Consider the following 288,358-nt stretch of genomic DNA (forward strand, 5'->3'; position numbering starts at 1 on the left):
AGCAGATACGCAGCAGATCTGCAGCAGATTTGATGCTGTGTTCAGTTATTTAGATCGTATCTGCTGCGTATCTGCTGCGTATTGCAGCAGTAAATACGCTGCCTATACGGTGTGTGTGTGTTTTTCCCCTTAAGCTGCGTTATTAGGCAACTTAACATGAAGTATCGATACCAGGAAATCGAACCGTATTTTTGCCAGAAATACCGATAGTAGTATCGATATTTCGGTGCATCCCTAGTCTATATATTTGTTATATCTCTCTCTATTCCCTATCAATATTTGTGTTTTGCAATAATCTTACAAACTATCAAAAATTAAAAAAGCATCTGTTCACATCATTTGAACAAGTTGCGTTTACTACCTTATTGATGCAAAGAAAACACAGTTTGCAGGAATCTATGATCTGCAAACTGCATTTGTTCTAGGGAATAGGTCAGCCACCCAGCAACAGCTGATGGTTGCCGGCGGCGCCTCCCGTTGTTCGCCGGAAAAAAGTGGCCGCGGCCGCTACGGGAACAACGGCGAACAACGGGAGGCGCCGCCGGCAACCATCAGCGGTCACGTGGGGTAAGCGCGCGCACAGCGCGGCTTACCTCTGAATTTTTTCGGAAGGCATGTGACCTCACCTAAACACCATAGAACCATTAACTTTGTAATAAGAGATTTATGACTGCTTCAAATTGTTTATTTAACAGCATAAACAGAAATATGTGTCATAAATTTGTATATCTTAACCGTATGTTTTTTAACTGTTTCGAACATCATCATCTCATAACTTCACACACACTTTTTTTTTTTTTTGTCCTTAATAAAGTATTCTTGTCTCCAGAATTGGAATGCTAGTTGTGCCTGGCTAGTGGCTCTCTATTTCTTCGGTTCAGTCTGCCCCTGTTGTGTGGTTTGTTTCTGGTTCCTGTTGAATCCTGTAACATGAGGAAAACATTGGTAAGTATTCGTATAAGAGGACCTCCAGGATAGATAACTTGGGTTTGGGGGGGTGGGCGCTGTTGCTGGGTGGCTGACCTATTCCCTAGAACAAATGCAGTTTGCAGATCATAGATTCCTGCAAACTGTGTTTTGTTCAACGGGAGGCAGCCACCCAGCACCAGCTGATGGGTAGATCGGCACACACCTGGTGGTCGCTCTTATGAATCTGAAGGGCGCCAGTAATGTTTGACGAATGTCCTGTCGGACTTCCATCTGGCCGATTTTAGAATTGAGATTAGGGGAATTCCTTTTGCGGCCCCTTTCGAAACGGCTGCACCCCTTAAAGAGTGTGGCTTAAATTTATTTGTATCGACTCCAGCCTTGTTCATGGCATGCAGAATCCAACCTCTCACAGTGTTAGAGGTTGCTTTTCTGATTAAAGTCCTAGAGAAAATGAACAGATTGGTAATGTTATTCCTTATTGGGGATGTTAAATCTAGGTATTGTCTTAATGTAGTGACCAGACACTAGGATGGATCCTCTGGATCTTCGAGTAATTCTATTTCGATAGGTCTATTGTGTATTCCTGTCGTTTTAGTAGGACCTTTTAGGATTATGTGGAAACCTTCAGGTGTGGTTGTGAGCCATGGTTCAGTAACGTGAATTGGTGTTAATTCCATGGATCTGGCTGCTAATGCCAAGGCTAATAACGATGCCAACTTGATACCTATCATGCGTAACGATAAGTCTTTTTCAGTTAGGTTGGCTAGGAAATTCAAAAGGGGGTCAATGTCCCATGTTGCATCGTATTTAGGGACTATAGGTCGAGATGCTACTGCTCCTTTTAGAAACCTAAGGTATAGTTTATTGGTAGTAAGATTAGGTATTAAAATAGCTAGTGCTGAGCCTATAGTTTTGAGCGTGTTTGATGCAATACCTGATTGAAATTTCAATGTCAGGTATTCAAGCACTGACCACAAGTTTGGTGGATCCTTTTCATTATTGTTGTTTTCTGACCTCCATGTTTGGAATTCTTGAATAATGGCTTTATACCTAGACCGTGTTTTTGGTCTGAGAGACCAATTTATTAGGTTGTTGGCCTGCTCAGTTAGTTGTGGGTATGTGAACAGCTGACTGAGGCCGCCATCCACATTAATTGGGGTAATTGCATCAATAGATCTTTCGGGCCCTGAAAGCATTCTGATGTTGTTCCCAAAGGAAGCTTGTTCTCTATTGTCATGCTGTATAGCTTGGGATACCATGGTCTCGAGGGCCATACCGGGTATACTAGGACTATCTGTGGAATGTGTTCCTCCTCTATTTTCTGTAATGTCTGAGATATTAGGGTGGGAGGAGGGAAAGCGAATAGATTCTCCAGGCCTGACCATGGAAAGGATAGAGCATCTATCCTCCAGGCTTTGGGAGACCACACCCTGGCTACAAATTTCTGTGCTTTTGCTGATGTCTCTGAGGCAAATAAATCTATTTGTCTCTTGCCGAATGTGTGGTTGATCATGAAGAACTTTTCCTGAGTGAGTGACGCTGTCGTCAGAGTTAGTTTCTGTCTGGATAGTGCGTCTGCTATTTCGTTTGTGTGGCCTGGGACATATTGGGCCTTTAGATCTATTCTGTTGGCTATTGCCCAAGTCCAGAATTCTATGGCTTCTAGGCATAGTTTTCTCGATTTTGTACCTCCCATTTTGTTGACATATGCTATCGCTGTTTTGCTGTCCATTTGGATTAGCACCAACTGGTGACGTGGGAGTGTTTGTATCAGTTGCTGACAGGCTAATTTTGCGGCTCTTAGCTCTAGTATGTTTATGTGTAGAGACTTTTCTTCTTCTGACCAGCAACCTCTTAATGCAGAGTGTACTGAAAAAGCTCCCCATCCTAGTAAGGATGCGTCCGTTGTTACCGTGACGTCTGGGGGCGGTGCTCTTATTGGACATGGTTGGGGTTTTTCTAGGGTGAGTATATAACTCCATTCCTGTATTATTTGTGTGGGAAGGGTCACCCTTTTGTTCCAGGGGTAGCCCTGTCTCAGCCAGTGTCCCAGGAACATTTGTGTTTGCCTGCACAGTATTGGTGCTGTTGCAAACCCTGGTTGTAATGCCACAATCTTTCCTATAATGCTTGCTGTTTCTCTGAGTGTAACGCTTCTCGCGTTCATGGTTTCCCTTATTACTTCTTTTATCTTTTCCCACTTCTCGTTGGGGACACCTATTTGAAATAGTGTGGTGTTGATGTGAAAACCTAGAAATACTACAGTTTTGGTTGGTGTTAAAACGGATTTTGCGTGTTTATGGTAAAGCCTGTTTGTGACGAGAGAGAGAGAGCATTATCTCTCTGAGCTATGAGCTGTTCCTCTTTGTGGTGGAATACCAATATATCGTCTAGGTAAACTAAGCATCCTGAGGTAAATCCTGAGATAAAGCCGAGAGCTCTTCGGCGCACTGCAAGTCACAAATCACCCCTGTGAACGGCTTGCCCAGACGTACTACAAGTTGCAAATTACCTCTGTGGACAGCACGACATCGCAGTTATCTGGTGAGAGGTGTAACACACCAACATTCTTTCTACAATATTGCTACAATTTTTTTTACTTTTTACAAAGACATTAAAGAGGACCTGTCACCCCCCGTGCCGGGGTGACAGGCTCCTGACCCCCCGTTAGAGCCCCCTATACTCACGTCATCCCGCCGGGTCCCACTTCCTGAGCCGGTCGGGTCAAGGAAATATCAGCGCCCGAAGTCTGATGCCCATAGAGAATGACGGAGCATCGGACTCCCCATTCATTCTCTATGGGCATCTGACTCTGCTGTCAGCGCACGCGCCGGGCTTCGGGCGCTGATATCTCCGTGACCCGACCGGCTCAGGAAGCGGGACCCGGCGGGATCACGTGAGTATAAGGGCTCTAATGGGGGTCGGGAGCCTGTCACCCCAGCACGGGGGGTGACAGGTCTCCTTTAACAGTGTTTTAAACTTACTATAGAGACATTGAGAGACGTCTGCCCGACACATTCCGGTGTTTAGTAACCTGGGCCCAGCGTTAATCATCAACATCATATATCATTATTCTTATGTTTTCTTATCTCACTAAGTTCTATTATGTTCGTTCATGAAGTGTGTTAGTATATTGTATTATATATCAATACATGAATTGATTTTTTTAAGCTCATTTGAACAATCGTTATATGAATTGATTTTTAATAAATACCATATTAATTTAATAGTAAAGTTCCTTTGAGGATTGGCCACATTTTTGCATTTTTTATATTTGTTTTTCTTACCCGTAGTACAGGTTTGACCATTGACTTCAGGTTCGTTACTGTATAAAGAGCTCCACTATTTGCTATGGGAATCTAAATGCACCACATGGAACCAGGATTTGCATTTAAACGTGATCCACAAGTGCTGGAAGCAACCGTCCTTACTGGTCCTTTACACAGGTACATTTTCTAGTTAGTAAATAATAGTTTAATGCCCAGTGAAAACTTCCCCAGTTTATGCTATTAAACTTACCAACTGAACAGGTTTCAACCAAATATATTCTACTCCTATCTGTCTTTTAAATGTTATATTTGTAATAATGTTAGTAATGATTGTCTTTGTCTATATCAAACCTGTTATAGCAACCTAGAAAAAAAAGAAAATCAGGGAGGTCTATTAAATGGCCCAGATTGGCTGCTATACCTATTTGTTTACTAATTAAAAAGAATTAAAAAAACCATTTTGTTCTCGTTAACAGCAAGTATGGAATCTAGTTCTACCTCAATACTTTTTTCATTAAGCTAAAATGATCAGCTGCTGTATATAAAGCAAAAATAATTGAACAAATCAGAACTCAATGCCAGTGGCTATTAAGACTAGCATGAATTAAATTACACAAGATGAGAATTGTTGTCAAGTAACTAAACTGAGAATCGTGGGTAAAGTCGCTGCCAGACATGAATAATGCAATGAACATACATTTTAAGTATTACCTTTGTGTAACAGTCATCCCACTGTCTCCACCTAGAGGTCTGGCAGTTGCTGCCTTGTGCGACCACTGTGGTCTCACACTTGTCTCTGCACCACAATGTTGTTACTGGGCCCCGGCAAAGGTCCATGGACCTGTCCTGAGGGGGACCAGACAGTTGGGGGGAGAGACAGGATTGATTTGACAATGAAGGGACTGATGGGACAGTGAGGTGAAAATCAGGACTGATGGGACAGTGAGGGGGGAGATAGGACTGATAGGGCAGCGAGGGGAGAGACAAGACTGATGGGACAGTGAGGTCAAAATCAGGACTGATGGGACAGTGAGGGGGGAGATAGGACTGATAGGGCAGCGAGGGGAGAGACAAGACTGATGGGACAGTGAGGGAGGAGATAGGACTGATGGGACAGTGAGGTGAAAATCAGGACTGATGGGACAGTGAGGGGGGAGATAGGACTGATAGGGCAGTGAGGGGAGAGACAAGACTGATGGGACAGTGAGGTGAAAATCAGGACTGATGGGACAGTGAGGGGGGAGATAGGACTAATGGGACAGTGAGGAGAGAGTCAGGAATTTTTCGTGAAAAAATAAGACATCCCCTAAAAATAAGACATGTCGCATCTTTGAGAGCAAAAATTAATATAAGACACTGTCTTATTATCGGGGAAACAGAGTATGAACAGAAGGGTTTAACTAAATGTTTTCCTGTTCTGGTAGCTGTTTGCCCTATTGTTGTATGTGTATTCTAATAATGAGCTATCTGAGTACACACATAAGGGAGAGAACTAGTGTGCAGTTCTCAGAGTCCTCCTTATTCAGGAGCACATCTCTGTGATACATCATTTTCATCAGCTTCTTTGTCACTAATTTATGCTACTCTTAGACGAGTTTTAATTTTTGCACTTTACTGCACAATTGTACTTTATAATGACATACTTAATTTTTCCATGAAATATAAGGCTGGGTTCACACACAGTATATTTCAGCCAGTATTTGGTCCTCATGTCAGGTCCTCACAGCAACCAAAACCAGGAGTGGATTGAAAGCACAGAAAGGATCTGTTCACATAATGTTGTAATTGAGAGGATGGCCGTCATTTAATGGCAAATATTTGCTGTTATCTTAAAACAACGGCTGTTGTATTGAAATAATGGCAGTTATTTACTGTTATATGACGGCCATCCATTCAATTTCACCATTGTGTAAACAGAGCCTTTCTGTGTTTTTAATCCACTCATGGTTTTGCTTGCCATGAGGACCTGATATGAGGACCAAATACTGCCTGAAATATACTGTGTGTGAACCCAGCCTCAGGCTAAGTTCACACTACGTAAGTTTCCGTCCGTAGGGCGTTCCGTGAATAAGCGGCCGGAGATTTATGTAGTTTGCGTAATATGGAAAGTATACGATCTATGGCTGCACAGTTCACACTACGTAAGAACTTACGCCCGGGTCGTATGCGGCGCCGTAAAAAATGAACCAGACCACTGCTTGAGGACGGAAATGCTGTAACTTACGCCCGTAGCGTAACATGCGGTCCCGTACGGAGTGGTGATTTCTTCATTTTTGCACTTTCATTTGCCGATCCAAAAGGTTCTGTGGGGTGTCCGGGGCTAGGCAAAGATATCCAAGTAAAAGACCGCTGTCAGATTGCTACGTACGGCGCTCGGGAAGCGTTAGTAGACTACGGGCGTAAGTTCGCGGACCGTACGTAGCCAGCCGCAACGTACGTAAATCCCCGGCCGGAGTTTCACACGTATATGTCCGGCCGCGTAAAATATGCGGCCGGACATATACGTAGTGTGAACATAGCCTCAAACTGTAAAAATATTATCTTTCAGATTTCAGGCAGGGTTTGTCTTTACGCTATTTTCCTTGTGGTAAAACTCACATGGTATGTTTATTTCACAAGTCAGTACAAGGACAACACCCAGTTCATATAACATTTTTTTTTTTTTACTAATTTAGAAAAATTACAGCTTTTTTTATGTGCTTAAAATTACTCTATTCTGACTAATAATCTTTTTTCCTTAAAGTGTCACTTTGGTTTCTCCTCTGACAGTCAGCACTGACCTCTGAATACCAGCTTCACACAGTTCCACACTGTGTAATCCTTTATTCTCTGCTCTGCTGCTGACTAATCTCCCCCCTCCCCCCTCCCCTCTACATAGAACAGACAGGGTTCTACTGATGTAAAAGAGTTGAGATTTTCTGATAATGAGCAGTGGATGAGAGAAAGGAAGGGAGGGGGGACCTGGGGAATGCAGATAATGGCATATTTGCCTAATAAACCCAATTACAAAGTTCTGTAACTACTCTGTACTATTGATTTCTGCAAAAAAAATAAAATTTAAACGATAGTGACACTTTAACCCTTTGAGGACCAGGCCCAAAATGACCCAGTGGACCGCACAAATTTTGATCTTAGTGTTTTCGTTTTTCCCTTCTAAGAGCTCCAGCTCTTTCAGATTACTATCTACAAGGCCATGTAATGGCTTGTTTGTTACAGGAATAGTTATACTTTGTAATGGCGTCTTTCATTTTACCATAACATGTGTGACGGAATCCCAAATATATTATTTATGGAGATATAAATTGGTGAAAACGTAAAAGAATGCAATATGGTAACGTTTGGTGGGTTCCTGTGTCTACGTAATGTACTATATGGTAAAAGCAACATGATACTATTACTCTATTGGTCAGTCCGAACACAACCATATGCAGGTTACACAGATTCTCTAATGTTATATACATATTTTTTTAATGAATTCCTTTTTATTGGCAATTAATTATTAATAAAATGGGCCTATTCTGATGCTTGTAACGGTTTTATTTTTTTACCTACAAGGCTGTATGGGGTATATTTTTTCCGCCATGATCTCTAGTTTTTATTAATACCATATTTGTGAAGATCGGACGTTTTGATCACTTTTTATAAATTTTTTTATAAAAAATGTAACATAAAATCGTTAATCCGCTCATTTTTTTCCCTCTTTTCGTGTACGCCGTTCGCAATGATGCTTGTTATATTTTAATAGATTGGACAATTACGTACGCTACGGTATATTATATGTTTATTTATTTTTATATGTTTTATTTATATAATGGGATGGGGGGGTGATTTTAACTTTTATTGGGGGAGGGGTTTTGGGGTAGTGTAATAGTGTTTTTAACTTTTTTTTTGTATCTTCTGTATCTTTTAGCCTGCGTTCACACTACGTATATTTCAGTCAGTATTGCAACCAAAACCAGGAGTGGATTAAAAACACAGAAAGGATCTGTTCACACAATGTTGAAATTAAGTGGATGGCTGCCATTTAATGGCAAATATTTGCTGTTATTTTAGAACAACGGCTGTTATATTGAAATAATGGCAGTTATTTACTGTTATATGGCGGCCATCCACTCAATTTCAACATTGTGTGAACAGATCCTTTCTGTGTTTTTAATCCACTCCTGGTTTTGGTTGCAATACTGACTGAAATATACGTAGTGTGAACGCAGCCTTAGGCTGGGTTCACACACAGTATATTTCAGGCTGTATTTGGTCCTCAAGTCAGGTCCTCATAGCAACCAAAACCAGGAGTGGATTGAAAACACAGAAAGGTTCTGTTCACACAATGTTGAAATTGAGTGGATGGCCGTCATATAACGGTAAATAACTGCCATTATTTCAATATAACAGCCGTTGTTTTAAAATAACAGCAAAAATTTGCCATTAAATGACGGCCATCCACTCAATTACAACATTATGTGAACAGATCCTTTCTGTGTTTTCAATCCACTCCTGGTTTTGGTTGCTATACAGCCTCACAAATACAGCCTCAAATATACATAGTGTGAACCCAGCCTGATGGTGTATTTTCTTAGACCACTGTTCTGAAGGTTATTCTTGGTCTCTCGTTTGGATCTGATGTTAAAATGGGTCTAGTTTAGGTATATGCCAGTGTTTATGTAAGATTCTCCCAAATTGTTTGTGATTTGTTGTGTAGGTAATAATAAAACTGGTACCTATGTCTGATTTTAGGGGTAATTGCGTAGTTTTCTCCTTTAGACAACCTTTTTGTGTGTGGGAGGCTGATTGCTTTCCTGATTGCTGCCTTATCCACTAGTTCTTTAGGATACCCTTTGGATAGGAAACATTTTTTAATAGTTGTTACTTGTTCTTAGTACATCTAAGTCTCTGTGCAATTTTTCCTGATCGGTCTGAATTGTCTAAATTAAATATTAATTTATCATTTTTTAGAGTTACTACTATTGAATCGTAGGTAGCTGTTTGAATGTACCGGTTTGACATAGGAAGCTGTTAGAAATTGCTGATCATCATGGTAGATGAGTAAATCTAGAAAATCTGTGTTCAGGAAAAATGAGGGATTTGTATCATACCCCAATTGTTATTGTTAAAGGGGTAGTGCGGCGCTCAGAAACTATTCACAGAATAACACACATTACAAAGTTATACAACTTTGTAATGTATGTTATGTCGGTGAATCGCCCCGTTCCCCGTGTCCCACCACCCCCACCCGTGTACCTGGAAGTGTTGGTGCATTATACATTACCTGATCCGTTTTGAGGGCCGTCCGCCATCTTGTTCCAAACGTCATCTTCGGACGGACAGCCGAGTCGCTGCCGCCCGTCCCCCCTCCGCCGCGTCACAACTGTGCTCAGCCGCGATTGGCTGAGCACAGTTATGCTCAGCCAATCGCGGCTGAGCATGGGATGACGCTGCAGAGGGCGGCCGGCATTCGGGACAGTCGGAGCTGTTCGCCGGCCGCCCGAAGAAGTCACTCGCTGAAGATCGAAGATGGGTGTCGGCACGTGACAGGTGAGTATAGCGCACCACACTTCCGGGTACACGGGTGGGGGTGGTGGGACACGTAGAAGGGGGCCATTCACAGACATAACATACATTACAAAGTTGTATAACTTTGTAATGTGTGTTAGTCTGTGAATAATTCTTTACCGCCGCACTACCCCTTTAATATCTTCCCTGTACTTTTATTTTATTGATACTTCCTTTCCACCAGAAAAACAGATCATCTATGTATCTTTATACAATTTCACATACTTCTGGTATAATGGATGTATTTTGAAACATTTCTTCTCGAAAAAGCCCATAAATAAGTTTGAATAAGTGGGTGCTACCCTGGTACCCATATTTGGTGGTATATTGCCCCATTGTATTGAAGAAAGTTGTTTTTGAGGACAAGGTTTAGACCAGTGTTTCTCAACTCCAGTCCTCAAGACCCACCAACAGGTCATGTTTTGAGGATTTCACAGGTGATATAATTATAGTAAGTGCACAAGTAACTGCCACAGCTGTTCGTTGTATGGGATATCCGCAAAACATGACCTGTTGGTGGGTCTTGAGGACTGGAGTTTAGAAACACTGGTTTAGACATTTCATCAGAAATTCCCTTTGTTCTGGTGGTATTGCAGGGTCCTGTTCAAGAAATTGTTTGGTGAATTCTATTCCTAGGTCAAGTTTAATATCTGTATAAAAAGCGGATACATCTATAGTCAGTAGTAGTGTATCAGAGGACCAAGTATGTCCTTGCAGGGATTTTTTTTAGGGAGTCAGAATTTTTCAAATATGAAAAAATGTTTATAACATATTCTTGTAAGAAGAGATCAAGATAGTGGGATATATTACATGGGCTGTAGATGGTTTAGTTTCATTTTTGTGGACCTTATATAGGTGGTAATAAAATGGTGTTGTAGGATTTCATATCAACAGGAACTTCTTTTGTTTTTTTTTATATATCATAGAATATTGCATAATTTAGCAGTTCTGATATGCATGCTTGGAGTTCCCAAAAGGGGTCTTTTTGCAGTCTTAAAGAGTCTTGATTTCTGAGTGCTTCCTTTTTATAATGTACATAATTCTGTAGAATTCCACACCCTTTATGAGCAGATCTTGTGTATGTTGGCATTCGTGGTTCCCAAACCATGACTCTCACACCACTATGTTTGACTGTAGACAAGATAGAGTTGTCTTTATACTCCTCACCTGGTTGCTGCTACACACCCTTGACACCATCTGAACCATACAAGTTTATCTTGGTCTCATTAGTCACATGACATGGTTCCAATAATTCATGTCCTTAGTCTGCTTCAGCAAACCGTGGTCTTTCTTTAGAAGAGGATTACTTCTGAGACAACAGTGAGACCAACTTAATAGTGTATGGTCTAAGCACTGACAGGAGTCCCCACACCTTGTTGCACTCATATGTTTATTTTGCAAAGACAACCTCTGGATATGTCACTGAGAACAATCACTCAATATGGTGAGGCCCGTTCTAATAGGAACATGTCTGGTTAAACCGCTGTAAGGTCCTAGGCTAACTTTATGTAGATTGATTCACATTACATTGAGGAGGGAAAATGGCTAATTGATCACCATTCGGCAATGTTTCTATAGGATTGTTCACTTTTGTTGCCAGAGGTTTAGATATTAATGGCTGTCTAGAGTTTTGAAATGAAAATACAGTGGTACCTCGGTTCTCGAACTTAATTGGTTCCGGAGGGCAGTTTGAGAACCAAGCAGTTTGAAAACCGAGCAGTGTCTTCCCATAGGAAATAATGTAAATGTGATTAATTGGTTCCAGCAGCCACCAATAATTACCTACAATACATATTTATTACACTGATAAGTGCTCAGTATAATCACTACAGTACAGTACAGAACAGCACTATACTGTACAGGACATTAAACATAAGAAATGTTCATCAGAACCAGCAATTATAGTACAGTAGCCACCAACTCCTCACCCATCCTTTACTGTATAGCGTCCCCCCCATCCAAGCACTGTCATGTATGGGAGATGGTGGTGCACTGCCTGTACTACTACTGCACTGTATATGCACTCCAGCAGTCTTATACAGCACTGTACTGTATGTGAAGCCTCACCACTGCTTAACTCGCCAGGTACAACCCACCATCCACGCTTGCAAAAACGTTCAAAAATCGAGCAAAGTTCGAATTCCAAACACTACTTCTGGGTAAATTATCGTTCAAATACCAAGCAGTTCGAGTTCCAAAAGACATCCATGTGTTTACACGGAATTTAAAATGGAAAAAATACTTTCAAATTAACCCTAGGCGACCCTAGACGTACCCGTACGTCCAGGGCCTGCCTCCATGTGTTAAGAGCGGGGCGGCGGTGCGTCTCGTAGCCCGGGACCGCGGCTATTAGCGGGCACGGTCCGAAAATTGACAACTGCATCCGATTACTTGATGCAGCCGTTCCCTGGTGTCTAGTGGGGAGGATCGCTCCTCCGGGACGTTGTCTCAGAGGAGCGATCCACACATCTTACCCTGATCCCGGCTCGGCACTCGATGTGCCTATCTCATCGATTTATGCTGCATATCTATACTTATACTAGAAGTCCCCCAGGGGGGCTTCTGGTATAAATGTAAAGGTAAAAATAAAAGTGTTGTTTTTAATAAAAAGCCCCCTCCCCTAATAAAAGTTTGAATCACCCCCCTTTTCCCATGTTATAAATAAATAAAATAAAATAAATAAATAAATAAACATGTTTGGTATCGCCGTGTGCTTAATCCCAAACTATTAATTAATCACATTCCTGATCTCGCTTGGTAAATGGCGTAAGCGCCAAAAAATCCCAAAGTGCAAAATTGCGTATTTTTGGTCGCATCAAATCCAGAAATATTGTAATAAAAAACGACCAAAAAGTTGCATATGCACAATCAAGGTACCGATAGAAAGAACACATCATGGTGCAAAAAATGACACCTCACACAGCCCCATAGACCAAAGGATAAAAGCGCTATAAGCCTGGGAATGGAGCGGTTTTAAGGAACATATATTTGTTAACAATGGTTTGAATTTTTTACAGGCCAACAGATACAATAAAAGTTATACATGTTACATATCGTTGTAATCGTAACGACTTGAGAAACATTTATAAGAAGTCAGTTTTACCCCAGGGTGAACAGCGTAAAAAACAAAAAACCCCAAATAAAAGAAATGCGTTTTTTTTTCCAATTTCACCACACTTTGAATTTTATTCTGGTTTCGCAGTGTACTTTATTTTATTAAAAATTCAGCCTGTCATTGCAAAGTACAATTAGTGGCGCAAAAAATAAGGGCTTATGTGGGTTTCTAGGTGAAAAAATGCAAGTGCTATGGCCGTTCAAGCACAAGGAGGGAAAAACGAAAACGCAAAAATTTAAATTTGCCCAGTCCTCTAAGGGTTAAAAAGAAAAATAGAAGGCCTACAACTAGATCTAGAGGAGGGGGATATGACAACTTTTAAAGATATGGTGGAGCTAGTAGAATTAGCAGAAAGAGTAGAGGGTGAAGGTACCTTCACAACACAAAAAAAAGAAAAGCACAAAATGTTTGTAGATCTGAACTTGGAGGAAAAAACTATCACTAGACAAAATCTCACCAGAGAGGAAAGGGGGGCACTGGTATCCCTGAAGCAGGATCCCTCCCTAGTCAAACCCTCCAACAAGAGTGGGAATATTGTAATGATGACAAGGAATATGATGCCATGTGTCTCAAACTCCTACAAGATAAAAGTTGTTATAAAAAAAAGGACTGACCCTACAGAAATATTTGTTAGCTGGCATCTTAGATAAAGCAAAAGAAGGTAGGCTGATAGATCTCGAAGAATACTATTATTTAAAACCTGCATATCCAAAAAGTGTGAGTTTTGCCACATTATCAGAATTTAAAATTAAAGCAAAAGACGTGAGGCACAGGCTACTTAGTAGGGGATACCCAAAGAAGTCATAAAAAAGGCATATGGGAGAGCTATACAACCCCCCCCCCCCCCCCCCCAGAAATGAGCGCCTGACATTTAAACTTAAAGATGGAGGGTATGAACAAGTCACTCGCATTATCAGAACGTACGGCGTGAAGTCAAACGAAGTTAAAGAAATCCTGACACATTATTGGCCATTATTAGAGCTTTATAAAACAATTACACATCTGGTGCCTGAAGTCCCACAGGTGACGTAACCTAAAAGATCGTCTCGTTCAAAGTTATCTACCAACAGCCATGAACAAAAAATAAATCTAAAAGCATTGTGGGGACCTACAAATGTGGCAAATGCACAATGTGCAAATTTATTACCTCAGAAAAAATATTCCCAAGCAGCAGCACTGGGGAAAGCTATGAAATGCAAAATCTTGCTAATTGTTCCACGTCAGGAGTTGATGTTCTTTAAGTGAACACATAGGGGACATCAAAAATAAAAGAGACACTCCCATGGCAATGCATTTTTTGGAAAAATAAGGCAAGTATGAAGAATTAACATGCCAGGTCATATAAGTTGTGGAAAGATCAGAATTGAAAGGGAAATATGATAAAAAATTGAAAAAAACCTGCTGCAGCACAAAGTGCAGTGGACATTTTGGTTAAATGTAGCAATACTCAATCAAGTAGCTATTCGATCAAGTATTGCTCTACTCAAAAGATTAGTTTCCGATTGAGTATCTGATCTAAAATTTGAATCTACACAAGCTTTACTAAAACAGCTAAACAATTGTTTAGCTAATTATTCCGCCAACATTAGTCCCCATCACTTGGAGAAAGAACGGAGGCATGTCACGCTAGTTGCCGAGTTATACCAGTCGCAGCATGCTTGCCGACGTAGTGGTTAACGATTCCCTGTTTACATTGCTCACTGCAAGTGTCGCATCGCCTGTCATCTCTGCACAGAAGCTCCAGAGTCGTGTATCCTGTGTTTTGTGTCCCAGAGTCATCCACAACATGGTAAAAGACACAGAACACACACCATGCCATTTTGCTATACAGCACTTTTAATTATATTAAAAAATAAACAACAGAAATATATATATTTATATACCTCTCTATATATATATAGTTATATGTGTGTGTATGAATGTATATGTGCTTTATATAAATACATATACACACACACACACACACACTTCTATCTATCATATATCTACTAGTGATGAGCGAACATGCTCGTCTGAGCTTGGTACTCGTTCGAGTATTAGGGTACTCGATGGTACTCGTTACTCAGGACGAGCATCTTGCGATACTCGAGAAAATCTCATCATCCGTTTCCTGTAAGTTTCGGCGCTTTTTCTTAGCCAATAAACATCCAGGACACTCTTTGGTACATCCAACGATCACGTAGGACCCATACATGTCGATAGCAGCGATTGGTTGGCCAGATCAGATGACCCTGCCATATAAAAATCTCGGCCGCCGAGGTTCGGCTCACATGCATGCTAAAAGAGATTAGGGACAGAGCTGCTGCAGGTCAGGGAGAGCGTTAGGGAGGAAATTAGCGTTCCAGTAGGCAGGAAATACTAGCAAAACAACCAAACAGCCCTTGTAAAGGCTTCAAATCATTTTTAAATTGTATTACTACAGACTGCTGGCGTGCAGCTTCCACGATTTCTGCAGCACACTGTGGTGATTGGCTGCTGGCAGTAAGGGGACATTAGGTGTTGCATACAGACCCCTAAGAAGTGCTCAGTACTATTTTATTGGGCCCTCTACTATATTTTCTGATTTCTGTATTTCTTTCGCATGGCATATCTTAGTTCACTACTGCTTGTTCAGTGTAAAGGGGGTGTCACATAGTGTATATAGGTGCAGCCACCAACAGATTGTATCCCACAGCTGTTGCCCAGAATTTGTCATAATGGTGCGATTAGGCAGCCTCAGAGGCATCCATACATGCTGCCCCTGCTGTTTCCTGTCCATTTCCATGATGTTTCCATTATTTTCTGAGGTGACAGGTTTTCACACGACCTTCCCTCTACCGAACTTGGGTCCCCTGCAAAAATGCTCGAGTTTCCCATTGACTTCAATGGGGTTTGTTACTCAAAACGAGCACTCGAGTATCGGGAGATATTCATCTCGAGTAACGAGCACCCGAGCATTTTAGTACTCGCTCATCACTAATATCTGCCTACCTATCTCTCTTCTATCTCTCATCTATCTATCTATCTAGCTCCTGCTCAGACTTGGTGTTTTTTGGTCCTGCAGTGTCCATACAGCTTTTTACTTGTTACAGCTGAGGGTCCGGTAGGGTGAGCAATCACTCGTTGTTTCATGTGCATATAATTTTGTGATTGACTTCTATTACCTTTTAATACCACATTAACCCCTAGACGACCCAGGACGTAGGGTTACGTCATGGAAGTCTGTCACCAGACGACCCTGGACATAACTGTACGTCCTGGGTGGTTCTTTCGCTATGAAGCGTGCTCTGGAACGGAGCGCGCTTCATAGGAGGTGGGGGCCGGCTGCAGTGAGCAGCCGGGACCTCACCGGTAATGACACGCTGCAGCGATCGCGCTGCCGCATGCCATTAACCCCTTAAACGCCGCGATCGCGGCGTGACCAGGGCGTTTAAGTGTAAGTGACAGGGGGAGTCCCCTGTCACTTACCGATCGGGACCCCCGCAGTATGACTGCGGGGGTCCCGATCGTTGAAACGGACCGCCGGAGGTCTCTCACCTGCCTCCGTGCGGTCCGATCGGTGATCTGCTACACTGAGCCTGCACAGGCAGGCTCAATGAGCAGAGCGCCGAAAACACTGATCAATGCTATGCCTATGGCATAGCAATGGTCAGTGTAGAAATCAAACTAGTGAATGTAGAAGTCCCCCAAAGGGACTTCAAATGTGTAAAAAAAAAAAAAAAGTTCAAAACACTATTACACTACCCCAAAACCCCTCCTCCAATAAAAGTTGAAATAACCCCCCCTATCCCATTATATAAATAAAACATATAAAAATAAATAAATAGATAAACATATAATATACCGTAGCGTGCGTAATTGTCCGATCTATTCAAATATAACAAGCGTCATTGTGATCGGTGAACGGCGTACACGAAAAGAGGAAAAAAAGTGCGCGGATTACCGATTTTGTTACATTATATATTTAAAAAAATCAATAAAAAGTGATCAAAACGTCCGATCTTCACAAAAATGGTATTAATAAAAACTAGAGATCATGGCGGAAAAAATGACACCCCATACAGCCCCGTAGGTGAAAAAATAAAACTGTTATAAGTGTCACAATAGGCCCATTTTATTAATATTTAATTGCCAAAAAAAAGGATTTCATAAAAAAATATTTATATAACATTAGAGAATCTGTGTAACCTGCATATGGTTGTGTTCGGACTGACCTATAGAATAATAGTATCATGTCGCTGTTACCATATAGTGTATTACGTAGACACAGGAACCCCCCAAACGTTACCATATTGCATTCTTTTTTACGATTTCACCAATTTATATCTTCATAAATAATATATTTGGAATTCCATCATACATGTTATGGTAAAATGAATGACGCCATTACAAAGTACAACTATTCCTGTAAAAAACAAGCACTTACATGGCTTGTAGATAGAAAACTGAGAGTGCTAGAGCTCTTAGAAGGGGAGGAGGGAAAAACGAAAACACTAAGATCAAAATTTGCGCGGCCCACTGGGTCATTTTGGGCCTGGTCCTCAAAGGGTTAAAGGGGTACTCCAGTGGGGGGGCACTTTTTTTACAGCGGCGGGTCCCACATCGCGGCACTCCGGTGCCCGGCCGCTTCCGGCTGTCTGATGCGGGCCCGAGACGTGGCGTCTCAGGTCCACTCAGCCACTCAGTGAAGGAAGGGGGATCTGAGCGGACTTGAAACGGATCCCGCCTCCTTCACTGAGTGGCTGAGCGGACCTGAGATGTCACGTCTCGGGCCCGTGTCAGACACCCGGAAGCGTCCGGGCACCAGAGCGCTGCGATGCGAGACCCGCCGCTGGAACCGGGGAGATGAGTGGACGTCTTTTTCCTCGGCCACCTCCTCCCCACTCCCCGTAAAAAAGTGCCCCCCACTGGAGTATCCCTTTAATCTATATCTAATATTCACTATGATATACTTTCACTTTCATGTAATTTAATTAACATTTGTATGATGTATTTTAACAATATAACTGCAAGTTTTTAGTGTATTTCACTGATTATCATGTTTATTACACTAATTGGATATTTGATGATGATTGTATACACAGTTGCTTATACCTGGGCTGATTTTGTTCACTGCTTGAGAAAAGCTCTTATTGTTAGAGCTAAAACGTCGCACTTTTGTTTCATGGGCAAATAAACCCACACTTTACTTCATCACATCGGAGTGCTGCTGTCATCTTGTTTTGCTATCTCTATAATCTCTCTCTCTCTAATATCTATCTATCTATCTATTTATCTCTATCTATCTCCAATCTCTCATCTATCTATCTATCTATCTATAATCTCTCATCTATCTATCTATCTATCTATCTGTCTGTCTATTAATCTATCTATCTATCTATCTGTCTGTCTGTCTGTCTGTCTGTCTATTAATCTATCTATCTATCTATCTATCTATCTGTCTGTCTGTCTGTCTGTCTATTAATCTATTTATCTATCTATCTGGAGTGGCATCGGGACCAGTGCGATCCGGATTGCGACCCCTGTCCGTGCACCAACGTGGGATCCCTTATTTCCTTGCGTCTCCTGTACCCAGCAGACATCTATCACATACTTCCATTACTATCGCAGTTGCCTAGGTGATGGTAAACAAAACTCTACCAGCGATCTGCCTGCTCAAGGGGCAGTATTATGCCGGCACGTGCGCACCTCCATCTGCCCCACGCTGAGTTAGGACGCTGGTCTCCATTAGCTGTTTCTCCATGTGCTCCCTGTGCAATCGCTCTATATGTATTTCCACCTGTGGTGAGTGCCCCCTGACCTCCTCTTAACTCTTTATGGACTTTATGGACTATTATTTGCTCATATCATTGTTGAGCTTAGCACTGTGCACTTTACACATCACATTGCACCAATCACTTGTATGCACGGGGTTCTGTGTGCAATAGAGACCTGTATGAGCTCATACATAGATATGCCTTATTTTTTACTGCACCTTATTCTGGTTTTATAACATTATTTTTCATATGTTATGTCATATGTTAATGATCTAATGACGTCACTTGGTATGCTAATGTGATAGCTATAAAATGACATCACTGAGATTCTCCCACTATGCTTGATAATGATCTTGTGAGAAGATCAAAACGTCGCATCTCCTGTATTTTTTACACTTTTTGTAATAAACAACATATTTTTTCACGTATGCTGGTGTGCTGCAGAATAGCTTTGCATACCTCTGGGGATCCCCACGCCAAGGGACTGACTCTGTACAACACACGCTTCATGAGGATTTGGATGTGCGGCTTCCTCTGTTTATTCTATCTATCTATCTATCTATCTATCTATCTATCTATCTATCTATCTTTTTCCCATTATGTATCTCTCTCCCTCCTATCTACAGTGCTGGCCAAAAGTATTGGCACCCCTGCAATTCTGTCAGATAATACTCAATTTCTTCCAGAAAATAATTGCAATCACAAATACTTTGGTAATAATATTTTCATTTATTTTGCTTGCAATGAAAAACCACTAAATCATTGATCATTTTACACAAAACTCCAAAATGGGTCGGACAAAAGTATTGGCACCCTCAGCCTAATACTTGGTAGCACAACCTTTAGACAAAATAACTGTGAACAACCACTTCCGGTAACCATCAATGAGTTTCTTACAATGCTCTGCTGGAATTTTAGACCATTCTTCTTTGGCAAATTGCTCCAGGTCCCTGAGATTTGAAGGGCGCCTTCTCCAAACGGCCATTGTGAGATCTCTCCATAGGTGTTCTATGGGATTCAGGTCTGGACTCATTGCTGGCCACTTTAGAAGTCTCTAGTGCTTTCTCTCAAACCATTTTCTAGTGCTTTTTAAAGTGTGTTTTGGGTCATTGTCCTGCTGAAAGACCTGTGACCTCTGAAAGAGACCCAGCTTTCTCACACTGGACAATACGTTATGTTGCAAAATTTGTTGGTAGTCTTCAGACTTCATAATGCCATGCACATGGTCAAGCAGTCCAGTGCCAGAGGCAGCAAAGCAACCCCAAAACATCAGGGAACCTCCGCCATGTTTGACTGTAGGGACCGTGTTCTTTTCTTTGAAGGCCTTATTTTTGTTCCTGTAAACTCTATGTTGATGCCTTTTCCCAAAAAGCTCTACTTATGTCTTATCTGACCAGAGAACATTCTTCCAAAAAGGTTTTGGCTTTCTCAGGTAAGTTTTGGCAAACTCCAGCCTGGCTTTTTTATGTCTCTGGGTCAGAAGTGGGGTCCTCCTGGGTGTCCTACCATAGAGTCCCTTTTCATTCAGACGGCGACGGATAGTACGGGTTGACACTGCACCCTCGGACTGCAGGGCAGCTAGAACTTGTTTGGATGTTAGTTGAGGTTCTTTAGCCACTATCCGCGTAATCTTTCATTGAAATCTCTTTTTCATCATATTTTCTTTACCGTCCACATCTAGGGAGGTTAGAGAGAGTACAAGGGGCTTTAAACTTCTTGATGACACTGCACACGGTAGACACAGGAATATTCAAATCTTTGGAGATGGACTTGTAGCCTTGAGATTGCTCATGCTTCCTCACAATTTGGCTGCTCAAGTCCTCAGACAGTTCTTTGGTCTTCTGGTATGATTTAGTTATTGCCACCACCTGTTATGTGAAACAGGTAAGTAACAGGTGCTGTTAATTACACAAATTAGAGAAGCGTCACATGATTTTTCTAAGGGTGCCAATACTTTTGTCCACCCCCTTTTTAATGTCTGTCTGTCTATCTATCTCTTTCTCTATGTATGTATCTACATACATAGTTGTATGTAGAATGGCGTTTAACCAAAACAAAATGTCCCTATTCTGTTTTAGGCTATAAACTCACTTGCCAGATCCGTCGGAGCTGATACTTTACCGGATCCCCTGCAGCCCCGGCTGCCCGATCGCCCCCCCTCCCCCCAGCACCGATCTCTCCCTTGCAGTCCCGGCCACCCGATTGCGGGGGGGGGGGGGGCGCGATTGGGGCTGCAGGGGGGCGATCGGTCCTGCGAAGGGGGGGGGGGGGGGGCGATCGGGCGGCCGGGGCTGCAAGGGGGGCCATCAGGGCTGCGGGGGGCAATCGGGGCGGGCAGGGGAGCCATCGGAACTGCGGGGGAGGGGGGGGGGGAATAGCGATCAGCCGGCTGGAGCGGGGGGGGGGCACGATCAAGAGGGCAGGCGGCGGCTGCGAGATGTGTTCAAGGGGCTGCTGGCGGGCGGCTGGCTGGAGCATTTACTTCACCTGATCAGGTAAAGTATCAGCTCCGGCGGCCGGGAGGGTTAAGGGTTACAGGCAAACTCGCACCAGGGATGTACATCCCTGCTGTGTGTTTGTCTGTCATTGAAAGTATAGGGCAGGGATCTGCAGTAAGTAAGGAGCAAGGATTTGTAGCCTTATCCGGGTTTGTAGCCTTAAACAAATTGTAAAAACATGTCTGCTTTATTCCAGTGACTGCACAAATTATGGGGGAGATTTATCAAACATGGCGTAAAGTGAAACTGTCTCAGTCCCCCCTAGCAACCAATCAGATTTCACTTTTCATTCCTTACAGGCTCTTTGGAAAATGAAAGGTGCAATCTGATTGGTTGATAGGAGCAACTTAGCCATTTTCACTTTACGCCATATTTGATAAATCTCCCCCATTGTGTGCAGTTTGTGTTGTGTTTTGCAAATCCAATTTATTGAAGTGAATGCAAACCACATGATAACTGGAGCCAAGAGTAGTGCTATCTATCTCTTGAATAAAGTGTTTTTCGTTCACACGACCACAATCCACCAACATGATCAATGTTGGCTGGTCATGGTCTTTAGACATGCACAAAAGGCCAGTTCATGAGATCCAAGGTCTTTTCTGCCTCTTTCAATATTATACTAGTGGTGTCATTAGAGCGCAACAGATACGTAGATCAAAGGGGGCTTTGTAGAACGCCCGCCAAACAACCCCCCCCCCTCAAACAAACCACCCCCTGAACCAACCCTCACCCACTGCAATCTCTAACTTTGTTTTGAATCTAAATTTTTATTTATTTACTGGCTTGTTCTTTTTCTGCCCTCACCTATGGTTATCTTGGAGATGGGAACCGTATCCCCATCCCATTGTGTGTTGTCAATGCCATTCGTGACAAATACCCGTATCCAGATGGACAGTACACTGGCTTTCAATGGTTTACTGACTACAAAACCAGAGATTCTCCCAAGTGGCCTAAATATTTAAATAACATAAATGTTAAACATTTATCACTTTTAGCCAGCTTATGTTAAAGTTTATAAAAAAAATTGTTTAATAATATGTTCATATTTTACTTTGCTAAAATAAAATCACAAAAAAAAGTTGAGTATAAGTTTTTTTCTATAATATATTTATATTTTTAAACTTTTTGCAGAGACGATAATACATCTCAAAAAATCATACAACAAGTTACATAGAAAATTAACACAAGTAATTCTCCCACACAGGGGTGCAAATGTACATGGAACGGCCGGTCTCTGAAAAGATCATCCGCAGTACCGGCCGGATGATCTTTAGGGCCGCAGAGTTCTGATGCGGGTGCATCTGTGCGCGCCAGTATCACAACTCCCCACTGCACACTATGGACTAGTGGCCAGAGCCGCTCCATAGTGTGCACTGACAGGATTTTCAGTTAATAGCGGCTGCAGAAAACAGACATGTCAGTTGTTTGCAGCGCCACAAGAGATCCTGGCCGGAGCGTATACTTTGTGTATACGCTCCGGACGGGATTCCATAGGCGGCAACGGCACGTATATTTTCGTTTTAATCACGGCCGTTGTTGCGATCGGCAACAACGGCCATAGTTATACGAAAATATACGTAGTGTGAACATAGCCTAATGTTGAAAAAAGGTTTCATAGTTTTCAAAGTTGAGTCTGATCAATTATCCAAATCGTGATTGGAATTGTGCAACTATTTTTGCTTTATTAGGTTTTGGTATTGGCGCTATATTGGCAGGTAAATTTTTCCTTCTTGATTGCCAAACAGAATTACTTGGGTTACGTACTACTTGAACGATGGTTTTTAAAATGTCACACAAGAAATCTTGGCTAGTTGGTTTATAGACTGCTTTAATTACCCATTCGCCCTTTCAAAAATTCAAGATGATGACATATGGTACCAACAGGATCACCACCAGGAATATAATTGACAATGGTTGATTGAGTTCTACCAACGTTTCAGTTATGGTCTATTACAGCAAGCTGTGTCCTTGCTACCATTGAGTCCATAAAGATGTGTATTCTTTTCGGTCGGTATTTTGAGACACATGCTGTGAAATATTTCAATTTCACCTGTGTGACAGAAAGCTAAAAGTTGACAGATATCTTTCAGGAGAATTTGATTGTTTACTATTTGGGAAAGGAGATTATGTGGTGGAGTCTTTTTCTTTTTAACCAGCAAGTGTTGGCTATTCTGTCATTGGAGGGTGTTCACATTGATGGAAGGTGTCGTTTTCATTCCAGGAATTATTATTCGTTACATGTTCCACCACCGACTGCCAGTGTTGAATTAAAAGATCTGGGTCCCTCTCACAAGTTCTGGCTGACCACCAAAGGTAATTTTTTTGGGGGGTTGCACCTACAAACTCAGTACTTCTGCAATCTTTGTTTTTGAAGCCATGGCTATCTTATTCCTCACTGATTTGGCCAGATGTCAAATGGGCATACTCCTCCCGCAAAAAATTTCTAATAGACACATGTCTATCAGTGGCCAAGACATGAATGTTTTTACTCAAAAGCTCTTTCAAAGCATTTTTAAAAAGCTAATTTTTCAAGGGCCACAGAGCTGCTTGTTGGCAATAATTGCTGTACGTTAAAAGACACTATATTTATTGGAATCGGCATCCATCAGAGAATATGTGCAATATTTTGCGGAAAATCCGGGGAATCTGACTGCCTGTCACCAGTTGGATATGCAGGATCTATGATCTATCTCTTGCTCCTTTTTCCATTCTAAGTCAATCCCTGGAAACACATATAGTTTCTGGTTTTTGAAGAATGTTAAACGAGAAATACTATTAACGTTCATAACTTTTTTTTAAAAACTTTGGATTTTAAGAAAACTTTTACCGCTTAAAACTGTAGCGGCAGCAAAAAGGATATTTACAGCTGGTTGCCATGCAATTTTTGGCTGAGAATCCCACAGATTCCGAACGTGTCCTTTGGAAGAGCGTACCAAAATAGAAATAGCTGAGCCAATAGTTTAGTTTTTTGTACTGGGTTCAATGGCCATTACACTTTAGTTTGGATTGGCAGGGTATAAGTTTTAATAATTTTAGGAGACAGGACTCGAAAACAATAAATTTAGGCTCATTAACCACATCATTATTAATATGCTCATCCACATCTATGAAGTCCTTAGGGATTAGGATTCCATTTCTTCACAAGAAACTACTATCTTCTGGATCTATGTAAGTGGATATGCTAGTATCCATCTGCGACGATTTTCCCGGTGTTTCCTCAATTTGATAATGTATTGGAGATAGTGGATCTAATACAATTGTTCCATTTCTTGGTTTTTCATTATCTGCATTTGATATAAATCTGACAGCATATTTACAGTATGTTCTGGAAGTTGAAAACTACAACCGGATAACATCTTCTATGGCGTAAATGTTAATGTTGAGCATCCTAAGTCGTTTGTTTGTAGGACTGGTTCAGCTATACCCAACATGTTCTCTTTACAGATTATCCTTTGGTTTTGAATTTCTTGGCTCAAAGGGTAATAGGCCTCATTATTATCGTTCATACGTGAGATGGTAGAAAAATTGCTAGAACAACCATCAGGACTAACTCCATCTATATCTTTTTTTTTCCCCAAAAATTTTTTTTGATGTTGCTTTACAGGAAAACATTTGACAGCACATTATTTTATGGCTTTTGTTTTTCATTTTTACCTGGATTCCTTTATGTTTATGATACATAAAGGTAAGGTATTAGTAGCAAATTCTTGTTTCTTTGGGGTTGAATGTTGTTTTTCTGCGGTTTGGTGAGGGAAAGGAAAATTTTGTGGCTTTTTGGTCGCTGATGAGTTGTGTTTCAAGTCAAAATGACATGGGAGTTGAGAAACTTTCAAAGGAATGGGATGTAAGATTTCCAGTTATATATGTAAATAATTCACTTGAGGAAGATTGATTAAGAAAATTAGTTTTTATCTTTTTTTTGGAGGGATTGTATTGAGATGAATCGCTAACTGAGGAATTAGGAATTGTAATACTCTGTTATAATTGAAGCAGTTGTTACAGAATGTGATACCGAGGAAACGGTAAATATGATATTTCCAGATTGGGACATAGTTATTGTTGTAGAAGTTGAAACAGTTGTTGTCGTGGTTGTGCATACTGTAGTCGGAATATCTGCATAGCTAATAGAACAAATATCAGGTTTAACTGCCTGATATAAAATTTGAGGACTTGGCTTAGTAGAGGTAGAGAGAAGATCATCAAAAATGGGGGGAAATGCGTCCCTTTTAAGTGTACTTCTATCCTCCTGATAGTTATATGAATTGTGTAAAAAATTTAAGAAACATAGTCGGTAGCTGTCATTAACTTTCCCATTTAATACTTTATGCACCATATCTTCCCAGCAAATTGGTGAAAATTGGTTTGCTGTAGCCATGTTTGTATAACAAATGGGTTCCAGGGAAAACTGTGCAAAATGACATTTCGGTCCTTGTCCTTACTTCTGCAACCTTTTACAATACACGATGACATGCTAGACAATGGAAAAAAATTGAATTAGGACAAATTTATTGAAAATGTTTAGACTTGAATTACAATTTATTGAAGTAGAATGGGTATAGCATCCTGATTCCTTGATTTTCCCTCTAAAAGGCTACATGGCTCCTTGAGAGAACAACTGCACTTAGCGGCCATATTACACATCACACTTGGCACGCATGCTTACAAACCGTGATATGTGCTGAAGTGTAGGTGTTTGGTTTGCAAGGGCTGTGGTGGTGTCACAGGTAATGTCCAAGCCTCGTTACAGCTTGCTGGCACAGTCCTAGGGATGTGAGTCTCTAGTCTCGATTCGAATAAACGATTATGTTATTGTAATGAGCCCATTTGTATATCCAAAGAGCAAGTCACAATAGGCATACATTTGGCACGCATGCTTACAAACCTTGATATGTGCTGAAGCGCAGGTGTTTGGTACACAGCACTTTTTGAGGGCTGTGGTGGTGTCGCAGGTAATGTCTGAGCTTTGTTTCGGCTTCCTGGCACAGTCAAAACGGCATGCATCTCCTGCCACAGTTAAATTGGAAAAATAATATAAGAACCTGCTAATAAATGAACAGTATGTGATGATATTCAAGTTAGATTCACCACAATGTCAACTTGTCTTATGGTGTTGCCCTAATGCCGAACATAACAGGCTATTCCTAAGATCATCAGGTAAGTTACTATGCCATCATTGGGTCTCTGGCTTTGCTATCCAGTTGCCACTTCAAATACAGCTACATCTTGAGGTGACATCTACTGACTGTCCAAGGGCTGTAGTACACGGTCAGATGAGAGATTTGCACTCCCAGAGCTTATTAGATGCCTATACAATCAGTCCTCAAGTGGCTAATGTGATTATATATATTATATATATATATATATATATATATGTTGTTTTTTTAATATATATAAACACATTAGCCAATTACGTGCAGCCATTGCTTAGCAGTAAAATAATAAAAGTATTACTTACCTTCAAATGTTCCCCCAGGTGTCCTCAGTCCTTGTTTGTGGGATTACCCAAGTCCACGCGGGTTCAGCTCTCCCTTCTGTTACTGTCTCTAAGTGTTAGGCCACGCTGCCAAACACTGGCCGCAGTAACGTCTCAGCCAGTGATTGGATGAGCAGCCTAACACTTCAGAGGCATGAACAGAAGGGAAAGCTGAACCTGCGTAGAGTTGGGAAATCACACAAACAAGGACTGAGAACACCTGGGGGAACATCTGAAGGTGAGTAAATAGTGTATATTTCGATAAAAGATTAATAAAATAAAAAAAAACACATAAATCTGTTAGCCATGCTACCTGCAGTCTAAACCTGAAATGTCAACCAATGAAAGGGAGAGCAGGAAACCGGGAGCCCATGACCCAAACAAAATCAAGGACGGGTCATGTATGTGCCACACGGCTGTGTCACTACATTCCCGTTGAAATTCAAACTTTTTCCCCGTTCCTGGCATCATATTGATACATCATGCAGTGCGGGGAAACAGTACAGGACAGGTACTCATCGTTCATATTGTCCGGTTTTCAAGAATCAAAAACGGAACGTGTGAATCCGGCCTAAGGCTATGTTCACACACAGTATTTAGTACACTCAGTATGTTGGTCAATAAATTGGAACCCATACCAGGAGTGGATTAAAAAAAAACTAAGAGGGAGGGATTAGAAGGATTCTAATGTGTGCAACTATTCTAATGAGGATTGGTGTGTATTTTGTTCCATTATCTTGTGACTAATTCATTAAAATGAACCACTGCCACAGTGAATGCATCTAAGTAAAAAGTCGCAAAATTGCGCAAGTATATTCACCTGGTACTGACCAGACATTAGCCTGCACCAGTTTGTGCGACTTTTTAAAAAGTCACAAATGATAAATTGGGCGCTAGATTATGGGAACTTTTGGGTAAATACTCAAAACAGGCAAATTAAAAAAAAGTTACATCTAAAAAATACTGGTTCATAAATAGAACTTAGACCAAAAATGGGTGAAAAATCCAATTATTCGCCCCCAAAAAAAAGGCGCAAAGCCCTTGATAAATTTCCCACTAAAAACCTATGTTCACACACTGTTAAAATTGAGTGGTGCTATATCTGAAGCTGGTGCAGCTGGAGGATGGTGCCAATGTGTTCTACCACAGCCACAGAGGATCATGCTGGGAGTTGTTGTTCTTCCAAAGCCAAACAGGATCATGCTGGGAGGTGTAGTTCTTACCTCAGCACTAACACACGCACACTCCGTTTTCACACACACATTACACTTCACTAACACACAGACATGCACAGATATATATCATCACTGAATATTCCAATAGTCACTTAAAAATTACCTTTTATTATATCATTTAAAACACCAAACACTTTATTGCACAGCCATCACCTTTGCACTTTGTGCCACCAATTTTTTACACAGGAGAGTCTATTTGGGCACTCTTCAGACCTTGTAGCATGTTTCTGGTACCCAAATTGTCCTCTTCTTATATGTTACACTGTATATGTTATGTCAACACAAAAAAGGAAAAAAAACAAACAAAAGTCTGTTTGGGTACTGTTCAGACCTGGTTGCGTTTTTGATGCTTTTTTTGTCTGTCCATGCGTTTTTTGCACCCAGCTCTTCCTCCTATTGCATATTATACAGTGCATATAGCCATTAGTAGTGGTTATTATCCGTGTGTATTTTCCAGCCGTGTTCCCATATTGCACATATCATTTCATATTGCACTCGTATAATGGTCACAGTCTTTTTTATTGTGCTTAAGTATCACGGTTATAGTCACTACTTAATGTCCCAATTTTCCATTTATAAACTTTCAAACAAGAAAATATTTGCTGAAGATATGTTACTTCCCTTGTTCATGGGGTTCACTTCAGTATTCTCATGGTCCGGCCCAATGCGTTTCCGCAGCCTCTCATCAGGGGCCTTTCTGCTTCTTTAACTCTGGAGCTCTGGGACGTCTGTTGTGTGCTGGTGCATAGCTCAGATGATGGCTGTGCACTGCTCCATTCTGTGTTTGGCTCACTTAAATATCCTAGTCAGAGCCTACCCCTCTTTTACTTACACTTGATTCCTCCTATCCACACTGCCTATACTTAAGCAGGCACAGGAGTTTCTGTTTGTATCATTAGGGTTGCCAGACACTTGACCATGCGTTCCAATTGTTGCCTAGTTACCGATGCTTCCTTGGTACCAAGCCTCGCTTTCATTCCTGTTTCTGCAACAGTTTTTTTCTTTTGGTTCATGCTGAGGTAGGTTAACCCCTTCTCTTATTTATTTGTATCTAGCAGTTGTTTCTCTTCTCTGTTAGCAGTCAGCTTCATTATTTGTTTACAGTTAGCTTTGTTATTTATTTACAGTTTTGCTTTGTTATTTGTTTACAATTTAGCACTTAGCAATTCAGGTTTGTCTTCCTTCATTTTGTATCATTTATCTAAAGCACATATACGATATGAAGTCTTTCAGTCCTTTTGGTTTCACTGTATCCAGCTTAAAGGTCCAGAGAGCTTCTTTTTGTAGAAGCAACTTGTTATAGTCACCCCGTCGTACTGATTTTTTCACAACTTCAATTACCTGACATCTCAGACCCTCACAGTTTCCTTCATGTTTTTCAGCGAAGTGGAGGGCCACCGGAGTTTCTCTTTTATTTTTTATATCTCCGATATGTTCGCTCAACCTTTTCCTAAGCGAGCGGAATGTCTTCCCAATGTAGTTGAGTGGGCAGGGGCATGTAAGCTGATACACTACCCCTTCAGTTGAACAATTTGCAAAGTTTCTCATTCCGAACTCTTCTCCCGTATGTGCACTTTTAAATTCTTTGCTCTGCACAATATATTTACACATGGTACATTTCCCACATCTGAACATGCCCCTAGCTTGATTTCTCATTTCTGTCCTCACTGGAGGCATGTAGCTGTGGGTAAGGTGGTCTTTTAAATTACGACCTCGCCTGTATGTCACCACAGGTCTAGTTGGTATCATGTCCGTGATTACACTGTCCAATTGCAATATTGGCCAGTATTGTGACAGAATTTCTTTTACTTCAGTTGCCTTTACATCGTATGTGCCAATAATTCTCATTTGATTTTGTTTGTCTATTGTCTTTTTTGGGACTAGCAATTCATTTCTATCTTTGTGTAGTGCTCTCCAGTATGCCTTCTTCAGAGCTTTATTAGGGTATCCCCTTTGTTTAAGTCTCATTCTGAGTTCATCTGCTTTCTTCTTGAATTCTATCTGTGTACTACAATTTCGTCGAATTCTGAGGTACTGCCCCACCGGTATCCCCAATTTCAGGGGCCTTGGGTGGCAGCTATCCCATTTTAGAATTGAGTTTGTTGCAGTGTCCTTCCGATGAACTGTGGTCTGAATCCTACGATCCTCTGATATCCAGATCTTTAGGTCTAGGAATTCGATCTCTTTTGCATTTATTGCTTTTGTAAACCTCAAACCTAGATCATTTGTATTCAATATGTCCACAAATTTATTAAACTTTTTTATGGTTGAGGTCCAGACCAACACAACGTCATCTATGAACCTCAACCATAGTTGGACATATTTAGTCCATTCCGACATACCCTCTCCGAAGACGACCCCATCCTCCCAGCATAAGTGGGGGCACAAGGGCTCCCCATGGCTGTACCCCGCTGCTGGTGGAAGTAGTCGTCTCCGAAGAGGAAATAGTTTTAAGTCAGAACAAAGTCCAACAACTGCAACACGAATTCATTGTGGGCTCGATATTGATTGCCCCGCATGCTCAGATAGTGTCTTACGGCCTGTTTTCCTCCTTCATGGGGGATCGAGGAATATAGTGCCTCTACATCTAAGGAGGCAAGATATGTACCCTCCTCAAGATGTAGATCACTAATATGTTTTATAACATCTGATGTATCCCGTACATACGACGGTAATGCCTCCACAAATGGCCTCAATATGGAATCAACATATTGACTGATGTTTTGTGTCAAATTGTTGATGCCTGCCACAATTGGGCGTCCTTTTAGTGGGGGATAGCCTTTGTGCACTTTTGGAGTACTATAGAAAGACGCTATTGTCGGATTTGCTGGTTTCAGATACTCATATTCTTTGGTATCTATTAGTTTAGACATTTTGGCTTGATCTAATATCTCAATCAGTTGTTTACAGAAGGTCACTGTGGGGTCTGCCCTGAGTCTCGTATAGCATTTTTTGTCATTGAGGATTTCTAGGCACATGGCGTCATATTCCTCCCTGGTCATCACCACGATATTACCACCCTTATCGGAGGGTTTTATGACCAGGGAGGAATCTTTCTCTAGAGATACTAAGGCTCTTCTCTCCCCATATGACAAGTTTTGTCTTTTTACCGTTTTTTTTTCTCTAGCTGTTTAAGAGATTGGCTCACTAGTGTGACAAACGTATCTATGTGACTATAGTCCCCTATCGGTGGTGTTTTGTTACTTTTGTGACAAAGTGATGTGAAGGGACCCTCTCCCTCATCTCTTTGAGCCGAGGCAGCTAAATTCATCAGGTCCCTCAGTGTCTCCACATCTTCTACTTCTATGTCTAACAGAGTACTCTGTTTTTTCTTTTGTATCTCATGATATTTTCTCCATTTTAAATTTCTTGCAAATAAGTTGAGATCTTTGGTCCACAAAAAAGCATTAAATTTAACTGAAGGTACATAAGACAAACCTTTTGCTAACACATTCATTTCTGTTTCACTTAGTTTGTGATTAGACAGATTAATAATTTGTAAGCTATTTTCTGCTTTTGGATGCTCATTTGTTGTTATTGTTTTTGACTCCTCAGTACATATTGCGACATGGAGGGGGTCCCCTCTAAAAAACCCCGACCCCTCCCCCTTCCGTGACCTCTACCTGTACCTCGTACACCCCCTCTCGTTCTTTGGTTGTCAGTACTCTCTATATCCGATCCCTCTATGTCTGAGGATGAAATGTCCGTCTCCTGATTATTGGGGATATTTTTTAGACATTCATATTCTCTTTTTTCTTTGAAGTCTGTTATATCTCGTTTATATTGCTGATGTTTTCTTTCCTTAAGATGGGCTACAAATTTTGTGATTTCATCTTCCAGGGTTTTTTCCTTTTTTCCAAAATTCACTTCATCCCAATGGAGGTTCACTATTTCTCTGGCTTGGTCCAATTGAGTTGTAATTGTTTCAAGCATTACTTTTTCTTCCTCCACTAATATTTTCATAAGCCTTAGGGATCCCTCTGTAGCTTCTTTCTCCCATCTTTCTTTGATATTAGCAGTCTTCAAGCGGGGTGCCGGGGTGAGGGGATTTCTTAGTCCTCTTGGGACAATTTTATTTTCAATATATTTCTCTAAGCTGTGGATCTCCCACCATGATCTAGCATGATCTTTGTAGAGTTTAGTCAGGGATTTGAAGGAGGCTTTTAAGGTAGTCGCTTGAGTCTGAAATGAGATCTCTTTTTCAGAGAATACTTCCTTTGCCTACTCGATCCATTTTGTGTTATCTACTTTGTTGCTCAGGATTCCAGCCATTCCCTACAAATAGGGGTTATTGTACAGTCTCTGAATGTAAGTCAATATAGAAGACTATGTTAATTTTATATCATCACTGAATATTCCAATAGTCACTTAAAAATTACCTTTTATTATATCATTTAAAATACACACGGATAATAACCACTACTAATGGCTATATGCACTGTATAATATGCAATAGGAGGAAGAGCTGGGTGCAAAAAACGCATGGACAGACAAAAAAAACGCATCAAAAACGCAACCAGGTCTGAACAGTACCCAAACAGACTTTTTTTTTTTTTTTTTTTTCCTTTTTTGTGTTGACATAACATATACAGTGTAACATATAAGAAGAGGACAATTTGGGTACCAAAAACATGCTACAAGGTCTGAAGAGTGCCCAAATAGACTCTCCTGTGTAAAAAATTGGTGGCACAAAGTGCAAAGGTGATGGCTGTGCAATAAAGTGTTTGGTGTTTTAAATGATATAATAAAAGGTAATTTTTAAGTGACTATTGGAATATTCAGTGATGATATAAAATTAACATAGTCTTCTATATTGACTTACATTCAGAGACTATATATATATAGTCCCCCTGCCATCATCCTCTCCAGCAGCCACAGCCCGCACAGCTCTGGGAGTCGGGTTGTGACATCACTATGTTATCCAGGAAGTGAAGCCTTGATGGAGTAGTAAGTGCAGGAAAAAAAGCACTTTATAAGCATTTCCCATAATAAGTGTATATTGGTGATTTGTATAACTTTTGGGGGGCAATACAATACTTTAATAAAAATTTTCTCTAGACTTCTCCTTTAAGTATGCTCATATCTAGGAGATAGAAACAGTTGACTGATATGATGACTAAGTGGTCCCATGGTAATTAAACTTGCCTACTAACATTTAGAGAAATTATCATAGTTCTATTTAGAGCATACTGAAACGTACTGTATATACAAAGTCTCTCCACAATGGGACACAATCACTTTAATTGCCTGATGGGCAATTTTTGTGAGCTATATGGCTTGCCTTCTTAGTAGCCATTGGTGAATGACTGAACTACTCTGTGATGGTGCGTTCTTGCGACTTATGTTGGTGCTAAGAAAATTTAGTCTGCTTCATATATAAATGGGATTATTGGTATGATATAGGTGATTATTGGGTCACCATACGCATTGGCCCTTTGTCATCATCCTATGTATGCATTTATTTCGCTTAGGGATACGATACCCTTTGGTTTATTCTATTTTTATTTGATTATCTTTGCGCATGCGCACATTTTATCTTAATGTATGATAAGTACTTATGTCAACCCAGGGTTAACTTGACTGCCTGCATTATATTTGATGTATAATAATGTTTTATTTTTTAGTTGGGCTGTACTTATACATGCACAACAGGAGTACATGCACAATGTGTTTGCAGATGTACATGTTTATTATTGGTAGAATTATTAAGAGTAATTGTACTGGGTAAGAAGTATTAGTGTGATTACAAGTGTCGTATATAGCACTTTACTTACATATACTTATTTTCTTTCTTGTGTAACATTGTGGTGAATAACTACTTAGGTGCGCATTTACAATATGATTTATTGGACGGGTATGTAGAGTGTGTGTTCATGACTTGACACACCACACGCAACGGTATGGGTAATACCTGCAGGCATTCTCTAGCATTACCGTTTACTAAGGATATGATTTCTGTGTTTACATGCATAAACTATACTTTGTCAATAGTCGCTTAGGGACGCATGCCAAATACGATGTATGGCATGGATACCTAGTATGCGTGCACATGACTAGGCGCACCATAGGTCCCGGAATGGACATTACTTTCAGGCAATTCGTAGAACCTCTGCTCAGGGGCATCATTTGGGCGATTGCATATGCTCTATATATTTTAAGTTGTGATATGTAAAAACGACACCATTCACTTAGGGTTTATTGTATTGGATGACTGTGGTCATGTGACATATACTGCTTACTCACACATGCGCAGTAACTCATGGAGGACGCCGTTTGCGCCATCTTGGAGTCAGGTCGGCTAGAGCGATGCCCTCTCAGTACACAGGTACAACCTATAATTGTGTACAGCTTTTTGCTGTCAATTTATTATATTACTGTATAAATACTGGTTCTGACTTACATACATTACCTCTGAGGAAGTCCTGTTGAGTGGTCGGTACGCGTGGGGCTCTTGTTGTGGCACCCCATCTTCTCCCTGTTCTTGATTCATTTAGGTGATAGCGTTTATAAATCTCTTGCTACATTTTTGTGCACATTTTTTCTCCCCATCATTTGCACCTTATATATTTGTATGGTATACACTGAATTTATATGTCCATTTGTTTCTTATTGTTTATTTTTTTTCTTGTTTTTTTTTATCTACGTGTAGATATGCACTTTATTAGAACAGGGTGTGTTTTCTACCTGTACAGGGGTGCCATTTTTGGTTAACACCATACCTGGTGGCTCCAAGGGGGATCTATTTTAAGTGTTTTTAGTTTTTGGGACCATTTCATCATTTGAACTGTACCTGTTGCAATAAAGTACTTTTATTCAGATTTATTTATTGGTGTGCTAATTGGCCTTTATGGCATATCTTTTTTGTTGTTTAATTGCAATTTAACCCATAGCTGCACCAGGACGTTATTGAACGTCCTCGTGCCGCTATGGGAGTTCAGAGGGGGGTCGCACGGCGACCACCCTCTGAACTGCCGCGATCCCGGGTGCCGCGTGTAGCCCGGGCTCGCGGCTATTAGCGGGCACGGTCCGATCGCCGTGCCCGCTAATTAAGTACTTAGAAGCAGCTGTCAAAGTTGACAGCTGCTTCTAAATACTTGCTGTTATACATCCCTGGTGGTCTAGTGGGGGGATCGCCCCCCTGCGGCGCGATTTGCGGGGGGGCGATCCCTGCATCCATACCGGGCCGGGGTCTACGCCGTAATGGCGCTGATCCCGGCTCGGCATTCTATTGCTTTTGGCTGCAGCAGCCAAAAGTAATAGAACACCGATCTCATGGATTCATGCAGTATAACTATACTGCATGGATCTCTATGAGAGATCAGAGTACATATACTAGAAGTCCCCCAGGGGGGCTTCTAGTATATGTGTAAAGTAAAAGAAAAATGTATTTTTAATAACACAAAACCCCCTCCCCTAATAAAAGTCTGAATCACCCCCCTTTCCCCATTTTATAAATAAAAATTAATTAATTAATTAATAAACAAACATGTTTGCTATCGCCGCGTACGTAATCGCCCAAACTATTAATTAATCACATTCCTGATCTCACACGGTAAACGGCGTCAGCGCAAAAAAATCCCAAAGTGCAAAATTGCGCAATTTCTGTCGCATCAAATCCAGAATAATTGTAATAAAAAGCGATCAAAAAGTCATATATGCGCAATCAAGGTACCGATAGAAAGATCACATCATGGCGCAAAAAATGACACCTCACACAGACCCATAGACCAAAGGATAAAAGCGCTATAAGCCTGGGAATGGAGCCATTTTAAGTGACGTATATTTGTTAACAACGGTTTGAATTTTTTACAGGCCATCAGATACAATATAAGTTATACATGTTACATATCGTTTTAATCGTAACAACTTGAGGAACATGCATAACAAGTCAGTTTTACCCCAGGGTGAATGGCGTAAAAACACATTTCCCCCAAATAAAAGAAATGCGTTTTTTTTTTCAATTTCACCACACTTGTAATTTTTGCCTAAAATGTGCCGGGAAACAAGAAAAAAATTCAATCTGCCATAGCAAAGTACAATTAGTTGCGCAAAAAATAAGGGCTCACTTGGGTCTCTAGGTGGAAAAATGCAGGCGCTATGGCCTTATATACACGAGGAGGGAAAAACGAAAACGCAAAAATGAAAACTGGCTGTGTCCCCTAAGGGTTAATGTCATCTTACTGATGAGTACCATGAGTACACTGTACCATCTGCCCTTTTTTTTTTTTTTTTTTTTTTGCGCAGGTGTCAATTATTATACTCTGTGCATTTTCTTGTTTTCCTTGTGCAAAATTTACCATTAGACATATATTGATAATTCTTGCAAGTTATGCCTAAAACAGCTGGGCCAAAATCTATTCTAGGGGAGCAGTGGGTGCTGCATATTTTTTTGCGCAAAATATTTTGGGGGAAAAAAAAATAAAAAAAATCACATGATAAATCTGTCAACCAAGGTACCTGAAACCATGACCCCTCCGGGCAGAAAAACTGAGAAATTTGAACATGGCATAAACTGGAAAAATCCAGCTTATTTGCCTTAATAAATGGTTCGCACAAATTCAGTATTTTCCAAAAAAAAGTGCAAACAAGTTGACACATATGCCCCTAAGTATTACACAGAATATAAATATAATCCGTATGGCTTTAAAACAGGCATGTAGCTCTTGGTAACGCATTGTCCCTCACCACTGACAGTTTCTATTCCATGCCCCACTCTTTTTTGGCTGCTGCCACTCTCCTGGTTCTCCCTTTGCTGCAGTTGCAGCTCTAGCCTGTAGAGTCTTGTGACATTTAAGGCTATGTTCACACTACGTATATTTTCGCGGCCGGACATATACGTGTTAAACTCCGGCCGGGGATTTACGTAAGTTGCGGCCAGCTACGTACGGTCCGCGAACTTACGCTCCTAGTCTACTTATGCTTCCCGAGCGGCCTATGTAGCAATCTGACAGCGGTCTTTTACTTGGAAATCTTCGGCTAGCCCCGGACACCCCACGGAACCTTTTGGATCGGCAAAGAAAAGTGCAAAAATTAAGATATCACCAGTACGTACGGGACCGCATGTTACGCTACGGGCGTAAGTTACAGCATTTTCGTCCTCAAACAATGGTCTGGTTCATTTTTTACGGCACCACGTACGATCCTGGCGTAAGTTCTTACGTAGTGTGAACTCTGCAGCCGTAGATCGTATACTTTCCATTGTACGCAAACTACGTAAATCTCTGGCTGCTTATTCACGGAACGCGCTACGGCCAGAACTTACGTAGTGTGAACATAGCCCCCAGGTACATTGCACATCCTGGCTCTGGACTACCTATTTGAAGCAGCTCCCTGATGCAGAGCAATATTGTGGCTCCAGTCCATAGCAAAGGTATGCCATGAATATTTTGTCCGTTTCTCTTGTGCCCAACTCAAATTTGCGGACTGCAAATTTTTGCTGCCTCTTTTGCTTTTTCGTTACCATGCTGCTTTGTTGCCTGCCCATGTGTAATACTAGAACAATTTTGTGGCTAGTTGTAGAATTCATTTTGTATCATTACAAAAGCCTTTACTGCTGCATTAACCTCTATAGGTATTTATTAATTATGTGAGCTTCACATGTACCAAATTTTTATTTAATTGAAATGTGCTTCTTAAAATTTGTATAATCTACCTTATGTAGTCATTTGACAAATGTTTAATTCATTGGAACCTGGTATTGTCTTGCTTAAAGGCCCTTTTACACGCCTTAGATCAATGCTTGTTTGTAGTGCATTTACTTGCACAGTTAAAAGGGTTAGTGCAGTGTTTAACATTTATTCACTAAATAACCCACAATACAAAATTAAACAACTTTGTAATGTGTGTTATTTAAGTGAATGGACCCCTTCCTCCCAAAGATGATGTCGTCAACCCAAGATGGCAGCTGGGGTCAACAGCGAATACGCAAGTATAATGCACCACATTTCCGGGGTGGGGAGAACATGGGGAAGGGGGCCATTCACTTGAATAACACACATGAAATGCTACATTGTAGCCCATGCCTTGAATACGTCTGTATGTGGTGGCCTCCAGCAGCAGTCCACTTCTTGTAAATCTCCCCCAAATTTTTGAATAACCTTTTCTCAACAATCCTATCAAGGCTGTGGTTATTCCGGTTGCTTGTGCACCTTTTTCTACCACACTTTTTCCTTCCACTTAACCCTCCATTAATATGCTTTGACACAGCACTTTGTGAACAGCCAGTTTCTTTAGCAATGACCTTTTAAAGCTTACCTTCCTTATGGAGTGTGTCAATGACTGCCTTCTAGACATCTGTTAAGTCAACAGTCTTTCCCATGATTGTGTCACCTACTGAACCAAACTAAGGGTACTTTTACATGGGCTGATGAAGGCCCAATCGAAATTGGAAACAAGTGATCTGTTAGATCGGCACTCATTTACTGGGTCCATTACACAGCCTGATAATCACTTAGTAGGGGCTGCACGGACATCGTTAGCAATGTCCGTGCAGCCCTTGGCCAAACCGTTAATACATTGCTTTCATGCTTCTAGTCTTCTCCTACGCTCTGCATGCTTCTCAATCCCGTGGCTACAAATTCAGGACGGTCTTTGAGCTGACAGGCCAAGTCTCGGCCAGCGATTGGCTGAGCAGCCTGTCAGCCCACAGAAGCTGCAGCGCACAGTGCCGGGAAGAGAAGAGGCAGAAGACCAGGAATGTGAAGAGGTATATTAACTGTTTGTTCAATCATCAGCCATCAGCATTGCATGTAGCGATGGGCACTGACTATTTTAGGTCAGGTTTATGATCATTACATTAGCTGATCATTGTCTTCTTTACACTTTGCGATAATCTGCCGAAACGCTTAGGAAGCCTTTACAGGTTTTTTTGGCTTAAAGAGGTTGTGCAGTTTAAAACATTTTTCTCCCATTCTGACCCTTTGCTTAAGTTATACATACCCCCCATATGCTTCCTGTACCTGAATGGTCGTTTTTTTCCTTACTTTGAGCCCCCTCTCCAGCTGCACAGGAAGTCCTGTAGTTCTGAAAATCTCTGACTGTCGTCACAATACTTTTCCCTGTCCTCCATTTTGTGCCAAACGTCACAGCAGGTGGGCGGTCCTGGCAGTGAGACAGTCTTTTCTAATTGGTCCCCTTCCTGGTGGCTAATTTACATATCTGGGCGTCTAAATTTCCATTGGCAAGAGCTGACTGCAAGTGTGGTTATGTGATCTCCCTGTATGTACATAGAAGCTTTGCTGAATTACATGTAGCAGAGCTGAGTTTCACTACAGTGCTGCCGTGTTTCTGGAGATACACTTGCTGCAGGAACATTGCAGCACAGTAGTGGAACTCGGCTCTGCTACATCAGGAAGAAGCTGTAATCCAGCAAAGCTTGTATGGACATCACCCTGCCGCCTGGGTCACCTCCCCCGTCATCAGCACACTGCCTAGCCCTCTGCAGCCCCACTCATCACACTGCCTACAACTTTGCAGCCACCACTTAGCTCTGCTACATTAGGAAGAACAGCAGAGCCTATGTGGACATCACGCTGCCGCCTGGGTCACCTCCTCCCTCATCAGCATGCTGCCTAGCCCTCTGCAGCCCCCACCGACGCCGTTCGCTCGTCCTGCAGCCACCAGCTGGGACATCCTCCTGCCACCCCTGCCTTGCTGTTTACCTTTGACAGCCCGACCATCCTCTGGATGCCGCCCACCCTTCTGAATCCCTGCTGATGAGGGGGGAGGTGACCCAGGCGGCAGGGTTATGTCCACATAAGCTCTGCTGTTCTTCCTAATGTAGCAGAGCTGAGTGGGGGCTGCAAAGTTGTAGGCAGTGGGACGAGTGGGGGCTGCAGAGGGCTAGGCAGTGTGCTGATGACGGGGGAGGTGACCCAGGCGGCAGGGTGATGTCCATACAAGCTTTGCTGGATTACAGCTTCTTCCTGATGTAGCAGAGCCGAGTTCCACTACTGTGCTGCAATGTTCCTGCAGCAAGTGTATCTCCAGAAACACGGCAGCACTGTAGTGAAACTCAGCTCTGCTACATGTAATTCAGCAAAGCTTCTATGTACATACAGGGAGATCACATAACCACACTTGCAGTCAGCTCTTGCCAATGGAAATTCAGACGCCCAGATATGTAAATTAGCCACCAGGAAGGGGACCAATTAGGAAAGACTGTCTCACTGCCAGGACCGCCCACCTTCTGTGACGTTTGGCACAAAATGGAGGACAGGGAAAAGTATTGTGACGGAGAGATTTTCAGAACTACAGGACTTCCTGTGCAGCTGGAGAGGGGGCTCAAAGTCAGGGAAAATGACCATTCAGGTACAGGAAGCATATGGGGGGTATGTATAACTTTAGCAAAGGGTCAGAATGGGAGAAAAATGTTTTAAACTGCACAACCCCTTTAAATATTCTAATTTTCTGAGATAATGAACTTTGGGTTTTCCATGGTTTTAAGTCATATTCATCAACATTAACAGAAATAAACGCTAGAAAAAGTTAACTGTGTTTGTAATGACTCACCTTGTTTTACCTTTTGCGATGAATTACTGGAAAAAAAACTTTTATATGATATTCTAATTTATTGATATGCACTTTTATAGACATAGTTTCCACATGTTTGGGAAATGTCCAAGTTATGTTTTGTTAGAGAAGGTTATATGGAATATCTGTAACAGAGAAATTGTGCATAGAACAGCATATATTTTAATTGAAAAATTCTAGCAAACCTTAAAAGGGGTATTCCAACCTGGGAGTTCTCTTTTTAAATCTACTCGGCCTGGCAGTAAGACATATATACGTACTTTCTTTTTCTCTTAACACCGTTCTGGAGCTAGTACCAATGTGCAGCAGTGTCCCGCCTCAGCCACTGTTTGGCTGAGCTACCAGTACACCAGTCAATCTCAAAACATAGCTGTGCAACTGGGCCGGGTCCTGGAGAACAGCGCTAGTGCGAGCAAGGAAGGTAAGTATATGTTTTACTGCCAGGCTGAGCACAGTTAAAAAGAAATCTCCCAAGTCAGAATGTTTCTTAAAGATAAATAAATAAATAACGTAAATGATGAATAGAAAAAAAACACACTGACCCAATTACAGACAGAAGCAAATTTATTTGTAAGACAGAACAGAGTGGCAAACGTCAATAAGCAAATTCACTGTATAACTGGGGTAAACAGAGACCTCAAATACAAAATATATTGATGGGACTATATTTAATATTGTTGAGAGCAGCTCATATCTCCATGTTTGTTTCTATTCTGTCAGTAAGAATAATTTCAGATTGAACCCATCAGGCCAAGAAACTTTAACAAAGGGACAATGAAGTAATGCTTCAATGAAGTTGTTATGCATAAGGCTTCTTTGGAATGAGGAAAATCACACTGAAAACACAGGCTACTGTATTTACTCCTAGTGTGTGCTAAGCCAGAGTCTTAAAGGTTATACAGAGCCTTTGTCTGCTCTCTATTAGGCGGTGAACTATTTTTGGAATTTTCAGAAATAGGCTGCATTAGCAATGCTCGGGGATGATGAATTATTCATGCTTTTTTTTACCTGGTCTAACATTCTTTGTACAATCTAGCAGATTAAGTGGATGTTTATGATCCACATACAAATGTATGTATTTAGGGAACAACTCAGCACGATTGTGCTGATCTGGTTCCCAGCAGCACAGCATAGATCCACTGTGCAGCTCTCCGAGCATAACAGCCATGGCTGCAGCAACAGCTTTGCATTGTGGAATAACTGGGCAGCAACTAGTTATCTGGGCGTGGAGAATCCCGTGACATGCTCTCTGCATCCACCCACTGCCCGCAGACAGGCAGAGAGACCAATTACTGGCCTCTCTGCCTATCATTGCCACAGAGCGCATTGACAGACATCTGTCTCCGCCCCTCTTCTGACCTTGCACAGCATAATAAAACTTTTTTTCCCCACTGTAAAGCTACTGCTGCAGACATGGCTGGTAGCCTCGGGGAGCTACACGGTAGGTCTATACTGTGCTGCTGGAACCCTTATCAGCAAAATCATGCTGATTGCTTCCCTTTAGTTTAAACTGGGAGCTTAAATCTGGACCTAAGAAAATATTAACTGTCTAACTTTTTATGCAATCACACGTGTACAATACAGAATCTACACATTCTAGAGCTTTGGAAGTTAGAAAGAAATTCCAACAAACATGGGGCTTTCACATTGCCAGACATCCCTGTAGTATTATAGTTTGGACATAACTGCAATTGTGATGCCGAACTGTCAGTTTATTTACGCATTTCAGGAGAAATTCATTGTATGCATTTGTAAAGATGTACTGCTTTGTACATCCAGTGTGTTAAATAATTAAAAAAAAATGTTTGCATGGCGACAGGCATGTTTTGAATTCTTGGAGTGAGCGGCCACTATCAGAAAACCGCGCTAAAATCAACTGTCTATAATGGTCATCAGTTGGAGAAGTTGAATTCTCAACAGCCTTGGACTTTATCTTTATCAGCTAATCATATCCCAATAAGGCAAGATTGTCTGTAGCAGAAAGATTCTAGGCCTAAAAGTCTAAAATAGATCTACATTTCAGGTGTTTTAACCTAAAGTCACATTAAATTAGGAGACAATATTGTTATTTTAGCAAACATTTTCACAGAATTTTAGGTTTTCAGATGCCATTTTCCCCTTATTTCTAGAAATAACAGGAAATCTGTATCAGAAATGGGTTCATGCAAACCACATGCCAAATTTACCATGCAAAACCATTACACAGTCACATCACAGATTATAGAGCATTATAAAAAAGAAAAACATTGTCACCCAACTCATTTGCCGAAAAGTTACCATTTTAAATACTTGTTACATATTCATATAGACATATTTTTTACAGTGCCTGGGAGGGATACTTGGGAACCCTTGCAACGCTCAATGAGGTTCTTGGCCATATTAGGATCAGTGAGACCTGTATTGTTGTGAAAGAGGATCAAGTTAAGACGTTATTAAAACTCCTTGGCTAAAACAGACGTTTGTGGGATTAAAGAATGTTGTGTGGGTTGCACAGGATCAGAGCTGCTTTCTTGAAGAAAGAAAACTGGAGAACAAAAGAAAAACCCACATATAAAATTGTAGGGAGATTGTCAATGAGTCTTTGAAATGAAATTCAAGTTTATCAAAAATTGTTCTGTTGTCATTACAGACAATGTTGCAAAATAGGACTTCTATCTTCAAGCTTTGCTTAGCATGTGTGCAGTTAGCATCCACAGAAGCACCATAGGAAGAGATAGCACCACAAATGTAATTTTTTTGTTTTGTTTTAGAGGCTAACTGTCAACGTGCGTCGAAAAACTTGGAACTGGTGTAGATACACACAAAGGTCCAAATACAAGGCCATTTATATTTAATACAGTACAATACATTTAAAAGAGAACACATTTAAAGTACAGTACAGAGGGAACATCACCATGCACCCTGCAGATATTGGAGTATGGAAAACTAATACCACCACCTATGGTATTGTTAACACCTATGAAGTCCCCAATTCAACTTAGTAGTACAACTACACACAACTGCACCTTTCAAATACAAGTCACAGCCAAAGTGTTCAAGGTGATTTTAACACTTTGTTAAACAAACATTGACCTTTAGAATTTTTGGGGTATAACGATTAGTGATGCTTTGCCTTGACCCTTAACCACATAGTAGTTATAGCAATGTGCTAAAACAAAGTTTAGAATGAACCTGAAATGGTATTGTTCCCATATCTGCAAGGTGGTTTGCTACATTGAGCAGATATACACATTTGGAAACAAGAAAATAATTGGATATGCCATGGAATACAATATCTAATCCCTAAATATCATTGTGATCTGTGCTAGGATTGTTCAGGACCACATATACTAGTTTAAATGGGTTACCAATGAATAGGTGAGCTTTAAAATAACCTTGGGAGTCTGCAGAACAAAACACACAAAACATTTCTCTACTGCCGATATCCACAACACAGTTCAGTTTTACAACTATGCCACACTGTTGCTTTGCTCATAGTGAAGAATGTCGTTATGATCCATTAGCACCACATGGCCATGTGATATTACAGAACTGACTGACATCAGTGGGGAAGGCCAAAATCTTTTTTTGTAATGGTGGGTGTATCAGTAAGTTCCACCTTCTTCCCTACAACTTTCCAGAGACAACCCCTTTAAGATGACTAGGCAATCATTTTTTTTTCTGCTAAAAATTATTAATGTATGTCTATCTTCAGAGGGAGGATTCTTGGATGTAACCACTGTGCTACGAGATCTGAAAACTGGGCTGTGCAACTTTGGCTGGTTGCCTCTTTATCCATTGCAGACAATTTAAAAAAGGTGGGCAGGGGCTGAAGGGGCCCCTTTTCTGGAAATAGGTTTGGGTCCAAGAGCATGGACCGTCATCTATTAAACTTATGTAATATCCTATGGATACACTTTTTATTTGAAAGATGGGAACACTACATTAAATATATATAAAAATATGATTGCTCAACATTGTTTAATTTTAATATTGGATTAAGTCCATCACCCATATTATACACGAGATGGCTTCTTTAGCATGTAATTTATCTTAAGACATTTGAGGCACCTTTGTCGCCCTGTCAAGTTCTATTCCACGGTATTGTGCTAAAAAGGATGTGTGTACTGTACATAAACAAGTAAGTTTCTATTTTCATACTACATATTTCAGTCATTACAGATAAAAGCATAAGCTTTTGTTTTAAGCAAACCGGCACACACTCAGGTGGACAGACCCTGTTTATTTCTAGAGGTTGAGAGGGCTAAATGCACACAATGTCATAAGCATACCTATCTGCTTATTATGAATGGACTTGTTAAAAAAAATGTTGGAGTTATATAGTTCAAGAATCATCTAGGTAAGACAAGCTACACAGACATGAAATGCTTCTACATGGGTAAATAACCTGCCCAAGAACTGATGTAACATGAAGGTAAATTTGGTAATTTCCAGATAGCACCATTGGGAAAACATATCAATTATTTAAACTGCTGAGAGAACATTTTTAAAAGACATTAATTTATAATGATTAAAAATCAGCACCAAATATACTAGCAAATGCGTGGCATAAGTAGTTTCAAGCAATTACTAGACTCAAACATAGTTAGTCCTGCTACTACTGCAGGTTAAGGAGTGTAAAGAGAGTTCAAACAAAGAAAGCTCCAGAGGCAGCATATCTGGTACCAACCCCCTTGGAACCACAGTTTGGAATGTTTCAATTAAGTATCTTCTACTAGAATGACATGATGCCAATGTGGGAAGAGAGTATGTCTAATCTTGAGGCTGGGACTTCAGTTTATTTATGTTCCCCTGGAATAGTTTTTAGAATCTTCCCATTTAGAATCTGCCCATGGGTTACATATCCAAAATTTACTCTAACTCAAAAGGTTAATGGTGTGATTTGCTAATGTGGAGACCTGCATAAAAGAATGGTAAAATAGGATTTTATATTCTAAGGTAAGCTCCATGTGAAGGTGAACCAAATCTGCACTATAGTTAGTAAACTAATCCAGTTACACACTTATGTTGTAATACAGAAGGTTCAGTATTCTTTCAATACATGCACAGAAGCTAAGAATGCAGAAACCATACAGAAATACAATTGTGTACTGGAAACATTCCTAATATATTTATCAGGTACCAGAAACCCAGAATGTAGACAGGAAAAATTCACTTTTGCTGTTTGTTAGCATCTGTGCATGCCCTGTTATTGATATAAATTCAATTATACTCCCATTACAAAACCATCGTGGAGTATTCAAATCTAATAGCAGATGCATCAGGCTAAGCTTTCTCTCGTCCTTAACTCACCCCACAGGAAGTGCATTTTGTTATTGTTTAATTCTAAATTTCAAACATTAGTAGTGCAATTTTAGCACATTGTCTGTGTTTTATCTGTAAGTTTTTGTATCTTGTTTTATCATTTCAGGCCTTCTGCGCATAGCTGATTCACAAATCCATGTTGAGCAGATCCCTAATACAATGTTTATTAACAACCTAAGTTCATGCAAATCTCAAACAAATCTCGGCAGAAGTACATTCATGCATTTACCCCCAACCCTACCTATATAGAAAAAGAAATTAAGTTTTAGGCTGGATCAACATATGCCATTTTTTGAGCCAAAGGCAAAAGTGGGGATACTAATCTGCATACACAACAGGAAGGTAACTTTCCTTTATTACCTCATTTTCCTGTTAGATACTGTGGATACAAGGGTTAATTCTGCTAGTATTTGGTTCTACACTAATTCTTTCTCCAGGCCATGGGTTTTCCTATTTAGTTTTAATGACACACAATGAATTTTCTGTTATTTTCACACTCTGTTTTGGCACAGATGGGCACAAAGCTATATTAGCTTACGGACTAAAGGCCACATTCCTTAATGATTGAAGATTCCAAAGTTAGGGACAAAGCTAGCTTTCACACATGTACACAGTATAAGGGCCCTGTTACACAGAGCGATTATGTTTATTTAAAAACTTGCTATAACAGGTGAAAATTAGCAATTATTTGCCTGTGCAACAACACCTAGCATTCAAACAAAGAGCGATAAGTCGTTCATTGTTTTTTAACATGTCAAAAAATCATTGCTGGTAGTTTGTCGATTGCTTGCTTATCTTCATCAAATAAGTAATTTGTAGATTAAACATGCTTTGTGGATCCCAATATAGCTTATAATTCTTTTCCAGAATCCCTGAACCTTTTCACAATCACAGAGGAAATAGAAAAAGTCAGCTTGGTCTTTACTAAATTTTGAGTATTTCGAATTGACTCTGCACCCATGGAGATATAAATTATGTGGGGAGTGAGATACTCTATATAAGATTTTCAACAGTATAAACCAATACAAAAAAAATTAGGCATTTGATTGTATCCTGCCAAAGGTCATTTGTCAATACTTTTCTTTGTCTAATCGACCCAGGTGAGGAATTCTTTCAGGGGGATTCCCCAATGATGGGAGGGATGGAACTATGCAGAATAAACCATTTTAGTATTTAATAACAGGTTTTAATAAAAAGGAAATGGTATAGTGAAAAAAAAAAAAAAAAAAAAAACCTTTGCAGAATGGAAGGCCTAAGCTGAGAAAATTTTAATATACAAGGAAACTGTAGAAATAAACAAAACAAAAAAGAAATCTGAAAATGTCCATTAAAAATACATTAAAATCTGGAACAAATGGAGAGTTGATTTGTCCCATAAAGATGATAAAAACGTGATTAAACCTATTAAATTTGAAAAATTTGAAATTTGAAAAAACATGCTTTGTTTGCAAATGTGCTCATTTAACGTTATTCTGAAAATACAAAAATTGCTTTGTCTAATACCACCCTAAAGTAGATTTTGCTAAACTATTCAAAGCTTAAGAAGTGGATCCTGCCCTCCACCTCAGGTATGTGGGAAACCAGCCAACACAAGGGCCTCCTTTAGAGCCAAGCATATCCTAGGACTTCATTCTTGTAATTTCTTATTTTGCAGTTTTTACTTGTTGCTTCGTATTTAGGGTCATCTTTTAAACCATAATCACAACTATTGCGTGTGGACATTTATTCAATCTTACATGAAGAGGATTGATTTAAAGTAAATTCTGACTCCAAAACCTGCATCAAAATTGAACACATAAATGCAGCCTTGTGACTGTTATCAAACTGATCTAACCTGAAGACCTTCCTTCATATTCCCTAGATTTAACATTTTTCCATGTTTACACAACTAACCTGATAGGCTTATCTAAATGCACAAAATGTTTATAGAAGAAATTTGCATTTTAGGGATGTTATACAAAATTTCGTAGGCTAGTAATATCCAATGGCTAAGCATAAGTGTAAAACCAAGTTTATATCAACTACTAGTTCTACAGATCATACAAGGGTCTGAAACTTTCATTAATCTTCATACACAACAGCTTCAATACTAGCTTTTTCCTGGGGTGCTTCATGCAATCTTTTTCATCCTAGCAGTTGTTTGTGGTCACAACACACTTGAGTTTCCTGCTCCTTTTGCAGTTCCAATGGATAGGTCTCAGTAGTAAACACCCACATTAGCTGCATGGCTTGTCTCTATGGTATATAGATCTTTAACTACACACCTTGCAAGTACTTTGTAAAATCTTTGTCTGCATACATGGTAAAGTGTGTGAAGACTTATTACCCACCTTCTCAATAGTTTCTTGGTATAGAAATAAGGTTATTGCACCAGCTAGATATACAATTCTTAGAAATATATGTGTAAAACGAAACGCTACATCTACATGGCCAAGTGTGTTAGTGCAAGAAAACGAATAATAATCCTATACACACACACACATATACTGTATATATCTTCTCTATAATATATTTCTCTTGTCGGTGTGAAAATATATTAAAAATACATTTTTATAATATCACAAAAAACTATACTACAGAAACTAGAATTTGCATGTCTTGCAGCACTAGCTGTTCTATCTTTTTGGACAAGCCCTTTTATATAAAATTGTATCGGTAACTTGATTTTTAAATTGCAGCAGTGAAAACATTTAGAAGTTCATATGATAGCATGTGTGTTTTTTTAAGGTAAGAATTTAAATGAGTATTCAACGATTCATTTAACTAGAATGCCATATTTGAACACTATTTCACTGCACATACAGCATGGAAACCGGGTGAGGGGTGTGAGATCTCCCACCTCCCCATTTGTGTAAGAGCGAAAAAGGAATCAGAACTGAAAATGGTCCCGTTAGTAATAATTCATTCTAGGTAAATGGCACATAAAAGCCTAAAACTAAAAACTATTGATAATGTATGTTATAGGTTGGCAGCACAAAAACTGAATGCAGATCTCTACAAAGTTTAGCATGCAATAGTTTCCCTCAGCTGGTTTAACACTGTCCATGAATAAAGACACTAGCATTCATATAATGTCTACTACACATGATGAATGACTGAAGTAAATGAAGCTGAACTGCAATACCACACTCAAACTAAGGACAGGTGTGGTGCTATTTTTGCAGTATTTTTGTTCTAATACTAGATAATCCCTTTAATCACTTGGTGATATAATTTAAATAGTTTGTTTACACTAAGAATCTTCCTTGGCAAGATTTGGGAAAGCAATGATACAACAGCAAACAACCCTCAATGTTATCTTTCATGGTAACCCTTTAGGATGGTGCTCGATTATTCTTAGGATGGTGTTGAAACCAACAAACCACTATAAGGAGGTGGGTATAAATGCACCCTCTCTCCAAATGGAGAGTGAAATGGTGATAAAGAAACATGTAAAAGACTGCTTTGAAAGTTATCTTCCTGCTACACGATTCTTATTTTCCCATTTTCAATAAGTTTATATCAGCAGTGCCAGGCTGCAATATAATCATAGGCTCTAGTCACATTGGGTTTTCACCAAAGAAACATGAGAAAATATTACTTCACTGAAAGTAGTAGATGCTTGGAACAAATGTCAAACAGAGGTGGTTTGCTTGGGATAAACATATCGATCCTAAGATGATAACAATAAGAAAATGGGCAGACTAGATGGTCTTTTCCTGCAATCTTCTGTGTTTTTCTAATGGAATTCAAATCTATTGTACGGCACACCTGATAGTGTGCCTGATGGTCAACACTTATAAATGGGTCTGTCAGGTTCTGCTGAGGTTTCTGCTGTATTTAAGGAAAACTATCACTGTATGCAGAGCTATATCCAAATCAAGAATGATTGAATCTGCAATGGATTCAGTTGTGAACAGAACCGAAAATAAATTAAAGGTGTTACCTGGACTAAAATGATTGACAGTCTATCCTCTTGTGCATGAAATGTGTGTCTGAGTAATATGCTTTTAGATATTACACTCTGCTGTCTGTCCTGTGTGTAAATAAAGTACTGGTGTCCTTGGGGTGTTACACAGCAGTAAGGACTTACAGATATCCTGTTAATTTATTAGCTGATAGCAAAGAAATATGGAATCACATTTTCTTTTGCATAAAAAAAAAAATAAAAAAATAGTGGACTTATTTATTAAACTCATGTTTGTATAGAATGTGTCACAGCAGGCACAGGATATTTGAAGTATTATATGAAAGCCTACCTTCTAGACCAATCTTTCAAATTTACTACCAATAGTACCAGTCTGAAAAGATGACCTATTTTGGGGCTTCTCTCACTTCTCCCACCATGTAAGCTGGTATTTATTCCAGGGTACAGACAAGCTTTTTTGCATTATGTATGCTGGGACAGATATCCACATAGTGTAAATTATATGATTTTAAATGTTGATTTACTTTAGTAGTTTGAAGGATTACTTTTGCTGGTGTAACGTTTCACTATACTCCTGTCTGATCAGAAGACTGCTGAAAATGATCAGTACAGAACAGGAAGTTTCAGCTGCAAGATTTCATTACAATATAGATCATAAAATAAAACAAAAGTGTTTAAAGGCAACCTGTCACCCTGGAAGAGCAGTCCAAACCCACCCTACCCCTAGATAGAGCCTCCATAATTACCCCCTCCTGCTGGTCCCTCTCCTGGGAAATTGCTCTTAATGCAAATGAGCAAATGAGCAGTGATAAGTCCGATGCACATAGGAAATCACTAAGGGTGCGTTCACACCTACAGGATCCGCAGCGGACTTTCATGCTGCGAATTTGCAGCAAAATCAGCTGCGGATCCTGTACTGTGAAGCTCAATGGGTCCCATACACGCAGCGGATCCACTGCCTGCATGGGACCTGGCCCTTTTAACCCCTGCGCCGCCGCCGGCCAGCCTCAGCTTGCAGCCCCGGCCCTCTTTAACCCATGCACGCCCAATCTCGCTGCAAACTCCCAGCATGAAAATCCGCTGCGGATCCAGTAGGTGTGAAGGCACCCTGAAGCAGTGTTTTTCTATGAGAATGAGACTCGTCTATGCGCATTTGCATAAAAAGCATGCTGAGGAGTGGAGGCGATTTCCCAGCGAAGAGACTGCCATCAGGAGTGGGCCTGGCAGGAGGGGGTAAGTATGGGGGCTCTATCCAGGGGTATGTTTGGCCTGCTCTCCCGGGGTGACAGGTTCCCTTTAACAAAAACTTCACTTTAGCAATATAACAATTATTGATGACACATTCCATTTAACAGTATAACGAAGTTAGAGGGCCTCATTGCAATATTTAGTTTTTAACACTTATTAGGGATATTTTATAGTTTTGAGTGTTGTATACCTAACTGGTAATAACGGAATCTTGGAAATCCTAACTGGATCAGGGCAGTATCTGGACTATAATAAAATGTCATATTTCAGTAATGAGACACACCGAAAGATTTGTTTTAGCACAGTCATCAACACTACAATATGGTACTCCAAGCGTAAGTAAAACACAATATAATCTAATGCTGACTTCATAGAAAAGGTTCAACAGTATTCGCAATAAATAGCTTCTACTCTGTAGATTATACTTTTTAAGAAAAGAACCTATTCATGGAAGCAGACCTGATCTAAATAGACATACACACAATTAGGTATAGTAAGCTATAAATTCCTACAATGGTTTGTCTAATGTAACATGTCCATCATCACATACATTTTATATATCATATATATTGCACTGTTCCTCTAGATCAATGTTATTTTAGCACCAACAAAAATATAAGAATTTCGGCAACTGACACAACTAAAATACTACGTTATGACTTTTACTTAGCCTACATTTCTTCTACGTATTTTATGGTATAAAATCCACTTAGAAAGTAATAAAATTGACAGACAATGGACTTCTGAAGTTGCCTTTAGTAAAGTTATAGAATGGTCTAGTAGATATATATTTATATGCGAAGTTGTGAAATTTTACACAGTGACTTAAAGTCACGAATGTTGTAACCACATCGCAAACTCCCTTTACAAAGTGCTTAAGTAGTAGTATTAGAGAGGTAATATCAGTCATTTCAACTATGCTCCTTCATAATGTTACTGGTTTCCTAAACCAGTGCTTCTCAAACTTTTTCTACTGGAGCCTCACCCAACAGACCAAGGCAATGCCTGGGCCTCACCAGACTGACCAAGAGGGTGCCTGGGCCTCACTATTTGTGGTGAAAGTCCATTTAAAAGCTGGACATAATGCTAGGGCTGTCTTCCACCCATCTCCCAAGCTCTATATACTAATAAAGCAAGTACAAAATAACTTAATAATGTGGCTAAAATGGAGATTTTTGCAAACAGAAAAAGGACTGTGCAGATCATAGTTACTTTTGTGAAAACTGTCGCCCGGGCTGGGCCTCACCAACAACCAGGTGAGGCCTGCCTCACAGTTTTAGAAGCACTGTTCTAAACTACACAACAATGGGGATTCTATTCCCAACACATAAATTTGGATATCGTTTTGGTTCTGGTTCTATTAAGAACTGTACATATTAATATCATAGCTGTAATTCTGCCAATGACACCACCTAATAATCTTAAATTTTTTTGGGATTTCAGGTCATCCCATAAGTCCAATGGAGCATACATTTTATATCTAAGAAGACAAAGCTTGAACACCATCTCAATGGCAACTTAGCAGGTTTAGCAGTTTAGACTTTAACATTTTTTTTATTTAAGCCAGATAATGTATTCTTTAAAGATAGCTGTAAGAGTAAGGAGAAACATGGTACCTTTATAATATCCACCAGTGCCTCTATAACATGGAAAAAAGCTTTTATCAACTGGTGCCAAGAGTCAAAGAGGCTTTCCAAGCCCCTGAAGTGCTGAATGCTTGATTGTCTCTTCACTCATTCTCCCATCCCTATCCCTTCTTGGGGCTCAGCTTCCAACTGACTGTCAATCAAGCAGGGATAGGGATGGGAGAGGGAACAAGGAGGCATGTCAGTTGAAGGCCTTGGGAAAGCCTCTGACTTTCTTGACCTAACAGATTTTAAACAGTGTTAGCAGTTTAGAAAGTTTTCTTTTGTAAAAACCATTAAATATGCCTAATAGATCATAGTGGTTCATATTTCTTTGATACATCTGGCACATTTTCGTAGACTGTCTAATCTCAGTTTAGGTCAGTATTAGTTGATTTAGGGCCATATTTATCATTGAGCATTTTTTTTTAGTGCTTCTGCATTTTTTCCAAGCTGTGCAAAAACTCACAATTCTTGCTCAAAATTTATCATTAAATACAAAGGCCTTGACGAATCTGTGCGGAACAATTCTGGTACATTTATTGGAGTGAATTCAAATTTTAATATAAAGATATGTAAGATATTCCTTTCTTTACTAAATACATTGGCACAGCATATTATGATATCCTTTAACAAGCAAGAGTAATCTGGACAGAACTACTGCTTTAAAGAGGATGTATCATCAGGTACATCATCCTAATACGACCCACGGATAGAACGGCGCCATCACGGGGAAGCCGGTGCCGCGGTTCGTTTTTTTTATCCGCGGCCCAGTTCCCGTGTACAGCGCCGTTTTATCCACGGGTACTGGACTGGGGGTGAAGCACTTGAGGCGGGCCAGGCAACCCCCAGCGGGAGGAAACCCCCCCTCCATGACGCGGCTCCATTGATTCTAACGGAGCCGCGTCATAGAGGGGAGGGAATTTCCTCCTACTGGGGTCGGTCCGGCCCGCCTCCAGTGCTTTAGCATATAAAAGGATGTACCTGATGGTTATACTTATAGGGCTCGCCAAGCTAAATTAATTTAGCAAACTATTCTACTTCTGATATGCCAGCTACCCCCAATTGTTGACAGCTCACTGTCTAGGTTACTGACCAACACTTTGCATATCAGGAAAATGAGGCAAATTTAATAAATAAATGTATTTCCAAAATTACTTGATGAGCCCTACAAGTTTTACTATATCAGCTAAGAGGGCAATGTTGAAGGATGTGCAAACTCCAGAGGCTCAAAGATTGTTTTTATGATCAACTGCATTTTTTTTAGCTAGTAAAAAGACAAAAAAATTGTGCGCCACAGCTTTTAACTGCAAATATGTGAAAGTATATCTGCCAATCTAGATGAAAAATGACTATGCGCTAAATCATTTTTTTTTTTTAATTACTTTCCCTTTGCTTGTAAATAGTTGCACAGATCAGCCATAGTCTGACCACTTGGCTGCTCATAACAAATGCATTCGACAGTGTCCTGCTCTGCCTCCATAGTATCAGTAGACCACAAAAGACTGTATTACAACGGTAATGGTAATCTATTGCCTTGGCTCTTATGCTGGCTATGGGTGCTATGGAGGTAGAGCAGGATTCTCTGCTTGTTAATGCAAAGATATGAGCAGCCGAACTGAAAGCAAAAGTAATTCAGAAAAATGATTATTGTGTACAGTCCTTTAAATTTTTTATCTAGAATTGAACAGTGTACCTCTGTTTTTATAAGACAAAAGATATAAGTGAGCCTTGAGCATCACCAATAAGCAGAACTGAAAGGCCCAAGCACTATGTCCCTCTGACAAACACGGAGCTTAATGGTGATGGAGCTTCCATAAAGTTGTATTGGCCTTAAGGCCCATGTGTAGAGGGAACTTCATGTAAGTTCATAAACTTTCTTCCCTCTCTAGGGCATATCAGTAGTTTTATAAAAACAGAGGTAAGCTCCAATTTAAAGGGTTTATCCAGCGCTACATAAAAATAGCCACTTTCTTCCAGAGACAGCACTGCTCTTGTCTCCAGTTTGGGTGGGGTTTTGTAACTCATTTCCATTTAAGTGAATGGAGCTTAATTGCAAACCACACCTGACCTGGAGACAAGAGTAGTGTTGTCTCTGGAAGAAAGTGGCCATGTTTTTGTAGCACTGGATAACCCCTTTAAAACCTAAAAAGGAAAATAAAATATGATAATGCAACAGATCGATAAACTTCCTTTTATAATATCTATAAACTGGAACTACACTTTTGATAGATACAAAAATAAAGTGATCACCTCATGTGGATTCAGTCCACGTCTGGCTTTTCATGGCAAGATTAATGAAAGGCCTGATCATTCTACTTATTAAAAAGTATCTTATATAGGATTTAAAGGAAACATCCATTAGGCCTTAATCACACTGCTGAAATGGTACATTTTGCATGAGCGTATCCTATGCATTTATGAGAATGTTCTTTTTACGTTCTTTGGAGGACGGAATGCTAAACGGAAGGAAAAAAAAATCACCCATCTGTAGCATAATTCCACCATTACAATACAAATGGGAAGAAGGCTTTACCAGAGTAAACAAATGAATCAGGGGTTTGACAAGTTATTTTGCAATATAAAAAAAAAAAATGGAAATATGTTACCCTCTGCATTTATCAACTACTGTTTATAAATAATAACAATGGCCAGCCCTTGACAAATAGAGGAATTAGAGTTACTGTGGGAAAGTCATGGGCCACAAGGTCTGAACGAATAGTAGTTACATTCATCCTTGAATTAGCAGTTTGAACATGTTCTCTATTACAACAGGCACTGTGTTTAGCAGCAACAGTGATCAGTGATACTTACTGTAGACCCCACTTATAATCATTACTAAAAGATAACTATAGATATGCTTAACATGCATAACTATGGTATACATACAATTTATAATTAAACACTAATGGTTCATAGATATATATATTTATAGATATATATATTTTTCCTTTAAATAAAAATAAAACTTTTCAGTGCTTCTACACCCAACATACAAAGTCAGCAACCCTTGTGCAAAACGGTACATAAATAAGGGCAGATTTGGTATGGTTCAATTGTCCATTGTTATAAATGAGAACCCTACGCCACTATTCAGGTGGAATTAAAAGGTCTTTCCATTTTTAAAGCATCCAAACCATCTTTGCTAGGAGATGCTGCAGAAACACAATCAAACAATACTCAACTAAAAGAATATCTTAACATTCACTAATAGCTTTTTCAATATGATCTGACACTCGCGCGCGCACATGGGGGGGGGGGGGGGAAGGAGGGGGTCAAATACCTTGACTTACAATATAAACAATTTGTCAGAGTACAACAGGCCTATACAGAGGTGCACCATAATCTATATATTTCTATATAAAATAGCCATGAAGGGAGGAATATTGTTAAAAGGCATAATTCTACTCTTTTACATATGCAAACTGCTACTGTCCGGATGTCTTTTCTATCACAGTAACAATGCAGCTGTTGACACATGAACAGTTTTTTGAGATGTATAAATTCCTTGGCTGTAAACAGTGTAAACAGTTAACACACACTGTCAGCTACCATTCGTCTCTTTGTCGCTGATGGATTGGGCATCCAACAGACATTCTCAACTCTAAACAGAGTTTAACAAATGTGTAAATGCATTTCATATACATTCACAGTAATAAATGCCCTGTATATAAGCTTGGCAGAGCTGAAAGCAGTCTGGAAATCAAAGAAAAATGTCGAGAAGGATAAATATATCTCTATATCTATACATCTATGCAAGTAGAAATATAGATATAATGTAATTTGCTTTGATAGTGCAATTCAAGCCTTACCTAAAATATTTTAAAAGGATGAACTTTGTGCTGATCAAAAAAACACTTGTACAGTCTTGAAATTATTGAAGCAGCTCTATCAGAGGCTGGTAAGCTCATAGGAGTGTTTGTGTTGTAGGCTTAATCGTGGACACCAGACTCTTGGAGGATTTTTCTGTCCATTGATACTCTGCTAGAAAATAAAAAGGAATGAACAAAAATGAAAAATAGGGAAATCTTCTAAAAGACTACAGAATTTGTCTCCAATAAAAAGACTTCAATTTCGTAAGGTGTTCATTGGCATTTGCTCTACTCGGGACACTCTTGCTCTTCACTACTGTCCACACGTACATCCATTCTCTTTTCTTTATGGCTATTGTAAATTTTTCTCATTTCTTCCTCATATTTGATGAAATTGTCCCCAAACCTTGTCCATACTTTGTAAGGGACTGTGATAGTGTTGCGATAGGGTGGTCTAACCTCGCTTACCCTCAAGAATATGCCATAACGGTTGGAGCCCACATCAAAGTAGAACCTCTTATTGTCCACACGGAAAGATGTTCCTTCTGGAAGCTCAGGGGGTTCATCCCCACCACCTCGTCGTTCTTCTATATCTCCTTCTCCATAATCTTCAATAAGCTGAACCAATGCATCTCTAAATTCAATCATACCTTGCGCTGGCAAAACTATGGTCTGCTCCTGACCCAAACTCTGACCAAAGTAACCAATCATTCCAGGCCCCCTTGTCATTGTTTGTCTAATTCTTAAAAATCTGCCCCGTTGGTTCTCTTTAAGGTCTAAATAATATTTCCTATTATCTCGTTCAATATATTCAGTTTTAAGAACACTGTGTGTTGCTGGTTCTTCTGACCCAACAGAGCCTGAAGGTGAGGCTGGATGGGGCCTCCTCCTAGAATCGTGCTCTTTTTCATTTCCATGTTCACTTCTTTGAGAATGACTGCTTCGAAGACCTAGATGAGCATAGTGCTCAATAAAATCTCCTAAACAATCCTTTAATTCAGCAGCTACAGACAAGGATAATGTTAACTTGCTTTTTCTAATATTATCCTGTCGACCTCTACCAATCCAGACTTCTGCAATTTTTAAAAAGCGACCACGAGCACTCTGCTTGACATCTAAATAAAACCTTTTTTTCTGAATGTCAACACGTTTAGATGCTAACTCTTGTATCTCTAAATTCTGTGTAGAGGGGTAGCTGTACTGCTGCGGGTATATGTTCCTGCTTATACCTGCACTGTCCCTTTGGCCTCTTCCTCGATCCATATTTAGTCTCAGTCAACTGGAAAGAAAAATATTAAAAAGCAATGCAAATCAGAATGGTAAAAAAAAATATTACACAGTTAAAATTACAACATACAATTTCACAAAGGGACGACCCATTGCCTTGTTTTACCCAATGGAACCAATAGATTACCTAAGCTAGGGCAATACGCAGCTCAAAAAGAGCTTGTATCACTGTGGCAGACCCTGGCTGTCCATGTATTATAATATCTTTCTGAGCTACAGAAAAAACTACAGAAAAATACTCATTCTTTTGCAGCACCAAGCCACAAATCCAACATAAGGGCATGGACATAAGATTTGTAATAGTTAAAAGGGGACTAACAGAAGTTTATAAAACTATAACCTACCGTTATGGAACATAGCCAAACACTTCACAATCTCTGCATCCCTAGCTTTAAAGGGTTTATACAGCGCTTGCACATTTTTGCACATGTTGCTGCAATATAAGAAAACAAATACGTTATGCTTACATCCCTGCGCTCCCTGATGTCCCAATGCGGTTGCTGTCTGTAGCCACCGTGACAAGCTCATCTCAGGAGTGCCAGCCTGCTTAGCCAATTAGTGACTGAGATGCGACATCACCGCAGCCACTGATTGGCAGAATGGGCTATCACTCTCGAGACAAGCTTGTCTCGGAAGTAACGTCTGCTACAGCGGGGGACACCGCCGACCACATCAGGTTATGTTTTCTTATATGACAGCAACACGGTAAAATTATCTACCCAATCAAGCAGATATCTTCCCATGTAATAAAGACATTGTTTAGCTGAGGAGAGATCGTTGTCTTTTAACATTGTTAAAATAGTCTGCCAGACGTGTATTGTTCTGTGTAATAGCTGTTAAAGCAAGGGCTGCAAGGACATTGCTAACGGTGTCTGTGCCACCCAGGCCACACATTTATTGAGCCATCGAAGAGGCACGGTAAGTGAGCGCTTCTCTAGGGGCCTTTAGAGGCCTGCAGAAATTATACTTGGCAATGTTTACTCTGATAACTGTACTTTAGTTCTTTTAGCACATGATGCATAAAGACAATATAGAAGACAGATGCTCTGACTTAATATTATAGTTTATAATCATACTAGGGTGAATCAATACATTACCTCCAGTCCAATATTATTCTTATGGCCCAGAAACACAAAAGTCTAAATATGTAAAACACATTTTTTCTTTTTTAGGGTGCGTTCACATGTACAGGATCCGCAGCAGATTTAATGTCGCAGATTCAAAGCAAAGCAAATCAAATCCGGGCCATCAAATCTGCTGCGGCTCTGCTGCAGATTCAAATCTGCTGTGGATCCTGTACGTGTGAATGCACCCTAAGGGTCTGTCCACACGTACGGTGTACTGCTCTCCTGCCAAGCCAATCAGTGTGTTGCCCAGTCGCAACCACTGATTGGCTGGGCGGGAGAGCAGTACACCGGTATCTCGTGCAGCAAGGAGAGGTAATGTATAAAACGCAGCAGAGTGGGAGCCGAAGGGGTTAAGGGGGCGGCAGGATTACATACGTATGTAGTGACAGGGAACTGCCAGGACCTGCCAGACTCGCAGCAAGATTTACGTCGCGAGTCTGTACGTGTGGACAGACCCTAAAAGGGGTTATGCAGGATTAAAAAGAGCACAGCTACTTTCTTCTAAAAACAGCACCTCACCTGTGGCCAGTTTGTGTGTGGTGTTACACTTATGCATAGAAACTTAAAGGGAACCTGTCACCCCGGGCTGCCCCTCCCCGAACAGGGCTCCGCATACATACCCGTTCCAGCCTGCCCCACCGTGGACATCTGGCTGTCAGCTTGGCTGCACGCTCAATATGCAAATGAGCATAGATGAGTCCAATGGCCATAGGAAATCACTGCTCCAGTCATTTCCTATGACCATCGGACTCATCTCAGTTTATTTGCATATTGAGCACGCAGCTGAGCTGACGGCCAGATCTCTGCAGAGGGACCGGCACTGGCAGTAGGACACACAGGAGCAGCTATGTATGCGGGGCCCTGTCCGGGGGTTCAAGGGGGGGGGGGGGCGCTGCCCAGGGAGCAAAGTTCAAAAAGTTCAACTGGTCCATCCAGATGTTTATCCCAAGTATGTTTAAACTCAAACACAAAATCCCAGCGCTGAAGCATTTATATACTGGTGCAGCTCTCAGTGTGTGCACCTGTTGACTCACACCGAGTAAAAGAACATTTAAAAAAAAAAAAACAACAACACAGTAGACACTATTGTATTTCTTGACACTGTGGTATTTGTGTTTTAAGTGGTATTTATCACGGATCTCCGTTACCTATTTTAGGTTGCATTTGATGCACATAAACTTTGCATATACACATAGACTTTGCATAAATTTTTCATCACAACCTTTTCCTGCATCTGTGATATTATACTATGAGTTGTACCTGAGATACTATACAGTAGTGTCTACTCTGTATGTGTATTTTTTTTTACAGGTTTAAAGTACAGGCGATTTTAAGAAACTTTTTAATTGGGTTTATTAGGCAAATTTGCCATTATCTGCATTTAAAAAGCCTTTCCCCAGGTCCCCCCTCCCTCCTTTCTCTCATCCACTGCTCATTATTAGGAAATCTAGACTCTTTTACACAGTGTCTGTTCTATGAAGAGGGGAGGAGGGAGATTAGTTGCCAGCAGAGAACAAAGGATTACACAGCGGGATCTGCATTAAAACGGTATTCAGAGAGGTCAGTGCTGTCAGAGGAGATAGCCGGTGATGTAGCTGTAAATAACCTCTTTTTTGTCCTGTTATGGTGCCTCATCTGCCTCCACCCCTCCCCTCTCCATAGAGAACAATGAAGACAGGGGGAAGAGCTTCAAACTGCTATTTCATGATAAAAATGCATTTTTTGGCTAATAAACCAATTACAAGGTTTCTTAAAATCGCCTGCAGTATTGATTTCTGAAAAAAAACTTTTTAAACAACAGTGACGCTCTAACCCCTAGGCGACCCTGGACGTACCCGTACGTCCAGGGCCGCCTCCACACATTCAGAGCGGGGCAGCGCGGCGGCCGCGCTCTTAACCGCCGCGGTCCCGGGTGCCGCGGCTATTAGCGGGCACGGTCCGATCGCCGTGCCCACTAAGTAATTGGATGCAGCTGTCAAAGTTGACAGCTGCATCTGATTACTTACTGCAGCACTTCCCTGGTGTCTAGTGGGGAGGATAACTCCTCCGGGACGTTATCCCGGAGGAGCGATCCACACATGCTACCCCGTCCGGGGTCAACGCAGTAATGGCGCTGATCCAGACTTGGCATTCGATTGCTTTCCGGCTGCAGCAGCTGGAAGCAATTGATGTGCCTATCTCATCGATCTATGCAGCATAGATCTCAATGAGAAATCAGTGCACTTATACTAGAAGTCCCCCAGGGGGGCTTCTAGTATAAGTGTAAAAGTAAAAATAAAAGTGTTGTTAATAATAAAAAGCCCCCTCCCCTAATAAAAGTCAGAATCACCCCCCTTTTCACATGTTATATATATAAAAATAAACATGTTTGGTATCACCGCGTGCGTAATCGCCCGTACTATTAATTTATCACATTCCCGATCTCGCACAGTAAATGGCGTAAGCGCAAAAAAATCCGAAAGTGCAAAATTGCACATTTTTGGTCGCATCGAATCCAGAAAAATTGTAATAAAAAGCGATCACAAAGTCGAATATGCGCAATCAAGGTACCGATAGAAAGAACATATCATGATGCAAAAAATTAAACCTGACACAGCCCCATAGACCAAAGGATAAAAGCGCTATAGGGCTACAAACCCACTTGGCGGGTCTGCAGCGAGTCCCCTTGCTGCGTATTTGCAGCGAGACTCGCTGCAGATCCCGGCCCTATACTTTTAATGGCAGACAAACACGCAGCAGGGATGTACATCCCTGCTGCGAGTTTGTCTGCAGCCCACCCCATTAACCCCGCCGGAGCCGATACTTCACCTGATCCCGGCTCCGGCGGTTCCCGATGTCTTCAGCAAGCCGCAGCGGGGACCAGGTGAAGTATATGCTCCAGCCAGCCGCCCGCAGCCCCGGCCGCCCGATCGCGGGGGGGGGGCATTGGGGGGGCTTGCGATCGGTGCTGCGGGGGGGCCATCGGGCGGCCGGGGCTGCGGGAGGTGTTAAAGGGGCTGCGAGCGGCTGGCTGGAGCATATACTTCACCTGGTCCCCGCTCCGGCTTGCTGAAGACATCGGGAGCCGCCGGAGCCGGGATCAGGTGAAGTATCAGCTCCGGCGGGGTTAATGGGGTGGGCTGCAGACAAACTCGCAGCAGGGATGTACATTCCTGCTGCGTGTTTGTCTGCCATTAAAAGTATAGGGCCGGGATCTGCAGCGAGTCTCGCTGCAAATACGCAGCGAGGGGACTCGCTGCAGATCCGCCAAGTGGGTTTGTAGCCTACGCCTGGGAATGGAGCGATTTTTAGGAACATATATTTGTTAACAATGGTTTGAATTTTTTACAGGCCATCAGATACAATGAAAGTTATACATGTTACATATCGTTGTAATCGTAACAACTTTAGGAACATAGATAAGTCAGTTTTACCCCAGGGCGAACGGCGAAAAAACGAAAAAAACCCAAATGTTTTCAATTTCACCACACTTTGAATTTTTTTCTGGTTTCACAGTGTACTTTATGAAAAAATTCAGCCTTTCATTGCAAAGTACAATTAGTGGCGCAAAAAATAAGGGTTTTTTGTGGGTTTCTAGGTGAAAAAATGCAAGTGCTATGGCCTTTTAAGCACAAGGAGGAAGAAACGAAAACGCAAAAATTTAAATTGGCCGGGTCCTCTAAGGGTTAAATTCAGATTTACCAACCACATCTGCTGGAAGTTTGTTTGTCCCAAGTATCTACTACTCTTTCAGTAGTATTTTCCTATTTTTCTGATCTTTCCCCCAACTAAACCACAGATTGTGCCGCTTTTATTCACTATAATGAAACCGAGCTGCAAAACCACCCAAGCTAGCAACAAGAGTTGTGCTGTATCTGGAAGAAAGAGGCCATATTTGAGAGGCTAGGTCTGATTCGTTTGTACAACTAGAGCATATTCTAAAAACAGCTATTTTAGAGTCTAAAAAAGTAAAGTGTATTTTGCAGCAGTAGGTCCAAATAAAAGAAGGAGTGGATAAATGACCCACCTGTGCTCAAGCAGAGATATCATCAAGCACTGGTTTTGACAGCACCGTTTCAGAACTGCAACTTCTGCTCCTGTTGATGCAAACAAATAACAGAATATAATGCAATGCACAAGCAACATTTTTAACTCAAAAGCACTCAGACTTTTTATTTACTGCATTTTGCAAAAAAAAAAAAAAAAAAAAAAGTGAATGCTAATCAAAACAAACTAAAGCATTGCAAAAATACATTTAAAAAAAAAAAAAAAAAAAAAAAAAAAAAAATCGGTGTAGACAATGACCTATGGGGCAGACTTCAAATCCGTACCACATCAATTTTGGTGGAAGATCTGCTGCTGATTTAGGGAATGTGCACACTATGGAATACGCACGGAAACTTCAAGCAGATTCTGCCACATATTCTCCGCTTGGAGTTCCTCCCAGGCCCATAGGCTCTGTGATATTTGTCGGCGAATTCCGCTGTCCGTCCAAATAATTGACATGTCAATACTTTTGGTGGACAGCGGAATTTTCCGGTGAAGATCATTGAGCCAATGGGATGGGCGGGCTCCGCTTGAAGTCGACATGCATATTCGGTAGTGTGCACATACCCTTCTTGGGGGTTTTCCCTCAATGACTGGGGGGTGGGGGGTGATGAGCAAGGATGGGACATAGCAGTGATAAGTTGAATTAGCTCGGCATCGCTGTGTCCCAAATTAGTTCACACTAAGCTTTTGCAGTCCATTTAACATATCCCTAGTATGGGAAAAATGGACACAATTGTGTGCATCCATTTGGATCCATTTTTCTATTGACGTCAATTATAAAACAAAAAAAATGGATCAAAATGGAAACTTTTTTTCTAGCATACAATAAAACCGTGACCATGTTTTTCTGTACGTTAAAAGTAGCTTATTTAAAAATGGATCTGTTAAATGGACTGCAAAAACAGTCTGAACCCAGCCTTACATGTCACCTGGGACAATCAAAGCCCTACAGACATCTGCACGCTCGGTGGTGGTGAGGGGGATAAAATATACATACCGCACCCCAAGGTCCTGACCACCTGACTGGTGTCTCAGCCCAGTAACTGCTCTCAGAGCTGAGGGTGGTGGCTGGGAACCTAGGCAATAGGCTGACAACAGTATGGATGGAGAAAGGGGCCAAACTTCAAAAGAATTTGCTAATGCAATGTTTTGCATTCCCCATCACCTAACAGGTTTAAAGGAGTTGTCTGGCTTCCTATGGCATCCTATACTTACCGCTTCGCACTTCCCCAGTTTCCTTTTCTGGTGTCCCCCACTTACTGCAGAGCCTCCACTTCTAAGATGAACTGGTCTTGGGAGTGAAAGCCCACTCAGCCAACCGCTGGGCGCAGGGCTGTCTCTCCAGTTATCAGTTTGTTTCGAAAATGGAGGCTCTGCAGTCAGCGGGGGACACCGGCGACACCAGGGGAAGACACTGGGGGAGTGTGAAGAGGTAAGCATAGCCTTACCTTAACCGCCCCCTGCCTCCTAGCATCACTTCCTCGACCAGCCCACACCCCTGACTTCAAATAGCCAGCACAGAGCAATTGCTCATGCAGGCTATTTATCTGTGTACAAGACGCTGTCAAAACAAACAGTGCCATTTCACCCCACCTTAACTGCTCCATAAACAGCTGGATGTGCAGAGAGACATGGAGATGCGGCCACTACACGTGATGTGGGGGTAGACTGGGGGAATCTGCCTTGCTCTGGCTATAGGGGGCTGTACCCTGCAGACTACCCTGATACCTGGAAATTGATTTTGATCCCGCCCCCGGTAGAGGCTCCGTTCCTCACACAGGAGCGGGTAGTGCAGACTGTATGTACCCTATTTGAAGAAGCTGTGTCGTAGTGCAGTTTGCGTCTAGGGAAGGAGTAAACACGTCATCACAGTGACAGGGAAGCAGGGTGTGTGCAGATAGAACTGCAATTGTCCTCTGCTGAACTGCGTGCCGGACAGGTCATCCTAATATAAATCACTGGCCTGTATGTGAGCTAGCTGTGGCGTTATCTGTAGCGCAGACCGTTCTTCCCGAGCAGTGTGATGACCTGTGACCACTGCCCAGCCTGTGTGCATCTTCCCTCCTCATCCTCCCTGTGCAGGGTCCAGGATCCTCTGCCCCAGTTGTAAGCCTGATGATTCTTGTCTCTCTTCTGTCTATTTTACCATCTCTCTCCTAGCTATGTCTCCTGTCCTTGCCTACAAGGAGTTGGGGGTGGGGGGAGAATAGGAACATGAGGGATTTAGTGCCAAAAAAAAATAAGTACTCGTCCATAATGTTAAAAAGAAAAAAAAAAAAAAAAAAAAAAAAAAAAACCAAAACAGGTTTTATTTTTTGCCCATATTGCCCAGCCCTATCCCAACCTGTGGCTGCACCCTGATAGCTGAAGTGTTATTGTCTGAACTATAAAATTCTCATATTCCTTATCTCATACAGTAAACAGCATAAGCACAGAAAAGTCAAGTCCAAATTTACAGATTTTTTGGTCATGTCTAGAGATGAGCGAACCTGGAGCATGCTCGAGTCCATCCGAACCCGAACATTCGGCATTTGATTAGCGGTGGCTGCAGAACTTGGATAAAGCCCTAAGGCTATGTGGAAAACATGGATATAGTCATTGGCTGTATCCATGTCTTCCAGACAACCTTAGAGCTTTATCCAAGTTCAGCAGCCACCGCTAATCAAATGCCGAACGTTCGGGTGGACTCGAACCCGAACCCAGTTTGCTCATCTCTAGTCATGTCACATCCCAGAAAAAATTTCATGAAAAAGTGATCTAAAGGTCATATATAGAAATATAGGTACAGAATAAGGCCATGTCCACACAACATAAGTTAAGAATTAATCACGGGCGTTGTTGCCAATTTACAAGAAGGGCAGTGATGAATACTTAACTTACATTGTGCTGCAGCTAGAGGGAATCCTGGCCAGAGTGTATACACATATTATACACACTGGCCGGAATCGCCAGCGCCCACACAATACACTGACATGTCAGTTTTCTGCAGCCGCTATATAATGAATAGCGCCCGCAGACACGTCACTTCACACTCTATTGTGTGCAGGTGTGAATTGGGATGCGGGCGCACACTGATGCGCCCACATCCCAATTCATCAGTAATGAAGTTTACCTGGCTGGTACTGCAGTACCGGTCAGGATGATCTTCTCAGAGGCCGTTCTGTGACTCGGCCAGGTCATAGAACGGCCGGTGTTTTACAGAGTGTGAACATGGCCTAAAACTACAGATCACAGTGCAAAAAATGATCCTTACCACCACTGCCCTACAAACAAAGATGAAAAAGTCAAAATAGGGCAAGGAGTCAGAATAGGCCAATTTAAAATAATTTTTCTACTTTATCATTAAAGTAATAAAATAAAGGTCCATAAATTTGTATCACTGTAGAATTGTTATCGACATCAAAAAGTTGGGGGCATTATATTTCTATTGTGTTTTTCTTTTTATACTTCAGTATCAATTTGGTATTGAGTATCAAAATTAAAAAGTTGGTATCGAAGTCAGAATTCTGGTATTGTGACATCACTAATCACAAGCTCTGTGTCTTAAAAGGAGAAGTCCGGCCAAAATTAATTTTTGATATGTTGTTACTTATGAAAAGTTAAACAAATTTCTAATGTACATTAATTATGGGAAATGCACATATAGGGCTATTTCCCTTAATTTAGTAGATCAGGAAGTGTTAGAATTCTCAGATCCAGTGACGTCACGACGAAAGGTGTAATTCCTATGGAGTGTCCAGCAGGGGGCGCTCTCTATATAGAAGTCTATGGGACTTTATTGTTTCTATGGATTTCTATGTAATGTAATGTAGCGTAGCGTAGTGTACAGTGCTTTATTGAATAAATACATCTATGGAATACTTTGGGGTGCAAGTGTCTCTGCTCCCCAAAGTATTGCATAAATGTATTTAATCAATACATTAGGATATCACAGTAAGCCCGCCGATCCGCCGCATATACACTGAACTACAGCTCCCACCATCTGCTTATAGTATGAACAGGTGATGGGAGCTGTAGCTGGGTAATGGATATCACTTGCCTGCGATGCCACTGCTTATGCCACTGGGCGCAGGAGCGCTCCCCCCTCCTCCTCCTCCTTTCCGGGAACCTTCCCCCTAGAACACTGCTGACTCCCCGCCTGGCCGCAGCTCTCCGCTCTCATATACCGGCCCCCGATGCATCAGTGCGGACACCAGGAAGCATCGGGAGCAGGTATATGAGAGCGGAGAGCGGCGGCCAGGCGGGGAGTCAGCAGTGGTATAGGGAGAAGGTTCCCGGAAGAAGGAGAAGGAGGGGGGAGCGCTCCTGTGTACTGAGCGGCTCCTCCCTGTGCCCGGCGGCATAAGCAGTGGCATCGCAGGCAAGTGATATCCATTACCCAGCTACAGCTCCCATCACCTGTTCATACTATAAGCAGATGATGGGAGCTGTAGTTCAGTGTATATGCGGCGGGAATGCGGCGTATTGGCGTGCGGCAGATCGGCGGGCTTACTGTGATATCCTAATGTATTGAATGAATACATTTATGCAATACTTTGGGGAGCAGGGACACTTGCTCCCCAAAGTATTCCATAGATGTATTCATTCAATAAAGCACTGTACACTACACTACATTATATTGAAATCCATAGAAACAATAAAGTCCAATAGACTTCTATATAGAGAGCGCCCCCTGCTGGACACTCCATAGGAATTACACCTTTCGTCGTGACGTCACTGGATCTGAGAGAATTCTAACACTTCCTGATCTACTAAATTAAGGGAAATAGCCCTATATGTGCATTTCCCATAATTAATGTACGTTAGAAATTTGTATAACTTTTCATAAGTAACAACATGTTAAAAATTTATTTTGGCCAGACTTCTCCTTTAAGAGGAGGGCACAGCTTGGACCAAGAGAAGCCCACTACAGCTGATGCTGTGACATCATGCTTCCAGCAGCAGCGCGACTCAGGAATTAAGCAAGCCCCTAAGCACCTCTTTAATTTGATACAAAATGCATGTTACATCACTGCAATGTAAATCACTGCAATCTTTAGTGTTAGTATTGAAAACTTAACTTTACAAGTGTACAAGTTCATGTGCATAAATACCAGAGAGAATAACAGGTTAGAATAGGCTTTTGTTTCCCCTACACCCACAGACTGCCTCATCCCCAAAGCAATAAACAGCATAGAGACATTGTACTGTCTGAAAGTCATTGCAGCCACTTCACAACATGCAACGCTTACACACTGAGCTTCATAAAGCGAGCAAAACCTTTACATTGTACCCCTTCTATAAAGGCATTGGTCTGTCTGTTAACTTGAAATTGCATTTCTGCCTAGGAGCAGGTTTTATGATTCATGGCAGTTGACAAAGCGAACAGTATGGGAAGTAGGGCTGTGTGCATTAAAGAGGGCATGTTCCTTCCACTCAAACACTTTGGCACATTTTTCTTTAAAACTTACATGTGTGCTGTTACAGGAAGAAAGGAGGATTGAAGCCTGAAGAGTCTTTGAAAGCAGGCTGTCATAGACCCTAGGTCAACATAACTTTCCTTATCCTGCAAGAGTTCTTCACCTTGAAAGGACTGAGCAGCTGTATTAGTGAGGTTCTTTTCTCTGCAGGTAAAAAGGACATTGGTCTGAATCCAGGAGAATGCCCAGGAAAACCTTCCTGGTGTCTGGGTTTAAATCTGACTTTCCTCGGTTTATAATCCAATCTAAGGGGGTCAGAGGCCAACTGGAGGTCTTGTCGTAACTTTTGATCTGAGTCTGCTATGAACAGGAGGTCGTCCAGGTAGCATACTACATTGATTTTTAGAAGGTGAAGGTAAGATATTACCTCTCCCATCCTCGGTGCAGATGATATTCCAAAGGGTAGCGCCATAAATTAAAAATGACACACCTTCCCTCCCATCCTGATGGCAAACCTGAGGAATTTCTGGGAGAACTCGTTCATTGCTATATGGTAATAAGCAACCTTGAGATCGATGGATGCCATAACCGAATTTTCCGCAATCAGTGGAGTAGTGGACTTTATTGATTCCATCTTGAACCTCAAGTATCGAATGTTCTTGTTAATGGGCTTCAGGTTTATGATCAACCTGTGGGAACCATTTGGCTTGGGTACCAGGAACAAATTGGATTAATGACCCTTCCCTAGTTACTTTAATGGGACGGGAATCACAACTCTTAAACTTAAGAGCTCGTTCACGTTTCTCACAAGCTCTTCTTGAAGACGTTTTTCTGTCTATCGGGAGATCAAGAATCTTCTGGGTGGAGAGTCTCGGAATTCTATTTTGTAGCCGTAAGACACTATTTTTAGAACCCAACGATTTTGTGATATGGAGAGCCAAGCCTCCCTGAACATGGCAAGTTTTCCCCCAACTGGAATGCAGTCATGGCTTGTCCTGGAGGATTTGGGGTTGAAAAAAATGTTCTTGCCCTTCCCTCCCTTATTGTAGCTCCATCGACCACTTTTGCCTTTGCCCTTATAGTGCTCTTGCAACCCGGGACGTCTATACTGATCCTTTTTCCCTTTTTCTTTGGGGTTTTCCCCTCAGGAAGGGATTTTTTTTATCAGATGATTTTTTTAGAATTTTGTCCAGTGCTGACCCAAACACGTAATTCCCTTCAAAGGGAATTCCACAAAGTTCGGACTTAGATACGTTATGACCAGTCCAGCTCTTCAGCCACAAGGCACGCCGAGACGGGTTAGTCAGGGTTCCATCCTTGGCCGTTATCCTGACTGCTTCAGCTGAAGAATCCGCTAGATTTTTTAGTGGTTTTAGCCACTTGAGCATCAATCTTGGGGACATCACCCCATTTCTCGATGTCCTCATCCTTGAGGTTTGATAAGGGGAGCCCGGAGCTCCAGAGACGCGTTGCCTGTGGATATGTACTTTATTATTTTACAAAAATAAACTGTTGCTATTAGTTTATGCGGTCTGTACAGAGGTATCTTTTTGTTTGGACATTGTACCTGGACAGGTGACTGTGGATGACTTCCAGCTAGGGCTGGGCGATTAATCGAATTAATTCGATTAATCGCCCAGACAGTTAGAATCGATTTGATTTTTTGTGAAAATCGTAAATTCGATTTTCACAAAAAATCATTGCGGGCGGCGCGGTAAAGTGTCGGGTCCGGAGAGAGTTGCAGGACGGCGCGGTGAGGTGCAGGGCCGGCGGTCAGGAGAGATGTGGTACCGGCGGCTCCAGCCTCTTCACAGAGCCGCGGCTGACCTCTCCCGCCCCTTACACGTTAGTGCCGCGCTGAGCTGCGTCCCGCTCTCTTACTGTCACACGTGCAGGTCCCGTTCTGTGGAGGAGGCGGCAGGGATCGCAGCAGAAGGAGAGAACGTCGCTGCCCGCTGTACAGCTCCAGGACCCGCAGCGACGTTCTCTCCTTCTGCTGCGATCCCTGCCGCCTCCTCCACAGAACGGGACCTGCACGTGTGACAGGAAGAGAGCGGGACGCAGCTCAGCGCGGCACTAACGTGTAAGGGGCGGGAGAGGTCAGCCGCGGCTCTGTGAAGAGGCTGGAGCCGCCGGTACCACATCTCTCCTGACTGCCGGCCCTGCACCTCACCGCGCAGTCCTGACACTTTACCACGCCTGCCTAGTCCCCCTCAGCTGCCCCATACCCCCTCAGTGTCCCCTCAGCTGCCCCATACCCCCTCAGTGTCCCCTCAGCTGCCCCATACCCCCTCAGTGTCCCCTCAGCTGCCCCATACCCCTCAGTGTCCCCTCAGCTGCCCCATACCCCCTCAGTGTCCCCTCAGCTGCCCCATACCCCCTCAGTGTCCCCTCAGCTGCCCCATACCCCCTCAGTGTCCCCTCAGCTGCCCCATACCCCCTCAGTGTCCCCTCAGCTGCCCCATACCCCCTCAGTGTCCCCTCAGCTGCCCCATACCCCCTCAGCTGCCCCATACCCCCTCAGTGTCCCCTCAGCTGCCCCATACCCCTGAGTGACCCCCAGCCGGCTTCATATCCCTCAGTGACCCCCAGCCTGCCCCATACCCCTCAGTGACCCTTAGCCTGCCTCATACCCCTCAGTGACCCCCAGCCTGCCCCATACCCACTCAGTGACCCCCAGTCCACCCCATACCCCCTCAGTAGTACTACTACACCCATCATCTATACCTGTACTACTACCACACTCCTCATCTTTACCTGTACTATTACACCCCTTATCCACTATACCCTCACTACTACTCCCTACCTAGATGAAGGCACAAAGAAGATCGCCTATACTATATGGGGGCACAGAGTACATAGGGCACATATTTGGGAAAACTACTTATATGGGGCACACAATGTGTTTGTCTACTACATGGGGGCACAGGAGGAGCACTGTTACACTGGGAAACAATATAGTTGTCTCAAACGTCAATAAAATCGTATCTGATTCTGCAGGGAGAAAAATGTCCTATTTATTTAGCAAAAACAAAAAAAAAATCGAGATTTAAATCGAGAATCGTCCAAAATTTTTTAAAAATCGAGATTTTATTTTTTGGCCATATCGCCCAGCCCTACTTCCAGCAGCGGCCGACATTAATTGGGTCTAACATATGCGTCTTTTAGTGGTTGTGACTGTTCACAACCACATAAAGTGAGACGGAACCTGGATGTGTGCTACACATAGTTTTAAAGTGCTTTACTGTGTCACCCTATGAGGTGCTCTGCCTTGTATTTTTTCTTTTTCTTTTCCATACCCATCCTTGAATAGGAAACGTTTATTTCTGAAGAGACTAAAAACCTTTTTTCCGGTTCCTCCCATTCGTCGAGAATCAGCTGAAGTAAAGATTCATGAATAGAAAAAAACTATTTTGGGGGGGCATGGTTTGCCATGCAAGGAAGAGGAAGCAGGGAGTGAGAGCTCTGCACCCAGCCATAGCTACCTAGGGGACTAATGCTCTTATACATGGGGCTGAAGAAAGCCAAAACCTCCAAAAAGGTGCCGCCGACACCCAAGACCCCCGTGACGCCTATCTCGAACTTTTTTCAGCTGCTGGGGAGCCTACCGGAGGATCCGACCGGCGGAGGCCCGTTGCGGGCGCCATCTTGCCCAGTTTCAGGAACACAGGCGCAGAGACGGACCCGCAGTACAGCCATTGCGGACCGGATTTGGAACCCGCCACTAGACGCTGCCTGTCCTGACAACCTGAACCGGCATCAGAGTGGTGAGCCTGCGGGGAGCGAAAGCTGCGACGACCCACGGCACCACGACCAGAGCGGGGCTCCGCCATTTTGCAGGTGCGCGACCTCTGACCCGCAGCTGCCACCTGAGCCGCGGACTGGCCAGATACCACGCGGCCGCCGTTCCCTGCAGTCTCGGACGGACGCACAGGGCTCCACACAGAAGGCCCGGCACAGCACCCCAGACAGGCAAACCCCAGGTACTGTGACCAGCGGGCAGACACTGAGAAGGGAGCCTCACTTCCTTCTGGGGAACCGACCTCCTACCACAACTTAGCCGCCAGCCACCTTCAACCTCCAGTCCCTGTGCCTACATCTTCCCACACTGCCGCCCCCTCACGGGCCATTGACTGTGGGACCCAGATATATAAACCCGCCATACAGAACTGCATCATGACTGCGCGCTCGGCGCACCCAAGTCCCCCGTGCCCCTCACCCAGGAACCCCCTAGAGACTGACTGGTCCACTTTGCCATCCCAGCAGGGGCCTCAACGTGACCCAGTGTCCCCTGCCATACCCAGAGGTGAAGCTGCCACCATTCTAAGCGCACACCCTGAGCTGCAAGCCTTGCTGGCTTTTCTGCCATCTAAAGCAGAAATGGAATCTATGGCGAAGGACCTGAAGACGGCCTGGAAACAAGGCTTGGGGGTGGTTAAGGCCGACATTGCCTCCTTACAAACTCAAGTTCAGGCTCTGGAGGCCTCTCACTCCTCTATCCAGCATACGTGGCCGAAATGCAAACCCAATTGACAACTCAATCCAAGCAACAACAGGCTCTCTTTGCCCACCTGGATGATCTAGAGAACCGCAACAGGCGGAACACCAGAATCCGGGGATTGCCAGAGGCCACACGTACTGTAGACCTCCTCCCGACTCTGCTGGGTATTTTCAACATGCTGCTGGGCAGACCGCCAGACACTCATATTGAGATAGACAGGGCCCACAGGGCGCTACGCCCGCCAAGCACTGACCCGTCTCGCCCACGAGATGTTATCTGTAGGATACACTATTTCTCCATTAAAGAGGAAATCATGCAGAAAGCGCAACGGCTACCTGAGGTGGACTTTGACGGAGCTAAACTCCTCTTTTTCCCGGACCACTCTAGGCGTACCTTGCGTTTGGAGGAGTGCAAGGAGTGGTTTCAGGGTCTCCCTCAATCACGTAACATACCATACAGATGGGGCTTCCCTTTCGCGCTACACGCCAGAAGCAATGACAAAGTTGCCACACTGAGAGATACGGCGGACCTCCCTGCTTTCCTGCAGACCTTCGATCTTCCATACACTCCGCTCCCTGACTGGACAGCACTCTTGAAGAATCCATTGACGGATGGTGGACAGCCGGGACCCTCCGCAGCCGGACAGACCCAACGCTTCCAGTCACCCAGGCCACAACGTGCCCCAAGGAGACGCAGAAGTATGTCCAGATCGGACTCTGAGGTTTGAGGCCTGCCCCTGCCTCTTGTTCGGGTTGGACCTGGAAAGAGACTGTGTCACCTACCGTGTCAACACCTCTGGACACGTGAGCACGCACCAGACATGGCTCTTGTTCTCCTGTGAATACATACCAGATGTTTGCCCCTAAATGCACTACACTATTACACTCCCCTAGTGCTTAAGTGATTAGTTAGATGACTATTTATGCATGGCCGAAGTGTGTTCTGGTTATCTCATTTTGGTCACCTATACCCCCCAATAGGTATGCAGATGGATATATTACATCTGCTGGTTGTGGTACAATTGTTGTACATGTTAGTTACCTTGCCGCCTATACCTGGGCGTTGCTGTTTACGTTCGACTTTGTTTGTTTGGTTCACTTCCTTTCCCCCTCCCCCCACTTGTCAGCACGGTTCCCTTTTATTTAGACTGATGCCTCGCTTGTTTCATGGCAACAGGACCTTGAATGATGACATCACTTAACGTTACTACCTTGAACGTTCAAGGCTTTAATATTCCCGAGAAAAGGTCACAGATCTTGTATGCCATGCACAAGGCGAGAGCACAAATTCTTTGTGTACAAGAAACCCACTTCCGACAGGATAGTGTCCCTGCCTTTAGGAATCGATTTTACCAGCAGTGGTACCACAGTAGCAACCCTGACGCCAAAACGAAAGGTGTAGCCATCCTCTTGCATAGATCCCTTCCTTGCCAGGTCTTGGGAGTGCAGACGGACGATGAGGCGCGATATGTGTTCCTTATCTGTTCCATTGCGGGACAAACCTATACGATTGCCAATATTTATGTGCCTAATCATGGGCAACAATCATTTCTATCTAAAACCCTGGATGCTCTGAATGTTTTTGCTCAGGGGCACCTGATTCCAGGGCCGGACTGGGACTTAAAAGCAGCCCTGGCACATTAACCCCTCCAGCCCACATAGTATACTGTATGGGCCAGTTCACATTGAGGAAACACGGCGCAATTCCGCGGCAGAGCTCTCCTCAAACTGTGCCCCCAGGGCATAATACCACCACACACTGTGCCCCCAGAATGTAATACCACCACACACTGTGCCCCCAGGACATAATACCACCACACACTGTGCCCCCATGATGTTATACTACCACACACTGTGCCCCCAGGACATAATACCACCACACACTTTCCCCCCATGATGTTATACTACCACACACTGTGCCCCCAGGACATAATACCACCACACACTGTGCCCCCAGGACATAATACCACCACACAGTGTATCACCAGGACATAATAGTGCTACACCAGCCATTCTGTGATCTGGCCAAGTTACAGAATGGCCGGTGTCTTACGCCATGGGAACATGGCCTAAAGGTGCTCAGCATCAGAACGACCTAAAAGGGGGAGGCCAAATAAACTCTGCAATCTCTTCAGCTTCATTAGTCTTGTGAAAATAACGTCCCTCCATTTATCATACAGTCCCATCTCTCTCTCAATATACAGTCCCAGGTATACAACTCCCTCTGTTCAGCATACAGCCCCATGTAAATACTATCACTCCATCATTCAGACCCAGATATATACTCTCTCCCTTCAGCATACAGTCCCATGTAAATACCTCCCTCCCCTCTTCAGCATACAGCCCCATGTAAATACCTCCCTCCCCTCTCTTCAGCATACAGCCCCATGTAAATACTATCACTCACTTCATCATTCAGACCCAGATATATACTCTCTCCCTTCAGCATACAGTCCTATGTAAATACCTCCCTCTCCTCAGCATACAGTCCCATGTAAATACCTCCCTCCTCTCTCCTCAGCATACAGTCCCATGTAAATACCTCCCTCCCCTCTCTTCAGCATACAGCCACCCTCACCTTCCAGCACCCTGCTCCTTACACTTCATGAGGGATAGAGGAGAGCTGGTGGTCGGGAGGAGGATGCAGCCAGGTCAGCACAGGAGCACTACAGTAACAGAGCTTGTTGTGGGTGCAATGTGCTGCAATGCTACCTGCAGACTGGTCCCAGGAGCTCCTGCTCACACTGTGGTGCTGTTAGTATTACTGTGTAAGCAGGAGGACTGTGTGTGCTGCACTGGACACTGCTCAACCACAGCAGTGCTGCATAGTCTTCTGCCCTCTGCTCACTGTCAGATCGTCTCTCTGGTATAGTTGGGCGGCACTATACACGGCTCTGAGAGGAAAGGGGTCAAGTGACTTAACTCTTTGTTGCTGGGACAAGTGTAGTGCTCTCCACATGTTGTGCTGAGCACACTGCACCCAGTCATTGTGCCCAGCAAGGAAGGGGTTCAGTGCACTCAGCACAGCAGGTAGGGACTCTCTGGCTCCAAAGGGGTTAAGTTGAGATACACTGCATCCAGACTTAACCCCTTTCTTGTAACTTGCTTAGCTTGAGTAAGGTCTCCCCTCCTCCCTCATACCGGTTGGCCATGAGACGCTCCTCTTGTCTGGCTGGGCGTCCTTCTTCATCCTCTTCTGGTGGGCGGAGTAAGGAGCTGTTCCCTTCCTCATTGGAGGCTGCCTGCTCCTCTAGTGGGGCTGGAGACTGTCAGTGCGGAGTGCAGCCTCCAGTGACCACAGCCGACTATGTCACAGTGCAGGGGCCTCAGTCCGGTGGCGGGAAAGCTGATCAGCAGTGCTGCCTGCCTGTTTCCTGTCATGGGTCACTGATAATCAGTGTGTGGCAGCGGGCGGCCCCCTCAGACCGGTGACGGCCTTCAGACCCTGATTAGCAGCGTTGTGGCAGAGGTCCATGGCACTGCCTGTTAGTTGGGCGGCCCCCACGGACTGGCAATCAGGGCAGCCCACCGGGCATTTGCCAGATCTGCCAGATTGCCAGTCCGGGCCTGCCTGATACTCTGTGGGGACCTTAATGTCCTATTAGACCCGGCACAGGATACGTCCTCTGGTCGGTCTTCTTTCCCTCATTGCAAGAGGAACGGAATTAAACGTGATCTCTTCCACCTACAACTATGCGATTCGTGGCGTTTAACTCACCCGGACTCTCGCGACTACACCCACTATTCTAATATACATAAGAGTTATAGTCGTATCGACTACGTCTTTGTGCACCATCATCTGCTGGATAGAATGAGAGGTCTCTATTGGTAGCATTCTCTTATCGGATCACGCTCCAGTGTCCTGCACCCTATCCCTGCCCCAGTCTGCTGCGAAGGTACACACTTGGAGACTCAATGAGTCATTATTAAATGACTCCCTCTGCTTGGCAGAGCTAAAAACTGCAATACAACACTTTGTTACAGATCATGCCTTGGATGACACCGTGCCACAAATTAAATGGGAGGCGCTCAAGTGTGTTCTTCGCGGCATACTCATCAGACATGGCTCTCGACTGAAGAGAGAGGCTGCAGGTAAACTTAGGACGCTCCTACAGGAGCTTCAGGGTCTGGAGCTTGAGCACAAATCGACCTTGGATGAGAGGGTGCACAGGGACCTAGTCAGAGTACGGAGTGCAATCACAAAACTCATAGATCGCAAACATCATAGGTTCCGACAGATTTGCGCCAGCTCCTACTACGAGCATGGCAACAAGTCGGGCAGGATGCTGGCAAGAGCTCTGAGGGACAAACGCGCCGCGCTATACATACAATCGATCAAAGACTCGGAGGGGAACTTGGCTTGGTTAACGTCAGAGATAATGGCCACCTTTAAAACTTATTACTCGGACCTATATCACCTAGATAAATCATCGGAGGCGACGCGGGCAACGGTCCAGCAGTACCTCGAGCGCACGGCACTCCCGAGACTTGACCAGGCGACCCTGCTAGAACTGGAGACCCCCTTTAGTATGGAAGAGCTCACAGCTGCCATTAAGTCGCTCCCTTCTGGCAAGAGCCCGGGGCCAGATGGCTACACTGCCATTTTTTTTTAAATCTTACAGACGGAACTGTCCCCTCATATCTTGACAGCGTTTAATGTGATCGCGTCGGACTCCCCATTACCCCCCGCTTTCCTTAGCGCGCATATAACGGTGATACCAAACGAGGGTAAAGACCCTAACCTCTGCGCTAGCTACAGGCCAATCTCCCTGATCAATACAGACGCCAAGCTATATGCGAAGCTGATTGCACAGAGATTATCGCCCTTGCTGGGAGCCCTGGTCCACCCTGATCAAGTGGGGTTTGTACCCGCCAGAGAGGCCAGGGATAACACCCTGAAGACCTTCTCTGTGATACAGTACGCACACACGCCTCCAGAACTCCCTGTATGTTGCTATCTCTGGATGCGGAGAAGGCTTTTGATCGGGTGGATTGGGGCTTTCTGGAGGGGGTGCTAAGGGGACTTGGATTGGGCCGGGTGATGCTGGTCAAGGTTCTGGCGCTGTACACCTCCCCCCAGGCACGTCTTAGAATAAATGGATCCCTCTCCACGCCATTTCACATATATAATGGTACCAGACAAGGCTGCCCCCTTTCCCCGATTCTATATGTGTTAGTTATGGAACATCTTTTAAGGGACATCAGGCAACAGACTGATAAATCCGGGATCAAAGTAGGTACCCTGCAGCTGAAATGTTCAGCGTTCGCGGACGACCTGCTGTTATATCTCACTTCCCCGGAATCATCTTTGCCCGCATTAATGCACACCCTCTCAGCCTTTAGTGTGGTGAGTAACTACAAAATGAACTTATCCAAGAGTGTTGCGCTCAGTGTCGCCCTGCCACAACCAACTGTACTCACCCTACAACGAGGCTTTCCCTTTATATGGCGGTCGTCCTCCTTTAAGTACCTGGGGGTCCATATACCAGCCAAGCTTTCGGACACTATGACCCTAAACTTTAGCCCCTTGTTGTCGGTGTTTGGGGCGGATCTCGCCAGGTGGGACCGGAAAGATTTTTCTTGGATAGGCAGAATAAGCATTATTAAAATGAATCTTCTGCCACGACTTCTGTACCTGTTTCAAACGGTTCCAATACTTCTTCCACGCTCTTTCTTCACCAGCCTGAACCGTTTTTTTTCCCCGGTTCATCTGGGGACGAATGCGTCCCCGCCTGGCGAGATCTACCCTGACGCTTGCGAAATCAGACGGAGGCTTGGCTCTCCCGGATCCCCACAAGTATTACTTGGCTGCAGTAGCCACTAGGGTGTTGGATGGGTTTCACCATTCCTCCTCTAAATTGTGGGTGAGGTTTGACAAACTACTTTCTCCCTTCTCCATACCGTCCCTATTATGGATTAAGCCCACTTCCTGGTCAGGAACGCAATTAATGTCCTTACCACTGGTTTCCAAAACAGTTTTATTGACCTTCAGGTACTTACGGACCTATACGAGGTGAACGGCCCGCTCACTCCGGTGACACGTAATTTAGACTTCCCTGCGGGCCACTTAGATAACACCTTCCTCCATACGCCTGGACACAAAGACCTACTCTTTCAGCATGTCACGGAGACTTCTGCGTTAGCTCCTTACGACACACTGGTTCCAGAACTAGACAGAACCCCTAGAACACAATGGCAATACCACCAGCTGCGACACTTTTATCACACGACCGCCCGGTCCCTCAGACTACACAGACAGCTGACCCCATTTGAGGTACTCTGTATACAGTCTACACCACCCGCCCATACGATCTCTCTGTTATACTCCTTTTTGATCGCATCACCTGACTGTATATCAAACGGGATGGGAGACTGAGCTAAACCGTTCCTTCACGGCAGACGAATGGGAGAAGGCCTTTCTCTTGTGTCACAAATCCTCCATCTCCAGCAGAGCCCAGGAAACTAACTATAAAGTTTTATCAAGATGGTACAGAGTGCCAACTTTGCTACATAGATTTTACCCATCTGTTTCTGACTCATGCTGGAGATGTGGACTGGCTAGGGGATCCATGATCCACATTTGGTGGGGATGTAGTCGTCTGCAGGGCTACTGGAAGACAGTGATTTCGATAATTCAAACGATAACGGGGACTCTCTTAGCGAATGACCCCTCCACGCTCTTATTGTTTGATACCAGGCCCGGTCTCTAAACTTAGAAAGTCCCTCCTAAAATTCTTGCTCTTAGCTGCTAAAACTGTAATCCCACGGAGGTGGAGAACGGAAGACCCTCCGACTGTGACGGAATGGTTTGCAGAGGTCTTGCACCTGCAGAGGATGGAGGAGCTACGGGCTGAGTTTCATAATAGGGCCGTTCCTGTGGCGCGACTGTGGTTCCCCTGGGCTGCATTCCTAGATACGCCCCAATATAGGTCCCTGCCGATCCACCAAACACCCTAGGACACCTTACTGTCGGAGATGCTCTAGCTCACTTGTGTGATTTACCTTTTCTCTCATGGAACCGTGCTGACACCCCACCCCTCCCCACCCCCTGCCCTCCTAACAGATTTAACAATATCAATTGGAATAGTTACAGGAGCCGCTGGCACAGTAGAGGCCTAGAAGCAGCAATCTCTGCCTTCATCATTTCTTTGATCTCGGCAAGGAATGAGACCCTATCCTCTTTAACAATGTCCCCTATACAGGAGGCACAAATATTTTTCTTATATGAGGAAGAGAGCCTGGCGCCACAGAGGTTACATTTTATTGCTGGAGGGGCCTTCTCTTTATCCTTCTCTCTTCTATAATCAATACAGGCAGAGATTACCACATAATAATGGGGACACATTAATCACCCTAAGTAGTAGCCAAACCGGAGTAAAAATGGCAATAGAATAAGGAAGCCAAACTCCCCTAAGATGTGAACCCAGTGAAAATAACATATAAAAAATAGAAACACTCACCACCGGCTCTGGTCGTGGGGCTTTGACCGCAGGGGTAGCCTTCTCCCCCGAAGCGGATTTTCTGGAGCCACCACTATCCATCATCAAAAGCACAGACCTCAGATTGGCTAACCCCCAGCAGCAATCTTCTTTTAAAACAATTACGTCGGGTCCCGGAAATTCGATCCGGCGTGTAACGACAGGACGCAGAGTACACGTCACTTGCAGATCTGCCACTCTGGCCTGGACGGGAAGTAGGCCCTTACGCGCGGGCGCAGCCTAACCGGGAAGGAGGCTACAGAGGCCGCAGCATGTAGGATGCCCGCCTTGTCACACCAACAAAAAAGACGTGCCAACAGACCCGGGACGCTCCTGGGAAGGAAGGAGACCAAGGCCCCGATTGATCCCCTGGAAGGAGGTAACAAGATGACTTTTCTTTACAGGAATCCTCATCTTCATGACAGACCCCATACTCTCGTGCCTGCCCTTACAGGGACAGGAAAAGCACTGGTGAGAGTAGGAAAAGGAGGGGCTTTTAACCTCTTGTGCTTTTTCTGTGCCTCAGGGCCTGAGTTAACTTCTGTGGTGCTGTCATGAAGGTGAGGAGAGAAAGTCTGGTAGTCGTTAGTCTGGTAGCTTAACCTTATCAGCGAGTTAGTGCTTAGATCTGGGCTGCTTTTATAATCTTCCCTGCTTTCTATTTGTTTCCTTTTTTGCTCACATTGCACATAAGGGTATGTTTACACTGAGGAATCGGCAAGGAATTTGAAGCGGATTCCGCCTGAAATTCCGCCCATAAAATATGAACATAGCAATTTCCCATTGTGTTCAATGGGATTTCTGCTCACGCAGAATTTTTCACCGCAGTTCCGCTTTCCTCCCAAAGACAGATGAATTCTGTTAGAGAAATCCTAGAGCTGAATAGGAATTTCAAGCAGAAAACTTTTTTTCAATTCCTTGCCTATTCCTCAGTGTGAACATACCCTTATGTACTACCCTTATAAACACAGTACAACAAACAAGACCAATCTCCCCTCCATATGCCATCTATAGTGCTGTACTATTTAAACATCCCCAGAATTCGCCCATTTCTTACCTTTGACACAGCTCAGTCTTTTACTGTCACCCCGATCTATTCTGGTCTTGACTATTGTAACTCTCTACTATTGGTCTTCCTTTCTCTAAACTCTCTAGTCTATCCTGAAAGCAGCAGCCAGACTCATCTTCCTCTCCATTATACAATGGTGTCTCCCCCTTGTGCCAGTCACTGCACTGGTTACCCATTAGGTCCAGAATTTAGTTCAAATTCCTCACACTCACCCATAAAACTCTCCACAATTCTGCCCCTCCATACATCTCCTCCCTCATCTCCACCTACCATACTACCTGTTCTACATTCTTCTAATGATCTTACACTAACATCTTCCAAAATCAGAGCTTCCCACTCCCGCCTCCAAGACTTCTCTCATGCTGCAACAGTTCTCTGGAATGTTTTACTGAAAGACCTCAGAATCTTTTCCAGCACTTACAGTTTCAAGCGTGCCCTAAAGGACTCATCTCTTCAGGCATGGTTATCACATTTCCCAAAGTTGTCTTCTAAATGCTATCCCTTTGCGTTCTACTCTCTCTCTTTCGGTGCCATGTACTTTCTATCTGTACTCAGACAATTGCGTGTGACTGGCTCACCCACCACCTATAGGCACTTTATTATTCTATGTACAATGGCTTGACCATCAGCAAATAAAACAAATAAATATTGTAATTATAACTCATTCCACAACACACAGATAGCCTTTTCAGTAAAAGCTTTGCATTCTTCTCTACTACTAAATGTGTGCAGAAGGAGAAATGCTTTTCAGTTGGTTGAAAACAGATAAGAAACAATCAAAAATGTTCCAAGAAAACTGACAAACATCCCTATACTAAATTGTATGGCCATAAAATTTTATTTAACAGGAATTTACCAGCCATTTTTTTACATTATATTAAATTGTGTAAAAAAAAAAAAATTGAACCATTTTACAGCTAAAAATTGGCCTAATATACGGTGTGCACGCATAGCCACAGGATGCTTCCAAGCTGTCAACTCATTGAACATACTTGTATTTACTATAACGACACTTAACAGACAGCTGACAGGTCCTCTCAAAAGTGGTACTCTCTTCCATCTGCTATTGTCTCCTATCTGCTAGCATCACAAGCCGTTGCAATGCTGTACAATTCACTTTACAGCCGCCTCCTCTTGTCACCACAGACAGAACAGGAAGTCTCGGCTTAGTTTTACCAAACATCACCACAAATTCTTAAAAAATATGTTTACCATAAAAACATTTAAACAGTTCAGTTTGCAGATTTTTTTGATTTTTCAAATTACATTTTACAAAAAAAATATGAAAAAGTGATAAATACATCCCATCTTCACAAATATGATACTAATAAAATCGAGAGCTCATGGCCCCCAAAAAATGGGGCACCTTACAGACCGCATGTGAATAAATAAAGACGTTATAAGAGTCACAATAGTGCCCTTTTATTCATACCTATTTGCAAAAAATAAAGTTTTACAGTAAAAAAAAAAATAGTTTAACATTTGAAAAGCTATATAAACATGCATATTGCTGTATTCATACTGACCTATAGAAAAAACATATAATGTCAGTTCTACCATAAAGTTCATTACGTAAACATGACCCCCCCCCCAAAATTTGCCGAATTGCAGTCCCCCCCCCTCAATTTCACCTCATTCATTCCTGAAAAAAACAAGCCCTTACATAGCCCTGTGTATATATAAATAAAAGTTATAGCTCTTAGTAGGTGAGGAGGAAAAAAAAACGAAAATGCTAAATTGAACATTGTTGTGGTCATAAAGGTCACTTTAGGTTCTGTCCTTAAAGGAAATCTGTCACTAGGTTTATGCTGACTTAAATGAGGGCAGCAAGAACTAGTGACAGAAATGCTTAACAGATCAGAGTATTACATACATGAGTCTGTTCAGCCGTTCTCCTAATATGCTGGAGAATAGGATTCTTAGCACACCCCTCCCCCCACCCTCCAGCTGCGGATTGACAGTTGGCTGACTATACACAGCACGGATAGATAACTGCCAATCAACAGCTGGTGGGCGGAGTTTTCTGCTTCTCATGAATAATGAGGACTTCTGGGCTCAAGCATAAAGGAGAGGACTACCTATTGTCTGTGTTATTCAGGAGGATATCTCCGAATCAGCTGCACAGAACAATGTAAATGATACATCATTCTGTTTAGCTTCTCTGTCACTAGTTTATGCTACCCTGAAATAGAACAGCATAAACCTACTGACAGAGTCTCTTAAGAGGTTAATGGCTGGATATTTAATTGAAGAGGAGCTGCATGGGCTTTATAAACCATTTTCATAGAGCCCTGATAGGCAGGCCAGGGGTATCCACCCATCTGCACAAATTTATTTATATATTTTTGTTAAAGGAGAAGCCTCACGGAAGAACAAAAACTGCAGGCCGGTGGGGGAAGAAAAATAATAAACTGAACCCATCCTACTACGTGCCTCCGAGGCACCCCTCCCGGGTCCTGTTCCCATCAACCGGCGACTTGCAGCTCTGCTAGCTGCAACGTCACTTTACCAGCTGAGTGATTTCCTGCCCAGTCAATCAGTGACTGCGATGGGACACCGCCCCAGTCACTGACTGATTGAACGGGCAGTCACTCAGCCAGACGGTGATGTTTTACCTGGAGAAGCCAGGTACCTGACATACCAGCTTTTCAGCTGAATATGAGTCGGCTGATGTGAACGGGACCTGGAGGAATGAAGACGGATGAATTCAGTTGTTTATTTTCCTGCCCCCACCAGCGTGCCTGCAGTTTTTGTACTTCTGTCGGATTTCTCATTCAAGACATACTGCCTGAATGTTGTTATTCGTTTTAAGGAGCACTTGAATTGTAGGAGTGCCAATTTGGATCCAATGGGTTCCTATAACTTTTTTTAGCTTGGTAAAACGTCCCCTGTATGGCCAGCACATCCCAGGATACTTTCCAGGGTACAGGATTTGGTTCTACCAGTATAGAAATAGAGCATATATCAGAGAGCAATTCAAGCACTCTCTTCCAAAAGTCTTCCAGCTTTCTACATTCCTATGACATATGCTGTAATGTGTCTTTTCTCTTTTGGCACTTTGGTGTGGGTCAAAAACCTATATTATACAGGAGTAACAGAGTCTTATAAACCCTATGTAGGAGGCCCAGTTGGAATAGTCTTTGTGCCTCACTCGGAGACCCGTGTCCTTAGCCTGCCATTCATCAGATCCCCACGACTGTCTCCCACCAGTGTTGTATGGACAGAGGGAAGTATTCATAGAGGAGGTGACCATTTATGGTATATATAAGGCCTTTAACTGAGCCCCCCGACATATAATGTCAAATCAATATGACATGCCAGTGGTGACAGTGTCAGTTTTTTTCTGAGACTGAAAGGCAGGACGCAGCTGCAAGAATTGGTAGAAGTATTTGTGATGAAGGATATAAGTTTTGTAAAACTTCTCAAAAGAAACAAATCCACCATCTTCCAGCAGTTGTCGTAGAAAAGGTATGCCATGTTTCTTCAAGAAATCCTCCAATTTAAATATAAGAAGCACTTTGTTTTATCCCAAACTATTACCATAAGAGACATTTGGAAGCTCTTTATCTCTCCAGTTTCTAAGGCCATTACAGGAAGTATATGGCAACATGCCATCAGCCTCCCAGTTTGGCCCATGGATTCTATTTTTTCCCAGCCCTTGTAATGCTGTAGCTGGGAGCTTAAAGTAGATATAAAAGTTGGGAGGGCTGGACCAAGAGCAGCTTTACTTATCTGAAGAGTTTCCAGTCTATCTACTGCCATCGGTTTTTCCCACACTAGGTCTCTAGAAATCCCTTGAGTTTTGTGTTAAAGACGGAGGGGGAGCCAAATGAGGAGTTATATAGGATGTAGGGTACTTGTGCATCACTATCATTTTAAGCAGGATTCCTCTCTCCATTACTGAGAGCGGGAGGCGACACCAGGTTCCAATTTTAAGAGAGAATTTAAAAGTAGTGGAGTGAGATTCAATCTCAGTCTGTTAGAGCCTGGAATTGGTCAAGATAACAGAGTCAGTGACGTTTTCAGAGGTTTTGCAGGTCTCTAATCAGAGTAACAAGGCATGTCACATCTCAGAGTTTAATGCATGGCTAAGGCAGTGGTGTTAGTCATAACTCTTGCAGGTGGTCCAAAAACAAGATGTTCCAAGAGGGATAGTTTGCATTGAGCACATATAGGTATACAGGTACTTCTGTCCCTGACCAGTTAAGACAAAGAAGTGTATTGGGATTTACAAAAGCAAAGTGGTTGCTGCAGTAGAAGCAGTGGTAGGTGCTATAGATGCAGTGGTTGGTGCAGTGGATATAATTATTGTTGGCAGGGTAGATGCAACTTGTGCAGTTGGCAATAACAGGTATTAAGAAATGCAGTAATCTTCTTGCAATATGTATAAATGCTGGCACCTTCGAAAATAAGATCTGTGAACTGACGGCCATAGGGATGATTTGGGCCTGTTTGCTTTAACAAGAGATTTGGTTCAAAGCCTCTAATGATTGGGAAATAGCTATACTGGGATATATTCTGTACTGGAAAGAGCACAGAGAAGGGGAGGCGGGGTAGCCATTTATGTTAGGGATAGTCTTAAATTGACAGTCATCCAAAATAAAATATAAAGATATGGAGTCCATCCACAAGAAGGGTAGTAGAGAAGAACAGAGTAACTAATAGCCAGTTAGCTTAAAATCTTTAGTAGTAAAAATTATGGAAACACTTCTAAAAAAGAAGATAATGGATCACCTAAGAATCAATGGCTTTACTGCGGGCCGATCATGTCAGACTAATCTCTAATATCATTGATTTTTTTGATTATGTCACAGAAGTTCTGGATGAAGGTTTGTCTGTTTGGTGGGCGACACAAAAGTGTGCAATAGGGTTGATATTCCTTGAGGTGTCAGTTATATGAAAAATGAGAAGTGGTCTAAACGATGGAAACTGCAGCTCAGTGTTTTCAAATGTAAAATAATGCACTTGGGGAGGAGGAATTCTCTATCAGAGTATCATCTCGGCAGTTCTGTGTTGGCAAAGACTTCAGAAGAGAAGGATTTAGGGATAGTGATTTCTAACGGCCTTAAAATGAGTCACCAGTGCAACCAGGCTGTAGGGAATGCAAATGGTATGCTGGGCTGTATAACTAGAAGTATAACCAGTTGGAAGAGGGAGATTGTGATCCTGCTGTATAAAGCTCTAGTGAGACCACATCTGGAATACAGTGTCCAGTTCTGGAGACCTCACCTAAAAAAGAACATTGATAAAATAGAACAGGTCCAAAGACGGGCTACAAAAATGATGGACGTTGTGAGGCATAAAACATATCAGGAAAGACTTAAAGGGGTACTCCCCCAAAGAGCTAAAAAAATGTAATGCTCCCAAACCTAGCTGGCCTTACTCACCAAGTCCCCCTGAGTATTTTGAGACGTCTCCCATCTTTCTGGCTGCTGCCGTTCCTGAGTTACAACTCTTTCTAAAACATGGTCTATATCCAAGATAGGAAGCTACATTTCCCATCATGCAATGCTTCTGCCTGATGATGGTGAAGTAGCAGAGCTGAGACAATGAAGGAGATGATGACAGTGCAGCAGAGCTGAGTTGGCGGGGACACCGGTGTAGCAAAGCTGAGTTGGCGGGGACGCCGGTGCAGCAGAGCTGAGTTGGCGGGGACGCCGGTGTAGCAGAGCTGAGTTGGCGGGGACGCCGGTGTAGCAGAGCTGAGTTGGCGGTGATGCGGGCGATTGCGAGGGGTGGAGCTTATCGCGGGGGGAGGAGCTTGCCACGGGTGATCGCGGGGGCGGAGCTAGTCGCAGAGATTGTGGGGGCGGAGCTTGTCACGGGCGATTGTGGGGGCAGAGCTTGTCGCGGGCGATTGCAGGGGGCAGAGCTTGCCGTGAGCGATCGCGGGGGGATGGGGGGGCGGAGCTTGCCACAGGGGGGGGGGGGGCGCGGGTTAGTGAGGGATGCCACGGGTGATGGGGCGGGGGGGGGGGGGGGGGGAGATGTGTGCTGCGGGTGAGTGCTGGACGGTGCCGGAAGGCTCTGGACACAGGGGGTGAGCTCTGGGCTGGGGGTGAGCGGGTGGCTGCTGTTAGAGAGGGATGCAGTCACAGCTGCGCTGATCACTGTCTCCCTCTGTAACAACAGCCACCCCATCAGTGTTCTCAGTCACTTCACTGTGCTGGGACTGAGGACACGTGATGCCGACACGGAGGGTGGGGGCCAGGAGCAGGGAGCGTGTCGGGTTGGACTGAGGTCTGATGATTCTCTGCAATCCGTGGGGGTGAATGTATCTAGATAACAGCAAAACTGTGCAGAATCCGTAATAACTTTATATTGGAAAGATGGAAAGCTACGGGTGGGCAGCGTATTAATGCAAAAATAATTTTGGGGGGGAATACCCCTTTAAGGATATAATTCTGTATATTCTGGAGGAAGGAAGAGAAAGGGGAAACATGATAACAACCTTTAAATATGTTAAAGGCATTTTCCCATGAGTTGTGATGACATCACAACTCGGTGGGATAGGCCTGTCCTAGCTAATGGGCTGGCCGCTTAGCTAATCAATGACTGGAGCAGTGTCCCGTCCCAGTCACTGACTGGCTGAGCGGCCAGTCCATCAGCCTGGTCGTGACGTGTCAGCTACAGAGATCCCAAAGACTGACCCGACTTTCATTACAGGCGTGGTGAGAGTCAAGTTAGTAATCAATTCCCCCCTGCCAGCTGCTGGATTTTATTATCCACCAGACTTCTCCTTTAACTATGGTGGAAGAATTGATTCTTCTTGGTATACTTTTTTTTACATGATAAAAACCAGGCATGTGGTGTGCAGATCTGCAAAACAGCAGCAATAAAGAGCTAGTTGGGGATCTCAACATCCGCAATATGTTCATTATTCTGCTCTGATTTTTTATTTTTTTTTGCGGCATGTGAACAGGATAAAAAGATACATGCACTGCAGGTTCTGAGAGGTTTTAGGCCATTGTAGTCATAAGTCTGCTGTATCCATGAGAGGATTTCTCCTTAGTCCTTCTCACCAATGATTAATAGCTGTCATGCACACATACAGATACACAGCCGTCTGGTCAGTCACCGCAGAGGAGTGGACTCCACTGTATGCTTTGATAGCCATTAGCCAGAAATAAAGTATTATGGAATATGTTGGTGCTGACTGTTTCCCAGGACTGGATCCTGCTTTTCCAGGCACCAGGGGTGGAGAAGCATGGACTTCAAAACCAGCAGGCTGATAAGCAGATTGGCAAGCTAAAAAAGCAATTCACTTCAAATGTACTGTAAATTCGCTCATCTCTAGTTGCTACATTTTAAATGAGTCCATGTGGTGGTGATACTTCATTACAGGTGTAACACTCCTCTTTTATATGTTTCTTCTTACAATGCCTCGATAGCTCTGGGCCTCCACAAAAAGAGGACCCTTTTACTTATTTCCCTGTGTGACTACCAAACTTAAAGGGGTTATCCAGCGCTACAAAAACATGGCCACTTTTGCCCCGCTCTTGTCTCCAGGTCAGGTGTAGTTTGCAATTAAGCTCCATGTACTTTAATAGAACAGTGTTTCAAACCCCACCCAAAGTACATGGAGCTTAATTGCAAACCACACCTGACCTAGAGACAAGAGTGGGGCAAAAGTGGCCATGTTTTTGTAGTGGGTGACTCCCTCTATTAACCATACCTCTGTTGATAGCTTACGTAAACATGGCTTTTTCTTAGGGCCCATTCACACTGTGGAAAACAGGTAAAAATTCCAAGCAGAATCCCAGTCGCAGACTCCGCTCGGAATCTCCCACCTACCTCAGTGTCTCAGTGATAAGTTTAGGGCACCTCTGCGGAAAGAATTGAGATGTCTGGCTGTTTTCTGCAGTGTGAACGGGTCCTAAACCAGACGACCTATATAATAGTAATGTGCGTAAATACGGTTCTCTCTCGAGGACCAAGAGATACCCTACAACAGTGATGCGGAACCTTCGGCCCTTCAGCTATTGCAAACCTACAATTCCCATTATGCCTGGACAGCCAAAGCTTTGGAAGGAAACGGTTCCCCATCCCTGCCCTATAACAATGGACGTTATATACATGGATCATCCTCTCCAACCAGTTGTCACACGTGAAGGAGATGAGCTCTGTCCGTGGTGCTGAAGAGTCCAGCTGCCTAATCTGGGCTTACTCACCTGGGCTCAGCCTCCATCTCCTATAGCACAGGTGTCAAACTCCGGCCCTCCGGCTGTTATAAAGCTACCATTGCCATCATGCTTGGGTAGCCAAAGCTTTAGCTGTCCAGGCATGATGGGAACTGTGGTTTTGTAACCGCTTAAGGGCCGGAGTTTGACACCCCTGTCCTATAGCGTTCCTGCTGAGCATGGTTATACTGGTTGGTTGCTGGTTAGCGGGCCCAGTAAGAATGGATTATGGCTTTGATGCTTGTCCTTTTGGTTGGGGCATCAAAACAAATTGCTATGGACCCTATGGCAGTAATAATAGCCTGTATGTCAGCACATTATGGATTCATAATTCATGGACTCATCCATATCCTGATCCCATGCTACAGTCATATAGACCATGATATCATCCAGGCTACAGCTATCCTCCCCTGACCTTGCAGCTCCCCCCATGAGCGATGTACAAGCGCAGCTGGAGAGGCTGCCAATGCGTCTCTCAGCTGTCATGCATGCCGCAGGACAGGCCTCTACTCACTGTTACACGCAGTGCATGGCGGGCCGACCTGCTCCCCGGTGCAGCCTTGAGAACAGCGCTCCTCCTGCTTTCATGGCCGTCCAGGAATGACTCCTCCATCCGCGCGTTGGCGCAGAATGACGTCACCGCCACAAAGTAGCAGGGTCCTGGAGACAAGCCTCGGCAAGCGGAAGTGGAGTGGTGGCGTGGTGCATGCCGGGAGCCAGGAGGACCAATCAGAGCGGTACTGGCAGTGAGGGCGGAAGCGTATCTCTGAAGTCTCCTCACATGAGTGTTTTGGCGCCCTGACGGAACGCAGCAGCGCTGAGCGGCAGATGGCACAGGCTCAGGGCACGGTGCTCTCCTGTCATAGAGTAAGTCATATCGCGATACACTGTAAATCCTGACATGTCACTTTCCAATTCAGGGGAGCTCTAAGACACTCCCTTATATCTTTTTAGTTGCCTCTTCTATTGGTCCTCATACAGTTCTAAGCACAGACTAGAATACAGTGTAACTTCTGTAACAGCAGGACTATCATACAGTCCATCTGGCTGCACCAGGGGATAACTAAGTGCTCAGCAGGTCACCCATGTTTACTATGATACACAGCCATTGTATCCAGCCAGGTTCTCCCCCGCCGCAGTACCATGGGCAACAGGAAAGTGAGGTAACCCCTCCATGTAAAGGCCCTATTCCACCAACAGATCTGACGACTGATTATCTGCCAAAGATTTGAAGCCAAACCCAGGAACAGACTATAAACAGAGAGCAGGTCATAAAGGAAAGACTGAGATTTCTCCTCTTTTCAAATCCACTCCTGGGTTTGGCTTCAAATCTTTGGCAGATAATCTGTTGTCAGATCTGTTGGTGGAATAGGGCCTTAAGTCTGGGTATATGGACCCCTCTCCCTCAAGAGCCAGAGAGTTATGCTGCGTTTACATGGAACCATTATCGTTCAAATTTTGTCGATACCGATCGCATTTGAGCGGTAATCGTTCCGTATAAACACAGCAAGCGACGAGCAAGAAATCGTTCATTTTGGTCTTTCAGCACATTCTCAAATCGTCGTTGGTTGTTCGCCAAAAATTCGCAGATCGCTTTGTGTAAACAGTCTTTCAAAGATTCACCCTATGTTTGAGATGGGCTTAAACGATCGCTATAACTATTTTTCTACTAATTTTTCTCTGTCCAAACGCCAATCGTTTTAAAAACCAAATTGTTGCTTCAAAATAGTTAAACGATCGATTGGGCGAATTATCACACCATTTTAAACGCAGCATTAGGCTACATTCACGCCTGCACTACGAATGTGCATCTGTTGTGCTACAGGCTTCATGAAGCACTACATTGCCGCTTCATTAGTGTAGCGATCTATGACGCAAAATGTGGTACACATTACATGTCCTTTTTTTTTTTTTTTTTGCGGCATGAATTGCAGCTCCATACACACGTACAGATGTGTGAATGGCGCCCTTGAATACCGTTGGTTCCATGTTCTGTTCGCAATTGCGGACAGAACAACAGATGTGTGAATGTAGCCTAAGGGTCCGATTCCATGAAGCAATTTTTCGATGATAAATGATCTCAAATGAGACCCCTATGGCGAACAACCGGAAATCATTACTTATGATTGTTCTTGTGGCCGTCCCGTCGTCGCTACTGCTAACAACTGAATGACGTCTTATTACACTGAACGATTTGCAAACGATCATTGATAAAAATAGGTCCGAATTCTATGAATAGACCAACGTTTTCTCGGTGGTCGTTTTATCGTTGTTAGCTATAACACAAAATGATTATTGTTCAATTATAAATGATCTAACGATTTTTCGAATGATAATCATCCACTGGAATAGGGCCCTAAAGCTGCTAACAAAGCGCGGCCTGTCCAGGTGTTATGTGGGCTGCCATTTGTGTGAAGAGTTAGCACGTACTACTACTTTACCTAACATATATGTACAAATCAACAGAACGCACTGGGTTATTATTGAAGAAAAAGGCATCATCATATTATAAATAATGCTGAGCAGACCTGTCAAACTGTTCGGTGCGGCAAAGTTCTCCAAAGCCGAACACTCTACATTTGATTCTCTGCGTCTGCAGAAGTCTGATGTCATCCTGGAAAATAGCCTATGGCTGTATCCATGTTTTCTTGGCAGCCTTAGGGTACTTAGGAACGATAATCGCTCGACCGGTTTATCGCTCCATGTAATAAATACAACGATCAGCCGATGACAATGATCATCGGCTGATCGTTGATATAGGTTCTGACCTATTTTTGTCGGGCGCCGACCGCGCACCGCTACGTGTAATAGCGGTGTGCGGGCGGCGACTAACGATATACATTACCCATCCACGCTCCAGGGCTGCTGCTGCGGTCTTCTCCTCCCCGGGTCCCGCGCGCTGTAACGTCAGAATGGCCTGTCAGCTGACAGGCCACTCTAACGTAAGAGCGCGCAGGACCCGTGGATGGGTAATGTATATAGTTATGCAAGGGCTGCAAGGACATCGCTACCGATGTCCTTGCAGCCCTTGTTTAACGATTATCAGGCCGTGTAATAGGCCCAGTAAACGAGCGCCGATCTAGCAGATCGCTGCTCGTTTACAGGTATTATTGGGCCGGGCTCGGCCCATGTAATACCACCATTAGGGTTCACACTGAGCAAATGGGGCCCCTCCGCTCTCCTCTCAAAGAATTTTCATGTCAATTCTTTGAGCGGAGGCGCACGAATCCTCCCATAGAGATGCAGTCTGACACTGAAGCAGGTGGGATTAGGAATTCTGCCCCATTAGAGAGGCGTTTAAATTCTGTAAGCTATAAGGAATTAAATGCAGAGGGTTTGGAGATCGTTGCCGAAGCCGAAAAGTTTGACAGGTCCGCTCAACACTAATTATAAATTCTGCAACTTAAAGGAGAAGTCCGGCGAAAATTTTTATTCAAGTTTTGTATTGCCCCCCAAAAGTTATACAAATTACCAATATACACTTATTACAGGAAATGCACATAAAGTGCTTTTTTCCCTGCACTTACTACTGCATCAAGGCTTCACTACCTGGATAACATGGTGGTGTCACTTCCTGGATAACATGGTGATGTCACAACCCGACTCCCAGAGCTGTGCGGGCTGTGGCTGCTGGAGAGGATGATGGCAGGGGGACACTGAGGGACACAGGGCACTGGAGGGACACTGAGCATCCCTCTGCCATCATCCTCTCCAGCAGCCACAGCCCGCACAGCTCTGGTAGTTCATCCCCAATAGTGTAAGGGTTGGGGGGTAATCTGTGACAGCCTAATTATAGTAAATGAAACATATTTCCAATGTACAAGCATTTCTTAAAGTGTATTGAGAGCTATAGACTCTCTAATCCTCCCATGTGTTGCTTAGTTTCATAACCTGTTGGCCTTAGTTTATGGCCTGTTGGGCATCCACTATCTCTAGTCACTTATGCTCAGTTCAATTGCAGTCACCGGATCTGTCCCATTAGTACTGGTAGTTGGTTTTCACTTCACATGCAGCAAGGGGGACTGTGGAAAAGTGTCTGTATTGTGACATGGCAACAGCAGGGTTACAGCTCAGAGAGGAAACCAGGAAGTAATCTCATGCCCAGAGATGAAAAATGGTCCAGTGATGTAAGTTACTATACTAAATGCAGTATGTTTGTTCTCTTTTACATATATGATTGTGGTACACATCTGATTTTACCTTTTTTTTGCTTCATGACACCACTCCTTTAAGCATACCCTTTAAAGGGAACTAATCAGCACGATTGTCCTGATAGGGTTCCATGCAGAACAGTATAGATCTGCTGTGCAGCTTGTGGAGCACACCAGCCGTGGCTGCTGCAGCAGAGTGTGCTGACAGACAGAGAGCTGACGACTCTCCCAGGTGACTAGTTGTCACCCCGTCTCCCAGCCTCACATGGTGTAATAAAACTTCTCTTTCACATTTATAAAACTACTGCTGCAGCTGCGGCTGGTATGCTCTGTGAGCTGCACAGTAGTCCTGTACTGTGCTGCTGGGAACCATATCAGCACAATCGTGCTGAATGGTTTGCCTATCGAGTAAAGGTTCGCCTTTTAAACATCTGATATATCATTGCCACTGGTGAGGTTACTCCGATACAAATCAACCACCAAGAAAGGTGCCGCTGCTTGGTCAGTGACTAATGCAGTATGCTACCATTGCCTGTTAGAGTAAGGAAATAAAAATCAGTAAGCAGTAGGTGCCTTTTGCTGACTTAACCTGTGAAACTTTATTTTTCAGGACTGCGTGGTTGCTATTGCATGAATTTAAATGCATATGAAAATGTCAGGAGAGCAGCGAAAGCTTCCTAACTGGATGGCTGAAGAGGATACGCACTGTACAAGCAAAGTTAAAAAGGTGAGTTTGCTTCTGTAAATCATTGATGTCTGAGTTATCTGTTAACCCCTAAGTAAATAACATGTTTTGACCATGGGTTGACTTGTCACATCCCAAGCCATAACTTTTTTTCTTTTCCTATGGACATAGCCTTTTTCTTTACTTTTGTTTTTATGTCTCTGCATTTCAAGCCCTGTCACACTTTTTACTTTTTGTCAGCAGAGCTGCATTGAGTATTGTTTTTGTGTGGGACAAGTCAACACTTAGGGCCCTATTCCACGGGCCGAGCAACGATGTAAACAAGCGCCAACCTGCTAGATCGGCGCTCGTTTACTGGGCCTATTCCACGGCCCCGATGATGACAGAGACTGCAGGGAGCATGTGAGAATGAGCAGGGCATATGTGGGCACATAAATGCAAAACTCTGACTGGGGAGAGGCTGGTTACAGCTATGAAAAGATTACCTGCACAGTCCTGTCCCCAGCCCCAGCCTGAAGTGGATCTGCTATGATTTGGAAGGTGGGGGAAACTTCCTGGGTCAGAGTACAGTGCTGTAGACGACGCTACCCAGACCATGCCACTCATGCTCCCACCCAGTACAGGGAGCTCTTAAACCAAAGCAATGCTCTTAAACCAAGTCACAATTTTAAAAATTTGTTCTTGGAAAATGCTCGCAATCGAAGTTACTCTTAAACCAAGGTACCACTGTATTTAGATCTGCTTCTGGGAAAGTTTCCTTTCTTTTTTTTTTTTTCTGCTACTACATCTCCTATTGAGGCTTTCAGTCAGCTTCTCAAGACTTCTTAATGAGCAATCTACACAGTTTTGTAGCAGCAACCCCCCTCCCCTTCAGCATCTCAGGGCTTACAGTAGGGCTGGGCGATATTGGCCTAAATCAATATCGCAGTTTATCGCACATGTAGTTGCGGTAACGATAATTGGACGATAAATATGACACGTCCCTTTGCAAGCCACACCCACTTAGGGTAAAAAAAAAATGGAACTCACTGAGCAGCAACTCAAGGCAGTGAATTTAGTCTATTATCATTATTATTATTATTTGTCCTTATTAGAAGGTCTCAGCAGAGTTATACAGCTACAAACACACAGGAGGGGGACAGATCTCTATATATACACACACACAGGAGGGGGGCAGGTCTCTGTATATACACACAGGAGGGGACAGGTCCCTATATATATATATATATATATATATATATATACATGTACACACAGGAGGAAGAAGGACAGGCTGCTATATATACACACACAGAGGGGGACAGGTCGCTATATATACACACAGGAGAAAGGGGGACAGGTTGCTATATATACACTATGTACACACAGGATGGGACAGGTCCCCCTTCCTCCTGTGTGTACATAGTTTATATATATATATATATATATATATATATATATATATATATATATATATATAGGGACCTGTCCTCCTTCCTCGTGTGTGTATAGGGACCTGTCCCCCTTCCTCCTGTGTATATAGAGCGACCTGTCCCCCTTCCTCTTGTGTGTATAGGGACCTGTCCCCCTTCCTCCTGTGTGTATAGGGACCTGTCCCCCTTCCTCCTGTGTATATAGAGCGACCTGTCCCCCTTCTTCCTGTGTGTATAGGGACCTGTCCCCCTTCTTCCTGTGTGTATAGGGACCTGTCCCCCTTCTTCCTGTGTGTATAGGGACCTGTCCCCCTTCCTCCTGTGTGTATAGGGACCTGTCCCCCTTCCTCCTGTGTGTATAGGGACCTGTCCCCCTTCTTCCTGTGTGTATAGGGACCTGTCCCCCTTCCTCCTGTGTGTATAGGGACCTGTCCCCCTTCCTCCTGTGTGTATAGGGACCTGTCCCCCTTCCTCCTGTGTGTATAGGGACCTGTCCCCCTTCCTCCTGTGTGTATAGGGACCTGTCCCCCTTCCTCCTGTGTGTATAGGGACCTGTCCCCCTTCCTCCTGTGTGTATAGGGACCTGTCCCCCTTCCTCCTGTGTGTATAGGGACCTGTCCCCCTTCCTCCTGTGTGTATAGGGACCTGTCCCCCTTCCTCCTGTGTATATAGAGCGACCTGTCCCCCTTCCTCCTGTGTATATAGAGCGACCTGTCCCCCTTCTTCCTGTGTGTATAGGGACCTGTCCCCCTTCCTCCTGTGTGTATAGGGACCTGTCCCCCTTCCTCCTGTGTGTATAGGGACCTGTCCCCCTTCCTCCTGTGTGTATAGGGACCTGTCCCCCTTCCTCCTGTGTGTATAGGGACCTGTCCCCCTTCCTCCTGTGTGTATAGGGACCTGTCCCCCTTCCTCCTGTGTATATAGAGCGACCTGTCCCCCTTCTTCCTGTGTGTATAGGGACCTGTCCCCCTTCCTCCTGTGTGTATAGGGACCTGTCCCCCTTCCTCCTGTGTGTATAGGGACCTGTCTCCCTTCCTCCTGTGTATATAGAGCGACCTGTCCCCCTTCCCCCTTGGGGGGTCCTGAGAGAGATCAGCCAGATCCCTGGGCTGTAGTGTCGGAGCTCAGTGATCCCCCTCCTTTCTCGGGCCTGGGATAAGACTCCTCTCTTCCGCTGCAGCCACGTCCTGCGTCTCTGCACATAAAGCACCCAAAACTATGAAATACCGCAGAGACCGTCCTGGCAAAGTTGAGGTCGGTTAACCGACACCAGAGACGGTATCGGTATTTTCACGGTATACCGCCCAGCCCTAGCTTACAGTTGGTGTTGAGCAGACCTGTCAAAATGTTCGGGTTCGGCATCCAACTTCTGCAGATGCACAGAATAAAATGCTGAGCATTCTTCAGGTTCAAAGAACGTTGCCAAAACCTGAACAGTTTGGCAAGTCCACTCAATATTACAATCCAAAAGATAAGGGGAGGGAATATATATGTTGCAGGGAAATGATAGAATCAGGGATTTGATCAAATCCCATGAAATGAAGAAATGACCACACCGTTACATCATTTCCCTGAAGAAAGTGAGGGATTTGATCAAATCCCCGAACCCTTTTAGGGTGCGTTCACACGTACAGGATCTGCAGCAGATTTGATGGTGCAGATTAGATGCTGTGTTCAGTTATTTAGGCGAAATCTGCTGCGGATCCGCAGCAGAAAATCCACTGCAGATCCTGTACGTGTGAACGCACCCTTAGGAAAATGATGTAATGAACGAGTCAAAACTCGCCCAGCTTTGTTTATTTAATAAGTAATATGACAATAGTCATTGAAAGGCAAATTTTTCGAAACTAATAAACAAAGGAAATAGGTAGTCAAGCAGATATTTTTTAGTGAATGCAATTAATAAATAATCACGTTCATTCTTTTTTTTTTATTATTATTATAACACGTTGTTGATTTGTAACATCTCGAGTTGCAGAGTACCTTACACATTTGTTTTTGTTTTACATTGCATTTTGGGATGTTCATAAGAACACTACTTTTATTCCTTGACCTCCAAATAAGGTGAATTTTCCTGCAATCTCAGGCAGACTTAGGTCGGTCTGGGGAACTGTTTCGGTAATTGTAGTAGCTACTTGAAGAGCGTTTCTAGGTAGCCAATCTTTTATAATTCAGACCGATTTGGTATAATTTTCTTATTTTTTTTACATCATATACGATCTTCACGATGGTCCTTTTTTTTTTTTTTTTTTTTCAGCCGATCTTTTTAGGTGTTTCGCTGCGTTTTCCCTTCAACCTTTAACGCTCTCTACCTTTTGGCATAAATAGCAAATAGCACAGAATTTTCGATCCGTAACCACCTTCTCCTAATGTATTGCCACATATATATCGCGTGCGCTGGATTTATTTTTACAAACGTCACATGATTCCGTTCCACAAATAATGCAACGTGCTTTACTGTCGCCGACATCCGCTTCCCCTTCTGACGCAAGTAACACTACAGATAATTGGCCCAATAGGATAAGCAATGCCCTGGCAACTCGTTCATTTCATCATTTCCCTGAAAGGGGTCGGGGATTTGATCAAATCCCTGGCTTTCTTCAGGGAAATTATGTAACAGCCAGGTCATTTCATCATTTCCCGGGATTTGATCAAATCCCTGGATTCTATCATTTCCCTGCAACATATATAACTATGAAGAATGCATATAACTCAATATTGTGGTGTGTCTTCACTTTCATGCTGCCTTAGTTGATAAATATCCCTATGTTTGGGTATGAAAAAAAATTCTGTCAATCAAGGCCCTAATAATAGGCAGCGTGAAAGTGAGGACCGTTTCCTTTTCATATATCTCACAGCATTTGATGATGATTTGGCTGGGTTTACACTGTGTTTTTTGCTGTTCGTTTTTACCCTGACGCCCAATGACAGCACCCCTGGAGAGGACCTCCCTCCGCAGGACAGGAAACCTGTGAAGATAAAATCTTGACACGCCTCTCCACACCTCAGTTCAGGTTTCCTGTCCTGCGGATGGGAAGCCTGTGATACATGTCCCGATCCGGGATGAAGATCTTCGATACCTCTTCCACGGCGACTGCAGGTCCTCCGGTGGCTGTTGCCTTGTGGGGCTCCCTGGTGGACTAAGTCTGTCTCCGGACAGCATCCTGAAGTCTGGTGGGGGTCGGGACCGCTGCTGCTTCTCACCGCCGCTCCCGACTTGTTGAGGGCTCGCGCTGGGGGCGGTGTGGGAGCATGGTGGAGCTAGAGGGGCCATGACCCTGTCTCTCCGGCAATGCGATATGCGCATGCGCGTGCTTCGCTGTGCGTAACGCGCTGACGTCGGCGTGCGTACGCCGTGACGTCACTTCCGGGTTTTCGCCGGCAGAAAAGCCGGGGGGAAGGGGCAGACTGCGTCCCACATGCCTTCGGCATCCGAGGCAACGAGACTCCCCCACCAGCCAGCCTGTTAACTATTTGGATTAAAGCTAACACTCCCTCTTCCCAGCATGTCTGAGCATTCGGAGAGAGGAGATAATGGACGCCAAAACCGCAAGTCCTCCAGATCATCCAGCCCGGTACCTGGGGGACAAGGGTCTGCAACTTGGTGAGACAAACCCTTTTTTTACTTGATTAATGGGAATGTATATTTACTTTGTAGGGATCCCGTACAAGCTCTAGATCCGGGGGAAAGGCAGAATCAAAGAAACATCATAAGGAATGCTCTGAGTGCAAGACTCCCTTAAGAGATGATTATGCCAGATCCATATGCCCTTCATGTGTAAATAATCTGGTAGCACAAGAATCTTCTGCCTTAGCTGAGAGCATTAAGAGAATAGTGAGAGATGAAGTGCAGCTATCTCTTAAAAATCTCTCTCAGCCAGCCCCAGTATCTTTAGCCTCTACTTCAGCTGCCGTTAAAGAGAATACAGTTTGTGACCTCTCTTCTTTTAGAGAACATAATACAGAAGAAGGGGAAATACAACTAGTGTCCTCTCCTGATGAGGATTCAGACAGCGGCCCTAAAAGTAAGGCCCTGTTCCCAATAGAAGACACAGACCAGTTAATTAAGGCCATTAGAGGGTCTATAAATATGGAAGAAACTAAACAGGCCCAAACGGCAGAAGACGCGCTTTATGAGGGGTTAGCTCCTAAAAAATCTCGCACCTTTTCCCTACATGAAAGTATTAAAGCAATTATTAAAAAAGAGTGGCAAAATCCAGACCGTAAATACTTTGTTCCCAAATACTTCAAACGCAAATACCCCTTTGAGGAAGGTGAATGTAGTACTTGGGACAAACCACCAGCAGTAGATGCTCCTGTGGCTAAAGTGGCAAAAATCAACAGTCTTCCCTTTGAAGACCTGGCGTCTTTACCGGACCCAATGGACAGAAAAGCGGACTTTTATAACAAGAAAACATGGGAAGCAGCTACAGGGGCCCTAAGAACCAGTGTGGCCAGTACTTGAGTCGCAAGATCTCTCAGAGTTTGGTTGAATGATCTAAAATCCACTCTGTCTAATGATCCATCTTGTTACAAAATCATAGAAGATTTCCCTATTCTTTCCAAAGCAGTTGATTTTCTTGCAGATGCTTCAGTAGATGCCATCAAGATGTCTGCTAGAGCAGCGTCCCTATCTAACTCTGCTAGACGGGCCCTGTGGATCAAATCATGGAAGGGGGACATTGCCTGTAAGGGGAAGTTATGTTCCATTCCTTGTAATGGGGAATTTCTGTTTGGACCCGTATTGGATTCTTTACTAGAGAAAGCATCTGATAGAAAAAAGGGTTTCCCCTATCAAAGATCTCAAGAAACTTCAGGGGGCAAAAGACAATACAAAAAGTCCTTTCGTCCCCGACAAGACAATAGGAAATTTAAAGTTTCAGGGAAAGGGAAAGGATTCCTGTTTAATAAGTCCAAAGATAACAAACCTAAACCTCCCCAACAATGACGGGGTCCCGGTGGGAGGCTGTCTGACTCTCTTTGCCCAGGTCTGGAGGAACATGTCCTCCAGCCCTTGGGTACTAAGCACAATATCTTGGGGGTTACTCTTGGAATTCAAGAGCGCCCCGAGAGTCAGATATCTTCCCACCAGGGTCTTGTCAGATCAAATAAAACAACAAGCTATAGAAGCAGAAGTCCACTCTCTGATAAGGAAAAATGTCTTAGTGCCAGTTCCTCCAGCAGAAATAGGCCAAGGATTTTATTCTCCGCTATTTCTGGTGAAAAAACCCAATGGAACATACAGGACTATAATAAACTTGAGAGACTTAAACAAACGTTTAATGTACAAGAGGTTCCGAATGGAAACCCTGAAGTCAGCAATAAACCTACTCTACCAAAATTGCTTTATGGCGTCCATAGATTTGGAAGACGCATACTACCATGTGCCTATACACTCTTCCCACCAGAAATTCCTAAGAGTTGCAGTATGCCTGAGTGGTCAATGGGTACATCTCCAATACAAGGCCCTACCGTTCGGCATTTCCCAGGCCCTAAGGGTCTTTAGCAAAGTCGTAGCGGAAATGACAGCTCACATCAGAAGAAAGGACATTCTTTTGATTCCTTACTTAGACGATTTCTTAATAGTTGCATATTCAGCATCTCTTCTCCATCAACAGCTCTCAGAAGTGTCTTCAGTGATCAAATCTCTGGGTTGGAATATAAACATCAAGAAGTCCAACTTCATCCCATCCCAGCAGTGCATTTTTCTGGGAGTCCTCCTGGACTCACAACAACAAACATCCTTTCTCCCTTCAGCAAAACAGGACACTCTCAGATGCCGCACTCAGGACTTATTTCTGAACCCCTACCCCACTTTCAGGGGTGCGATGTCAGTACTAGGTCTCCTAACATCCTGCATCCCGGCGGTGCTGTGGGCCCAATTTCACACAAGGACACTTCAAAACGACATACTCCAAAATTGGGATGGGAATCAGAATTCCCTGAACCATACGTTCAGATTATCAGCAAAAGCCAGACTAAGTCTCCTTTGGTGGCTGGAACCAGCCAATCTCTCCAGAGGGGTCAGGTGGTCTCCAAATCACCAGGTCAGAATCACCACAGACGCCAGCCCATGGGGATGGGGGGCACACTCAAGCCAGCAACATCTACTCCAGGGACCATGGCCTCCTCATGTCACCAACCAGTCCTCCAACTTCAAAGAACTATATGCAGTACTCCTAGCCCTAAAAGAGCTATCCCCTCAGATATCACAGGATGTATTAATTTACTCGGACAACACTACTACAGTGGCATATCTCAACAAACAGGAGGGAACCAGATCAAAGACTCTGTTAAACCTTTCTTCACAAATCTTCTCTCTAGCGGAACAGAATCTCTCATCTCTTGTGGCGGTCCATCTCAAAGGTTCCCTCAATCAGACAGCAGATTATCTCAGCAGAACTCATCTCCTACAGTCAGAGTGGTCTCTGAACGACGAAGTCTACGACCTAGTCATAAAAAGGTTTGGTTCTCCGACAATAGATTTGTTCGCAACCAAAGCCAACAGGAGACTACCCAGATTCTGTTCTCTCAACCCTCGGGATCATCCGACAGCAGTCGATGCTTTTTCCCTACACTGGGGTACGGAGAAAGGCTATGCATTTCCGCCACTCAGACTAATCCCCAGAGTGATAAAGAAAGTGATCGGGGACAAAGCAACGATAATTCTAATCGCCCCCTTCTGGCCGAGGAGGCCCTGGTTCACGGTTCTCAGACAGCTCTCACTGACTACACCGTGGGTGCTGCCAGACAGAGAGGATCTCCTCTTCCAGGGACCAGTCAAGCATCTGGGGGCGCCCCACTTGCACTTGACAGCCTGGATGTTGAAAGGGTAATTCTAAGAGGTAGGGGTCTGTCGGATGATGTTGTTAATACCCTATTAGCTAGTAGGAAAGATGTGACCTCCTCCATTTATTTAAGAGTCTGGAAAGCCTTCCTGAGGTTCGCAGATGGTAGACAGGATCCATTGGGCAAACCCAACATACCCCTAATTTTAAGTTTTCTTCAAGCAGGGCTAGATAAGAACCTAAGACCCAGTACTCTTAAGGTTCAAGTCTCAGCACTCAGCTCCTTTTTAGACTATAAATTGGCAGAAAACTCGTTAATCAAAAGATTCATCACAGCGGCAGTCAGATTAAATCCCCCTAAGAGAGTGACAGTACCCCCTTGGGATCTAAATCTAGTTCTAGATTCTCTCACAAGTCCGCCATTTGAGCCGCTAGATGAGCTTTCCTTGAAAATATTGTCTATTAAGCTAGCCTTCTTATTAGCCATCACTACTGCCCGTAGGGTAGGAGAGCTGCAGGCCCTCTCAGCATATCCACCCTACACTCAAATACTAGACGAGAGAGTCATCATGAAAACCCTACCTTCATTTTCCCAAGGTAGTTTCCGAGTTTCATAAGAATCAACAGATTGTTTTGCCCTCATTTTGTGACAATGCTACAAACAGGGGGGAACAAACTTATCATTCGCTTGATGTAAGAAGATGCCTCCTTAAGTATCTGGAGGTTACCCAAAGTTTCCGTTGTTGTCAAAATTTATTACTCCAATTCTGGGGTCCCAACAAAGGCAAAGCTGCATCTAAGCCTACAATTAGTAGATGGATCAGACAGGCCATTACTATGGCATATACAGCCCAAAATATGACCCCTCCTGCTTATTTTACGGCCCATTCCACTAGGGCAGTAGCTACCTCCTGGGCAGAACGGGCTGATGCTTCCTTAGACCAAATATGTAGGGCAGCCACATGGTCTTCGACCCATACATTCTTAAGACACTATAGGTTGCAGTTAAACCCTATATCAGATTTGTCCTTCGGCCTAAAGGTTCTTTTGGCTGTGGTCCCTCCCTAGGGGGAATTACTATTCTAGTCCTCCAGGGGTGCTGTCATTGGGCGTCAGGGTAAAAGCACGATTACTAACCGGTAATCTTGTTTTCATTAGCCCATGACAGCACCCCTCATCTAAACCCTACCCTATTATGTTTATTGGCCAAATATTATTTATATATTCGTTCTTTTATTCTATTTCCACTCCGCTGGAATACTTGTTTAGAAGTGAGGTGTGGAGAGGCGTGTCAAGATTTTATCTTCACAGGTTTCCTGTCCTGCGGAGGGAGGTCCTCTCCAGGGGTGCTGTCATGGGCTAATGAAAACAAGATTACCGGTTAGTAATCGTGCTTTTCAGGTCCGTTTAATTGTAACATACAGAAAAATGTGTTCACATGTTTTTGTGTGTGCTAAATAAAAAAAAATCCGTTTGACCTGTTTTTTTTCTTTTATATATATGTAAGTCAATAATTGATGGCATACAACTGTATCCATTCCCCCCCCCATAAAATGGATACGTTAAATGGACAGCAAAAACACAGCCTTAGTGATAACATGTCAACAAAGATTTGTAAGTGGTTTTGTGCTTGCGACTGACTAGGACATTGTACAATACTGTATATAGTAGAAACGTGAATGCAGTTAACACCCCTATGTGCTCAGCAGTTAGTAGTCCCATATACTGGTATGTGGTTAGATAATGATAGATTATACACAAATACTTTAATTGATAATCTGGTATTTTTGGCGAAATGTATTATTCTGAATGTTGAAGATTTAATCTGCTTCTATTAGAACTGTGCCTGGAAGAAAAACATAATAGAAGATAGTCTCCCATTCCTGAAATTCACTGGCTCAATTGTCTATAGCTATGAAGCAAAGGAGTGTTCGTTCTTTTCAGAGTACATCAGGTAAGCCTTTCATATTGCCCAATTTAGGCTTCAGTTTTAGGAAATAAATTAAAGGATTTGTTGATAGATCAAACATTTTTTTTACAGATAAAACAAAACAAAGAAACAGTTTATGCCCTCCTATATTTTCATGCAACCATGGACGATAGGTTTAGTCCTGGTATGCATCGATTAACAATGCTATTGCCTGCAAGTGAAGCACATATAAACTAGTAGTAGTATAAAACATATTAATTTTCTTTTTTTTTCTTTTTTTATCCATTTTTTTCATCTTCCATTTAAGGTAACATAAACTAGTTACAGAGAATCTGAACAAAATGATGTATCACTAACATTGTTCTGTGCAGCTGATTCAGAGATATCCTCCTGAATAACATGGACAATAAGTAGTCCTCTCCATTATGTGCGTGAGCCCAGTAGTCCTGAATATTCTTGAGCACCAGCAAACCAGCTGCTGATTGGCAGTTATTTATTCTTGTTTTGTAAAAGCAGACAGCTGTCAATCAGCAGCTTAAGGGCGCGAAGAGTACGGAATACGTTATAAAAATGTCAATAAAAGAATCTTGCCATAATGTCTGTTTCTAATATAGCATGAAATGCCTAAAAGTGTGTGCCTAAATGTCCTGTCACTTGGGGCCACTACTGTAAAATGTTCCCTGATTCTCTGTTTAAGTTTACTTGTGTACCACATGTACTTCAGTCTGTGTTTTGTGCATGGAATGCCATACATATACAATGTAAGACACACTGTGTGACATACCACAGAGGGTGCAGACAAACTTTTACAACCTTTATTCAAAATGCAGGCTAGAAAAGGATCTTGTCTTAAAGAGGTTCTCCAGGAAAAATTTACTGGTACATTGTACTTGTACTGGTACATTCTTTTTAGCCAGTAAACATGGTTAAAATGATACTGTCACCCCGTTTCTCTATGATGACCTCCCTACACAGCTGTAAAGCCTAAATTCTGCAGATCTCATACCCTACTTTATAATAGATTTCATGGTGCTTGGTCTAGTGAAAAATGCTTTTTCTCGTATCAGGACCGTTGTGCCACTGCGCCCCGCCCACATCACCACTGTATGCCGCGCCACTCCATGATGTCATTGCCGTCTAAGCCCCGCAGCCATTTGAACGGCTGCCGTCTAGGCTTCTAGGTTGGCCTATTCCAATATCTGCAGAGGGGGCGGGCCTAGATGACGATGACATCATGATAGGGAGGGGCCAACAACGATGATGTGGGTGGGGCGAAGTGGCACAGCGGCCGTAAAGCCCTGCCCAGGTGGCACAATCCACTGACGATAAAACATTTTTCACAGGACCTAGCACCAAGAAATCTGTTATAAAGTAATGTATGAAAACTGCAGAATTTAAGCTTTACAGCTGTGTAGAGAAGTCCTCATACAGAAAGGGGGTGACAATATCACTTTAAAAAGATGTTCGAGCTGCAAAAAACATATCCTCTATCAACAGAAAAGAAGATTAATGTCTGATCGTAGGGAGTCTGACCTCTGAAAGCCACGCAATCTCAAGAAAGGCCACCTGACTATCCTAGCTGAATAGAGTAGCAAGTCAGCATGTGAACCATTAAATCTCTATGGAGCCATTGGAGATATTAAAGTATAGTGCTCAGCTTTCTTCAGTGGCAGTCCCCTCTAATACTTCTTGAGATCATAGGGGGGAGATCAGACACTTGACCCTAATACTGTGGATAAGTTTTTAGTTGCTGGAATATCCCTTTAAGCCCAACATAACTCTAATCCCAGAAGTTTTTATCCCCCCTCCTACATTTATGTTCATTGTAGAGATGCAGATTTTTATTTGTGCCTGTTTCCTATTCTAACCCATCAGCCATGTGAATAGGTCACTTTAAGATTGGATTTTTTTCATTCTGATTTTATTAATGTTACAAATAAGTACAGTCAACTCAAACCCTTCACAGAGAGAGCAGTATATGCATTACAGTAAATCCAACAAACAAACCGGTAATGACCATAACAGCAAATAATTTTTACCAGTGTAGTTACACCACCTTTACATCGAGAAATATGAGGATTTTTTTTTCTTTTAGCTTTAAGTCCTGTAATTTTTCCCAAATTGTCCAATTGATGATAGCTGTGAAAATGTACAGCCTCCTAGTCTCTATAATTCTCTGTCCTCATATTAGTTCATGCCTTGACACACATAATCTGGTTTCTGTGAATTAATATTTCAGAGAGAGACTTTCCAAAGAAGGTGTACTTGGATTTGACATTGAATGGCCTCCCGCTTTTAAAAAGGGGAAAAATGGGAAGGTCTCCCTCATCCAGTTGTGCACTTCAGAAGAGGAATGCTATCTGTTTCAGGTTTCATCCATGACAGGTCTGCCATGTTTAAGTACTATTTATTTATTAAAATTTGTTTATAAAAATTTTACAGGGCTGTGAAAGGGGGAGGTCTGTGAAAGCAGGGTTTGGTGAAATGTCGCCGGCAGTGAGAAGCAGCAGAGACAGCAGGTGTGAGTAGGTGAGGGGACGTGGACATTGAGAGCATTTAGAGGTAAAGGTTTTAGTGTATGGAAAAAGGATAACAGGAGGGGTGAGATCAGTGGGTAAAAGAGCTGGAGAGATAAAAAGATTACTTGGTGTGGGATGTGGAGAGTTAAAGCAGAGTTTGAGGATAATGGAAGTGAAGGTAAAAGTTAAAATGAACATTGTGAGCTAAGAGAGGGAGCAGGGATGAGCATGTGGAGGAGTGTTACCTTTGGTTCACATTCTGGTATTAATTCGTTTTCACACTTAAATGACACACTTAGAATGGACTCACAGATGACCAGGGTCACATATGACCCAGAGTCCACAATATATAGGGATTTAGCAATCACTTTTACCAGGTGTGAGACATGGGGAGGGTGGGGACTGGAATTGAGTGAAGACAGGGAAAACAGATAGACCAAGCTAATGAAAACAAACTAACTAGGTTCAGTGTTTAGGAGGTGCAATAAATGCCAATACAGATGAGAGGAAAGACAGACATACCAAAACAAAACACAATTATTCTGGGATCAATGAGATGGTGAGGGCAGTAGTGGGGGTTCCAGTGGTGGAGATGCACACATACCTGTGAATAAGAGATGAAAATCAGGTCAGGAGATGGTGAAATTCCATGTGTAATTAATTGTGGTTACTCTGCATCTGGTATTAATTCGTTTTCACACTTAAATGACACACTTAGAATGGACTCACAGATGACCGGGGTCACAATGGTACATTCGCTTTAAAATGTCCTGTTTTAGAGAGATATTAATGACTTACTAATGCCCCATGTGCCTGGTTTGTTATGATAACCTGTTAGGGCTGGGCGGTATACCGTGAAAATACCGATACAGTCACTGGCGTCGGTTAACCGACCTCAACTTTGCCAGGACGGTATCTGCGGTATTTTCACTTTCATCTACCCGTCTGAGCCCTAAGCTGCACAGGTTGAAGGATGTCTCGTGTGCTGTGTGTGCAGGGACGCACAGACAGCACATAAGAGACTGGCACTATGTGTCAGAGCGCCCCGCATCACCCGCCCGGCACAGCAACAACAAAGCCGCCACCCGCCCGTCCCCACGTCCCCCAACCCCCCGGCGTGTCAGAGCGCCCCGCATCGCCCGGCACAGCACAACGGAGCCGCCACTCGCCCGCCCCCACGTCTCCCAACCTCTCGGCGTGTCAGAGCGCCCCGCGTCACCTGCCCGGCACGGCACACCACCCTTCTCGTCTCAGCCAGTTTCCGCGGCAAGCACATGCTTTTCAGCGGCCCGGCACAGCACAGTGGAGCCGCCACCTGCACGCCCCAGTGCCCCCCGCCACCTGCACGGCCTGTAAGAGCATCACGGCCAGTCTTCTATGTGCTGTCTGTGCGTCCCTGCACACACAACACACGAGACATCCTCCAACCTGTTCAGCAACACATGAGAAAAAGAGCAACGTTTCTGACCACAACCGTGGTCTTTTCTCAAGCCAAATAACATTTGGCTTAAGAAAAGACCACGATTGTGGTCAGAAACATCACTGTTTTCAACATAAATGTAAAAAGGTGGAGATTTATTCACAGTCCAACTGGAATGCTGCTACTATATGAATAGAGATAGAAGAGATAGAAAGATCTATCTCATCTATCTATCTATCTATCTATCTATCTATCTATCTATCTTCTATCTATCTCTCTATCTATGTCTGTCTATCTATCTATCTATCTATCTATCTATCTATCTATCTATCTATCTATCTATCTATCTCCTATCTATCTCCTATCAAGTATCTGTCTGTCTATCTATCTATGTATGTCTATGTATGTCTGTCTATCTATCTATCTATCTATCTATCTATCTATCTATCCATCTATCTCCTTGATTGATCAATAGATAATAAATAGATAGATAGAGACAGATAGATAGAGACAGATAGATAGAGACAGATAGATAGAGACTGATAGATAGAGACTGATAGATAGAGACAGATAGATAGAGACAGATAGATAGAGACAGATAGATAGCGACAGATAGATAGCGACAGATAGATAGCGACAGATAGATAGCGACAGATAGATAGCGACAGATAGATAGCGACAGATAGATAGCGACAGATAGATAGAGACAGATAGATAGAGACAGATAGATAGAGACAGATAGATAGAGATAGATAGAGACAGATAGATAGAGACAGATAGATAGAGATAGATAGAGACAGATAGATAGAGACAGATAGATAGAGACAGATAGATAGAGACAGATAGATAGAGACAGATAGATAGAGACAGATAGATAGAGACAGATAGATAGAGACAGATAGATAGAGACAGATAGATAGAGACAGATAGATAGAGACAGATAGATAGAGACAGATAGATAGAGACAGATAGATAGAGACAGATAGATAGAGACAGATAGATAGAGACAGATAGATAGAGACAGATAGAGATCTCTTCTATCTGTATCTAGATCTCTTCTATCTGTATCTATCTATCTCCTATCTATCTATCTCCTATCTATCTATCTCCTATCTATCTATCTCCTATCTATCTATCTCCTATCTATCTATCTCCTATCTATCTATCTCCTATCTATCTATCTCCTATCTATCTATCTCCTATCTATCTATCTCCTATCTATCTATCTCCTATCTATCTATCTCCTATCTATCTATCTCCTATCTATCTATCTCCTATCTATCTATCTCCTATCTATCTATCTCCTATCTATCTATCTCCTATCTATCTATCTCCTATCTATCTATCTCCTATCTATCTATCTCCTATCTATCTATCTCCTATCTATCTATCTCCTATCTATCTATCTCCTATCTATCTATCTCCTATCTATCTATCTCCTATCTATCTATCTCCTATCTATCTCCTATCTATCTATTGATCGATCAAGGAGATGGATGGATAGATAGATAGGAGATAGATAGGCAGAGGAAATAGATGATAGATAGATAGGAGATAGATAGATAGATGATAGATAAACCTGTATATACTACATACACATCATACTGTATACACTCTGAGTCCCTATAGTACATAGCTATATACCTGTATATACATGTCCTGTGGTGTGTCCATAGCTGTATGCTGTATATACACGACCTGTGGTGTGTACATAGTTTGGGTTGCTGCTCATTGAGTTACTGTACTTTTTTAAAAACATAATATTCTCAGTTTGGTATGGCCAAGTGGGTGTGGCTTGTAAAAGGGGGTGTTGCTTACAAAGGGGCGTGTCATAGTTATCGTCCATTTATCGTTACTGCAGTTACATATGCAATAAACCGCGATATTGATTTAGGCCAATATCGCCCAGCCCTATAACCTGTTACTTTTTGGGTTTGACTCGCTGCCGTTTCCTTACCTGGCCCATTAGTACTGGCATTTGGTTTTCATTGCACGAACAAGCAAAGGGGCCTGTGGGAAAGTGTCTGCACTGTTGCATGGAAACAGCAGGGAGCCAGTTTAGATGGGAAACTATAGTGTATCCGCTCCATGGGGCAGAAGAACAGTACAGGGATATAAGTTATTATACTTGGCACCACTCCTACAGTTACTGGTTATAGCAGGGCAGCCTCCCCCATGTACTGTATATAAGAATAAATATTAATATCTGACAGCCTCTATACCGTAAGTGGTGATTGCTCTCACTGCCTATGCTTACACAGCACTGTACAGAGGTAAGGTGAAGATGCTGAATACAGGTTTTCATGGATTACAAGGGTTACCTATAGTCTAAATGGATTCACCTTTCACTCAGGTTTTCCCAAGGGTCTTAAGAAGCTGCTTGAAGACGAATCTATAAAGAAGGTGGGAGTAGGTATTGAAGGGGACCAGTGGAAGTTACTGAGTGACTGTGACCTAAAGTTGAAAGGATTCATTGAACTCACTGATTTGGCAAATCAAAAGGTAAAAAAATCTGTATTTTTTCATATGTTACTATACTATTCTATGGAATGCTGATATACTGTTTGTCATACACTCAAGACCTGTTCAGCTCTTATAGCAGCCTATATCCCATTGGAGCAAAGGTTCAGGCATGCTGAAATCCATTACTTATTCTGTAAAAGTGAGAGGCTCCTAAATGAACTCCACAAACTTTTAATGCGAGTTTGAAGCGACTCTCTGTACCCACAATCTGACCCCCCAAAACACTTGTACCTTCGGATAGCTGCTTTTAATCCAAGATCTGTCCTGCGGTCCGTTCGGCAGGTGATGCAGTTATTGTCCTAAAAAATACTTTTAAACTTGAAGCCCGTGCCAAACGGGAGTATCTGTGCCCTAACTTTGCACAACCTCTCTATCCCTTCTCCCCACCCTCTTCATCATTAGGAATGCTCCAGGCAGATTGCCTCCTATTCCCCACCTGTGTCAGCCCGGCACATGGGCTGGATTGTTAAGGGCCTGTGCAATGTTTAGCATGGAGAAAATGTTTCAGTGGCATTCCTAATGCTAAAGAGGGTGGGAAGGAGGGACGGAGGGGTGGTGCAAACTTAGGGCACAGATACTCCCGTTTGGCACGGGCTTCAAATTTAAAAGTTGTTTTTTAGGACAATAACTGCATCACCTTGTGGGTACAGAGTCGCTTTAAGGCCTTATTTACATATTCCGTGCACAATCCGTATATATAAAACTGAGTTCGGAGTTCCCAGTGTTATGTATCATTATGATGCCATGGCCTCTGAAACTGTTTAAATCTTTGCTCTGCTGTACTGACACAGTACTGATTCGGAGATCCCAGTATCATAATGATGCATTATGCAGGGAGGTCCGTGAATCCAGTCCAATGCATTACTTCCATGTACAAATTGTATTCAAGGAACGTGTGAATGCCCCCTTACACAGCTTTTATCTCATGTAGATTGATTAACCAGTAACATTTGCAATTGAAATGTTAGTTTTGCTTTGACCTTTGCAGTGGTAGCTTACCACACTTTGAAACTTACTTACATCTAAGCTATTTATGAAGCACGTGTGCTGGTACATGGGATGTATGACCAGCAAAACAGTTTAAATCCCTTAAATAAGCCAACTCATGTGTTTTATTAACTACTCGTAGCTTCAATGTAAGGAGAAGTGGAGTTTGAATGGCTTAATCAAACACCTCTTCAGCAAGCAACTTCTGAAAGATGACTCTGTGCGCTGCAGTGACTGGGATGGTATGCCCCTTAGTGAAGATCAGAAACTCTATGCTGCCTCAGATGCCTATGTAAGTTTGCATTCTATTGAATAGATTCCGTTTGGTTTCCATTCTACTGTCAGAATTGTAACTTGAAAAGTAAATTTTTTGTCTCTTCATGCAATCTGTATATCTACAGTATATCCTTTTTGATGGTGTAGGCATGAAAAGTGATTAAACATCAATTCTGTTTTGGATTGTGTTTATAGTGCAGCTCTGTTAAATTAGAGGGCTTGTCCAGAATAAACAATTGATAGCCTATCCACAGGATTAGTTTAACAGCGGCTCCAGGGTTCTACAACCTTGGCTACTATTTAAATGAATAGGAATCAATGCTGTAGTACACTGGCCCTGCCACTACACAGAGAATAGAGCCAACTTATTCCATCTCTGTTCTCACTCTAGTGCAGGCGCTAAAGTGCTCATCGGTGAGTGTTGGAACTCATCCGATCAACTATTGATAGCCTATCTTGTGGATAGGCTATCAATTGTTATATCCTGGAAAACCTCTCTGTATGGCTTCTGTTTCAAACACCTTCCCTCTATTTGATAGCCATTTGGATTTCTAACATATTTGTAAGTAATTTGAATTACCAAAAATACCAGCACATCTTCGAGAAAAAGCCTTGGCTACTAGGTGTAACACTTTCCTGCTGTCTACTCCCCCTTAGGCTTAGGTTCTTATTAGAAGACTGTGCTTTTAACAATTAACTATAAATGATCGCAGACGAGAGGTGCCTGAAACTGATTACCATATTACACAGAATGAGAGTCGATAGTTATGATCGTTTACTCAGTCTGATCCCAGCAAATGAACAAATGAACAGTAATCGTCCCATGTAATAGGGCTCTTAGTCTGTCTAAACTAAAACCAGGATGGAAAACAGGAAAACAGGGCGGAGCATTCCATCCATAAAATTCTGGGAAGTTCTTCCATGTGTTTCTACTACTCTATGTTCACGGTGCTGCCTCCTGAATGTAATTGCTCCCTTTAGCTCATCATTAAAACTTTACAGGTCAGCAGCACCTTTCAGCAGTTCAAAACAGTCTAAAAAAGTGCTCTTGTGTATGCAGTGTTAGACCTAAGCTTATTTAAAAAAGGATGTAAATTCTAGGTTCAAGGAGGAGTGTGAGCCACCTGATTCATGCCCCTCATCCCAAAAATCACATCCTGAGTTCTCAACAAAATCGTAAAATATGAACAAAATAAAAACAGGTTTGGAATCAGGGAAAGCATGCATTAAAAATGGTATAATAACATTACAGTGGTACCTTGATTTAAGAGTATCTTGGATTAGGAGCATTTTGCAAGAAGAGCTTGTTGTATGTCAAAATTATAACTTTGTTTAGGAGCTCCCTATACTGGGTGGGAGGGGGAGCAGCATGGTCTGCATAGCAGGGTCTACAGTACTGTACTCTGACTCAGGAAGTCTCCCTCACCTTTAAAATCACAGCAGATCCACTTCAGGCTGGGGCTTGTATCAGGGGAGTGGACTGTGGAAGGAATCTCTTCTGTGCTGTAACCCCTCTCTCCCTGGACAGAGCGTGCTGCATTTATGTTCCTACATATGTCCTTCTCATTCCTTCATGCTCCATGCAGTCTCTGTCACCTCTTGTGTTTCCCATCCACTCCATTCTTGCTATAATGTGCCTGCACTCACACTCCGCTATACACACTGCTGCTATGTGCCTGCACTTACACTCAGTTATACACACTGCTGCTGTTATAATGTACCTGCACTTACACTCAGCCATTCACACTGCTGTATAGAAACGTTTCTGTCATTGTCCTCCTGCACAGCTCTGTGACTCTCGCTTCCTGATTGGTCCATGCTGAACACACCCCTTCCCCATTGCTGTCATGTGACCACACAGACCTCTGACAGCAGCCCTGCTTCTCTATTCTAGCCTGTTGTACTAGACTACTGCATTATGGGGATCTGCCGTTCCATTCTATATCTACAAACTGCTGCTGTTTTTTCAGGTTTATGCCCTTACTATACACTATACTCCACATGTTGATTGCTATACTGTACAGTAAATTATAATATCACATATTCAGCTGTTTCTCATTGTTTATTTCATTCGTTCTACATGTTATTCAGAATAAACATAATTTTTGGGGCGTGGAACCAATTGTCTGCATTTCAGTGATTTCTTATGGAAAATGTTACTTTGGTGTAAGAGTGGATTTGGATTACAAGCACAGTCCCGGAACTAGTTATGCTCATAATCCAAGACACCACTGTAGTTTTTTTTCTAACACTGACTGTAGGTCCACTTTAATGGTTTTTCAGGCATTTTACATTGATGGCCTATCCGAAGACACTCCTGCCAATCAGCTTTTCAACAGAGCTAGATTCCTTACATTGTGTAGTGATGGTGGCACTGCTCTGTGACTTGGCTTCAGTTGGTACTGAGCTTTAGTACCCTGGTGCCACCACTACACAATGAATGGAGCTGTTCGATGTCGGTTTCAGGTGTCGGCATCCTGCCAATTATATTAATGTCCTTTCCTGCCTGGGCCCCTGTGCAGCTTATTGGCTGCATTAGTGGTATGCTCACTTGTACAATCGGTAATGTTCTCCCTGCTCTAAATTTTATATGCTAGCATGCGTCTTACATTTATACAGGCTTTACACTTTACTTTGTAGGCTGGACTTTTGATTTACCAAAAGTTAAACAGCATGAATGAAGAAGAGAAACTTGCTTTATCTGTCACTACAGGTAAATTTTAGACTGTATTGAACTTTTATGTGTGTCATCTGCATGTATGTTGTACCATACAGTATATTTCAGAAAATTTGTATTTTAAGATGTATATGTTTCATAGGAGTGAATTCTGGACCATGTGAAGTAAAAAGCAAGTTAAACAATCTGTCACAAGAGCTTCTAGTTCTGGTGGATCAAGTCCCTGATAATTTTACAGACTTCAGAGATGCACAAAGGTAATGTTTAAAATACATAGTTTGTATGATCATAATGCTTAATACTTGAAGTATATACTGTTTACTTTACACTAAGACACCATAATAGAAGGAGGCTTTTCATAGGGTTTTCTAAGAATATTAACCTCCTGACATCAGCCATACATATGTGTGTATATATTGTTCCTATTGCACAAGTCCTGTGCAGTAAGAACACACGCACACACATATATATATATATATATATATATATATATACTTAGAGCCAACTGGGCTGACTTCTCTGTCGGTTTTATATATTCCTGAACTGAAGGGGCTTTTAACCCATAGCTGCACCAGGACGTTACTGAACGTCCTCGTGCCGCTATGGGAGTTCAGAGGGGGGTCGCGCGGCGACCCCCCTCTGAACTGCCGCGATCCCGGGTGCCGCATGTAGCCCGGGATCGCGGCTATTAGCGGGCACGGTCCGATCGCCGTGCCCGCTAATTAAGTACTTAGAAGCAGCTGTCAAAGTTGACAGCTGCTTCTAAATACTTGCTCATATCCATCCCTGGTGGTCTAGTGGGGGGATCGCCCCCCTGCGGCGCGATTGCAGAGGGGCGATCCCCGCATCCATCCCGGGCCGGGGTCTGCGCCGTAATGGCGCTGATCCCAGCTCGGCATTCTATTGCTTTTGGCTGCAGCAGCCAAAAGCAATAGAACACCGATCTCATGGATTCATGCAGTATAACTATACTGCATGGATCTCTTTGAGAGATCAGAGTGCATATACTAGAAGTCCCCCAGGGGGGCTTCTAGTATATGTGTAAAGTAAAAGAAAAATGTATTTTTAATAACACAAAATCCCCTCCCCTAATAAAAGTCTGAATCACCCCCCTTTCCCCATTTTATAAATAAAAATAAATAAATAAACAAACATGTTTGCTATCGCCGCGTGCGTAATCGCCCGAACTATTAATTAATCACATTCCTGATCTCGCACGGTAAACGGCGTCAGCGCACAAAAATCCCAAAGTGCAAAATTGCGCATTTTTGGTCGCTTCCAATCCAGAATAATTGTAATAAAAAGCGATCAAAAAGTCATATATGCGCAATCAAGGTACCGATAGAAAGATCACATCATGGCGCAAAAAATGACACCTCACACAGACCCATAGACCAAAGGATAAAAGCGCTATAAGCCTGGGAATGGAGCGATTTTAAGGAACATATATTTTCTTTAAAAGGTTTTAATTTTTTACAAGCCATCAAATCAAATAAAAGTTATACATGTTACATATCGTTGTAATCGTAACAACTTAAGGAACATATATAACGAGTCAGTTTTACCCCAGGGCGAACGGAGTAAAAACAAACCCCCCCCAAATAAAAAAAATACATTTTTTTTTTTTCAATTTCACCACACATATAATTTTTTTCTGGTTTCCCGACACATTTTAGGCAAAAATTACATCTGCCATAGCAAAGTACAATTAGTTGTGCAAAAAATAAGGGCTCATTTGGGTCTCTAGGTGGAAAAATGCAGGCGCTATGGCCTTATATACACGAGGAGGGAAAAACGAAAACGCAAAAATGAAAACTGGCTGTGTCCCCTAAGAGTTAATGTGTGTGTCATGCAGCTGCCTGTCATTAATCCCTTAAACGCCACAATGCATAGTGGGGGTAAAACACTTACCTCCATTCTGTTGGATCAGCGATCTGTGGATAGAATATGCTCTCAGGCAGGTTCTATATATGTAGTGCACTCCTGTGAGGCTCAACCAGTCACTTGCCAGATTGTACCGTGTGATGCCACTATAGTGTTGGTTGGTCGAGATATAGCTCACCCAGAAGTTATACTGTTGTGAAGCTGGTGCCAGGTGGGCACACAGGTATGGAGGCATACCTGCTTTTATTTTAGAGTGGCAAGCTATACCCTTTCCCCTGTGGTTGGCGACCTGCCGGGCTGTGAGGGGGTCCCTTGAGCACTTATCACGGTGGTCCGGAGTGGAGTTATGACCCACCTGGGCTATCGGTACCGCCACCCACTGAAAAGGGAGATGACCCTAGGATGTGGTATCTACTGTGTAGGTGCCTGAGTAATAATCACTGAGTCCAGAGTACTGAGAGAATACTTTATAAAATAGCTGATCGCGGACTGTAGACTTGACAAGAGAGAAGCTGTACTGATGACCTTTAGAGTAGTAGAGCTGAGAGTAGTTGAGAGGAGTTTGTACTGAGAGTGCTGAGAGTCCCAAGTTGTAAAGAAAAGTTTGTACTGCAGGTTCAGGGTAGTAGAGAGGAGTAGGTTGTGAGAGTCCCAAGTTGTAAAGAGAAGTTTGTACTGCAGGTTCAGAGTAGTAGAGAGGAATAGGTCGTGAGAGTCCCAACCCAAGTAGTAATGGGCTCTGACGGAACTTTAGAAGAAGTAGTAGAATACTGAAGACTTGAACATAGACGTTTACTTGAACCCGTGTTTTGACCTTTATCGCTATACCACCTTTTGCCCACCAGTGTTGGGTGACCCATCCTAGGAGATTGACACAAGCCCCAGACCTTGTTACCTGGGTTAAGCAGAGTGGCCAAGGTTTCCTGGTTACACCTGTGCTGAGAGAGTGTACGTAGGCTTCTAGCAACTTTTGCTCTTGTGGCAAAACTTAGGTACTGCTTCATTACCACAGTTACGTGAAGTACAGGTTTTTGTGAGGGTGTAACATACTAGTAACACCCGTGGTGGGACACCACGCGTACAGAACGCTGATAGTTCTGATCTATGCTATTGCCATAGCATATATCAGTATATGCAATCTATAGATTGCAAATTTAACTGTTAAAAAAAATGTAAAAATTTTTTTTAAATATATATATATTTTAAAAAACCCTTTATAAAATAAGCCACCCAATAAAAGTTTAAATTATTTCCTTGCCCATTATAAAAATAAAAATATGTACAAAAAATAAACACATATATCGTAGCATACGGAATTGTCCGATGAACAGTGTAAACAAAAAGAGGGGAAAATGCCAGAATTGCTGATTTTTTATTATATATCAGGAAAAAAAAATAATAAAAAGCGGGCAAAATTTTTCTTTTACACCAATATCATACTAATAAAAACTAGAGATCGTGGTGAAAAAAAATGAGCCCTGAACCAGCCCTGTAGGTGGAACTATAATAGCATTATGGCTCTTAAAAGGCAAGGAGGTGACACTGCTTCATAGTGACCTGGACATCCGGGATCAATAACCTTGGTCATGAAGGAGTTAAAGGGGTATTCCGGTCAGGTAAAATACATGTTGAATTATCCCTCCTCCTGGAGACTAACAATTCATTCAATTCTTATTATCTCTGTTCTGAGCTGCTGCTTTCTGCTGAAGACGCAGAAAACTGTGTGTGAGCTGTTCACTCTATCTCTGCTCAGATCTCCCTCCTCCCCCCTCTCTTCCGAGACGGCTAATGTAAACAGTGTCCCTGGCTGGCTTTCTCTGCACTCTGTTATGCTGGAGAGTTAATCACAGGTTAAGTTGCTGGTGAAATCACTGTGATTAACTCTCCCTGCATTACAGTGCAGAGACAGCCAGGTAGGCACACTATTTACTTGAGCTGTCTCGGAAAGGAGGGGGGGGGAGGGGGGGAGGAAGTTCAGAATGGAGAAAGCAACAGGCTAAGAACTGAGGGAAGGAGAGTTTGAAGTCATCATCAGTGTTGGGTTGCATAGTTTAGGGTCAAACTGAGTGTTAAGAGAGAGCTTAATTGATATGATTGAAAACACACTGTTTGGAGTAAGTGGATGTTAAAATGTTTTTCTGTCTTTTATTTTAAAGGGCTTTAGATATCATTGCTACGCTTTCATCGGGTCTGGAAGATTTAAGAAACATTGTAGAGGCCTCGAAACAACAGGAAAATGTTGCCATAGAGGAACGTTCTATTCAAAGTGATGTCAACTCAGCAAGTGTAAAAGACAGCCATACACAGGGAGAAAGCCGCACATGTACTGAGGACACAGACACTCAACAAAAAGATCAACCATTACACTGGGAGCATGGGATGACTATAGAGGAACTCATTGAGCAGGAAGAAAATGACGACACGATACAGTTTAATGAGGTACCTAGTGGCTTTTATCTAAGCTTGACTTTCATCTATTACCTTCCCCTTTTTCTCCCATAACAAAACGTACTTTTCTGATGACAGTGAAGACTTAAGGAGTGTAACTATCATAAAAAAGGCCACAATAATAACATATAAATTAGCACAGGAAAATATGTTGACTAACTTACTGGTCCAGAGCGGGAGAGGGGTGTAGGAGGGAGGAGGCTATGCATTCTGCAGCTTTGTGTCACCTCTTTGGCACTTGAGCCTATAAGGAAAAACGGTACTTTAATAAGTGTACAGCTGGCCATGAGCAAATCTAAAGGTGTGATTAATCTGACCACCATATTAACAGTCTACCTGTGTCTGCAGTATCTGTATCTGGTATAATGCTGACATGATTCCTTTTAATTTTTGGTTATGTTTTTTCAATTTTTTTTTACTTTATCTATATCATAAAATAATCCTAAAATCACACATGATCTTTACAAAATAGCAGTTAAAGGTGACACCAAGATAAAGATGAGAAAGTAGCAGCTCAGTCTCCCTTTCGCTATAGAATAACTTTTGCATGGGTCACAGAGCATACTTAAAAACCTGCCCCACATAAAGATTAGGGTCCGGAGATATCCAGCATCACCCAGTCACCCAGTGCTGTTAAAAACAGCTTAGGCAAGACTGCTGCCACCATTATAATTTACTTTAGATAATACATAGATAATGTATTTATATATTGTATATAAAATTTGTCCCCTACCTGTTTTACCAAGACATTTTCTTGTGGTGTTCTATTCAATAAATTACAGGATGATGAAGAATCTAAACCATGTTATGTGTTTGATAGTGATGAAGAATTTGAGACTGAGATGCTCAAGGTAGGAGTTTTGTTCTTTTCTCATTTAGGGTTTATTCAAACTACAGAATCAACCAGGAGTTTCAAGCAGGGTTCGTGCTGCGGACTCTGCTTGAAATTTTGCTTGTCGTATTGATTTAATGGGATTTCTCAAGCACAATCTACCATCCGCCCAAAGCAGATTGTGCTTGAAGATCCCATTGAAGCAATGGGACAGGCAGAATTTCAAGCGACGTCTGCGGCGAGAATTCCACTTAAAAATTTTTCACTGATTCCGTAATATGAACATGCCCTAACATGGTTTCTGTCTTTGCTTGTACTCATCACAGACATGGGCTACTAGAGGGCTAGTGGCTGCAGGTTTCAGCTAAATTATTGTTTCTTAACTCCAGCGCTCAAAACCCACCCAACAATGTTTTTCATGCAGACAATAAAAGGGTATATTTTAATGCAACCCATTGTAAGTGGTTAAAGGGCAGTAATGACAATAAGTCTATTGGTCACCGCAGTCAGCTGTATGGCCAGACTAATCAGAATGGTTATTATATAATAATGAAAACTGTCTATTTTTGTCAGACTGTGGAGGACCTGGATAAAAGCTCTGAGTCATTGTCCACGAGCTCTCCACAAATGCTTGTACCTGATTGTAAAGTAGACAATGCTGTGAACGAGGAAGAAGATGAAGGTATAGAAGAGGAGGACGAAGATGATTGGGGTATGAAATGCCATATAAAAGCTTTTTATTTTTTACTTGCAGTCATAAGCTTAGATAGTATCCTGAAGGACAAATGTCCCTTTTAGTAATTTGGTTATTTTTAACTCTATTGTTTTTCAGGACAATCTTATTTCTCAATGCACCTTAAAGAGGATGTGTAGCTTTTCCTGACCTGTCTTAAGTAAATTCTTAAATTCCCCATGAAATAAGAATTATCAAACATCTTCTTTCACAACTCCATGTTGTACTGTTCCTGTTAGGGTAGGTTCATGACCTTTTTTTCCACTTTTCATGGAAAAGCATTTGTTTGGATCCATTGACTTCCAATTTTATAGAAAAAAGAAAAAAAAAAAAGATCGAAACAGATCCGTGGTTGACTGCAAAAAAGTGTAAACCTAAGAGAAAATATCCAACCTGGCTGTTACCAGTAGGGGGAGTGTCACCACATTGGCTGGCACTGTTAGGTTTGGTTGGATAGTGGCAGGTATGCCCATTGTTGGTAACACCCACTTACTTATTGTGTCATACATTTCTAGTAAAAATAACGGGAACAGTACAACATAAGAAAAGATATTCCAGAATTCCTCTTTAGCCATCTGCAATGCTAGGAATAGTGTATGGGAGACCATTAATAGTTTTTGCCCCAAAGAAACCCTTTAAGCCAAATAATTGTTTTTTATTTCTTGCAGTTAGTCTTTTGCATAGGTTATGGTAAATAGAATAACATTTCTGTCTGGAACTTTTATTGTATATCCAAAAGATATGCCATAAATGTCCTCTAGGTGCAGGTCTCAACTGTCTTGTGATCTAGGACTCCCCGGCCCCAGAAACAAACTATAAACAGAGATCAGGTCATAAAGGAAATTCTGAGATTTCTCCTCTTTTTAAATCTAAAATATTAGATTGGAAAACACTTTTAAAGGGAACCAGTCAGCTAGTATAGTTCCCTACTGCACAGTATAGATCTACTGTGCAGCTTACGGAGCATACTAGCTGCAACTGCGGCGATAGATTTATGTCAGGGAAAAGGTAATTTTATTCCACCGAGAGAGGGACGGCAACTAGTCATCTAGGCGGGAGCCACTCGTGACTAGTCATGCCTCTCTGCCTGTCAGTATGCAGTGTGTGGATGATTGACAGGCAGAGAGAGACTGGTTAGTAGTTCTGTCTGCCTGTCAATCATCCCTGCAGAGTGCACTGAGAAGCAGAGAGCCGTGACTAGTTACATTTGGCCCCCCACCCAGATGACTAGTTGCTGCCCCCCTCCTATCCTCACGTGGTGGAATAAAGCTACTTTTTCCTTTTACCACTGGAGACGTGCCTGGTAGCTCCGGGGAGCTGCACAGCAGAGCTATGTTGTGCAGCAGAGAATGATATCGGCACAATCGTGTTGGTTTTTTCCCTTTTTATGTGGTTGAACACACATGGAAATATAATAAGTCATTCATCAATTTTTTTCTCCCCAATTTACTTAAGATCCAGCTCTTCCAGAACCAAACATGCATCAAATAACTTGCTTGAAAACTTTTTTCGGCCATTCAAGTTTTAAGCCGTAAGTATCGTGTGTTTCAATCCAAAAAGCAAAAGTGTTCTATGAATGTTGCCCCTTTAAACACAGTGATGCCAGCTCTTTCAGAACATTATTACTTTATTACAAATTTTTTCTTTTTTTTTTGAGACTACACAAAAAAAGTAGGAGTTCCTTTTTTGCATCATTCTTATGGTGCACCACGTTGAGCATTAACATTTCAGCATTTCTGTATATATTTTATTACCCTTCTCTCTTCGTTCTGGAAATACAGGAACTATAAAGTACATGTATTCAATTCTCAGACCTTGCATGGCAGTCACTGGGGAATTTATATTCTCTATAGACGCTATGCAATCAATTTGCTTTAGCTTGTATAGATGACCTAGCTGCATATTCACAATTTTCTGTACAGTTCTCAATATATTTAATGTAAATACAGTGTAATGTTCCATTTTATATGTTTCTGACACTGATGTGTGGAAAAATACAAATCAGAAAATATCATTAAGTGATCAATATTTATTATAGTAATTAAATACAAAATGGATAAATGCATACAGAGATTTCTACAGAAAATTCACATTTAGGGTGCGTTCACACCTACAGGATCTGCAGCAGATCTGCAGCAGATTTGATGCTGTGTTCAGTTATTTAAATGAAATCTGCTGCAGATCCTGTAGGTGTGAACGCATCATTAAAGTGGAATATTCAGTGGAAAATCTGAAAGGACACGCCTATGAACATGTGACTTTTTCACCCTTGGGAGAGCGCCGCGCCTCATATGCACAACCCCTGAGTTACCAGTACAGAAAGAACCCCTGAGAGGTGACTCCATTTTGGAAATTACACCTCTTGAGGAATTCATTTAGGGGTGAGCATTTTGACCTCATGCCCACTGTTGTCTTCCAGATGTTAAAAAGGTATTCCCATCTCAACTAACATGCCTTCTACTCCTGATATGCTGCTCTTTTCCTCCATGATGCCCAAAAGGCAGCATGTAAATTAAAGGGGTTTAATGGGCAAAGTGCACTGATGGTCTATCCATAGGACACCTGGCACCCGTGCCAATCAGCTACATGGAAAACAGAGCGGGTGGCGGCACCCCGTTGGTCAGTGACTGATGAGCTATCCTATGGATAGCTCACGCGTCTATTTTGCCTAGACTCCTTCTAATGAACTTCTAGCATGGTGTCTGGCTATTAGTTTGCTTATTCATGTGGGTTTAGTGGAAAGAGGTTAGGTAGGGTTGTTATCTGTTATATTGCTTTGATTTCTGTTTATTTCTCAGGGTTCAGTGGAAAGTTATTCATTCCATCTTAAAAGAAAGGAGAGACAACCTTGTAGTCATGGCTACAGGTAAATGATCTGTGTTTTGTCTTTCATGTCTTGTCTATTCTTGTTTTATTGTATTAAATTGTACCTAGTAAGATTTAATTTGGAATGAATAGGACTGAGTTGCAATACCTGAGACAGCCAGGCCTTGGGAGGTGGTGTAATATGTGTGTGTTCTGTATATCTATCTATATTTTTTTGATAATGTAGCCTCTTGAAGTACTGTTTCATCTATAAGGCTAGGTTCACACTGCGTTTTTGCAATGTTTTTTTTGCAAAAAAAAAAACATGAAAAAAACGGGTGCATTTGTGTGCATCCGTTTTGATCCGTTTTTTCCATTGACTTCCATTGTAAAAAAAAAAAAAAAAAAAAGGATCAGTTTTTTTTTTTACGGACACAAAAACGTAGCTGACACTACTTTTTGTGTCCGTCAAATGAAAATGGATCCGTTTTGATCCGTTTTTTTACATTGAAAGTCAATGGAAAAACTGATCAAAACGGATGCACACAAATGTATCCATTTTTTTTTTTTATTTTTTTTTTGCAAAAAACTGGTGAAAAAAACAGATTGCAAAAACGCAGTGTGAACCTAGCCTAACTGATTTGCAGTAAGCCCAGGCTAAAACTAATCATATAACTATCTGATAAAGTTGATCTTGTTATATGGTGCCACCATTGTTGGCTGCATCATAATGACATTTTACAATAGGTTCACGGCTTTTCTTATGTATGGAAATCTGATCCTTAGGTGCAGTTTTGCATGCAGACAAGCATTTTGGTAAAAGTTGCAGGTTCAGCTTTGAGGACCTGTGGACAACCCCCCACAAATGAGATGTTACTATCATTAAATAGCGTAGAGTGCCCTGATTACACACCATTTTACAGTTTTTTTTCATATGCCCTACTGTTCGCGAGATGTGGGCTTTTAGTTTTGCTGACAATTCATTAAATAGTCAGATTGGCATGAAATCATACGAATTCTGTCACCAGGTTTATGCTGCCTTAAAGGGGTTGACCATTTTATAGTAAATTTGTTCAGTGTACATTATTAGTAAGTGTACTCACTGTATATACTGACAGCAGCTCCCTGTGTACCTCACAGAGCTGAAAAAAGACTCCCCTTGGCTGTCCTGCTCTGTGGTGATCCTGTACATATGATGGTTGATATGGAGGAGCATGTAACCATGCACTGAGCCTGTATAATGACTATGGAGGACTACTGAGCACACGCACATAATGGTGTGGACCACATGTTGTCCATGTTATTCAGAAGGATATCTCTGAATCAGCTGCACAGAATATGAAGTGATACATCCTTCTGTCACTAGTTTATGCATGTAAAATGGTGTGTAATCAGGGCACCCTCAGCTATTTTATGGTAGTACCATAGCATTTTCAGGGGTTTGGCTACAGATCCTCTTTAGGCTGGGTTCACACTACGTTTATTTCAGTCAGTATTGTGGTCCTTATATTGCAACCAAAACCAGGAGTGGATTATAAACACAGAAAAGCTCTGTTCACACAATGTTGAAATTGAGTGGATGGCTGCCATATAAGAGTAAATAACGTCCATTATTTCAATATAACAGCCGTTGTTTTAAAATAACAGCAAATATTTCCCATTAAATGGCAGCCATCCACTCAATTTCAACATTGTGTGAACATAGCCTTTCTGTGTTTTTAATCCACTCCTGGTTTTGGTTGCAATATGAGGACCACAATACTGACTGAAATATACGTAGTGTGAACCCAGCCTTAAAGAGTCACTGTCGTATTTTTTTTTATTTTTTTTTTGCAGAAATCAATAGTCCAGGCGATTTTAAGAAACTTTGTAATTGGGTTTATTAGCCAAATCTGCCATTATCTGCATGTAAAAAGCCTTTTCCCAGGTCCCCCCCTCCTTCCTCTTTTTCATCCACTCTGAAAAATCTGAAAATTGTGACTTGTTGCAGGAGACGTACCCTGTCTGTTCTAGGGAGAGGGGAGGGGGGAGGAGGAAGGAGGGAGTTAGCCGGCAGCAGAAAGCAGATAACAGAGGATTACAGGCACAGAGCTGGGTAACAGCTGTAATCTGAGCTCAGACAGGTCACTGGTGACTGTCACAGGAGATATCCCGTGAGGGATTTGTAGATTAACTCTTTGTTGTCCTGTTTTGGTCTTTTCTTTAGCTCTCTCCATAGGAGAACAATGAAGACAGCGGGGAGAGCTTCAAACTGCTTTTTCATGATAAAAATGCATTTTTCGGATAATAAACCCAATTACAAAGTTTCTTAAAATCGCCTGGACTATTGATTTCTGCAAAAAAAAATTTCACGACAGTGACACTTTAAAATGCGAACAGGTGCTTACTATAGATGAGCGAACTTGCCGAAAGTTTGGGTTCACATGGTTGGCATTTGAATCTTGCTGCCTGGAGAAGGTGGATGCAGCCTGAGGACTGCCTGAAAAACATAGTCATAGGTAAACAAATTTGTATAAAATGTAATTTTTTATTTTTTTTTTTTCAAATTTCTTCAAGGTTATGGAAAGAGTCTGTGTTATCAGTTTGCTCCAGTGTATACTGCAAGCATTGGCATTGTGATCTCACCACTTATTTCACTAATGGAAGACCAAGTGTTGCAGCTTACGTAAGTGTTGCGGTATAGGACTGTTTTGTTTCCTTGGATCCTAAAAAATAGTAAATGTAACATCGGAATAAGATTACTGTATTTTCCTGCATATAAGACTACTTTTCAACCCAGCAAAATCTTCTCAAAAGTCAGGGGTCGTTTTATACGCCGGGTGTCGTCTTATAGCGGGGTGCTGAAAAACTTCAGAACTGGACTGGTGAATCTGTGGTTGCTGCATACGGTGGGGGCACTCAAAAACGGCTGCATCCTTGCCGTATGCGGCGACCACATTAAGAGCAGAGCAAGCTGCAGGCATCCGGGTTATGGAAAAAAGAGGTACAGTAGAGTGTCGCTGTGTCCTGAAAAACACACCTCTTAAACCTGTCTGGCCCGCCCTTGTATCCTACCGGTAATGTAACTTGCCTATCCTCGTGCCCTGTAGTGCCGCACCCAGGCCTAGCTGACAGCCGTTGGTGTCCTGGAGCTCTCCCAGCTGCAACGTCACATACCCGCCTAACAGATTACCGCTCAGCCAATCAGTGACTGGGGCGGGACACTGTGACATGAGGTACCCAGTTTCCAGCAGATGATGACAGCCGGCAGCTGTTAACAGGACCCGGAGCGGCGCAATGGAGGCACAAGGAGGGACGTTTACTTGTTTATTATTCTCTCACACCCTCCTGCCTGCTGTTTATAATTTTCTTGGGACTTTCTCTTTAACTTTAACCTAATGTTTAAATCAAGTTTTATTTTCAAATGACACATTACTTTTACACAGGGGAAAACCAGCCTTAAAGGGGTAGTCCACCAAAAAATGTTTTCTTTCAAATCAACTGGTGCCATAAAGTGCCAGAGATTTGTAATTCACTTCTATTAAAAAATCTTAAGTCTTCCAGTACTTATCAGCTGCTGTGTGTCCAGCAGGAAGTGGTGTTTTCTTTCCTGTCTGACCCAGTGCTCTTTGTTGCCTCCTCTGTCCATGTCAGGAACTGTCCAAAGCAGCAGCAAATCCCCATAGAAAACCTCCCCTGCTGTCCAGACTGGAAATAATACAACTTCCTGTTGGGCATACAGCAGCTGATAAGTACTGGAAGACTTAAGATTTTTTAATAGAAGTGAATTACAAATCTCTGGCACTTTATGGCACCAGTTGATTTGAAAGAAATTTTTTTTTGGTGGACTACCCCTTTAAGTGTGTGGGCATCTTGAATAGTTTTTCCAGCCAGATATAATTCTAAATATATAAATGTACTGTACTTCTGTACTTCTAAAATTAAATCAGAATTTATTTGAAAAGGTATTTTTACCCTTTTGTTCATATAATTTATAAATTTAAACTATGTGTATTTAAATTGGCTTATGTTTCTTCCTTGAAAATTAGCATGTCAAATATTCCTGCCTGCTTCCTTGGATCTGCTCAGTCTAAAAACGTCATGCATGACGTAAGAGGGTAAGTTTTTAAAGTTTCAGTTTTACTCTCCCAATCTGATGTGTAAATACAGAACTGCTAACTGGGTAGTACGGTTGTAGGACACAACGCATGTATCCTAGGAGGCCTCTGCATGATACTGACTGTGCATCTGTACCACCCAGCATGCAGCTGCATTTCCCCATGCTTGAATTTCTCATCGGTACAGCGTGGCGCATATGTGTACAGTCCCCCCCCCCCTACCACAGATGCTGCCCGGCAGGGGGGAGAAGTCCGTTACAGGCATTCCTCGTCCATGTTCTGTGTTGAACAACACGGAACGTGTAAATGCAGTCTTACATTCAAGGGGGAACTTAAATCTTATTAAAAACCTGTGTAAATGGGAACAAGTGTACTGATGTAGAGGGTTCTTTGGGAAGGATCCATAGAGCGAATATGACGATTCAGGTGGTACCACAGATGCTCAGTTGGGTTCAAGTCTGAGGAATTAGGAGGCCAGGGTAGTAACTGGATATTTTGGTCATGTGCTTCCAACCAATGTTGGACATTTCTAGTCATGTGGGCATGATGCATTTTATTATTTTGTGTTCTGATTCTTTTTTTAATTTTTCTAGTATATTGCAGGGCTCCAGATGGCGACCAAAATGGTCGCCAATGCGACTGACTTTTTGCAAATGGCGCCCAGATTTATTAATCTGGGCGCCATTTGCGACTGGCCCCGGCGGCGGCGCGCTGTCTCTTTAAGATGCGCGGCTGATGCGCGGCTGCCGGGGGTGTCCCGTCCTATCCCCGGCAGCGCGGCGCATCAGTGAGCTGCCTGGGGCCCTGACTTCCGGCACAGGAAGCGCACGTCAGAGACGCTTCCTGTGTCAGAAGTCACAGCCCCGGCGTACAGGAGCTCACTGATGCGCCGCGCTGCCGGGGATAGGACGGGACACCCCCGGCAGCCGCGCATCAGCCGGGGACAGCGTCCGAAGAAGAAGAGGATCGCCGGGGGAGCGGGTTGTCAGGTGAGTTTGTGTGTTTGTTTTTTTTTAAATATTGCTTAGCATAGAGGAAAGGGGGGGGGGCATCTATAATGGGGGGAGAAGAGGGGCCATCTTCAAGGGGGGGAGAGGGGGCCATCTATAAGGGGGGGAGAAGAGGGGGCATCTATAATGGGGGGGGGAGAGGGGGTATCTATAAGGGGGGGAGAAGAGGGGGCATCTATAATGGGGGGGAGAAGAGGGGGCATCTATAATGGGGGGGGGAGAGGGGGTATCTATAATGGGGGGAGAAGAGGGGGCATCTATAATGGGGGGGGGAGAGGGGGCATCTATAAGGTGAGGGGGTATCTATAAGGGGGGGAGAAGAGGGGGCATCTATAATGGGGGGGAGAAGAGGGGGCATCTATAATGGGGGGGGGAGAGGGGGCATCTATAAGGTGAGGGGGTATCTATAAGGGGGGGAGAAGAGGGGGCATCTATAATGGGGGGGAGAAGAGGGGGCATCTATAATGGGGGGAGAAGAGGGGGCATCTATAATGGGGGGGAGAAGAGGGGGTATCTATAATGGGGGGGAGAAGAGGGGGTATCTATAATGGGGGGGAGGAGGGGGCATCTATAATGGGGGGGGGGGGAGAGGGGGCATCTATAATGGGGGGAGAAGAGGGGGCATCTATAAGGGGGGGAGAAGAGGGGGTATCTATAAGGGGGGGAGAAGAGGGGGTATCTATAATGGGGGGGAGAAGAGGGGGTATCTATAATGGGGGGGGAGAAGAGGGGGTATCTATAATGGGGGGGAGAAGAGGGGGCATCTATAATGGGGGGGAGGAGGGGGCATCTATAATGGGGGGGAGGAGGGGGCATCTATAATGGGGGGGAGGAGGGGGCATCTATAATGGGGGTAGAGGGGGTCATCTATAAGGGGAGGGGGCCATCTATAAGTGTAGGGCAGACTGGCTGCAGACACTGGGAGATAGATATATGCACTATTATTATTATCAGGGCCCCTCAGGTGTCTGTATTGTAGGGGGTCACTTGCATTAGTCACTAGGTGAGAGATATATCTATCTATATACACATCTTGTGGGGGGTCACTATGGCTGCAGTCATAAGTCTAGCTCAGTATGTATAGACTGTTGCAAGCTTTTAAAGGGAACCTGTCACCCCCCGTGACGGGGTGACAGGCTCCCAACCCCCCATTAGAACCCCCTATACTCACCTCATCGCGCCGGGTCCCGCTTCTGAAGATGGTCAGGTCACGGAGATCTCAGCCGCTGCAGCCCGGCGCGCACACTGAGAGATGAGTCCAACGCTCAGAGAATGACGGAGCGCTGGACTCTCCCATCATTCTCTATGAGCGTTGGACTCATCTCTCAGCGCACGCCGGGTTGCAGCGGCTGAGATCTCCGTGACCCGACCATCTTCAGAAGCGGGACCCGGCGCGATGAGGTGAATATAGGGGGCTCTAACGGGGGGTTGGGAGCCTGTCACCCCGGCACGGGGGTCGACAGGTTCCCTTTAAGTTCAAGTTCAGAAGAGTAAGCCTCATTAAAAGGCTAGCCAAGTGAAGCTGAAGTACTGAGTCAGACTGTATATGGTTGTCAGACTGTATATGGTTGTCAAGTTGCAAGTTTCCATGTTGAACGTTTTCAAACTAAGAAAAGAAAGGATCTAAAGGAGGAGGCTGCTGCCGTGGCCTCTGCACACAGTAAGTCCCATGTAACATAACATTAATTTTACATGGTTTAAAATGTTGGCGACCAAATATTCTATTTGGCGCCTAAATTTTTCAGGTTAGGAGCCAATGGCTCCCAGGTAAATTTTTTAGTCTGGAGCCCTGTATTGCTCTTATTTTTGCATTTCTATTTTACAGTGGAAAGTTTAGAGTCATTTATATGACCCCTGAGTTTTGTTCTGGTGGAATATCTTTGCTTCGGGAGCTAGATAACAATTATGGTAGGTGATCTTTCCTCCTCTTTTCCTATGTTTATATTAAACGCTTACAGCATATCTTGGAGAACATAAGGTGACCTATAGAACATTTGTGGCTAAACGTTTTGAGATGGTCACAAAGTTTGGTTTTCACAAAATCTACTGCTTCAGCGTTTTTAGATCTTTTAGTCAGTTGTATCTAAAGTTTATATCAGTACTCAATATTTACACTTCATGTTCAAAACTTCTGCAATTTGCCCTTGCAAGCTGGGTGTCCTCTTCTAAGGCTACGTTCACACAGAGCAAAAGGAGCGGATTACGCAAGGAAATATTTCCGCCTGAAATCAACTGACGCTGAATTCCGAGCAGAATATAAGCAGAATGCAAGCAGAATCCCTGCGTATTCTGCTAGGAAAGTGTTCAGCTCGTAATCAGCTCTTGACAAATTCAGCGCGGAATACTCGAGGAATCCGCGCTGAATCCGCATGCATTCAGCGCTGAAATTCAGCGAGTATTTGGGGAGTAAACTAGACTATACCAGAACATATACTAGAATCCTCCTCCCCCCCCTTTTCCCCATTTCCGCGCTGATTCAGCGAGTAATTTCCGCTTGTATTACGCTTGTATTCCGCGCTGAATCCGCGCTGAATCCGCGCTGAAACAGAAAATCAGAGGCTCATTGATTTGTATAGGCTTCCGCTAGCGGAAGAATGAACATGTTCATTCTTCTGGCGGAAAGCGGATTAGTTCAGTGCGGAAATTCCACTGTGTGAACTGCAGAGCAGAATTTCCATTCAACACAATGGAAATTAGCTCTGCACCTATTTTAACGGCTGAAATTTCAGCGCTGATTCAGCGCAGAAATTCAGCTGCTTTTGCTCAGTGGGAACGAGCCCTAAGGCTACGTTCACACAGAGCAAAAGGAGCGGATTACGCAAGGAAATATTTCCGCCTGAAATCAACTGACGCTGAATTCCGAGCAGAATATAAGCAGAATGTAAGCAGAATCCCTGCGTATTCTGCTAGGAAAGTGTTCAGCTCGTAATCAGCTCTTGACAAATTCAGCGAGGAATACTCGAGGAATCCGCGCTGAATCCGCATGCATTCAGCGCTGAAATTCAGCGAGTATTTGGTGAGTAAACTAGACTATACCAGAACATATACTAGAATCCTCCTCCCCCCCCTTTTCCCCATTTCCGAGCTGATTCAGCGAGTAATTTCCGCTTGTATTACGCTTGTATTCCGCGCTGAATACGCGCGTATTCAGCGCTGAAACAGAAAATCAGAGCCCCATTGATTTGTATAGGCTTCCGCTAGCGGAAGAATGAACATGTTCATTCTTCTGGCGGAAAGCGGATTAGTTCAGTGCGGAAATTCCACTGTGTGAACTGCAGAGCAGAATTTCCATTCAACACAATGGAAATTAGCTCTGCACCTATTTTAACGGCTGAAATTTCAGCGCTGATTCAGCGCAGAAATTCAGCTGCTTTTGCTCAGTGGGAACGAGCCCTAATGATAGGGCACTTCTGGGTTTCATTTTTTTAACTGCTTCAAGACCGAGCCCATTGATGAACGGATGCCCGGGTCAAATTAATGCAATGTTCCCGCCTTCTAAGAGCAATAGCGCTTTTATTTTTCCACCTACAGGGCTGGTTGGGGTGTCCTTTTTTTTGCGCCATGATTTCTAGTTTTTATTAATATTATATTGGTGTTACTGAAAATTTTGATTGCTTTTTAATAATTTTTTTTTCTGATTATAATTTTAAAAAATCCCTCCGTTTACACCATTCACCGTGCGGGAACAATAATGTTATATTTTAGTAGATCGGACATTTCCGCACACTGATATATATAATATGTTTTGTTTTGTTTTTTTAAAATTTTACAATGGACAAAGGGGTATATTAAACTTTTTGGGGAGGGGCATTTATAAGGGTTTTTTTTAATACTTTTTTTTTTAATTAAACTTTTTTTTAACACTTGTTTTTACTGTTAATCATGCAATCCTTAGATTTTACATACTGATCTATGCTATGCCATAGCATAGCATAGATCAGTGTTATTGGCGATCTATGCGTAGGGCCTGCCTGAGAGCAGACTCTATACATGGAACGCCGATCCGACAGGACTAAGGTAAGTGACTTGCCCCCGCCCGTTGGTACAAGCGATTGGGCCCCCCGCAGCATGGCTATAAATCGCGGCATTTAAGGGGTTAATGACAAACAGCTGTGGGATCGCTGCTGCTTGGCATTATGCTGGGCTCTCGGGACACTGATGTGTGTGTGGGGCTGATCTCACTGCAGCGGTCCCACACACATCAAACCCTTTTTACGTCAGGAATGTGCAGTAAGAACATATACACTCACCGGCCACTTTATTAGGTACACCTGTCCAACTGCACGTTACCACTTAATTTCTAATCAGCCAATCACATGGCGGCAACTCAGTGCATGTAGGCATGTAGACATGGTCAAGACAATCTCCTGCAGTTCAAACCGAGCATCAGTATGGGGAAGAAAGGTGATTTGAGTGCCTTTGAACGTGGCATGGTTGTTGGTGCCAGAAGGCCTGGTCAGAGTATTTCTGAAACTGCTGATCTACTGGGATTTTCACGCACAACCATCTCTAGGGTTTACAGAGAATGGTCCGAAAAAGAAAAAACATCCAGTGAGCGGCAGTTCTGTGGGCGGAAATGCCTTTTTGATGCCAGAGGTCAGAGGAGAATGGGCAGACTGGTTCGAGCTGATAGAAAGGCAACAGTGACTCAAATAGTCAACCGTTACAACCAAGGTAGGCAGAAGAGCATCTCTGAACGCACAGTACGTCGAACTTTGAGGCAGATGGGCTACAGCAGCAGAATACCACACCGGGTGCCACTCCTTTCAGCTAAGAACAGGAAACTGAGGCTACAATTTGCACAAGCTCATCGAAATTGGACAGTAGAAGATTGGAAAAACGTTGCCTGGTCTGATGAGTCTCGATTTCTGCTGCGACATTCGGATGGTAGGGTCAGAATTTGGCGTCAACAAAATGAAAGCATGGATCCATCCTGCCTTGTATCAACGGTTCAGGCTGGTGGTGGTGGTGTCATGGTGTGGGGAATATTTTCTTGGCACTCTTTGGGCCCCTTGGTACCAATTGAGCATCGTTGCAACTCCACAGCCTGCCTGAGTATTGTTGCTGACCATGTCCATCCCTTTATGACCACAATGTACCCAACATCTGATGGCTACTTTCAGCAGGATAATGCGTCATGTCATAAAGCTAGAATCATCTCAGACTGGTTTCTTGAACATGACAATGAGTTCACTGTACTCAAATGGCCTCCACAGTCACCAGATCTCAATCCAATAGAGCATCTTTGGGATGTGGTGGAACGGGAGATTGGCATCATGGATGTGCAGCCGACAAATCTGCGGCAACTTCGTGATGCCATCATGTCAATATGGACCAAAATCTCTGAGGAATGCTTCCAGCACCTTGTTGTATCTATGCCACGAAAAATTGAGGCAGTTCTGAAGGCAAAAGGGGGTCCAACCCGTTACTAGCATGGTGTACCTAATAAAGTGGCCGGTGAGTGTATCTACGTATTGCTGATGGGAAGGGGTTAATAAACCATTCTCTCTCACAAAGATCTCTATTTTTCGATGTCCACAACAAACTCATTTTCTTTCCATCTTGTTTGTAGGCATAAGCCTCATTGCCATTGATGAGGCACATTGCATTTCTGAATGGGGACATGATTTCAGAAGTGCCTATCGGTGTCTTGGGAATCTTAAGAAATTACTTCCTTCGGTAAGAACTCTACCTACACCCAGGTTTTTTTTTATTAAAAAAGCTCTTTTTTGTATAACTGTGTATTTTATTTGAGATAGTTTTTTCAAAAGCTTCTGAATAATTTTGGTGGATTTTTCCTAACAGGCAAAATTTAGAAAAAGACAAGGACACACACACACACAAAATATATATCTATATCTATCTATAGATTGATGACATTATAGATGACATCATCGATCTGATGACATTTGTGATTTTATTGATGACCTCAACAATTAAAATGACCTTAACGATTACGATGAAACCATCGATCCTATGACCTCACTGATTACGATGACATTGATGTCATTGAATCGAGGATGTCATCAGATCAATGATGTAATTGGAGATGGCATCGAATCGGTTATGGCATTAATCATGTCATTGTAATCAATGGTGTCATGGATGATGGCATTGGATCAGTGTCATCATAGATCGGTTGAAATCTTTGTTCACCGATGACATTATGAATGACGCCATCATCTGATTCACAATTTCCTCAACGATGTCACCGGATCGTCGATGCCATCCTTGATGATGTCGTCAGATCGATGTAATCTATGATTTCATCAATCGATTTTTATAGTGTGTGTGGCCTTTTTTTTTTTTTTTTTTTTTAACCTCAGACAGGACATTATAGGCTTACACATAGGGCAGACCTAGGGCCCCTTTTAGGCCCTTGGCTGCTGAGGCAACATGTTTGTGAAAGAGCGTGGTCCCCCTCCCCATTTTAATATGTTTATTCCAGTACTATTTGGCAGAAGCTCTGAAATTGGAGAAAGTGTATGAGTTTACTTACTATAACTGTCTATAAGCTTTACATAGTTAATTTATTCAAACCATACGGTATTAAAAATCTTTACTCATTTGTGTATACCAAAGGTGTAGCTGTCATTTCAAAAACTTTGCAAAAATCAATAGTACAAGCAAATATTAGAAACTCTGTAATAGGTTTTTTTTTTTTTTTAGAAAGAGCTTCTTTCTGTTCTGACAAGGCTTTTCTCACCACCTTCACTACTTATCTGTTGAAAAGCGAAGATTGATTTGCTGCGTCTATTACTGCCAATTGAGGGGGGAAGGGACTAGGAGGATAAGTGATCAGTGAGAGGAGAGAACGAGTCCCTGCCGTTTACAGTATAGGAGGTAGCAAAACACAACATCCTGCAGTCTTGACCAAGTTCCTAGACCAGCACTGAGCAGTCTGACCGGTGATTTTCTGACCAGTGTTTTCTGTGGCCAGACAGTCTCCAAACTGCAGGGCTCCTCTTCCCGCTCACTCACCCCCCTCGTCCTCTCCTTCCTCTATATGTTATAATGGACACAGCAAACTCTTCTTAACTTTGCTCCTCTGTAATGTAGAGCAGTGCTTCTCAATTCCGGTCCTCAGGTCTTACCGACAGGTCATGTTTTAAGGATTTCCTTAGTATTTCATATGTGACATAATTATACTCAGTGCATCAGGTATTATCACAGCTGTTCTTTGTATGGGAAATTCTCAAAACATGACCTGTTGGTGAGGCCTGAGGACTAGAATTGAGAAGCGCTGATGTAGAGGACTTTGCCTTGATAATGACAAGATAGGAATTTCAGGGGGGAGGTGAGAAAACAGCCTTGTCAGTACAGAATGAAGCTCTTTTGCCTAATAAAACCATTACAGAGTTTCTTATAATTGCTTTTTCTATCGATTTCTGCAAAGTGGTATGAAATAACAGTTAGGCTAAATTGACACATACCGTGTCCGCGGATTTCACAATGCAGGGGAATCCACTGCTCATACCATCACTATCAGTTTAGTGTGATTATATACTTACAGCGGTATGTAAACCTGCCGCCGCCCAGACCATACTTTACTTGGTCCGAGCTCTGGCTGCATCGGAGTCTCCGGGCTCCCATAGGTCCCAATCCTGCTGCGAAGATGGAATCACAATAAAACTGACGGTATCCACAACGAATTTCGCTGTGAACTTGTTGCCTCACACTTGTCGCCTCACACTTATTGTATTGATTGTTTTGTCTGATACATTTAGGTTCCAGTGATAGCTTTGACAGCAACAGCAAGCCCCTCTGTACGTGATGACATTCTGGCATCCTTACACCTACATGACCCTCAAATCACCTGTACTAGCTTTGATCGTCCAAACTTGTACTTAGAAGTGGCACGGAAGACATCAAATATCTCTCGAGATCTTCAACAGTTTCTCATTAAAAAGCAGGGGTAAGACATATATAACACGTAGCTCAGAGGCTCAAAATAATTTAGTCCAGTAATATCATTAATTTAGTACTTTGTCATGCCTGCATGTCTGTTACTTTAAATGGGAAATATCAGCATATTAGATTAATCTAACCTGCTAATAGCTCCTATTGCACACGGGGGGCAGAGGAGGAGGTTGTGTCTCTTACCTTTCTCCTTGGCACCGTACCCGTGCTGTTAGCAGTGTAATCATTAGTCCGGAACACCATTAGGAGCACAGCCCCGACCCCATTGCACAAGCTGGCCCACTCCTTCTAATGATAATCAATGGGGTAGGTGTTCCAGACCAAGGATTACACTGCAAACCTCACAGGAACGGCGCCGAGGAGGAAGGTAGGTGACACACCTTCCTCCTTGACGCCCCGTGCGCAATAGGAAGCTATTAGCAGGTTAGTTTCGTCTAAATGCAGGCAAAATGCCCATGGTGGCCTGACTTCAATGTTTCCCTTTGTACAGAGTGAGGAGAAAGCTTTGTTTAGTAGCAGGGTCAGTATTTTAGACTGTAGAATTTCTAAACCTATTTGCGATACTGCCTGCGGAATCTGTTGGTGCTATACAAATAAATATTAACATTATTATTACTGCCTGCTGAACAGCTTAGTTTATCAGAATATTGATTCTGTGTTACTCGGCCGTTATACTGCATCTTATTTCATGATCATTCTGATAATGCTGTTCTATAAAAGCCTGTCAAATTTGATAATTTGTGAACCAGTGTATCTAAGCCCATGATTTTTTATCTGACCGTATTAGTTTGACGTGCGATACGGTCTGTGAAGCATGTGTATCTAAGCCTCTTATTTGTGGCACTATATTTTGAGCCCATGTATTAAAGGCATTTATGTTTGATTCAGTTCCACTTTAAATAGTAATAATTCTGATGCTGCTATTTATGTGTGGGCCTATCAGAATTATTATGGGATTAGATACACAGGCAAGGCAGCACACTATAACAGGGTGCCATGTCCGAACTACTGGGAGAAATTAAAAATGTGTGCCTGTGTTTATAGCAGGTTATAAAATCTACATTCACTTTGGTTTGTGGAAATAATTTAGATCTGTTTCAAATGAAAGTGATGCAAGAAATTAATGGTATAAACCCACACACCGTATATGCAGCGTATTTACTGCTGCGATACGCAGCAAACTCGCAGCAAACTCGCAGCAAAATCGCAGCAGATTAGATCTAAATAACTGAACACAGCATCAAATCTGTACCAACAAATCTGCTGCGTATTTGTTGCATATCTGCTGCATATACGGTGTGTGGGTTTATACCCTAAAGCTGTTGTCTATGCTGTTCATCGACCCAATCTGACGCAAAGCAAATGCCATGCCAGAGTGGATCCGCTCACCAGATGACATATTAACCCCTTAGTGACCGCGGATACGGCTTTCTACGGCGGTCACTAATGGGCTTTATTCTGCAGCAATCAGCTTTTTACGGCGATGGCTCAGAATAGAATAGCGGTGCCGGTAAGGGTCACAGCCCCCTCCTTTCAGCTACCGGAGGTAGCTGAGAGGTTGGGGCACAGTGTGGGGACAGTTATTTTAGGTCCCCGTACCGACGATCGCCGTTATACACGTTATAACGGCGACCGCCGGTAACCGCGATTACCGGCGCGCCTATAGTAAAAAAAAATGATTTTTATCTCCTCCGCCGTGAATCCACGGCAGGAGGAGATAAAAATAGTGTCCAGGGACCCCCCCCCCCCCCCCCCCCCCGACAGCACGATCCCGCCGGCGGGTAACCCCCTCACCCCCAGCAGCTGTGGCACAAATCCAAGATGGCCGCCGCATGCTGCTGAACACTGTATACACTTTGCTGTCTGTATACAGTGTGAGTGATCAGGGCACTCAGTGACCATGGGGCACTGATCGGTGACCCCTGCATTCAACAGCGATCACCAGTATACACTGTATACTGGCGATCGCTGTGTCAGCCTGCTGCAAGCACTTTTTATCTCCTTTCAGCATAAGTCTTTGCTGAAAGGAGATAAAAAGTGCCCCCAACTGTGCCCCCAAAGTCTGATGTGGCCCCCGATCTCCCCCTGTGGCCTCCGATCTCCCCCTGTGGCCCCCGATTTCCTCCTGTGGCCCCCGATGCTCCCTAAGGCCACATAGTGCCCCCAAATGTCCCCCCAAGTCCCCAGGTATGCCCAAATGCAGCCCCCCCCCCCTCATGCCATCCAAGATGGCGATGGCTCCTTACCTCCTCCCCCTCCCCTCGGGTATCCAAAATGGCGCAGGCATGCGCAGTACAGGGAGGCAGAATGCCTCCCTGTAAATAGAAACTGCAGGGGACAATTTTCATTGGCCCCTGCTCTATGATCACTGTGATATAACCTATCACAGTGATCATAGGCTACATATTTACAAAATACAGCACAGGGGATGTGCTGTGTCTTTCTCTCCTCTCACTGTAGTTGCTTTGTGAGAGGAGAGAAAGAGCTACAAACCCTGTGCTGTATTATACTGTGAAAAAACACCACACATATATATATTTTTTTTTTGCTAGTAATTTTGCTTTTCTAATTGCGGTTACTAGCTGCGGTTTACCACCGTATCACTTGTGATTATTTTTGCTAGTAATTTTGCTTTTCTAATTGCGGTTACTAGCTGCGGTTTACCGCCGTATCACTTGTGATTATTTTTGCTAGTAATTTTGCTTTTCTAATTGCGGTTACTAGCTGCGGTTTACCACCGTATCACTTGTGATTATTTTTGCTAGTAATTTTGCTTTTCTAATTGCGGTTACTAGCTGCGGTTTACCGCCGTATCACGTGATCTTATTTTCTAGTAGCTGATCTTTTTTGGTTGCTAACTAAATACACCCCATAATACCCTCATATTACCTGTAATCACCCTCAGATTACCTGTAATAACCCCATATAAATATGGATCGTGCTAGGCGTCACGTGTATACTGCACAGCAGGCATATGATCTCATTTGCTCTAGCACCTCGGACAGTGAGACAGAGACTGCCTCAGAGGCAGAGTTTTCGTCTGAGAGCGAGACGTCTTCCGTCTCTGGACCCCCCAGTCCCATGCAGGTGGGCTCAGCTGCTAGGCGTGATCCATCAGGAGCAGGGCCCAGCCATGCTGTCCCTCGCTCACTGTGGGATCAGGTGGAATTATTTTCCCCCAAAATTCCCCCATTTGTGGCTACCCCTGGCATTAATGTGGATGTCTCAAATTTTACCCCTTATGATTTTTTCCATCTCTTCATAGGGGATCAGGTCCTGGAATTAATCGTCCAGCAGACCAACCTTTATGCTAGACAAGTTATCCTACAAAACCCCAGGTCTAGCTATGCCCGGGCATGGGTTCCCACCACTGTGCCCGAATTCAAAAAATTCTTGGGAATTACTCTGAATATGGGTTTAGTTAAAAAACCATCTGTACGGTCCTATTGGGCAACAAATGTGACCAACGCCACCCCCGTCTTTGCAGCGGTTATGACTCGTACACGCTATGAGGCCATAATGCACTTTACAGATAATTCCCTAATTCCCCCCAGAAGTGACCCAGCCTATGATAGGCTATGCAAACTGAGACCCCTTCTTTCCCTTCTTCAGGATTCTTTTTTTAACCTCTATACCCCCTCTCTAAACTTGTCTGTAGACGAGTCCCTTATGAGTTTTAAGGGCCGTCTATCCTTCCGGCAGTATATACCTTCCAAAAGAGCCCGTTATGGTGTTAAGCTCTATAAAATTTGCGAGAGCTCTACAGGCTACACCTGTGGCTTTTTTATATATGAGGGCAGGGACCGCCACCTCAACCCCCCCCGGCTGCCCAGAAGGAATTGGCATCAATGGGAAGATTGTCTGGCAGCTCATGGAGCCCTACCTACAAAAGGGCTATCATGTCTATACAGACAATTATTATACTAGTGTACCCCTTTATAAAGCACTCCATGAAGCCAACACAGGTGCCTGTGGGACTGTTCGTAAGAACAGGACTGGTCTCCCACAGCAGCTGGTGTCATGGCGATTGGCGAAGGGACAGTCACTTTCATTTGCAACTGACCAACTGCTGGCAGTTAAATGGAGCGACAAGAAGGAGGTCATCTTGCTGACTACTGTGCATACGAGCACCACAGTGGCAGTCACAGAGAGGGGATCCACCACACAGAAACACAAACCATTATGTGTGATGGATTACAATGTGCACATGGGGGGGGTGGACTTATCAGACCAAGTCTTACAGCCCTATTTGGTCAACCGAAAAAATAAGGCTTAGTACAAGAAGGTAGCCATGTACCTCATCCAGATGGCTACATACAACAGCTACGTGCTCTATAAAAGACAAGGATCACTCAGCTTTCTTCAATATCAGGAGAAAGTTGTTGAGCATCTGATGTTTGAGGCACCCCCTTCTGCAGACACCTTTCAGTCTGAGAATGTTGAGCGGCTCACTGGGCGCCACTTCCCTCACCATGTCCCTGAAACCCCAAACAAAAAATACCCCCAAAAGAGGTGCCGGGTGTGCCGTAAACATGGTATAAGGCGGGAGACCCGGTTTTATTGCCCCATGTGTCCCTCTGAACCAGGCCTATGTGTGTATCCCTGTTTTGAAAAATACCACACCATTGTCAATTATTAATTTTAACAAAAATGCCAAACAAAACTGGGATGGGGATGGGATTCTGTTAGGTAATCAATTTCATTTATTCCAATTTTTTGCTTGAGTTTATTGGCTTTCCAAGGGAGGGAGGGATTCTTATGGTGAGGTTGTATTTTATTTTATTTCTATTTTTCAGACTGTAAAATTAATTTTACCATTCACTTTAATTTTCCAATTTCACTTTTATTACTCTAAACTTCTTAATTAATTCCAGGACTTAATCACTCACTCACCTATATGACAAGTTATTGTGCAGAAGACAACATCTGTCTATTTAGAATAAGGAACCCCCCCACAAGTGTTTTTGTACTAAAAATTAAATGCGGCCCCAGCATTTGGTACTAGACAAATCCAACAACTGCGACTCATAAAAAAACTCTTGGAAAATTAGTTCCAGGACTTGATCATTCACTCACTTAAATGTCAAATTACTGTGAAGAAGACAACATCTGTCTATTCGGAATAAGGAACCCCCCCCACGTGTTCTTGTAATAAAACATAAATGCGGCCCCAGCGTTTGGAAGTAGATAAATCCAACAAATGTGGCCATGCCGCCTCTGCATTGAATTATTTTTTTCACATGACTATGTCTTGCCACATAGAGCTGTGACATTCCTACTGCTGTACCATGATAAGGGCATGATTTTTGGAGGATCTACAGTAATCTAGATATTCCTTACCAATACACCATGGGCTATGTAACAATTTTGTTCAGATTTTAACTGGACATCATACAGACTAGACTAGACTTAAAAAAATATGAAAAAATAAATTGGGATAGTAGTCCTTTACTGTTCGTACAATGGTTTTGGACACTGCTCCTATGTATACTTGAAGCGACTGGTTATTTGGCGAACTTAGCAGTTTCTACCTTGCGGCAGGAACTTGCTAGGTTTACCGCATTACTTGGCATGTTTGTCCTTCATAAAAGGATTGACATTGCTAAAGAGATTTACAACTGGTCACTTAAAAAAATACCTTTCATGACAGCCGTGTAGGTGTTCTGTTCTCTTGTAAGCAGCCTTGAGTTTGCAACATAGCTGGATACATTTTCCACAATTTTTTTGTGATGCCCGTCACGCCAGTACATTGTATGTTTTTCCTCTATTTTATATCTGAACATTGTCATGGCACAGCTGTTGAACGTCAGTTATTTTATATATATATATATATATATATATATATATATATATATATATATATATATATATAATTTTATTTATTTATTTTTTTAACAAGGCATAGTCATATGTACCTAGATGTGTTTTTGATCATGTTGGCACCTCAAGAAAATAAGAAACAAAAAATAATTTAGTTAAAAATAGCTTTTCATTGAAAATGCTAAATGGCGCTCCCATCCTTCTGGTGCATGCCCAAACAGTGGTTTATGCCCACATATAGGGTACCGTTGGACTCTGCACAACCTGCCTTACAAATTCAGGGGTATTTTTTGTCTCCTGTTCCTTGTGAAATGAAAAAAAAAAAAAAAAATCACATATAATTAAAATAAAAGTGTTTTTTTTATTGTTACAGCCTAATAATAAATGCTCTCCTCAAGCACCTGGAGGGTCAAAATACTCACTAGGCCCCTAAACGAATTCTTTGAGGGGTGTAGTTTCCTAGATGGGGTCAATTGTGGGGAATTTTTACATAACTGATACTACAGAGCTCTTTAAATGTGACATGGTGCTTGTAAGATAGTTCTACAAATTCTCAACTGAAAATGGCGCTCCTATTCTTCTGAGTCCTGCTGTGTGCCCAATCATAAATGGTTGCTACTAGTCTCGATAGACATAGAAACAGAATAACACTACATAATGTAGAAACATGCGAATACCGCATAACATAGAAACATGTGAATGTTGCATAAATTAGGAAGAATTCATAAAATACTTAATGCAAAGAACGCATGTGATACATTACTGTTTAAATTAGAAAAGGATGGTTTTAAGTTCAATGAAGCTTAGTATATACTAACACATGGTACAGCAATGGATACACCAGTTACATGGATCTTTGCAAATCTTTGTTTTTAGAGGTGTTTGAAAAACAGACTATCTCCACTGCTACCAATCTTTTTAGCAAGTCAATAAAATGCTATGTAAGATTTATAATATCTAAGATTTAGGTATTTATGATGGAGCGACTACAGAGTTCCAGAGTTGTAGATTATATACATGGTAACAATATGCATATGCATTTGACAAGTAAAATCCCTTTTACAAGGCCTGATGCGTAGCGCGACATTGCCGGACAAGTAAGCCCCAGTCTACTATATTGTCCATTTAGTAGATCCTATATATATCATATATATTCTCATTAGCGATGTCCGTGCTGCCCTTGACTTTAAGTGTAAAATAGTAAACATTACATAAACATGACCACACTCCCCAATGTTCTCAAAGATTCTGCCCAGTCCTGCAGCTGCTGCTGGAACTTCAGAGCCACTCTCTGAAATGTTAGGACCTGCTAGAAGCTCCATAAGCTGCATTGTAAGTGTATATAGAGTTAAAAGCCATGTTTACACGTAGTGTGACACCGGCCATTCTATGACCCGGCCACGTCACAGAACGGCCGGTGTCAGTAAAGTTTATCCCAGCAGGTACTGCAATACCGGCCGGGATAAACTTCAATTCTATTGAATTGTGATTCGTGCACATCCGTGTGCGCCCGAAACCCAATTCACCATTGAACACAATGTAGAGTTCAGCCAGAGCTGCACTTTCCATTGGTTGACCTGTCGGTGTTGTGCGGCATGTCAGTTTTCCCTGCGGCCTCTAGCGATCCCGGCCAGAGTATATAGTATGTGTAAACACTCTGGCTGTGAAACCATAGTAGGCAGCTGAATATAAATTCCTATTAATCACGGCTGTTGTGGCAAATCGGCAACAATGGCCATGATTGGCAGGAAATTTATGTTGTGTGAACGTGGCCAAAGGTTGTATTGCAGTAAGAGGTTGGCCACAGTGTCCTTGGTGAAGAAGAATTGAGGACTCTGTACACAGAAACACATCTATACCTGAAAATATAAAAAAATAAAATCTGTGTTTTAAAAAAAAAATTGCTGCTAAACTCAGGTCCTAAAAAAAAAAATTTGCTGCTAAACTAAGGTCCTAAAAAAAAAAGTAAAAGAACGTCTGCCAAATGATACCAACATAAAAAAACATATTGTAAATGTAAAGTATTTAGTCATTTATGTGGTATGACTATCTTTCTTACAAGCAGAGATTTTTTGAATGTTCAATAATGCAATTTTTTTTTTACTTTTCACAAAAGTTTTTTCACAAATAATTGCTGAATGTATCACCCTTAGTCTACCACTGATATAAAGAACAATGTGTCACAAAAAACAATTGCAGATTCACTTAGCTATGTTAAGTGGATTATCCAGGTTTAAAAAAACCATTGGCTTCTTTCTTCCAGAAACAGCATCACTGTTGTCCTCAGTTTGGGTATGGGTTCTGCAGCTCATTTACATAAAATTGAATGGAGCTGAGTTGTAATACCGCAAACAACCTGGGGAAAGGGGTGGTGCTGTTTTTGCAAGATGATAGCCGTATTTCTCTAATCCTGGATAACACCTTTGAAGAATAACAAAGTTATTAACAGGTCACATTTGCAAAATTGGGATTTGTCCTGAGGGCCAAAATTAGCTGCACCCTAAAGCAGCAGGATCCTAGCACAACAATTCATTACCTCCATTCTTGGCTATTAAAGTGAGAGGTATACAGAATTGCCGCAGGTCCCATGGGCAATTTCGTATATAGTGCTCACATTAGCAGTGGAGGAAGGAATTTATGGGACTTTACGCTTAGCTCCTGACTCCTGGGTGAAATGAGCTGTACTGTTTGACCAGTCAGGAATGGGTCCAAAATGAAGGAAATAGATCGAGTAAAGAATAATACTTCTGTTTTTTTGTATCCACTCCTGTATATGGCTCAAAAAAACTTTAAAAAGAAAATGGCATGTGGATTTAGCTCTGCTGACCTTTCCATCTTTGTAAATTTCTGCATTCCTCCAAGTGAAATGGCAATGCTGAAGCGTTTATACTTGGAACACTATGTTCAGTTCACCCACAGCCATTTCCACCTGGACGAGTTACCAATTTAAATCTTCAATAGATGATTCAGGAGAAGCGGCAAAATGCAGAAACTCCAGTGATGCCCCTGTTAGTCATAGTTAAAGCGCCAGTGATGCCCCTTGTAGTCTAGTTAACCCTCCCAGTGATGTCCCTGATGGTCTAGTTAACCCCTAATGATGTTCCTGATGGTCTAGTTAACCCCTAATGATGTTCCTGATGGTCTAGTTAACCCCCCAGTGATGTCCATGGTGTCTAGTTAACCCCCCAGTGATGCCCTGGTAGTCCTAGTTAACCCCCAGTGTCTGTCCCAAATAAAAAAATAAACATCCCATTCACCTTTCCTCCACTCGCACACTGCCCAGGTCCTCTTGTCTGTGTTCTCCTGCAGGCGGAGCGATGAAATTACGTCATTGCGTGGCCCGCAGAAGAAGGAAGACGTGTGCCGCTCTGGTGGGGCAGGAGCCAGCATAGACAGCATCCTCCTGTGTCTGGCAGCCGTCACAGACACAGGAGGATGCTTTGTATTGCTGGCACCTGTCCCATCAGAGTGGCGCACGTCATAGGAGAGCTGCGGGCCACATCAGGAGGTTTCAGGGGCCGGATGCAGCCCGTGGGCCGAAGGTTCCCCACCATTGCTTTAAAGGGTACTCCAGACAAAAACAAAAATACAGTGCGGGGCAGTAGCGGATTATAATAGGTCCGTTTCGGGCAGTATCCCAGAGCCCTAAGCTCCTAGGGGGCCCATGGTCACCCAAATAGACTTATATTCTCAGTAAAGTATTCTCTCCGGGCTGCCATAGTTACAGTGCTGTTAGGGGCCCAGGCTTGAGGAACAGCCCAGGGCCCATGGTAAAGTTAATCCGCCCCTGGGGTGGGGGTAACATAATAAAGAAAGTATACTTACCAGTCCCCTTGTCCCCGAGGTGGCGAGTCGATATGCTCCTGGACCCCAACGAACTCATTTTCTCCTGGCTTCCTGATACGTCACAGCCCGGGGAAAAGTGCCCAACTCGACTAATTGATTGCTCACTCAGCCAGTCAGTGTCTGCAGTGATGTCCCATTCCACTCATTGACTGGCTGAGCGGGGCATCCATTAGCCGCGTTGTGACATTGCAGGAGGACACAGTGCTGTGGGAGCATGGGGATTGGTAAGTATAGCTCTTTTATTATGCACCCCCCCCCCCCCCCCCCCAAATCCCTGCCTGCACTGTACTTTTTTGTTTTTGTCTGAAGTACCCCTTTCAGTTTTTTTTTTATTTGTTTTATTATTATTTACAGGTAATATATCATGCTGGATGCAGATTTCACACTACAGATCTGTGTTCATACATTGATTTACACAGCATCAGATCTGCAGTAACACTATATATGTAAATGTTTATGTATAGCATGGGTCTCCAAACTGCGGCCCTCCAGCTGTTGCAAAACTACATTTCCCATCATGCCTGGCCAGCCAAATCCACAGCTTTAACTGTCCAGGCATGATGGGAGTTGTGGTTTCGCAACAGCTGGAGGGCCGCAGTTTGGAGACCCATGATGTATAGCATTAGTGCGCACCTTTTCCTCAATAAAGTTGTTTCAAAATATCTAGTACCTGGATTGAACAATAACAGCCCTCTTCTACGCTCTATTCTGAGGAGCTTGCCATCAGATTTGCAGCTGATGCACAGAGACAGAATGGCCCAAAGGCGACTTAGCCTATTTTCCTCAGACATCTATCAAATTTCACCCAAGGTAGAAAAACACACAGATGTTGTCACAGATGGGTAGAGCTTGAGGTCCAAACACAATTGTAATGTCAATAATTTCTCTGAGGGCCTCCTTCAGGTAAGCAGATCATTTTACCAAACATATCATTAGGAGTAAAATGAGCCTGAGGACTCTGTCTGAAGATTCATAGGGTGGTAATTGGCATAATTTGTATACTCGGATGGCTACATGTTAAAGTCCCATATCTAGCATGTGTTGACAAACTTTTTCCCATTACCTATTCTCATTTTATATTTAACATTTTAAAGTTCTAACTTGGTACAGACCCAGATACTAAAAAGATAAAGGAACATACTGTATATACATAAAATTATAGCTCACCCATTTTTATACTGGTTGCTCTTTTTTATTTATTTATTTATTTATTTTTTATTTTATTTTTTTAATAAACTAGTCACAAAATATGGCTTAATGCACCCTACACTACAGGGTTACAATAGGAAACCATAGGCACTCTATACAAAATACAAAACCTTTATGCAAAATTACAGCCACCCATTGGTACTGTGGGCATTTAGAAAGGGTGCTGTATGCACAGACTGTGTGACTTGAATACCGAATATGACTGTTAATGAACCCTTGTTATGTTAATTTGCCATTGGCCTTCATGATACCTTGCTGCTCTTTTTTTATGATGGTGTTGAAATGTGAGGGGGCACGGGGGAAATTAATTGCAAGTCCTAATTTGCCTCCCCCCGTGCCCACGGCGAGCGTCAGGACCCCGCGTTGTGATAACATCACGACTCTGGGTGGGGGGAAGGACTATCCTGGGTGATGGACTGGCCGCTCAGCCAATCAGTGACTGGAGTGGCGTCCCGACCCAGTCATTGACTGACTGATTGGCCAGTCCATCAGCCGGGTCATGATGTGTAAGCTCCAGAGCTCCCTTACCCTGGGCGCAGGGAGAGGTAAGTTAGTACTTGTAATTAATTTCTCCCCTGACAGCTGCAGGATCTTAGAACCTGTGGAGTTTTCCTTTAATTGAAATATATAACTAAATAGCCAGTTGATTGTTACCAGGTCTGGCAGCGTCAACTTTGATTGGATTGCCTCAGACAATGTAGGGACATGCCTCCCCCTCCCCCCCTTGTAACACCCAGTGAGCTATTTAGTCATACAACATAGAACCATAAAAAATATGTTCTAAAATGTAGGGCAATTTTTTCAGGAATGTTACCGCACCTGACCACAGGCTCATCAGTATAAAGTGTAAGGGGCTCTCCTGAGACTCCACTGACCATGTCGGTAGTGATAGGAGTTGGATGTAATGGAAAATCACTGCCCTACCACTTTGTTCTCTGAGAGATAAGCTGCTACCAGAGCGGTCAGGTGCGGTCTACTTCTCCCCTCTCTACAGAGAAAACAGGAATGTGTTCATGTGTCTGGAGAGGACGGGAGAACTGTAGGCCATACTGTAGGCTTGTTCGGCCAATTGTTAATAAAGGTGAATGCCCACCGTTAGATGCGACTACGGCTGCTGCATACTGTACATTCCAAAATTGCAGGTAGAACCTGGACTTGGTGCTTTACGCAGTGGCAAGTACAGGTGTCTCCAGCAGTTAAGTGTGAACAGTAAGCACTAGTGGCTAGCTGTAGCCTCCAGCCCTTGCAATTGACCAAAACGAGTTCTTTTGTAAATTACCTGAAATTATTAACCATAATACATGAAACAATCGCCGTAAGTTACTGACAGATCGTATACGCTATACTCCTCCTGATCCCATCTCACAAATGAACAATGTGTACATAAACTGAACCGATTAACAATAATTTTGCAGTCAGCTCAAAAGATACAATCAACGACACAGGAATGATTTCTGGTTAGTCGTTTGATCGTTGACTGCATACACGCGTAAAGATTGTGTAAATACGAACGATATAACAATCTTTTGCACAATAATCCTCTTGTTTAATAAGGGCCCTATTACACCAAAAGATGTCTCATAGATTATCTAACAGATTTTTTTCAGCCACAGTCAGGAACGGACTATAAACAGAACAGGTTGTAAAGATAATAATAAGATTTCTCCTCTTTTCAAATCCATTCCTGCCTTTTTCTGCTCCTGTATAAACCATAGAAATGGACGGGACTTGTGCGGAGATAGGGAGGACGTTGTGACTAATCACTATATATTATTATTTCCTATTATTTAGGTCCTGCCTGTGGTGATGATAAAAATGTGACTTTCAAAAAAGTACTTTATGTTGCCAAACAATTTTGAGTGCTCAGTGGTCAATGTAAACATTATAATACTTTAGCAACTGTGTAAATAGTGACAGGAACAAGTAATCAATCGAGCATTTAAAACCAGGTTAAACAAAACGTTCCTCTTTGGCTGCATATGTTCAGTTGGTATTGTTAATTTGTTTTCTGGGGCTGGTATGAACAAACAATATGATAGGAAAATGTTCTTTCTTTATAATGACCAAATTCTATTACCTTCAAGAAAATTTAACATTGATTACAAGGAGTTAAAGGGGAACTCTGGCCAAAAAAATTATTTTTTATTTTATTTTATTTTTTTAGATCAACTGATACCTGAAAGTTATATACATTTGTAAATTACTTCTATTTAAAAATCTCAAGTGTACCAGTACTTATCAGCTGCTGTATGTCCTGCAGGAAGTGGTGTATTCTTTCCACTAACACTGGTAAATTTGCTGCAGTATTCCCGGTAATCCCCGGTGTCAAGCGGAGGAGACAGATTGAAACCTTTGATCAGACGTTAAATGGCAGTCACTTGAAACGGAATCCAGAGCAGGGATCTACCGGCTCTGGACTACGGCAGTCTTGAAACCCACAGCTGCTTAATGTTCTTCACTGATGGCGCTGATACAAGATCATAAGGAGAGCAAATGCAATCGCATTGTCTCTCGCTTTTATCCCCAGATGTCACCCTATGCACATTTTTTACAGCCTTGCATTGACTTCCAGTGACACAGTGCTCTCTGCTGCCACCTCTGTCTGTGACAGAAACTGTCCAGAGTTGTGGCAAATCCCCATAGAAAACCTCTACGGCTCTGGATGGTTCCTGACATGGGCAGCAGAGAGCACTAAGTCAGACTGGAAAGAATACACCACTTCCTGCAGGTCATACAGCAGCTTATAAGTACTGAAGGACTTGAGATTTTTAAATAGAAGTAGATTTACAAATCTATTTAACTTTCTGACACCAGTTGATTCAAATAATTCACCGGAGTTCCCTTTTAAACGCAAAAGACTAGTAGCACTGTATATGATAAAGTTGCCAAGAAGAGTTTAGAAACTAAGCATTTACCTTGGTTATACTAATGTAGGATACTATTTAAAACCTTTACTTCTGCTCCTAGGCACGGCTGGGAATTTGAAGGCGCTGCTATTGTCTACTGTCCCTCCAGAAAGACATCAGAACAGGTCACTGCAGAATTGTTCAAGCTGGGCATTTCCTGTGATACGTACCATGCTGGTATGGGGATCAAAGCTAGGAGAGATGTACATCACCGCTTTATGCGAGATGAAATACAGGTACATTTGTGGCTTTACTATGAACACACTAACCCTATTGTTTACATAGCAATATTTCACTGTTACATATGTTACATAATATTTCACATTACACTGTGTAAGAACAATGGCCATTGTTTGACATGGCCATGTCAAACAACGGCTGTTGTCTTACATGTTCACATGAACATCATTTTATTTTAATTGAAATATGGGCACGTTGGGGTGTGGCCACAATCCAGTTGTCCATCGACCACAATGTAAAGTATGGCCAGGAGCTGTACTTTACACTGTGAGCACAGACTATTTTCTATGGCCACCAAACTGCGGCCATGGAAAATAGACATGTCAGTTATTTTCTGCGGCCGCAGTGAACAATAGTTGTAGTATATACAGTGTGTATACATTAAGACCGTTGTCCCATTCACTGCCATTTAATTAGGCAGTTATTAAACAACGACCAGTGTTGCATCCTCCAACAACCGCAGTTATACAAAAAAATACAGTGTGTGAACTTGGCCTTGAAGTGGATTTCCAATTAAAGGAGAAGTTAAGCGACAATTTTTATTGAAATATTGTATTGCCCCCAAAAGTTATACAAATCTCCAATATACACTTATTACCGGAAAAGCACGTAAAGTGCTTTTCCCCTGCACCTACTACTGCATCAAGGCTTCACTTCCTGGATAAAATGGTGATGTCACGCCCTGACTCCCAGAGCTGTGCGGGCTGTGGCTGCTGGAGAAGATGATGGCAGGGGGACACTGAGGGACACAGGGAACTGGAGGGACACTGCAGTAGCAAGTGCAGAAAAAAAGCACTTTGTAAGCATTTCCCTTAAGTGTATATTGGGGATTTGTATAACTTTTGGGGGGGCACTACAATACTTTAATAAAAATTTTCGCCGGACTTCTCCTTTTAATAGGTTCCAAATTAGGTGCTCCTTTTAATAGGTCCAAAGTCTGACCAATGTTTTTCTGCCCATTCCAGTGTGTTGTGGCTACTGTGGCATTTGGCATGGGCATCAATAAATCAGACATCCGTAAAGTTATACACTATGGAGCTCCTAAAGAAATGGAGTCCTACTATCAAGAAATTGGTAGAGCTGGTAGAGATGGTCTTCCTAGCAGTTGTCATGTTTTGTGGGCTCCCACAGATATGAATTTTAACAGGTGAGTAATCCAGACACAGCACAAGTAACTGGGCGCTTATATAATAATTGTATACAATACACCTTAAAGGGAACTAGTCACCACCAAAGGGTCCCTGCAGCGTTACATACAGTTCTATAAAGCCCCAGCACTGATTCCAGACGCTACCTGCTCTCCTCCTAGATGCTGAAAGTGAACTTTTAAAATTTCTTGCGCTGCATGCTAATTACTAGAGATGAGCGAACCTGGAGCATGCTCGAGTCGATCCGAACCTGAACTTTCGGCATTTGATTAGCGGTGGCTGCTGAAGTTGGATAAAGCCCTAAGGCTATGTGGAAAACATGGATATAGTCATTGGCTGTATCCATGTTTTCCAGAGAACCTCAGAGCTTTATCCAAGTTCAGCAGCGCCAGCTAATCAAATACCGAACGTTCGGCTTCGGATCGACTCGAACCCGAACCCGGTTCGCTCATCTCTACTAATTACCTTTTATCTATTCATCTTGGGTGGTCCTGTTCGGCATACACAGTGCTCAGCATAAATGAGTACACCCCAACAGATTTGTCACATAATCTTTACATTCCTTACAGAATGAACATTTTCAATACCATACTACAAAATACTGTTAAAGCTGCCATGTGCATGAGGCCTTAATGGAGAAGTCCCATGGACTGTAAAAACGACAGGCAGGTGGGAATGGGTGAGAAAATAACAATTGAACTCACCCATCTCCCTTCCTGTGTACCACCGTTCCCGGGTCTCGTTCACATCAGCCGGGGTCTTGCAGCTCCACTAGCTGCAATGTCACAACCCTGACTGAGTGATTGCCCACCCAGCCAGTCAGTGACTGGGGCGGGGAACTGTTCCAATAACTGGATAGTCCGAGTGGGCAACTGCTCAGCCAGGCTGGGACGTTGCTGTTGCAGGAGCTGGGTATGCAACATATCTGGTTTCCTGCAGAAGATGACAGCCAGCTGAGATAAATGGGACCCTGGAGCGGCACAACAGGGGCACGGGTGAGTTCACCTGTTTGAGTTTTTTTCCCTCACCCACCCCTGCCTGCCTGCCATTTTTTGACTTCTTCTTTAAAGGGATACTCCAGAGAGAAAAAAATTTTTCAAAATAACTGGTGTCAGAAAGTTCTACAAATTTCTAAATGACTTCTATTTAAAATGAAAAACTGACGTATTCCATAACTTATCAGCTACTTGTCAGCTGATGCCTTGCAGTGGGTGGCAGCAGAGCACACTGTGTCAGACTGGGAAGAATGCACCACTTCCTACAGGACATACAGCAGCTGATAAGTACTGGAAGGCTTCAGTTTTTCAAATAAAACCAGTTTACTTTATACGTATAACTTGCTGACACCACTTAATTTAAGAACATTTATCTTTCTCCGATGTACCCTTTTAGGCCCCATTCACACAACGTACTGTAAGTTTTCATTAAACAACAGCCATTGTTGCATGTTTGTGACAACGACCGGTATTTAATGGCATCGGCTGATCGCATTGTATTGAATCCCAGCCGGAGTGTATACACACTGTATAAACTCCAGCCAGGATTCCATGCTGTTGCACAAAAAGCTGATGTCAAGTTTGTGCGGCCGCATGAAATTGTGCAGACGATGGTTAATTGGAGTGCGGGCACACCCGAATGTGCCCACATTCCAATGAAAAAGAAATTAAGTTCATCCGGCTGGTACAGACAGCATGTCACAGAATGGACGCTGTCTTACATCCTGTGAACCCAGCCTTAAGCTGCACATGGACTTATATTTCATGTTTTTGAATTACTGTATTTTTCGTTTTAAAAGATGCAGTTTTTAGCAAGAAAATATCTTGCTAAAAAGTGTCAGCATCATATATTCCGCAGACAAGGCATCTGAAAAGTGCTGATTCAGTGCTGTGCCCCTACTGCTGAGTGACCTGTGCAGCTACTGATAGCTTCACAGTGTTCTCCCTTTTCCTGCCAGACATCGATCAGTGAGGTGAGTGGCAGGCAGGAGTGTAGTCTGGAGGTGATTTGCATCACCTCCAGATTCCTGCATGTAGAAGCCCCTAGGAACTTACCCAGGATAGAGCTGGAAGACCTGCAGGACCTTCAGTGATGTCAGTTTAGTTACTGCTGGTAGGAACAACCTATTAAAATTTGTGTATGTGATTCTGATATGTTTTATGCCTCACACCCTCCACCTATTTTTTTTTTTAAGCCTGACTTTGGACTCTATTTGATCTTCCTTATATCACCTCTTTTTTAGCTAAACCAGTATTGGCACAAAAATTGTAGCAGAAACCATATATAAATGTATATAAATTTAGTGCATTTCACAACTCCCCTTATCCAGCGCTCCAAAAACATGGCAACTTTTGCACCGCTCTTGTCTCTAGATAGGGTGTTGTTTGAAACACTGTTCCATTGAAGTAAATGGAGCTTAATTGCAAACCACACCTGAACTGGAGACAATAGTGGGGCAAAAGTGGCCATGTTTTTGTAGTGCTGGATAACGCCTTTAACCTGTGAGTTGCAAAAAGTGCCAAAATACATATTTTTTTGGTTTATGAGACGCAACTGACTATAAGATGCACCCCTGGTTTGGATTATTGAAAACAAGGGGAAAAATCAGGCTTATTAAATTTCCCTGGTGGTCTAAGGCAGTAAAGGGCAAAGTATATTGAAATGACAGGGTCACTTTAACATTCTCTATGACAGTAAATTTTACCCACACATACACAGGTCTGCAGCATGCACAATATACACCCAGCTCTGCTGCATTATATACCCTCGACTCTGCTACATCAAAATGCACACACAGATCTGCTACATCATAAACACCCAGCTCTACTACATCAAAACACACAGCTCTGCTACACAAACATACCCACAGGCACACAGTGCTGTATCAATATATACACACACACGCCCCTCTGCAACATACAGTATTCTAACAGTCTTCTCTGATCCTATAAGGAAGAGATAACTGGCTTACATGTCTAGCAGGAGGCATCCTATCACCCATTGTGTGCCCCTGTCTTGCTTAGTTTTAAATTTTCTAAATTATAATATTTTATCTTCTGTATTATTTTTGTTTTCTTTTTTAGGCACATGCTTGGTGAGATCAGAAATCAAAAATTTCGAGAGTACAAATTGAAAATGTTATCAAAGATGGAAAAATACCTTAATTCAAGCAATTGCAGGCGGAAGTATGAACCACGTTTAGTTATCTGAGTTTACATTGTGATTGTCTGTGTTGCAAAACAAGCGTGATATACATGCTTTTATACCATTCTCATACGCTGTGGGGGGAGTTTATCATTGGGTTTGCGTGTTTTTGTAAGTTGTATCTGGTCAGTTTACGGCTTTGTGGTGGTATGGGCCAAAAGTATCATGTTGTTTTTGTGCAGACTAATCATTTTTCCTCTTTGTCTACTTGATTGGTAGATGTAAAGGGACTGTGATTTTATTTCTGCAATTTCAGGTGGTACTTTTTATGCATGTTTTTTTATGTTTGTGCAAATTTTTGCCCAATGCTTCACCAACTTGGAGCTGGTGAAAATTCTCATCAAGCTTTTGGAATTTTAGAGTAGTACGCACATTCAATGTCCTTGTGTGCAAATTTAATAACAGATGAGTTTGTTTTTTTTTGGTGTGCTCATTGTGCTGCTGATAACCCCCCCCCCTATATATTTAGTGTGTTTCCTTCCTACACAAATGCAAAATTTAAATAGGAAATTATCATCCGAGTCAACAGCATTTAGCTCTTTACACTTTAGGCATTGTCAAGCCTTATGAATGAATTATAAGGGATTTTGCCACCATTGGATATGAAAACTTATCTCTAGAAACGGTACTAGTTGCAGATTAAGATACGGTCTGTCAGGACCCAACCAACTCTCTGAATAAAGATGCAAAAGGACTACTTAAAGGGGATAGTCTGGCCAGGACTAAAGGGTTTGGTGAAAAAAATAATCTCCACTTATCTGCCTGGCTTCTGTGCTGCTTTTCGCTATGGTCCCACAGATGTTTAGCCATCATCTGGATGGCTGAGTGGGCCACCACGTCAATCCCCAGCAGGCACCAGAGCAATAGAATGCCGGTGGCAAGTAAAAAGCCAGGGAGGTAAGTGGAGGTTATTTTTTTCTGGTCGGACTACCTCTTTATTGCTTTCTGTGCACAAAGATGCTTCTGGCCACCCACTATGCAAGCAACTGAAATGTCCCTTTTACTTTTATGAGGCTGCATTGAAATTCCCTTGAAAGCAGATGCCTATGAGATCAGCTGTACAGGACAAAAGCCAATGGAACCTCTACCAATTAGGATATTTTGGCAATGATCATGATATACTTTTAAAATTAGAAGGTTAGAAAGAGAGGTAGCCGTGCCATTTACTCCCAGATTGTATGACTGTAACCTCCAGTTCCGACAGCGGAAAGCTCCTAATACACGGGGCGACTAGAGGAGCAATGGAGCGCTGTCAGCGCTAGTTTGCTCCTCGTTCCCCGCTCATTGCCACTGCACGTATGGGGGGGGGGGGGGGGGGGGGGAGGCTCGCGGAGCTGTGGGGGGAGGCTGCCAGGGTGATCGCTAGATCGTCCTGGCAGCCCATAGAAAATAGCAGCGGTCTGCTGACGCCGCTCCTATTCCATGGATCGACGGCAGTACATCCCTCATGTCGTCTGATCGTTGCCTTCTATTTTACAAGACGATTAACAGCCGATATCAGCTGACTATGGCCGATAATCGCTTTGTGTAATAGGGCCCTAAGGGCCCTATTCCACCAGACGATTATCGTTCAGATTATCGTTAAATCGTTTGAAACTAAACGATAATCGTTCGGTTAAAATACGATCGCAATTACGATCATAAGTAACGATTATCGTTCCATGGAAATGAGTGAGCGTTTTCAGGTCTTTCGCAATAGCGGTCGTTTGAGATCGTTAACGATTATGCAAACGATAATCGTCCGATGGAATAGGGCCCTAAGTCTTTGAGACTACATTGTTGAATGAGCTGCGGCTGCGTGCTCTCCCCGGCCATATCTCCTGATCACAATGGGTCTCGGCAATGATGGCATGTCAAAAAGCCATGATCAGACTAAAATCTACTCCTGGTAGTTGCAGGCAGATAACAACTATATAATACAGCCACCCCTCCCTGCATATAGAGCGGGCTCAGCTTGTGAGCGCATTCTATATGCAACGACCACTGAGCTGCCGTAATTGCGGTTGCTTAGAGTTAATGTATAGAAGGCGAGTGTTGTCGAGAGACCTTCTTTACAGTTTATTTTTTTCTGTAGCAAATTTGGAAACCTAGTTCATTTTCCATACTATATGCATCTGTATGTTTTATTTTTTGCCATAAAGGATGACATCATTGTCTGTGAATCAGACAAAGCCAAATAATTGTGTCCCTCAAGATTAAATTAATGAAGATAATTTTAGCCCATTGTTGTCTTCATTCAATTTAACATGTAAATTCTTGTTCTTTTGTACTTACCTCATATTGTTCCCTTGTGTAGGATCATCTTGTCTCATTTTGAAGACAAACAACTCCGCAAGGTCTCTTCTGGCATCATGGGAACTGAAAAATGTTGTGATAACTGCAAGACCAGGTAAATGATCTCTTTAGGCTGAAGTCTGGACAGCTTTACATTTCTGAAAAGTATTGGATCTTTAAAGGGATAAAAAGAAAAAAAACACTAAACTAAAAAATGTCAAGTAACACAAAATTGTGTGTTTGTGCTGCACACCTTGTATAAACAATAAGGATCTTTTTGAACAACTTATTTTGTACACAGCACAATAATCGAGTGGCCGGTGCGCACGAATGATGTATATATCCGTGCTCTCTGTTTCCAGATTACACAAGCAGTGGATACATACGTAGTGTGCTGCTGTGTGATCCCTGGCGTCCCGCTCTCTGTCTGAGAGCAGGACAGGAGAGCTGGAGAGAGGGATGCTTGATCACACGGCAGCACACTAGGTAAGTATGCACTGTACATGTGATCTGGAAACTGCCAGCATGGATATGTGGATATCGCCGATAAAGCCTGTCCAAAAGATGTGATCTACCAAGAATCCCGTGCTTCTCAGCAAATCAGTGTCACTTTTACACGGGTCAATTATCAGCCGAAGGAATGTTTGTAGCAATGCTCTTGCCCGATAATCAGCCTGTGTAAAAGGCCCTTTGGCCTTATAAAAATACAATCACCCAAACAAGAAGAGAGGCAGATTTTCTTCTCTATAGCTACAAGCCAGGGAAACTAACAGGAGGCTTGAACATAAGAACCTACATACTGTGTTAGAGCTCCTGGTATGACAATGATATATGATGCCAGGAGTCTCGCTAATCCTTTCAGCTGCACACCATCCGTATATAGGGCGTGTTCACGGAACGTAGGAATAAGGCCTTACTACTTCGCCCTTTCTCTGTCAGAATTATGGACCTCTGGTTCCTGCTGCGTTGCACTTTAGGGTTCATGGACGTGATGCTATAGGCCCACTGAGACAATCTGTTACTGAGGGGGGGGGGGTGTTGAACACATTTGTCATGTCAGTAGTCTTTTATAAATGGGAGTTTTACTTCTGGCCACCTACCCACTGCCTCTTGGGGGGGCTAAATCTTCAGAAAGCTTATTTGCAATTTATTGTATATCGTCATTATGCCATAAATGTCTGTCTCAGATGGGAAAACCCATTCAAAGTAGCAAACATCTATGTGCCAGACCAGAGAGTGGGTGGTGTCTGACCCAGCATGTCTGCATTACATAGACAGTCCATTGATTTCTGTAGGAACTGTGTAACACTTCATTTCTGTGGTGGCACTGTAAGGAAATAAGCTGGATTCCCCACAGATTACCTGTGGATAGTTGGATAGTTTACTATCCCACCCGTCTGTCAGCATTGCCAAAGGGGATCCAATAGGGTATACCACTGTTCAAGTTAATCTCATTCACATAAAATGTTGTAATTCCTGTTTTGACTTCTTTTTTTTTTTTTTGGTTCATTTACGTAGTGTTACAGGCAATGTGCCTTCATTCTTGGACTCTTTCCATACATAGCTTGCTCATTTTGTTACAGCCACATTAGTGATGGTCTTGGGCAGACAGCCAAACTATTGCTGCTGCTTCCAGGAGACTAAACCATCAACAAATAATGTGTCATTTGTTTCTGTAGGGCATACTGCAAGTGTAGAAATAAATGCAACCACCAAAGATTATACTAAAGATCCCGCGACCATTATTACCCCCTGGATAACAGTACACAGCTTTTTTTAGCCTGTTACACTTAAAACCTCACATTGCCACTGGGTATTTCTGGGTATTTCCCCATTGCCCTGGGGGCAATGAACAGTAGACCAACAAAACACAACAATCACTGAGCTCAGGGAGATCAATGAAAAAAAATCCAATGAAGTACTTACTCAAAAGTCTCCATTGACACATTGCCCCCTATAAATTTAAATATGCAAAAAAAAGGGGGTCTGTGGAGCCTCAAATACAAATCTCAAAACACGGGAATAGCCAGATATCCCTCCCAGGGAAGGAAAACCTGTTGCCATGGATGTCTGAGTATTCCAGTCTTCAGTGAATTTTTTTTTTAAATTAACTGGTGTCAGAAAGGGCCAGGGATTTGTAATTTACTTCCAATTAAAATCTCCAGTCTTCCAGTACTTATCAACTGCTGTATACTCTGCAGGAATTGGTATATTCTTTCCAGGCTGACAAAATGATCTCTGCTGCCACCTCTGTCCATGTCAGGAACTGTCCAGAGTAGTAGCAAATCCCCATAGAAAACCTCTCCTACTCCCCAGACTGGAAAGAATACACCACTTCCTGTGGGATATACAGCAGCTGATAAGTACTGGAAGACTTGAGATTTTTTAAATAGTAAAGTAATGTACACATTTCTGGCACCAGTTGATTTGAAAGAAAAAAAAAAACATTTTGTTGGAGTACCCCTTTAACTAAAAAAGAAAAAAAAGTTTCTCTGTATTAAGACTATACATTTCTATTCTGCCTTTTAGATTAATTCACAACATTTCAATTACTGATCAAGAAGACGGACTCCAAGATTTTGGTCAGCAAGCCCTCCAGCTGTTATCTGCAGTGGACGCTCTAGGGGAAAAATTTGGAACAGGTGTCCCTGTCTTATTTCTCCGCGGATCGGTAAGTAGTGGATTTAACAATAACACTTGATGGCAGTTTCAGGTATAATATATGCACTTTCCACAGCAAATCATAATAATAGGAAAATTCTTATATAATAGTATACATCGCTACAAGAAGTAGCGTTGCACTGATCCCTTTAGTGCTAACACAATAGCGTTTTCCTTTTGTCGGACTCCGATACATAAGTATTTTTTATGAAATGAAAGGCTTGTTTGTATGATGTCCTCTCCGCCCCCTCAGATCTGGAGTAGATTAGAAGTGTGTCAGGAGCAGGCCCCAGCCGGCGGCTCCACTACAACCAACAATCAGCATGTTACATGCAGTCCACAAAGTTCAAGTGGATATGGTGGCTGGTAAGGGTCAAGCTTCTAAGACGTTTCTGCGGTCTCAGCTGCCTTCATCAGAGCTAAGGAATAGTACAGGGAGCTCTGAGCACATAACTAAAAGAGTCCACCTCCTGTAGAATTGCAGATTTTCTCTGCAAGTTGCATAACAAACATATGGACCATCCACCTCCTATTGTGAGTGGTCAGTCATTGACATACTGTATAGGAAAACTAAACATAATACAAGAAGTCACCTCCTGTAGACTTGCGAATTGTATAACTGAGATACCAGGTATCATTACTAGAGATGAGCGAATCTCTAGCACATTCTGGTTCGGATGTAGCTCTAAGGAGTCATGAAATATTTGGTACACGGGCCCAATCAACTGCTAGATCAGTGCTCGTTTACTGGGCCTATTCCACGGCCCAATGACCGTTACACAAGGGCTGCAGGGACATTGTTAGCAATGTCCTTGCAGCCCTTGCACCATACATTACCTTGCAGGGCTTCTCCGCTCAGTCTTCCTCCCCGGGTCCCGCGGCGCAGCATCAACTCCGGAGCGGCCTGACTGAGCTTTCAGACCACTCAGCCAATCACAGGCCGCGGCGGTCCCGGCCGGTGAGGCCGCTCCGGAGTTGATGCTGCGAGCGGGACCCGGGGAGGAAGACTGAGCGGAGAAGCCCTGCAAGGTAATGTATGGTGCTTCTCAAATCGTCAGTCGCCCGCCGCACACCGCTATTCCACGAAGCGATCCGCGGTGGGTGACCGATGATTTTAGGTCTGGGCCTAAATAAACGATCAGCCGATGACACGATCCTCGGCTGATCGTTTTCTCTATTCCACTGAGCGATAATCGCCAACCCCCCCCCCCCGGTAGCCGCTGGCATGTATACTCCGCGTGGCGCAGCTCCGTTCCAGTCCTGCGGTGCCGTTCAAATCCAGCGCGCGCTCACTTCCGCCGGCGCTGTGAGTCCTCTTCTCTGAGCTGTCATTATAGGCCAGAAGTCACTCGCTTCCATGCATTCTCTATGAAAGCGCGTGACTTCCGGCGTTCAAAATACACGGGAGAGAAGAGGAGTCACAGCGCCAGCGGAAGTGAGGGCGCGCCAGATTTGAACGGCACCGCAGGACGGGAACGGAGCTAAGCCGCAGGACATCGATAATCTTCCGTGAGTATACATGCCATCGGCTACCGGGGGTGCCAAAAATTTTTTGGGGTGAACTGCTTCTTTAATTGTAGAGCATTAATGTTCGGACTGTGACTGACTGTGCTTGGGGTTGGTTCATCTCTAACCGCTACACTATAGTCTCTGACCTTTGTATAGCAGTGGTTTTCAATGTTCATAACTGCTAATGGATCCCCTTACCATATCCGCAGCGGATTTTACACTGCGAGTTTGCTTCAGGGCTCCTGGCGCTCAGCCAATTAGTGTGTAGCCCTGCCGCAGCACGCTTATTAGCTGAGCCCCTGAAGCAAGCCGGAGCGGGGACCCGGTAAAGTATGTACCCTGGCCGCGGGGGTTAAAAGCACTGACTTTCACATACTCATCCTATACTCATCCCACTGAAGTTAATGGACAGGTATCCGCAGCATAAAATCCGCTGCGGATACAGTAGGTGTGAACCCAGCCTAAAGGATCCTAGCTTATTGATATGCAAAGATGATGCAACATACTATATAAATATGTGCATTATAGTAATATAGACAGCCATATACACATTGTAAGCTAAGTACTCGCACACACTGGTACAACAATGACACTAAAACTCATGTAGACCATTACAGGTGTAACACATCTATGTGTGCATACATGGTCCTTTGCACATAAAGTGGTAGTGTGCAGCATAGACAAATAAAAATAAATGAATAAAAGTTTTCTTTCTGCTGTTGAATAAGTTATTATTTGACTTGTTTTCCTCCACCTGTATGTTTTGTCCCTCAGATAACTAGGTACAGATGGGCTTTCAGGTATTCCTAAATCAGACCACAGGAGGGGATCAGGTTTCGTCTTATTATTTGAAAACTAGTCAGTCTGCTGTACTAGAAGTTCTCTTGGGATCTTTCGAATTAGGAAGTTGCTTTTGATGAAATTGTATACCGCCTTTGTGACAACGAAAGATTAAGAGCTCTCCAGAAAGGAAACCTCAAATGTAAAAAAAAATAATAAAAACAACTGAGAAATGAGAGGTTTGCCCGCATTTAATGAGGTGTTACAGAATAGAGTCAGTATTAGGACTCTGTCACCAAAGGCAGCTATTGTGCCTGGTGGTTATAATGTTAAGTTATCAGTTTCACTTAACTATTACTCAATGCTGCTTTTAATAGACCAAAAAAGTGTTCGGTCTCCCTTATTGTAGTGTGCGTTGTGCATGTTGATACACTTAACCATGAAGCTCCCATTGGAGTATGACAGAGGATTGTTAATAGTTCTCTCATTTCAAGTCGATGCCTTTACAAGCAAAAGGGATTTCTATAATCCGTTCCCCGCTGCACATAGTACAATGTAAGGGTATGTGCACACTAAGGAATCCAGCGGATTAACCACTGCATAGTCCGCAGCTCGCCCCTGCTTGCAGCCACGCACATCTCTGCCCGTGCCATAGACTCCATTCTATGCACAGGTAAATTCCGCTGTTCGGAGGTGTGGAGATGCAAGCGGGGGCGAGCTGAGGAATCCGCAGTCCGGGTGATCCACTCGGATTCCTTAGTGTGCACTTACCCTTAGTGTGATAAAGGCAGCCAGCATTTTGTGAATGTTAAAGGGAATCTGTCAGCTGAAATTCACATTCCAAACTGCTGACACAGTTAGGGCCCTATTCCACGGGCCGAGCAGGGCCAGAGCAACTATGTAAACGAGCGCCGATCGTTTACTGGGCCTATTCCACGGCCCCCATGATCTTTTAGTGAGGGCTGCAGGGACATTGTTACCGATGTCCTTGCAGCCCTAGCAGCATACATTACCTGCAAGGCTTCTCCTGCGCTCCTCTTCCTCCCCTGGTCCCGCGGCGTAGCGTCAACTCCGGAGCGGCCTGACTAAGCTGTCAGACCGCTCAGCCAATCACTGGCCACGGCTTTCCCGGACAGTGATTTGCTGAGCGTCTGACAGCTCAGTCAGGCCGCTCCGGAGCTGCTGCTGCACACGGGACCCGGGGAGGAAGACTGAGCGCAGGAGAAGCCCTGCAGGTAATGTATGCTGCTCTGCTTGAATCGTCAGTCGCCCCCACGCACCGCTATGGCGAACGATGATCTTAGGTTTGAACCTAAATGAACGATCAGCCGATGACACGATCATCGGCTGATCGTTCTCTCTATTCCACCGAGCGATAATCGTCCGAATGGGGCGGATTCGGACGATTATCGCTCCCGCGGAATAGGCCCCTTAGATAGCTTTTAGGTCAAGGAGACACATGGTACCTTTCAGATAATTATATGTGCTTCCACTATGTATCTCTTTCCCCTCCCGGCATGGAAAAAAAAGAGGCAGGCAGAGGGATGCGGAAACACAGTAAACTTGCCCATCCTCATGCTTCTGTAGCTTCTTGCATAAGGATAGGGTAAGTTTACTTTGTTTATAATGTTGTCACATCCACGTGCCTTCCTGCCTTTTTTATATTTCATGGGACTTCTCCTTTAAATTAAGCAAATGACTTAGTGCTGTTTCCTAAAGGCCCTGTTACACAAATTGGTTATTGGTCGTATTTGGCCAATATCGGCCATTACGGATGATAATAGTCTTGTGTAATAGAAGACAACTATCAGCCGACATGCACAATGTCAGCTGATCATTTTCTTTCAACATGCTGAAAGCGCAACAATCTAAATAGCAGTGATATGCTGACGCATGTAATAGCGCCCGCAGAGAGCGGGGAACGAGGAGCAAGAAAGCGCTGAACTGACAGGTCTGCACTCGTTTGCTCTACTGAATCTCCCCGTGTAATATGGGCTTACTCACTAATTCCTATTTTTTTCTCAGTTTGATAGTGGGACGTGGAGGTTTGGGATGTCATTTGATGGGGTGGCACATGACAGTATTGTAGGTTGTTTTATGTATGTACAGCTTTATTGGGCACACATTAGCTGGCACTAGGGTCTCTAGCATAAGGTCTTTTGGTATGATGTGGTATCCAAAGAGACTACGATTGGTAGGTTCATGTAGCGATCTGTTACTAAAAGTCAAACCTAAAAGTTTAAATAATTTTATTGTAGACATCACAAAGAGTGCCAGACAGATTTCGTCGCCATCCTCTCTTCGGTAAAGGAAAGGATATATCAGAAGCTTTTTGGAAGGCCCTGGCAAGGCAGCTAATTACTGAAGGATTCCTCGAAGAGTTAACTGGCCGATCCAAGTTTGCAACTATATGTGGCCTTACATCCAAGGTAATATGTGATTATATTTTATATTCCCTCACCCTTTGTTGTTACATAGTTATATTGCAAAATTTTAAGCTAGTTTATTGGGTTTCCTGATTTGGTTGTCCCTATGTGTGATCAGAATGTGTGATCAGAATATGTTGGTGCTATATAAATAAACATTATTGTAAGAGTATGTTCACATAGGAGGGATACGCTGTGGATTTTCTGTAGCAGATGTGTTCTGAAAATTCACAGCATATTACAGTAGTAATAAAGTGGATGGGATTTGTAGAAATTTAATCCAAATGTTGCAGAAAAAAGTAACATCTGCTATGACCATTAAGGGGGCAATCGCACATTCTGTTAATGCATAGAAGATGTGCTACGGATCGGATTCACGGAACTTCAGCTGCACGTTCTACAGCCTGGCTGCTCTAGTGACTCATTTTAAGGCTGTCAGAAATCACTACCCCTAAATCCTTCTCTTCTGAAGTCTTCAGTAACACAGAACTTCTGATGTGAAGTGTGGTGCATTATACTTACCGAATTACTGTCGACCCCAGCCGCCATCTTGGGACAATGACATAATCTTCAGGAGGCCAGCGGGGCCGCTCCAGCAGTCCCTCATGCCGGCCCCCTCCAGGGCGTCATCAGCTGCTCAGCCGCAATTGGCTGAGCATAACTATGTTCAGCCAATTGTGACCTGAGCAGCTGATGACGTACCACAGGGGGGCCGGCCCGAGGGAGGGCCGAAGTGGCCCGGCCGGCCTCCTGAAGATCATTGTCCCAAGATGGTGGCTGGGGTCGACAGTAATTTTGTAAGTATAATGCACCACACTCCCGGGGGTGGGGGGAACACGGGGAAGGGGGCCATTCACTTAAATAACACATATTACAAAGTTGTATAAATGTGTAGCACCGCACTACCCCTTTAAAGTGTTGCAAATTACTGTACAGATGTATAAACATCTCTAGAAGTGATACTATCACCCGCCCCAACTCTCCTCCACCCCCACCCGCCGCCTTTACTTTAGTTTAATTTTATCAATGGACAGTGTCACCTAGGTTGGGCTTCACAGCGGAAGGTCCACATTTCCCTGCTGGGGAGAGAGCCCAACTACTGTGAAGCCCCGCCTAGGTGACATTGTCCAGTGTCAAAATAAAGCTATGTTAGAGCAGAAAGAAGACCCAGACAAGTTTTATAAAGGTATGTGCAGCATTTAAACTTGTGGATGGTGCGGAGAACCGCACATAGAGTAAGGAGGTGACAGAATCACTTTAAGCATGCTTCTATATTAATTTCTAAGCTTCATTTTGAAAGGTTGCTGACATCTTAGACATGGCAATAAACAGTTTTACATTTTACAGTTTTATGGCCTGTGTGTGTGCAGGATGCTGTTATCTTTTGAATACAATATTTAGTATATCATTTTTGTGACTGATGAAACATACTCTTTCTATAGGGCAGAAAATGGATGAGTGAAGCCAAGCATCAATCGTGCCCAAGTCTTATGTTGACAGCAAATGAAGAGTTGTGTCCTCGGAAATTTGTTACACCAAGGTAATTGTGTACTCCACACATATATATTTTCAATCTCTGAATATTTAATACTTTTAGGCTACTTTCACACTGGTGTATTAAGGTCAGTGTTTTGTATTTTTTTTTGTAAGCCAAAACTAGGAGACAATGAAAGACAAAGGCAAATCTTTGCTATACTTTTTTCTGTAGGTTTCACTCTAGGTTTTTCCTACAGAAGATACTGTTGTGTGAAAACTGACATAAGCATACCAATGGGCAGAACACAGAGTTTAAAGTGATTCTACCACCTCTCTTATTCTATTTGTGGTTCTATGCACCATCCACAAGCTTAGATGCTGCACATTTAAAATTGCTTAATTTCATCGGTGGACAGTTTGACGTAGGCGAGGTTTCTTTTTTTTTTTTGATGATTGACGGACATATTTTTGGACAGCCAATATTTATGACCAAGTTTCAAGGCTGCGATTACAAAAATAATGGTCATCATTATAAAATAGTGGAATATATTTGGCAACTGTCAAATGATCAAAAGAAGACTGCGTGTGAACATAGTCAATTACTGCAATAAAACAGGTGTCGCTTTTTCTGTTAGTGAGTGGTCACTCTGCATGAAAGTAAGATGCAGAAACAGTTTATTTGCTGGATTAGTGGGGTCACAGTAGTTAGTTAAAGGGGTACTCCAGCGCTGATAAAAAAAAAAAAAAATCATAGTTTTTACATTTACCATCCTTCTGTCTCCTTTTGAATTTCCCTCTGTTTGCAGGTCCCTGAAGCTCCAGTTGGTGACTTAGTTTTTTCTTTACTTCCTGGTTTGGGCTTTCCCATGATGCACTTTGTCTCCTGTGATGTCTAACTGAGGGTATATTCACACGGACGGGCTCGCAGCGAGATTCTCGCTGCGAGCCCGGCAGGTCCTGGCAGTTCCCATAAACTACATACTTGCTGCGGTCTAAACGACCGCAGCGAGTATGTAATTATACCGCCCTTAACCCCTTCTACTCCCGCCGGCTCCCCCGCTGTAAGCAGCATACATTACCTGTCCTCGCTGCACGGGTCCGGCGTCCTGCTCTCCCGCCCGGCCAATCAGTGGCTGCGGCTGGGCAACACACTAATTGGCCGGACGGGAGAGCAGGACGCCGGACCCGTGCAGCAAGGACAGGTAATGTATGCTGCCTACAGCGGGGGAGCCGGCGGGAGCAGAAGGGGTTAAGGGCGGTATAATTACATACTCGCTGCGGTCGTTTAGACCGCAGCAAGTATGTAGTTTATGGGAACTGACAGGACCTGCCGGGCTCGCAGCGAGAATCTCGCTGCGAGCCCGCCCGTGTGAATATACCCTAACTCTGTAAAACTGTTAGATGGCTTACATCTTGTTCAGCCAATCAGAGCTGAGCAACCTGTGTCATCTTACAAAGGGAGGCTGGCCTAACAGGGCTTAGACCCGCCTCCCTCTTGATGATTTCACTGTCACAAAATGGCTGTCACAGAGCAGCCTGGGGTCAACAGTCGTTAGGTAAGAATGAGTTTACTTTACTTTCTGGTGGGGGATTGAGGGGGGGAAAAGATAGGGAAGGGGGGAAGATAGGTAATTGAAACATACTAGAAAGTTATATAACTTTATAATGTGTTTCAATTACTGGGAAAAAGCTTTTCGCTGGAGTACCCCTTTAACACTGACTACAGGCTAAACTAGAATAGACCAAGGAAAATAGATCATGAATGTTCCAGAGTCAGCTAAACTAGGAAGAACACCTGGAGATGACAGGGCGTCTTTGTATTCTTATCATGTGTGTTTTTGAATAGTTTGCAGCCACATTCTCCAATGGTTAGACAGCCAGTACCATATACAACACCGAAGAAGGCTGGCATTCAGGTTAGTCTCCTGCTTTTTACATTTCCATTTATATGTATTGATGGCCCGGTTTTATCAATTTTTTTTTTTTTTTTTTGCATTTACAGGAAGCCTCTTTGAAAGACAAGTTTTCATATCAAGAACCTGTGAAACTTTCAAAACCTTCAGAGCTCCCATCAACTAGGTATTATTTAGCAGTCATTAAAGGGGTAATGAGGCGCTTAACAATTATTCACAAAATAACACAGATTACAAAGTTATACAACTTTGTAATGTATGTTATGTATATGAATGGCCCCCTTCCCTGTGTTTACCCCCCACGCCAGACCCGGAAGTGTGATGCACTATACTCGCCTGATTCGTGTCGACCCCCGTCCGCCATCTTGTGACAATGATGTCACCTTCGGGCGGCCGGCCGAACCGCTCCATCCGTCCCTCGTGCCGGCCCCCCTCTGCCGCGTCATCAGCTGCTCAGCCGCGATTGGCTGAGCATAACTGTGCTCAGCCAATCGCGGCTGAGCACAGTTATGAGGCGGCAGAGGGGGGCCAGCACGAGGGACGGATGGAGCGGTTCGGACGGCCACCCAAAGATCACGTGACACAGAGCCAGGAGAGGACCGCTCTTAAAGGACAACTCCCGCGGGACCCCAAAAAAAAAAAAAAACACAGACACACACAGACACCATACTCACCATCTCTCCGGCGACGATCGCCACTCGATTCGCCCGCCGTCCGCCTCTCCGTCGCCGCCTTCCGCCATCCAGCGATGTCTCCAACTTCCGGGTCCAGGGGATGGAAAAGGCTGCCAGTGCGCTTGCGCACTGGCAGCCTTTTCATTGGCTGGAGCGCATCACATGGCTTCCAGCAAGCTCAGCCAATCAGGGCTGAGCAAGCTGGAAGCCATGTGATGCGCTCCAGCCAATGAAAAGGCTGCTGGTGCGCATGTGCACCAGCAGCCTTTTCATCCCCATTCACTTTGCATGAAGACGCCGAGGAGGAAGAAGACCCGGACCGCCCCTCGGCTCTGACGTCGTCGTCACCAGATACCGCCCCGGAGAAGAGGACCGTGACGATCGTAATAGGTAATGTATACATTCCTTAACTTCCGGGGTGGGGGGTCTGGGGTCCGAAAGTGGGGGAAGGGGGCCAGGCCGGGTATTTAACCACATTACAAAGTTATATAACTTTGTAATGTGTGTTAAATGAGCAAAAAAAATTTTTTGTGGGAGTTGTCCTTTAATGCGGTCTTATCCCGGCTCTGTTTCTCGATTGGTATGGGTCTGAACACTCTCTATGTCTCTATGACACAGCAGTGACACTTTAAGCCTAGTTGCCAAAGTGAAAACTGCAAGATTTCAGGATTATTTTATAATATAGTCAGTGAAATGGAAAATTTTCAAAAACATTACCAAAAATGTGTAACCTAAAAATCGATTTAAACAATAGGTCATTTTCTGACGACTCATTCTTTTTAAAGGGATTTTCAAGGATAAGCCATCAATGTCTGATCACCAGGGTGTGAATAGGAGCTCAGCTGCAGTAACCCAGCACAGCCAATGTACAATGCTCCATCTGGTTCTGTTCAGTGTGTACATGCTGGGGCTATGGCAAACAACTGATTGGCAGGGATGCCAGATGTCGACACCCTGCCAGTCAGACATTAATGGGCTTTAATGGACCATTAATCCCCCCCCCCAAACACCTTTAAGTATTTGCTAAGAAATTCTGATCTATAGTATAGTTCTGCTGATATTAGACTTGTTATATCCAAAATGAAGACACACTTTCTATCTAAATAGTATACTCTCAATAGAGCTACTGAGATATCTGTAACCAACACAGTCTCAACAAAATATAAATAATCCTCCAAAGAAAAAAAGAGACCCTTTGTGTAATGTATAAATCAAAATGAACTAGATTCTTATATAGTAATCCATACCTTTATTATCTAAAATAATGTATAACAATAAATTGCAGTAAAAAATCAGAGAACCACACAACCCAGGAAAAGCAGTTTAGGGTAACCTCATGGTACAGGCTGCACAATGCTGTGAAGTAGTGGATGAGGTGAAAACATCGCACAAGTCACCGTGTAAAAATAAATAAATATCCAATCTTTCTAATACATGGAATCATGAATGAAATGTATAAACAGCCATCTACAATAAAGTGACTAGTGCTATATAGATAAATAAAGCAAAGTGCAGAGCATACCCATAACACAGTATTACTGCTCGTCCTGGATGCCGCCAAACCCCGACGTACGTTTCGTCTCCTTCATCAGGGGGTGATGAAGGAGACGAAACGTACGTCGGGGTTTGGCGGCATCCAGGACGAGCAGTAATACTGTGTTATGGGTATGCTCTGCACTTTGCTTTATTTATCTATATAGCACTAGTCACTTTATTGTAGATGGCTGTTTATACATTTCATTCATGATTCCATGTATTAGAAAGATTGGATATTTATTTATTTTTACACGGTGACTTGTGCGATGTTTTCACCTCATCCACTACTTCACAGCATTGTGCAGCCTGTACCATGAGGTTACCCTAAACTGCTTTTCCTGGGTTGTGTGGTTCTCTGATTTTTTACTGCAATTTATTGTTATACATTATTTTAGATAATAAAGGTATGGATTACTATATAAGAATCTAGTTCATTTTGATTTATACATTACTGATATTAGACTTGGAATCATAGAATACTCAGATCCCAACTTATCAAAACTTTTGACATGTCTCGATGACATAGATATATATATATGTTATATAAGACATGTTTTTTTTAAATGACGCTGGACACGTTAGTTTCCTGTTCATGCACACACATACTTGTGATACTCTCAGCTCTGTGTAGTTGCCATTGGTGTGTGGGTGTTGGGCGGGGTATAAACTCTATACAACTCTATAGAGTAGATAGCTCATAGCATAAAACTAAAGCTTTCTGTTTATTAAATGTAATATATTTACAATGGTAACTTTATGAAATGTATAGCAACACAATCTGTTTTCATCTTTTATACTGATTTATCTATTCGTTTAAGCATTTTAAGGCACAGTTCACCACGCAAACCATCCATACCTCCAGAACCAGCTGTGTCACCAAGAGAAATGGAGCTGCAGGTGCGTTGAAATGTGATCCAAAAGCTACAGATCCACAATTCAAAAAACTAAAACTTTACATTTGTTCACAATTGGAACTGTGTTGGGAGACAAGGCCTTGATTTTTTTCGTGATGTTGCTGTTTTTGACAGCTGTCAAAATAGGAACTGTGGAACATCTAGTTTAACGATGTGGAAACTGCAGCCATCTAGCTTATGCAGCTTTAGCTTTGGCTGTCTATTCATGATGGGAGTTGTAGTTTTGCAAAAGCTGGAGGGCCGAAAGTTCCCCAACCCTGATGTAGTTCGACCTAGCAGCTGAATTATAGAAGACTTACTGGTAATGTTTTCTTTCCCACAGACTACACTGTATGGCAAACTGGTAGCAGCTAGGCAAAAAATTGCCAGTGAAAAGGATATCCCACCAGCTGTACTAGCTACTAACAAGGTGCTTGTCGATATGGCTAAAATAAGGTATTTTCTTTTTTCTTGAATTATTTACAGAAATATATAAATGGATTATCTCATGAATCTATTAACACCTCCCACATCTGCTAAAATATAATACATAAATGTTTTAAATATATCTTTGGGTTTTCAATGTTATGTCATTCCTCCATGCTCCAGCTTAAAGTGACACTTCCACCTGCCAACAGCCTACTGAGCTGGCAGCACCGCTTGATAGATTTTACCTTTGTTGCCTGTGTCTGTGTTTTTATTTTATAAACCAAAGGCTTTTATTCAGGCTGTGAATAGTGTCAAGGAAGTGGGGCCTGGAGTTCACTGAGCCCTAGCACTGTTGTATACAGCCTTTGCATAATCGGGACTAAGCACTGTGTATATGGCACAGTGAGGCGTATCATTGCCGAGGTCCAGGGAATGATAGGCCCTGCCTCCTTGACACTATTCATTGCCCCAATAAAGATCTTTTTTATGAAAATAAAAATGGAGACACAGGTCATAAAGGTATGTCCAGAATGCTTTTATTATGTATCCAGCAGTGCCAGATGCATCTAATCTGCTGATATGTCTCTATAGGGCAGGGTGCTGAGGAAGAAGTGTCTTACCTTTTATCCTTGGTGCTGTTTTGGGGATTTTATCATTTTTTTGTATGCTAATTAGGCATTTTGGAGCACTGGGGGCGGGGCTACCACCCTCAGTGTCCAATCTGACTTGTCCCTCATAATGAATATTAGGGCAGTGCTCTCTGCCACTCTGCTATTATTAGTTTGGCGGGGCCGTCCGGGGCGGGTTTGTGCACTGAGGGAGGTAGCCCCCCCCCCCCCCAGTGCGCCAAAAGTTTAAATCGGCATATACCCTAAACTGCTAGTGTCCTGAAAACTGCACCGAGGATGAAGTTAAGAAACCTACCTTCATGCTCAGCGCCCCATGCACTATAGGGACATATCAGCACGTTAAATACTTCTTTAGCTTTAAGTACTGAGCACAATTACTGTCCGGTGTCAGGTGTTCTCTGCGTGTCTGAGAATATAAGGCTGTCACTGTGCTTGCTCCTTTTTTTTTCTTTTCTTTTTTTATGACGTGAGGAGGGAAATAGTTTATGCATGCATGTCCCAAAATGAGTGTCGAAGCCTAACACTAGGGGGCACTACAACAATACAGTAATAGTGTTGGCGGAGAAACATTTTTTGACAGGGTATAAATTGATAAAATGTGAATGTTTTTCTGTTGTGACATTAAAATTATTTTGCGGCAAAAGGGTAGTATTTTCTTTTAGACTCCCCTTCTATTGTAATAAAAGCAAAATACTAATTTTACATATATTTAGGTGCTAGATTGGATGCCAAGAGTGATTGGAATATTCAGTACCGCTCCACCCCAGGTGCCTGGAAAAGCTGCATTTAGCCCTGGGATACTGGGAGAGGTTTTCCAGGACCTGATCCAGCTTTTCCAGGCCCCCGGGGTGGAGTAGCATGGAGATCAAAGGCAGCTGGCATATAAGCCCACTGCCGAGCAAACGCTTCGTTTTGTAATGTAAATTTTCTCCTCTCTAGTTCTTTAAAAAAATATATATATATTGAATTATTGGGAGAGGGGAAACATATAGGTAAGCAGCAAAGAAAGCATTGAAAACTGCCTACAAACCACTCTTTATTTTATTTCTTCATAAATCTTCAGGCCAACTAGTATTGAGAATATGAAAAAAATTGATGGCGTTTCAGAGGCAAAGGCTAATATGCTGGCACCCCTTGTGGAGGTTGTGAAGGAATTCTGCCTCGCAAACAGTTTGAAGGTACGGTACATTTATAGTTTGATGTTTTCTGCTCTATATAGTGTCTTATTTCAGCAAGCAGATTGACCTTTCCCATTTTCCAGCTTGGTACATGTGTCCATTCTCATTTTACTGTCTATACTTTGTTACCCTTCTAAAAGTGAAGAAATACAAAGGACATGGATAATACTCCTTTCTCCTGATATGTATTATCAGCACTTTAGCAATATTAAAAGTAGTCACAGTGGTCTTTTTACATGAGATCAGTTTGGGTCAGCTCCAATGGTTGAGACTAGAGATGAGCGAACCGGGTTCGGGTTTGAGTCCATCCAAACCCGAACGTTCGGCATTTGATTAGTGGCGGCTGCTGAACTTGGATAAAGCTCTATGGTTGTCTGGAAAACATAGATACAGCCAATGACTATATCCATGTTTTCCACATAGCCTTAGGGCTTTATCCAACTTCAGCAGCCACCGCTAATCAAATGCCGAAAGTTCTGGTTCAGATGGACCCAAGCATGCTCGAGGTTCGCTCATCTCTAGTTGAGACCTTTTCTAGGCAGCTGCTCAGGGTTTCAGGAGCTGCTTAGAAAACACTACACTAGGAAAATTAAAGGGGACATCCAGAGAGCAGTAAGGGCCTTAATTTTTCTGTTCTCCAGCGCTCCACTTCCTCCATGTACTTGTCCGTGCTGACACTTTCGCAGACAAGAGGGGGCAAAACCATATTGCTGGCACTGTGGGCGTTGTGTGTGGGTGAAACCAAGCCAGCACGCAATGTCCAATAGTTGCCTGATGTCGCCACAATATCAGTAACTATTGATCACTGCCCAACATGGTCCCACCCCCCTCTTGTCTGCGATAGGTGTCAGCATGGAGGAAGTGGAGTGTTGGAGAGCAGAATAGAAATCACCCAGTGAAGAATGAAGCAATAACCACTGACTGCCCGATATGCTGTCAGTGTTTTCATTATGCCAGTACGGGTCATTATATAGCTACAGCCAACTTCACCTACTTCAGTGCTGTGTTCATAGACTGCATACAACATACTAGCAGTAATGCAATAAGCTGTGTTCGGGAACCAAGGTATTACTGCAACTTGGTCTGTGAAGAGAAATTTGCAAAAATTGTAACTCTGTAAATGAGCAAGATTTGATAAAATGTTGTCCCCGTCCTGATACTGTTCTCGGTAGGAAGCCCTCTCATTTAACCCACTGCTACATGATCAACTCTGTTGGTGAATCGGACACCTTCCGGCTCTCCTTTGGTGCCTGTCCACATCAACGACCCTGTAGAGCTGTGGAGATCCTCCTGTGGAAGCGAGCAGCTCTGCCTTATCTCCTCTCCCTGCTGCCAGAGGACTAATTTTTGGGTTGTGGAACAAATCTTCTGCCTTTCAATTATTTCTTATGGAAAAATGTGCTTTGATATATGAGGGATTTGGATTACAAGCATAACCGCCAAACAAATTATACTTGCAATACAAGGTTTTACTGTGGATCATAAAATTAATTTATAATAAAAGTCCCTGAAAAACATTTGTGTTGTTGGAACATTTCATCAGACCTGTGAACATGCATTATTTACTGATATATGTAATCTTTACATTTCTTTAATTTCAGTCCGATTCTGTTAAAGTTTCAGCCTCAAATTTACAAACTGACATGGCTGTTTCCAAAGGCTCGGCTTGCATGTCACTTCCAGAGTCTACCCGCGTTACTTATTCCCTGTTTCAGGAACAACACTTGTCAGTGGTGAGTATTGCAGAGCGCCCTTTAATTGTGATATGAAAAAAACTGTACATTTATGCCTCAATATTTTTTAATGTCAGTCAGTTAAAGGGGTTGTCCGGCGCTAAAAAATTATTCACAGAATAACACACATTACAAAGTTATACAACTTTGTAATGTATGTTATGTCTGTGAATGGCCCCCTTCCCCGTGTCCCACCACCCCCACCCGTGTACCCGGAAGTGTGGTGCGCTATACTCACCTGTCACGTGCCGACCACGGTCTCCGATACTCAGCAGTGACGTCTTCTTCGGGCGTCACTGCTGAGGATCGGAAGACGTCACTGCTGAGGATCGGAGACCGTGGTCGGCACGTGACAGGTATGTATAGCGCTGATAAGCCCATAGCGGCGATCGGAACCTTTCCGGGCCATCGGTGGCCCGATGACCCGGAAAAAAATGGCGGTCGGTGCTGTCCGAGGACGGCACCGACTGCCATTACTGTAAAAAGTAATGGTGGTCACGGTACCACCGTCCCGATCGCCGTGAACGGCCGGCCGGCCGTTCATGGCGATCAAAGTACCCGCAAGTAATAAATACCTGCTCCGGACCCCTCAGCTAGGTAGCTGAGGAGTCCAAAGCAGGTATTTGTACATTACTCACCTGTCCTGATCGGCGTCTTCCGGGTTCCCGCCGTCCTCTTCATCTTGTCGGGTCTTCGGCTTCTTCCGTGAGTCCCGATCGGCTTTTTTCGGCTCCAGCGTCGTCTTTTTTCGTATTTTTCCGGCTCCAGCGTCGTCTTTTTTCGGATCTTGTGCTCTGCTGCCCCCTAGCGGCTGATAAGTGTAATACACGTATCAGCCACTACAGGGATGTTCAGAATGTAGTAAAAAAAAAAAAAAAAAATCCCAATTTTTTTTTCTTCTATTTTCCGCACCCTATCGCCGATGAGTGTTGATCAGCATCGCACGAAAGTGCGCTGCTAATCAGCAACTCCTCCTTTTTGGCGTAGGGTGGTTTTCTTTTTATATCCTACTGCCACGGTCTGCTGATAAGTGCCGAACATAAGTGCGGCATTTATCAGCAACACCATTTTTGGCGTAGGTTTTTTTTTTTATACTTACTGTAAAAAACACGTAAAAAACCACTACATTACACCACACTACACTACATTGAATAAAGTTTTACACTACACCACTACATACCCCATATACCAATCCCTATATAAAAGTGGCCCCCGGCGTGTTTTCGGTATCGGACGCATACGTTATTATTGCCTCCGACACTGAAACAGCCAGTGAGGATGAATGGGGGGATCCTTCTTTCCTCCATTCATCCTCATCCTCCTCATCATCCAGTGACGTGTCTGGGAGTAGCGTAGCGTACGCTGCCCCCCAGACACGTCTTTTCCGCCAGTACCGTCCCAATAAGAGATGACTGTATGGTGTGAAATTCTACACACTCTGTGAGTGTACCTCAGGGTACTCTTACAGATTTAGGGTACGTGCACACTGCGGAATGGCGAAGGATAACCCTTCGTGCATTCCGCAGCTGGCACCCGCCGGCGGACTGATGCAGGCGCGCGTCTCCGCCCGTGTCATAGACTCCATGTTATGCACGGGCGGATTCCATCATTCCATCAACACGTTGGACGGAGAGCGGAATCCGCCCGTGCATAGAATGGAGTCTACGACACTGACGGAGACATGCGCCTGCATCAGTCCGCCGGCGGGTGCCAGCTGCGGAATGCACAAAGGGTTATCCTTCGCGATTCCAAAGTGTGCACGTACCCTTAGATTGTATGAAGGAAGGGACACCCGAATCCAGCCCCCAGATGCCCCCGCCCCCCCCCCCATCCTCGGAGTTAGTGGGAAGATCGTCCGGGAACTGATCCTCCCACTGCTGGATAAAGGTCACCACCTGTACGGGGATAACTCTTATACCAGCATCCCCTCTTCTGGTCCCTCGCTGCCTGAGCTACTGTAGCTTGCGGCACGATCCGTACATATCAGAAGTAGTAATAGAGCCCTAATATTTAGCAGCCATAGAGCGGACCCAGCGCTTCTGGATATGAAGGACCCCTGCATACTGGATCGCTTCAAGGCGCACCACACGTCATTGGGGTTCTACATTTTCTAAATTCTGTCCCTTATTCCTATTTCAGGGGTCACCCTGATCCAGGGATTATTCTGATCGCCATTATGGAGTCGGGAAGGAATTTTTCCCTAGTGATGAGGCTACTGTCGTCTGCCTCACAAGGGTTTTTTGCCTTCCTCTTGATCAACACAGGTTGAGTTTGATGGACACCTGTCATTTTCAACCTTATAAACTAATAATTGGCCTAATACCCCCAAATAAATTAGAATTGTCCCTTTTCCCCAGCTAAATAGGTATGGCCGCTATTCCCATTAGAGGATGCCATGATGCAATTACAAAGCCTCTGTGCGGCCAGGACAGTAGAAACCCCCCACAAGTGACCCCATTCTGGAAACTACACCCCATAAGGAATCTAACAAGTGGGGCAGCGGGTATATGGCCCCCAAGTGACGGCCACATTTGAGACGTGATAATGAAAAAAATGGTATTTTTTATTTTCACGGCACATGTTCTACACATGTGCCCATCACTAGTGGGGTCCATATGCTCACTGCACCCCTTGTTAGATTCCTTATGGGGTGTAGTTTCTAGAATGGGGTCACTTGTGGGGGGTTTCTACTGTCCTGGCAGCACAGGAGCTTTGTAATTGCGACATGGCCTCCATCCTCCATTCCAGCCTCTAAATGGCGCTCTGTCCTTTTGGTGACTTGCCCTGTGCCCATATGGCACATTATGTCCACATGTGGGGTATTTTCGTGTAGGGGTATTTACCCTACACGTTTTGCTTTTATTTATTTTTTTTAACCCCTTGTGGAAATGGAAAAAAATCAAGGCTAGACCAACATTTAGTGTAATTTTTGTAAAATTTTTACTCTAAATCATTGATCTTGTCTTGATTTTTTCATTTTCACAAGGGGCTAAAAGATAAAAAAAAACAATGTGTAGAGCAATTTCCCCTGAGTACGGAAATACCCCACATGACATAAGGCGCCATGCGGGTGCAGGGTAAGCCTCCAAAGGGAAGGAGCGCCATTTGGTTTTTGAAGGCTGGATTTGGATGGAATGGATTTCGAGGGGCCATGTTGCATTCAAAAGGCCCCTGTGTTGCCAAGACAGTTAAACCCCCCCACAAGTGACCCTATTATGGAAACTACACCCCTCAAGGAATGTAACAAGGGGTGTAGTGAGCATATGGACCCCACTGGTGACGGGCACAAATGTGGAACAATCTGGCGTGAAAATGAAATATTAAATTTTTTACACTATAATGTTGGTCTAGCCTTGAATTTATCATTTTCACAAGGGGTTAAAAGAGAAAAAAACACAAAATGTGTAGAGCAATTTCCCCCGAGTCCGTAAATACCCCACATGTGGACATAAAGCGCCATGTGGGTGCAGGGCAAGCCTCCGAAGGGAAGGAGCGCCATTTGGATTTTAGAGGTTGGATTTGGCTAGAATGGATGATGAACGCCATGTCGCATTTACAGAGCCCTTGTGCTGCCAAAACACTGTAAACCCCCCACAAGTGACCCCATTCTGGAAACTACACCCCTCAAGGAATCTAACAAGGGGTGCAATGAGGATATGGACCCCTTGATGACGGGCACATTTGTGCCATGAAAGTGAAAAAATGAAAATTTTCACTTTCACGTCACATTGTTCCACATTTGTGCCCGTCACCAGTGGGGTCCATATGCTCACTGCACCCCTTGTTAGATTCCTTGAGGGGTGTAGTTTCCAGAATGGGGTCACTTGTGGGGGGTTTCCAGTGTTTTAGCAGCACGAGGGCTCTGTAAATGCGACATGGCCCTTGAAATCCATTCCATCCAAATCCAGCTTCCAAAAGCCAATTGGCGCTCCTTCCCTTTGGAGGCTCGTCCTGCGCCCGCTTGGCACTTTATGTCCACATGTGGGGTATTTCCGTACTCGGGAGAAACTGCGCTACATGTTTTGTGTTTTTTTTTTTTTTTCCTTTTATCCCTTTGTGAAAATGAAAAATTGAAGGCTAGAACAACATTTTAGTGTAAAAAATACTTTAGTCTTTTTTCAAGCCATATTGTTCGGAAAATCTGTGAAGCACCTGTGGGGTCCAAATGCTCACCGTACCCCTTGTTACATTCCTTGAGGGGTGTAGTTTTCTAAATGGTGTCCCTTTAGGGGTGTTTTTTAGGTTTTGGCACCCCAGAGCCTCTGCCAACCTGAAGTGGTACAGTCAAAAATGACCAAAAATAACGGAGCCATTGAAATTCACTAGGCGCTCCTTTATATCTGAGGCTTGTGGTTGCTTCAAATAGCGCAATAGGGCCACATATGGGGTATTTCTATAAACTGCAGAAACGGGGCAATCAATATTGGTGTGCATTTCTCTGGTAATAAGCTTATAATTATGAAAAATATTGGATTACAATAAAATCTCTGCACAGAAAATTAAAATTTTCAAATTTCTTACACACTTAGCTTTTATTTCTGTGACTCCCCTAAAGGGTTAAAAAACTTTCTGGATGTGCTTTTGCAGAGTTTAGGGGGTGCAGTTTCTGAAATGGGGTGCTTCGTGGGGCTTTCTAACACACAGTCCCCTCAAATACACTTTAAACCTGAACAGTTCCCTAAAAATATCTGATTTTGAAATTTTACTGAAAATTTGGAAATTTGCTGCTAATGTTTTAAGCTTTCTATTGTCTATAAAAAATGAAACATAGTTTAATAAATGCCGCCAACATAAAGTAGACATGTTGCCAATGCTATTTAATATATAATTTATGTGGTATAACCATTTTCTGTATAAGCAGAAAAGTTTTAAAGTTGGAAAAATGCATTTTTTCACAATTTTTTACGCTATTTTGGGTTTTTTCATAAAGATTCGTTATAAGTATCGACTCCAATTTACAAGAAATTTGAAGTACAATATGTCACGAGAAAACAATCTCAGAATCAGCCGGATAGGTAAAAGCATCCCGAAGTTATTAATGAATAAAGTGACACTGGTCAAATTCATAAAATTTGCTCCGGTCCTTAAGGCCATTTCAGGCCCGGTCCTTAAGGGGTTAAGGCCCCATTCATGCGATCCGTGCTGCACCCCCCCTGCGGCGAGAAAAAATGGGTCATGTCCAGAGGATGATAGCGGCACGGATCCCCCAGTAGTTGTTCTAGCTAAATAATTTATTGGCTGACTAACTGCATAAAGTGCTAAAGCATTGTTGGATCAAGTATTTACCCACAGTCATCTGATGGTAGACAGCAGTTCATCTGAAGACCTTCCACTTCCATCATTCCTTAATCAGTTCCCTTTTCTCTATTGTCATAGTGCAATTTGAAAAATCACTCATACTTTAGGCTAAGGTGATTTTGTTATTCAATAAATTTATTAATTTATTATTAGTTATTTTTGTGCTCAAGCTGATAGAACTAAGATTAATACATAGCTATTGTGGTTAAATATAAACAGTAAAGCACAGCAGCCTTAAAGTGATACTGTCAGCCCCTTTCTGTATGAGGACTTCTCTATATCATTGGTGGTTTGTTCCACCTGGCCGGGGCTTAACATCCACAGTGCCAGTTAGCCCCGCCCATATTGGAACTGTAGGTGCCGCCTCTCTGTGTTGTCAATGGCTTTTAGGCCCTGCATCTTGGTGGCCATTGGAATGGCCCGACCTGGAGGGGGTGGGGCCTAGACCTCTAGGCCAACAAATTTCCAATGGCTATTGAGGGGACGGCGCCTAGAGGACATTCCTGATCTGGTAGGGTGAACACCGCAAGTACAAAAACTCACCAAATTGATGATTTTTTGGGGGGTCACATCACATTTGCATGAAGAGTGCGACATACTGTCCATACTGCGGGGAACTGAAAACATGACATCTTCCTACCTTTGGTTGGCACTCCTCTGTCTCACATGATTCAATGCCGAACTAGTCTGAACAGCTTGCTGCCTTTTAACTCATTGCTGCTCTGTGCCGCTCCTCCCTAGGTGCTGGGAAAAGCAGGATCCAGTCCTGGGAAACTGGGAGAAGTTTCCCAGGACTGGATCCAGCTTTTCCAGGCATCTGGGGAGGAGCGTCACGGAGCAGCTCTTAGTTAAAAGACAGCAGGCTGATGAGCAGATTTTCGAGAAAACAAAGCAATTTGCTTCATCATTACTTTAAATTCTATCATCTCTAGTTATAAGGATCAGAATACGGCAACTTTATGGACATTTATTGATTTTTAAACCATTTAAAGACTGCGTAACCCTTTGAAGACAAAGACAAAACCCATTGAAATTAAAAAAAATTACAGCACAAATTTTTGTTTCAGATTCGCACCATGTTTTATGGAAAATCAAGTGTGCCATTACAAAATACAATTGGTGTCGCAAAAAATGAGAGCTCATATGGGTTGTGGGTGAAAAAATGCAAGCGCTATGGCCTTTATAAACACAAGGAGGAAAAAGCAAAAGTGCAAATGCAAAAATTAGATTAGCCTTAAGGGGTTAAATTTATAAAATTTTTGTTTTGTATTTTCTTTTCAGCAACATATTGCCAATAGCCGAACTATAAGCGTAACAGCTGTTGGCATGCATTTATGGCAAGCATTAAAGGCTGGTTACCCCCTCAATGTACAGCGAGCTGGCTTAACACCTGTGATACAGAAGACTATTACAGAGGTCATTAAAGGACCACCTATCAACTCAGGTCAGACGCAATGCTATCATTTTTTTGCTGTATATCGTAGATTAAACTGTTGGAACTCCCTGCAGTTTTAACTATTTTGAAGCTCCCTGTATCATATTGAATTATAATGCACAGAGTTCCGACAGTTCAGACCGTCACAGCTTGCTTACAGATCGTATATATGGAACGTGTAAACACAGCCTAAGTCCCGAATCACAAAGTTAGCTCTATTTCCTCCCCTTCCTGCTGCATGTACTACTCACACTTGATGATCGACAGCCCTTCCCGCCTCTGACTTCAGCACAAGCACCTTCTGAAATCCCATGCATGAAAGGGCTGTCAATCACAGATATGTATGGAGCGGGAAGGAATTATGGAAATGACTCAGGGCTGCCATTGTAATATTAACTACATATGTAATATTGGCTAAAATCATTACCACTCTACGCTGTAAAAATGTTGTAGTCTGTAAAATTGAAAATATCTTCCTAACAGTTACACCTTTCATTTTGCACTAGTCTTGCTAAATCTCCACCAGTGTTACCAGATTTGATTTTATAATAATTTTATATTTCCAGATCTGTCAAGTTTTCAGGCTATAAGGTCATTGGTGCCTCCAGAAATTGATATCTACCTCATAAAGATGGCAATCACTCTACTTGAAAAAGAGGGGAGTGGTGAGCAGGAGAAGAAACCACTTGGTCCAACCAATAAACGAAGTCCGACTTTGCATCAATGGAGCAAGTCACAGGAGCAAGAACACACACAGCCCAAACCTACTACAGCCATGAGTCATTCGTGGATTGACGCAGAGGTCTGATACTCTTTAGCTGCTATTTCTATAGTTCTATAGTGCAGTGGCACCCACTACAACATGTCCACTTAGAGGGAGGTCCCTGTCACAGGATCTATAAAGGCCCTATTACACGAAACGATTATCGGCCGTATTTGGCTGACCGGACATTACAACCGATAATGGTCTTGTGTAATAGAAGGCAACGATCAGCCGACATGAATAATTTCGGCTGATTGTAGTTTGTCTTTCAACATGTTGAAAGACAAATGACTACGATAGCAGCGGTCTGCTGCCGCCACCCCGTGGAAATGGAGCAGCAGCAGCAGACTGCTGCTATCTGCTATGGGCTGCCTGTGCAGATGAGCGCTGACAGTACTTGTTTGCTCCTCTTAGTCGCCCTGTGTAATAGGGGCTTTAGCCAAAGCTGATTGACGCTAAGAACAGCTTCCACAGCCTATTTAAGCATTGCTTAGTCAGCAACTTATTTGAATGGCCTCATTGTAATGCTTCTTTACTCCTTTAGTGGCTAGTACCAATTTTTATGTAGCACTGTTTTACAGTTTATATATGAGATAAATCTGCATAACAAGTTTCATCGCTTATTGTGAATACATGACATATCAAATACATACATACAATACATGTCATCCTAGACTAATGTTCCAGAGAGCAGTGAAGGGTTGCTCTCTGTTATATGAATATTGGCTGTAGAAGACAGTAGTGGAAAAAATGATATATGAATGGGTATAAATGTTTTTGGCATGAAGGGGTTAATGACACAAATATAGTGCAATAAACTCCCTCCCAAAGGAAAGTTTTCCCATCTGCAGACAGCTGTTTCGGGGGGGTTTGCCCCTCATCAGTGCAGAGCAGGGTGTTGGCTGGCTAGTGAGAGGTCTGTCGACGTGGGTCAAAGGGGTAGAGTCACTGCCACTTTGACCCACATCGATAGACCTCTCACTAGCCAGCCAACACCCTGCTCTGCACAGATGAGGTGCAAAAAAAACCAAAACAGCTGCCTGCAGATGGAAAATCTTTCCTTTTGGAGAGATGATTTGGCTTGGCATAAAATCCCCAATCAATGTTCTAAGAGTCCTATTTCACGGGCCGAGGAGGGCCCGATCAACGGTGTAAACGATCGCCGCTCGTTTACTGGGCCTATTCCACGGCCCGATGATCACTGAGCGAGGGCTGCAGGGACATCATTTCCGATGTCCTTCCAGCCCTTGCAGCATGCATTACCTGTCAGGTCTTCTGCTCCGCTCAGTCTTCCTCCCCGTGTCCCGTGCGCTCTAGCTTCAGAATGGCCTGTTAGCTGACAGGCCACTCAACCAATCACAGGCCGCGGCGGTCCCGGCCTGTGATTGGCTGAGCGCTCCGTCAGCTGACAGGCCATTCTGAAGCTAGAGCGCATGGGACCTGGGGAGGAAGACAGAGCGGAGCATAAGACCTGACAGGTAATGTATGCTGCTGCTGCTTCTCAAATCGTCGGTAGCCCGCCGCGCACCGCTATTCAACCGCAGCGATGCGCGGTGGGGGAACCATGATTTTAGGTCTGGCCCTAAATGAACGATCAGCCGACGACACGATCATCGGCTGATCGTTCTCTCTATTCCACCGAACGATAATCTGCTGAATCGGGCCGATTATCGTTACTGTGGAATAGGGCCCTAAGGCTCCTTGACTGAGCGAGACTTGACTTAAAGGGGCATCTCTTTGCTCAAGAGATCTATTAAAAGAGAAATACTGCGAACATTTTTATTAAAGTATTACAGTTAGGGCCAGAAATATTTGGACAGTGACACAATTTTCGCGAGTTGGGCTCTGCATGCCACCGCATTGGATTTGAAATGAAACCTCTACAACAGAATTCAAGTGCAGATTGTAACGTTTAATTTGAAGGGTTGAACAAAAATATCTGATAGAAAATGTAGGAATTGTACACATTTCTTTACAAACACTCCACATTTTAGGAGCTCAATAATTGGACAAAGTAATTGGACAAATAAACATAACCCAAACAAAATATATTTTTTTTCAATATTTTGTTGCGAATCCTTTGGAGGCAATTACTGCCTGAGGACAAGTTCACACAGAGCAAAAGGGGCGGATTACGCGAGGAAATATTTCTGCCTGAAATCAACTGACGCTGAGTTCCGAGCAGAATATAAGCAGAATGTAAGCAGACTCCCTGCGTATTCCACTGGGAAAGTGCTCAGCTCGTAATCAGCTCTTGACAAATTCAGCGCGGAATACTCCAGGAATCCGCGCTGAATCCGCATGCATTCAGCGCTGAAATTCAGCGAGTATTTGGCGAGTAAACTAGACTATACCAGAATATATACTAGAATCCTCCTCCCCCCCCCTTTTTTCCCCATTTCCGCGCTGATTCAGCGCGTAATTTCCGCTTGTATTACGCTTGTATTCCGCGCTGAAACAGAAAATCAAAACCCCATTGGTTTGTATAGGCTTCCGCTAGCGGAAGAATGAACATGTTCATTCTTCTGGCGGAAAGCGGATTAGTTCAGTGCGGAAATTCCACCGTGTGAACTGCAGAGCAGAATTTCCATTCAACACAATGGAAATTAGCTCTGCACCTATTTTAACGGCTGAAATTTCAGCGCTGATTCAGCGCAGAAATTCAGCTGCTTTTGCTCTGTGTGAACGAGCCCTTAAGTCTGGAATCCATGGATATCACCAAACGCTGGGTTTCCTCCTTCTTAATGCTTTGCCAGGCCTTTACAGCCGCAGCCTTCAGGTCTTGCTTGTTTGTGGGTCTTTCCGTCTTAAGTCTGGATTTGAGCAAGTGAAATGCATGCTCAATTGGGTTAAGATCTGGTGATTGACTTGGCCATTGCAGAATGTTCCACTTTTTTGCACTCATGATTTCCTGGGTAGCTTTGGCTGTATGCTTGGGGTCATTGTCCATCTGTACTATGAAGCGCCATCCGATCAACTTTGCAGCATTTGGCTGAATCTGGGCTGAAAGTATATCCCGGTACACTTCAGAATTCATCCGGCTACTCTTGTCTGCTGTTATGTCATCAATAAACACAAGTGACCCAGTGCCATTGAAAGCCATGCATGCCCATGCCATCACGTTGCCTTCACCATGTTTTACAGAGGATGTGGTGTGCCTTGGATCATGTGCCGTTCCCTTTCTTCTCCAAACTTTTTTCTTCCCATCATTCTGGTACAGGTTGATCTTTGTCTCATCTGTCCATAGAATACTTTTCCAGAACTGAGCTGGCTTCTTGAGGTGTTTTTCGGCAAATGTAACTCTGGCCTGTCTATTTTTGGAATTGATGAATGGTTTGCATCTAGATGTGAACCCTTTGTATTTACTTTCATGGAGTCTTCTCTTTACTGTTGACTTAGAGGCAGATACACCTACTTCCCTGAGAGTGTTCTGGACTTCAGTTGATGTTGTGAACAGGTTCTTCTTCACCAAAGAAAGTATGCGGCGATCATCCACCACTGTTGTCTTCCGTGGACGCCCAGGCCTTTTTGAGTTCCCAAGCTCACCAGTCAATTCCTTTTTTCTCAGAATGTACCCGACTGTTGATTTTGCTACTCCAAGCATGTCTGCTATCTCTCTGATGGATGTTTTCTTTTTTTTCAGCCTCAGGATGTTCTGCTTCACCTCAATTGAGAGTTCCTTTGACCGCATGTTGTCGGGTCACAGCAACAGCTTCCAAATGCAAAACCACACACCTGGAATCAACCCCAGATCTTTAAACTACTTCATTGATTACAGGTTAACAAGGGAGACGCCTTCAGAGTTAATTGCAGCCCTTAGAGTCCATTGTCCAATTACTTTTGGTCCCTTGAAAAAGAGGAGGCTATGCATTACAGAGCTAGGATTCCTAAACCCTTTCTCTGATTTGGATGTGAAAACTCTCATATTGCAGCTGGGAGTGTGCACTTTCAGCCCATATTATATATATAATTCTATTTCTGAACATGTTTTTGTAAACAGCTAAAATAACAAAACTTGTGTCACTGTCCAAATATTTCTGTCCCTAACTGTATATTGCCCCCCAAAAGTTATACGAATCACCAATATGGACTTAGTACGGAAAATGCTTATAAAGTGTTTTTTTCCCTGCACTTACTACTGCATCAAGGCTTCACTTCCTGGATAACATGGTGATGTCACGACCCGACTCCCAGAGCTGTGCGGCTGTGGCTGCTGGAGAGGATGATGGCAGGGGGATGCTCAGTGTCCCTCCAGTTCCCTGTGTCCCTCAGTGTCCCCCTGCCATCATCCTCTCCAGCAGCCACAGCCCGCACAGCTCTGGCAGTCGGGGCGTGACATCACCATTTTATCCAGGAAGTAAAGCCTTGATGCAGTAGTAAGTGCAGGGAAAAAAACACTTTATAAGCATTTCCTATAATAAGTGTATATTGGGGATTTGTATAACTTTTGGGGGGCATTACAATACTTTAATAAAAATTTTCTCAGGACTTCTCCTTTAAGAACATATTATAGTGGACAGCTTTAACATCATTTACAATTCTATATATATTTTTTATTATTATTTTACAATCAGAAAACAGTGAAGGAGATCACATCAAATGTTCAGAAAGAATCCACATCTGTTGTAGCTCCAATCAAGCTTGCTTCATGGAATCAGCAAGTGCTGGATGAAGACACTGAGGAGTTATTCTCAGATTCACAAGTTCAGGTACTTGAGCTTTTAAGACCACTAGGGGCCATTAGATAAATGGCTATCTACTATGTGACCTTTCAGACTATAAATGTGCATCAGCCATAATATGCAGCTATGCACAGCCCATTTTATAAGGGAGTATCTTGGGGTTAGAGGCGCATATAGAGACCACATGTTCTGTGTGCCTCTGATATTTGTCTGGATACCCAAATACATAGGATCAGGTTATAATACTATTTTTATTTTACAGGGAGTGGAGACCCAGGGGTTGTTGAAATTTCCTTTGTCTATGCTCAATTACTTAGGAAATATCTTCCTTTCCTCTCTGTACATGGAAAGTGTTGAGTGAACTTAAAGCACACTTGGGTTTGCCAGAACCCGAGTGTGCTGCATTTGATTGCTAGCAGCTGCTGAAGTTAAATGCAGCCCTAGAGAGTCCTGCAAAACATGGAAACAGTCATTGAAGATTGGCGCTCATTTATGTACTTAAAAATAGTCTTTGAGAACTTTCTCCCCTATCTACTTAGTGAAGGGCAATGCCTATCTCACCTCTATGTACAACACAGTCTACAAATCTCAGTGTCTGTTATGTAGAGTCTGTTCTGTCTACTTCTTTCTGCCTTTTATGCAGATAGGGAATAACAAGCTAATCGCTATGGGGCCAACCACTAGGACCTCCATCAATACCAATACAATTGCCCACACAATGAATTCAACGCTAACTATGTATAGCCAGCCATCCCAGCATGCTTTGTTATCATTCTCCCTGGGGCCACTGAACGTTTTTGAGTTAGATTAAAATAGATTTTTTTCCCTGGATTGCTAAAACAGACACATGATGATGCTCTCTGGTGCCATCTCTGTCCATGACAGGAACTGTCCAGAGCAGGAGAGGCTTTTTATGGGGATTTGCTACTGCTCTGGAAAGTTCCTGACATGGACAGAGGTGGCAGCAGAAAGCACTGTGTCAGACAAGAAATAAAGCACCACTTTCTGGAGGACATTCAGCAGCTGGTACTGGAAGACTGGAGATTTTTAAATAGAAGTAATCTACAAATCTATAAACTTTCTGACACCAATTAATTTGGAAAAAAAAAATCCTTCACCAGAGTTACCCTTTAAGACCTTAGGAAAGCTTCTATCCATATATTAACCCCTTCACGTCAGCCATCTGTATATATACGTTCCTATTGCACATGCCCCGTGCAGTAGGAATGTACATATACGTTCCTGACTGACAGGGGCTTTGTGATGAGAACGGGATCGCTGCAGAGACAGCGATCCTGCTCTCATCTGTGTACAGCACCGGAGATAATGAGGATCAGCTGCGATTCCGCAGCTGACCCCCATTAACCCCTTAGTGACCGCCGAAACGGCGGTCACTAATGGGCCGGTGCCGCCGCTGTATTTCATCTCCCCCCACCGTGAATCCACGGTGGGGGGAGATGAAATAAGTAAAAATCAGACCCCAGATCAGCCCCCTAGTGCCCCAGTCACTAACCCCCCCCTCCCGCGGCGGCCATCGGATCCAAGATGGCCGCCGCGATCACTGTGAACAGACTAATGTCTGTTCACAGTGATCAAGCAAGAAAAATGAATGAAAGCCCCATGCTCTCCGCCACCGGAGGTAGCGGAGAGCATGGGGCAGTCATCGGGACCCCCCCTGTGGGGTCCCGGTACAAGCGATCAGCGGTATATACTATATACCGCTGATCGCTTGTGCCATGTGCCGCCGGCACTTTTTATCCCCTGTCACCATGAATGATTGGTGACAGGGGATAAAAAGTGATGTCCCCCCACCCCCCAAGTCGCCCCCCACCCCCCCCTGTCACCCCCGTCCCCCAGTCACCCCCCTTCCCCATATACTCACCGGAACCCACGGAGCTCCTTCCTCCTCGAAGTCCTGACTGCTTCTGATGTGCGCATGCGCGCCAGAAGCAGCCAGCTCTGAAAATTTAAAGTGACAGAGACCAATTTGGTCTCTGTCACTGAACTATGATTACTGTGATAGAAAATATCACAGTAATCATAGTAATACAGTGAAAATTAATGTATAAAGTACAAAAAGTGACAAACATACAAAAAAATAAAACACACACTTTTTATTATAGTAATAATTACAGTTTACTCCCAAATTACCCCTAACCCCCCCCCAGATTACCCGTAACCACCGCAGGTTGCCCGTAACCACCGCACGTTGCCCGTAACCACCCCAGGTTGTCCGTAATCACGTCAGATTGCACGTAACCCCCCAGATTACCCGTAACCACCGCACGTTGCCCATAACCACCGCACGTTGCCCATAACCACCGCACGTTGCCCGTAACCACCGCACGTTGCCCGTAACCACCGCACGTTGCCAGTGACCTCCTCCAGATTGTCCGTAATCACCCCAGATTGCCTGTAACCACCCCAAATTACATGTAACCACCCCAGATTAGCTATAAGCACTTCACTCTATCCGTAACAATTCTAGATTGTCTGTAACCCCTCCAGGTTGCCCCTAACCACCGCAGGTTGGGCAGAACCACCCCAGATTGCCTGTAATCATGCCAGATTACATGTAACCCCCCAGATTGCACGCAACCACCGCACGTCGCCTCTGACCACCGCACGTCGCCTCTGACCACCGCACGTCGCCTCTGACCACCGCACCTTGCCTCTGACCACCGCACCTTGCCTCTGACCACCGCACGTCGCCTATGACCACCGCACATCGCCTATGACCACCGCACCTTGCATCTGACCACCGCACCTTGCCTCTGAACACTGCACCTTGCCTCTAACCACCCCAAATTGCCAGTGACCCCCTCCTGATTGCCCGTAACCACGCCAGATTACAGGTACCCACCTCAGATTACCTATTAGCACTTCAGTTTATCCGTAACCACAGCAGGTTGCCTGTAACCACAGCAGGTTGCCTGTAACCACCCCAGATTGTCCGCAACCACCCCAGATTGTCCGTAACCACAGCAGGTTGCCTGTAACCATATCAGATTGTCTGTAACCACAGCAGGTTGTCCGTATTCACCCCACGTTGCCCATAACCACCCCAGGTTGCCTCTAACCACCCCAGGTTGCCTCTAACCACCCCAGGTTGCCTCTAACCACCCCAGGTTGCCTGTAACCACCCCAGGTTGCCGTAACCACAGCAGGTTGCCTGTGACCACCCCATGTTGACCGTATCCACCCCAGATTATCCATAACCACCCCAGATTACCCGTAACCACCCCAGACTGCCCGTAACCACCCCAGACTGCCCATTACCACCCCAGACTGCCCGTAACCACCCCAGACTGCCCGTAACCACCTCAGACTGCCCGAAACCACCTCTAGATTACCCAGAACCACCCCAGATTACCCGTAACCACCCCACATTACCTGTAATCTAATTTTTTTTTATTGTATTTTAGTAACTGCGCTATTCTAATAACTGTTACTAGCTGCGGTTTTGCTCCAGCAAATTGGCGCTCCTTCCCTTCTGAGCCCTGCTGTGTGCCCATACAGTGGTTTATGCCCACATATGGGGTACCGTTGTACTCAGGAGAACCTGCGTTACAGATTTTGGGGTACATTTTTTATCCTGTTCCTTGTGAAATTTAGAAATTTCAAACTAAACCAACATATTATTGGAAAAATTCAAGTTTTTCATTTTTACTGGCCAATTTTGAATACTTTCCTCTAATACCTGTGGGGCCAAAATGCTCATCCTACCCCAATATGAATTCTTTGAGGGGTGTACTTTCCGAAATGGGGTGATTTTTGGGGGGATTCTATTCTGTAGACACTACAGGGGCGCTGCAAATGCACCTGGTGCTCAGAAATTTCTTCAGAAAAATCTGCAGAGAAAATGCTAATTGGCGCTCCTTCCCTTCTGAGCCCGGCTGTGTGCCCATACAGTGGTTTATGCCCACATATGGGGTACCGTTCTACTCAGGAGAACCTGCGTTACAGATTTTGGGGTGAATTTTCTCTCCTGTTCCTCGTGAAATTGAGAAATTTCCAACTAAAAGAACATATTATTGGAAAAATTCGAGTTTTTCATTTTTACTGTCTACTTTTGAATACTTTCCTCTAATACCTGTGGGGTCAAAATGCTCACCACACACCAAGATGAATTCTTTGAGGGGTGCACTTTCCAAAATGGGGTGACTTATGGCGAGATTTTACTCCGCTGGCACTACAGGGGCTCTGCAAACCCACCTGGCGCTCAGAAACTTCTTCAGCAAAATCTGCATTGAAAAAGCTAATTGGCGCTCCTTCCCTTCTGAGCCCCGCTGTGTGCCCATACAGTGGTTTATACCGACATATGAGGTACCTTTTTACTCAGGAGAACCTGCGTTACAAATTTTGGGGTACTTTTTTTCTCTTATTCCTCGTGAAATTGAGAAATTTCAAACTAAACGAACATATTATTGGGAAAATTTGAGTTTTTCATTTTTACTGTCTACTTTTGAATACTTTCCTCTAATACCTGTGGGGTCAAAATGCTCACCACACCCCAAAATGAATTCTTTGAGGGGTGCACTTTCCAAAATGGGGTGACTTATGGCGAGATTTTACTCCGCTGGCACTACAGGGGCTCTGCAAACACACCTGGCGCTCAGAAACTTCTTCAGCAAAATCTGCATTGAAAAAGCTAATTGGCGCTCCTTCCCTTCTGAGCCCCGCTGTGTGCCCATGCAGTGGTTTATGCTCACATATGAGGTACCGTTGTACTCATGAGAACCTGCGTTACAAATTTTGGGGTACTTTTTTTCTCTTGTTCCTCGTGAAATTGAAAAATTTCAAACTAAAGGAACATATTATTGGAAAAAATTTGAGTTTTTCATTTTACTGTCTAATTTTGAATACTTTCCTCTAACACCTGTGGGGTCAAATTGCTCATCCTACCCCAAGATGAATTCTTTGAGGGGTGTACTTTCCAAAATGGGGTGACTTATGGGGTTTTTTCTCTCTGCTGACACTACAGGGGCACTGCAAATGCACCTGGCGCTCGGAAACTTCTTCAGCAAAATCTGCAATGGAAAAGCTAATTGCCGCTCCTTCCCTTCTGAGCCCCGCTGTGTGCCCATGCAGTGGTTTACGCCCACATATGGGGTACCGTAGTACTCAAGAGAACATGTGTTACAAATTTTGGTGTGCTTTTTCTCTCATGTTCCTTTTGAAAATGAGAAACTTTAATCTAAATGTATATATTATTGGAAAATTTTAATTTTTCATTTTTTTACAGCCTAATGGTGAATACTTTCCTCCAGCCCCTGTAGGGTTAAAATGCTCATTATACCCCTAGATTAATTCTTTAAGGTGTCTAGTTTCCAAAATGGGGTCACTTATGGGGGTTTCCAGTATACAAACCTCCTAAATCAACTTAAAATAAGAACTGGTCCCTAAAAAAAAATCAGTTTTGGAAACTTTCACGAAAATGTGGTAATTTGCTGATACATTTCTAACCCCCGTAACACCCTAAAAAAGTAAAATATGTTTATGAAATGAAGCCAGAATAAAGAGGACATATTGGTAATGTGACTTAGTTACTAATTTATTTAATACAACTTTCTTTTTTTAGAAGCAGAGAATTTCAAAGTTCATAAAATGCTAATTTTTTCAATTTTTCATGATATTTTGATGTTTTTCACAAAAAACACACAAAGTAGTGACCAAATTTTGCCACTAATATAAAGTGCCATATGTGACGAAAAAACAATCTCAGAATCGCTAGCATACGTTAAAGCATCACTGAGCTATAAGCGCATAAAGTGAGACAGGTCAGATTTTGAAAAATGAGCCTGGTCTTTTAGGTGCAAATAGGCTCGGTCTTGAAGGGGTTAAAAATGTTTTTTTTTTTTTATTTTATTTCTGCAGACACCAAAAAGAAAATTGCCTGAATGGTTTGAAGCTCCGAAAAGAACTACAAATTCATCTAATATAAAAAAAGCTAAAACAGTAAAGAAGAAAGGTCTTTTTGGATAATTTTTTTCTATTTTTTTATGTAGCTGTATATTTTGATATACATTTTATATATAATAATGTGAGCCCATGTTTATTTTCACTTAAAATGAAAATTCAGAATATGGATTTGTTTACAATGTTGAATGTTTATCACTTTGATATACAGTACAGTGTTACTATATGTTCTTCAGACTAAGGCTATGTTCCCACTCTGGGAACCTATCGGGGAAAGGCGTCCATCCATTATACAGATGGCGGCTAATAAAGATCATGATCACTGTTAGCGGCTGTCTGTATAACAAGACGGCCGTCATTGGCCGATATGTTCCCAGAGTAGGAACATAGCCTAAAGCTGGGTTTCCACAGGATATTATATAATACAATATAATATATTAATTGGCCAACATTTTTAGTGAAAACCAGGACTGGAACCAACACAGCGAAAAACTATAAATGAAAGATTTGCACCTTTTTCTGTTGTCTGGACCCACACCTGGTTTTGCCTAAAAATACTGTCCAGAATACTACATGTGAACCTAGCCTCAGGATACTACTGCCCACAATGTTCTGCTTTTGTTATCATACCATGTTGATCCTGTTGACAGTATTTAAAGAGGAAATTAATTCTAAAATAATTTTCTAACATGTGAAAGAGACATGATCACAAATTTCATACGAGGAAATGTATGAAAGTGAAAGTGAATACGTCACCCCTTTTTGCATCATGACTGTTTTACACAGGTGTAAAGGGTAAATTTAGTTTTCATACCTTATTTTATATCATACGTCATGGTGCTTGTTCCAGTAAAAAGTGATCTTTTATCATCTGTGGATTGGGATAAATGGGAGGGGCTCCACCGACGACATGCCACCTAGCCGTGCCCCTCTGTGACGTAATCGGCACATAGGCCCGCCCCTCAGCGGCCATTGGAAGGGCCGACCTAAAGGTCTAGGCCCCACCCCCACTAGATTGGCCCACACCAATGGCCTACATGGCGATGATGTCACAGAGGGGGCGGGGCTAAGTGGTGAAGCCCCACCCACTTATCCCAATCTGCAGATTATAAAAGATCACTTTTTACTGGAACAAGCACCATGACGTATGATGTAGTATAAGGTATGAAAACTGCTAAATTTACCCTTTACACCTGTGTAGAGAAGTCAGAATTCAAAAAGAAGGGGGACAGTGTCACTTTAAGCTCAGAACCCAATCAATTTACATAACTATAACTTTTTTAAAATAGTTTAGCTCAGCTTAGACATTTACATTGTTGAGAATTGTTCTAAACAAGAGATTTGCTTAGAATGTTATGTCAGAGATGTCAGGTACTTAAAGTGTTCCTGTCAAAATCTAAATTAACAGTAGATGTGTGATATACAGCAAGTTTGCAATATACATTCATTATTTTTTCATTGTTATGCTGTAAAACAAAGCTGTACTTACCAGAAATCCTGTTCCAGTCTCCGGAAGGCAGATTTTTTGACTGGTTGAAAAAAAACAGACTAAATACGGGAATTCCGGCCAGTATAGAGTGTCACAGCTCAATGTGTCCATCAATCACATGACTGCCTTCTCTCTGTGAGCATTCAGATGGTCTGGGATACACAGGACTTCCAGTTTTCTGACTGTTTCCTGTTTTTTGAGAAAAAAAAAGTCAGTGCCATTGCAAACTTTCTTTATATCACATCTACTGCTGATTTAGATTTAGAGTTTTAACAACAGGGACACTTTAAAGATCAGTGACTACTCTGAACATTGGTTCTTCACTGACATGGCCCATGATATTCTTAGATGTGTCTAAGACATTTCAGTTATTGACATTTTGCTAGATTTTCTTATCAAGGAATTCATGGCCCATATTCACAATACACTGCCACCTATATTTTTACACAGCTGTTGTAATAGAACCATTCCAAGTCACTCAAGGAATTTTTTTTTTTTTTTGCTGTGTACAGACCTTTGTATATACCTCCTGAGTGGAGCCTATCAACAATGTATTGTATATAAGAGATGTGTTGCAGTATCCCAGTGTATGCTGCTAGGGGAAACACAGATAGGACATGTTATGAAAAAAATGAGCGTTTCATATTCAAACTTGTTAGATAAAGATATGTAAATTGGCACCTGCATTATATAAAACTTTATTTCAAAGTACACGTTGTTAATTGACTACTATGGCTAAGTGTATTACACCTACAGGTTAAAAGGTTTAGACACCCTTCACACCCACCAGGTTCTATTGGGCACAGAATGTCCTAAGAATGTCCTCCCCCCCCCCCCCCCCCCCCCCCCAAAAAAAAAAAAAAAAAAAAAAAAAAAAAAATCGTTCTAGAATATATAGGATGTGTCCATAGAACCCTATGGGGGCATCCAGAATTTCAGACAGCTCCAGATGCATATCTGTAGTCTGTCTGGAATTCCGGACACATTGCATTGAAGCCTAGAGCAGCATCTGCAGCTGGGGGGTGATGCTGGCCCTTTAACAGCGCCAGAAGAGAGAAGTAGATGCTGGAGGGGAGCACAGCTGCAACAGGTGAGTGTGATTTCCCCCCCCCCCCTCCCCCCCCACACACACACCTACCGCTGTTTTTATAGCCAAGAAACAATGATGGTTTCCTGAAGCCTCCTGCCAAGGCTTCCTGATCCTGTTTTCTGACCAGACGTGTGTGAAAGGGGCCTTTATAGTGCAATATTTTTCCTGTATGCAACATATGATATGTGAAGTAAGCTTATTTAGATGAAATTTTCTTTCATATAACCACCCAATATAGCAGAGAAAAGTGGTCTTCTAGATGGGTGGCTATTTACAATGAAAAACAGAAAAGCCTAGATGAGTATTCCTGAATTCCATGCCACAGTCCTAGAAAATCCCTTGTGATTTCCTTCTCATTGGCCTTGGGACTGAAATTGATGAATCCTAGTAATCCAGACTGGACACAAGTGTTACCTGTTGAGCTTTTTTTTTACAATATTAACCAGATTTGAGTATAAAGCACCTCTTTGACTTGAACTGGGGCATCCTCTAGTTTCTTTAATTACTGTACAAGGATATTGTGTTTCTTCTCACACTCTTAGGGCCCTATTCCACCGGACGATTATCGTTAGCATAATCGTTAACGATTAACGATCTCAAACGACCGCTATTGCGAAAGACCTGAAAACGTTCACTCATTTCCATGGAACGATAATCGTTACTTATGATCGTAATTGCGATCGTTTCTTCTTCCGTATTTCTTCGCTATTGCGTTCGTATCTATTGCGAATGACCGAACGATGTCTTATTCAATGCGAACGATTTGCGAACGTTTTGCGAACGAGCAACGATAAAAATAGGTCCAGGTCTTATAAAGCGATCAACGATTTCTCGTTCGGTCGTTAATCGTTACTGCATTTCAACCGAACGATTATCGTTTAGATTCGAACGATTTAACGATAATCTGAACGATAATCGTCCGGTGGAATAGGGCCCTTAGTGTAATATGAATAACCAGTGGTCCTGAAACATTGATGGCTACATGAGACATGGTTTGTTAATTAGACAGAACAAAGATGTTGCTTACATCTTAAGCCACATCTTCAAGAACACTGCGAAATAAACTTTAGGCCATGTTTACACACGGTAAAATATAGGCAAAATATGACTGTATTTTTAACCCTTTAAGGACAGAGCAAATTTCGATTTTTGCGTTTTCGGTTTTTCCTCCTTGTGCATAAAAGGCCATAGCACTTGCATTTTTCCACCTAGAGACCCACATGAGCCCTTATTTTTTGCGTCACTAATTGTACTTTGCAATGACAGGCTGAATTTTTGCATAAAGTACACTGCGAAACCAGAAAAAAATTCAAAGTGTGGTGAAATTGAAAAAAAAAACGCATTTTGTTTATTTGGGGGAAATGTGTTTTTACGCCATTAGCCCTGGGGTAAAACTGACTTGTTATATATGTTCCTCAAGTCGTTATGATTAAAACGATATGTAACATGTATAACTTATATTGTATCGGATGGCCTGTAAAAAATTTAAACCATTGTCAACAAATATACGACACTTAAAACCGCTCCATTCCCAGGCTTATAGCGCTTTTATCCTTTGGTCTATGGGGCTGTGTCAGGTGTCATTCTTTGCGCCATGATGTGTTCTTTCTATCGGTACCTTGATTGCGCATATACGACTTTTTGATCGCTTTTTATTACAATTTTTCTGGATTTGATGCGACCAAAAATGCGCAATTTTGCACTTTGGGATTTTTTTGCGGTGACGCCATTTACCGTGCGAGATCAGGAATGTGATTAATTAATAGTTCGGGCGATTATGCACGCGGCGATAGCAAACATGTTTATTTATTTTCTTTATTTATTTTCTTTTATTTATAACCTGGGAAAAGGGGGGTGATTTAGACTTTTCTTAGGGGAGGGGGATTTTTACTAATAATGACATTTTTTTTTTAACTTTTACACTTATACTAGAAGCCCCCCTGGGGTTAGGGTTATTCCCCCTGGGGGACTTCTAGTATAAGTGCTTTGATCTCTCATAGAGATCCATGAGATAGGCACTCGTTTAGTTCCGGCTGCTGCAGCCGGAAGTAAACGAGTGCCGAGCCGGGGACGGCGCCATCTTGGAGCGGTCCCCGGCCGGCTTCATTTACGGAGATCGCTCCTCCGGGATAACATCCCGGAGGAGCGATCTCCCCACTAGACACCAGGGATGACGCTGCGTCCGGTAATCGGATGCAGCTGTCATGTTTGACAGCTGCATCTGATTACTGTATTAGCGGGCACGGCGATCGGACCGTGCCCGCTAATACCTACGGGCCCGGGCCACACGCGGCCCCGCTCTGAACTCCCTTACCGGCATCAGGGCGTAAATTTACGCCCGATGCCGTTAAGGGGTTAATATAATAATGCATTCCATTGACATAAATGGGAAATTGGATGACCGTGCACACACTGTATAGAATAATGGCCATTATATAATTGATTATCACCGTCCAAATAATGAACATGCTCATTAATTATCACCTGTTTTTGCAAAAAAAAAAAAAAGTTGTTTTTTTCCCACCTGTTTACACGTTGTTTTGTTGTGTCCTTTCCAGGGTCGGGATAAGGAGTTCTGGTGCCCTAGGCAAAGAAGGCAAATTGCGTTCCTCCCCCCATCCCCCCCCCCATAAAAAAAAAATACATACATGCACCCTCACATACATACATACATACATACATACATACATACATGCACCCTCACCCACTCACTCATACATGCACCCTCACTCACTCATACATGCACCCTCACACATACATACATACGTGCATACATAGATGCACCTTCAATCACACATACATACATACATGCACCCTCACTCACTCACACATTCATAGATACATGCACCCTCACTCACTCACACATACATGCACATACACATGCTCAGTTATACACTAAGGGCCCTATTCCACTGGACGATTATCGTTCAGATTATCGTTAAGTCGTTCGAATCTAAACGATATTCGTTCGGTTGAAATACAGTTAACGATTAATGACCGAACGAGAAATCGTTGATCGCTTTATAAGACCTGGACCTATTTTTATTGTTGCTCGTTCGCAAAACGTTCGCAAATCGCTCGCATTGAATAAGACATCGTTCAGTCGTTCGCAATAGATACGAACGCAATAGCGAATAAATAGCAAAGAAAAACGATCATAAGTAAAGATTATCGTTCCATGGAAATGAGTGAACGTTTTCAGGTCTTTCGCAATAGCGGTCGTTTGAGATCGTTAACGATTATGCAAACTATAATCGTCCGGTGGAATAGGGCCCTTATACAGCACTAACCTCCTTGATACTGGTCTCCTCACTGGCAGACACCCTGGCTGTGTAGGGTCAGGACCTCAGATAAGGACAGCTGTAGTCAGGCAGTGGAGACAGCTCTGCAGGGGGCCTTCCTATTGATGACTCTATGCAAGCTTGTACTGCCTGTTCTTTCCTCCCCCATCCCCCGTACCCGACAGCCAGGGCAACCTCAGGGATAGCAGCAGACAGTGGAGGATACACACCACCCAGTGTAAGTGATTTTAAAAAAAAAAAAAAAATACCACAAACCCTGCTACCGGGTTCAGGCTTGTGGAGGCCCATATGTGGTGGATAGAATAGCGCCACCTGTAATTCACCACCAGATGGCGCCCTAGGCCATTGCCTACCCCTACCTACCCTTTGTCCGGGCCCTGGTCGTTTCAACCTTGTTCCATTAATTAAGTGATTAATGATGATTAAGGGAAAATGTGCTGGGACCTACCCATGACTGTACCACCATTTACTCACAAGTATCTGAAGAACCAGGGTGTGCCAAAACGTCATTCCTTACACAATTATGCCACATCCACCAGCCTGAACTTTTGACTAAAATAGAGGCGGTGCGTTTACACAGAGAGATTTATCTGACAGATTTTTGAAGCCAGGAACAGACTATAAACAGGGTGCAGGTCATAAAGGAAAGACTGAGATTTCCTGTCTTTTCAAGTTTATTCCTGACTTTGGCTTCCAAAATTGGTCAGATAAATCTGCCTGTGTAAACGCACCATTAGTGGGGCCTAATTTAGGACGGGTCTTAATATTTGCCCCCATTGTGTATATAGAAGAAGAATGACCTTGAAATTTTAATACTTCTCTCTGTCCAGTGCAGCTGTTTTACCCAGGAAGATAATACTCTTTCTTGCCCTATTGAAATAACGTGTTTGACAATTGTTGGTCAATTGTTATCAGGTTTCTTCATGCAACTAGCAGTGGATGTGGACCTGCTGCGCTCTTCAATCAGTTTGGCTGTGAGCCATATCAGGGAACAGAGTCAAAGTACCCTCTAGGTCTTCACCCTATGTTTTCCTCCAGGATGTAGAAGCTGGACTTTAGCAGGGCACAAGGATGCTTCACAGGAGTAATCCCCATGTTGGTAGCAGCTGATCCCCAAGGATCAGACAATGCCATTGTGAAACACTGGAGAAAAGGCCAAGCAAGAGTACTTGGCAAGCCAGGTCGTCGAGAAAGTCGGCATGGTACCAGGGAAGAGACAACAACTGTACTCAGTCAGGATCAGGGCAGGCAGCCTTAGATACACCCTAGTGGATAGCAGTGGCATTGCAGTTGCAGCTGGAAGGAGGAAGCAGATGCCCCCAGGTGTGAAAAAGTTGATGGAATGAAGAAGACCTAGGACCAGCGTGGAGTGTACCAGGCAGGACGGCACCGCCTCCAATCCTGTTCCAGTCTCCGGAAGGCAGATTTTTTGACTGGTTGAAAAAAAACAGACTAAATACGGGAATTCCGGCCAGTATAGAGTGTCACAGCTCAATGTGTCCATCAATCACATGACTGCCTTCTCTCTGTGAGCATTCAGATGGTCTGGGATACACAGGACTTCCAGTTTTCTGACTGTTTCCTGTTTTTTGAGAAAAAAAAAGTCAGTGCCATTGCAAACTTTCTTTATATCACATCTACTGCTGATTTAGATTTAGAGTTTTAACAACAGGGACACTTTAAAGATCAGTGACTACTCTGAACATTGGTTCTTCACTGACATGGCCCATGATATTCTTAGATGTGTCTAAGACATTTCAGTTATTGACATTTTGCTAGATTTTCTTATCAAGGAATTCATGGCCCATATTCACAATACACTGCCACCTATATTTTTACACAGCTGTTGTAATAGAACCATTCCAAGTCACTCAAGGAATTTTTTTTTTTTTTTGCTGTGTACAGACCTTTGTATATACCTCCTGAGTGGAGCCTATCAACAATGTATTGTATATAAGAGATGTGTTGCAGTATCCCAGTGTATGCTGCTAGGGGAAACACAGATAGGACATGTTATGAAAAAAATGAGCGTTTCATATTCAAACTTGTTAGATAAAGATATGTAAATTGGCACCTGCATTATATAAAACTTTATTTCAAAGTACACGTTGTTAATTGACTACTATGGCTAAGTGTATTACACCTACAGGTTAAAAGGTTTAGACACCCTTCACACCCACAAGGTTCTATTGGGCACAGAATGTCCTAAGAATGTCCTCCTCCCCCCCCCCCCCCCCCCCCCCCCAAAAAAAAAAAAAAAAAAAAAAAAAAATCGTTCTAGAATATATAGGATGTGTCCATAGAACCCTATGGGGGCATCCAGAATTTCAGACAGCTCCAGATGCATATCTGTAGTCTGTCTGGAATTCCGGACACATTGCATTGAAGCCTAGAGCAGCATCTGCAGCTGGGGGGTGATGCTGGCCCTTTAACAGCGCCAGAAGAGAGAAGTAGATGCTGGAGGGGAGCACAGCTGCAACAGGTGAGTGTGATTTTCCCCCCCCCCTCCCCCCCCCACACACACACCTACCGCTGTTTTTATAGCCAAGAAACAATGATGGTTTCCTGAAGCCTCCTGCCAAGGCTTCCTGATCCTGTTTTCTGACCAGACGTGTGTGAAAGGGGCCTTTATAGTGCAATATTTTTCCTGTATGCAACATATGATATGTGAAGTAAGCTTATTTAGATGAAATTTTCTTTCATATAACCACCCAATATAGCAGAGAAAAGTGGTCTTCTAGATGGGTGGCTATTTACAATGAAAAACAGAAAAGCCTAGATGAGTATTCCTGAATTCCATGCCACAGTCCTAGAAAATCCCTTGTGATTTCCTTCTCATTGGCCTTGGGACTGAAATTGATGAATCCTAGTAATCCAGACTGGACACAAGTGTTACCTGTTGAGCTTTTTTTTTACAATATTAACCAGATTTGAGTATAAAGCACCTCTTTGACTTGAACTGGGGCATCCTCTAGTTTCTTTAATTACTGTACAAGGATATTGTGTTTCTTCTCACACTCTTAGGGCCCTATTCCACCGGACGATTATCGTTAGCATAATCGTTAACGATTAACGATCTCAAACGACCGCTATTGCGAAAGACCTGAAAACGTTCACTCATTTCCATGGAACGATAATCGTTACTTATGATCGTAATTGCGATCGTTTCTTCTTCCGTATTTCTTCGCTATTGCGTTCGTATCTATTGCGAATGACCGAACGATGTCTTATTCAATGCGAACGATTTGCGAACGAGCAACGATAAAAATAGGTCCAGGTCTTATAAAGCGATCAACGATTTCTCGTTCGGTCGTTAATCGTTACTGCATTTCAACCGAACGATTATCGTTTAGATTCGAACGATTTAACGATAATCTGAACGATAATCGTCCGGTGGAATAGGGCCCTTAGTGTAATATGAATAACCAGTGGTCCTGAAACATTGATGGCTACATGAGACATGGTTTGTTAATTAGACAGAACAAAGATGTTGCTTACATCTTAAGCCACATCTTCAAGAACACTGCGAAATAAACTTTAGGCCATGTTTACACACGGTAAAATATAGGCAAAATATGACTGTATTTTTAACCCTTTAAGGACAGAGCAAATTTCGATTTTTGCGTTTTCGGTTTTTCCTCCTTGTGCATAAAAGGCCATAGCACTTGCATTTTTCCACCTAGAGACCCACATGAGCCCTTATTTTTTGCGTCACTAATTGTACTTTGCAATGACAGGCTGAATTTTTGCATAAAGTACACTGCGAAACCAGAAAAAAATTCAAAGTGTGGTGAAATTGAAAAAAAAAAACGCATTTTGTTTATTTGGGGGAAATGTGTTTTTACGCCATTCGCCCTGGGGTAAAACTGACTTGTTATATATGTTCCTCAAGTCGTTATGATTAAAACGATATGTAACATGTATAACTTATATTGTATCGGATGGCCTGTAAAAAATTTAAACCATTGTCAACAAATATACGACACTTAAAACCGCTCCATTCCCAGGCTTATAGCGCTTTTATCCTTTGGTCTATGGGGCTGTGTCAGGTGTCATTCTTTGCGCCATGATGTGTTCTTTCTATCGGTACCTTGATTGCGCATATACGACTTTTTGATCGCTTTTTATTACAATTTTTCTGGATTTGATGCGACCAAAAATGCGCAATTTTGCACTTTGGGATTTTTTTGCGGTGACGCCATTTACCGTGCGAGATCAGGAATGTGATTAATTAATAGTTCGGGCGATTATGCACGCGGCGATAGCAAACATGTTTATTTATTTTCTTTATTTATTTTCTTTTATTTATAACCTGGGAAAAGGGGGGTGATTTAGACTTTTATTAGGGGAGGGGGATTTTTACTAATAATGACATTTTTTTTTTAACTTTTACACTTATACTAGAAGCCCCCCTGGGGTTAGGGTTATTCCCCCTGGGGGACTTCTAGTATAAGTGCTTTGATCTCTCATAGAGATCCATGAGATAGGCACTCGTTTAGTTCCGGCTGCTGCAGCCGGAAGTAAACGTGTGCCGAGCCGGGGACGGCGCCATCTTGGAGCGGTCCCCGGCCGGCTTCATTTACGGAGATCGCTCCTCCGGGATAACATCCCGGAGGAGCGATCTCCCCACTAGACACCAGGGATGACGCTGCGTCCGGTAATCGGATGCAGCTGTCATGTTTGACAGCTGCATCTGATTACTGTATTAGCGGGCACGGCGATCGGACCGTGCCCGCTAATACCTACGGGCCCGGGCCACACGCGGCCCCGCTCTGAACTCCCTTACCGGCATCAGGGCGTAAATTTACGCCCGATGCCGTTAAGGGGTTAATATAATAATGCATTCCATTGACATAAATGGGAAATTGGATGACCGTGCACACACTGTATAGAATAATGGCCATTATATAATTGATTATCACCGTCCAAATAATGAACATGCTCATTAATTATCACCTGTTTTTGCAAAAAAAAAAAAAAGTTGTTTTTTTCCCACCTGTTTACACGTTGTTTTGTTGTGTCCTTTCCAGGGTCGGGATAAGGAGTTCTGGTGCCCTAGGCAAAGAAGGCAAATTGCGTTCCTCCCCCCATCCCCCCCCCATAAAAAAAAATACATACATGCACCCTCACATACATACATACATACATACATACATACATACATGCACCCTCACCCACTCACTCATACATGCACCCTCACTCACTCATACATGCACCCTCACACATACATACATACGTGCATACATGCACCTTCAATCACACATACATACATACATGCACCCTCACTCACTCACACATTCATAGATACATGCACCCTCACTCACTCACACATACATGCACATACACATGCTCAGTTATACACTAAGGGCCCTATTCCACTGGACGATTATCGTTCAGATTATCGTTAAGTCGTTCGAATCTAAACGATATTCGTTCGGTTGAAATACAGTTAACGATTAATGACCGAACGAGAAATCGTTGATCGCTTTATAAGACCTGGACCTATTTTTATTGTTGCTCGTTCGCAAAACGTTCGCAAATCGCTCGCATTGAATAAGACATCGTTCAGTCGTTCGCAATAGATACGAACGCAATAGCGAATAAATAGCAAAGAAAAACGATCATAAGTAAAGATTATCGTTCCATGGAAATGAGTGAACGTTTTCAGGTCTTTCGCAATAGCGGTCGTTTGAGATCGTTAACGATTATGCAAACGATAATCGTCCGGTGGAATAGGGCCCTTATACAGCACTAACCTCCTTGATACTGGTCTCCTCACTGGCAGACACCCTAGCTGTGTAGGGTCAGGACCTCAGATAAGGACAGCTGTAGTCAGGCAGTGGAGACAGCTCTGCAGGGGGCCTTCCTATTGATGACTCTATGCAAGCTTGTACTGCCTGTTCTTTCCTCCCCCATCCCCCGTACCCGACAGCCAGGGCAACCTCAGGGATAGCAGCAGACAGTGGAGGATACACACCACCCAGTGTAAGTGATTTTTAAAAAAAAAAAAAAAATACCACAAACCCTGCTACCGGGTTCAGGCTTGTGGAGGCCCATATGTGGTGGATAGAATAGCGCCACCTGTAATTCACCACCAGATGGCGCCCTAGGCCATTGCCTACCCCTACCTACCCTTTGTCCGGGCCCTGGTCGTTTCAACCTTGTTCCATTAATTAAGTGATTAATGATGATTAAGGGAAAATGTGCTGGGACCTACCCATGACTGTACCACCATTTACTCACAAGTATCTGAAGAACCAGGGTGTGCCAAAACGTCATTCCTTACACAATTATGCCACATCCACCAGCCTGAACTTTTGACTAAAAGAGAGGCGGTGCGTTTACACAGAGAGATTTATCTGACAGATTTTTGAAGCCAGGAACAGACTATAAACAGGGTGCAGGTCATAAAGGAAAGACTGAGATTTCCTGTCTTTTCAAGTTTATTCCTGACTTTGGCTTCCAAAATTGGTCAGATAAATCTGCCTGTGTAAACGCACCATTAGTGGGGCCTAATTTAGGACGGGTCTTAATATTTGCCCCCATTGTGTATATAGAAGAAGAATGACCTTGAAATTTTAATACTTCTCTCTGTCCAGTGCAGCTGTTTTACCCAGGAAGATAATACTCTTTCTTGCCCTATTGAAATAACGTGTTTGACAATTGTTGGTCAATTGTTATCAGGTTTCTTCATGCAACTAGCAGTGGATGTGGACCTGCTGCGCTCTTCAATCAGTTTGGCTGTGAGCCATATCAGGGAACAGAGTCAAAGTACCCTCTAGGTCTTCACCCTATGTTTTCCTCCAGGATGTAGAAGCTGGACTTTAGCAGGGCACAAGGATGCTTCACAGGAGTAATCCCCATGTTGGTAGCAGCTGATCCCCAAGGATCAGACAATGCCATTGTGAAACACTGGAGAAAAGGCCAAGCAAGAGTACTTGGCAAGCCAGGTCGTCGAGAAAGTCGGCATGGTACCAGGGAAGAGACAACAACTGTACTCAGTCAGGATCAGGGCAGGCAGCCTTAGATACACCCTAGTGGATAGCAGTGGCATTGCAGTTGCAGCTGGAAGGAGGAAGCAGATGCCCCCAGGTGTGAAAAAGTTGATGGAATGAAGAAGACCTAGGACCAGCGTGGAGTGTACCAGGCAGGACGGCACCGCCGATGGTATCAGCAGGTTTGCGTTACACTTCTACCTTGTGTTAGTGCCATTCATATTGTAACAATGTACAGTCTTATAAGGTACACTTTTTTTTTTTCATTGCAATAAAATGATCTGGAAATAACCCTTCCAAAAATGACACTTTGTACTATTGTAGATTTAAAATGTCTCAAGTAAATCTAGTTGCATACCTCAGGTGCCTTAACCCCTTGCTGCAAAATGACGAGTGGGATCATCACAAAAAAAGCAGTTTGTGCATTATGGCGAACCGGAACGTCAAAATGTGCAGGAACTCTTATGACGCTAGTTCAGGAGCTGAGCTCGCTCCATAGAGCACTAGGACTGGCTGCTTTTCAGCAGCTGGTTCCTCACTGTTAATGATGAGTTGCCACGATCTCGCAGGCACCTGCTATTAACCCCTTAAGCCCTGCGCCGTGTTTGAGTGTCAGGAGCTGTGGTCTAATCACTGTAAAATGGCTCAGGCTGTTTGATATATTTGTCACATTTGTAGACTAGGTTTAGGCCTACCATTAGTTGGCTTTTTGGCCCATTTTGGTCTTGTTTCCTTTTTAGCAGAGCCTTGCCCCTTTATTGAGTAGCTACTCCCATTTTGTGGATTAGCACAAAAGTGCCTAAATAGTGTCTGCTGGAATTGCAACCCAACTTTTTTTTCCTCCTTTTTAAATCTGCCAGTGTAGTTTTTGAGACAAAGCCAGATAAAAGGTTAAAGGGAACCAATCAGTAAAAAAAACACCTAGGTGATGCATTACCCAGTGCACTTCCCAGCCATGCTCTTCCACCCTGTGTCCCTGCCCGTATTCTATATAAATGAGCCCTGACTAGTCATCTGGCCGTTGTCCTTACCGCAAGTAGTCATTGTGCCCTTGGCACCCTCTGACATGATTCAAAGTGCTGTGTTACCATAACATCATCGAGAGGCAGGTCTTCCCTCATGTTGGTGTGCTGATGCTGTCATTATGTGCGGTACAGCAGGGATAGAAACCCTCTATAGAACGCTGTAATGACAACGTTGGTGCGCTGATGTGAGGGAAGGCCTGCCTCGATGACATCATTGTAACACAGCTGTGACAGATGATACTGGGGGGGGGGGGATTAGGGGGGACTAGTGCTCTGGTCGTCAGCTATAGTATTGTTAAACAGGAAGTGACCTAAACGCTGTCAGTAGTAGGTAACTCATTTCATGGGTTCCAAAGAAACAAAGCATGGCATGGCCTTTGGCATCAGGATCTAATGGTTTTTTTTTTATACACCTTCAATAACTGTTGACAGTTATCTCTCCCGTTCTCCCCATACACATGAATGTCCAAATGTTCCTTTATTACCTGATCTGATGGTGGCTTATCTGTCCGAGAGCAAAAGGGGTTGTGCATTGAAATTCCACTGACATCACCTGAGAAGAACCCAATACACTTTATACTGATAGCTGTACCTAGGGTATGGAGACCTTTAATCTCTTGCAGACTGCTATACTATCAGCATCGTAGCCCTTACAACTGGAATTTTAGCACATGAAATGTCAGTAAAGCAACTTTGAACATTTGTAAAGATTCCCATGTTTAGAGCTGCGATAATTCTTTTGTCGCCTTATTTTATTTTCCTGTTTTGATTTGCCCAATTAAAAGGTAGGAATAGCTGAGATCTAATTGGTACTCGAGAATACGTGTCAAGTACTAAAGCACATCGGTTTCACTTGTCAACAAAAATAGATTAGGATTCCGGTTACTATAGCAACACCATTACTTGCAATGCAACTATACATAGAAACAGAAGAAGACACTGATGGGCCTTAAAATGTACACATTCCTCTGAACACCTACCTCGTAACCAGGCAAGAATAGAAAACGTTTAATGGTAAATGTCTGACTACTTGAACGGTTTTGCTTTTAACAAAGATCTGTGATAGTAACAAATAATCTGATCTACTGTGAATGTTTGTGTGCAGCAAAAAGAGAGCGTGATCAAGACATACTCCTGGCATAGCTGTCAACAAGAAGATGGGAATAACTCAGGTGTTTGACAATGGCTTAGATTCTATGACAAAAAAAATTGAGCATGTTAAAATCCAATATACCTCACTGGGGAAGAGCAAATTTACAGTACAAGTGAAGCACTTCGCTAGGCTCGGCGGTCAGCTTTTCAGCCGGCTGTCTTTGAACTCTGTGCTGCTCCTCTCTAGGTGCCTGGAAAAGCTAGAACCAGTCCTGGGAAACTTCTGCCAGTTTCCCAGGACTGGTTCCAGGTTTTCCAGGCACCCAGAGGGATAAGGGATAAGTGTATGATTGAGGGGACCTGACTGCTGGGACACCCGCAATTCTAAGACCTGGGTCTTAAGTCTCCAGTCTGAATGAAGCATGTGGTCACTTGTATACACTGCTGCTCCAATCCTTGTCTGTGAATGTTGCCAGAGGTAGCCAAGTACAGTGGTACTTTGGTTTAAGAGTAACTTGGATTAAGAGCGTTTTGCAACAAGAGCTCACAGTTTTTCAAAGTGGTACCTCGGTTTAAGGGCATTGCTTTGGTTTAAGAGCTCCCTTTACTGGGTGGGAGAGTAGTGGCATGGTCTGCATAGCGTAGTATATAGCCCTGTACTCTCACCCAGGAAATCCCCCTCGCCTTCCAAATCATGGCAGATCCACTCACACTCAGCCATTCACACTGCTGTTTATAAAGTTTCTGTCACTGTCCTCCTGCACAGCTCTGTGATTCTAACTTGGTCCATGCTGAACACACACCTCTTTCCCATTGCTGTGATGTGACCACACAGACCTCTGACAGCAGCCCTGCTTCTCTATTCTAGCCTGTTGTACTACGCTACTGCATTATGGGGATCTGTCCTGTAGCTACAAACTGCATCTGTATTTCCAGGTTTATGCCCTTACTATACATTATACTCCACATGCTGATTGCTATACTGTACTGTAACTTATAATATAACATATTCAGCTGTTTCTAAATGTTTGTTTTATTTGTTTAACATGTTGTTCAGAATTTTAAAAAATCATTTTTTTTTCTTGGGGGGGGGGGGGAACCAATTGACTGAATATCAATGATTTCCTATGGGAAAATTTGCTTTTGTTTAAGAGTGATTTGGCTTACAAGCACGGTCCCGGAACAAATTATGCTCGTGGTCCAAGGCACCACTGTACTTGCTGAGCGTGCATTTGTATTAAAGAACAACTACGGCGAAAATTTTTTTTGGCTTATTTAACACACATTACAAAGTTATATAACTTTGTAATGTGGTTAAATACTCGGTCTGGCCCCCTTCCCCCACTTTCCGACTCCCGACCCCCCACCCCAGAAGTTAAAGAATGTATACATTACCTATTACGGTCGTCACGGTCCTCTTCTCCCGGGCGGCATCTGGTGACGGGTGACGTCAGAGCTGGGGGGCGGTCCGGGTCTTCTTCCTCTTCGGCGTCTTCATTGAGAGTGAATGGGAGAGAAAAGGTTGCTGGTGCACATGCGTACCAGCAGCCTTTTCATTGGCTGGAGCGCATCACATGGCTTCCAGCTTGCTCAGCCCTGATTGGCTGAGCTTGCTGGAAGCCATGTAATGCGCTCCAGCCAATGAAAAGGCTGCCGGTGCGCAAGCGCACTGGCAGCCTTTTCTCTCTCATGGACCCGGAAGCAAGAGACATCGCTGGACGGCAGAGGCAGGTGAGGCGGACGGCGGGCGAATGGAGTGGCGATCGTCACCGGAGGGATGGTGAGTATGGTGTCTGTGTGTGTCTGTGTTTTTTTTTGGGGGGGGGGGGGTCCCGCCGGAGTTGTCCTTTAAGGAGGGGGAAGAATGGAGTTCAATAGAACAATAATTTGACTGATGGCGATCTGCAGTGTATAACCACTTGTCAATGCAGTTTTTTGAGCCAAAGCCAAAATCTGAATGAGCAGGAAGGAGTAGCAATATAAAATATAAAGGTATTGCCTCCTCCCGAGATATAATTACCGTATTTGTTGCTTTATAGGACGCGCCTTTTGATAAGACACACCCCTGATTTTAGGGGGTCAAAATAGAAAAAAAAATATTTTGCTCATTGTCACAGTTTGGAGATAGCAGCAGTGTGATTGGTGCCAATCCCCCCATATAGTGCCCACATAGTAGCCAATGCCCCCATATAGTGCCCCATATAGTAGCCAGTGCCCACATATAGTGCCCCACATAGTAGCCAATGCCCCCATACAGTGTCCCCATGTAGTAGCCAATGCCCCCATATAGTAGCCAATGCCCCCATATAGTAGCCAATGCCCCCATACAGTGCCCCCATATAGTAGCCAGTGCCCCCATATAGTAGCCAATGCCCCCATACAGTGCCCCCATGTAGTAGCCAATGCCCCCATACCATGCCCCCCATGGTAGCCAATGCCCCCATACAGTGCCCCCATATAGTAGCCAATGCCCCCATACAATGCCCCCCATGGTAGCCAATGCCCCCATACAGTGCCCCCATATAGTAGCCAATGCCCCCATACAGTGCCCCCCATTGTAGCCAATCCCCCCTGCGACCAATAAAACAACAAACAGGCTACTCACCTGTCTGCCGGCCCCAGCCGCTCCTCTCCCGACACTCCGGTCTCCCGTCATCCTCCAGCACAGGCAGCGGGGGACAGAGAGACTGCAGCTGCAGAACACTTCCGGGACACAGGCAGCTTCTCTGTACCTAGCTGCCTATGCCAGAGGATGACGGGAGGCCGGAGGATGACGGGAGAGGAGCTGCTGGGGCCGGCGGACAGGTGAGTAGGACAGCGATCCCCTCCGCCCGCCCAGCCGGCCCCCTCCATCGCCGCTCAGCCGATCAGGAGCCCAGGAAAGTGCTGCTCATTGCAGCTGATCGGCTCAGTTGAGCGGGGATAAATGGGGCGGGCTGGGCGGGCGGAGGGGATGGCTCAGGGCCGCTCACTATGCATATGCATAGTGAGCGGCAATAGAGGGGGCGGGCGGGTCGGCTTCCATGCGGTGTTCGGCACTGCTTGGGAGCCGTCTTCGCTTTATAGGACGCACTTAGTTTTTCCTCCCACTTTGGGAGGAAAAAAAGTGCGTCTTATAAAGCGAAAAATACGGTACTTTGGGTGTCATTTCTCTCCCTTTCCTCTATATATCTCTTCCTCCAGTACCACCCCCCAAAGTATAATCTCTATGTAAAATCCTCTATTATCTGGAGAATTATCTTCCAGACCTTTATGTACCTTGTGTTCCTCTACTTTTCTGAGATAAACAATTGCAAACTAGCACTTTTGTGAACGACCTGAAATCACTCACCATAATATATGAAACAATAATTGTTTTTTACTTTTGCGATCGTTCATATACTTTATACTCCTGATCCAATAAAACGAATGATGTGTGCATATACCAAAAGATTTGCGAACGATAAAGAATTTTATGTCAGCTCAAAGGATGCGATCAACGACACACAAAGAAATTTTCGGTAGTCATTTGACCGTTGTCTGCATACACAAGGAAAGATTATCATAGGATAATTTTTTCGTGTAATAGAGTACTTATAATTCTGATGGGCACCACTCAAATATGGCTGGCTATAGAAATAGTTACATCACACCTAGCTCTTTTCTACTGTCAGTTCCCCAAATAAAAGCTGTGTCCCTTCTCAGCCAATGATTGGCTGAGCTGGCGGCAGGCTTGATAATATGACATGTGTGCAATGACCAGAACAATTAAACATTTTCTCTATGTCTAAAGGCTAGTACCAAAGTAAGTAGTACAACAATTTTCACATTAATTTAAATGTGACAGTCTATCCAGATCATTTCAATTTGGTTTCTCAAACTTTCTGTAACCAATGGAAGGTGTTTTTTTTTATTGTCAACCATGTACTTTCTGCAATTAAGGAAATAGAAGTTTTAGATATTTAGTGTCACACACTATTACAGAAAAGCTGGTGTGTTATTTATTTTAATTTGAGTGAGTCATTTAACATAAGATAGAAGAGAACTATAGACTGCTGGCTGCTCAAGCCGAAAATGGAACATGAGCTCCCCCTATTGGAAATACTTGTAACAGTCATACCAGATTTGGTTTACGTGACTAGAGCTAGATGCCGAGCCAGAAATCTCTTCCAAAAGAAATAATACCCATATGCAGACAGCTGTTTTGGGGTTATAACCCTCGTCAATACAAAGCAGGCTATTGGAAGCGAGTGACTTCCGTCGTATAATGACAGGACAGAGAAGAGGACTGACAGCAGCCGGCGGAAGTGAGTGCGCACCGGATTTGAACGGCACCGCGGGATGGGACCGGAGCTACGCCGCGGGACACCGATCATCTTCTGTAAGTATACATGCCACAGGCTACCGGGGGGGCCCAAAAAAAATAAAGTGAACTGCTTCTTTAAAGACCCAGCCCAAAATAGTCTAAATTACAGCAACAATTTTCATTTTTTTTCCTCCTCACCTTCTAAGAGTTTTTCCTATATACAAGGACATAGCAACCAGCTGCTATGAAGCAAGCTTAGCTTCTGAGCGTGTTTCATAGAGCCCCTGCAGACGATGGCATCTGTCGTTAAGTCACAGACATGGATGGCACGAATGCTCACCAGCGATGATCGGTGTACAGTGGTGTGGCTTCGTTCCGGTACTGCTGAGCTGTTCACCACTCCTGTGACCCGTCAATTGATTAGTACAGGCGATTTTAAGAAACTTTGTAATTGGGTTTATTAGCCGAAAAATGCATTTTTATAGTGAATAAGCAGTTTGGAGCTCTTCCCCCTGTCTTCATGATTGTCTATGGAGAGGGGAGGGGGTTAAGGGAGATGAGGCACAAAACACGACAAAAAAGAATTTACAGCTACATCACCGGCTATCTCCTCTGATGTCAGCACTGACCTCTCTGACCTCTGAATACCAGCTTCACACAGCTCACAGTGTGTAATCCTTTGTTCTCTGCTGGCGACTAATCTCCCTCCTTCCTCAACCCCCCTCCCCTCTTTATAGAACAGACAGGGCCTGACTGATGTAAAAGAGTCAAGATTTCCTGATAATGAGCAGTGGATGAGAGAGAGGAGGGAGGGGGGGACCTGGGGAAAGTCTTTTTTGAATGCAGATAATGGGATAATTACCTAATTAACCCAATTTGCCTAAAAAAAACAAAAAAAAAAAAACAGCTAATTTCTGCTCCCAGCTACTAATAGCCAACAGGGCCACCAGTTATAGACATACCTCTTTAACGGCACCACAACACATTTGTACATCGTGAAGCAGAAAGGAATTAAAGGGACAGAGAGCATTACTTTCTGATCAGAGAGAAAAGGGAGGGGGTTGTTGAATGCTAGGACCCCCCCTATTGCTGCAAACTCATTGATCTTTGCAGTGTGCTCAATAGAACTCCATGTTTACAGTTTACATTCATTTTTTTTTTCTTTTAGTTATCATGCTTTATAACAAATCTATACTTACTTGTACCCAGGTCCAGTCTCTTGCAGGCTCCTCTCACACAGGCAAATTCTGGTCAGTAGCCTCCTGTAGCCGATAATCGCCCGTGTAAAAGCGGCAGTGATAGGCCAAAGACTGGGCAAACACATAATTATTGGCTGATCCGTCTTTTGACCATGCTCACAAATGTTACTTTATCAACCGCACATCGTCCTGTGTAAATAGGGGTTTGTGCATCCAAGAACGATAAAGAGAAACTGCCAGCACAACTTTGCATATATGCGTGCTGTCAGTTTCCAGAACACCTAGCAGCAGTCTATACATGCCAGCCATGCTGCTTGTGATCAGGCATCTGGTTCTCCGGTCCTTTCGGCCACTGCTGTAACTTCAGGTCGCCTTTTCTGGAACGATTGACAGCCAGAGGAGGAGGGGCTTGAAGATACAGCCAGCCTGAGGAGAGAAGAGCCAGAGAACAGGATCACAAGCAATGTGGCTAGTAAGTATGTACAACGACTGCCTGTGATCTGGAAACTGACAGCACAGATATATACATACTGTATATGTATCAGTTTCCAGGGCTGCATGAGCGATACATGGATCATTCATTCAGCCCATCTGAACGATTTCTCGTGCTGTGTAAGGGCGGGTTCAGACTACGGAATTCCCGTGGATTAATTCCGCCGAATTCCGTCGCTAGAACGTGCTCACGGCCGTGCGCCTTTCTACCGGCTCCATAGACACCATTCTATGGCCCGACTGATTCAGTTATCCACCAAAAGAATTGACGTGTCAATTCTTTTGGCGGAATGAGGAATCCGCTGTGCTTAGAATGGTGTCTATGGCACGGGCGGAGAGGTAACGGAATTCGGCAGAATTTATCTGCAAGAATTCCGTAGTCTGAACCCACCCTAACGGGACACTTTGCTCATCAATTACTCCCGCAGAGTACGCTGACAGGCAGAGCGCCGTGCACTAATTGGCTGATGAGCGAGGGGAGCTGGGAGCTTCGCACAGCCGCGGCGCCGAGCAGGTAATGTATGCTTCGGGCTGGGGCTGCGGGTGGCCGGGGGTTAAAGGGGCCGGGTCACATATCTACAGCGGAATGAAAATTTTGCTGCGGGTATGTGACCCCATAGACATTCACTATACCAGGATCCACAGCGGATTTTGCTGCAAACTCGCAGTGTGAAATCCGCTGCAGATCCGGTACGCGTGTAGGCACCCTTAAGCATAATAACAAAAAAATAAATAAATTATGAATGTAAATTGTAAACTTGCTTTTTATCACATCCCCTGCTGATTTAGATTATGACATTTATAAAGGCAGGTACACTTTAATGTAACACAAATTCATTCTTTAACAATGCAAATTTCCTCCATTCTCTGCATCAGTAAGAGTCCATACGATTGGAAACCCACCTATCAGCTTGTTATCCCCCTGTCTAATGGATAGGGCACAACTTTTTATCTTGGGATAACCCCCTTGACCTTGAATAGTTTTTATACTTAATCAGAATAATCACCTGACTTTTAAAAGCATTACAGTGATTTAAATTATTCTTTGACATGTACAGATATATGAAAGATTGCTAAGGTCGGACACTTAGTAAGATTGTTCAGTATACAGTATTAGTAAGTGTACTCACTGCATTTACTGACAGCAGCTCCCTGTGTACCTCATAGAGCTAAAATCATACTCTGTGCTGCCCTGCTCTGTGGTGATTCTGTCCATAAGCAGGGCAACATGGAGGTGCATGTGACTATGCCCTGCCCCACAGTGTCCTCCATATACATATACAGGCTTAGTGGTGGACTACTGGCCTGGCCAGCCTGCCCCTTCTAATGATCATCAATGGAGGGGGCACGCAGGAGCTTACCGGGCAGGGGATTTCAGAATAGCAAAACACGGGAACAGCGCAGAGAATAAAGGTAACACACATACCTTCAGCCTCAGTGCCTTGTTCAGCAGGTTAGATTCATCTAACCTGCTGATAGTTCCCCTTTAATATCCAGGCAACGCAAAGTAGCCAGTAGTGGATTATAACAAATACTTTCAGCAGTGTATTGTCTCTTGGCCACAGTTCTGCCATGATTTGCAAAAAAATGCTGTTTTTTTACAGCAATTTGGCACAAATCAGGGCATCATGACATTATCTATCCTGTACTATGAGCACCGTGCTGGCGCTGCCAAAGTTACAGTGAGGTGGGGGGGGGGGGGGGGCCCAGGCTTGGTCAACAGCCCGGGGCCTATGGTAAAGTTAATCCGCCCTTAAAAGCGCGTGACTTCCGGCATTCAAATTACAAGGCCGAGAAGAGGAGTCACAGCGCCGGGACCGGAGCTACGCCGCGGGACATCGATCATCTTCTGTAAGTATACATGCCACAGGCTACCGCGGGGGCCCAAAAAAAAAAAAAAAAGTGAACTGCTTCTTTAAAGGTTTAACCATTTAAATGCTGCTGTCAAAACTGCATTTAAATGCACCCAGTAGGGCATCGGCTTGCCGCAGTGCAAGACGATCCGTTATACTTGCAGCCTAGGTACTCTTCTGGTACACTTGTCTCTGGCTCTGTGAGTGCAGATTCTATGGATCAATGCAGTACATATCCCTAGGAGTAGGGATGGTCCGAACCGGGTTCGGTTCGGGTTCGTACGAACCCGAACCCTCGGTAATGATTCCCGCTGTCTGCCGTGGAGTGGGCGGATCCAGCGGGAGGACCGCCTGGAAAACTGGGATACAGCATGCCTCTGAGGCTGCCTAATGGCACCATTATGCCAAATTCTGGGCAACGGCCTGGTTAAAACAGAGGTAGGCATATGAACCACCCAAAAACTCAGCCTGACACAGCATGGCAGTGAGAACACAGGGAAATGCGCACAGATGTGGTGTATTTTGGTGAGCAAGTCAGCTAAATTGGGGTAGATTTTAAGGAACGGCAGCAACACTAGGTTGAAGACATGGGCCAAGCATAGTACATGTGCGAGGCTGCCAAGTAGCAGAGCCGCCACCAGCATCCGACCCTCGTCACACGCAACCAAGCTCACTGCTAATTACACAGGGTAATTAGCAGTGAGCTTGGAAATGGCTTCAATGAGACATAAATAAAAAAAATTAATAAACGTCAGCCTGTCAGCGCTGTCAGTTGACAGGCAGGTGCGCTTATTAGTGACTAATGATGCCACCAGCTGCACTGAAGACCCACTCTGACAACACGCTAGGGGCAGGGCAGCCCAGCACCTCAAACTCAAAATCCAATCAGCGTTGGAGAGAAGTTGTAAGTCACATCCAAGCTCACTGCTAATTACCCTGTGAAAGATGGTGGTGGTATATACTATATAGCTGAAGTTACCCACAGATTGTATACGACAATCTCCAGAAACTAGTGTGACCTGTATATTTTCTTATTTCTTCATTTATGACTGCAGTCACATCAAAGCTTACTGCTAATTGCCCTGTGAAAGATGGTGGTATATACTATATAATAGTAATAATAATATAATAGTAATGAGGACTTCTTAGGGGTCTGTATGCAACACCTGCTGTCCCCTTTCTGCCAACAGCCGATCATTACAGTGTGCTGCTAAAATGTTGGTAGCTGCACTGCATGTCCCAGCCAGCAGTCTGGAGTCTGACTTTGAGCATAGTGGACGTGAAGGGGTGGGTGTAGGGATGGAGGCGCTCGTGCCTGGGGCCTGGGCGGGGGGACTGGCAGAGCCACCACGTGACACAGGGGAAGAAGCACTAACTAAGTGAACGACCTTGGTTACCCTGAGTGGGGCATTTAGCACTCATATGCCTGCGCATGCTGGTAGTGGTGGCTCCCCTGCTGATCCTGGCGTGGCACAGGTCACACACTACAGTCCGCCGGTCATATGCAGTTTCTTTAAAAAACTTCCAGACTTGCAAACATCTAGGCCTGGCCACGGGAGTATGACTCAGTGAAACAGTTGCTGATCTACTTGCTCTGCCCCTGCTTCTCCCTCTGCCCACCCCTCTTCCTCTTCCAACCTGTCCAGTGGCTGAACTTGACTCACTCTCGGAAGAACTGTCTCTAGGCTTATCCACCCAGCTAGGGTCAGTCACCTCGCCCTCATCCACCACCAGCCCTTCTTCCAATTCTGAATCCCTTCTTTCCCTGGAGGGGCCAGGCTGTGGGGAAGGAGGCTGAGCTTCTAGAGCAAGGGTTCCACTCCCTTGTCTAGCGTGGGGGGACTGCGGGGAAGACTGGGTGGTGGATAAGTTACTGGACACATTATCCGCTATCCACATCAGCACCTGTTCACGCTGCTGCGGTTTCAATAGTGGCGTACCCTGAGACCCCGTAAGTTGCGAGAAGAAGCTAGGGATTGAATGTCTGCGGTGTGCCACAGGTCCCTTCTCAACGGGTGCTGCTGTGTCACCCTGCCCAGAATCACGGCCTCTGCCCACTGCATCGCTTGGAAGCCCATGCCCTTACCCTGAGGCTTCACCATTTTATGGACACTGCACAGTCAAGTCTGAGATAGCTGCACTACAGATCACAGCAAGCCAAGAAAATATATTACTCAGACTACTTTTGGAGGTAGTCGTATTGAGTCTGTGTGTAAGTGCTGCTATATAGTGTATAGCGGCACCTACACAGGGCAATTAGCAGTGAGCTTGGATATGCCCTCAGTAAGAAATACAGAAATAAGAAAATTTACTGGTGGTCAGGTCCCACTAGTTTTTGGGAGGCTGAGGTATACAATCTGTTGGTGGCAGCACCTATGCACTGTGTGACACCCCCTTTACACTGTGCAAGCAGTAGTGAACTTAGATATGCCTTGCGTAAGAAATACAGAAATCAGAAAATATACTAGAGGTCCCACTAGTTTTTGGGGGGCTGTGGGATACAATCTGTTGGTGGCTGCACCTATACACACTCTGTGACCCCTTTACACTGAACAAGCAGTAGTGAACTTAGATATGCCTTGTGTAAGAAATACAGAAATCAGAAAATATAGTAGAGATCCCAATAAAATAGTACTGCGCACTTCTTCGGGGTCTGTATGCAACACCTAATGTCCCCTTTCTGCCATCAGCCGATCACCACAGTGTGCTGCTGAAATCGTGGTAGTCCCAGCCAGCAGTCTGTAGTAATACAATTTAAAAACAATTTGAAGCCCTTACAAGGGCTGTTTGGTTGTTTTGCTAGTATTCCCTGCCTACTGGAACGCTAATTCCCTCCCTAACGCTCTGCCTGACCACCAGCAGCTCTGTCCCTAATCTCTTCCAGCATACATCTGAAGCGAGCACTGCCGGTCGCGATTTTTATATGGCAGGGTCATCTGATCTGGCCAACCAATCGCTGATATTGACATGTATGGGTCCCACGTGATCGCAGGATGTACCAAAGAGTCTCCTGCATGTTTATTGGCTGAGAAAGAGCGCCCAAACTTACAGGACACGGATGATGAGATTTTCTCAAGTATCGCGAGCATGTTCATTCATCACTAGTCGTTATATGACTTCTCTTATTCGTTCCACCTCAGTCACCACTTCCACCACCTTAGAGTGGTTCTGCCGTCTCTACCAAAGGCCTTATCTCCGATATAAATGGAATACCGATGCGTCCTAATGGTGATGACAAAATAAGGTAACCTTTTACGAATAAGTGGGAGGAAGTGTTCGGATGGCAGTTGCCGAAAATGGTATGGTGTATCATATGGGATAGGGCAGCCAAAACCTTTACCTGTACTACCTATAAGGAAAATAAGTATAACATTATGATGTTGTGGTACTACACGCTGGAGGTACTCCATGCTATCAACACCTCTATCACTGATGATTGTTGGTTGTGCCATGCTGGTGTGGGAACTCTTCCTTGTATATACTGGACCTGCCCCCTGGTGGTCCCTTACTGGACAATAGTACAGTCCCTTATAGAAGATGTTACTGATCTGAGCATTCCTCTGGATCCGGTGTTTTTCCTCTTCAATGTGTCTTCTGCAAGGCCTGGGCGTAAGGGACTCAAGCGACTACTTCAAATTCTTACAGCAGCCCGTTATCTCATTGCTAAATGTTGGAAGAGGCCTTCCCCTCTGACTTTTAACGAGCTCTGTCAATAGATTTTAGAAGTCAGTAATATGGAATGTCTTACAGCACTTTTAGATAATAAGATGGAACGCTTTGAGGCCATGTTCACACAAAGTAAGTTAAGGCTAGGTTCACACTGCGTTTTTGCAATCCGTTTTTTTCATCCGTTTTTTGCACAAAAAAAAAGATGAAAAAAAACGGATGCATTTGTGTGCATTCGTTTTGATCCATTTTTCCATTGACTTCCATTGTAAAAAAAACCCGGATCAAAACAGATCCGTTTTTTTTAACGGACACAAAAGTAGAGTCAGCTACGTTTTTGTGTCCGTCAAAAAAACGAATCCGTTTTGATACTTTTTTTTTTACAATGGAAGTCAATGGAAAAACGGATCAAAACGGATGCACACCAATGCATCCGTTTTTGCAAAAAATGTATTAAAAAAAAAACGGATTGCAAAAACGCAGTGTGAACCTAGCCTTAGTATTAATCACGGCCATTGTTGCTGATTAGCAAAACGGCTGTGATTAATACTTAAAAGGGGTAGTGCGGTCTAAAGGATTTTTTCACAAAATAATACACATTACAAAGTTATACAACATTGTAATGTGTGTTTCTTTACCCTTTCCTGCACGAGGACGTAACTGTACGTCCTCGGGGGGTGCAGGTGTTCAGAGCAGGGCCGTGCGGCGATCCCGCTCTGAACCGCCGCGGTCCCGGGTGCCTCATGTAGCCCGGGACCGCGGGTATTAGCAGGGCCGGTTTTAGACTAGATGTGGCCCTGGGCAAAGTTGAAGGTGGGGCCCCAAATGCTGAAATATTTTAGCAACAATTTAAGGTCCCCATACATGTTACTCTTTTGTTGGTGGTACCTGTTGCTTCTGGTGGGTTTGGCCATCAGCGTAAGGTGTATGGGGCTCTCTGGACAGTCCTCTGACAGATGATATCAGTGGACATAGGGGGTCAAGCTTGATGGAAAATCAACGCCCAACCTCTTTGTTCTCAGAGAGATAAGCCGCCATCAGATCTGTATGGCTATGGCTTTCCCATAGAGAACACAGGAACACTCAGATGTGCCAAATTTCTGTGTATGGGGAGGACGGGACCGGATGGGACAGATAATTGTCAGCTGAAGGATTGTTCAGCCAGCAGTTATTGGAAGTGTACGGCCACTTTTAAGGCCGTATTACACGGCCTGATATTCTGCAGAAGTGAGCGCCAATCTGGTAGAATGGAGCTCGCTTAGAGAGCCTACTACATGGCTCTTTTATGATGCAGCAAAAGCTATGGAGGAGATTTATCAAACTGGTGTAAAGAAGAATTGGCTCAGTTGCCCCTAGCAACCAATCAGATTCCACCATCTTAGAATGTGAGTAATGAATGGTGGAATCTGATTGGTTGCTAGGGGCAACGGAGCCAGTTTCACTTTACACCATGTTTGATAAATCTCCCCCTATGTGTATATATACAGTATATCATTAGTGATGTGTGTGCAATCCTTGCTGTATATAGTAAACAATAAAAATATATACTACCTGATCACGTTCCCCGGTGCCCTCAGGCCTTGTCTGTGATATATACTACCTGATCATGTTCCCCAGTGTCCTCACAGAGCGATAGCGTCCTGATTCGGACTATTTTCGCTCCATGTATTAGGCCCCTTACATAGTTCAGAAGGTTACATGCCGGGACTGCCGCTATATGCCAGGACTGCCCCTACATGTCAGGACTGCCACTATATGCCAGGACTGCCCATACATTCTGGGACTGCCGCTACATGCCGGGACTGCCCCTACATGTCAGGACTGCCGCTACATGCCGGGACTGCCGCTACATGCCGGGACTGCCGCTACATGCCGGGTCTGCCGCTACATGTCAGGACTGCCCCTACATTCTGGGACTGCCGCTACATGTCAGGACTGCCCCTAAATGCCAGGACTGCCACTACATTCTGGGACTGCCGCTACATTCTGGGACTGCCGCTACATGCCAGGACTGCCGCTAGTGGTGTAAACACAAGAACTATTTATATGAATTGCTTTAAAAAATAAAAATAAAAAAATCACTATAATTAGGACCAAATATTACCTCCATACCGTTATTGAGGAAAACTTTACTATATATAGGCCAATATTACCACCATAAAGTGAACGCCCCATAATGACTCTATATACACTATATACAGACCAATATTACTGCCATAGAGTGACCACCGCATGACTCTATATACACTATATACAGACCAATATTACCGCTATAGACTTTCCACTGTATAATGAATGACTCTTTATACACTGTATACAGACCAATATCTATGTGGCTGTCACTCTATGGCTGTACTTTTGGTCTGTATATAGTGTATATATAGAGTCATTATGTGGTGGTCACTGTATGGCGGTAATATTGGTTTGTATATAGTGTCATTATGTGGTAGTCAATCTATGGCAGTAATGACTATATATATACACTATATACAGAACAATATTAATGCCAAAGAGTGACCACTGCATAATGACACTTTATACAGACCAATATTACCGCCATAGAGTGACCGCCACATAACTCTATATACACACTATATACAGACCAATATTACCGCCATAGATTGACCACTGCATAATGACTCTATATACGGACCAATTTTACCGCCATAGATTGACCACTGCATAATGACTCTGTATCCAGACCAATATTATGTGGCGATCACTCTATGGCTGTACTATTGGTCTGTATATAGTGTATATAGTCATTATGTGGTGGTCACTGTATGGTGGTAATATTGGTCTGTATATAGTGTCATTATGTGGCAGTCAATCTATGGCAGTAATGACTATATATACACTATATACAGACCAATATTACCAGCATACAGTGACCACCACCTAAGGACTGAATACCACCTTATTATTTTTCTCAATAAAATACACCGTATTGCCTTATATACATAGGAGCTGCAGCCAATCAGCGGCCTCAGTGGTCACCGGCAGCAATTACATAGGACTGATGAGGCCAGAGAATGGCTGCAGCTCCTATGTACAGTACATTCACTGCTACACTTGGGAGTCAGCAGTGCTAACTCACACACTAATATATATATATACACTCACACATCCATGAAAACACATTATACAGATACAAACCATCCAGCCCACACACTATACACAGGACATGTAACACACACTACATTCATCCATTATACACTTACATTCATACACATTACACACTACATATACAGAATACTTACTCCCTCTAGCATGCTGGTTGTAGTGGTGAATCCCCCTCATGTTCCTTGCAGCAGCAGCAGCAGCAGGCTGTCATCCTCACCCGGCAGCCCTCTCCTCCATCGTCCCGACAGCTCCACACCAGAGCAGGAAGTCACGTGCAGTGAGAGGAGCTGGAGGGAGGGGGAGCAGACACTGAGCCGAGCGTCCTGCAGCCTCTGCGTGACCCCTGATAGCAGCAGCCAGGGATCATTCACAGACGCTGGAGGACGCTGTCTGTGCTCTCCGCTCCACTGGAACTGCGGTAGGGGGCCCCTGGGGGATGGGGGCCCTGGGCATTTGCCCTGCTTGCCCCCCCCTAACGCCGGCCCTGGGTATTAGCAGGCACGGTTCGATCGCCGTGCCCGCTAATACAGTAATCAGATACAGCTGTCAAACATGACAGCTGCATCCGATTACCGGATGCAGCATTTCCCTCGTGTCTAGTGGAAGCGATCTCCGTTACTGAAGCCGGCCGGGGACCGCTCCAAGATGGCAGCAGCCGAAAGCAAACGAGTGCCAATCTCATTGATCTTTGCTGTATTACTATACAGCAAAGATCTCAATGAGAGATCAAAGTGTATATACTAGAAGTCCCCCAGGGGGAATAACCCTAACCCCAGGGGGGAATAACCCTAACCCCAGGGGGACTTCTAGTATATGTGTAAAAAAAAAAAAAGTATTGTTATTAGTAAAAAGCCCCCTCCCCTAATAAAAGTCCGAATCACCCCCCTTTTCCCAGGTTTTAAATAAATAAACATGTTTGCTAACGCCGCGTGCGTAATCGCCCAAACTATTAATTAATCACATTCCTGATCTCGTATAGTAAACGGCGTCTGCGCAAAAAAATCTCAAAGTGCAAAATTGCGCATTTTTGGTCGCATCAAATCCAGAAAAAATGTAATAAAAAGCGATCAAAAAGTCGCATATGCGCAATCAAGGTACCGATAGAAAGTAAACATCATGGCGCAAAAAATGACACCTGACACAGCCCCATAGACCAAAGGATAAAAGCGCTATAAGCCTGGGAAGGGAGCGATTTTAAGGATGTATATTTGTTAACAATGGTTTGCATTTTTTACAGGCCATCAGATACAAGAAAAGTTATACATGTTATATATTGTTTTAATCGTAACTACTACTTGAGGAACATGCATAACAAGTCAGTTTTACCCCAGGGCGAATGGCGTAAAAACACATTCCCCCCAAATAAAAGAAATGCGTTTTTTTTTTTTCAATTTCACCACACTTTGAATTTTTTTCTGGTTTTGCAGTGTACTTTATGCAAAAATTCAGCATGTCATTGCAAAGTACAATTAGTGACGCAAAAAATGAGGGCTCATGCGGGTCTGTAGGTGTAAAAATGCAAGTGCTATGGCCTTTTAAGCACAAGGAGGAAAAAATTAAAACGCAAAAACGAAAATCAGCCTGGTCCTGAAGGGGTTAAGTGAATGGCCCCCTTCCCCATGTCCCCCCCCCCCTCCCCCGACTGCAGACCCGGAAGTGTGATGCACTATACATACAGAATCACTGTCGACCCCGGCCGCCATCTTGGGACGATCATCTTGAGGAGGCCGGCCAGACCGCATGCTGTATAACTTTGTAATATGTGTTATTTAGTGAAAAAATCCTTTAGACTCCCCTCTTTAACTTACATTCTGCTGCAGCTAGAGGGAATCCTGGCAGCAGTGTATACACTCCGGCCGGGATCGCTAACGGCCACGCAAAAAACTGGTATGTCCGTTTTCTGTGGCCGCTATTCATTGAACAGCGGCTGCAGAGAATCTGCCAGTTCACACAATGGAGCGTGTGGCTCTGGCTGCACGCTCCACTGTGTGCAGCGGGGAATTCGGATTGTCCGGGATGATCTTCTCTGCCGGGTCACAGAATGTCCGGTGTCTTACCCCATGTGAACATAGCCTTAGAGTGTATGGACTCCATGGGACAAATACTGGACCCGGAGGAGTGCTTGATCCCTTGATTTGTCCTTCTGCCTTCCGGATGTTCTAGGGGGGCTCTGTTATGTTTCTCTTTCTTCTAATAAAGAGAATCGGTCTGGTTCCAGCTGATTCCTTGGGTTTTCTTCAGGCCCTTCTCGGTATTATGTGCATTGGCTCGGGTTTTGTCAATGTTAGGTCATTCATTTGACTTTGTAAGTTTCTTTTCATGCCCTTTTTATTGTATTTGAATCTTTAATAAATACACAGTTTGAAAAAGTGACCAAAAAGGTACTGATAAAAATTACAGATAGTGGAGCAAAAAATGATACCACACACAGCCCTACAGGCCAAAAGATATATATATTTTTTTGTTTTACAGCCTATTTTATGGAAAAATGAAGAATCTAATTATAAAGTACAATTGGTGTCGCAAAAGTAAGAGCTCATGAGATCGGTAGGTGATGAAAGCAAGCACTATAAGGGGGAAAAAATGAATGTGCCTAAAATGTCTGCAGGTTAAACATATTGGGGGACATTTACTAAGGAGTCAATTTGTGTGAATTTTCTAACAAGGATTGGTGTATATTTGCTCCAATATCTTGTGACTGCCATAGTGAATGTATCTAAGTAAAAAGTTGCAAATATTGTGCGTGTTCCCCTGGTACTGATCAGAGGAAGGCCTGCAGCAGTTTGTGTGACTCAGGCACTTAGGGTCCTATTCGACAGGCCGAGGAGGGCCCGATCAAAGATGTAAACGAGCGGCGATCTGCTAGATCGCCGCTCGTTTACTGGGCCTATTCCACGGCCTGATGATCGTTGAGCGAGGGCTCCAAGGACATTGTAACCGATGTCCTTGCAGCATCATACATTACCTATCAGGTCTTCTCCACGCTGTCTTCATTCCCGGGTCCTGCGTGCTCTATCTTCAGAATGGCCGGTCAGCTGACCGGCCAAACTCAGCCAATCACAGGTCGCGGCGGTCCTGGCCTGTGATTGGCTGAGCGCTCCGTCAGCTGACCGGCCATTCTGAAGATAGAGCGCGCGGGACCCGGGGATGAAGACAGCGCCGAGAAGACCTGACAGGTAATGTATGATGCTGCAGCCTGTCAAATCGTCGGTCGCCCGCTGCGCACCGCTATTTAAACGTAGCGATGCGCGGTGGGGGAACGATGATTTTAGGTCTGGTCCTAAATGAACGATCAGGCCCTTAGGGTGGGTTCACACCACAGAATAGGGGAGGATAATCCACTGTGGATTCCGTCGCTCGCGCCCGTATCCCCGCCTGTGCCATAGACTCCATCCTACAGTCGGGCAGATTCCGCGGCCTGACGAAAGAATTGACTTGTCCGTTCTTTCGGCAGATGGCGGAATTCATCTGACCATAGAATGGAGTCTGTGGCACGGTTGGAGATACGTGCGACCGAGGTGTTATCCACCCGGATTCCATAGTGTGAACACACCCTAATCCTGGATTATGCAAACATTTGGGTGAATACGCAAAACAGGCAGATTAAAAAAAGTCAAAAGCCCTTAAACCCCCCCCCATTATTTTCTGCTAGGTAATTACAGGATTTTTTCTTTTTAATGCAGGAGAGATAAGGACCAGAAACCAATACATGTCCCCTCTTCTTTACAGACTAGTACTGAAAGTATCATGTGTGATTCTTGTTTCCTGACCCTGTGCCGGTGCCGGCTCTATTATGCGAGAAACCGCAGGCTGACCACCATAACACATAGGCCTGACATTGTGGAGAAATTGACATTGTTCCACTGCTAATAAAGAGCGTTAAAAAAAAAAAAAAAGCTGCTTTGCTACAGCTTCCCAGTGCGCATGCGTCACACACTCCCTGGCAACGCGATACGTAAAGCGCGACTCCCCTTCCTTTGCTGCGCTGAGTGATGCGGGCGCGCTCCCGGCGTTGCTGCGTCTTCCGCTGGTGTTTACCATCCTGTCGTCTTGAACGCGCACGCGGCCTCCAGCCCTCCCCTCGTTCCGCGCGGAACCGCTGACGGCCCCCTCCTCGGTGCTCGCTCCCGGCTGTGGGGGTGAAGGCGAGATTGAATGAGACGGAGGAAGGGAACGACGCAGCAGCGGTGCGGCGGCCTCGTCCTCTGACACATCTGCCCGGGCGTGAGGCCGTAACTGTGACCGACGCAGTGCCCGGAGGAGGCCCCGGCGGCTGGGAGGGTGTGACGGCGTGTGTGTATGTGACAGGAGGGGACGGGCTGACTGTGTGGTATTGTGTGTGTCCCGGGGGGGCTCGGCGAGCGGCCGGACATGGAGGACAAGACGTTCACCAAGGAGCTGGACCAGTGGATCGAGCAGCTGAACGACTGCAAACAGCTGAACGAGAGCCAAGTGCGCACCCTGTGCGAGAAGGTGAGCGGCCTGCTGCGGAGCCGCACCGTCATTCACATGGCGCGGCTGCTGTGCGGGATATGGGAGATTACAGGGTGACCGGTGTGCAGCCGCTCCGGGGCCGGGACAGCACATAGTCAGCGGCGGAGAACGGGGGCCGGTGGTGGGGCTGTATGCGGGGGTCCTCCCACATGTATCCTGCCTGACGTAATGAGGAGAGGTATATAGCTGCGGATCCCAGGAGTGGTATACATGTATCCTGCCTGACGTAATGAGGAGAGGTATATAGCTGCGGATCCCAGGAGTGGTATACATGTATCCTGCCTGACTGAGGAGAGGTATATAGCTGCGGATCCCAGGAGTGGTATACATGTATCCTGCCTGACGTAATGAGGAGAGGTATATAGCTGCATATACCAGAAGTAGTATACATGTATCCTGCCTGACGTAATGAGGAGAGGTATATAGCTGCATATACCAGAAGTAGTATACATGTATCCTGCCTGACGTAATGAGGAGAGGTATATAGTTGTGGATCCCAGGAGTGGTATACATGTATCCTGCCTGACGTAATGAGGAGAGGTATATAGTTGTGGATCCCAGGAGTGGTATACATGTATCCTGCCTGACTGAGGAGCGGTATATAGCTGCGGATCCCAGGAGTAGTATACATGTATCCTGCCTGACGTAATGAGGAGAGGTATATAGCTGCGGATCCCAGGAGTAGTATACATGTGTGATAGTTGCATATACCAGGAATAGTATACACGTATCAGAGCCCCATATATACCAGCTGCATATACCAGGAATAGTATACATGTATGATAGCGGTGTATACCAGGAATAGTATACATGTATGATAGCTGCGTATACCAGGAATAGTATACATGGATGATAGCGGCGTATACCAGGAATAGTATACATGGATGTAGCTGCGTATACCAGGAATAGTATACCTGTATGATAGCGGCGTATACCAGGATTAGTATACATGGATGTAGCTGCGTATACCAGGAATAGTATACCTGTATGATAGTGGCGTATACCAGGATTAGTATACATGGATGATAGCTGCGTATACCAGGAATAGTATACATGGATGTAGCTGCGTATACCAGGAATAGGATACCTGTATGATAGCGGCGTATACCAGGATTAGTATACATGGATGATAGCTGCGTATACCAGAAATAGTATACCTGTATGATAGCTGCGTATACCAGGAATAGTATACATGGATGATAGCTGTGTATACCAGGATTAGTATACATGGATGATAGCTGCGTATACCAGAAATAGTATACCTGTATGATAGCTGCGTATACCAGAAATAGTATACCTGTATGATAGCTGTGTATACCAGGAATAGTATACATGGATGATAGCTGCGTATACCAGAAATAGTATACCTGTATGATAGCTGCGTATACCAGAAATAGTATACCTGTATGATAGCTGTGTATACCAGGAATAGTATACATGGATGATAGCTGCGTATACCAGGAATAGTATACCTGTATGATAGTGGCGTATACCAGGAATAGTATACATGGATGATAGCTGCGTATACCAGGAATAGTATACCTGGATGATAGCGGCGTATACCCGGAATAGTATACATGGATGATAGCTGCGTATACCAGGAATAGTATACCTGGATGATAGCGGCGTATACCCGGAATAGTATACATGGATGATAGCTGCTGCCTACGCCAGGAATAGTATCAGTGAGCAGCTCTAATGTCCCTGGTGATGCTCTCCTGGAGCCTGTGGGAGACATACACAGCTGGGCCTTGCACTTGGCTACAGTACTACAGCTGGGAGGCTCACTGTCCTCCAGCATCCATCCAGCTTATTTTTAAGGATAGTACTGGGGGTTAAAAATCTCAACTGGGGTGTAGCAGCCATCTTGTACTCTGGGCGCTGAAACCTTAGTGCTGATGGTGCTTAGCAATGGCGGCTGTCCATGTACTGTGGCTGACTGCACTCGTGGTTTGTGCTGCTGATCATCTACTAAAACTATAAGGGCCGATCCTGACTCAAACTATGTGACAACCTGTCAAGTCTTGTTCTTGTTTATTGTCGCAGGTGTTTGGCGGGATACAAGCTGAAAGATACCTTGCCTTATCTCTGTCAGACTATATGTAGTCTACTATACCCCCTTCTTTATTTTATTGTGATACTCAAAAGCACAGTCCGTCTGGGAACTGGACCTGAGATACTTACTAGTAGACCACATGCATCCAGTAATCTCACTGGTCCTGCTGCAGTATACATCTATATACCAGCCATGTACAGTGGGAATAAAAGCAGTAATGTGGCCTAAGACCTGTAACGTTATCAGAAACGCACAACGTTAAATAGTATACATGTGTGATAGTGGCGGAACCCAGGAATAGTATACATATATGATAGCCGCAGATTCCTGGAGTAGTATACATGTATGATAGCTGCATATGCTAAGAGTAGTATACATGTATGATAGCTGCATATGCTAGGAGTAGTATACATGTATGATAGCTGCATATACTAGGAGTAGTATACATGTATGATAGCTGCATATACTAGGAGTAGTATACATGTATGATAGCCGCGCATGCCAGAAATAGTATACATGTGTGATAGCCAAAGATCCCATGAATAGTATACATGCATGATAGCTGTGGATCCCAGGAGTAGTATACATGTATGATAGCCATGGTTCCTAGGAGTAGTATACATGTGTGATATCCACAGATCCTAGGAGTAGTATACATGTGTGATATCCACAGATCCTATGAGTAGTATACATGTGTGATAGCCACAGATCCTAGGAGTAGTATGCAAATATTATAGCCGCAGACCCCAGGAATAATATACATGTTATGATAACTGTATAGGAATGGTATACATGTATGATTGCCGTGGATCCCAGGAGTAGTATACACGTATCATAGCTGCACAAACCAGGAGTAGTATACGTGTATGATAGCCACATATACCAGGAATAGTATACACGTATGATAGCCACATATACCAGGAATAGTATACACGTATCATAGCTGCACAAACCAGGAGTAGTATACACGTATGATAGCTGCAATCCTAGGAATAGTATACACGTATGATAGCTGCGGATCCCAGGAGTTGTATACACGTATGATAGTTGCCAATCCTAGGAATAGTATACACATATGATAGCTGCGGATCCCAGGAATTATATACACGTATGATAGCTGCGGATCCCAGGAATTGTATACACGTATCATAGCCACAGATCTCAGGAGTAGTAAACATGTATGATAGCCATGGATCCCAGGAATAGTATATGTGTATGATAGCCGCTAACCCCAGGAATAGCCTACCCATATGATAGCCGCAGATCCCAGAAATAATATACCATGTATGATAGCCGCAGACCCCAGGAATAGTAAATACAAGTAACCTGCTAATACTGAATCCAGCTCCGTCTTTCTGATATGTGGAATAGTGACGTCCATTGGTAAATTTATTCATACATTGCCAGGAGGAATAAGAGAGGAACAGCACAAGAAAAAGATTGACATATCATAAAGAATGCAGGTCCTCTATACACCATCATGTGTTCTAAATTCTTTTAATAAAGTTTTTTAAGGGTGCGTTTACACAGAGATTTATCTGACAGATTTTTAAGCCAAAACCAGGAATGGATTGCAAAAGAGGAGATATCTCAGTCATTCCTTTATGAGCTGTTCACTGGTTAGTCTGTTCCTGGCTTTGACTTCACAAATCTGTCAGATAAATCTGTGTAAATGCACCATTATAGAAAAAAAAACTTCAAAATTTCTATGCTGTTTAACTTTGTGCGCTTCTGATAAAGCTGTGCGACAAAACGTGACGTTACAGGTCTTAGACCCCATTTGCTGCTATTGGGGATAACATAATATATAGTCTATTCTTACCTTTGTGCTTCCCTGGTGTCCTAGATTATCTTCGGATCCCCGGCTGAGCAATCCCGCCTTCACTTCCAAAATAGACTTGTTTAGGGATGACAGCCTGATCAGCCAATCACTGACTGAGATAGGACAGCGCTGTGGCCAGTGATTGGCTGAATGGCACCCTTAGGTAAGTCCATCTCTGATGTGGAGGTGGAATTGCTCAGCCAAGCACCCGAAGATGACGTAGGAGGACACTTGGGGAGCACAGACAGGTATGAATGGTCTGTTATGTTATCCCCATGGGCATCAACACAACTAAAGTTATTTTTGAGTGGAGTATGGCTTTAAAGCTCCCTGGTTGAGCTTGAAGGACATTTCTTTTTTAAAGGTGAACAATCAGCAGGTTAGACAAATCTAACCTGCTGATAGCCCCCTAGCGCACCTGGGACGCTGAGGAGAAAGGCATGTCCCCAACTTTCATCCTTGACGCCAGTCCCACACTGTTAGTTGGTGTTATCTTTAGCTGGGAGCACAGCCCAACTCCCACAGCTTCATCGGCTTGCCCGCTTTATTGATTATCAATGGAGCAGGCAGGCCGGATGACGCTGTGGGGGTGGAGCAGTGCTGAAGGAGGTTAGATTCGTCTAAGGGTCCTATTACACGGAGCAATTTTTAACGATTAACAACTAACGATAAATGATTGCAAACGAGATTATCATTAATCTGAAATCATTTACCATATTACACAGAACGATGGACGTTAGTTACGATCGTTACTGCGATCGTTTATTTTATCTGATCCCAGCAAAACAATGGACAATGTGCAATTCCACTGAACGACTAGTGAAAAAATGCGGAACTTGAGCGAACAAATGTGGAATTACAGCAAACGATTTACGATAATTCTAGGTTCAGATCTAACGATCGATTTTTCGATCGTTGCCTCGAATTCCACAGAACAATTATTGTTTAAATTTGAACGATATAATGATTTTTCCCACAATAATCGGCCCGTGTAATAGGGCCATAACCTGCTGACGGTTCCCCTTTAATTGTATTAACTATACAAGTTGTGCCTCTATTTAATGTGAAACTGACAGACCAGAGTGGATTGTGTCAGACATATACCATTGGCAAGTGGGATGGTAACACCCAATTTATTCATATATTTCCAGGAGGAATGACAGAGCAACATCAGAGTTCTGTAATACAGGTCTTAAAGGGGTTATCCAGCGCAACAAAAACATGGCCACTTTCCTCTAGAGACAGCCCCACTCTTATCTCCAGCTTGGGCGGGGTTTTGCTGCTCAGTTCTATTGAAGTGAATGGAGCTTAAAAAGGTTATCCAGTGCTACAAGAACATGGCCACTTTTCCCCCTACTGTTGTCTCCAGTTCAGGTATGGTTTGCAATTAAGCTCCATTTACTTCAATGGAACTGAGTTTCAAAACCCCACCCAAACTGGAGACAACAGTAGGGGGAAAGTGGCCATGTTTTTGTAGCGCTGGATAACCCCTTTAATTGCAAACCGCACCTGAACTGGAGACAAGAGTCGTGTTGTCTCTGAAATAAAGTGGCCATGTTTTTGTAGCACTGGATAACCCCTTTAATAGCGTAGAGGTCCTCTTCTCAGTTATCTGTAGATGAGCATGTTGACAGTCTCTTCCCTTTTGAAGTCATTGTGACAGTCATTATCCTCTAGGTGTTTTGAAGTTTCAGTCACACACTATGTGTAATCTTCTTCACTTCTGTATTATTTTTTGCCCAGAACATTTTTTTAATTTGTTGCATTTGTACAAGTTGTCTATAGAAAAAAAAAATCAAAGTTGTTAACAAACCTGCCGTAAACAAATGCTGTTTACAAAGTAGTATATAGATTTCCTTTGTTTATGAGCCTGATCTATCAGGGGGCAGCTTCAGATCTTGGAGTTTATCATTTTTACTACCGCTTTCAAGTGTAGTGGTTGCTATTTGGCAAGCAATCTTTAATATCAATGAATTTAATATGGATGACATCTTTCAGAGACAAAATCTCTACTTTTATCCTGTTGTGCTTGCTTGTCTATGTGTATCTACAGCAGTGAGTTGGTAACTATCATATGGACATGTGTAACCATATGTGAATACTGCCTGTTAGGACTAAGGTAGAAAGTCAGGTCCAAAAAACATGTGGAAATACAGCTTGTAAATGGCTGTGGTTTTTCCTAAATATTGTTTTTTAAAATCATATTAGGTTAGATGCTTCACGTTAAGGCTGTCCTATACGGACCGATTATATGCACCATGTGTTCGGAGGAATACTCTTTTAGCCTATAATCGGCCTGTGTGGAAGTGTCAGAGATCAGCCGACTAGTGGGTGTTTCTTGTGCCTATAAGACTTACTGTTATTGGTCGTGCATCTCTCTTGGTCATAAACAGGGGATGTGCGGCCGATAACAATGTATGTTAAAGGGGTATTCCCCCCAGTCCCCCTGAGTATTTTGAGCCGTCTCCCGTCTTTCTAGCTGCTTCTGTTCCATAGTTACAAGTTTTCTAAAAAGCCGATCTATATCCAACATGGCGCCGGGCAGAAGGCTACATCTCCCATCATGCAATGCTTATGTCTGATTGGTCTATGACGTAGCAGATCCAAGTGACGTAGCAGAGCCGAGTGGGACAGGGGCCGCAGGTTGACAGGGGCCGCAAGGTAGCCGTGGGGGAGTGATGGGGGCTGCAAGGTAGCCGTGGGTGAGCGGGGCCCAGATGACTGAGGGGGGGGCTGCGAGTAAGCGGGGCAGGGGCCGAAGGTGACGGGGCGCCACGGGTGAGCGGGGCATGGGTCGCAGGTGACAGGGGAACCGCAAGTTAGCCGCGGTGGGCCGCAGGTGAACGGGAGAGGGGGCTGCAGGTGACTGAGGGGGGCCGCGGGTGAGGGGGCTGCATGTGACTGGGGGGGGCTGGGCTGTGGGTGAGCACGGGGGCACAGTGTGGGGGCCACAGATGAGCTCAAGGGGAGGGGGGGGCACACGGTGCCGGTGACCTGGGGGGGGGGTGATCAGCAGCTGTCACTGTCTCCCTGTCCTCCCTCACTTCAGTGTTCTGGGTTAGAAGCATTAACCCTGCCCATTGAAGAGACTGAGGACACGTGATGCCGACTCGGAGGGTGCGGGCCAGGAGCAGGGAGTGGTGTCGGGCTGGACTGAGATTTGATGATTCTATGCGTTTGGTGGGGGTGAATGCATCTAGATAACAGCAAAACTGTGCAGAATCCATAATACATTGATATTGGAAAGATGGAAAGCTACGGGTGGGTAAAGTATTAATGCTAAAATAATGCTAATGGCCAAACAAACGATACAGTGATTGTTCATGCAGTTTAGCTTCTCCATCGACTGTGCTGTGCACTGCAGCAGCTGAGCATTGGGCTGTATAAAAGGGCATATAGGTAACAGGTGCCTACAATAGCTTCTGCTCTTAAGTCAGAATGACCTCTATAAAGGTCCTAAGCATACCCAGAAGCCTCTCTCATCATCAATTCATTCTAATTGATCAGGTCCTGTCTATTGTAGCCTATGATCCTTGGGGCTTGGCTGTAAAGCATTTCTCTAAATGCTGTTAAAACAGTTCGGGCAAGATGGCAGCTTCCATAATGTACAGAAAATAGAAACATAAGAAAAAAAGAACATGTTCTAGTACTTGTCTCAAGGTGATACGTTCCCTTTTAAGGCAGCACTTAAGAGTTTCTATGTGATCGCTGATCCCCCGGACTTCTGCTGGCAGGATCGTGCTGCTGTGCAATGCTGTGTCTGCTTTATGCCTGATTTTCAGTCTTTTTGCTTTTTCTCCTTTGTCCATACAGTATTAGTTCACGTTCATATTTGTTCTATCCCGAGAAGAGCATTGATTTTCTTGGAGAGCGTTTCTATGACTTGTGCAGTGAGTTGTTCCTGTGTCCTGGTGGAGTCATCGATTCCTGAGAGCCATTACCCCCAAATGAAGGAGTCCTTGAGCTGTAGAATGGCTTTGTAAGGCTTCCCGGATATTTCTGCAGTGGTCACGGTATAGCGATCTTATACTGGCTGACCCACTCCTAGGCCTGTTTGCACCCATGCTTACACGCTGTTGTTCATTGTCTTTTTTTACTAAATGGGTAGTCCGGCCAGGACCCTTTTTTTCAGAATTCCCAGGGAAGGGGTGGGTGAAAAAAATAACATCCACTAAACCTCCCTGGCTCCAGCACTGCTGCCCACATTCAGCCGCTGTGGTCCTACGGTGTGCGACCACTTCCTGGTATTGAGACATGAAGTGGTGACCCCCTCAGCCATTCAGCGGCTGTAGTGGTGTCCTGCCTCTACTATTGAATGGCTGAGTGGGCGGTATATAGAGCAGAATCCTCTGTTTATGAACCTGACCTCTTCAGATCTTAGAGTTTATTATTTCTAAACTTTCAAGTGTAGTGGTTGCTATTGATGCAGATGTTAGATGCCACCCTAGGGCTGCCTGATACACATTGATACAGTCTATAGCTGGATCCGTCATGTTTTCCAGGGCTTCCTAGGACGGCATCCAACTTCTGTATCCTCCAGGAGTCAAAGGCCGAGCGTTCGGGTTTGGATAATGTTGCTGGACCTGAACATTTTGACAGATCCACTCGACACTATTTCCAAGCGATAAGCAACAGACTTGGTGTCTTTAAGATTTTCATTGCTAGATACTGGAAGGTTTTTCTTCTCCTTCTCTCCAGCTCCAGGGCTTGTTCGTCCTTGGTAGGGACACTTAGAGGCCATCTAACCCTAGACAGAAGAGCGATAGAGTTGTTTAGCCTCTTGAACAGTCAGATAATACGTGCCCGTCCCCGGCTTGAATCGCTCTTTACTTAGAATAAATGTGATATTGTGTCGTCTCAGAAGTATTTTTAGAATTAGGCAGCTCACTGAGCTCCATGACAACCCATATGCCAGATGCGTGTGCACTCGCTGAGGAGTAGAGGCGCAACTCGCTGTGTTCTCTATCTCCCCTACAGGATATAACATTCTGAATGCACCAGGAAAGCTCCCAGTTCATGCACTGAGCATAAGTATAGGCCGTCATGGAGGCATAGGTCTCAGGCACAGTGTATTTCACAATGTTTACATAGAGAAGTTACTGGAGGAAGCTTCAGTGACCGGCGTTCAGACGTTTCCTTGCTCAGCTGAGCCTGCTTGTGTAGGAAACATTGGGAAGAATAGTTATCGGCCATATGAGAGAGTGGTTGGCCACCCCTTCACTTTTCATTTACAATAGGTAAACAGCCAAGGATCATTGAGAAAGTGGAGATTTTTGTTTTTTGGAAGTGTTTACTCACTGCAAGAACAGTTTTGAGATAATCAATGTGGAATTTGTCTTGCTGATTTTGACTTTTAAATTTTTTTTTATTTTTTTTTACGATATGCAGAATAGTTCTCACACCACTTAGACAAAGTGGTGTCCCTTCAAGTCAGTATTTCAATTAATCTAGGAGACTTGAGGGGTATGTTCACGGTGAGGAATTGAAGAGGAAATTTTTTTGAGGAAAATTTCTTCTTGAGTTGCAGAATGCGTGTGGAAAGCAGAAATTCAAAGCCCCAGTAACTTTTATGGGATTTTTTTAGCGGAATCCTCCCAATAAATTGCCATGTCAAGTGCCCTTATGCAAAAATGTAAAAAAAAAGTGCTCTGGAAAAACAAAGGCTGGATTTGCACAGCGTTTTTTCAGTCTGTTTAACGTATGTTTTAGGGAAAACAACGGGTGCAGTTGTGTGCAATCCTTTTGGATATGTTTTTCTGTCAACTTCTTCTGTCAAAAGGATCTAACCTGATGCTTTTTCCCTTTTTTTTTTTTTTTTTTTGTACACAAAAATGTGGCTGACCACGTTTTTGTGTAGGTTAAAAGTAACCATTTAAAAACTGATCTGTTAAATGGACTGTACAAACGCAGTGTGGACCGGTGTGTGAGAAGTCCATACATACCACACGCGTCTGTGTCCACAGGTGTGTATTAAACAAACTCCAAAATCCAATTTATCTATGTAAATAAAGTTAGGAATTATATAATTACATTTTTTTTTTTTAAATCCTGTTTATACAGACTTTAGGGACTCCAGTATCCAGTAAGATGTATAACTAATATAGTGTTATCACCAATAGTACTGGTTTCAGCAGCTTCTCTGGGCTTCACCTATGACAGCAAATGGAAAATCTCTCCCTCTCCTTCTCTCCTATGACGCTGCATTGTCCTGTGATGTCACAGGGGGCGTGGCTGTATGTTTTCTGTGAGCTCCATCCCCTCCCGCTCAGTTATGTCACCATCTGTCATTCACCAGTCTTAAGTTTCATGCTGGAGAAGGAGCAGGAATCCACTACTTAATGTCTAGTTTCCTGTGCCGGGGAGGACGGGTGTTTGGAATTTAGAAGTGATGTTTATTAGAAAATGTCAGTGTTGTACGTCATTAAAAAAAAAAAAAAAAAAAGCTCACTTGGGGGTGCCCTTTAAGGTTTTGCCACAACATCTCTGTATTCAGTCATTTAAGGAATGGACTTTCTTGTATGCTTTGTGGCACTGTTTTACTTCTCTCATTGCATTGATAACAAATGAATGGTCGATAAAAAATATTCGTGTGTATTGGGGTAGGGAGAGCTAGCAAACATTTAGCCAATAGCTGTTTAAGGAGTAAGTTACTGTACAAGAAAGTCTAAGAAAAAAAAAAGTAAAAAATACATCTAAACAACTATAGATAGAGAAAGATAGTGTGTGGGAATTTGGTGGTGCTAAGCAAATTTAGCTAAAGGGGGACTTTGGTGAAATGTTTTCACTTTCAGATAAACTGGTTTTAAAAAAATTTATAGATTTGAAATTTACTTCTATTAAAAATCTCAAAGTTTTCTAGTTCCTGTTCTTGACAGGAACTTCCAGAGCAGTAGCAAATCCCTGTCCTGCTCTGGACAGCCCCTGACATGGACAGAGGTGGCAGCAGAGAGCACTGTGTCAGACTGAAAAGAATCCACCACTTCCTGCAGGACATACAGCAGCTGATAATGCTGGATTACTTTTTTGGAGTATTTTTACATAGGAGTAAATTAAAAATTTGTATAACTTTCTGCCACCCGTTCGTTTGAAAGAGAAACATTTTTTCAGAATAAAGTTCACTTATCATTTATACTGACTGAATGCTATATAAAGTGCACTTCCCCCCCCCCCTTAATATGTTACATAGTACAAACCCTCATATGACTGTCGACAGAAAAACTGTTTGCATAACCCATTTTATGCCAGCTCCAGCAGCTGCATCCAGCTGAGCTAAAAGGTTAATCACATTGACCCAGTCAGTCTGATGTATTGTGCCTGGACTTGAAGAATCCATTTACTTAGACTTGCTGTGGAGTTTACTTATTTTTTTTTTAATAATTCTGCAAAGAGGATTACACTGCAGCCACTGCATGCTATTTTCTCTGCATAGTTTACATATTTGTGACCAGTAAGCATGGAAGCCCTATCCATAGGCCCGGACTTACCTTATTGTGTATCTATGGTGGTAGAAAAATATGGATTACAGTGGCCATGCAAATGGTTTTCTGTAGTAGGAAATATTTCTTTGGGCTACACAGTATTTTTGCTCAGTATTTTGCAACCAAAATCAGGAGTGTATTGAAAACTCAGAAAGGCTATGTTTCCACAGTGTTGAAATTGAGTGGATGGACGTCATTTAATGGCAAATAGCCTTTATTTCAAAACAATGGCCATTGTTTTAAAATAACGGCAATTGTTTGCCATTAAATGGCGGCCATCCACTCAATTTCAACAGTGTGGGAGCATAGCCTTTCTGAGTTTTCAATCCACTCCTGGTTTTGGTTGCAAAATGCTGACCAAAATACTGTGTGGGAACATAGCCTAAAGGGGTTATCCAGTATTAGGAAACAAACAAAGCTACATTCTTACAAACACAGCTCCACCCTGGTTCCGTGACTGGTAGCCGCTGTGTAGCCCCAGCCTGAGGGTCAGTGCTTATGAAGCATATTTTTGTCCCATAAAAATTTAAATCTCTAAAACAAGAATAAAACCAAACACATTGCATGTTTTTAGCTTCAGAAATTGTAGCATGAAAAACATGCAGCTAAAAACACTGTTTGTGTGAATGGTAGTCCTGCCGTCGCTAGGGGAGTTTATAGGGGTGCCGCTTGGCGACCCCACTCTGAACTGCCGCGATCCCTGATGCTATATGCAGCCCGGGACCGTGGCTATTAGTGGGCATGGTCCGATCGCCGGGCCCACTAATTAGGCATTTAGATGCAGCTGTCAAAGTTGACAGCTGCATTTAAATGCTTGCTGCCCCCCATCATTGGTGGTGTAGTGGGGGATGCCCCCCCTCCCCCAACGACAGGATCGCAGGGGGGGGGGGGGCGTTTCCCACATCTGTACCGGGCCGTGGTCTGCGTTGTAATGCCACGTATCCCGGCTCTGTGTTCTATTGCTCTTGGCTGCAGCAGCTGCTCGACTTGGCTGCAAAGTACAGTTAGGCTGCATTCCCACGTTCCGTGATCCGTCAGGTCATGTGAAATGCATGTACCAGAGTCCCCCCGCGCCCGGACAGCATCTGTAATTAGATGCTGGGAGCGGGGGAGACTGTATTCACAAGTGCTGCGCTGTAATGAATCAGCCGTGTGGTGCTGTTACTACAGCGCGGCGCTTGTGAATACAGTCTCCCCCACTCCCAGCATCTAATTACAGATGCTGTCCGGGCGCGGGGGGACTCCGGTACATGCATTTCACGTCCGTGATCCGTCAGGATCACGGAACGTGGGAATGCAGCCTTAGTGGCACAAAAAATAAAGGGTTCATCTGGGTCTCTAGGTGGAAAAATGCATGCGCTATGGCCTTATATACATGAGGAGGAAAAAAGGAAATCGCAAAAATGAAAACTGGCTGTGTCCCCTAAGGGTTAATGTGAGTGTAGTTAAGAGTAGGAAGCATTATTTGAAATAAAACCAAAATTAAAGGGAACCTGCCACCCCACCGTGCCGGGGTGGAGGCCCGACGACACCTCCCCTACCCCCCCCCCCCTCCCACTAGAGCCCCAGATACATACCCCATCTCTCCAAGTCCCACTCCCGGAGCCGGCCCAGGGACGGAGATACCCTTGTCGGAAGCCCGGCGCGTGCACTGCATAGGTGAGTCCGACGCCCAGAATTAATGAATGTGAGGGGTGACAGGTTCCCTTTAAGCACATCTTGTGCATTATATTTTGTTCTAGCCCAGCCCTGCTTAACATTACTGTCACTGACTGAACACTCTGTAATTAGGATCGCTGGTATGTGATTCAGCAATGATTATTGAATAGTGTACAGTTACTGACATTTGTGATGAGTAGTGTTGAGCTGAGAGGCTTAATTGTTTGGGTTCAGCAACGCTCTGTGAACCTACACGCTCGGCATTAGATTCCCTGGATGCAGCCCCAGGAAGTCCTGAAAAACATGGATACATAGGCTGTATCCATGTTTTCCAGGTCTCCCTAAGGGTATGTTCTCACTGAGGAATACATGCGGAATCAGCGTCTGAATCCACTTCAAATTCGGCCCGTAAAATATGAACTTAGTATTGTCCCATTGATTTTTATAGGATTCTGCCGCGGATCTGCATTCCACTCGAATTCTGCTCCTATTCTGCCAGAGATTAATAAGCGAAGAATTTCAAGCAGAAAACTTTTCTACATAAGGGTAGGTTCACACTACGGAATCCGCGCAGAGAAGTTTTGGCGGATTCCATGGCTTGTACCATTCTATGGCCGGGCCTATTCCACGTTCCGCCGAAAGAATAGACATATCATTCGTCAGAACGCGGAATAGGCCCGGCCATAGAATGATGTCTATGGCACGGGCAAAGAGGCGCACCACCGTCAACGGGTATGGGCCAAGGAATCCACCAGAACTTTTGAGCGGATTTCATAGTGTCAACCTAAACTAATTCCTCGCTGAGTACTTGCCTATTATTCAGTGTGATCATACCCTAAGGCTGCAGGGAAATTTAATGCCAAGCCTGCAGGATCGGAGAGCATTGCTGAACCCAAACAATTCGGCCTCTCTGCTCAACACTAGTGGTAGGTAGGCAATGGTGGACGCTGCTGACTGCTTTGAGGACTTAGGAGCAATTAGCAGTTCTGTTACCCTCTAAGTATACTAAGCAAGAGCGGTCCATCACTGGCCTACCCAGGGCACCCACAATACTACTGCCGCTGTACCATGCGCATGCTGCTACATGTACAGCATATGCAATGTATTATACAGGCCAGCAGCTGCTGTAATATAGATATAAGCCTGTGCTTGCTATTGCTATGCGTGTGTATATACAGTGGCAGGCAAAAGTTTGGACACCTTTGGCCAAAAATATGATTACTGTGAATAGTTAAGCAAGTTGCAGATGAAATAATCTCCAGAAGGCATAGCGTTAAAGTTGACACCTTCCCTTTGAATTTTAAGCAAATACTTTTTTGTTTTCATCATTTACTTTTTTAAAAGAACGAAAAAGCAAAACTTTGGTGTTTTTGTAGCCAGCCAAGTGTTTCTTCAATTCTCGCTAAAGTTTTCTAGTTCTGTGAGATTTCTTGGTCCGTCTTGCACGTTCTCCTCCTATAAAGGTCTGTCCACAGATTGGCGTTTTCCCGCTTTGTGGGCTCTAACCAGTTTTATTTTCAGAGTGTTTGGCAGCTGTTTAGAAGAGCCAATGGCTGATGTTTTTGGGACAAGGTTAGAGAACTTTAGGTATTTATAAAGCTTTAAAATTTCCATGACCTGGCCTAAAAATGGTGGTGAACCCTAACAGGCTTTTTATGGTCTGAAACAGTAGTTACTAATAGGCCTTATTCCAACTCATGCGCCTTTTTACGACAGGGTTAGAATAATTTTGATGTTAGACCCTACACTGGGATCACGGGAGCTTCACTGTCAGTATGAAATTGCCATCCAAACTATAAAATTATATATACAACATTGTGAATGCTGTAGAAAAAAATAATCATTAAAAAAAAAAAAGAAAATTGCTGTATTCTGTCTCTGCCTTGGGAAAAAAAAACATAAAATCATAAAGTTATAGAAATGTAGAGATGGAGAAATAATAAAAACTATGCATTTTCCCACAAAAAAAGAGAGTCCATGCTGAGCTGTGTCATAAGAAGAGTTCCCAATTCACACCTCAGTGTAAGGTTTTTCCTGTCCGGAAATCCTGATCGGGAGGCCCTAAAAGTCTTCAGGAAACCTTCAGGATTTTCTGACAGTAATAAGTTTTTATGTTCAGGAAACAATCAGTAATGTCTTCAGGATTTCCTGAGCTCCCATAGACTTCTATGGGGGCACCTGTACAGGAAATCCTGATGGAAATAGGACAGGTTCTATAATTTCCTGACCTTTTTTCCTAAATGGACACACTCCAGGATATTCTGTCCGTTTTTCTTATCAGGAATTCCTGTCAGGATTTCCTGACCCATAGGGTCACATTGAACACTGACAACCTTCAGGATATTTCCTGAAGTGTGAAGGGGGCCTAAGAAAGCTACGGATCTGGGAATTATTGTAGGGCTAATTTTTTGTTCAGTAGTTTTTATCGGTACCATTTTGGATAGATGACTTTTTTCTGAAGGTTTTTTCTTTTTTTTTTTTTTTTTTTTTTCTGGGACGTGACCAAATATCTGTAGCTGAGGAATTTAGTCTGTTGTAAGTGAAGGGAAAAAAGTTGCTATGTTGTATATTTTATTGTTTGGATAATTCTGCACACAGCAACATCTGCTATCTTGTGTGCTCCTGGAAGAAATACGGTGGACAGGTCCTCTTTGAGGCATTTAAAAGGAATCGCCAGTTTCTGTGATGCTAGTGGAAGACTGGACAAGTTTCTGTACAGAACAGGAAGTGACATCTTGTCAGGCCAGAGTAAACAATGCCAGAGTTCATGATTGCTTTATAATATACTGTAGATAGTAAAATGAAAAATTAGAAATAACATCACCAGAAATTCTTAAAAAAATGTGTTAACATTGAGTCTGGCAGCAGGTTAAACAAATCTAACCTGCTGCTAGAGCAGGGGACAGGGAGTGCGTCCATCCCTTTATTTTGAAGTTCCACTGCTCTGTAAGGGTATGTTCACACTGGGTAATAGTGGCAGAATTCCACGCGGCACCCCGCCTGCCTGTGTAAATGTGCTGCCTTCGCGGCTCTCCGCTCAAAGAATTGACATGCCAATTTGAGTGCAGAGCCACGGAACCATGTATAAATTTACATATTTTCTTAATATGTAAATACTTTAAGTAGTGGGGGGCAATCTTACAACCCTCAATGCACCACCCTGCCCACCCTCAGCTTCCTGCATCTTCCTGATGGCAGAGAGTGCTGTTGTAAATATAAGGAGGCACACTGCATGAGCCAGCATGCGTATCGGGGACTGAAGGCTACAGGACCACCCCCAGTGCAAAGAGCAGCCTCATTTACATATGAAGAAAAATAGTGTTATCAGTAATGGGGCAGCGGACCTTTAGAATAAAGGGATGGCTGCACTCCCCGTCCCCAGCCTTATTAGAATCTATCAATCAGTTAAATCCATATTCACTTTAACATAAAAACTGCGCAATGAGTCATTTTCTGATATCCCTTTCCCCATTAATGATAGTTATATGTGGAATTGTATGTAACCCATTGCTGCCCTCCAGTGGTCTGTTTAGATTTGTACAACGCCGTGCAGAAAGAGGGTCATTGTAACAGTGCAAATAATCCTGGAGACTTGCTAAATACTGAGAACAATATCTTCATATTCTATTAGATTGGAAGTAACTCTCCCCAAGGACATTACGGTGTATTGATAAGAAAAACACTTCTTTAGCTCTGAATTCGAGACTTAAAAGGCTATGGGGGAGATTTATCAAACATGGTGTAAAGTGAAACTGGCTCAGTTGCCCCTAGCAACCAATCAGATTCCACCTTTCATTCCTCACAGACTCTTTGGAAAATGAAAGGTGGAATCTGATTGGTTGCTAGGGGCAACTGAGCCAGTTTCACTTTACACCATGTTTGATAAATCTCCCCCAATGTTCATATGGTATGGATTTTCCATAAGCAAATCTGCTGAAGTTTCTGTCGGTTATCTGTGGGGTAATGTGCCCTGTAATGCACAGGAATAGTAAGCATGCAGGGGGATGTGTGTATACTGCAGTTTAACATGTCATTTCACTGTAATGTCAAAAAATACACACACAGATGCAGGACCAGACAATTTGGGTTTAACATATACTTCTGTTTGGTTGTGTTTTTATTTATTTAGGCAAAAGAAATCCTTACTAAAGAGTCGAATGTACAGGATGTCCGCTGCCCTGTCACCGTATGTGGAGATGTCCATGGCCAGTTTCATGACCTCATGGAGCTCTTCAGAATTGGAGGAAAATCCCCAGACACTAACTACCTGTTCATGGGAGACTATGTGGATAGAGGCTATTACTCTGTGGAGACGGTGACTCTTCTTGTAGCATTAAAGGTAATAAAATAGGTGTTTGTAAAAGTGTGTATGTACCAAGGGCCTCAAAAAATAGAATATATTTATGTAAATGACCCTTTATTGACACCTTTTGAAGTGGTTTGCTGTATGATCGTTGTCAAATATAACACTGTTACATTGAACCGAATTGCTTCAGATCTCTTAACGTGTGCTGTCACAATTTTCTGTTTATTTAATTTTAACAGATATTCTACATTTTTAAAAATAAAAATTTATAAATTTACAGGTGCCTGGTAGACAGGCTGGCTGCAATTATTTCCAAACATAGAAATATACTTTATTACACTATGCGCACTGCCAAAATATATCTGACAATGGTGCCGGAGGAAAGAGGTCACCTTCAGGGCCAGATGATGGGAGAAGTACACATATACAAAGAGTACTGTGCAATAACCAGCAACCTTGTGCAAATGTATGGCTGCAAACACACAGGGCTGTGCAAAAAAAGGCGGACAGTCTGGTTATACAAGTATGTGTGTACAAGACTGTACTATATATAGTGATGTCCCAGCCCTGCCATGGGAGGTGGTGTAACAGAAGATTCCGGACACTGCTGCAGCACATGTTATGGATGTTATTATGTAATCACTGACTTACTCTCTGAAGGAAGGCTTCCTCCACCTTGATGAAACCATTTTGCAAGTAAATCAGACTGTTGTGATAGCAGAGGGCCTCCTACCTTTTTCTAGACATGTGTATGTCATATTGGCCAATAATATGCAGGTTTTATTATGTCCTATGAAAATATCTTTAAAAATAGCATTCATCTGCTACAGCATGTAATTGCTTTCAGATTTTCAAAATAAAAAGTGTGCATTATAGGCATTTCAATATGTTCCCTTCCTAGGTCCGTTACCCAGAACGCATCACAATACTGAGAGGGAACCATGAATCTCGACAAATCACTCAAGTCTATGGCTTCTATGATGAGTGTCTACGAAAGTATGGGAATGCGAATGTATGGAAGTATTTCACAGATCTCTTTGACTACTTACCATTAACGGCTTTAGTTGATGGCCAGGTATGTGTTGTATTTGTTATTTTCAAATTGTAAAATTGTGCTCAACTTTTTTTTTTTTTTTTTTTCCCCCAACCCAATTGCAATAATAATGCAACTATAGCTTCTGTCCGCATATCCATGTCTCCCATATCCAGTGTGAGACCCAGTGCCATAGACTTATTAATTATGAGGTTAACCTCATGACCTGGATTGCGTTAGGTCTCATGGTGGAGATGGAAGCTATGGAGGCGTATTGGGAAGCTCATTCTCATAAGTAATTGGTAAATCAAAAGTCTATGCCTGCACCATATTCCAAACTATAGCTGACAAGTTGAGCGGAATGGCTGTACACATGATGGGAGCTTGAGAACAACCAGCCATATTGCTGCTGTATTGTCCTTACACAAGAGATGCAAATTCTCACCTGTTTCATGTTATGTAAAAAAATGTAGTTGAATGTGGCGAAAAAAAAAATCTCTGTGCAGAATGATCAAAGTCAATAATTAGCGACCATAGCCAAATTTCACCAGTGTGCTACATTGTGCTCCCCAGAACCAGTGGTAATTGACCATCTTTTGGTAGGGTACTATTATACAAAGCGATTATCTTCCGTACTTGGTCGATAATCCTTTTGTGTAATGTCATGTTTTAAAGCAACGATCAGCCGACATGCACAATCCCAATAATAACTGTTTTCTGGCCGTCGTTCCACGCCTTAGGGGCTGCGGCAGCAGACCGCCGCTATGTCCTCTGGGCAGCCCCTCACTGCTTCGTGCTCGTTGTTGGTTCATGAATAGGTCTCTTGATACTAGATTTCCTATTAATGTATCATTCAATTAAATTTTTCTAATTTTTTAGATCTTCTGTCTTCATGGAGGCCTTTCTCCATCTATCGATACGCTGGATCATATTCGTGCTCTGGATCGCTTACAAGAAGTTCCACATGAGGTATTACATTGGCCATACACTACTAATGACACCAGGCTTCTGACAGACATGCTGTGAATGTTCTGAGAATAGTCTTTCCCCAAAAATTACTGTGGCACTACTTTTAATAACTGCCGTTCCAAACAGTTTCTCCTCGTCCTTCCCCCTACACAGCCAAATGTTCATGTACTGTCATTGGGGAGGGGTAAGTTGCAGCCAGACTGCTCTGGAGATGGCTTATCGTTGCCATCATATCATTCCATCAATAGTTTGTTTGGGAAAGTACGTGGCACTGAAAATTTCAAAGTCTGTCATTGGTCAGCTAAATTGATCATTATTTTTTAAATGTCTTCCACTTTTTTTGTCCCATAGCTGCACAGTGTTTCCACAATATCAGAGATACTGTACAGCTTTTTGTCATCACGCGCGATGATCACAATTTAGCCTGTGCCCCCCCCCCCCCCCCCCATCCCATATCGGAAGGCTTACTTCCAAGACGTGGAATCTAAGAAAGTGAGAGTTGGCATGCAGAAGGCTTCTGCCCTGTAATGTGTATGGGCACCCTTAGGACTTGGATTGGTGACCCCTTCCACTAGCCAGTCTTCCTATCTAGCAAATTTATACCTTTAAAAGCATGAAATGTATTGCTCGACATACCCATAGAGACTGTTGGGTAGAACATGCAAAGCTCTTTTGTTTAGGCCTGTGTATTTTTTTTTTTGTGGGATAAAATAGCGTAGCATGCCACACTTTTCTGTTCTTCATGAAAGACATGGGTGTTTTAAGATTAGTCAGTAGAAAACACATGGAAATATAAAGCTTGAGGTATGCTTCTTTATCTTTGCTTTGACCTGAAATATACAACTTAATTTACAAGACAAATATGATTATGCAAAAATTGTATAGAAATAAATATATATATATATATATATATATATATATATATATATGTGTGTGTGTGTGTTCAACATATACATAAGAAAATGTAGACATGTGCATAGCTGCGTATATGTCTGTTTTTCTGATGTGTTTCACGTATATGTGAAATACATAAAAGATGTGATATTTTGTGCTAAAGGTTGCCAGGAATGTTGATTCTTTAGGTTTCCCTATGATGGGGCTATGTTATGTTACATATTGTGTACATTGCATTAGTTACAAATAGTTTCCACTGTTTTCTAAACTTTAGTGAGAACCAAAACATTACAAGAATTTGCTGCTTGAATTGTTACCGATCTAGTTTTCACAGGACTCTCCCGATGTATGTCTGTATTTCCTTTCCTTTAACTTTGGTTATTGTTCCTATTAGGGCCCAATGTGTGACCTTTTGTGGTCTGATCCAGATGACCGTGGTGGTTGGGGTATTTCACCTCGAGGTGCTGGTTACACTTTTGGACAGGATATTTCCGAAACCTTTAACCATGCCAATGGACTCACCTTGGTGTCACGTGCTCATCAGCTTGTAATGGAGGTATGTCAAAATATCAGTATGCTGTTGTGTGTGTGTGTGTGTGTGTTTTTTTTTTTTTAAACCTTACTGTAAACTTTGCTGTGTGGTCTTTTACAGGGCTACAACTGGTGTCACGACAGGAATGTGGTAACCATTTTCAGTGCACCTAACTATTGTTATCGTTGTGGAAATCAGGCAGCTATAATGGAACTGGATGACACCCTTAAATATTCCTTGTAAGTGACTTTTATTTTTAAGTTTACCATGTGTCTGTTATGAAAATAGCACAAATCAGTATATAGATCAGTGACACCTAACAAGTGGCATAGGTACCTTTTGTGTAGCATGGGCCCTGAGGAATAGCAGCTACAAAGGATAGGTGTGTGCACTCCTTGGGTCACGTTACTGACCTAGAGTATGTTCCCACTATGGAATATGCAGCGGAACTTTGTGTCAATTCTTTGGGCAGACGGCGGATTACCTTTGAGAATATCTTTGGGTCTATGGGATAGGAGGAACTTCAAGCGGAGTCTGACGCATGTTCCGCAGTAAGAACACACCCTCTCTGTGGATTCTTTGCATAGGATTTCCATGGATAAAATAAACTTTTAATTTATAAAATAAAAAGTAATTTGTCTGTTTCTGTGCAGTACCACATCTCCCACACTGTTCTTGCCTTTACCTAAGGCCTCTTTCACAAGTCCATAGTGCGGCCCATATATGCAAACCACACTATAGATGTGCCGTCTTAGTGCCCCGCAATTCTCGGAACACTTCCTTGGAGAAAGGGGTCTGTCTGTACACACGCACAGAGCCGTGACCTGTGCCGTAAAAAAGACAGGCCCTAGTGTAGGCCTGAAATTGCAGTATGGCTCACGGACTTGTACAGGATAACCTGTACAAAAATGTTGCATGGTAAAACTGTGTGCAGTACTCAGTTGTGCATCAAACTGCTATAGGTTTGAGAACCTTTTTTGATACCTCTCACAAGCAATCTTTCGTTCATGTTATTACTAGAGATGAGCGAACCTCGAGCATGCTCGAGTCCACCCGAACGTTCCGCATTTGATTAGCGGGCCCTAAGGCTATGTGGAAAACATGGATATAGTCATTGGCTGTATCCATGTTTTCCAGACAACCTTAGAGCTTTATCCAAGTCCAGCAGCCCCAGCTAATCAAATGCCGAACCCAGTTCGCTCATCTCTAGTTATTACACACTCTCATCTCTGAGTATTGTTAACTGATATATGTATATTTTTCTCCCCACAGTCTCCAATTTGATCCTGCTCCTCGGCGTGGAGAGCCGCATGTGACTCGACGCACTCCTGACTATTTCCTATAAGCAATCTCTACACATTGCCTTCATCTGTGCAATTATACTTGGCATTTAAACAACATACATGTGTCTGTATATAGACATGCAAACCAACAAATGAAAACCAAAATAATTTAAATATCCAGAATCTGCTTTTACATCACCCTGTCCTTATTGTCCCTGAAGTACACTGTCCCCAGTTTATATTCCCAAACAAGCTAAAACACCATCACGGACCAAAATGTGCCATACTGTTGTTAAAGCATTTAGCACAATTTGAGACTGCGGATTAGAATACAAAATGCATTACCCAGTCCATTAGTCAGTTTGCCTGCCGTATTTGTATAAGTTATGTTTCCTACTGAACTGTGTAAACAGTTGGTACAGGGGAAGTTGCAAGGCCTTTAACCCTCCTTTGCACCTACTTTGTAAATTTTTAGTTGTAGTGATCAGCTGGCATGACAAATACATTTGGAGTTATTTTTAAGAAAATGCACAACCTAACCATCCACAGTTTATTATTTTTGTTTTTAAAAAATACAGATATATTGGACAGATTTGACCTGAGTGTTTGCCATAACATTAATGTACGTTTTTCTGTATATTTGTCAAGAAAGTGCTTGCAGCTCCTTTGGTGTATTTGAACAAATAAACTCTCAATTGTAGACCTCCAGCATGTGTGGCGAGTACTTTTTAAACTTAGGTTACTAACCTGTTGGTGTTTTTCCCCTCCAATTTAGGGGGCATTCGCACCTTCTGTGATTATGGTCTGTGCTACAGACTGGATTCACTCTAAATCTTTGTGGTACTGTACAGTGCCGCCGAGATTCAAACTGTTTCCCTGCTCCTGGCATGATATTGATGCATCATGACGGATGGCGAAACCCTTCACTACAGGGCCTCCCCGTCCCTAGCATCCATAAAATGTGACATGGGAATAAGCCCTAAGACAAGATTCCTAGAGTGCATGCACCGGTGACAAAGATGGCCAGAAAAAGGTCATCACCTTTTGAGAACATCCCATAAAGATCCAATAGACAGAAGAGCAGAGGTTTACCTTGACACCATTTCTGTATTTTGACTTTTCTACACAGATGTAAAGGGTAAATTTTGCAGTTTTTATACCTTTTATTTTATATCATGCTTCATGGTGCTTGTTCTAGTAAAAAGTGATCTTTTATCAGCGGATTGCGGTACCTGGGCGGGGCTTGGCAGCTGCAGTGCCACTTAGCCCTGCCCACATCGCCACAGTATGCCCTTCTGTGAGCATGCACATGACCTAGGAAACATGGGACTCTTTGAGGAAAAAAAGGCACAGAAAGTGCAGTTTTTTTTTTCATGATAACCAAAAAAAAAATGTCAATTGCAAACTTTATCACATCTACTGTTGATTTAGAAAGTTATAACAGCGGTGACACTTTAAGGAGGCATGGGAAGCGTCAGCCTTTGCAGATAAATCCACTATTGCTTCTACGTCTGTCTACCCAGACTCATAAAGGCCTTAGCTACAAACATTGAGGATGGGACTTATAGGGAACAGTTGCTATTATTTCCTTGTCAGTGGACTTCATTGCAGATACATAAACTGGTGCCTTTGTGCCAAAAATATGGCTCATTCTAGCTCCACCAAAACAACACTATTTGAAATGCTGGACTAATGATTTAGATTTATGTGCAATATCATGCCAGGGCGATGTTAAAAGCCTTAGATGAGAGCTTGGATAGGACATCCAACAAGAAGTGTTTCCCAGTTCCTTCCTTTCCTAAGGATAAGCTGTCCTTTCAGAACAAAGTAAAAAGAAAACCTTTCAAGGACTCTAAAGAGGAATTTAAAGTTTAGCATGAGATGCAAAGGCATCTTCTTTAACCCTTTAAGGACTGGGCCAATTTTCGTTTTTGCGTTTTCAGTTTTTCCTCCTTATGTTTAAAAGGCCATAGCACTTGCATTTTTCACCTAGAAACTTATTTTTTGCGTCACTAATTGTACTTTGCAATGACAGGCTGAATTTTTGCATAAAGTACACTGCGAAAACAGAAAAATTCAAAGTGTGGTGAAATTGAACAAAAAAAAAGCATTTCTTTTATTTGGGGGGACTGTGTTTTTACGCTATTCGCCCTGGGGTAAAACTGACTTGTTATATATGTTCCTCAAGTCGTTACGATTAAAATGATATAAAACATATATAACTTTTCTTTTATCTGATGGCCGGTAAAAAATTCTAACCATTGTCAACAAATATACGTTCCTTAAAATCGCTCTATTCCCAGGCTTATAGCGCTTTTATCCTTTGGTCTATGGGGCTGTGTGAGGTGTCATTTTTTGCGCCATGATGTTTACTTTCTATCGGTACCTTGATTGTGCATATACGACTTTTTGATCGTTTTCTGGATTTGATGCGACCAAAAATATGCAATTTTGCACTTTGGTACAACGTCCCGGAGGAGCGATCTCACCCACTAGACACCAGGGATAAGCTGTGTCCGGTAATTGTATGCAGCTGTCATGTTTGACAGCTGCATCTGATTACTGTATTAGCAGGCACAGCGATCGGACCGTGCCCGCTAATACCCGCGGTCCCGGGCTACAAGCGGCACCCGGAACTGCAGCCCCGCTCTGAACGCCTCTTACGGGCGCATGACGTACGGGTACGTCATGCGTCCTTAAGAGGTTAATACCGCTAATAAACCCCCTGACACACAAGTCAGAAGTTACACCAAGGTGAGGCCCACTTTTTTTTTTTTTTTTTTGCAGAATGGGAAAGTAAATCAGATTCAGGATAGAGATGACACTGAGCTACATACAGTACAAATTAAGAAAATCAATTCATTAGCTCTGTAATCTGCTTATCAGCCGGATGCCTTTAAGTTTTCCAGGACTGTATTCAGCTTTTCCATGCTCTAGGGTGGAGCAGCATGGACTTCAAAAGCAGCAGGCTGATAAGCAGATTGCCGAGCTAACAAAGTGATTCGATTAGTTTATCCTGTAAATTCACTCAACTCTAGTTCTAGTAAATCTGGTTTACCAGAGATTTCCCAGTTGGATGTAGCCCAACCTGGACAGAACTTCTATTACCCAAAGAGACTGAAATATTGTGTCCATCTTGAGAAAAGTCAATTTTAACCCTAAGTCACCAGCATGTCTTTTTAGGGATTCTGCTAGATTCAGGGCTTCAGATGAGCTTCCTGCTGCTATCCAAGAGACAAGTCTCAGAAAGGCTTTGTGAGTCCTGGGAAACCTTAAAAATGGCTGCTTTGATTTTTGTGATCAAGGCTATTTTTTTTTTTAGTCATGGGGACTTTAATGTAATTAATTTTTCCTTTGCAGTTATTTCAAATTTGTTTACAGTTTACACTTAAATTATAGGGTAAAACCTTTTTTTTTTTTGGTACCATAAGCCTGTGACAAATTGTGAAAAAAGTGATCATGTTGACTTTGAGATTCCAAACTCTATTCTTTCCATTTCAAAGCTATTAATCCCATGACAGCATCATGAGCCAGTGCAGTCTCTGCCTGCTGGAATATAGGAGCTGTGTAATTGGTAACTGTGGTGGGAGTTCCTCCCTTTCCCCTCGGAGATCTTGTGTCAAACAGTACATAAGGCTTCATCATACAGAAAATTCTGCCAGCTGAGATGGTGATTTCAAAATAATATATAATCACACAACAATATACCATACTCCACAAAGCATATGATCAATAGTAGGAGGATACACAAATCTTACAGACATGTAGTGGGTCACAGGCCACTGCGTAGCCAATATCGATGTATCTTCATTCTTTTTATTCCATTAATAAACAGATCCATCAAAGCATTATTAGGCTAAAGTCAGATCTTAAACAGCACGGCCTAATCCTGGCGTCAATCCCCCTTAGGCTGCATTCCCATGTTCCGTGATCCTGACGGATCATGGACGTGGAATTCATGTACCGGAGTCCCCCCGTGCCCGGACAGCATCTGTAATTAGATGCTGGGAGCGGGGGAGACTGTATTCATAAGCGCCGCGCTGTAGTAACAGCACCGCGCGGCTGATTCATTACAGCGCGGCGCTTATGAATACAGTCTCCCCCGCTCCCAGCATCTAATTACAGATGCTGTCCGGGCGTGGGGGGGCTCCAGTACATGCATTCCACGTCCGTGATCAGTCAGGATCACGGAACGTGGGAATGCAGCCTTACCCGTGTGCTCTGGAGCAAGGCACAGGAGAAATATACACACTAATCACATAGCACTTTATATACAAGACTGACTGTATAACTTCAGAGACTAGTAATATGCATATACTAGGAGTATTAACGCAAATACTTTATAATTACACATTTGATTTAACCCTTTTGGTTCCAATGTCTACAATTCATGCTGTGTCAATACAGAAGCATGAAGATGTAAACAGTTTCGGAGCTGTATGTGGACGTGTAAATGCCTCCTAGGGATACACAGGAGTAATATGTTGCACAAAAAGTTTTCATGCCTTGAAGAGTCAGGGTAGGTTCACACAGCATTTTTGCAGTCCGTTAGACAGATCCATATTAAAATGGTTACATTTAACATACAGAAAAATGTGGTCGACGACGTTCTTGTGTATGCAAAAAAAAAAAAAAATATATATATATTGTTTTGATTTTATTTTTTTAAATGGAAGAACTGATCCATCAAGCCAGACATAATCTACCCCATCAGCCATGTTGTCTTTAATGGAGTAGAATACATTAGGAACATTTGTGGCATATCCTGCGTGAATACCCCTTTACATACAGTACATTTTTACCTCAGTGTAATGTAAGATGCAGTTCTTACACCATACACTTATCTCTTCACTGGAAAAGAAATCAAATCCTATCTTCTGGATTAAAACAACACTCACTGTGTGTTCAGAAATCTAGCATCTCCCCACCAATATGTTGTGGCTGCCCATGCACAGCCAGAGGGACAAATCAACCACCATCACTGGAAACTAGAATTATGGTGCGTTCACACCTACAGGATCTGCAGCTGATTTTCTGCAGCAGATTTCATTTAAATAACTGAACACAGCATCAAATCTGCTGCAGATCCTGTAGGTGTGAACGCACCCTTAAAGTAGAAACTGGAAATCCATCACAAATAGGCATACAATAATGAACTATGAATACGGTGATCATTAAACTGATCCTTTATAGTAGTTAATGATTGTCTTTCACCTGGAAAGTAGGTAAGTCTGCAGGTATGCTTATTTGTGTGCCTCAACCTGTGTAAAGTGCCCTACAGTATAAGGGGAAAATGTAGATGTAAAGTCACGATGGATCCTTTTCTTCTATATTTAAGGCTGTGTGTCTTATGATGCCAATATTTTCCAATGTCACATTTTCTTTCGGTTGTAGAGGACATCTTGGCATAGGTGTACAAATAGAATAAAGAACTGGGTGATAACCAATTTTCATCATCCAATCCAGCAATACCTAGAAAAAAAAAAAAAGACAGGAGATTACTCAGATAATAAATTTTTAAAAGTCTGTGTCCATATTTACAACCACTTCTTTTACTATTCTAAGATATATATACACACACATACCACAGTGTTTCTCTGAAAATAAGACCTGCTCTGAAATATAAGCCCTAGTTACACTCAGCTAATCAGATCCCTGACACTGGGTGCTGCGCATCAGCCAATCAGTGCCGGACTTGTAATGCTCCGCCCCCACCGCCACACAAGCTGCAGGAGGGGTAAGAAGATGCACAGTAGGGGACATTCTATATGGGGGAGACAGAGTTGGGAGGGAGGTATAAAGTATGGGCACTACCTGCAGAGGGGAGATGTATACAGTATTAGGGGAATACCTGCAGCGTGGGGGGGGGGGGGGGGATGTATACAGAATATAAAAAGAGCAACAGTGAGAAGTTATACAGTTTAGGGGGGCCTTACTGCAGAGGGGAAATGTACACAGTATGGGGGAAGAACTACAGTGGGGGAGGGAAGAAGTATACAGTATGGGGTCCTTACAGCGGGTGGGGTAAAAAGTATGAGTGAAGAACTACATAGGGGGATGGATGTATAAAGTATGGTGACTATCTGCAGGGGGGGTGTATACAGTATGGGGGAACAACTACAGAGGGGGGAGGGCTTACTGCAGGAAAACTTACAGTATAGGAGCCTAACAATAGTGGGACATACAGTATTAAGACTAACTACCATAAAGAGTGGGGCTACAGTGTAAGGGCATACTGAAAATAAACCCTAGCCCTTTTTTTTCAGGGAATAAAATAAGACCCCGAATTTGTGAGGAATCACATTCCTTTATCAACTGAATGGGTTTGTTTCTGCAGTCCCCACTAATAGGAATAAATCTTTTGCAAAAACTTCTGCAACAAATCTTTTTTTTTTTTTTTTGGTGCTGGGAGATGCACCCTAGGAGTAATACCTATAATAAGCATTTGCACCTGCTGTCAAAAGTGGGGGTAGGTGCATGCAAGCAGACACAGAAGCTCACTTTAAATATTACTGGTCCCTCAGGCATTGTTTCCCTTTAAAAAATATTACTATCACATAGATTCCTAAAGAGATATTAAGGTGATTTTTTTTGTGTCAAATCAACTGGTTCTTATAAAGTTATATAGATTTGTTTATTACTTCTATTTGTAAAGTATTCTCTTCAGTCTGACACAGTGCTCTTTGCAGCCAAGGGAAGTCCGCGGTCTGTCATTTAAAAAAAAAAAAAAAAAAAAAAGCTGGGAAGGAGGCGGCTGAACATAACAGCCACTTACCTTCCTGCTGTCCTCCGCTGCGGTTCCCGGTCCTCTGGCCACTTCCTGGTCTGAGTGGGCACTCGGGATGTGATGTGTCAGCCCTGCTAAGCCCGCTTAGGCCAGGAAGCGCTCGGGGGACCAGGAACCGGAGTGAAAGACAGCAAACTCCTGGGTTGTAGCCGGGGACGTAAGTGCTGGTTGTTATGTTCAGCCAACTCCTCCCAGTCTGTTTTTAAAAAAATGTCAGACCCCGGACTACTTCTTTAAATAAAAATATAATATAAATATAAAAATATAATATATTTTATAAAAATATAAAAATCTGTATATCTTTCTGACACCAGTTGACTTGAAAGAAAAACATTTTACCAGAGTACCCCAATTGATGGCAGATACAGCCAACAGGCAGCGCTCACCTGTAACTTTTAAAAACCTGGTGTATATGATCAGTGCAAGAAAGAACAAAGCTGCCCTCTACAACAGCTGTGTCTTTCTGAACTACTGGGAGACGCACAGATAGGATTTGGTTCTCTGCTTTACATATGTCTTGTAAGATTTTGTTGTTATACCAATCTTAATAAAAAAACACCATGAGTGGAGCAAAATAACCTATGCAATACCTGCTTGACCTAAAGACACTTACAAGAGAACTGCAGGACTTGTAAAACCGTCTTCTATAAACACGACCACTGGGGCAACGTAAAGCTATGGTGACAACCTTAAGAAGAATAAAGTGAAAAATGTATGTAACATCTGTAAAAGCTTAAGAGAATACAGTAAGCCTTCAATGGGGCCCCCTTTAACTGTATTGCCCGAGGAAGAGGTGGGTGAAAACAATTACATCCACTTATCTCCCTGGCTCCAGCACTGCCGCCGTTCCAGCCCTCTGGTGTCTTGCCGTTCCCATGACGTGGCAAGCCCACTCAGCCATACCACACCAGAAGTGGTACACCGGGGGACAGGAGTGGTGGAATGTGGGTGGCACCCAGCTTTGAAGATCCATAATAGACCATAGCTAACCTTTAGCCGCAGAAGTTACTGTACTCCTCAGCGTGGCACTGCCGGTATAACGGAAGATTGGGAGCCGACCTCCCGCCATACTGGGCAGCCCTCTGTTACTACATGTAGCAAAGGGCTGCTGCTTCATGCTGGCACAGATGACCACTGGATCAGCAGGCTAGACGAATCTTTTACAAAATGTTGAAAAAAAATTTTTTTTTAGGTTGGAAAATAAAACCTATACAAATTGGATAGTGCTGTATATATACTGTATAATATATGCATACTAACTATATATACACCAGCCAGACCGCTGCATTTAGAGCAGAAAGGTGGGCGGTAACCTAGACGATGAGCTGCTGTCATTAATGGTAGAAAAACAACAGCATATCAAGAGAAAGAGGCCTAGATGAGAAAGGAGAAATAGGTTACAAGACTCTTACCTGCTGTTATGTTCCCACAGCACTAAAGACGCTGAGAGTGAAGGGAGCTTTCTTACCTTTATCCTCAGCACCGTTGTGGCAGTGTAGTCCATTGGGGGGTATTACAGTCCTCTGCACCAATTTACCCCACCACTCTGCCCGTCCTGAATACTCATTCAGTGATGAGCGGCCAAAATGACATCACTGCAGAGCATTGCCCCAATGTTCTTGACTGACTGTAGTTTTGCCCCCCTAGTGCACCGAACCGCCTAATTTGCATGAAATTGCTAAAATGCTCAATTTAACAAAAACAGCACCGAGGATGAAGAAAATTACCTCCATTTTCAGCATCCCTGATCTATGGAGACATAACAGCAGTCTAGAGACTTCTAACCTTCTATTCGTTTCCCTTTCATAGGATGGTTATTACACGGGCCGATAATACCTGTAAACGAGCGCTGATCTGCTAGATCGGCGCTTGTTTACTGGGCCAATTACACAGCCCCGATAATCGTTTAACAATGGCTGCAAGGACATCGTTACCGATGTCCTTGCAGCCCTTGCTTAAACTATATACTTTACCTATCCACGCTTCAGGGCTGCTCCTGCGGTCCTCTTCTCCCCGGGTCCCGCACGCTCTAGCTTCAGAGCGGCCTGTCAGCTGACAGGCTGCTCTGAAGCTAGAGCGTGCGGGACCTGGGGAGAAGAGGACCGCAGGAGCAGCCCTGAAGCGTGGATAGGTAATGTATATCATCAGTCGCCAGCCGCGCACCGCTATTACACGTAGCGGTGCGCGGTTGGCGCCCGACAAATATAGGTTCTAACCTATATCAATGATCAGCCGATGATCACTTTTATTGTGCAGGTCGGTATGAACCCAGTAATTTCTATACATTTTTGCGTGGTTTATTACAACATAAAACAGACAATAATTGGTTAGGAGAAAAAGTTAGAGGCAATCAAAACCAGAACAGAGAGCTGATCTGCTTGTGACATAAGTAAAAACCATACTTACATCTTCCTCCGATTCATTAGGTTCTTCAGGCAGAGTGATCACCTATTAATACAAACACGGTTAATACAGTGTTGCTTATTGTAAAGAAATATTTTGTATACATGTAAGGGGTTGGCCACTTTATAGTTAAACTGTTCAGTGTATAGTATTAGTAACTGTACTCACTGCACTTACTGACAGCAGCTCCCTGTGTACCTCATAGAGCTAATATCACACTCCCCTCCTCCACGCTGGGCTGGGCTGCCCAGCGGTGATTCTTTCCATTAGATTGCTGACATGCTGAAACACGTGACCATGGCCCTCCCTCTGTGATTTTAATATACATATACAGGCTCAGAAGTGGACACTGGGGGTGGGGCATGGTCACATGCTACTGCATGTTGGCCATCTTATGGACATACTCACCGCAGAGCAGCACAGTCTGGAGTAGGGGAGTGTGACATTACAGTTACTAATATTGTACACTGAGCAATCTTACTAAAAAGTGGTAAACCCCATTAAGCTTTTTGTTATCTTATTATGAGCAAAGGTTATAGATTTGACTTATATCACGTGGAGATGGGAAAGTTTACTTGTTTTAAATAACACCCGGCCTGCCAGCGTTTTTTCAATTTCGTGGGACTTTGTCTTTAAAGGGAACCAACCACTTCGGCAGTCCGGCGAAAATTTTTATGAAAGTATTGTAACGCCCCCCAAAAGTTATACAAATCACCAATATACACTTATTACAGGAAATGCACATAAAGTGCTTTTTTCCCTGCACTTACTACTGCATCAAGGCTTCACTTCCTGGATAACATGGTGATGTCACTTCCTGGATAACATGGTGATGTCAGGCCCGACTCCCAGAGCTGTGTGGGCTGTGGCTGCTGGAGAGGATGATGGCAGGGGGACACTGAGGGACACAGGGCACTGGAGGGACACTGAGCACCCCCCTGCCATCATCCTCTCCAGCAGCCACAGCCGCACAGCTCTGGGAGTCGGGTCGTGACATCACCATTTTATCCAGGTAGTGAAGCCTTGATGCAGTAGTAAGTGCAGGAAAGAAAGCACTTTATAAGCATTTCCCGTAATAAGTGTATATTGGTAATTTGTATAACTTTTGGGGGGCAATACAATACTTTTATAAAAAGTTTTCACCAGACTTCTCCTTTAGGCTAGCAAACCAATAGCAAATATAATGTTTATAGACAGCCCTATACATCTGGGAGAAAACATAAAAAGGGAACCAATTAGTACTATAATGTATAGAACACTGTTAGCAGATTAGCAGTTAGCATAATACAGCTGCTAAAGCATTCTCTTACCATACTTGGTGTGCCGTCCTCCTAAGGGGTATATAGGAGAAAATGTTGTTTTATTTCGGCACGCGCTGCAGGGGGTGAGGCTGTAACTAGTAACAGCTCTCTGACAGTCAGCATGCTCTACAGGGATGATTGACAGGCTAGGAGGCTTCTAACAGGCCTCTTAGCCTGTCAATCTTCCCTGCAGAGCATGCTGACTGTCAGAGAGCTGTGACTAGCTGCCTCTCTCCCTGCAGCACATGCTGAAATAAAATATTTTCTCCTATATACCCCCTAGGAGGCTGGCTCACCAAGTATGGTAAAAAAACGCTTTAGCAGCTCTATTAGGATCTGCTAACAGGGTTCTATACATTATAGTACTGATTCACTTTAAGCAAACCTGTTTTGGAGCATTTAGCACTAAGGCACATGAACATACCCTCTTAGGTTGTGGCTGCTCACACTGCGGTAGGGGCTTTCTGACATTCTCTGGAAGTTTTCTTTTCCTTATGGCTTCTTTATTGGCAGTTTCCGCATGATCATTCAGTCTTGCTGAGTCATTCTGTTGATCCTCTATTTCCTGTTATTAACAAAAGGATTTTTCTCCTTTAGAGAAATGTCCTAAAAAATGTAGCAATCTAGTAGTTAATAAGGTATATGAAATTGCTTTGAGTCCCGCAGACTTGCATTGCAATGTAAGTCTATGGGACCTCCAGCAATTCAGTATACCAATCGCATTAGCTGTAATTTTCTGTAGGGGTCACTGGTATTGAAAACATGCACCAACAAAACTAAAATGTCCCTTTAGACAAATAGATTTTTGGGGTGTGGAGGCATCAAACAAGCTCTGATCAGTGAGATCGGTACTCGTTTGCAGTGCCCCTGCACGGCACAAGACATCTTGTGGCTGGGCTGCAAGAAGGATCCATGTATCATTCGTGCAGCCATGGAAACTGACAGCATGGATATTTAAAGATTTGTGCTGTCAGTTTATATATCACACAGCAGTACATACTTACCGCTGATGCGATCCAGCATCCTGTTCCTCCAGCTGGCCTGTCTAGCTGCTGTGTCTTCAGGCCCTGCCTCCTCCAGAATGATTGACAGTCAGTGGAGGCGGGGCCTTGGGACACAGCGCTGAACAGGAGAGCTGGAGAATAAGATGCTAGCTCGCAGCAGCAGTAAGTATGTAACGTTCTGTAATACTAAATCTGACAGTATGTATGTCCGTTCTGTCAGTTTCCCTTTATTGTCAACGGCCTTATATTCCGTTTACACAGGAGGATGTGTGGCCGATGATGATAAACTTTAAAGAACGTTCTAAATACATGATGATCAGCTGAAGATCAGGCATTTTCCCAGTCCTTGGCTGATCGCTGTAATTTTTACATGGGCTGATTTCCGCCACAGGAGCACTCCTGGTCAATAATCGGCCTGTGTAAAAGGCCCTTTAGTAAGGAGCCAAGGAGCTATTTGTTATGTGCGGCATCCTGACCACTCACATGATAAGCATTATAGCTTTTACAACTTATACTTGATGTCCTTGTCACTCAGCTTTTTTAGATTCCTGATTGAGATGTGAGCTTAGTTAAACAGCAATATGCATTACCTCTGGAGTCTACATTGGCAGATATATTGATTGTTTTCCAGTTTCCTGGATACAGCAGTAACAAAGCAATGTTCATAAAAGGGTTGTATTGGATAAAAAAAAAAAAGATTAATCTTTCTACCCCCAGAAACAATGCCTCTTTTGCCTATAGGCCATGTCTGGTATTGCAGCTTATCTTGGTTGGAAGTGAAAGAGGCTAAGCCGCAATACCAGACCAGACACTGATACCTTAACATAAATAAAGAGAATTTGGTATAATCCACTGACTAACAAATTACAATAGGCTAAAATGGTGCAAAACAATTCAAAAGGATGACTGGAACATTACTTTAATCATTAGAGGTAATCTATATTGTATACTAATTGCAATCAAACACAAGCAAGTCAGTGTGGCAAAGCTACTCCCATTATACCCTATAGCCTTCCTAGTCGGCCCAAACTCTATACTCACACCAAGTGTATAACCTTCAGTTAGTTTCCATGTCTGTCCAGTCATCTTGTAGAAGCGTTCCTCAAGCTTTTTGAGTTTTTCTTCTTTTCGTGGCTTCAAAATATTCTCATTGAACTCACTTGCCTGTCAGAGAGAGAAAAGTCAGTTAAGTTATGATATAGAAAATATACATATAGGTCATGTAACAAACAGTACACAGTGTGGTTATGTTGAGATCCATCCATCCTGTATAGACTTCTGGTAATAGTCACAGTAAAGTGCAGGTTGCAACACAACCATATTTACACCTACATAGTATAATGCCACCTTAGTGTTGTCATACAGTATAAGGCCAGGTTCAGACTATGTAAGTGTGCGGCGGTATTTTTGGTGGTTCATGCGTACGCTGGAAAGTATAGGATATACGGCTGCACAGTGCACACTATGTATGAATCTACGGCCCTATCGTAAGCGGACCCGTAAAAAATGAACAAGACCATTGTTTGCGGCTGGAAACGCGGCCGTGGATTGACAGGCGGTCCGTACGGAGTACTTCAAAAATAGCCGGCAATGATGCCGAATGCCGATGGCTCTAATAGTTAATATATTAAATTAATAAAACACATTTTCTTTGTAATAAAGTCCCTTTCGTTGTTCAATAATTTAATTCTAACGAATCCATCATTTTGCAATTAAATATACTGTTAAAATAAATATATATATAAATAAATGTATATTTATATATATATATATATATATATATATTTATTTTTTGACAGTATATTTAATTGCACAATGATGGATTCGTTAGAATTAAATTATTGAATAACTAAACTGAATTTATTTCAACCCCTTGGGGGCCAGACTGTAAGCAGCGATCTGTAAAGATGCTGCATACTGTAAGGAGCACAACACCGTTCACAATGATGGGTGTTGTGCTCCTGTTTGTGTCTTTTTTGTGTGTTTCTCCCTTTTTGTTTTTCAGATATCGGTATCCTGTGGATTACGTCGGATTCCGTGGACTACGTCGATGACCAGCGTTTTTTTTTTTTTTTTTTAATAAAATGGTCAATGAGGGGTGTGGGGGTGTTTTTATTTGAATAAAAAATTTTTTTAACTTGTGTCTTCTCTTTATTTCTTTACTTTATAGACTTAGTAGTGGAAGCCGTCTAATAGACGGAATCCATTACTAAGTTGGGGCCTAGTGTTAGCCGGTATAAAATGGCTAACACTAACCCCCCATTATTACCCCAGTACCCAATGCCACCAGGGGTACTGGGAAGAGCCGGGTGCCAGTGGTCCCGGAGCGTCAAAATTGGCGCTCCTGGACCGGGCGGCAGCAGGCTGGTAAGATTTAGGCTGGGGAGGGCCTAAACCAATGGCTCTTCCCACCCTGGTGTTACCAGGCTGCTGTCATTTGGTTTTTAACCCGGCTGGTTATAAAAATAGGGGGGACCCTATGCGGGGTTTTTTTTAAATAAATAATTTAAAAAAAAACGCATAGGGTCCCCCCTATTTTTATAACCAGCCGGGTTAAAAACCAAACGACAGCAGCCTGGTAACACCAGGGTGGGAAGAGCCATTGGTTTAGGCCCTCCCCAGCCTAAATCTTACCAGCCTGCTGCCTCCCGGTCCAAGAGCGCCAATTTTGACGCTCCGGGACCACTGGCACCCGGCTCTTCCCAGTACCCCTGGTGGCATTGGGTACTGGGGTAATAATGGGGGGGTTAGTGTTAGCCATTTTATACCGGCTAACACTAGGCCCCAACTTAGTAATGGATTCCGTCTATTAGACGGCTTCCACTACTAAGTCTATAAAGTAAAGAAATAAAGAGAAGACACAAGTTAAAATTTTTTTTTATTCAAATAAAAACACCCCCACACCCCTCATTGACCATTTTATTAAAAAAAAAACAACAAAAAAACGCTGGTCATCGACGTAGTCCACGGAATCCGACGTAATCCCCAGGATACCGATATCTGAAAAACAAAAAGGGAGAAACACACAAAAAACACACAAACAGGAGCACAACACCCATCATTGTGAACGGTGTTGTGCTCCTTACAGTATGCATCTTTACAGATCGCTGCTTACAGTCTGGCCCCCAAGGGGTTAAGGGAGGATGCATTGCATCCCCCTTAACCCCTTGGGGGCCAGACTGATGTCAGACTGCACCCATCCCAGCAAGGAAGGGGTTAAGTGACCCCCCTTCCTTGCTGGGAGGGGTGCAGTGCTGGAGAGGGGGTGGGGAGAGCTCTATACTCACCCTAATGTTGTCTCTTCGCTGGTCCGCAGCACAATGAAGTCACTGTGCTGCGGACCCGCTAATTATATGTGCGCTCAGCCGATCAGCCAATCAGCTGAGCGCACATATAATTCTAAATGTTTCTTCTAATAATGCTATTGTGATAGCATAATTAGAAGAAACATTTGGGGGGGCGTGGCCTGCGCTCGAGGAGCTCGGACGTGTCCTGCTTGAGCTCCGGCTTCTTCAGCATATACCAGCGATTGTGGCGCACGGATTTTACCTATCCGTGTTCTGGGGGCCCCTGACCGACTCCTTCCTCCTCCAAGATGCCCATTACCTCGAAGAAAGCTTCATCGGCAGCGCGGAGAAGGGCACAGTCTTCTCTCCCGACGGCCGCAAAGAAGCAAGATGGCGCCTGCTCAGCTTTTGGTTCCTGGCTGGACGCCTTAGATACGGAGGTACACTCAGTGTGGCAGGCTTCTCTATCACCCGAACCCACCGCCCGACACCGAGAGGTGTCAGCTGCTGCTCTCACATCTTCCCGGGCGGCTAGGAGGAGAAACCGGAGAATCAGAAACACAAGCTTAGATTCTCCTCGGCCGGATCCGGCTGATGCACGCCAGCAACAGCATCATTTCTCCCCGGTGTTAGAGCTTCCACCAGCCTCTTCTCTTCTTTTATCTAAGACTACTGCGGGCTCTTGTGCATCCTCTATTGCGGATCTCTCTCTGCTTTTCACCGACAAAGGTACTTATTGTGAGACTACAGCTTCCGAGCAAACCTCTCCAGCAGCATCTCTGCCCACTCCATTAGAGCCTGCTCCTGAGAAAGGCGCTGCGGAGATCGGCATACTTTCACCGCTGGCTCCAGAATTCCGCAGTGTCCGTACCCTGGATAAGGAGCTACCCAGCTCAGTTAGTCCTTCTCAGTCTGGTACCCTAATGCCTACTTCTACACCATGCCACCAATCCTCCTCACCAGTGTCTGCTGCTACTAATATTTTGAGCTCTCCAATACTGGTGGAGGTAAAGAGGGACACTGATAATTGCTTGGACCTTATATCCCAGGTGTTTGCTCCTCAACTTAAAGAATGGCTCATATTGTTCAGAGACTCTCTGCTTGCTGGATTGGACCGTCTTTTTTCTTCCCTGTCTTCCCCGGTGAGGGTGGTGGATGACAGGGCTCTCTTAGCTGAACTAAAACTAAGCGAAACCATCGAGGCCCACAATGCTCTAGCAGAAACGTGTAAAAACTTGGAGGAGGAAGTGCATTTATTGAAAGCTAAGAATGCGATGCAAGAAGATTTCAACAGGCGAAATAACCTCAAATTTCGCAATGTTCCGGAATCTGTTACCTCATTAGAACTACCTGCCTACATCCAATCGCTTATCAAACGCACTCTGCCTAATGTTCCTAACCGAGAACTGACGATCGACTGGGCAAGGAGAATTCCTAGGCCACAGCACCTTCCTTCCACTACTCCCAGGGACATTATTGCGCGGGTGCACTTTCTTCCTGTGAAAAATTCACTATTGCAGGCGATGAGAGGAGGCGCAAAAATGTCTGATAACCATCAAGGCATTGAGGTATATGCGGACCTTTCACCGGAGACCCTTCGAGCTCGCAAAACTTATGCCGCCCTCACCAGAACACTCAGAGATAAGAACATTGCTTATAAATGGTTTAATTCTGCGCATTTGTTAATCACTCATGGCCAGTCTACGCACTACGTTACAAATTTAGAAGATGGACTTCGCCTACTCAACTCCTGGAATATTGATTGACTCTTCTATTGAATGGACACGTCACCAGTTCCTCGCTAGGCCGGACTCTCTTCCCCCCCCAATACCCTCTCCAGTCGTATTTGCTTTTCAGCATTACGACGTGGGACCTAATAGCCTTTTCTTGCTTTATTTCTATCAGAACATTGTAATTGTACCCTGCAACGCGGCCTATATCCAATATAAGCTGTTAAGCGTCTTACACTTTCACTTTCTACACCAGCCTTACCTTTCCACTGTAATATATATAGTGTTAGACGTAACTATCTCATATAGGGCCACTTGCCTTTCTGTGTTATCTGTCTGAGTACACATTGTCTTCTGTTTGTTTGTTTGTTTTATGTTTTATATTACTGGTCCTTTGATGCTTAATCTACATGTAAGACACTGACTGTGTGGTACCAGGCGTCTTAGGACTACTTACCCCGCAACTATACCTGGATTACATATAACCGCTTTTTCCTACATATTTGACTAACATTATGCGTTTATATTTCAAACATACCTGCCACTCACTGAGTCCACCAGCTACTTATTATCACTGTTAAACTGTTACACTGTATCTGTATGATGTTGGTGGTTGTTATGCTTTTCTCACTGCGACTTGTTATAACTCTCTCTGTGTTCTTCCAGCTTACTGTATGTAAAAACTTTGAAAAATTGTACTAATAAAAACTTATTGAAACAGAAAAAAAAAAAAAAAGAAGAAACATTTGATGTTTTCATTAAAGTAAAGTGATGATTAGTACAGAAAGCTCTTTTGCCGGCAATATGAATTAATGGCTTATGGAGCTTCCTGTACTAATTAATATTTAATGAATAAAACACATTTTCGTTGAAATAAATTCAGTTTCGTTATTCAATAATTTAATTCTAACGAATCCATCATTGTGCAATTAAATATACTGTCAAAAAATAATTATATATATATAAATATACATTTATTTATATATCTATTTATTTTAACAGTATATTTAATTGCAAAATGATGGATTAGTTTAAATTTAATTATTGAACAACGAAAGGCACTTTATTACAACGAAAATGTGTTTTATTATTTTACTATATTAACCATAAGAGACATCGGCATTACTGCAGAGGATCGCAAACCCCGGTAATAGCAATTCATGTAAACTGTTTACCTGCTTTCCCAGATGCATTACAGAGGTGTTTGCATCACTTTCTTAAGATTTTATTTGTTATTTTTAGTTGAACCAGATTTCCAAGTAAATGACCGTATGTTTTGAGCCGCATGTCTATTTTTTCCCACGGCCGTAGTTTCATCCGCACATTTACAGCCGCATAAAAAATACAGCCGCACAGTTACATAGTGTGAACCTAGCCTTATACCACCACAGAGGTCCAACACTGCATTATTGGAGCTTACCAAGTATACCCAGTCCATATGTTAATAAGCATAGTAAAGACCGATTAACATCAGTGGTAAATAGTATGTGACTGAAAATGCCATATTAACCAATCCCACCACAGCTTTCGCTTTCTGGACTCAAACTTAAAATGTGTTTGCAGTGTGATAAAAGATGGCGACATAAAAAAAGGGAACCTGTCACCTGGGAGGACGGCGCCGAGCCCGCCCGATCACCCGGTGGACCCCCGGACACCTTCCCTTTCCCCGGATGGAGACATCTTCACGGCTTCCGACGGCAAGATCTCCGTCCTGGGACCGGGTCCAGGAGCGAGACTTGCAGGAAAGGGTAAGTATCTAGGGCTCCCCCGGGGGGGTTGGGCGGGCTCGGCGCCGTCATCCCAGCTGACAGGTTCCCTTTAAAATGTGCAAGAATTGGGCCTGTTGTGCTATTAAAGCGAAACTTCAGAATACATTGCTGAATGTGCTTTGTACAGAAACTTTGGCAATGGGTAAAGCATTAGAAACCACTGGGTGTTTATTTCATGAAAAAAATGCAGGCCATCCAAAGAAAGCTGACCAGGCTAACCATCAGTGTGTTAAAGGGGTACTTTGGTGGAAAAAAAAAATCTTTGAAATCAACTGGTGTTATATAGCTTTGTAAGTTACTTCTATTTAAAACTTTTCAAATCCATTCCTGGCTTTGGTCTGTCAGATAATCTGTGTGTGTAATAGGGCCCTTACAGGACTCACCATAAAACAAGTGTTGCTTACCTTTTTGCTTAAGAGTTCTTGCTGCTCCTTTCTTACAATCGCTTGCTGATGCTCATTTTCTTCTTGTGGCACTAAGGAAAGCGGTTATCAAACAAAAGAAGTTAGTGTACCCAAGCCGTCTATCATGTCCCCTGAGAATAATCGTATGGTGGCGCAACAAAGGTTTAATATAGCATTATCCAGTTCCATCTGAAATCAATGGGATGCCTGAGTAAATCAGCAGGTTGCACCCACTTATAGCCTCTCTACTGTACACTGCTCTTTCCCTGTGCCAGGATACATTGCCGCTATGAACACCAGGTCAGAGTGGCTCAATTTTCTCTGGAACAGTGTGTATGGTACTAGATCCTGTAAAGCTCCTGTCCACCACATTGTCCATTGGTTTATAGCTTTCAGTAGCCATTTCTAACTGAATATATATATATATATATATATATATATATATATATATATATATATACACACACACACACACACACAGACATGCTTTATCTCTGTTAGCTATCTACATACATACTACCGTACATAATATTTATCTTTTTCCTTATTTTAAGGGCTAGTTTTTCATAGTTATTGTTGCAAGAAACAATATTTTCAGCCTACAATGACCATCCGGGAACCGATTAACAATGTAACACTAATATTGCCTAGAAAGATGTTCCTGCTTATAATACAAGGATGAAATTGACCTATTGATGCACATCGGCCGCCTGTACTACCGCACCGGACCTGCCCTGTTCATCCAAACGGGGATCTGTTTTGCCTGCCTGCGCTACATGTTCCATCCTCACCATGGAGGGACTATGATTTATCCCTATTACAGGCATCATCCTGCTACCTATACTAGGATTACCAAACAGTGGCAAACGTCATCATCTGTAACATACTCCTTACACCTTTATCTACAACAACACTAACGGATTTCTGTGCTAAAACTGCTATACGAAGCTGACAGGTTGGAGAGATTTATTACACGGCTTATAATCCACATAAATAAACATCCCTGATGAACCCAGTTAGCCTGTACAAAACCAAGGGGGAAACGCGTTGGATGACCTGTGGAAAAATCTAATTGCTGTTCTATACTCCTGTCTCTACCATACTATAAGCTATGTTAATGTGAACATTTACTGCACAGCCCTGTACTGACGTACAACACACAGACGAAAAGACCTTTATCTAGTTACTAGAGGCAATACAACTTTCACCTCTAAATAGACTGTCTCACGTATCATATACTAGGAACTATCTCCGCTGGGCACTGAGGGTGCTCAGACCTAGCGGTCTCCTAGAGTGAGGCAGGGCGCAACAGCCACCCACACCGTGGACATATACCCATCTACTAATTTATGCATTTAATTAATCTGATATTTACATGGATGGTACTTGATTGAAGAATATTTCTCTATGAAGCACTATTACTCACCGAATAAACAGCTGTATTACACTACAAAATCAAGTGTCTATTCCACCACTTATTGTTTTTTGATAGAATTTTTACTAATATTGCCTAGAAAGATGTTCCTGCTTATAATACAAGGATGAAATTGACCTATTTTTCACCATCACAATTGGCTTTCACTCCCCAAATATCTGTTGGTGACACCCCACTGGCCCTCTCTACGGAAGTGTGTTGCCTATGGGCGACATTTCAGTCCTTAAAGTCAAACCATCCACTGTCCTTTTCAACTTTAAATAATTTCCTGTATGTCCCTGTCTCACACAAGAAACAACCAAAATGTCGCTATTAGGCTGGGCTCACACTGTGTTTTTGAAGTCCCTTTAATGTATACGTCTTATGAAAAAAACAGATGCAATTGTGTGCAATCTGTTTGGATTCATTCTTCTATTGACTTCCATTATTAAAGGTGTTATCGAGTGCTACAAAAACATGGCCACTTTCTTTCAGACACAACACGACTCTTGTCTCCAGTTCAGGTGCGGTTTGCAATAAAGCTCCATTCACTTCAATGGAACTGAGGAGCAAAACTCCACCCAGACTGGAGACAAGAGTGGTGCTGTCTCTGGAAGAAAGTGTCCATGTGTTTGTAGCGCTGGATAACCCCTTTAAAAAAAAAAAAAAAAAACACGGATCAAAATGGATGCATTTTAATCACAGTTGACCACAGTTAAAAGTAACCATTTTAAAACGTATACGTTCAGCAGACTGCAAAAGCGCAGTGTTAACCTAGCCTTACCCTTGTTTGTGCTAATAAACAGTCTAACGCTATGCAGCCTTGCGTTTTTTCTCCCCAATGCGTTTTCTCTGCAGTCCTCAAAAGCAAATGTGTAAACAGCCTAACTGGTGGTAACTGGTTAAGGGGCTGTCCAGTGTTGGCAAATATATAATATTTAGCTGTGGTCATATCAGAAGTGACAGCCCACTCAGCCAATCACAGGCCGTAATGCTGTCCCACCTCAATCAGTGATTGGCTAAGCAGGCTGTCATTCCCAAGTCCTTTTTGCAAGTGACGTGTCTACAGTCAGTGGTGGACATCAGAAACAATGCCAGCAGGACACCAGGGAAGTGCAGACAGCTAAGCATAGGATGTTTATTATTTTGTATATGACCGCAACTATATATAGGAAACATTTGCTAATGCCGGACAACCCCTTTAAGGCTATTCTCCGATTATTCTAATAACTGTCTATTAATATTTCAAGAAATAAAAAAAAATGCCTCAAAAAACAGGACTCATCTACAATGTGAAAACACAGCACTACGATAAATTTGGTACATCTTTTAAAATGTCTAATTCAAGCAAATCAGTACCAACCGTACAGCCCGGTCCCAGGGTCTGCCTGTCTGCTGGAGCCTGTATTCGTCGTAAAAACAACTTTTATTGCGGCGGGGGTGTCAGTAAGGTGGGGCCTAAAGCATCCATGCCCTAGGCCTGCAGTGCCTCTCTCCTCACCTTTCTTCTTTTACAGCATGGCCCCGGGCTGGATGAAGGCGGGGAGACAGCTGCTGCGGGCCTAGAGCAGGGATGCGCTCTAGGCCCCATCTCACTGACACCCCACCATGTCTAAGAAAGACACAGGGGGCGGGGCATGGTCACATGCTCCTCCATGTCAGCCATCTTATGAACAGACTCACCACAGAGCAGGACAGCACAGCCTGGAGGAGGGGTGTCTTTTTTTGAATCAGAATAATTTTTATTGAAAAGAAAAAACTTTTTTCACAATACAAATTCTTTCCCCCCCCCCCCCCCATACAAGAAACCCTGGAGGGCATACCCTCCTAACACCCCCTCCCTCCCCCCCCAACCCCCACACTGCCCTCCCACCCCCCAAACCACCCAATTCCACACATTATGTAAACATAAACCAAGTGCAATTTCCCGAGAACCTAATGTGCCCATGCACACCATGAACATTATTGAGCCGTAATTCACATAGAAGACTGGTATAAAGCCTCTAAACACAAATGGATAGAACGCCCACTGACCGGTGGTGAATACACAACAGCGATATATACCACTTCACCCATCTACACACAATTTAATGCAACCTACGTGCGGGACCCTGGGGACGCCAGCTCAGGTACAGCCATCCACCTACCCCAAATCTTATCAAATTTTTTACTCGCTTTTCGCTTCTCATATGCATATTTTTCTATGCCAATTAACCAGTTAACTTTTGCCACAAATTCCGATACCGAAGGAGGGGCCCCATCGAGCCAGTGTTGGGCAATAAGCTTACGTGCCATAAACAGGATGCGAGCTACTGCAGTCTGTTCCCCCACATTCAGTGCCAGATCCTCCACATAGCCCAATATATACACCAGCGGAGATTGTTGTAAGTCTACTGAATAGGCTTTATGTATGGCCGAAGCCACCCCTCCCCAGTACCGGAATAGCTTGGGGCATCGCCAAAACATATGTAAAAGGCCCCCTTCATGGACATGGCACCTGGGACACATAGGCGTATCCCTGACATTAATACGGAAGAGGAATTGCGGCGTGCGATATACTCGGTGCAAGAGGTATAGGTGTGAGAGTCGGTGATGCTCCCCCAGGGACAGTTTAGGTGTCATTTCCAGTATTTCTTTCCATTGACCTTCTTCTATAGGGCCAACATCCGCCTCCCATTTTTCCCGCAATGTAAGTGGGTACTTTTCCAAATACTTGGAGATAATGTGGCGGTATAGGCAGGAAATAAGTCCTTTAGTGGAATCCGATTCCCCAACAATATTTATAGGCGGCAGATATTGAACCCCCGACACTAGAACCTCCCCCTCCGCTTCACATGCATGACGTAATTGTAGGTATTTATAGAACTGAGCATGGGGCAGAACAAACTGGCTCTGTAATTGATCAAAACGCTTCAACTGCCCTCCATCATATAACTGCATTATTTTCCGGATCCCGGCATCTCTCCAGGCGGCAAACCCCTCCAAGAAGTGTAAATCCCCCAGCCACGGAGTGTCCCAGATGGAAGTGTACGGTGTATATCCCGTGATACCATATAGATCTCTAAGTTTCCACCACATTTTATGAATGAGCAATAATGTCGGTATTTGTGGGGAGAGTAATAGTATCCTTTTGGCCTCCAAAGTCTCAAACAGGTTGTCAGAGTGTAGGTGATACCCAATCAATACTTTATTTTGGTCCCCTCCATCATCCAGCTCCCATCCCCTCAGGTGTTGTAATTGAGCTGCCAGGAAGTACATGGCAGCATTAGGGATCGCCAGACCCCCGTCAGTCTTGGATCGTTGTAGTGTGTCTAATTTAATGCGTGGGTGCTGGGATCCCCAAATCAGGGCGCGAAAAATAGCATGTATCTTATGGAAAAGACGAGAGGGAAGCCACACCGGAGAGTTATGTAGAATATATAGCAATTGCGGCATCCAAATCATCTTCACCAAGTTCGCCCTCCCCACCACAGACAGGGGCAATTTGCGCCAGACAGCTAGCTTTTGTTGAAATTTACATATCAGGGGTGTCACATTCAACTTTTCATAAGCCCTAACATCCCTAGAAACAGTAACTCCCAAATATTTAAAGGTGTGAGCACACCGCAATGGGATGGCAGGACCCAATTGTAAATTATCCTCTGAGTCTATGGGCATAATAACTGATTTGTCCCAGTTCACAGTAAGGCCTGAATAAGTCCCGAATTCATTGACTATGGACATCGCAGTAGAAAGGGAGGAGGAAGAGTCACTGAGATACAACAACAAATCATCAGCGTATAACGCCAGTTTGTCCTCCCTCAATCCCCTCCTAAAGCCAGTCACTCCGGGGTGCGAGCGCAATAAGGAGGCCAGGGGCTCTATAGCCAGCGCAAACAGTAGCGGGGAGATCGGGCAGCCCTGCCGTGTCCCCCGGTGAAGCGGGAAAGCCGGTGACAGCCCTCCATTTATCCGCAGGCGCGCCTTTGGGGCCGAATACAGTAATTGTATGGCTGATAGGAAAACCGTTCCAAATCCCATTCTCTGCAACACCGCCCACAGATATGGCCATTCGACGCTGTCAAATGCTTTGACAGCGTCCAATGAGCAAATCACCCTAGACCCCGGGTTCTCCACTGGTAACTGCAGGTTAAGATGCAGCCTGCGTATATTCAGGGCCGTAGATCTGGCAGGGATGAACCCCGTCTGATCAGGATGTATCAGAGAGGAGATAATCCCCGAGAGACGGGTGGCCAGGGCTTTAGCTATGATTTTGATATCCACCGGAAGGAGGGAAATGAGTCTATAGGAGTCTGGTATGAGAGGATCCTTTCCGGGCTTTGGCAAGACTACTATTATCGCCTCCTGCATCGACTCGGGTAAAGTGCCCGACTCCATAGAGGCATTCCATAGTTCCAGCAATTTAGGTAGCAGGGGCTTTCCCACAAGTTTATACAATTCCGCCGGGAACCCATCTGCTCCGGGGGCTTTATAATTATGCAAAGAGGCTGCCGCAGCTTCCAGGGACAATGGTGCGTCTAGGAAATCCCGCTGTTCCAGTGTGAGAGTTGGTAAGGGTATGTCAGCTAAAAATTGCGTAAGTTGGGCCAATGTCACCTCTAAATGGGAAGAGTAAAGTGTCTGATAATAGCGGCAGAACACCTCCAGTATGTCCTGTAGTGTGGTCACCTCTACCCCCTCCTGGTTTTGAATACTGGTGATGTATGTGGCGTCCCTTTGGGCATTGGCTACCACTGCTAGGATGTGTCCCGCCTTCTCCCCCTCCACAAAAAAGGAATGTTTGGCAAAAGTACGTTTCTGGGCTGCAGATTCTAAGTCAAATATATTAAGCGCCGTATGGGCAGCTCGGAGCCTCTGAGCCGTAGCCACAGTTGGTTGTAAAACATGCTGTTCCTCCCGTTCCCTCAGACCCTTCAGAAGATCCTGACGTAACTGCCCCCTCCTCCTCTTTGTCCCCGCGATTCGCTGGATAAAGTGTCCCCGGAGATATGCTTTCATGGCATCCCACTCCACCCGGAGAGATACCGAGCCCTCATTCAAAGCAAAATACTCCTCCACCACCGGTACCACAGTAGCCGGATCTAGGACTGTCAGCCAGTGCGGATTCAGTCTCCACAGACTCCTCCCGACCGCCCCAGATCCGGGGTGCGTCATTTGGAGTTTCAAGGGCGAGTGGTCCGAAAGGGCCCTGGGGAGATAGTCCACGTATGTAATTTGATTTAACAGTGAGACAGAGCAGAGAGCTAAATCTATTCTGGACAGGGAGTGATGCGTGGAAGAGTAACAGGAGTAACTCCGCCCACCCGGATGCTTAAGACGCCAGACATCTAAAAGGGACAGTTCCACTAGCATTTTCCCCAAGGGAGTAGTAGAGGCCCCCGGGCTCACAGAACCCACACTACATTTATCTATCAAGGGGTCAATCACCATATTAAAGTCTCCCACTATCAAGACAGGTGCATCCGGGTGCGCGGCGCCAAACTCCATCACCCTATTCAACACCGTGCAACTGTACGGGGGAGGGACATACACAGTGCTTAAAATGCATCTAATTCCATAAATAACACAGTATAAACAGACATATCTGCCATTCTGATCAATTTTACTGTCTATGCATGTGAAGGGAATATCCTTGTGAACCAATATACTCACCCCTCTAGAGTATTGAGTGTACACAGAGTGGTAACTCCATCCCACCCAAGCCCGCCTCAGATGTTGTATAGTGTCAGCAGTTAGATGCGTTTCCTGAACACACAGCACCACAGGATGATGCTGCCGCAGGGAATCAAACAGTGCATACCGCTTATCTGCATCCCCCAGGCCCCGCACATTCCAAGAGATTACCGTAAACCTACTAACCATATTCACCCTTTAACATATAAATGGGACGGTTGTATTGTACAGTAGGCATAGCATTAATCCTATAATACACATTCCATTGCACATAGTGAAGCTCATAAAATGTAGAGAAAAATAACCACTGGGTGGCAGTAGCGCACAGGTCTCGGAGTATAACAAACACAGTGAGAGAAATAAGGCATCTTGTGGAATCAGAAAAAGAAAAACAGAGGGAAAAAAAGAATCCCCCAATAAAACATAACCATATGTTCAGAAACAAAAGGGTCTGCTCCCAAAAAATCTGCAGACCGGGGCACCAGTTCTCCATAGCCACAGGACGGTGAGCAGTCAGTCAGCGATAATGCTGCATACAGAGAGCATAACAGGTCCCACTTGAAACAGGAGAAATGAAATCCTGCGGGCCAGCAGGAGCAAACAAATAGCAGAGAATACTTGTACGTCAATACTTATCAGACACTCGGGGGTCCTCCGAGGGCATCAAATCTTAAATCGAGGCAATGTTGTCCAGGTTTCAGGCCGGTACATCTTGATTGCGAGGACTACGCCTTCCACGAAGATGCTGTTCCTCCTGATCCAGCCAACGCATCGCATCTCTTGGGGAGACGAAAAAGTGGGTATCCCCCGCCGCAACAACCCGTAACTTGGCAGGGTATAGCATAGCATAAGGTACTTGCAGGGTACGCAGCCTCCTTTTCACCTCAATAAACTGGGCACGCTGTTTTTGAACTTCCGCAGAATGATCAGGGAAGAAGGAGATTTTACTGCCATTAATAGCTGCTCCCGGAGAATTCCTTGCCGCTCTTAATATAGTGTCACGGTCCCGATAATGAAGCAATTTCACTAGGACTGCCCGAGGTGGTGACCCAGGCGGGAGGGGTCGCATAGGCACTCTGTGAGCCCTCTCCACCGCATACATTGGGGACAGAGTATCCTTCCCAAATACCTCAGCAAGCCACGTTTCAAAATATTCCGTGGGATTTGTGCCCTCAACTCTCTCTGGCACTCCCACAAGTCTCACATTATTCCTTCTCAGACGATTTTCCAAGTCGTCCGTTTTCAGTAGTAATTGAGAAATTAGCTGATCATGTTTTCGGGAAGTGGATGCAATGGGCGCGACTTTGTCCTCCAGATCTCCCACCCTGTGCTCCACCTCGGTGGTCCTGTCACTGACTTTACGTAAATCCTGGCGGAGGAACCCCACCTCGCCCTGCAGGCTGCCAATTTGTTGTGTAAGAGTGGAGACTGCAGTATTGCATTTAGAGATAGAGGAATTGCATTGTGCTACAGCGTGGAGAATGTCCCTCAGTGTGGGCTCCTGAGTACTGGCTGTCTCTGTGCATATAGAGAGGGCACTGCACTGCTTTGCAGCTCCTGTCATGGGATCAGAGTCCTCCTCCCTCTCCTCATCTCTGCAGCCCTCCATATCCACAGCTCCTACTGGGGCAGTTTCTAAGGGGCACTCCTCAATGCCCTCCCCCTCCTCATCCTCATACCGGACACAATTGTGGGTCATCCGGGGAGCCGGCGGCTTCTGAAACTCGGCCAGCCTTGCAGCCGTCCCTGCTGTGAGCAGCCGAGTGGAGCGCTGTGTATGAGGCGGCGGGTCGGCGCCATCTTGGATCTCCCGGCCGCCCGTTCCCGCCGTCGATTTCACCCTCTTGGACGCTCCTCCGGCCATAATTTCGGCACCGGATCGGTCGTCGGGGATCTATGCACCCCTGGGAGAGTTGCTGAGAAGATTGGTGGCCCGCAGGAGGATATAAGTGCCGGTAAGCAGCGGGACCCGCCGGAGCTCTCAGGTCACACGTCTGCTCACATGCCCGGCCAGGCTCCGCCCCCCGGAGGAGGGGTGTCTGATTTTAGCTCTATGAGGTACACAGGGAGCTGCTGTCAGTATATACAGTGAGTACACTGACTAAAAATGTACACTGAGCTATTTTACTATAAAGTGGCCAACCCACTTTATAGCCCACTAACTCCAACAGTTAAAAAAAGTATACAATACACAATATTCTAATAATTTTTGGCCTGTGTAAAAGACCCAGCCGATGACTAAATGACTGGCATCATGCAGTGACCTGCCCACGTAAAGGAACGTAAATGAAGGCTACTAACTATCCTGCTTTACATTACCTACATTGTTCTTACCTGCTTGAGAAGAGCCAGAGATATGGATGGAATTAAAATAAGGAGTCACCACAGACACAATGAAAGTCACAAGAGCCAGGATTAAGATACATCTCCCCATCCAGAAAGCAATCTCTTTCAGACCTGGTATAAAAGCAGAAAAACAAGACACAAACATTTCAGTAACATGTACAGATGTGTGTAACACCCCAGAGGCTCGGGCTTTATTGATTTGCATTTTAAGCAGAAAAGAAACATTAATACCATTATAATCTGCATGAAAGGAAACCGGTAAAAACTACAGGCAGGATTTGTTGAAGGCATCAGCTCTTAATCTCCAGCCCGGGCTTTGATCACCAATGTTCACTATTTGTGTCTATTTATAGCGTTTTAAAGGGAACTCCAGCAATTTTATTTTTCTTTTAAACCAACTGGTGTCAGAAAGTTATATAGATTTTTAATTTACTTCTCTTTAAAAAAAAAAAACTCCTGTCTTCCAGTACTTATCAGCCGCTGTATGCCCTGCAGGAAGTGGTGTATTCTTTGGAGTCTGACACAGTTCTCTCTGCTGCCACCTCTGTCAGGAACTAACCAGAGCAGGAGAGGTTTTCTATGGGTATTTGCTACTGCTCTGGACAGTTCCTGACACAGACAGAGGTGGCAGCACTGTGTCAGACAGAAGAGAATACATCACTTCCTGCAAGACATACAGCAGCTGATAAGTACTGGAAGACTTGAGATTTTTGAACTAAAGTAAATTACAGTTCTGTATAAAACTTTGACATCAGTTGATTTGAAAGAAAGATTCATAGCTTCATGTTCCATAATCAGTGGCCTAATGAAGTGTCAAAGAGATAAGAGGCAGATTTCTGCCAAGACGCTGTTGCTGAACGTCAAGGTATATCAGCATCCCAACATGTTTATACCAACATGTACTGTGCCATACAACAGCAGGTCTATTCACTCCCCACACATAAATATGTACTTTGCTGCACACAATATTGTGGTTTGCTGGGCGTACAGCACAATAACATATACACACTGGAAGTGGTCCAACCCTAACAACTAGCTGTCTACATGCTGCTGTGTGCTACAGTATTCCTGGTATCCCTAGGGCAGCATCCAACTTCAGCAGCCGCAGGGAATCAAACACTGAACGTTCGGGTTCGGATACTGTTGCCGGACACGTTAACAGATCCGCTCAACACTACTCCTGCCCAAAGCAGAGGTTTGCACATAGAGCGCTAACTGCAGTACAACTTCCGGGGGAAAACAACTTTCTACATATAACATCTAACACAACAATTCTGGAATTGTAGAGTAGCCAAAGAAAAAAAAAAACTTCCAGAAACCTCATTTGAGGGTCTACGAAAGTACTGCAGAGGATCCTTCCCTATATGTGACAGGACTGTATACACTGCTATCCTTCCTATATATAACAGGACTGTATACACTGCTATCCTTCCTATATGTGACAGGACTGTATACACTGCTATCCTTCCTATATATAACAGGACTGTATACACTGCTATCCTTCCTATATGTGACAGGACTGTATACACTGCTATCCTCCCTATATGTGACAGGACTGTATACACTGCTATCCTTCCTATATGTGACAGGACTGTATACACTGTCTGCTATCCTTCCTATATATAACAGGACTGTATACACTGCTATCCTTCCTATATATAACAGGACTGTATACACTGCTATCCTTCCTATATGTGACAGGACTGTATACACTGCTATCCTTCCTATATGTGACAGGACTGTATACACTGCTATCCTTCCCTATATGTGACAGGACTGTATACACTGCTATCCTTCCTATATGTGACAGGACTGTATACACTGCTATCCTTTCTATATGTGACAGGACTGTATACACTGCTATCCTTCCTATATGTGACAGGACTGTATACACTGCTATCCTTCCTATATGTGACAGGACTGTATACACTGCTATCCTCCCTATATGTGACAGGACTGTATACACTGCTATCCTCCCTATATGTGACAGGACTGTATACACTGCTATCCTCCCTATATGTGACAGGACTGTATACACTGCTATCCTTCCCTATATGTGACAGGACTGTATATACTGCTATCCTCCCTATATGTGACAGGACTGTATACACTGCTATCCTTCCTATATGTGACAGGACTGTATACACTGCTATCCTCCCTATATGTGACAGGACTGTATACACTGCTATCCTTCCTATATGTGACAGGACTGTATACACTGCTATCCTTCCTATATGTGACAGGACTGTATACACTGCTATCCTTCTTATATGACAGGACTGTATACACTGCTATCCTTCCCTATATGTGACAGGACTGTATACACTGCTATCCTTCCCCATATGTGACAGGACTGTATACACTGCTATCCTTCCTATATGTGACAGGACTGTATACACTGCTATCCTTCCCTATATGTGACAGGACTGTATACACTGCTATCCTTCCTATATGTGACAGGACTGTATACACTGCTATCCTTCCCTATATGTGACAGGACTGTATACACTGCTATCCTTTCTATATGTGACAGGACTGTATACACTGCTATCCTTCCCCATATGTGACAGGACTGTATACACTGCTATCCTTCCTATATGTGACAGGACTGTATACACTGCTATCCTTCCCCATATGTGACAGGACTGTATACACTGCTATCCTTTCTATATGTGACAGGACTGTATACACTGCTATCCTCCCTATATATAACAGGACTGTATACACTGCTATCCTTCCTATATGTGACAGGACTGTATACACTGCTATCCTTCCTATATATAACAGGACTGTATACACTGCTATCCTTCCTATATGTGACAGGACTGTATACACTGATATCCTTCCCTATATGTGACAGGACTGTATACACTGCTATCCTTCCTATATATAACAGGACTGTATACACTGCTATCCTTCCTATATGTGACAGGACTGTATACACTGTATACTTCCCTATATGTGACAGGACTGTATACACTGCTATCCTTCCTATATGTGACAGGACTGTATACACTGCTATCCTTCCTATATGTGACAGGACTGTATACACTGCTATCCTTCTTATATGTGACAGGACTGTATATACTGCTATCCTTCCTATATGTGACAGGACTGTATACACTGCTATCCTTCCTATATGTGACAGGACTGTATACACTGCTATCCTTCTTATATGACAGGACTGTATACACTGCTATCCTTCCTATATATAACAGGACTGTATACACTGCTATCCTTCCTATATGTGACAGGACTGTATACACTGCTATCCTTCCCTATATGTGACAGGACTGTATACACTGCTATCCTTCCTATATGTGACAGGACTGTATACACTGCTATCCTTCCCTATATGTGACAGGACTGTATACACTGCTATCCTTTCTATATGTGACAGGACTGTATACACTGCTATCCTTCCCCATATGTGACAGGACTGTATACACTGCTATCCTTCCTATATGTGACAGGACTGTATATACTGCTATCCTTCCCTATATGTGACAGGACTGTATACACTGCTATCCTTCCCCATATGTGACAGGACTGTATACACTGCTATCCTTCCTATATGTGACAGGACTGTATATACTGCTATCCTTCCTATATGTGACAGGACTGTATACACTGCTATCCTTCCTATATGTGACAGGACTGTATACACTGCTATCCTCCCTATATGTGACAGGACTGTATACACTGCTATCCTTCCTATATGTGACAGGACTGTATACACTGCTATCCTCCCTATATATAACAGGACTGTATACACTGCTATCCTTCCTATATGTGACAGGACTGTATACACTGCTATCCTTCCTATATATAACAGGACTGTATACACTGCTATCCTTCCTATATGTGACAGGACTGTATACACTGCTATCCTTCCTATATGTGACAGGACTGTATACACTGCTATCCTTCCTATATATAACAGGACTGTATACACTGCTATCCTTCCTATATGTGACAGGACTGTATACACTGCTATCCTTCCTATATATAACAGGACTGTATACACTGCTATCCTTCCTATATGTGACAGGACTGTATACACTGCTATCCTTCCTATATATAACAGGACTGTATACACTGCTATCCTTCCTATATGTGACAGGACTGTATACACTGCTATCCTTCCTATATATAACAGGACTGTATACACTGCTATCCTTCCTATATGTGACAGGACTGTATACACTGTATACTTCCCTATATGTGACAGGACTGTATACACTGCTATCCTTCCTATATGTGACAGGACTGTATACACTGCTATCCTTCCCTATATGTGACAGGACTGTATACACTGCTATCCTTCCTATATGTGACAGGACTGTATACACTGCTATCCTTCCTATATGTGACAGGACTGTATACACTGCTATCCTTCTTATATGACAGGACTGTATACACTGCTATCCTTCCCTATATGTGACAGGACTGTATACACTGCTATAATTCCTATATGTGACAGGACTGTATACACTGCTATCCTTCCTATATGTGACAGGACTGTATACACTGCTATCCTTCCTATATGTGACAGGACTATATATTGCTATCCTTCCTATATGTGACAGGACTGTATACACTGCTATCCTTCCTATATGTGACAGGACTATGTATTGCTATCCTCCCTATATAACAGGACTGTATACACTGCTATCCTTCCCTATATGTGACAGGACTGTATACACTGCTATCCTTCCCTATATGTGACAGGACTATGTATTGCTATCCTCCCTATATGTGACAGGACTGTATACACTGCTATCCTTCCCTATATGTGACAGGACTGTATACACTGCTATCCTTCCTATATGTGACAGGACTGTATACACTGCTATCCTTCCTATATGTGACAGGACTGTATATACTGCTATCCTTCCCTATATGTGACAGGACTATGTATTGCTATCCTCCCTATATGTGACAGGACTATGTATTGCTATCCTCCCTATATGTGACAGGACTATGTATTGCTATCCTCCCTATATGTGACAGGACTGTATACACTGCTATCCTCCCTATATGTGACAGGACTGTATACACTGCTATCCTTCCTATATGTGACAGGACTGTATACACTGCTATCCTTCCTATATATAACAGGACTGTATACACTGCTATCCTCCCTATATGTGACAGGACTGTATATACTGCTATCCTTCCTATATATAACAGGACTGTATACACTGCTATCCTCCCTATATGTGACAGGACTGTATACACTGCTATCCTCCCTATATGTGACAGGACTGTATACACTGCTATCCTCCCTATATATAACAGGACTGTATACACTGCTATCCTTCCTATATGTGACAGGACTGTATACACTGCTATCCTTCCTATATATAACAGGACTGTATACACTGCTATCCTCCCTATATGTGACAGGACTGTATACACTGCTATCCTTCCTATATGTGACAGGACTGTATACACTGCTATCCTTCCCTATATGTGACAGGACTGTATACACTGCTATCCTCCCTATATGTGACAGGACTGTATACACTGCTATCCTTCCTATATGTGACAGGACTGTATACACTGCTATCCTTCCTATATGTGACAGGACTGTATACACTGCTATCCTTCCTATATGTGACAGGACTGTATATACTGCTATCCTCCCTATATGTGACAGGACTGTATACACTGCTATCCTTCCTATATGTGACAGGACTGTATATACTGCTATCCTCCCTATATGTGACAGGACTGTATACACTGCTATCCTTCCTATATATAACAGGACTGTATACACTGCTATCCTTCCCTATATGTGACAGGACTGTATACACTGCTATCCTTCCTATATGTGACAGGACTGTATACACTGCTATCCTTCCTATATGTGACAGGACTGTATACACTGCTATCCTCCCTATATGTGACAGGACTGTATACACTGCTATCCTTCCTATATGTGACAGGACTGTATACACTGTATACTTCCCTATATATGACAGGACTGTATACACTGCTATCCTTCCCTATATGTGACAGGACTGTATACACTGCTATCCTCCCTATATGTGACAGGACTGTATACACTGCTATCCTTCCTATATGTGACAGGACTGTATATACTGCTATCCTCCCTATATGTGACAGGACTGTATACACTGCTATCCTTCCTATATATAACAGGACTGTATACACTGCTATCCTCCCTATATGTGACAGGACTGTATACACTGCTATCCTTCCTATATATAACAGGACTGTATACACTGCTATCCTTCCTATATGTGACAGGACTGTATACACTGCTATCCTTCCTATATGTGACAGGACTGTATACACTGCTATCCTCCCTATATGTGACAGGACTGTATATTGCTATCCTTTCCTTACACACGTCTGCTATGTCAGTGTATATACATGCACTGGCACACCTAGGGTTACAGCTCCTGGCCTCCGGTCACTGGCACACAACATGCAGGGTATATGGGGGCGGAATACCTAGCGGGTGACTCCTCATGTACAGCAGGATAAAGAAGGACACGAGCAGCAGCAGCCAGAACCCTGGAGCCCGGCTCCTCGTTGCCATGTCTCCGGAGCAGGAAGCGTCCGCCTGTATGATGGGTCCTCACGTGACCGGAACAGCTGTGTGTACCTGTCTGTATCCGGCGCTGCTGGAACGCACGTGGAACACATGAGTCAGTTCTCCCTCCTGACGGGGATGGCGAGTTTTCGGGCCCTCCAGCCGTTGCAAAACTGATGGGATTTGTAGTTTTGCAGTAGCTGTCAGGTCGAGGGTTCCCCATCTGCGATCTATTGCCTGCCCTAGTGGCACAGTGCAGTGTGTGCTGCAGCATATGGAGGCATTGTCAGCTACTGCAGGATTCACTGACTAAAAGGGATAAAAGTGACCACCTAATAGATGATTTTGACAATTTCAGACAACTATAACCTAGTTCCTGGTATCAGATAGCAGACTGGCCTGAGTGCTTTCCCTGATATCTATCATTAGTGGTGCTGACAGATTCACCTTAAGGCCAGTTTCACACATACAGGATTTGCAGCAGATTTCATGCTGCGATCCTGAGGCACTATGGGATACTAGGGACGGGGATTATTATCAGGTTTATGCAGGTAAACGGGGAAACGGATTGTGATCGCAGTTTAGGAGGTGCAAACTCTTCGAATACACATAGTCCATCCAATATTTGTCATAGAAGAAAGATTGAGAGTGCACTCACCATAAAAACTTTCTTTATTCAGTCCTTTTAAAACTCGCAATCCATAGCAGACAACGGCATGGCACGCCAGCACCCTCCACTGATCGTTACAGCTATTTCGTGCTAATCGCAGCACTTCCTGCTGACATATACCAAACAGTATGTAAGTTGACATGATCTGTGCTGCAAAAAATGATTGCAGGCCCTAGTTGGGATCACCATACACCTATATATGGGTCCTTGTAATGCTGCATTTACATGGAACGATTATCGTGTGAATTTGCACGATAACGATCGAATCTGAACGATAATTGTACGTGTAAACGCAGCGAACGATCAAGCGACGAGCGAGAAATCTTTCATTTTGATCTTTGAACATGTTCTCAAATAAACGTTGGTCGTTCGCAAAAAATTCGCAGATTGTTCCGTGCAAATAGTCGTTCACTGATTTAACCTATGTGCGAGATAGGCTTAAGCGATCGCAAAACGATCACAAAACGATTTTTCCGTACGATATATCGTTCCGTCTGAGCGCTGATCGTTATAAAAAAAAATCGTTACTTCGAAATCGTACGATCGGGCGAATTATCGCTCCGTGTGAACCCAGTATTACTGCAGACTATTACGGATGCACATCCATAGTGCTCTCCGTAGCTGCAGGTCCACCCCTACCTGTGTGTGAACGTGATTTACTGATTAGGATCTCTTTCAGACCATGGTCTCTTGAAGACATACTAAACAAGTTGCATTTTTAAAGGCCCTATTACACGAAGCGATTATCGTCCGTATTCGGCCAATAATCGCTTAGTGTAATAGAAGACAATGATCAGCTGGCATGCAAGATGTTGGCTGATCGTTGCCTTTTAAACATTTTGAAGCGGCAACGATCAGGATAGCAGCGATATGCTGCAGTCGCTCCGTGCAACAGGTGCGGCGGCAGCAGACCACCGCTACCTTCTATTAGCAGCCTGGATGATACAGCCCCCCCCGCGCGCACTTACCCGCTTGCTGGCGGTGCGTGTATTAGTGCCGGCAGCAAGCAGGAAACGAGGAGCATTTGAGCGCAGACTTGACAGGTCAGTGCTTGTTGCTCCTCTGAATTTCCCCATGTAATAAGGCCTTAAAGGGGTAGTGCGGCGGTAAAGAATTATTGACAGAATAACACACATTACAAAGTTATACAACTTTGTACTGTATGTTATGTCTGTGAATGGCCCCCTTCCTCGTGTGGTGCGCTATACATACCTGTCACGTGCCGACTCATCTCCGATCTTCAGCCTGCGATGTCGTCTTCGGGCCGCCCTCTTCAGGGTCATCAGATGGTCAGCCGCGATTGGCTGAGCACAGTTTGGATCAGCTAATCGCGGCTGAGCAGCTGATGACGGCTGCCATGCAAGTTAGTAATTACAGCCAGCACCTGGGGTTGCTGCTTTAATCAGCTTAAAGGGGAACTCCAGTTAAAAAAGATTTAACCCTGTTCAATCCCCACGCATAATCTAAGCTCGTGTGTAATAGGTTTCTGTTACATGAATTGGTCTGTTTTTCTTCAGCACAACCTGACTCACTCTCTGAAGTTGATGAAAATTCTCACTGCCTGCTAAACTTTGCCTCAACTCCTCTGTCCTCCCCCTCCCTTCTGAGACAGCGGCAGGGCCGCCATCAGGAATTTCAGGGCCCCATACAACCAAAGTGTCTGGCCCCCCCACATTAATAAAAAAAAAAATAGTGTGTTCGCCCCACGCCTTGCTGGGAGGTATAATTTGGTTCCAATCAATTCTAGAGAACTGGCTCATATACCCCATTTTCCCCAGTGGCTTAAAATGTAACCTCTGTTATACAGTTATAAAATTGTAGAAATTAAATGTGAACAAGGTGCAATTTAAATGTCACCATACAGACACTTACTTGTATAGCTGTCTCTTGTGCTCTGTATGCAGTGCATTATATTCACCCTTGCAACGTACAATTTATAGCATGTCTACAAGCCCAGCGGGGCTCATTATGATGGAGACTAAAACTTATACAAGAGTGGGGTAGGGGTTCCCCTGTATTCAGAATGCTGTTGAGTACTAGGCAATGCCCCGTTTGGGGTTATTGAATTTCGAGGGTCTGGGGGGCTGTTTGATTTGTATATGTTCACCAATATCCCCCCCCCCCCGGTATGCTCACTAACATAGAATATGTTGATAAGGCTAATATAATGAGGCTGTTCCATGTTAGTGAGCATATACAAATCACCCCCCCCCCCAGGCAGACTAGTTTATCTCACCCAAGCCAGTGATAGTGAATACATGGCGGTGAGAACGCTTTCTAGGAGATCCTGTTTGTGCAGCAGAGGTGTCTTTATCCTGCTCTGCATAGACCCTCGAAATTCAATAATCCCAGACGGGGCATTGCCTAGCACTCAACAGCATTCTGAATACAGGGGAACCCCTACCCCACTCTTGTATAAGTTTTAGTCTCCATCATAATGAGCCCCGCTGGGCTTGTAGACACGCTATAAATTGTACGTTGCAAGGGTGAATATAATGCACTGCATACAGAGCACAAGAGACTATACAAGCAAGTGTCTATTTGAATTGCACCTTGTTCACATTTAGGTTCTACAATTATATAACTGTATAACAGAGGTTACATTTTAAGCCACTGGGGAAAATGGGGTATATGAGCCAGTTCTCTAGAATTGATCTCACACACAGACACCAGCACACATGTATACAGACACCAGCACACATGTATACACACATACAGACACCAGCACACATGTATACAGACACCAGCACACCAGGGCACAATAAAGTTTGAACTTCTGCAACCTGGAGAAATCACCTGATATCACCTGCAGTCCTATGTAACACCACATAACACAGTGGTATCTCTGAGTACAGATAATGTAGTAGATTTCACCTGCAGTCCTATGAACTAATAATGCCCCCAGAGGTGGCCCCCATGAACTAATAATGCCCCCAGAGGTGCCCCCATGAACTAATAATGCCCCCAGAGGTGCCCCCATATACTAATAATGCCCCCAGAGGTGCCCCCATGAGCTAATAATGCCCCCAGAGGTGCCCCCATATACTAATAATGCCCCCAGAGGTGCCCCCATATACTAATAATGCCCCAAGAGGTGCCCCCATATACTAATAATGCCCCCAGAGGTGCCCCCATATACTAATAATGCCCCCAGAGGTGCCCCCATACACTAATAATGCCCCCAGAGGTGCCCCCATATACTAATAATGCCCCCAGAGGTGCCCCCATACACTAATAATGCCCCCAGAGGTGCCCCCATACACTAATAATGCCCCCAATGAGATAATAATGCCCCCAGAGGTGCCCCCATGAGCTAATAATGCCCCCAGAGGTGCCCCCATATACTAATAATGCCCCCAGAGGTGCCCCCATATACTAATAATGCCCCCAGAGGTGCCCCCTTATACTAATAATGCCCCCAGAGGTGCCCCCATATACTAATAATGCCCCCAGAGGTGCCCCCATATACTAATAATGCCCCCAGAGGTGCCCCCAAGAACTAATAATGCCCCCAGAGGTGCCCCCATATACTAATAATGCCCCCGGAGGTGCCCCCATATACTAATAATGCCCCCGGAGGTGCCCCCATGAACTAATAATGCCCCCAGAGGTGCCCCCATATACTAATAATGCCCCCAGAGGTGCCCCCATATACTAATAATGCCCCCAGAGGTGCCCCCCAAGAACTAATAATGCCCCCAGAGGTGCCCCCATATACTAATAATGCCCCCGGAGGTGCCCCCATATACTAATAATGCCCCCAGAGGTGCCCCCATACACTAATAATGCCCCCAGAGGTGCCCCCATACACTAATAATGCCCCCAGAGGTGCCCCCATACACTAATAATGCCCCCCGAGGTGCCCCCATATACTAATAATGCCCCCAGAGGT

At 43.4% G+C, this 288,358-nt stretch overlaps 4 protein-coding genes and 1 long non-coding RNA gene across 8 annotated transcripts; 3 read left to right on the plus strand and 2 right to left on the minus strand.

Annotated features, from left to right (window-relative positions):
- Nucleotides 1-4,307: 4,307 nt before the first annotated feature.
- On the plus strand, nt 4,308-52,319 carry LOC138797671 (uncharacterized). Its single transcript, XR_011363974.1, has 3 exons — nt 4,308-4,376; nt 23,319-23,410; nt 52,239-52,319. It is a non-coding gene; the product is annotated as an uncharacterized lncRNA (long non-coding RNA).
- PURG (purine rich element binding protein G) lies at nt 40,893-89,931 on the minus strand. 2 transcript variants are annotated; one of them, XM_069978125.1, is made up of 4 exons: nt 89,816-89,931; nt 62,653-62,722; nt 56,233-57,511; nt 40,893-42,731 (listed from the first exon to the last, which is right to left on the minus strand). In XM_069978125.1, exon 3 carries the CDS (start codon nt 57,493-57,495, stop codon nt 56,521-56,523), a length of 975 nt encoding a protein of 324 aa, XP_069834226.1. In that variant the 5' UTR covers nt 57,496-57,511; nt 62,653-62,722; nt 89,816-89,931; the 3' UTR covers nt 40,893-42,731; nt 56,233-56,520. The 2 variants fall into 2 exon arrangements, with proteins under 2 accessions (XP_069834226.1, XP_069834227.1); XM_069978126.1 differs by lacking the exon at nt 89,816-89,931 and adding an exon at nt 82,995-83,082.
- A 149-nt stretch (nt 89,932-90,080) lies between these two features.
- WRN (WRN RecQ like helicase) lies at nt 90,081-194,079 on the plus strand. Of its 2 annotated transcripts, none has more exons than XM_069978129.1 (35): nt 90,081-90,168; nt 94,063-94,179; nt 104,176-104,291; nt 106,507-106,652; nt 110,560-110,708; nt 111,859-112,008; nt 114,633-114,705; nt 114,812-114,926; nt 118,710-118,992; nt 119,784-119,852; nt 120,407-120,545; nt 122,022-122,097; nt 123,365-123,432; nt 125,928-126,036; nt 127,400-127,468; nt 130,304-130,386; nt 134,051-134,157; nt 136,206-136,393; nt 150,241-150,415; nt 151,385-151,566; nt 154,648-154,749; nt 157,065-157,157; nt 159,572-159,713; nt 164,251-164,421; nt 165,861-165,958; nt 167,741-167,810; nt 167,897-167,973; nt 170,836-170,914; nt 171,254-171,366; nt 173,032-173,146; nt 174,748-174,879; nt 181,459-181,621; nt 182,179-182,414; nt 186,950-187,084; nt 192,935-194,079. In XM_069978129.1, the coding sequence occupies exons 2-35, from the start codon at nt 94,093-94,095 to the stop codon at nt 193,040-193,042; spliced, it is 4,218 nt and encodes a 1,405-aa protein (XP_069834230.1). In that variant the 5' UTR covers nt 90,081-90,168; nt 94,063-94,092; the 3' UTR covers nt 193,043-194,079. The 2 variants fall into 2 exon arrangements, with proteins under 2 accessions (XP_069834230.1, XP_069834231.1); XM_069978130.1 differs by lacking the exons at nt 90,081-90,168; nt 94,063-94,179 and adding exons at nt 99,093-99,153; nt 103,649-103,717.
- Nucleotides 194,080-226,575: 32,496 nt separating this feature from the next.
- PPP2CB (protein phosphatase 2 catalytic subunit beta) lies at nt 226,576-249,821 on the plus strand. Its single transcript, XM_069978131.1, has 7 exons — nt 226,576-227,060; nt 244,226-244,435; nt 245,304-245,477; nt 246,315-246,404; nt 247,693-247,854; nt 247,951-248,069; nt 249,103-249,821. Exons 1-7 carry the CDS (start codon nt 226,959-226,961, stop codon nt 249,173-249,175), a joined length of 930 nt encoding a protein of 309 aa, XP_069834232.1. The 5' UTR covers nt 226,576-226,958; the 3' UTR covers nt 249,176-249,821.
- A 3,936-nt stretch (nt 249,822-253,757) lies between these two features.
- On the minus strand, nt 253,758-283,831 carry UBXN8 (UBX domain protein 8). Of its 2 annotated transcripts, XM_069976713.1 has the most exons (8): nt 283,715-283,831; nt 277,220-277,342; nt 267,799-267,869; nt 261,650-261,772; nt 260,029-260,169; nt 258,307-258,348; nt 256,514-256,588; nt 253,758-254,585 (listed from the first exon to the last, which is right to left on the minus strand). In XM_069976713.1, the coding sequence occupies exons 1-8, from the start codon at nt 283,800-283,802 to the stop codon at nt 254,421-254,423; spliced, it is 828 nt and encodes a 275-aa protein (XP_069832814.1). In that variant the 5' UTR covers nt 283,803-283,831; the 3' UTR covers nt 253,758-254,420. The 2 variants fall into 2 exon arrangements, with proteins under 2 accessions (XP_069832814.1, XP_069832815.1); XM_069976714.1 differs by lacking the exon at nt 256,514-256,588.
- Between the last annotated feature and the right edge of the window lie 4,527 nt (nt 283,832-288,358).

This window comes from Dendropsophus ebraccatus, chromosome 7 (genome assembly GCF_027789765.1).
Source record: "Dendropsophus ebraccatus isolate aDenEbr1 chromosome 7, aDenEbr1.pat, whole genome shotgun sequence".
In the NCBI taxonomy this organism is placed as follows: Eukaryota; Metazoa; Chordata; class Amphibia; order Anura; family Hylidae; genus Dendropsophus; species Dendropsophus ebraccatus.

What these genes read in the sequence shown, in the direction of transcription:
- PURG (XM_069978125.1), bottom strand. Translation starts at nt 57,495, where the DNA reads ATGGATCGAGGAAGAGGCCAAAGGGACAGTGCAGGTATAAGCAGGAAC.
- WRN (XM_069978129.1), top strand. Translation starts at nt 94,093, where the DNA reads ATGCATATGAAAATGTCAGGAGAGCAGCGAAAGCTTCCTAACTGGATG. An exon ending in TCAGGTTTCATCCATGACAG is followed by an intron (nt 106,653 to 110,559) that starts GTCTGCCATGTT and finishes CCTTTCACTCAG; the next exon opens with GTTTTCCCAAGGGTCTTAAG. An exon ending in TCAAGCAATTGCAGGCGGAA is followed by an intron (nt 154,750 to 157,064) that starts GTATGAACCACG and finishes TCCCTTGTGTAG; the next exon opens with GATCATCTTGTCTCATTTTG.
- PPP2CB (XM_069978131.1), top strand. Translation starts at nt 226,959, where the DNA reads ATGGAGGACAAGACGTTCACCAAGGAGCTGGACCAGTGGATCGAGCAG. An exon ending in TGCGCACCCTGTGCGAGAAG is followed by an intron (nt 227,061 to 244,225) that starts GTGAGCGGCCTG and finishes TTATTTATTTAG; the next exon opens with GCAAAAGAAATCCTTACTAA. An exon ending in GACACCCTTAAATATTCCTT is followed by an intron (nt 248,070 to 249,102) that starts GTAAGTGACTTT and finishes TTCTCCCCACAG; the next exon opens with TCTCCAATTTGATCCTGCTC.
- UBXN8 (XM_069976713.1), bottom strand. Translation starts at nt 283,802, where the DNA reads ATGGCAACGAGGAGCCGGGCTCCAGGGTTCTGGCTGCTGCTGCTCGTG. An exon ending in CATGAGGAGTCACCCGCTAG is followed by an intron (nt 277,343 to 283,714) that starts GTATTCCGCCCC and finishes CTTTTATACCAG; the next exon opens with GTCTGAAAGAGATTGCTTTC. An exon ending in CTAATGAATCGGAGGAAGAT is followed by an intron (nt 256,589 to 258,306) that starts GTAAGTATGGTT and finishes ATTCTTCTTAAG; the next exon opens with GTTGTCACCATAGCTTTACG.